The 288,358-nt window shown below is 42.0% G+C and overlaps 1 protein-coding gene, 3 long non-coding RNA genes and 2 pseudogenes across 6 annotated transcripts; 1 reads left to right on the top strand and 5 right to left on the bottom strand.

The window, feature by feature from the left end:
* Nucleotides 1-109,007: 109,007 nt before the first annotated feature.
* On the bottom strand, nucleotides 109,008-115,492 carry LOC137220678 (uncharacterized). The gene is made up of 3 exons (XR_010941740.1): nucleotides 113,974-115,492; nucleotides 113,312-113,437; nucleotides 109,008-112,789 (listed from the first exon to the last, which is right to left on the bottom strand). It is a non-coding gene; the product is annotated as an uncharacterized lncRNA (long non-coding RNA).
* Nucleotides 115,493-129,512: 14,020 nt separating this feature from the next.
* Nucleotides 129,513-138,724, bottom strand: LOC137220677 (uncharacterized). Its single transcript, XR_010941739.1, has 4 exons — nucleotides 138,479-138,724; nucleotides 137,177-137,326; nucleotides 132,224-132,436; nucleotides 129,513-129,812 (listed from the first exon to the last, which is right to left on the bottom strand). It is a non-coding gene; the product is annotated as an uncharacterized lncRNA (long non-coding RNA).
* A 19,637-nt stretch (nucleotides 138,725-158,361) lies between these two features.
* SNX18 (sorting nexin 18) lies at nucleotides 158,362-249,296 on the bottom strand. 3 transcript variants are annotated; one of them, XM_067730674.1, is made up of 2 exons: nucleotides 247,478-249,251; nucleotides 158,362-158,621 (listed from the first exon to the last, which is right to left on the bottom strand). In XM_067730674.1, the coding sequence occupies exons 1-2, from the start codon at nucleotides 249,099-249,101 to the stop codon at nucleotides 158,608-158,610; spliced, it is 1,638 nt and encodes a 545-aa protein (XP_067586775.1). In that variant the 5' UTR covers nucleotides 249,102-249,251; the 3' UTR covers nucleotides 158,362-158,607. The 3 variants fall into 3 exon arrangements, with proteins under 3 accessions (XP_067586775.1, XP_067586774.1, XP_067586776.1); XM_067730673.1 differs by lacking the exon at nucleotides 158,362-158,621 and adding an exon at nucleotides 197,033-199,819; XM_067730675.1 differs by lacking the exon at nucleotides 158,362-158,621 and adding an exon at nucleotides 221,821-224,563 and having other exon boundaries at nucleotides 247,478-249,296.
* Nucleotides 175,580-177,278, bottom strand: LOC137221286 (elongation factor 1-alpha 1 pseudogene; annotated as a pseudogene).
* A 167-nt stretch (nucleotides 249,297-249,463) lies between the features above and the next one.
* LOC137220676 (uncharacterized) lies at nucleotides 249,464-277,768 on the top strand. Its single transcript, XR_010941738.1, has 5 exons — nucleotides 249,464-249,575; nucleotides 249,667-249,805; nucleotides 266,206-266,330; nucleotides 275,378-275,483; nucleotides 277,722-277,768. It is a non-coding gene; the product is annotated as an uncharacterized lncRNA (long non-coding RNA).
* Nucleotides 277,769-287,332: 9,564 nt separating this feature from the next.
* LOC137221285 (AP-2 complex subunit mu pseudogene) overlaps nucleotides 287,333-288,358 on the bottom strand; it is a 2,397-nt pseudogene continuing 1,371 nt past the window's right edge.

Genomic DNA, 288,358 nt, shown 5'->3' with positions numbered 1-288,358 from the left:
TCCATACTTAATTCAAATCCAGAGTGTTTTAATTGCTGTGGCTTTAAGGTATGTTTTGATTTCTAGGAGGGCAGATTTCCACTCATTAATCTTCTTGTGCATTTATACCTCTAAATGAAAGTTAGACTCAATGTAGATTCCCTACACCAAAAAAAAAAAAAAAATTGCTATTAGACTTTATTAGAATTGTGTTAAATTTATAAATTAATTTGGAAAGAATTGAAATTTATATGAATAGTCCTAAGCAGAAATGTAATACAGAAATTCATTTATTTAAATCCTTCATGTAATTCAATAAAGTTTTTTGTTTCATGGAAGTCTTAAGAAAATATAACTCTAGGGACTTCCCTAGTGGCACAGTGGTTAAGAATCCACCTGCCAATGCAAGTGACATGGGTTCGATCCCTGGTCCCGAAGATCCCACAGGCTGAGGAGCAACTAAGCCCGTGCACCACAACTACTGAGCCTGCATTCTAGAGCCTATGAGCCACAACTACTGAACCTGCCTGTCACGACCACTGAAGCCCAGGTACCTAAAACCCGTGCTCTGCCACAAGAGAAGCCACCACAATGAGAAGCCCAGACACCACAAAGAAGACCCAATGTGGCCAAAAACCAAATAAATACATAGATAAATAAATAAACAAAAAAGAAGCACAGTTGCAAATTATTTCTGAAAAAAAAATATAACTCTAAAAAAGATCCCATGTACAATAGCATAAAACTATTGTTGGAACTTTGTAAAATATTTATACTAATATGTAAACTATTTCTGATATATTAATAATTGTTTGATATTTAAATATTTTCTGTTATCTGAACATCTTCCTAAACTCTCTCTTATTAGTTCTAATTGTTTTTGAGGCATAATCATATTGCAAATAATGACCAAGAGACCTTCAAGATGGCGGAGGAGTAAGACATGGAGATCACCTTCCTCCCCACAAATACATTAGAAATATATCTACATGTGGAACAACTCCTACAGAACACCTACTGAACACTGGCAGAAGACCTCAGACTTCCCAAAAGGCAAGAAATTTCCCACGTACCTGGGTAGGGTAAAAGGAAAAATAAAAAAGAATAGGGACAGGACCTGCACCTCTGGGAGGGAGCTGTGAAGGAGGAAAGGTTTCCACGCACTAGGAAGCCCCTTCGCGGGCAGAGATGGGGGTGGCGGAGCGAGAGAGCTTCGGAGCCACGGAGGAGAGCACAGCCACAGGGGTGCGGAGGGCAAAGCGGAGAGATTCTCGCACAGAATATTGGTGTCGATCAGCACTCACCAGCCCAAGAGGTTCGTCTGCTCACCCGCCAGGATGGGTGGGGGCTGGGAGCTGAGGCTCGGGCTTCGGAGGTCGGACGGATCCCAGGGAGAGGACTGAGGTTGGCTGCGTGAACACAGCCTGAAGGGAGCTAGTGTGCCACGGCTAGCCGGGAGGGAGTCCGGGAAAAGGTCTGGAACTGCCTAAGAGGCAAGGGACCATTGTTTTGGGGTGCACGAGGAGAGAGGATTCAGAGCACCGCTTAAAGGAGCTCCAGAGATGGGCGCAAGCTGCGGCTATCAGCGCGGACCCCAGAGACGGGCATGAGATGCCATGGCTGCTGCTGCAGCCACCAAGAAGCCTGTGTGCAAACACAGGTCACTATCCACACCTCCCATCCCGGGAGCCTGTGCAGCCCGCCACTGCCAGGGGCCCGTGATCCAAGGACAACTTCCCCGGGAGAACGCACGGCGTGCCTCAGGCTGGTGCAACATCATGTTGGCCTCTGCCGCCGCAGGCTCGCCCCACATCTGTACCCCTCCCTCCCTCCCCAACGGCCTGAGTGAGCCAGAGCCCCCAAATCAGCGGATCCTTTAACCCCGTCCTGTCTGAAGGAAGAACAGACGCCCTCAGGCGACCTACACTCAGAGACGGGTCCAAATCCAAAGCTGAACCCCAGGAGCTGTGCGAACAAAGAAGAGAAAGGGAAATCTCTCCCAGCAGCCTCGGGAGCAGTGGATTAAATCTCCACAATCAACTTGATGTACCCTGAATCTGTGGAATACCTGAATAGACAACGAATCATCCAAAATTGAGGCAGTGGGCTTTGGGAGCAGCTGTAGACTTGGGGTTTGCTGTATGCAACTGACTGGTTTCTGGTTTTATGTTTACCTTAGTTTAGTATTTACAGTTTATTATCATTGGTAGATTTGTTTATTGATTTGGTTGCTGTCTTCCATTTTTTTATATATAGATATATATTTTTCCTTTTTCTCTTTTGGTGAGTATGTATGTGTATGCTTCTTTGTGTGATTTTGTCTGTATGGTTTGCTTTTACCATTTGTCCTAGGGTTCTGTATGTTTCCTTTTTTTTTTTTAATATAGTTTTTAGCGCTTGTCATCATTGTGGATTTATTCTTTGGTTTGGTTGCTCTCTTCTTTCTTTCTTTTTTAAATTACTATTTAATTATTTTATTTTTAATAATTTTTTATTTTAATAACTTTATTTCTTTTTATTTTATTTTTTTCTTCTTTCTTTTTTTTTTTCTCCGTTTTCTTTTGAGCTGTGTGGCTGACAGGGTCTTGTTGCTCTGGCCAGGCATCAGGGCTATGGCTCTGAGGTGGGAGAGCCAAGTTCAGGACACTGGTCCACAAGAGACCTCCCAGCTCCACGTAATATCAAATGGCAAAAGCTCTCCCAGAGATCTCCATTTCAATGCTGAGACCCAGCTCCACTCAACAACCAGCAAGCTACAGTGCTGGACACCCTATGCCAAACAACTAGCAACACAGGAACACAACCCCACCCATTAGCAGAGAGGCTGCCTAAAATCATAATAAGGTCACAGACACCCCAAAACACACCACCAGACGTGGTCCTGCCCACCAGAAAGACAAGATCCAGCCTCATCCACCAGAACACGGGGACCAGTCTCCTCCACCAGGAAGCCTACACAACCCACTGAACCAATCTTAGCCACTGGGGACAAACACCAAAAACAACGGTAACTACAAACCTGCATCCTGCAAAAAGGAGACCCCAAACACAGTAAGTTAAGCAAAATGAGAAGACAGAGAAACACACAACAGATGAAGGAGCAAGGTAAACAATGCCCACCAGACCAAATAAATGAAGAGGAAATAGGCAGTCTACCTGAAAAACAATTCAGAGTAATGATAGTAAAGATGATCCAAAATCTTGGAAATAGAATGGAGAAAATTCAAGAAACATTTAACAAGGACCTAGAAGAACTAAAGATCAAAAAGACAATGATGAACAACACAATAAATGAAATTAAAAATTCTCTAGAAGGAATCAATAGGAGAATAACTGAGGCAGAAGAACGGATAAATGACCTGGAAGATAAAATAGTGGAAATAATTACTGCAGAGCAGAATAAAGAAAAAAGAATGAAAAGAATTGAGGACAGTCTTAGAGACTTCTGGGACAATATTAAACACCCCAACATTCGAATTATATGGGTCCCAGAAGAAGAAGAGAAAACAAAAGGGACTGAGAAAATATTTGAAGAGATTATAGTTGAAAACTTCCCTAATATGGGAAAGGAAATAATCAATCAAGTCCAAGAATCGCAGAGTTCCATAAAGGATAAATCCAAGGAGAAACATGCCAAGACACATATTAATCAAACTATCAAAAATTAAATACAAAGAAAAAATATTAAAAGCAGCAAGGGAAAAACAACAAATAACATACAAGGGGATCCCCATAAGGTTAACAGCTGATCTTTCAGCAGAAACTCTGCAAGCCAGAAGGGAGTGGCAAGACATATTTAAAGTAATGAAAGGGAAAAATCTACCACCAAGATTACTCTACCCAGCAAGGATCTCACTCAGATTTGATGGAGAAATTAAAACCTTTATAGACAAGCAAAAGCTAAGAGAATTCAGCACCATCAAACCAGGTTTACAACAAATGCTAAAGGAACTTCTCTATGCAGGAAACACAGGAGAAGGAAAAGGCATACAATAACAAACCCAAAACAAACAATTAAGAAAATGGTAATAGGAACATACATATCAATAATTACCTTAAATGTAAAGGGATAAATGCTCCCACCAAAAGACATAGACTGACTGAATGGATACAAAAACAAGACCTGTATATATGCTGTCTACAAGAGACCCATTTCAGACCTAGGGACACATACAGACTGAAAGTGAGGGGATGGAAAAAGATATTCCATGCAAATGGAAATCAAAAGAAAGCTGAAGTAGCAATTCTCATATGAGACAAAATAGATATTTAAATAGTCTTTAAAATAAAGACTATTACAAGAGACAAAGAAGGACACTACATAATGATCAAGGGATCAATCCAAGAAGAAGATATAACAATTGTAAATATTTATGTACCCAACAATTGTAACTATTTATGCACCCAACATAGGAGCTCCTCAATACACAAGGCAAATGCTAACAGCCATAAAAGGGGAAATCGACAGTAACACAATCATAGTAGGGGACTTTAACACCCCACTTTCACCAATGGACAGATCATGCAAACTGAAAATAAATAAGGAAGCACAAGCTTTAAATGATACATTAAACAAAATGGACTTAATTGATATTTATAGGACATTCCATCCCAAAACAACAGAATACACTTTCTTCTCAAGTGCTCATGGAACATTCTCCAGAATAGATCATAGCTTGGGTCACAAGTCAAGCCATGGTAAAGTTAAGAAAATTGAAATCATATCAAGTGTCTTTTCTGACCACAATACTACGAGACTAGATATAAATTACAGGAAAAATATCTGTAAAAAATACAAACACATGGAGGTTAAACAGTACACTACTTAATAACCAAGAGGTCACTGAAGAAATCAAAGAGGAAATCAAAAAATACCTAGAAACAAATGACAAAGAAAACACGATGACCCAAAACCTATGGGATGCAGCAAAAGCAGTTCTAAGGGGAAGGTTATAGCAATGCAATCCTACCTCAAGAAACAAGAAACATCTCAAATAAACAACTTAACCTTACACCTAAAGCAATTAGATAAAGAAGACAAAAAAAATCAGCCCAGAGTTAGCAGAAGGAGAGAAATCATAAAGATCAGATCAGAAATAAATGAAAAAGAAATGGAGGAAACAATAGCAAAGATCAATAAAGCTAAAATCTGGTTCTTTGAGAAGATAAACAAAATTGATAAACCATTAGCCAGACTCATCAAGAAAAAAAGGGAGAAGACTCAAATCAATAAAGTTAGAGGGCTTCCCTGGTGGCGCAGTGGTTGAGAGTCTGCCTGCTGATGCCGGGGACACGCGTTCGTGCCCCGGTCCAGGAGGATCCCACATGCTGCGGAGCAGCTGGGCCAGTGAGCCATGGCCACTGAGCCTGCATGTCCAGAGCCTGTGCTCCACAGCGGGAGAGGCCACAACAGTGAGAGTCCTGTGTACCGCAAAAAATAAATAAATAAAATAAACTTAAAAAAATAAGTTAGAAATGAAAAAGGAGAGGTAACAACTGACACTGCACAAATACAAAGGATCATGAGAGATTACTACAAGCAACTATATGCCAAAAAAATCGACAACCTGGAAGAAGTGGACAAATTCTTAAAAAAGCACAACCTTCCAAGACTGAACCAGGAAGAAATAGAAAATATAAACAGACCAATCACAAGCACTGAAATTGAGAATGTGATTAAAAATCTTCCAACAAACAAAAGCCCAGGACCAGACGGTTCCACAGGTGAATTCTGTCAAACATTCAGAGAAGAGCTAACATCTATCCATCTGAAACTCTTCCAGAATATAGCAGAGGGAGGAACACTCCTAAACTCATTCTATGAGGCCACCATCACCCTGATGCCAAAACCAGACAATGATGTTACAAAAAATGAAAACTACAGGCCAATATCACTGATGAAAATAGATGCAAAAATCCTCATCAAAATATTAGAAAACAGAATCCAACAGCACATTAAAAGGATCATACACCATGATCAAGTGGTTTATCCCAGAAATGCAAGGATTCTTCAATATATGCAAATCAATCAATATGATACAACATATTGAGAAACTGAAGGATAAAAACCATATGATAATCTCAATTGATGCAGAAAAATCTTCTGACAAAATTCAACACTGATTTATGAGAAAAACCCTCCAGAAAGTAGGCACAGAGGGATTTACCTCAACATAATAAAGGCCATATATGACAAACCCACAGCCAACATCATTCTCAATGGTGAAAAACTGAAACTATTTCCTCTGAGATCAGGAACAAGACAAGGTTGTCCATTCTCACCACTGTTATTCAACATAGTTTTGGAAGTGTTAGCCACAGCAGTCAGAGAAGAAAAAGAAATAAAAGGAATCCAAATCAGAAGAGAAGAAGTAAAGTTGTCACTGTTTGCAGATGAGATGATACTATACATAGAGAATCCTAAAGATGCCACCAGAAAACGACTAGAGCTAATCAATGAATTTGGTAAAGTAGCAGGATACAAAATTAATGCACAGAAATCTCTTGCATGCCTATACACTAATGATGAAAAATCTGAAAGGGAAATTAAGAAAACCCTCCCATTTACCATTGCAACAAGAAGAATAAAATACCTAGGAATAAACCTACCTAAGGAGACAAAATACCTGTATGCACAAAACTAAAAGACACTGATGAAAGAGATTAAAGATGATACAAACAGATGGAGAGATATACCATGTTCTTGGATTGGCAGAATCAACATTGTGAAAATGACTCTACTACCCAAAGCAATCTACAGATTCAATGCAATCGCTGTCAAACTACCAAAGGCATTTTTCACAGAACTAGAACAAAAAATTTCACAATTTGTATGCAAACACAAAAGACCCCAAATAGCAAAAGCAATCTTGAGAAAGAAAAGCAGAGCTGGAGGAATCAGGTTCCCTTACTTCAGACTATACTACAAAGCTACAGTAATCACGACAGTATGGAACTGGAACAAAAACAGAAATACAGATCAATGGAACAGTATAGAAAGCACAGAGGTAAGCCCATGCACATATGGTTACCTTATTTTTGATAAAGGAGACAAGAGTATACAATGGAGAAAAGACAGCCTCTTCAATAAGTGGTGCTGGGAAAACTGGACAGCTACATGTAAAAGAATGAAATTAGAACACTCCCTAACACCATACACAAAAATAAACTCAAAATGGATTAAAGACCTAAATGTAGGGCCAGAAACTATCAAACTCTTAGAGGAAAACATAGGCAGAACACTCTATGACATAAATCACAGCAAGATCCTTTTTGACCCACCTCCTAGTGAAATGGAAATAAAAACAAATATAAACAAATGGGACCTAATGAAACTTAAAATCAGCAAAGGAAACCATAAACAAGATGAAAATACAACCCTCAGAATGGGAGAAAGTATCTGCACATGAAGCAACTGACAAAGGATTAATCTCCAAATTTTACAAGCAGCTCATGCAGCCCATTATTAAAAAAAACCAAGCAACCCAATTCAAAAATGGGCAAAAGACCTAAATAGACATTTCTCCAAAGATGATATACAGATTGCCAACAAACACATGAAAGGATGCTCAACATCACTAATCATTAGAGAAATGCAAATCAAAACTACAATGAGGTATCACCTCACACTGATCAGAATGGCCATCATAAATCTACAAACAATAAATGCTGGAGAGGGTGTGGAGAAAAGGGAATCCTCTTGCACTGTTGGTGGGAATGTAAATTGGTACAGCCACTATGGAGAACAGTATGAAGGTTCCTTAAAAAACTAAAAATAGAACTACCATATGACCCGGCAATCCCACTACTGGGCATATACCCTGAGAAAACCATAATTCAAAAAGAGACATGTACCACAGTGTTCATTGCAGTTCTATTTACAATAGCCAGGACATGGAAGCAACCTAAGTGTCCATCGACAGGTGAATGGTTAAAGAAGATGTGGCACATATATACAATGGAATATTACTCGGCCATAAAAAGAAGCAAAATTGAGTTATTTGTAGTGAGGTGGATGGACCTAGAGTCTGTCATACAGAGTGAAGTAAGTCAGGAAGAGAAAAACAAATACTGTATGCTAACACATATATATGCAATATAAAAAAAAATAGGTTCTGAAGAACCTAGGCGCAGGACAGGAATAAAGATGCAGACACAGAGAATGGACTTGAGGACACGGTGAGGGGGAAGGGTAAGCTGGGACAAAGCGAGAGAGTGGCATGGACTTATATATACTACCAAATGTAAAATAGATAGCTAGTGGGAAGCAGCCGCATAGCACAGGGAGATCAGCTCTGTGCTTTGTGACCACCTAGAAGGGTGGGATAGGGAGGGTGGCAAGGAGATGCAAGAGGGAGGAGATATGGGGATATATGTATATGTATAGCTGATTCACTTTGTTATAAAGCAGAAATTAACACACCATTGTAAAGCAATTATGCCATAATAAAGATGTTAAAAAAAAATCTTGTCAGAATAAGGAAACTGCTGTCCATATCTTTTATTAAAAATGTGTATATTTATGTATATGTGTGTGTATTTTATCAGAAATAGATGTTGAATTTCGTTGAGTGTCCTTTGACATCTACCCAGATAATTATATAGTTTTTTCATTCAATATACTAATATAATAAATTCTATTAATTGATTTTCCAAAATATATTAAATGAATAGATGAATGAATGAAATCATCCTTGAATTCTTGGAACAAACTAGCTGATTATGATGTTTGTTTGTTTGCTTTTTTGCGGTACGCGGGCCTCTCACTGTTGTGGCCTCTCCCATTGCGGAGCACAGGCTCTGGACGTGCAGGCTCAGTGGCCATGGCTCACGGGCCCAGCCGCTCCGCGGCATGCGGGATCTTCGCAGACTGGGGCACGAACCCGTGTCCCAGCAGGCAGAATCTCAACAACTGCGCCACCAGGGAAGCCAATTATGATGTATTTTAAAGATATATTATTATAGTCTGTTTTCTTATGTAATATTTAGGATATTTGCCTGTATATTCTTTTTTTTTTTTTTTTTTTTTTTGGCAGTACGCGGGCCTCTCACTGCTGTGGCCTCTCCCGTTGCGGAGCACAGGCTCCGGACACGCAGGCTCAGTGGCCATGGCTCACGGGCCCAGCCGCTCCGCGGCATGTGGGATCTTCCCGGACCGGGGCATGAACCCGTGTCCTCTGCATCGGCAGGCGGACTCTTAACCCCTGTGCCACCAGGGAAGCCCTGCCTGTATATTCTTAAGTGAGACATCTATACTTTTCTTTATTATGTGTCATTTTTGTCAGGTTTTATATAAGTGTTACGCTGGCTTCATAGAGAGCTTCCCCAATCATTTTTTTCTTTTTGAAATGTTAAATTTAAAACTTTACTTACGGGCTTTATTTATTGATATATAACAAATTTATTGTATTTATTGCTATATAACAAATTATCCCCAAACTTAGTGGCTTAAAACAACAAACATTTATTACTTCACAATTGTTATGAGTCACGAATTCAGTAGTGGCTTAGCTAGATGGTTCTGACTCGTGATCCCTCATGACATTACAATTAAGATGCTGACTTGCTGATTCGTGACTTGAGTCATGAATTCAGTAGTGGCTTAGCTAGATGGTTCTGACTCGTGATCCCTCATGACATTGCAATTAAGATGCTGACTTGACTGGAGCTGAAGAGTATGGCTGGAGGCTCAGTTCCTTACCACATAAGTTTCTGCCCAGAAGCTGCTTGAGTGTCCTCATGACATGGCAGTTGGCTTCTCCCAGGGTAAGCGACACAAGAAACAGTGAAACAATAATGTCTTTTATGACCTAGCTTCAGAAATTACATACTATCATTTCTGACGTATCCTATTGGTCACACAGACAAATCCTGATAAAGTGTGGGAGGTGACTACACAAGGATGTAAATACAAAAAGGCAGGGACCATTGGGCACTATTTTGGAGGCTAGCCACCATACCCCATCTCTCTTCTCTATATTTTGGACTCCTTTCTCTGAGACACTGCTCTTGACAACCAGTAGAACATTATCGGTGGCTACTAATTGTAACTAAAACTTGGTAAGTAAAATAATGCTCAGGCTTCATTTTAAGTAACTGGGGTACTTTTGTGTATATACATGCATGTGTTCAATCCTGGTGACTAGAGACAACTTTCTACTTGATGAATATGGATTGCTGTTTGTGAATATTACAATTCCAGTACTTTTTAATGATGCTTGTCTTCTGTCTAGAAGTTATTTGGAAATATTGCTTAGAAAGGGTGATGTGTCTGGTGAGTAAGAATTTTCCCCCAGATATTCCTTCTTTAAAAGGAACATAGAATTAAATATGAAAATGGGAACTTCTTGAGATGGTATTAGCTAAGGTTTGGTATGTATGATGCTTCCCCATTTTGGAAAAACTGCCTTGTGCACATCCTCATTCAGAATACAGATAGCAAGAAGAGAAGCATTAAAAGACAGTGTTGTTTCACTCTCTCTTGGATCACTGGAGAAGTCAACCGCTATACCATGAATTTTGTGTGTGTCAGGGTGAAGGGAAAATGTCATGTTATTTTACTTGAACTTGGCATTTAGTCCCATCTTCTTTCCTCTATCCACTGAAAATATCATAGTATTAAAAAACATTTTTTTAATGAGACAGTAAAAGTTGAGTGAGTCCCTCCTTCTCCCTATTTTCCTTATATCTATTCTACTTGCAAACAACCTCTCTTAAGTCTGTGTCTACATAGATCCCTATATTAGCTTATTTGCCTGAACTGACTTAAAAGGTAGTTTTAAAGCTAAGTTTTTATTCATTTATTTTTAATGGTGCAGAGAAACTTTACCTTCTCCAAATTCTTTGATCAGATACTTTATTCCTCCATCCATCCTGTTATACCAATAACTCAGGACCTTTCCCACTTCATCTACATTCTGAAAAGTGTCTCTGGATTATTGTTCCAGTTGTGGAAAGTAGCCTGTTTTATCTTTTTTTAATTTCATCTGGAAACTTCTTTTTCTTCTTTCATTTCCCTACCTTATCAACTTTGTTTTCACATATACCTTTTCAATCTTTTTTTAACACTATATTTGAACACTAATCAGGAATGGAAGAAAGGAGAAAATTTGTGAAAGGGAGGCTTCAAAGAAGAGTTATTGGGTGAGAAGAATTGAGATACAGGTGAAATTTTCCTATTTTACTAAAATGTCTCCAGTCATTACAAAGGTCCTTTCCAGCTCAATTACTTTGATTCTATCATCTTTGTGTGTTTGCCTTTGGTGCAAAACAATTTCTTCATGTGAAATCTTGTAAGTAGAGCAGATTAAGAAAAATATGTCACTTTAATTGACAAACAATATGAAGTTCAGATTCTCACATACTGGGGCTGTTCTGACCTGAACTCCCCACTCCTTTTCACTGTGACCCCTGGGGTTGGAAGAGGGTACTACCCGCTACTACTCCCAACAATCTGCAGAATATAGTTTAAAAATCACTGGACTCGACAGGCTCTGAGCTCTCTCCTTGCTCTGAAATGCTGTGTGTCCTTACCTGTGCTATCTTTCCTCGCCTCCAATCTAAATCATACTCACCTTTTCAAGCTCCCTTCTCTAGTTCACATCCCTGACCTCACCTGAATATATTTGTATCATCTTCCTTTGTGCTCTTGCCCATTCTGACTCCTCTATGTCAACTTCCCTTCCCACCTTTTTTGGTCCTGAAGAAGTGTAGAATTTTTAGTTAGTAGACTGTATTCTAGTTTGACTAGAGCATTGGACTATTGAAGGAAAATAGTAAGAAAACTGGGTCCAGATCATAGATATAGTAACTGTCTGAGGTAGCCACTTAGGTTTGGAGTAAGAGAATTAGCAACAAACACAAATATCAACCCACTTATACATAAAATGATTTCACAATTCCTTTCCCATCTAGCATTCCTGACTTCTATGATCAGAGTTGTTTCTGGTCAGACAGGAGGGGATGGAGTGAACTGGAGCAGACAGGACCAGAGGCATGGACAGAATGTGCTATTCCTTGGTCTGTTAGCTCCATAAAGTAAAAGCCATAAAAAAGCAAGATCCACCCAAGCATCTTTCCTTTGCGTCCCTGGGACATGTCTAAGTGGCTCTTCCATTTCTCCACAGGGTTGGGGAATCTGAAATCACCTTGAGTAAGCACCTGACAGATGGTGCTTTTGAGCTCTTGGCTTCCCTTGGAATTTTCCTCACAGTCTCCATTTCTCTATTCCTGAATGTGTTTAAACATTCATGGAGCATTTTGAACTTTTAAAAAGCACCTCCACATCCACAATTTCATTTTATATCAACTTAGTAATGGGAGAATTTATCTTCATTTTACAAACGAGGAAACTGAATGCCTGGCAGTTTAAATGACTTGCTAAGATTACATACAGTAACTAATATTAGTGGCAGAGTCATAACAGAAAAGCAATGAACTGGGAGCTAAGAGACCAGTATGACAAGTGTATGCTCATATTGTTAATATGGTTCTGTGGAAACAGCCCCTCCCTGCCACCGTGCCCCATGCCAAGTTAGACCTACATTGTCCCTGTGATGTTGTGAATATCATCGACAATCTAGTCGATGTGAAAATCTCCACACAAAAGAAAATGTTTTGGACCGATCATCTTTGCTTCTCAACATGTGGATTTGTGGGACACTGGACATTTTGGATGGCCTAGGAGTTGGCACAATTAGGACAAAGTAGGTTTTCAAAGTTGGTTGGAGGTAAATAAGCCAATGGAATATGGCAACCAGATTCTGCACATCTAAAATACATTCCTATTTAGGAAAGAGAAACTTTCTAAATCAGCTCAAAGCAGTACAAGATGGAAAGAAAGGTCTTATGCCAAAACTCCAGCCACCACAAAATCTGTTCAGTTCCCTCAGAGTCAGCTCGGCAATGTGACAGAGCGTGCCTCTGATCCCTGCCCAAACGCTGGAACCCACTGTTTCATAGGCATAATTCTGGCACCTTTCGGAAGCTCCATATTTGAAAGGGAGAAGTCAAGGTGGGATGGAGGGCTCTGTGAGTATTGGCAGAGGGTGTGGGACCTGGTTGCTGTACTCAGAGCCACGGCTGACGTCAAACCCTCACCTCCCTCCCACTCAGACTGGAGCAAGCACACAGAAAACTCCCTTTTGCAGCTGTGCAAACTGTTCTTGCCGAGCTGCAACACGCCCACTGCTCCCTACATCTATTCCAAATCCACAGTTTCATTGGCCATATTCAGAGGGAAATAAAAAAACCTGTCTGTTTCCCAGTTGGCCCTTTTTCAATCAAGATTAAATTAAAATGAAGCCTGAAGTTTAAACGAAATGCTCTTCCAGTTTATGCTCTGGAGTTTCCATGCTCCTTCCTCCTCAGCCTGATTAGGGCAGGCTGGCCAGCTGAGGACTTTTCTTCCAGTGTCTCCTAAGGAACATTCTGGAAAGTTGGCTAGAGGGCTGCATTTCTGTCTAATATGCATCTGCTTCAGGCTTCAGATGTGCCTGCTTACTCTCCCTGGAGGAAAGTGGGACATTAGGAATCGATTCTAAAAGCTGGCCCTGTAGAGGGAAGGGGAGGGGACAAAGTTAATCAGATTTGTCCCAGGTCTTACGAGAGCCCATTGTCCCCATTGGTCCTGCAATACACAGACTGCCCAGCTCCATCTCTAGGGGACTCCAACCCAGTCTGTGGGGGAGAAGAAGACCATTTTTCTTGGTGGGAATAAATGGTGGAATCTGCCCCTTTCAATGGAAGCTCAGGTGGGAAGGGGTGAAACAACTCTTCCAAGTCCCTCTAAACTGTGCTCCTAAGAGTTTGACATCAAGAGTGGTGTTAGAATTAAGAGGTACAAACTACTATGTATAAAATAAATAAGCTACGAGGATATATTGTACAGCACAGGGAATATAGCTACTATTTTATAATAACTATAAATGGTATACAACCTTTAAAAAATATGAATCACTATGTTATACACCCAAAACTTATATAATATTGTACATCAATTATACTTCAATAAACAAACAAATAAACTCATAGAAAAAGAGATCAGATTTGTATTATCAGAGGAGGTGGGGTTGGATAATTGGATGAAGGTGGTCAAAAAGTACAAACTTCCAGATATAAGATAAATAAGTACTAAGGATGCAATGCACAACATGATAAATACAGTTAACACTGCTACATGTTATATATTGAAAGTTATTATGACAGTAAATCCTAAGAATTCTCATCAAGAGAAAAAAATTTTTTTTTTCTGTTTATTTAATTTTGTATCTATATGAGATGATGGATGTTCATTAATCTTATTGTGGTCATCATTTCATGATGCATGTAAGTCAGATCATTACTCTGTACACCTTAGACTTATACAGTGCTGTAAGTCAGTTATATCTTAATAAAACCAGAAGAAAAAAGTGAAAAGAAAATACTACTAAATGAAGGTAAATAAATAAATAGATGTTCGATTTTTTTTTTTTTTTGACGGTACGTGGGCCTCTCACTGTTGTGGCCTCTCCAGTTACGGAGCACAGGCTCCGGACGCGCAGGCTCAGTGGCCATGGCTCACGGGCCCAGCTGCTCCGCGGCACGTGGGATCTTCCCGGACCGGGGCACGAATCCGCGTCCCCTGCATCGGCAGGCGGACTCCCAACCACTGCGCCACCAGGGAAGCCTGAATTTATTTATTTATTTTTTAAGTGATGTTAGAGGTTTGGGGGCAGAGGGAACATGGAGTTCTTGTGTTACTTCTAGTCCCAAGTGCCCTGCAAATCCCAGTAGTTCTTGGGTATGTATTGGAGTCATCTACGGAGCTTTCTAGAAATATAATTGCCATGCTCTGAGCCCAGATATTCTAATTCAGTAGAAAGAGCACTGCAGGACCTTAGCATTTGTGTAGTTTGTAAAGTTCTACAGTGATTCTCCTGCGGGTGGTTTTGTGTATTTGCCAGTTTTCTCATCTGGGATGTGTATCAAAACCACCCCCAGGGTGGAATTCTAAAATAATTGGAAAAACGTTCTTTTAAGCGGAAATCTGCAGTACAAAGGTAAGGAGATAGCCCGTCTGAAAAGACTGGAGGATATAAAACCAGGAAGAGTTACAGTAGACAGGAACAAATGTCTCAAGTAAAGACAAATGGAGTAGGGCTGTTTATTCTAGGAAAACTACCTTAGCCCACAGAGATAGTCACTGAATAAAATTAATTGTGCTCTAGCTGCAGAGATAGTGCTCAGCTCGGGGTAGAAAGAATAAAAAGTCTCATCCCTGGGGGTTGGGTAAGTGGGTAATATTAGACCAACCCATCCTCAAGGAGAAGGGATATATTTAGACAAACACAACATGCCTCAGGGAAGGAACATGGGTCAGTTAGCTCCAATATTTTGAGCTCTCATTTTTAGTAGTATTAGACACTTTCAGTATGTTCTGATTGTTAAGACTTTCATTTTTTTAACAAGTGATGTTAAGTTTTTAATTTTATTTTATTAAAGTATAGCTGATTTACAATGTTATATTAGTTTCAGGTGTTCAGCAAAGTGATTCAGTTATACATATACATATATTCATTCTTGTTCAGATTCTTTTCCCATATAGGTTATTACAGAATATTGACCAGAGTTCCCTGTGCTGTACAGTGGGTCCTTGTTGGTTATCTATTTTCTATATAGTAGAGTGTGTATGTTAATCCCAAGAGCCTAATTTATCCCTCCCCCCACATTTCCCCTTTGGTAACCATAAGTTTGTTTTCAAAAATCTGTGAGTCTGTTTCTATTTTGTAAATAAGTTCATTTATATCATTTTTAGATTTGATTCCACATATGAGTGATATCATATGATATTTGTCTTTCTCTGACTTACTTCACTTAGTATGTTAATCTCTAGGTCCATCCATGTTGCTGCAAATGGCATTATTTCATTCTTTTTTATGGTTGAGTAATATTCCATTGTTAAGACTTTCATTTATTCCTTCACTAAATATTATTGACCGCCTGCTATATGCCAGTCACTCAATGCCAGATTCTGGAAGGACAGTGACAATGCCACCAGAACTCTTCTTCTCTGATCATTTCTCTTCTTGCCTTATTTTTACTTGGCCTTAGTTTTTCATTTAGACTCTTTCCACGTGGTAGAGAAGTTGCCTTCTGCTGCCCCTGATTTACACCCTTCAGCTTAGAAACTCCAAGAAAAAAGGAAGCTCCTTTCTTTCAGCATCTATCACCCATTCTGAGGGAAATATTTGGAATGGCCCTGCTTGAGTCATATGCCCTACCATGGCAGATGATGATATTTTCATTGGTGTGATGATGGTCACACCAAAATATTCACTCTTCATTCCGCATGTTCATCTTACAACGTGACTGACATTCCTTCCACCAAGCAGGGGATGGGGGTGGGGGTTGGGAGGTCCTATGTTCCCTCCCCTTCTATCCAGGTGGGGGCTGTGATGGCTCCAACCAACAAAGTACTGTAGAAATGGCGACATGGAACTCTTGAAGCTAGGACATCAAAAGGAAATAGTTTATGCCTGGCATACACTCTCTCTCTCAGGATACTCATCTTTAGATCCCAGCCTCCACCTGTGAGGGAGCCCAGGCCACAAGGAGAGGCAACACATGGGTGCTCTAGCCAGCTGTCAGCAGCAACACGCAGACACGTGAGTGAGTGAGTCTTCACCTGACTTCAGCCCTAGCCTTCAGGTCTTCCAGCTCTGACCCCAGACACTGTGTTACAGAGACAAGCCATCCTGCTCTGCCCTGTCTGCATTCCTGACCCACAGCACCCATGAGCCATTATATAACATTATTTATGTTTTAAGTCACAGAGTTTTGAGTTATTTGTTGTGCAGCAATAGATAAATAATTGTCCATTGGGCCAGTTGCCTAGCAATTGGAGTACTGTGATTAGGGGAGCAAAGGTGTTACTGAAGAAGAAGAGATGTGAAAGGTTGCTGGGTAGACAAGATGAATAGATACCACAGCCCACTACAATCGTCCTAGGATAAGTTAATTTCCCATGAGTGTATAAATATACATGTATATGAACAATTGAAGCCAGAGTCATTATTATAAATAGCAAATGGAAAAGGATCTTAATTTTACTAATTCCATTTGCTACATCATGAGCAGTCTAGTATTATCCGAGAAACGTATGTCTTTTTTCTCTGATTAATTGCTTGGGCAATGATTCTCAATTCAGCAAAACCTAAAAACCAAAATTTCAGAAGTGTTACAAAGAGGTTTTGGGCACAGGTGGAAGTTTAGCTATGTAACTTAGAGGGCTGAGCTTGAAAGCTGGTTTAAGAAACAGGTTCTGGGGCTTCCCTGGTGGCGCAATGGTTGAGAGTCCGTCTGCCGATGCAGGGAACGCGGATTCGTGCCCCGGTCTGGGAGGATCCTACATGCCGTGGAGCGGCTGGGCCCGTGAGCCATGGCCGCTGAGCCTGCGCGTCTGGAGCCTGTGCTCCGCAACGAGAGAGGCCACAACAGTGAGAGGCCCGCGTATCACGAAAAAAAAGAAACAGGTTCTGCAGTGGTGTTTAATAGGAGACCACACACAGGGGTGGGAGGATGACTTTCAAGAAAGAACACGTCTTTCACAGCGCAGCTTCCCTCTACTTGCTCTGCTCTGAGCAATTCAGGAGCATGTTCATTTGTCTCCTGCAGGTCACGATTAATTTGCATAACTGAAAACGGAACCCTAATTCCACATTAGCAAAAGAAATTATACTCTCTGGAAGTTAGAAGAGTGTTTTTTCAGTTTTACTTTTTTTCTTTTTAAAGAGAGTCAACCAAAGTATATTCTCAAAGTTTATCGTGTGTAATTATTTTTATACACTTCTGATAAAAATATTTCCTTATACAAACCCATTCTGAAAGCTTGAAACACAGGAGGGGAAACCATGAATTAAGCAGTATCTGAAATGTGCTCTTTCTCACAGGAGGGAAAAAAGTTTACTCTGCAGTCGATTTAAATGACAGCCTCCAGAGAGGTCAGAGACTGGGCTTCAGGATTAGGGACTGAGATATGAAATTAAAATACCTGCCTAAAGGCTCATCTATAAAGAAAAAAACAAAAACAGTAGACATTTCTCTGCTGTGTCTCTGAGAAAGGCAGGCTTTGAGGAAGAGGAAAAAGGTGAAGTTCGCTGACCCTCAGCTCTCCAGTTGGACAAGGGTCACAGAACTGAATGCGTCCTCAGGCTCTGCTTCCTTTCAGAAAGTGACTGCCAGTGAAAGAGAACACATTTTGCCCTGTCCCTCCCTGAAGTTAAATTTCTCATCTAAATCCACATGGAAACAGAAGAGACTCAGTCCATTTCATAATCCAACAGGCTTGGATCATGCTTTCTGAACTTATAACGAGAGTGTCGAATTATGCGAATCTTGGAGAGGTTTATCGTGTAAGTTCTAGATTTAAAAAAAATTGTGGTAACATTTACATAACATAAAATCTACCATTTTAACCATTTTAAGTCTACATTTCAGTGGCATTAATGCTGAACATTCACACTATTGCGTAACCATCACTACCATCCATCTCTATAAATTTCTTTTCAAACTGAAATTCTGTACTCATTAAATAAAAACTGCTCATCCCCCTTCCCCCCCAGTCCCTGGCAAGCACCCGTCTACTTTCTGTCTCTATGAATTTGACTACTCCAGGCATATCGTATAAGTGGAATCATACAATATTTGTCCTTTTGTTACTGGCTTATTTCACTTAGCATATCCAAGTTAAAGCATATGTCAGAATTGCCTTCTTTTTAAAGGCTGGATAATATCCAGAGGATGTATATACCACATTTGGTGAGTTTTTTTAAAGGGGAGGATTATCTTCTCCACTGATAATCTTCGGGATAGCCTTCCTAGTCTGTATCACCTTTTCAACATGAAACAATTGTTTAAAGATGATTTTTTTCTTCTATATTTTATCATCATATCTGGTGTAGGGGAAAAAATTTTGCCGCCCCAAAATATGTCTCATTTTCATGAGAATTAATTTAGGCCGATTATTTTTCTGGCTCAAAAGCCACAGGAAAAATCCTTGACTTTCCCCATTCTTGCCTAAAAGAATGTAGATGGAGGCCCTGTTCCAGGAAGGGAACTATCACCATAGGTAACTATAGTATGAACTAGGTGTGTAGACAGAGAGGGACCTAGCAAATTCTGTTTGTTAAAAACTCCTTTCGGGGCTTCCCTAGTGGCGCAGTGGTTGAGAGTCCGCCTGCCGATGCAGAGGACACGGGTTTGTGCCCCGGTCCGGGAAGATCCCACATGCCGCGGAGCGGCTGGGCCCGTGAGCCATGGCCACTGAGCCTGCGCGTCCGGAGCCTGTGCTCCGCAACGGGAGAGGCCACAACAGTGAGAGGCCCGCGTACTGCAAAAAAACGAAAAACAAACACTAAAAAAAAAAAAACTCCTTTCAGTGACCCATTGTCTCTGCCTGGCTCAGCAAACATTTGTTTCCTAAACATTTGCTTTTCCATCTCCATGTAAATTGCTTTCCTCCCCCTTGAAGTACTGAACACCTACCCCCAACATTCTCTTTTGCCTTTAGCTGAAGATGGTGTTTAAGGCGAGGGCTTCAGCCATTTTGGTAAATGACTCAGTTTTCCTGGGTTTCTGCCATGTCTGTATGTTATTAAATTTTTGTTTGATTTTCTCCTTTTGATTTGTCTCATGTCAATTTAATTCTTTGGCTAGTCAGAAAAACCTAGAAGGATAGAGGAAAATTTCTTCCTCCCCAATACTGGTTTTCTTTTCCTCCCTACCTCCCTTTTTTCCTTTGTCCCTTCCTGTGTTCCTCCCTCCCTCCCTTCCTTTCTTCCTTCCTTCCTTCCTCCCTCCCTCCCTTCCTTCCTTCCCTCTCTCTCTCTCTCTCTCTCTCCTTTGCAATAGCAGGTGATACATATTGCTTGTATCATAACACTTACATAAGGCGTTATGTAAATACTTACCTCTCCTAACAAATTGTCAGTTTCTTGGAGCAGGAACCAAATCCTGCCTTATAGGAGGCCTGGAATAAACGCTCAGTAGAGGAAAGTTGAGTTTAACTGAGTGAAATGATACTCAAAGTAGACAGCTACATAATGATCTCATCTACAGATTTCTTAAAATCAGCTAAGCAAAACACTGACCCATGTGTCTATCCATGTTTTCATTTTCTATGGCTTCCATAACAAATTTCCACTGACTTAGTGCCTTAAAACAACAGGAATATTTTATCACATAGTTCTGTACTTCAGAACTTCAGTATGGGTATCACTGGACTAAAATCAAGGTGTCAGCAGGCTGCGTTCCTTTCTGGAGGGTCTAGGAGAGTATGTTTTCTTGCTCATTCAGGTTTTGGGAGAATTCACTTCCATGTGGTTGTAGGACTGTGGGCTCAATGTCTCTGCTGGCTCAGCTGGGGGCTGACCTTAGCTCCAAGAGGCTTCTCTCTGGCCTTCGCACATGTATCTCACAGCCCTGTATCTCAGAACCAGCAAAGGAGCATGAAATCCTTCTCAGGTTGTCATCTCTCCTAGCCTTCTTCTATTGTTGTGTCTTTCTCACTGCAGTCTGGAAAGATTCTACACTTTTAAGGACTTGTGCCATTAGATTGGGCCCACCTGGATAACGCTCATCACACCTGCAAAGTCACTTTTGCCATGTAAGGTAACATACTCACATGTTCCAGGGATCATGGCATGGACGTCTTTGGGAGCCATTATTCTGCCTATCACAATCTGTAACTATTTACTCCAGATCTCCTTGTTCCTGATCTTCTAATCTTTCTCTTTCTAAGATCTTTCCTAGCCAACCAAGTCATTCTTCACTTTCCAGGGATTCATGTATATTCTAACCCCAAATTACTTTTTCTTCCACGCAATATGCATAACCAGTTGAACTGCCCAAAGCTCTGTGCATTGGGATGATTTTTCCTTCCCACTATCTTTCAAGGCTTCCCTCAGATGGGGCTGTAGTGTAGCCATGATTCATTTTCAGTGTGCACACACATACTGGGCTGAACCACTGTCATCCAGGCTCAGTCTTTTGCTTCCTCCACCAGCTGGTCATAAAGGATCCCACATGTGGCCACAGGTGTGAGATGAAGAAGCAGTGCTGGTATGAGGAGTAATGGATGACATGGGAATCTGGCTGCCTGCCTACATAGCTTGCTTGTATTCTATGGTCCTACCTGTGGTCAAAACTAGATGTAGCACTTCTATTTTATAACATATTGCTGCTGGCCCTGCCTTACTTTGTGACTTTGTGGGCTGTATCATAGGATCCAAGAACTGCAGCCTTTCCTACTCTGGAGCCTACTCAGAGCTGGCAGCCTTTCATGTCACACACTGTGCTGGTTGGAACAGTATCCCTGGGCGGGGAATATTCTGCTTCCAGATTCTGAAGTTGCCTATAAAGTATTATATTTCCCTCTTCATGGTTGGAAGTGCAGGAAGCAATAGTTTTTCCTTTACTTTGGAGAGTATGTCCCAGCTTGCTTCAGACTACTGGGAACCTAAAAATTTTACTGATGTGGCCCTCCCTAGAATCTTCAAAGAATTTATCTTGCAATCTCCGGAGTGTGTGTGTCTCACCAAGGCCTCCAGTGAACTAACTAGTCACTGTGCTCCTCTGGTCTGATTAATATAATGCCATCAACAGAGTAGAACAACATGAGGTTCTATGGGACATCCAGGTCTTTTTAGACTATACTTCATGAGAGAGTGAGAGAGTTCACATAGACCTGGGGAAAGACAGTGAACACATACTATTGTATATTCCAAATAAATGTGAAGCATCTAACCTTCTTTCCTATCATAAAGAATGTCTGACCCCATACAATGAACCTGAGACCATGCTAATCTGCTCTAGCTGTCACAGCAGCTGCAGTTGGGACTACCTCTTAGTTGAGTTTGCACTAGTCCACTGTCACCCTTCAATATCTGTCTGATTTCTGTAGGGGGAAGACTGGTAAATTAAATGGAGATATGATGACCATCACGTCTGCAAGGGGTAAAATATAAAGGTGGATGAGAAAGAGTTTATTGATTGGGGAGCCCTCTTCCAGAATACACCCTAAATAACCTAGAGAAGGCCCTAGGAAATTGTTCAAGGATGCTGATAGGATGACTCCTAGAAGGATGGTAAAAGAGATGGCCCAACCAAATGAAGTAAAAAGGTCAGAGATTGCTGTGGCATGCAGAGGAAGGGGAAGTAAAAGGTTCATAGAAGGAACCTTGTGGATATACTATGTAAAGCTGGAAAGCCCAATTATGTAATGACTTATCTATTGGTCTGGTGGCAGGAAGGGAGTAGAGGCAGATTTGAGGGTAAGGGAGTTGCATGTTGTCTTATGAGAGAAAGACATCTGAGTCTTCTTCAAGTAAGCAAAGCATATTATCCCCCAGTATGCAGGAATGAAGGCACTCTCACAGGCTCAGAAGGTTAAGAGAAATCTGGAGAGTCAATATTTTGGGTGGCATCAACCAAGATGTCCGTATTCTGCATTTCTAAATCTCATTCTTTTCCAGCGAGGGCCACGACCTTGGCACCATATAATATCTTAGTTGGGAGTTTAAATTTCCTTGGAGTCAACTACAATGTCAAAGAATTCCTGAGGCTGCTTCTCAGCTTTCTCAGCTCTCCCACTATAAGAGATGATACCTCTTTATATGCTACCAAGGAGGATCTCTCTGGCATTCACTCTTAGCTTAAAACTGTCAGTTCATCACTCTCGGCTTTTGAAAATCTTTCCTAGATCATAAATTGAGTTTACCAATAGCCATCCAGTTCCATTGTTCTTATTATTTCCCTCCATATTTCTCAAATACCTGATATACAACACCATCTAATGAATTCCTATCCACCAGTAAGTATATCATCCCAGTTCATCACTGGTTGAAAGTTTTAACAATTGCTTTGCTACCTAGTACCAGGGGCCAGCTGTTGCTCACTATCACCAGCAATGGGGTCCTCTTTGCCAAGTAGGTATGGGTGACCAATTCCAAAATCTCAACTCGGTGTTTGATACCAAAAGCTTCTGCCTTTAGCACTCCCAGTGGCTGGGAACAGCACTTCATTCCTAAAGACTAGGTGGTGTATCACAGTGTCTGTCAACTAATTTAAAATGCTTAATTCAAAACAGAACACCTTGATCTAACTTCAGAAAGAGATTATTTCAGGAAAAAACCTTCCCCTGGAAGGCTCATGTGAAATAAATGTAGATCATTGACCTTCATCTCGTTGGAGAAGCAGAACACTTTGGTAGGCAAGTCATCAGTGAATGATGTTTGTTAGGTGCTTACCATGTTCTCAGTCATTCCATTCAGCATAAAGAGAGGGGGAAGAAATCTTACAGGTTTCTAAATATGTCTTCAAAGAAACACAAGTGATTTTTGGTCACAGTTGCCAATATTTAGATTGAAGTTTTTTTTTTTTTTACATCTTTATTGGAGTATAATTGCTCTACAACGTTGTGTTAGTTGCTGCTGTATAACAAAGTGAATCAGCTATACGTATACATATTTCCCCATATCCCCTCCCTCTTGCGTATCCCTCTCACCCTCCTTATCCCATCCCTCCAGGTGGTCACAAAGCACGAGCTGATCTCCCTGTGCTACGTGGCTGCTTTGCACTAGCTATCGATTTTACATTTGGTAGTGTATATATGTCAATGCCACTTTCTCACTTCGTCTCAGCTTACCCTTCCCTCTCCCCATGTCCTCAAGTCCATTCTCTATGTCTTCTTCTTTATTCCTGTCCTACCCCTAAGTTCTTCAGAACCATTTTTTTTAAGATTCCATATATATGTGTTAGCATACGGTATTTGTTTTTCTCTTTCTGACATACTTCACTCTGTATGACAGACTCTAGGTCCATCCACCTCACTACAAATAACTCAATTTCGTTTCTTTTTATGGTTAAGTAATATTCCGTGTGTATATGTGCCACATCTGCTTTAGCCATTCATCTGTCGATGGACACTTAGGTTGCTTCCATGCCCTGGCTATTGTAAATAGAGCTGCAATGAATGTTGTGGTACATGACTCTTTTTGAATTATGGTTTTCTCAGGGTATATGCCCAGTAGTGAGATTGCTGGATCATATGGTAGTTCTATTTTTAGTTTTTTAAGGAACCTCCATACTGTTTTCCATAGTGGCTGTATCAATTTACATTCCCACCAACAGTGCAGGAGGGTTCCCTTTCCTCCACACTCTCTCCAGCATTTATTGTTTGTAGATTTTTTGATGATGGCCATTCTGATCGGTGTGACTTGCATTTGTAGTTTTGACTTGCATTTCTCTAATGATTAGTGATGTTGAGCATCCTTTCATGTGTTTGTTGGCAATCTGTATATCTTCTATGGAGAAATGTCTATTTAGGTGTTCTGCCCATTTTTGGATTGGGTTGTTTCTTTTTTTGATATTGTGCTGCATGAACTGCTTGTATATTTTGGAGATAAATCTTGTGTCAGTTGCTTCATTTGCAAATATTTTCTCCCATTCTGAGGGTTGTCTTTTTTCTTGTTTATGGTTTCCTTTGCTGTGCAAAAGCTTTTAAGTTTCATTAGATCCCATTTTTTTATTTCCATTTCACTAGGAGATGGGGCAAAAAGGATCTTGCTGTGATTTATGTCAAAGAGTGTTCTGTCTATGTTTTCCTCTAAGAGTTCAATAGTGTCTGGCCTTACATTTAGGTCTTTAATCCATTTTGAGTTTATTTTTGTGTATGGTGTTAAGGAGTGTTCTAATTTCATTCTTTTACATGTAGCTGTCCAATTTTACCAGCACCACTTATTGAAGAGGCTGTGTTTTCTCCATTGCATATTCTTGCCTCCTTTATCAAAAATAAGGTGACCATATGTTTGTGGGCTTACCTCTGGGCTTTCTATCCTGTTCCATTGATCTATATTTCTGTTTTTGTGCCAGTTCCATACTGTCTTGATTACTGTAGCATTGTAGTATCTTCTGAAGTCCAGGAGCCTGATTCCTCCAGCTCCATTTTTCTTTCTCAAGATTGCTTTGGCTATTTGGGGTCTTTTGTGTTTCCATACAAATTGTGAATTTTTTTGTTCTAGTTCTGTGAAAAATGCCAGTGGTAGTTTGATAGGGATTGCACTGAATCTGTAGATTGCTTTGGGTAGTAGAGTCATTTTCACAATGTTGATTCTTCCAATCCAAGAACGTGGTATATCTCTCCATCTGTTTGTATCATCTTTAATTTCTTTCATCAGTGTCTTTTAGTTTTGTGCATACAGGTCTTCTGTCTCCTTAGGTAGGTTTATTCCTAGGTATTTTATTCTTTTTGTTGCAATGGTAAATGGGAGGGTTTCCTTAATTTCTCTTTCAGATTTTTCATCATTAGTGTATAGGCATGCAAGAGATTTCTGTGCATTAATTTTGTATCCTGCTACTTTACCAAATTCATTGATTAGCTCTAGTCATTTTCTGGTAGCATCTTTAGGATTCTCTGTGTATATTATCATGTCATCTGCAAACAGTGACAGGTTTACTTCTTCTTTTCCAATTTGGATTCCTTTTATTTCTTTTGCTTCTCTGATTACTGTGGCTAAAACTTCCAAAACTATCTTGAATAATAGTGGTGAGAATGGGCAACCTGGTCTTTTTCCTGATCTTAGTGGAAATGGTTTCAGTTTTTCACCATTGAGAATGATGTTGGCTGTGGGTTTGTCATATATGGCCTTTATTATGTTGAGGTAAGTTCCTTCTATGCCTACTTTCTGCAGGGTTTTTATCATAAATGGTGTTGAATTTTGTCAAAAGCTTTTTCTGCATCTATTGAGATGATCATATGGTTTTTATTCTTCAATTTGTTAATATGGTGTATCACATTGATTGATTTGCATATATTGAAGAATCTGTGCATTCCTGGGATAAACCCCACCTGATCTCGATGTATGATCCTATTAATGTGCTGCTGGATTGCGTTTGCTAGAATTTTTTTGAGGATTTTTGTATCTATGTTCATCAGTGATATTGGCCTGTAGTTTTCATTTTTTGTAACATCATTGTCTGGTTTTGGCATCAGGGTGATGGTGGTCTCTTAGAATGAGTTTTGGAGTGTTCCTCCCTCTCCTATATTTTGGAAGAGTTTGAGAAGGATAGGTGTTAGCTCTTCGCTAAGTATCTGACAGAATTTGCCTGTGGAACCATCTGGTTCTGGGCTTTTGTTTGTTGGAAGATTTTTAACCACAGTCTCAATTTCAGTGCTTGTGATTTGTCTGTTTATATTTTCTATTTCTTCCTGGTTCAATCTCAGAAGGTTGTACTTTTCTAAGAATTTGTCCATTTCTTCCAGGTTGTCCATTTTACTGGCATATAGTTGCTTATAGTAATCTCTCATGATCCTTTGTATTTCTGCAGTGTCAGTTGTTAATTCTGCTTTTTCATTTCTAATTCTGTTGATTTGAGTCTTCTCTCATTTTTCACTGATGAGTCTGGCTAATGGTTTATCAATTTTGTTCATCTTCTCAAAGAACCAGCTTTTCGTTTTATTGATCTTTGCTATCATTTCCTTCATTCATTTTTCATTTATTTCTGATCTGATCTTTATGATTTCTTTCCTTCTGCTAACTTTGGGATTTTTTTGTTCTTCTTTCTCTAATTGCTTTAGGTGTAAGTTTAGGTTGTTTATTTGAAATTTTCCTTGTTTCTTGAGGTAGGATTGTATTGCTATAAACTTCCCTCTTTGCACTCCTTTTGCTGCATCCCATAGGTTTTGGGTTGTCGTGTTTTCATTGTCATTTGTTTCTCGGTAGTTTTTGATTTCCTCTTTGATTTCTTCAGTGATCTCTTGGTTATTTAGTAGTGTATTGTTTAGCCTCCATGTGTTTGTATTTTTTACAGATTTTTTCCTGTAATTGATACTAGTCTCATAGAGCTGTGGTCGGAAAATATACTTGGTATGATTTCAATTTTCTTAAATTTACCAAGGCTTGAGTTGTGACCCAAGATATGATCTATCCAGGAGAATGTTCCATGAACACTTGTGAAGAACGTGTATTCTACTGTTTTTGGATTGAATGTCCTATAATTATCAATTAAGACTATTTGTTTAACGTATCATTTAAAGCTTATGTTTCCTTATTTATTTTCATTTTGGTTGATCTGTCCATTGGTGAAAGCATGGTATTAAAGTCCCCTACTCTTGTGTTACTGTCAATTTCCCCTTTTATGGCTGTTAGCATTTGCCTTGTGTATTGAGGTGCTCCTATGTTAGGTGCATAAATAGTTACAGTTGTTATATCTTCTTCTTGGATTGATCCCTTGATCATTATGTAGTGTTCTTCTTTGTCTCTTGTAATTGTCTTTATTTCAAAGTCTATTTTGTCTGATATGAGAATTGCTACTACAGCTTTCTTTTGATTTCCATTTCCATGGAATATCTTTTTCCACCTGCTCACTTTCAGTCTGTATGTGTCCCTAAGTCTGAAGTGGCTCTCTTGTAGACAGCATATATACTTGTCTTGTTTTTGTACCCATTCGGCCAGTTTATGTCCTTTGGCTGGCGCAGTTAATCTTAGATTGAGTTTTGAAGTAGTAATCCCACTGCTATTATTAAGGTTAAAGAATTTGTTTGGTTCATAAAGGGCACTGCTTAGCCTTGGCAAAATTTTCAAATAACTTGAGGCTTATACTAGTAGGTACTCTTGGGCAAGCCAAAGATGTCAATCAAACGTGTACTGGCCAGCAGTGGGCCTTGGGAGAACACCAGGAACACCAGTCTCAATTCCTCCAGCTTCTTAGAAAACTAGGGATTGGGTGTATGATTGAACTGCTTCCTAGGGACTTTCAAGGAGCCAGCTGTCAAGTCTAGGAACTCCTTCCTCTCTTTCCACTTATTTTATTGTTCTCTGTTGCATCCTGTTGTCATACCACCCCTCACCCTGAGGCACAGTGGCTTGCCTGACAACCTGGGATGGGAAAGGAGACAACATCCTCCAGGAATACCTGCTGGCACCATGGCCACCCCAGGAGAGAGTGGCCATCCAAGGAGGCTTGGGATTGCCTCTCTGTCCTAAGCATATTACAGTTTTCTACCAGGTGGATCTGCTCCAACTGGGAAAGGAGTTCTGGAGTCAGGAATATTCATTATCTACAAAATTGTCATTTGACATTATTGTGTTAACCTGCTTGCTTTTGACCAAATGAATTTTGACCTATTGCTTTTAACTGAATAAGTTTCTCCTAAATAAGTTGAACCCATTTCTCCTTGGCTTTCCTATTGTCTAATTATAAGAAAACATAGAAATATAACTATTCAAGTCATCAAAAAATAACTAAGTCATCAAAAAATATTGAATAAGACAAAGATCTCTCTTTCCCACTCCCACCCTCACCCACTTCGTTTCCAGTACTATCACTCAGAACATTCTTGATGCCTAGTAGATTAAGAAAATACAAAAATATCCAAATTCTAGCCTTAAAGTTATCACAAGTGGATGAATTGATAAGAGAATGAAGAAAAAAATGACATCTGCTCTTTGATTACTTGTAATAACCTTTGAATAAAATGAGTTAATACATGTAAATGCACTTAAATAGCATTTATTGAATGCCTACTACATACTAGAAACTGTTCTACTTATTATTATTTTACATACTGCAGCTATGGTAACTGGCATGTTATCATTTCCACTATAAGCATATTAAAATATACCAAGTAAAGGGCAGTGCTTGTTATTCAGTTAATTATAACATAATTGATTTAACTTACTTGGATGAAAATTTTATACTTCAGGTTGTTGCCGCCTAAATAGAATGACACTAGATTGTGTAAAAAATATGCCTAGAAAATTGCTGATGAATTACATGTGCTTAGAAAGTATGTCAATGCCTAGCTACAACACCCATTTCTTAGGAATTTATAATTTTGTGAAAGGAATGCATTACTTACTGCCCCAGAAGTATTTGGGGTTTGAGGCTAACACCCATCTTCCAGAGGCTCTAAATTACAAAAAAATGCCACTTTTGTCAGAATAGCTGTGTGGGAGGGTCTGAAGGTGGAACCAAGAAACTGCATAGACCCGTCCGAGATCTATCACCTATAAACCATGGGATAATGGTCATCTTACTTGAACTCTGAGTGAGCCTTAGTTTATTCATTTATGAAAGGGAGATAGAAGTACTTACCTCAGCGTTATTATGAAGATAGAGTATGAAGACTGCATGTAAAGCACAAAGTAAATGGCAGATATCTTTACTATTATTGATGTTATTATTAGCTGGGATTCCCTGATGTGCCTGCAGGAATAAATTCTCTTCTAGTAAACTAGTCCCTCTCTGCATCTCTATTCCTCATCCATAAACTGTGAATAATAATGGTATCTACTATGGCTCTTGTGAGAATTAAGTGAATTAATACATGTAAACCCTTTAGAACAGTGCTTGGCACATGGTAAGCCCATTATTCAAGTTCATGTGCTTTCAATTTATACTAAATTTCTTTGACCAGATCTAAAGATATAAACTACTTTTCCTCCAAAGGGAATATTTGATTTAGTCAAAAGTATTATATCGTTTTTTTCCTCCTTGTTGACCACAGACTTCACCCTTTAAAAGGCCCTTCTTATTAACTGGAGGAGACAAAGTAAGCTGGTTTTGTGAAAAAGTGCCAGGCTTGGCTAGTAAGTAGTTGAGGGTGGATCAAATGTGGCCTTGGAGAAGTCACGCTCTGAGCTTCAGTTTTTTTCTTCTGACATATGGGAATAACATCCCTGTTCAAACCACCTGAACATCTCCCTGGGTGATTTAAAGATCATATGGGATGAGGGAGACTCTTGTCTCCTATGATATTATTAGTGTTCACGAATAACACTTGTCTTCTCCCAGTCCACATAATTGACTCTCAGGCTTCTTCCTTGACTACTGATTAGATGTAAATGAGGTGGTTATTTGGGGGTGCTCCTGGGGTCCACTAAGGTGATAACTCTGAAGGACAGTGTTCAAGCCATTGAAACTTAACATACAAAATACTTCAGAAAATACCATTGAAGGATGACTTAATATAGAAACACTGGACATTGAAGCTTAATGATGTGAAAAATTTTAGAAATAGTGTATGTTATGGGCAGAATTATGTCTCTCTAAATTCATATGTTGATATGTTAACCACTAATACTTCAGAATGAGGTCATTAGGGTGGGCTCTAATCCACTATGTCCTTGTAAGAAGAGGAAATTTGAGCACAGACATGTGCAGAGGGAAGGCAACGTGAAGACTCAGGGAGAAGATGGCCATTTACAAGCCGAAGAGTGCCAAGGATTGTTGGTAACACCAGAAGCTAGGAAGAGGCAAGGAAGGAGCTTCCCTTTAGGGTCTTCAGAGAGAGCATGACCCTGTTGACACTTTGATTTTGGACTTGTAGCATCCAGAACAGTGAGAGATTACATTTATGTTGTTTAAGCCACCCAGCTGTGGTGCTTTGCTATGGTAGCCCTAGGTAGACTATCATAGTGTCCCAGTAGCCTTCTAAGAAGCTCTAAGTCTGTGAAGCCTGAAGGTGGGAGTGGGGATTAAGAAAGAGACAGGGCCACTCTCCTCTTCTTCAGCCATTGCAACTCTGTTTATCAATATTAGATATTGAACTTCCAAGAAGAGTTTTGTTTCTACTAAAGAATTTTAGTAAAAAAGAAGTTTGGAAAGTACTGCTCTAGTGTAACAGACCCTGTCAATACTCCAGCCCAGGGATTCTTCGCTGTTTTCCTCTCCCAGGTTCTCTGGGCAGTTTCACTCCCAACAACCTGAACCTGGATCTTTGGTTGAGGGCAGCCTTCAAACTGATTCCAGAGCTTTCTTTACCTGCACATAGAGAATTGGAACAGGGGAAGTATGCAGTCAGCAACTGACCTATGGGGGGGGGGTATAAATACTCCAGCTCCCTCACCCCTGATCAGGACAGCTCTGAGGTGGGACCTGCACTGTCTTCACAGCTTCCCTGTGGGACTTGGCTTGACACCTCACCCTTCTTGGCCTTCTATCTTTTCTCTGCTTCTTTTCCTTCTTCCCTACAGATTTTCCTTGGGAAAACTTCCTAATAAATATAGGGTCTCTCAACCTTGGCACTATTAACATTTTGAACTAGATAATTCTTTGATGTGCAGCTGTCCTGTGCACTGTAGGATGTTTAGCAGCATCCTGGGCTTTATCCACTAGATGCCAGAAGCATATCTCCCCTTCTTCCCTCCTCCCTTCACAGTCATGACAATTTCAAAAATGTCTTAAAGCCAATGCCAAATATTTCCTGGGAGATGAAATCACCCATTCAAGAGCCACTGTTTAAATATTATAAATGTGGATCCCCAAGTTCTGAGAGTTTGCTAAAGTAGAAGAGCTGGGATTAGAAGCTAAACTCCCTGATTCCCAAGCCACTGGCTATTTATTTCTACTACACTTATGTTTCTCAAACTTGTCTGATCATAAAAATCACTGGTGTGTGTGTTTGAGGAGGGGGGCAAGACAATTGGTTTAAAATTCAGATTCCCAGGTTCCTCTCCTGAAGAATCTGATTCAGAAGACCTAGAGAGGGGCACCTGGGTTTGTAGGCATCAGTGATTCTTTTGATCAAGAATGACTGGGAAGACAAAGATGTCACAAAGAAAGAAAACTACAGGCCAATATCACTGATGAACATAGATGCAAAAATCCTCAACAAAATATTAGCAAACAGAATCCAACAGCACATTAAAAGGATCATATACCATGATCAACTGGGGTTTATTCCAGGAATGCAAGGATTCTTCAATATATGCAAATCAATCAATGCGATACACCGTATTAGCAAATTGAAGGAGAAAAACCATATGATCATCTCAATAGATGCAGAGAAAGCGTTCGACAAAATTCAAAACCCATTTATGATAAAAACCCTGCAGAAAGTAGGCACAGAGGGAACTTTCCTCAACATAATAAAGGCCATATATGACAAACCCACAGCCAACATCGTCCTCAATGGTGAAAAACTGAAAGCATTTCCTCTAAGATCAGGAACAAGACAAGGTTGCCCACTCTCTCCACTCTTTTTTTTTAATTCTTCTTCTTCTTCTTCTCTCTCCCCACTCTTATTCAACATAGTTTTGGAAGTTTTAGCCAAGCAAACAGAGAAGAAAAAGAAATAAAAGGAATCCAAATCGGAAAAGAAGAGTAAAGCTGTCACTGTTTGCAGATGACATGATACTATACATAGAGAATCCCAAAGACGCTACCAGAAAACTACTAGAGTTAATCAATGAATTTGTTAAAGTAGCAGGATACAATATTAATGCACAGAAATCTCTGGCATTCCTAAACACTAATGAAAAATCTGAAAATGAAATTAAGAAAACACTCCCATTTACCATTGCAACAAAAAGAATAAAATATCAGGGCTTCACTGGTGGCGCAGTGGTTGAGAGTCTGCCTGCCAGTGCAGGGGCCACGGGTTCGTGCCCCAGTCTGGGAGGATCCCACATGCCGCGGAGTGGCTGGGCCCGTGAGTAATGACTGCTGAGCCTGCGCGTCTGGAGCCTGTGCTCCGCAATGGGAGAGGCCACAATGGTGAGAGGCCTGCATACCGAGAAAAAAAAAAAAAAGAATAAAATATCTAGGAGTAAACCTACCTAAGGAGACAAAAGACCTATATGTAGAAAACTAAAAGACACTGATGAAAGAGATTAAAGATGATACAAACAGATGGAGAGATATAACATGTTCTTGGATTGGAAGAATCAACATTGTGAAAATGACTCTACTACCCAAAGCAATCTACAGATTTAATGCAATCCCTATCAAACTACCACTGGCATTTTTCACAGAACTAGAACAAAATATTTCACAATTTGTACGGAAAAACAAAAGACCCCGAATAGCCAAAGCAAACTTGAGAATGAAAAATGGAGCTGGAGGAATCAGGTTCCCTGACCTCAGACTATACTACAAAGCTACAGTAATCAAGACAGTATGGTACTGGCACAAAAACAAAAATATAGATCAATGGAACAGGATAGAAAGCCCAGAGATAAACCCATGCACATATGTTCACCTTATCTTTGATAAAGGAGGCAAGAACATACAGTGGAGAAAAGACAGTCTGTTCAATAAGTGGTGCTGGGAAAACTGGACAGGTACATGTAAAAGTATGAGATTAGAACACTCCCTAACACCATACACAAATAAATAAGCTCAAATGTATTAAAGATCTAAATGTAAGGCCAGAAAATATCAAACTCTTAGAGTAAAACATAGGCAGAACACTCTTTGACATAAATCACAGCAAGATCCTTTTTGACCCACCTCCTAGAGAAATGGAAATAAAAGCAAAAATAAACAAATGGGACCTAATGAAACTTAAAAGCTTTTGCACAGCAAAGGAAACCATAAACAAAACGAAAAGACAACCCTCAGAATGGGAGAAAATATTTGCAAATGAAGCAACTGGCAAAGGATTAATCTCCAAAATTTATAGGCAGCTCATGCAGCTCAATAACAACAACAACAAAAAAACCCAATCCAAAAATGGGCAGAAGACCTAAATAGACATTTCTCCAAAGAAGATATACAGATTGCCAACAAACACATGAAAGGATGCTCAACATCACTAATCATAGAGAAATGCAAATCAAAACTACAGTGAGATATCATCTCACACCGGTCAGAATGGTCATCATCAAAAAATCTAGAAACAATAAATGCTGGAGAGGGTGTGGAGAAAAGGGAACACTCTTGCACTGCTGGTAGGAATGTAAATTGATACAGCCACTGTGGAAAACAGTATGGAGGTTCCTTAAAAAACTACAAATAGAACTACCATACAACCCAGGAATCCCACCACTGGGCATATACCCTGAGAAAACCATAATTCAAAAAGTCATGTACCAAAATGTTCACTGCAGCTCTATTTACAATAGCCAGGAGATGGAAGCAACCTAAGTGCCCATCATCGGATGAATGGATAAAGAAGATGTGGCACACATATACAATGGAATATTACTCAGCCATAAAAAGAAATGAAATTGAGTTATTTGTAGTGAGGTGGATGGACCTAGAGTCTGTCATACAGAGTGAAGTAAGTCAGAAAGAGAAAAACAAATACCATATGCTAACACATATATATGGAATCTAAGGGAAAAAAAAGGTCATGAAGAACCTAGGGGTAAGACCGGAATAAAGACACAGACCTACTAGAGAATGGACTTGAGGGTATGGAGAGGGGGAAGGGTAAGCTGTGACAAAGTGAGAGAGTGGCATGGACATATATACACTACCAAATGTACAATAGATAGCTAGTGGGAAGCAGCCGCATGGCACAGGGAGATCAGCTCGGTGTTTTGTGACCACCTACAGGGGTGGGATAGGGAGGGTGGGAGGGAGGGAGACGCAAGAGGGAAGAGATATGGGAACATATGTATATGTATAACTGATTCACTTTGTTATAAAGCAGAAACTAACACACCATTGTAAAGCAATTATGCTCCAATAAAGATGTTAGAAAAGAAAAAAGAATAAGGCTTATGTTAGGCTTATTTTCACATGTCATTTAAGCTGTGCTATTATAAAATAATTTATATGTAACAATGTAGGTGACTATATATGATATAAATAAACACTCTTGTATTTATTACTTAGTGCAAAAAAAAAAAAGAATGACTGGGAAACTGAAATACTGATTCTCAGATTGTAATGTGGAAAGGAATCTCTGTGTATGTGGTATATGTGGGGGGGTGCATGTACAAAATATAAATATATATACAAAATATAAATTCCTAGGCTTCATATGCTGAGATTTTGATGGTTTTAATAAACTTCCTAAGTTTTTCTGATATAGGTGGTCTGAAGCAATTGTTACAATACTTTCTATTAAATCGTTCAATTGTTAACACATACACAGAGTGTCTTTAGATCTATCTCGAATGACATCCCTCAGTTGACATCAAGATTCCCAGCAAATGCACTTATAATATACTGCTTCCCTTTAGTACTTATTAATAATTTGTGTAATATAGCCATCCTCTCTAAAGTGCAAACTCCATGAACCCAGGGCCCTCCTTTACTTTCTATTTAGTTATATTCCTCAAGTAGGCAACATACCTCACCCTAAGTGGGTGCCCAGTAAATATCTGTTGAGTGAACGACATTAGATGGTGGGGTAAGCAGAATATTTTTGGAGTCATTATTGTCCAAAAATATCCATATTCTAATCCCCAAGAATTTGAATATGTTCAATATGAATATGAAAGTGTTATGTTACCTGGCAAGGGAGAACTAAGTTTGCAGATGGAATTAAGATTGCTAATAAGCTGACCTTAAAATAAGGGAATTATACTGGATTATCTAGGTGGACTTAATGTAATCCCAAAGGTCCTTTAACATGCAAGAGGGAGGCAGATCCTATGATAAACCATAATGGAAAAGAATACATATATGTATAAAAAAGAATGTATATATATATATATATATGTATAACTGAATCACTTTGCTGTACAGAATTAATTAAAACTACATTGTAAATCAACTATATTTCAATTAAAAAAAAAGAGGGAGGCAGAAGAGGTCAGGGTCAGAGAGAAATTTGAAGATGCTACATTGCTTGATTTGAAGATGGAGGAAGGGACCACAAGCTGAAGAAAGCAAGCAGCCTCTAGAAGGAAGAAAAGCCAAGAAATGGATTCTCCTCTAGAGCCTCCAGGAAGGATACAGCCCTACAGATACCTGGATTTTAGCCCAGTGAAACCTATTTTGGACTTCTGACCTCTACAACTCTAAGAGAATACATTTGTGTTAAGCCACTAAATTTGTGGTAACTTCTTATAGTAGCAACAGGAAACTAACATAGATGGTAATGGGAATGCTAAGTGCTGGTAGCATTTATTGAGCCTTTACCTTGCAAGTACTTTATTTCTATCCTTCCTTATCAGTATGAAAAGGTATTATCCCATTTTGCAGATGAGACATCAGAGGATCAGAATGGTCAAGTAATGCCAAAGGGTTTCTATTAGCACACAGTGGGGTGGGGCTGCAGACCTCTCAAATCCACACTCTGATGTGCCAGTGCTGTTCAAAGTGGGGCCCAGACATTGTTACTGATCCATATTGAAAGAGTACAGATATTGAGACTGCATGTATAGAACATTTTATAGTAACTCTTTTCTGTATAATATTGAAATGTAATTTTGTGTTTGTTAAATCTAGTAATAAAAATGGGGACTTATTTTAATTGTCTTTTTAATTTCATTTTTCAGCAATTTATTCTTACTGTATATATATTTTTTAATTGACTCACTCTGGATTGGAGGGGAAAAAAAAAAAAACTGGTTCCAAATCCCAGATGCTTTGATAAGCACTTCACTGACCACAATGCTAAGATTTGTAGTTGTTATGGGTCCTTGACTCTAGTTTTACTAGTCTCCCCCAAAGTGGTGAGGGTGGGGAGTCTGGCCCACAGCTGCTCAGGGCCTTCCTGGGGAGGGGTTGGGGTGTAGGGACAGCCTGGTCCTCAGAAGTGTCATCTTCCCTGAGGGCAAATCTTTCCCAGTTCTTCTTCCAGCCGTGCCGCAAAGCCTTACCATTTCCACCTTTTCTCTTTCCTGTCAGTAAAGGATTTTCAAAGTTTATTTTAACTTTTTCTTCTCTTTCTTTGGTCAATTTTTTATGAGAGTGCATGCCCCCCACATATTTCACATGGCCTGCATTTTTATGAATCCAAGAATAAATGCATTTTTGGCTAACAACTAAGAAGTATTTTTAGACTCATGGGGCTGTATTTCATCTTTTGCAGAGCAAAATCTGAAGCAGATGCAGTTGCGTGCAGAACTCTTTAATTCTGCACCCCGTTTCAGAGGTCCTGCTGACAGTCCACATCCCTTGAGAAATATGTTAACACTTTAATGAAAACTGATCTGATATGAAGTATCGCAGTTTAGAGGGATGAGTCATCCAAAGAACAAGGAGCTGGGGTTTTGCTTGTTCCTTCAAACTGCTTTGGGTCAGTTGCCTTTTGACCTTTGCTTTGCTAAGGAGAGGGGTTTCTGCTGTGGAGATGTTTAGCAGGCAAGCAGAGGAGAGGATGGAGGGTGGTCAGAGTAGGGCCAAGGTTCAAAGCCCAATGAGACCACTGGGGGCAGATGAGAACTTGCCCAAACTAATCACTGCTGTTTCCCATCCCCCATCCCTCCACCCCACCACCACCCCAAGTTCCATGATGGAACAAGACCAAGTCGAGGGGAGTTTGTGTGATAGAAAGAGAAAAAACCAGACTTCCCTGGTGGCAAAGTGGTTAAGAATCTGCCTGCCAATGCAGGGGACACAGGTTCGATCCCTGGTCCGGGAAGATCCCACATGCCACGGAGCAACTAAGCCCGTGCGCCACAACTACTGAAGCCCACGCGCCTAGAGCCCGTGCTCCGCAACAAGAGAAGCCACTGCAACGTGAAGCCCACGCACCGCAATGAAGAGTAGTCCTTGCTAGCCGCAACTAGAGAAAGCCCGTGTGGAGCAACAAAGACCCAATGCAGCCAAAAATCAATAAATAAATTTAAAAAAAAAGAAAGAGAAAAAACCTACCAACCTATTCCACTCATGGAATCTTCCACTTTCAACAAATCTGGAAGCAACCACTGTCATCGTCTAGTTCAATTTTCTTATTCTACAGCTGCGCTCAAAGGCTACACTTGGCTCTAACTTTGCTTTGTACAGTTATCACCTAAGTAGATGTCAAAAAGTTCCTTGAACGAGTGAATGCATGAGTGGAATTGAGACCAGCAAAGGTAAACATCTTGTCCATGATGACAGATTTCAGAATATATCAGACTTATTTCCATACAGTCCAGCAGGCTTGCCGTCAATACCAGTACAGAACTAGAATGCTCCTGGTGTGAATTCAGAGTTGGCACTGGTTTTCTCCCAGCTAGCTGAGGGTTAAAAAAATATCGCAGCTGGGTTTAACTGGCTCTAGAAGCAGGAATTCTATACATTTTAAGTCAAGAGGTCCTGGATCCCAACAGATGAAAAGTTTCTTATGGTTGGAAGGGCTAAGCCTGGGTGAACATTGTGCATTACCTTATTTCACCTTAGAAAGTAGAAGCTAGGTTGTGGAGGGTTGGCCATGGTTAGAATGCTCCAAGGCAGAGGGTTCTTTCAACTCTGCTCTGATTGGAGCTAAGCAGGCATATTTACCATTTTCCCAATAAAATATAGAGTAAAGTTCAGCCCCACCCCCAAATCTTCCAAATGTTGCAGATTTAAGTCACTATTAGGATCAAAATTAAGGAAATGTCAACAGCTTTCAGTAGCCAAAAACTCATCTTCCTTTTTCTGAAAAATCATTCAGAGTTTAGGAATAACTCCAGGGAGAATAAATGAAATGTAACTGGGATGTTGGCTTGTCAATATCTGACTGGGAAAAAGACTAGCCTGGAAAAGTGACCATGAGCTTTGCCTCACAGATGGGCAGCATGAACAATGAACAATGCTGTGATGCAGCACAACAAGCCCGGCTGCTGTCAGAAGACTTGATGAGGCAGGTGATGTGCCTTCTCAGAGCTTTGTTTTCTTCATATGAAAATGATCATGACGATACTTCCCTCACAGAACTGTTGTGACAAGGTTTATTAGGAGAATAGATGTATATTAATAATAATGGCTAAAATTTTTCTAGCACTTACTATGTGCTAAGGCACTTTCTTGTTTGTTTTTTGTGTTTTTTTTTTTAGTCTAGCTTATCTCAGAATCACCTTTAGGAAAATTATTTATCCTTTATCCTCTTAGCTTTTATTCTTTATTGAGAATGACCTCTAGAAATTAGTAATTTTACCTACCCCACAGAGTTGTTGCAAAGATTAAATAAGTCAATCTGTGAACATGCTTACTAAAGTATATGACCCATGGTAAGTCCTCAATGAGTGTTAGGTATTCGGATCCTTTATATTATTCTGCCTAGTGGTAATTAACAATATAATATTGAGTTCCTATGAATATTACCTGAGTGAGGAAGGAGAAGAAGAGGACGATGGGACTTGTGGTGACTGAGCAAAGAGGGAGGGAGGAAGGAAGGGAAGAAGAGTGAGGTCAAGACATTCATTCCCATCTTCTTCCCTGTGGGGTTCCTGTGGGCCACCTGGCTGCAATCCTTGCTATGACCCTCTTCAGACAGCTTTCTCTCTGGGGCTCTGGTTAGGGTTTCCTCCCCTGGCCCATTCAGGCTTAAGGATGGTGAAAACTTCCCTCTGTAGCTAGCTGTGGGCACTGCACTATCACATATAGTTTCCCTGTATTCTATCCACACTTTGGAAAATAGTCCCTTTATTACATTCTCCTTGAATTGTCCAAACAAGGCCTATAGAGTCTTCCTGGGTACTGCCTCTCGTGTTCATTCCATTCCTGTGCCAACGCTCAATAGAGGTAGCAAATACTACTTCAGAGGAATAAATTCTATAATTCCCAAATTGGTCAACCTGATATGTTTCTTTTACACTTCTATATTCCTTCTACTCCCTTCCCATCTCATCTCACATGGGGGGGTTGTGACTTTGTTCAGATTTTTCTACACAGGGGCAGTGGAAGAACAAGGGTTAGAGGGCTTTGGAGCATGGGTAAGAGGGTCTTGGATGAATTTAGGTTAGATAGTTTAAGAATGAGGCCAGGACGGTGCTAACAGAGTGGAAGAAAGTCAAATAGAAAAAAGGACTAGTGATCTATATGAGGCTGAAGATGAAGCACTGGGGAATGAAGAGAAGAGACAGCTGAAAATATACGAAGTTCAGTTTAAGGAAGAGATAGTAGGTTCAGATTTCAGAGCTACAGCAGTTCCAAGAGATGACAAGAGCCACAGTGTGGTGGGATCAGGTGGGTTAAGTGGAGCACAGGTGACAGCCACTGTATTTGAGGACGTCCAGGAAATGGAAGGCAACGTGAAGGATGAGTTGCCCATGTGGTCACTGATATCACTGTGGATGAAGACACAAGTTGGTGCTGAAAGGACAGTGTGCTGGGTGTTGAAGATGTCAGTGATCCCAGGGAGTGAACCAGGATGTTAGTAGATGACAGCAGTAGGAGGGACAGCTCTGTGGCACACATCTCAAAGGAGGAGTAACTCAAGGGCAGTTTCTCCCATTTGTGAATTCCAATACCTCTAGGCCCTAGGGAAAACTTATGGGAGAATAAACAACCTCCTGTACATTTGACTCACAGCAGAAAACAGATGGCATACGCATTTTAGGCAAAACGTTTCAGGACAGAGGGAACCTAGGGTAAGAGAGTCGCACTTGGGAAGGAAAGTGACCATGACAAACATGTGTTTATTTGAATGTTGACCCAAATCTCTAAAAGTCTCAAAAGTTTTCTACCATAATTTTACCTTCCCAATAGAAATGTTTTCATACCCATTTTTTCAGCATTTGTGTAATATGTTCTTCCTTTAAATACTGTAGTTTCGCAAGAATTTTCTGGTTTAAAAATGATTCAGTTCTTTAACTAATAAATAAGTCCTGCAAAATTACACAATCCATTTCTCATAGTTTGAGTGAAAAATGAGAAGATAAAAAGCAAGAGTAAGATCCAGGATATGAGATTAGTTTCCATGTCATTTACTGTAAAATATGATCTTCCATTTCATTTAGTGTTTTAACTCTAGAATCAATTTTAAACTTTTTGCAAAGGAAAGACTGAAAATAAGATGAATATTTAAACAATACAAATAAATTTCTTGAGGCCAAAAAAGCTCTTCTTGGTTACTCTCTCAAGAATCATCCCCTTGTTGGTCTCCACCTGCTGCACTTTTGCCTCTGACAGAGAAGCCGAAACTTACTCTGTTAGACCACAGGACAGAAGCATCAGCCTTGCACTTAGGGAGGGCAAGATCCTGGTTCAGGTTGTGTGGCGAGTTGGCTATTTCCCCCATTATCCATTTTCTCTTCTTTTCCATTTCCCCTGGATTTGTTGCTGGACCCTGACCACCCAGAATAAAGACAGTGTTTCCCAGCCTCGCTTGAAGCTATGTTTGGCCACATACCTAAATTTCAGCCCATTTGATGCTGTTGATGAATAAAGTTTACTGTTCAGGTTGCTATCAGTTCCACAGAATTCCCCTTGATGGATAGGAGCACAGAGATTAGCATCTTTCTCTGCACACATCAGCTGTATCACATGGGAGCATTGCCTAACCTCTTGCTACCATCTGTAAAATGAGAATAATATATCCACCTCATGGGGTGATTCTGAGGACTGAAAAAAAAAATGATAATAAAAGACAGTATTTAATAGAGCACTTTCCATGTGCCAGGATCTGGGTACACATATTCAGTACCAGACATTTAATAAATGCCAGCACAAGTCTCCCAGCATCCTACCCACACTGTGAAAACTGTGATGCCCTGGACTGCCCAGTGCCACCCACATGAGTCAACAGGCATCTTAGCCCTAGGGCTCTTCTCCAGAGGACACAGTTCTGAGTTCACAGGACTTTAGTCTCATGAGACAACCTGAGTGAAAACAATTCTTCTGTGTTCAAAATAGTTCCTTTCCTACCCTTGACCCTGATATATTGTAGTAAACCAAATAATATGAGTCACCCCCAAGTGTCCTTGTCTCTCATGCAAAGGAAAGAGGGAAGAAAATATACCAGATATTCTCTGCAGTTTTGTCCAAGTCCTCTGAATGTGTCCGGGCATGTCTGAATCCCAGGATGAACAGTGTCCAGTTGAAACGTACTCACCTTCTCCCCCACCACCACCCTAGCAGCAACAACTGTGCACATCACTTTCCAAAAATGGAGGGTTGGGCTCCTAATATCTCTTCACATTTTACTGTGGTACAGTTGTCACCTTCTGGGGACAAAAGGGTCTCTGAACCCAGGAGCTCCTTTCTCCCCATGTGGGCAGGAATCAAAGAAAAATATTAGAGAACCACATCAAAAGACTAAGAGCTGCTGCCTTCTGCAGTGTGGGCCCAGGTAATTTAACTCTGTGGGTCAGACCCGATTTCATTATTGAGGAGCTGATAAAACGAGGTGGATGTGTCAGTAATCATTACATAAGGGTTCATACTGCCAAAGAGCAGGTGACTTACATTCTGATCTCTTGGCATTGACCGGAGGCAATTCAGATCTTGGGGATAAGTTTGTCTCCACAAGACACCCCAAGCCTGGGGACCCTAATACCAAGCCCTGGCCCAGTGACCCACAAAACCCAAAGCAGGGGGAGAGGTACAGCTCCACTGCTGGCCTTTTCCTGCATCGCTGCCGCGGAGGGTGGCCGGTGGGACTGTGTGAATTGGTGCCGGCCCTGGCCTCTGAGTCTGTCTGGAACACCAGCCAATGCGAGGTTTACTAAAGGAAGCCTGGGGTGCATGGCAGCCCGCGCGGTCACTTGCGGTGGTCAGGAGAAAGGGCTAAAGAGAGACTTGATAATTTTGTGAGGAAGGAAATGAAGCTGCTATTAGAGGACATTCGCTGGTCAATCTTTTTTTTTTTTTTTTTGCGGTACGCGGGCCTCTCACTGTTGTGGCCTCTCCCGCTGCGGAGCACAGGCTCCGGACGCGCAGGCTCAGCGGCCATGGCTCACGGGCCCAGCCGCTCCGCGGCATGTGGGATCTTCCCGGACCGGGACACGAACCCATGTCCCCTGCATCAGCAGGCAGACTCTCAACCACTGCACCACCAGGCAAGCCCCCTTGGTCGATCTTTTTAGCTCTTTGCCAGTTTAAAAAACGTGTGGGTATGGTGTGAGTGTATATATGTGCACGTGAATGTGTGTGTACCGTAGGGCGTGTGTGTATGTATGTGTGTGAATATATGTGTGTGTGAGCATGTATACAGAACAGTACATATCCACCCCCCACCCCTGGGGCAGTGGAGTGACAACTTCTATAAAAATAACATTGCAGGGACCTCTTGCCATGGATTTCCTGAGACAATCTCTATTTCAAATATTTTGGGTCAAAACATGTTTTCTGAATTGGTTAACAGGATATGTGGTCTCAGTGTTTAATGTCATGTGTCATTAAGATGTTTCATCATCTACCCAGTTTTTTTGTTTTCTGTTTTTTTAATTTATTTATTTATTTGGCTGTGCCGGGTCTTAGTTGCGGCATGTGGGATCTAGTTCCCTGACCAGGGATCTAACCCGGGCCCCCTGCATTGGGACCGGGAGTCTTAGCCACTGGACCACCAGGGAAGTCCCCATCTACCGAGTTTTCTCTAAAATATTCATCAGTGCTCCACCCCCATCCTCCATAATCACTCATTTAAAGTTAATCAAAAAACGTATTTGTACCCTCCTCAAAACCTTTTTATTAAAGTTTTCTCATGCATTCAGCTTTGGTGCTGAAAACACTGTCATTTTTTTCTTTTTGCCACAGATATCATGACATGATTTTTTTTTTTTTTTTTGGCGGTACGCGGGCCTCTCATTGTTGTGGCCTCTCCCATTGCGGAGCACAGGCTCTGGACGCGCAGGCTCAGCGGCCATGGCTCACGGGCCCAGCTGCTCCGCAGCACGTGGGATCTTCCCGGACCGGGGCACGAACCCGCGTCCCCTGCATCGGCAGGCGGACTCTCAACCACTGCACCACCAGGGAAGCCTGATTTTTTTTTTTTTAAAGGTGAAATTAGGGTTGGGGAGGATGAGACACCAAGGAAGAATGGAGAGGAGGACTAGTCTTCAAATATATATAAACACAATCTTGAGAAGAAAAAAAGGAACTGGAGGAATCAGGCTCCCTGACTTCAGACTATACTACAAAGCTACAGTTATCAAGACGGTATGGTACTGGCACAAAAACAGAAAGATAGATCAATGGAACAGGATAGAAAGCCCAGAGATAAACCCATGCACATATGGAAACCTTATCTTTGATAAAGGTGGCAGGAATGTACAGTGGAGAAAGGACAGCCTCTTCAATAAGTGGTGCTGGGAAAACTGGACAGGTACATGTAAAAGTATGAGATTAGATCACTCCCTAACACCATACACAAAAATAAGATCAAAATGGATTAAAGACCTAAATATAAGGCCAGAAACTATCAAACTCTTAGAGGAAAACATAGGCAGAACACTCTATGACATAAATCACAGCAAGATCCTTTCTGACCCACCTCCTAGAGTGATGGAAATAAAAACAAAAATAAACAAATGGGACCTAATGAAACTTAAAAGCTTTTGCACAGCAAAGGAAACCATAAACAAAACGAAAAGACAACCCTCAGAATGGGAGAAAATATTTGCAAATGAAGCAACAGACAAAGGATTAATCTCCAAAATTTACAAGCAGCTCATGCAGCTCAATAACAAAAAAACAAATAACCCAATCCAAAAATGGGCAGAAGACCTAAATAGACATTTCTCCAAAGAAGATATACAGACTGCCAACAAACACATGAAAGAATGCTCAACATCATTAATCATTAGAGAAATGCAAATCAAAACTACAATGAGATATCATCTCACACCAGTCAGAATGGCCATCATCAAAAAATCTAGAAACAATAAATGCTGGAGAGGGTGTGGAGAAAAGGGAACCCTCTTGCACTGCTGGTGGGAATGTGAATTGGTTCAGCCACTATGGAGAACAGTATGGAGGTTCCTTAAAAAACTAAAAATAGAACTACCATATGACCCAGCAATCCCACTACTGGGCATAAACCCTGAGAAAACCAAAATTCAAAAAGAGTCATGTACCAAAATGTTCATTGCAGCTCTATTTACAATAGCCCGGAGATGGAAACAACCTAAGTGCCCATCATCGGATGAATGGATAAAGAAGATGTGGCACATATATACAATGGAATATTACTCAGCCATAAAAAGAAACGAAATTGAGCTATTTGTAATGAGGTGGATAGACCTAGAGTCTGTCATACACAGTGAAGTAAGTCAGAAAGAAAAAGACAAATACCGTATGCTAACACATATATATGGAATTTAAGAAAAAAAAATGTCATGAAGAACCTAGGGGTAAGGCAGGAATAAAGACGCAGACCTCCTAGAGAACGGACTTGAGGTTATGGGGAGGGGGAAGGGTGAGCTGTGATGGGGCGAGAGAGAGTCATAGACATATACACACTAACAAACGTAGTAAGGTAGATAGCTAGTGGGAAGCAGCCGCATGGCACAAGGATATTGGCTCGGTGCTTTGTGACAGCCTGGAGGGGTGGGATAGGGAGGGTGGGAGGGAGGGAGACGCAAGAGGGAAGAGATATGGGAACATATGTATATGTATAACTGATTCACTTTGTTATAAAGCAGAAACTAACACACTTTGTTATAAAGCAATTATACCCCAATAAAGATGTTAAAAAATACATATATATATATAAACATTTCTACTTTGAGACTCTTAGATATGGAGTTTAACTAAAAAGCCATCTCTAGTTTTGCAGGGCTGGTCAGCATAAAGCAATTAGGTGGTTGTTCTCACCAGATAATTTGTAACCATAAAATAACAGCCTTAGAATTGTCCCCATTCCTTTGCTACTCAAAGTGTAGTTCATGGCCTGGCAGCCTTAGCAACAATTGGGAGCTTGTTAGGAATGCAGAATCCCAGACTCTGACCCTTCCCCACTAAAAAAGGATCTTCATTTCAACAGGATTCCCAGGTGGTCTAATGCACAACAACATTTGAGAACCACTGGTCCAGAGATCACCCCACCTCATAGGCGTGGAAACTTGGGGCCCAGAAACAGTGAGGAATGTGACATAGATGTCTTCCTTTGTGGTAAATCTGCAAAGATGACTTTTTCCCTGTAACTGAACCTGGATTTTGAGCCCAGCCTTCTGTTCTATAGAAGAAATCTTATTCTCGCCCAGTCACGGTAGTTCTGGATTTTTTCAGTCTTGTTTGGGTAAACAGTTAACTAAGGATTGTCCTTCACTCTTTTCTCCTGACCTTCTGTGCAGGGGTGATCTTCAGTTCTGGAATTAGAGGGGCAGGGCTGCCAGGGAAAATTGTGCCGTTTGCCCATCCCAAGCTACCTGGAACCAGAGACAGGTTGAAATGAGGCTGAAATTCCTTCCTCTGGTCGCTCTCCATGTTAGAGCCCTTTGTGGGGCAGTTTCTGCATGGAAGAAGAGGCATCTTTTACTAATTCACACGAAGCCTCCTGGACAGGACAGCTCAGCAGAGGCCCTGGGTCAGGGCTGCTTGGTCCAGGGTGGTCCCCAGTAGAGATCAGCATGTACAGAGAGAAACCTCATCTCACTGTGTCACCTGAACAGCCCTGCAAGGACTGACTGACTAATTGGAGACGCCGTGAGGGCTGTGCATTTTTATAATCTCAGGGCCTGGAGAACTTATAGATATGAAAGAATACAAGTTCCTCTTTGGATCTGACATTTCTTTACTTCTTAAGAGACATAAATGTCTTCTTCAAGTGACCTTAATCAGTGTGAGTCTCGATCTCTTTGAGCAGACTGAGGAATTAGGAAATTTATAACTTGACCTTAGAGGGTAGAGATCATCTTCTTAAAGTTATGATGTCTACTACGTAGCAACTACCAGTAGGATAAGATACATCCCACCAGGGTCTCATGCCCCTGGACGGGTCATCTGAACCCTGGTTTGGTCTAATTCAATCACAAGTAAGCTGAGAAAGTTAGCCCTAAATATTGTATGTGGTGGTATAGTAGTTTCCTTAGTGAAACTGGGAAGATTTGGAATTACATATAAAAATGTTTAAGGAACTCAAGCAATAATATTGCTATTTTATATTAAGGTATACGAAAATATTTTATATTCCATGTGCTTATAATGTTTAGGAGAACTGGGCCTATTAGAATAAAAGGTCAGCCTTATAACTCCAATTTGAAATTTATAATTGAGTAATTGATTTTAACTATTTTTAAGTTGAAATCTTACTGTTCTGTTTTCTCTTGGGAAGTTAGAAAATTGAATTGGAAATAAAGTGGAAAGCCCCCTAAGTAGAAATAAACATATTAAAATATAAACGTCATTTGAAATATTCGAATGTGTTTACCTTCGTAAATAGAACCAAATATTAAGCAAAGATCTCCCAGAAAGCAATTGCCTGAATAATATTTGCAAGACAAGCAAACTTTATTCACAAACTGCACTTAAAAGCTAAAGGTAGAACCAAGTTTTTAAATTTGAAACCTTAATAAATCAGTTGTTAATTTAAAAACAACAAAGTAAACCTCAGAATACTGTTGCCTCTGCAAAACCACAGTTAGGGGCATGAAAAACAGAATTATCAATGAGGTGTCTTTCATTGCTAAGGTGTTTGGTTCTACTGGAGGTTGGGTCATGCACCCTGACCCCAGGAGACAATTCCCAAGAGAGTTCTCAGTGCTCTCCATGGTCAGGGCAGGGCGAGGAGGTGGAGTGAGATTTCCTACAGCTGCCCATTGCCCACGTCCCCAGACACTTCATTCAGCCTTTCTTATTCTACCGCTCAGGCGTCATGGTGGTCAGGAGCTTCTCTATGGAGCCGCATCTTCTCTGTGGACCAGCATCTCCTAAATTACATCTGGACAGCAAGGCCCAGGTCCCCTCTGCCCTGGTACCCTCCTTTCCTGGGTTTCTTTCCCTCACCTTCACTGCCAGGGTTTTAACTCAGGAGAGGAGAAGGTTCTCACCACTTTTCTCATGGAGCCACACACACAGCTCACTCATTACTTCTCCTCCCCTCATTGGGAAACTTCTCCCCCCAAAAGGCAGAAATCTAGCTCTTCATTTAGTCTCTTTCAGTCTATTGTTTTATGCTTTATACCCTCTTCTTCAGGTTCTGGGTAGTGACAGATCCAGAATGGCCACAACAATATGTTCATTTCACATGCTCGTCCCCATGTGATCTTCCCAGTCTCTCATCAAAAGGTGGAATCTAGGTGAGTTAGTGATGTGCTCTGATAATAGAGTCCAATGACAGTGACACTGGATAACTTTCAAGCTAAGTCATAAAAGGTGATGCAAATTCTGCCTTGTTCATTGGAATATACATGTGCTTGGAATCCCAAGCTACTCAGGCCAGAAGCCAAGCCACGTGAGAAGTCCATATGTAGGTGCTCTGATCTTCAGTTCTTCCCAACTGTATTAGTTTTCTAGGGCTACTGTAGCGAAGTACCACAGACTGGGTGGCTTAAGCAACAAACATTTATTTTCTCACAGTTCTTTAGGCTAGAATTCCAAGATCAAGGTGTCAGCAGGGTTGGTTTCTTCTGAGGGCTATAAGGAAATGATGTATCCTAGGCCTCTCTCCTTGGCTTGTAGATGGCTGTCTTCTCCCTGAGTCTTCACTCTGTACATGTCTGTGTTAAAATTTCCTATTCTCTCAAGGATAACAGCCCTACTGGATTAGGGCCCACCCTAGTGATCTTATTTTAACTTAATTACTTCTGTAAAGACTCTATCTCTAAATATAGCCATATTCTGAGGTACTAAGGATTAGAACTTCAACATATGAATTTGTGTGTGTGTGTGTGTGTGTGTGTGTGTGTGTGTGTGTGTGTCTCTATTTCTGGGCAGGCAGATTCTTAACCACTGTGCCACCAGGGAAGCCCACTGCTTCTTTTTCTTTTTTTTTTTTTCCAGGTTTTATTTTATTTTATTTTGATTACCAAAGCAAAGACATTGATAAAGCAAATACAACCTGTAATAATAAATACATCTGCAATAGATGCTAAATATCATTAAATTATTATATAATGTAGATAGTAAACATGGTCCATTTTTGCTTCTTTCCAACAGAATACATTTGATCACATTTTTTTTTATACAGCAGGTTCTTATTAGTCATCCATTTCATACACATCAGTGTATACATGTCAATCCCAATCTCCCAATTCATCACACCCCCACCCCCACCCCCGCTGTTTTCCCCCCTTGGTGTCCATACATTTATTCTCTACATCTGTGTCTCAATTTCTGCCCTGCAAACAGGTTCATCTGTACCATTTTTCTAGGTTCCACATATATGCGTTAATATACGATATTTGTTTTTCTCTTTCTGACTTACTTTACTCTGTATGACAGTGTCTAGATCCATCCACGTCTCAACAAGTGACCCAATTTTGTTCCTTTTTATGGCTGAGTAATACAACATATGAATTTTGAGGACATAATTCAGTTCCTATTATAATTCATAGCAGGATCCATGAGCATAATAAAATAGTTATTTTATGCCATTAAGTTTAGGATGACTTATTATGCAGCAATAACAACCAGAACATGGGCCTTGGCATTCAAGGTAATTTTTGAGGTTTTAAATTTTAAAAAGTTTCTCTTTTCAAGTACCCTTTCAACACTTGTTGTTTGTTATAAGTTTAAAACATTAACTGAGAAATCCTGCTAACTCTTTTGTTCTAAGCTGTATCCATTCTCATTAAGTCAATGGAGCAATAGAGAAAAAAATATTAAAGAAAAATTTAGTTATTATCCCAAGAGAATATCTGGCAACACATTCACACATCAATTTCATGGAGCTTCTACTGTCAGCCAGATACTGCTAAGTGGTCATCAAAACATAAGTGACATAAGTGGTCCCTGCTCCAGGAAGCTTACTGTCCAGTGGAAAAGACAGACATTATTTAATTGCTAAATAAGTATCAAAGTACTGAGGAGTGGCATATGGCGTTATGATAGTAAGTAATAGGGATCTGACCTAGTCCAGTGGTCAGGAAAGACTGACACTGTGGTGGGAGAGAGCATGGCCCAAATGCAGGAGGAAAACAAGGAACTTGATAACCATCCAAAGCGGTCATCCACTGAAGGATATTTAGAGTGCAGGAGAGAAGCGAGAGGGTGAGGGTGACATGATAAAAGTGCATTCCATGTATTTGAAGTTACTTTCGTAGAATATGGAGAATAGTTTGGACAAGGGGAAAGTGGAATGGGCAAATCAGTTAAGTGGCTTTACTCAAGATGAGAGATAAAGTCGTCAAGATGAGAGAATGATGTATTTTCCTCTGGGGTGGTGGTAGTGACGGGGAAAAAATGGACAGATGAAAAAATATATTTCTAGGGGGCAAAATCAATAGGACTTGGTGATGGATCGGATATTGCTGGTACAGCAAAGAGAGCTAGTCAAAAATGACTCCTGCCTTTCTGCTTTCTTATCTGGGTGAATTGTGGTATCATTCCTTAAGATAGAGGCCTCTGGACCAGGTTTGAGGAGGAGAATCATCAGTTCAGTCTAGGACTACACTGCCCCACATGGTAGCCACTAGCCACAAATTTAATTTAATTGAAACAGAATTAAAATTTTAGCTCCTCCATTGTACTTGCCACATCTCAAGGGATCAACAGTCACGTGTGGCTAGTGGCTATCATATTGTACAATGCAAATACAGAATATTTCCATCATCATAGAAAGTTCTAGTGGACAGTACTGGTTTAGAGACATTGAGTTTGAGATGCCTTTGAGACATCTAGAAGGAGCTGTGAGGTCAGCAGTTGATTATGTTGTTCTGGAGCTCAGAGGAGGGTTCTAGCTGTAAACCTAAATTCCAACCACACATTTTACCAAATATTCATTGAGACCTTACTATGTTTTGTTCACTGCTGTGCCTCTGATACCTAGACTAGTATCTGCCAAAAAGTCTCACAGAGCTTACCCTCTCATAGGGATGAATAGATAATAAACAAATATAGACTTTTTTTCAGATGGTAACGTGCTAAGAAAAAAATCAAAGTAAGCAGGATAGGAGGTGAGAAGGGTATGGGGCTATTTTAGTTCTGGTGGTCAGGGGAGTTCTCTCTTATAAGGAGACATTTTAACTAGACCTGGAAGAAGTGAGATATACTCAAGGTGGAAGGAGGGAGTGTGCCCACTGTGGGTATCTGAAGCCTTGGGCATGAGTGAGGTGTCCTAGGAGAGAGCATGGAGGGAGAGGTGAGCCCCTGCGCTTACCTGTTGGGGTAAGAAAGGCCAACCCTGCAGAGGAGACAGAGAAGAAGCAGGAGGAAAAACAGGAGAAGGTTGGGTCATGGAAGCTGAGGAAGGAGAATGTGCTGAGAGGGGAGGTGTGGCAGCACCTCTGATGCTCTGAGGCGTTTGGTATTGCTGCTTTGTTGGAGGTGTGAGTGTGTGTGTGTGTGTGTGTGTGTGTGTGTGTGTATGAGCAAATTGGAGTAGGTTGAGGAGCCTGTAGTGGGTGAGGAAAGCAAGGCCCAAGTCCAGACAATTCTGGAAGAAACAGAGATATCAAAGTAGTGAAGGGATCTGCTGGGAATCTGGACAGAGTCCCAATCAGATATCAGCTCTGCCCTTCACCTTCTGTCACTCCAACACAGCATCTATTCAAGTTGGAACACCAGCCAATAGGACTCAGGGGAGAGAAGGTTCTGGGTTCCTCTAGGTCACTCCTCTGAGTTAGAAAACAAAAGCAGTAAAGGCAAATGTGGAAATGTTGCCCAGAGGGGAGAGGAAGCAAGGACTAGGGGTCAGCTGAGATGCTGGATGTTTATCAATTCATTCAGTTATTTATTCAACAAACTACGGTAGAGAGTATTGAACTGCATCCTTGGAACAAACAATAGTAATATTAGTACTTACTGGGCACTGCCACGTGCTAGGCTCTGTTCTGAACACTGTACACATACTCTCATGAAAACTTCATAACAACCCTGTGAAGTGGATGTCGTCATTAACCCATTTTACAGATGAAAAGACTTAGGTGCAGAGCAATTAAGAAAGGTCCCACACCAAGTGATGAAGCTGGGATTCAAACCCCACCAAGAAGAGGGTCCCGTAAGGAGGCATCAAAGGACAGGTACTATCCACTCCCTTGCTCAGCAAGCACTTACGGAGCACCTACTGTTGATAAGCGCTGGGGGGGACAAGGATGAACTGAACCCAGTCCCTGCCCTCCTGAGGCTTACAGTATGGTGGGGGAAACTGATGCTTAAACAGGCACTAAAATATAGTGCGATAAATTGTGGGAATTCCAAACCCAGCTCTTGGAGATCAGGCAAGGCTTTTCCAGAGAAGAGGTGGAGAATAAATGGAATTCTGAAGGAGGCATGCAGTTGGCTTACCAGGCAGGCATAAAGGGAGAGGAGTAAAAGCCACATCCACAGGCTGACAGAGCAGCACAGCTGCGGCTGGAGAGGGAAGGAAGGTGGGAAAAGTCCAGAACCCAGATGTTCTTTCAGGAGATTAGACACTTGAAGTTCCAAGCCTGCCAGTAGCTAGAAGACCACTGAGGGTGACAGGAGGTCTGATTTATAGGTGGGGAAGTAGTGGCACCAGAGGAAGTAGTGACGCACTAAAGACAGGCCTTGGCGGGCTTCACAGTGACCAAGATTCTCTTCTTGACCAGCTCCAGGCAGGCTCCTCCAAGACCTCTTCTCAACTAGGCCTCTGCCTTGGCCTAAAAGACTTGAACACACACTAACATAACTTCTAACAGCTCAAGGCCACACCCCCAGGATGACTCTCGCTGCCCTTAACGTGCCTGCCTGAGAAAACTCAAGACTTTACTCTTTGCTCCAGCCAGCACCAGTGATTGGCCCCTGACCACCCTTTCTTAGAGTATTTACTGGAAAGGGATTACAATTGTGAACCCTTCCTCTGTCCCTCTGAGGTATACACTTATCTTCTACAACTCAGGAGTGTCTTTCTCAAGGACCTGAAAGCCATTTCTTGCAATGTTATCATCAGGAAGGACAGGGCCTCTGTCTCCCAGTCTTTGTGGGAGGACAGAATTCTAACTTTGATAACTGTCCGCTAACAGACACTGCTGGTCTAATCACATTTACACCAAGCAAGCATCTGTGATCTTTCACTTCCCTGATTCTACTGAGCCCCCGCTCACCTCCCCTCCCCACCCCCTCATTCTCCCTTTTAAATGCCCAGTCACTTCTGTACAAATTGAAGTTAAGTTCAGTTCACTCTGGACTCTTTTCCCTGTTATGATAGTATATTACTGATTAAAATCTGTCCTTTTCACTTTAATTAGTGTCTGGCTTTGGTAATCTCTGACAACAGTTCAGCTCAAAACCAGATGAGAAAACACCAAACTCACTGGGCAGAATTATTTCAGCTTGTGTTCGGCCACGTACAGTGTAAGTACCTGTTCACACATTCCCTGAAGCCTGATGCACAGAGGGTCGAGCACACTGGGCCATTCAATCTCGTCTGACCTCCTGGGCCTGACATGGCCAGTTATACTCTCATGCAGAGCAAGACACCGCTGACTCACTGAAAACAGAGTGCGTTTATAAACAGGAAGCTGAGTGTGTGACCACAGACATTCAGCATCTGATAGCAATTGCTGAATGTGGCAAAAAAAAGAAAGAAAAGTTTGAATTAAAAAAAAAATCTATGCCACTAAATTAGAACTCTCTAGTTTGTGGAAATACAATCCTACTATTGATCATTTATTAAATACTTAAATACAGGGAGTTCTTATTTGCTCAGACCAAGCCAGTAAGTCAGGCAGCCTGCAAATATTGATTGAATCCCTTGGAGCGTGTGGTTTTCCCTTTTCTCATTCTCCTCTGTCCCCAAGCACAGCAAAAAGGCTCCTTGATGAGGCTCTCGTGGTCCATACAGAAGGGATTTGTTTTCCCTTTGACTCTGACAGCCTGCACTCCAGGCTGGGGCTCTGTGATATTGTAAGCACAGTCTCCACCAGGAGGGCCCCCAGAAGGGATGCACAAATACTGGCACTTAAAACCTGCCGTGCAGTGACACCTACAAAGCATTGAGTGGCAGGTGCTGAAGTTGAAATGGAGACGTGCTGGAAGCCACCATAGGAGAGTGTGTCAGAGGACTTGTGCTTTCCCTACTTTCAGCAGCAGGGGTTCCCTCTCGTTCATGGTGTGGGTTGGTTTCGAGCAAACTGACCCAAGAAGGTTGAATTCAGTGGCCAAGGAAAGAACCAGGTGATTATCCCAAAAAGGTCTTCCGGGAATTGGCACCATTGCCACATTTTTCCTCAGGGCAAAGGTACCTGAGTGATGTTTGGAATCTCCCCACTTCCTGTCTATGATATCATGCTCTGGATAATAATAGCACAGTACCTGGTACATGTGAAGTTATAGGGAGTAGCTAAGTGCTTTGTGTGCACAGTTTTATTTAATCCTACAATAACCTTGTGCCTGGTTTCAGAGTACAGCTATTTGTCTAACTTTACTGCTAAAGTTATTGTAAAATTAATATGTCCTTGGAAACGAAAATATGAGGGCTCTTTGGAGAAATGACTGAAACCAAATCTAGGACAGAAAATCTATAAGATGAGTCTGCAACATCTTTTCATACCAAAAAGCAAGCAAAGACCTCTGGGGCCACAACAAAGAAATCCAGGAGCACCTTGAAGGTTTCCCACTAACAAGAGAGGGAATAATTTGAGCATCGATAAGAATACCTGAAACAGATTAAAACACATCAAATATGTCTAAATTTATGGGTTCGTAATGAAAAACCCACATTTGTCACCTTTGTAGGTGCTAATAATAATAAGGGAAGCAACTCATTATTCTGAAAAGTGTAAAGTAAAAAATATCAAGCATTTACTTTGTCTTTCCTTTATTAATTGTTCCTCAGGTGACCAAATAATTGATAAAGGAAAGTTTCTCTTTATAGAATTATTTCAGCCATCAAACAAAACAAGAGTGACAGAATATCACCATCTTGCAAACCTTTAATTAAATGATGAATCTAGGTTGTGCTCCTCAATAGCCGCTAACACCATAAAGAGACAGGGAACCACATGTTATGTGTCTCCTGGTGGAAGCACACCACGTTTGAACCTAAATCTGGTTAAGACTCTGGACTTAGCCGCCAGCCTCAGGGAGAGATAATGTCATGACAAAATAAGAGACTTTAGATGGAACCCTGAGGAACTTTTCCATCAAACGCATGGGTAAAAGAAGGGAAAATCCAAGTGGCACTAACAAACACCCCCACCCCCGCAAAAAAAACCCCACAGAAACAGAGAAGTAGGAGAAAAAATCAGGAGAGCAATGCCATGAAAACCAGAAGATAGCATTTTAGGAAGAAAGAAGAGATAAACAATGTAAAAGATTGCAGAGAGATTGGGAAAGAGCTGAAGAATGTCTAGTTGAAATTAGCAACAAGAAGGTCATTGGTGGTTTTGATGAGAAAGCTGTAGCAGAAAAGAGGGCATAGAAGTCAGTTAAATCACCAGTGAGCTGTTGAGTGCAATGGAGGTGAGGCAATGGAGAGAGACAGGTGAATATATATATTTTTTTCTTTTTTGTTTTGTTTTGTTTTGTCTGCCTTGGGTCTTCTTTGCTGCACGCATGCTTTCTCTAGTTGCGGTGAGCGGGGGCTACTCTTCATTGTGGTGCACGGGCTTCTCATTGCGGTGGCTTCTTTTGTTGCGGAGCATGGGCTCTAGGTGTGCGGGCTTCAGTATTTGCAGTGCATGATCTCAGTAGTTGAGGTGCACGGGCTCTAGGGCGCGCAGGCTTCAGTAGTTGTGGTACGCGGGCTCAGTAGTTGTGGCTTGCAGGCTCTAGAGCGCAGGCTCAGTAGTTGTGGCGCATGGGCTTAGTTGCTCTGTGGCATGTGGGATCTTCCCGGACCAGGGATCAAACCCATGTCACCTGCACTGGCAGGCAGATTCTTAACCACTGCACCACCAGGGAAGTCCCAGACTTCCTCTTTTTATGAAGGTAATAGTCATACTGGATTAGGGCCTACCCTATCAAATTCATTTTAACTTGATTACTTCTGTAAAGACCCTATCTCCCAATAATATCATGTTCAGAGGTACTAGGGGTTAGGATTCAAACATATCTTTTTTGGGGGGGTGGGGAGGGGGGTGGGCACAATTCAACCCATAACAGAGACTATAATTATTTGGTTATAAATGTAATATACATTCACTGTTAAATTTTAAATAATACTAATATGTCTAGAATAACAATAATAAGATTTTAATACTAGGTTACAAGAAAGAAGTGGGCTGTGAAGGATGAGAAAGAGAGTAGTAGCTATAGAGGGGGTGGGTCTTTGAAGGTCTTGTTTTAGTTCAGGATGGAAGAGCTTTGAGCATGTGGGAATACAGAGGGAAGGAGCAAGTAGAAAGGAAGAAGTTGAAGACTGGAGATATAGTGTGGTGTGGTGTGGGGTGGGGTGGGGTGTGTGTGTGTGTGGGGGGGGGGGGGTGTGTGTGGGGTGTGTGTGTGTGTGTGTGTGTTTTGTACAGAGGGCAGGGATCTTTGCTGAACCTAAAGAGAAATCTAGATCTGTCAGGTTGTGTGGGGTTGGCTGTCCCAGAAGCGCATTTGCATGAGTTTATTTGCATGCAGAAGGGGGCTGCCAGCAGGAAGTCACATGCAGGTATGCTGGGAGTGGCCTGGGACTGGAAGACAGAAGAGTGGACAATGAATAGGACAGTGTGAGAGCTGCTGGCTGCTCCCTAGCCTGGCCCTACTGAGAGAGGGGCTAGAAAGATAAGGTAAGCAGGCCAGTTTTAAGAGGCTTTGTCTTTTTTTTTTTTTTTTTTTTGCGGTACGCGGGCCTCTCACTGTTGTGGCTTCTCCCGTTGTGGAGCACAGGCTCCGGACGCGCAGGCTCAGTGGCCATGGCTCACGGGCCCAGCTGCCCCGTGGCATGTGGGATCTTCCCGGACCGGGGCACGAACCCGTGTCCCCTGCATCAGCAGGCGGACTCTCAACCACTGCGCCACCAGGGAAGCCCGAGGCTTTGTCTTTTTAAGGAACCGCCATACGGTCCTCCATAGTGGCTGTATCAATTTACATTCCCACCAACAGTGCAAGAGTGTTCCCTTTTCTCCACACCCTCTCCAGCATTTCTTGTTTGTAGATTTTCTGATGATGCCCATTCTAACCAGTGTAAGGTGATACCTTATTGTAGTTTTGATTTGCATTTCTCTAATAATTAGTGATGTTGAGCATCTTTTCATGTGCTTCTTGGCCATCTGTATGTCTTCTTTGGAGAAATGTCTATTTAGGTCTTCCGCCCATTTTTTAATTGGGTTGTTTGTTTTTTTGATATTGAGCTGCATGAGCTGTTTGTATATTTTGGAGATAATCCTTTGTCCATTGATTCATTTGCAAATATTTCTCCCATTCTGAGGGTTGCCTTTCCATCTTGTTTATGGTTTCCTTTGCTGTGCAAAAGATTTTAAGTTTCATTAGGTCCCATTTGTTTATTTTTGTTTTTATTTCCATTACTGTAGTAGGTAATGGAAAATAGAACTACCTATTTAGAACTAATAGTTCTAAAAATAGAACTACCATATGACCCAGCAATCCCACTACAGGCACATACCCAGAGAAAACCATAATTCAAAAAGACACATGCACCCCAATGTTCATTGCAGCACTATTTACAATAGCCAGGTCATGGAAGCAACCTGAATGTCCATTGACAGACGAATGGATAAAGAAGATGTGGTACATATATAGAATGGAATATTACTCAGCCATAAAAAGGAATGAAACTGGGTCATTTGTAGAGATGTGGATGGACCTAGAGACTGTCATACAGAGTGAAGTAAAGAAAAACAAATGTCATAGGTTAACGCATATTTGTGGAATCTAGAAAAATGGTACAGACGAACTGGTTTGCAAAGCAGAAATAGAGACACAGATGTAGAGAACAAATGTATGGACACCAAGGGGAAAGGGGGCGGTGGGATGAATTGGGAGATTGGGATGAACATATATACACTAATATGTATAAAATAGATAACTAATGAGAACCTGCTGTATAGCACAAGAAACTGTACTTCACTTTGCTGTACAGTAGAATCTAACACAACACTGTGAAACAACTATACTCCAATTTAAAAACAGGGGCTTCCCTGGTGGCGCAGTGGTTGAGAGTCCGCCTGCCGATGCAGGGGACACGGGTTCGTGCCCCGGTCCAGGAGGATCCCACATGTGGAGTGGCTGGGCCGCTAAGCCTGCACGTCCGGAGCCTGTGCTCCGCAATGGAAGAGGCCACAACTGTGAGAGGCCCGCATAATGCAAAATAAATAAATAAATAAATAAAAACAAAGAGGCTTTGTCATACTTTCTGAGGTTTAGGCATGACTAGTGCAGTACCCAAGCCCAGGTGATGCAGAGTTGAGAAGGGGAACATTTCCCCATTTCTCCGTGGAACCCAGCACAGCTTGGTCACAGTGAGGACTGAGGGGTTGGTCCCTTTCCATTGTCAAAGTTTAGAGAACAGTAGATCTAAGAAACAAGACTCTAGACAGAAACATTACTTCCATGGGGGTCAGGGTCCCCTGAGACAAGGGTGAGACAATAGCGCATGTGCTTTGAGGGGAGCAGAGAGGAGGAGCAGGACAGGAGATACACCCCAGGAATTCATGGTGGAAATAACTGTACAAGACTCAGTGGGGGAGTGCAGACCCCGGCCCCTCCACACATACACATATACAAACCAGTCACAAGTCCAGGTTGTCACCTGTGCTCATGACCAACCAGCTATAGACTGGAGGTTCCCATAACCCCTTCCTGGGGTTTGATTAATTTGCTAGAGTGGCCCACAGAACCCAGAGAAAAATTTTACTTACTAGGTAACTAGTTTATTATCACAGGATATAACTCAGGAACAGCCAGATGGAAGAGATGCCTAGGGCAAGTATGGGGAAAGGGCTCTGAGCTTCCATGCTCTCTGGACATACCACTCTCCCCACATCTACATGTGCACCAACCCAGAAGCTCTCTGAACCCCTTCCTTTTAGGTTTTTATGAAGGCTTCATTACATACTCATGGTTGATTGAATCACTGGCCACTGGGGGATTGATTCAACCTCCAGCCCCTCTCCCCACCCCAGAGGTCAGAGGGTGGGACTGAAAGTTCCAACCCTCCAATCACAAGGTGGGTTCTCCTCGTCACCTGCACCCAGCCTGAGGTGCTTTCCAAAAGTCACCTCACTAACGTAACAAAAGACACATTTATGCTCTCAAGGTTTAAGAAATTCCAAGTGTTTTAGGAGCTCTATGCCAGAAACACTGACAAAGAGCAAATATATATTTCTTATTATAAATCACAATATCACAGTAGGCCAGTGAGCAAATAAACTGGTTTACTCATACAGTGAAATCCTATAGAAAGCTAAAATGAGCAAATCAGATCTACAAATATCAACATGTATACATCTCAAAACATGTTGGTAAGGAAAGCAAGTTACAGGAGGAAATGTACCATATGATATCTAATATTTATATAAATATTTAAAGCGTACATTAAAATGGTGTATATCATTTAATGGGTATATCTATATAAGATAATAAAAGTTTAAATACACATACATGAAAAGGAACATACTAATTTCAGGGTAGCGTTTACCCCTGGGGAGAGAGGTAGCGGATGAGACGGGGTTGCTCTATCTGCACTTAATATTTTCCTTTTTAAAAAGAGAGAAAATTGATTCTGAGACAAATAAAGCAAAATGCTAACATCTTGTTAATATGGGAGGTCGGTACATGAGTATCTGTTAATATTTTCAGCACTTGGCTGTATATTTGAAATGTCATCATTTAACATTTAAAACTTAAAAGAAATAAGACAATATCCCTGTCTTATGCACAGAAAAAAGACTTTCAATTAATTACATTGTTTTAAATTCAGAGTGTGTAAATACCAGATATTACAATACTAATTTTACTATCATTTAGCTTATCATGTATCTCTTTCTAGGTAGAGCTCTAATTATAACTATTCTCAGTACAGTCTTTTCCATAAATAGCTGCAAATGCCTTTATTTAACTGTAGACTTTGTATTTTCCTTAAGCAGGATCACTGGGCTTCTATTTTTCTAAGTTACAGCTATAGCAACTGACAAGGCCCATTGACTCTGTTTCCTTTTTTCAGTAAATGGAGCAGGGCCAGGCCCTGGTTTGCTTGCGGGTTATCACAGTCACATGTCTGAACAGTCACAAGCAACCATCCTGGAGACAGTGCAACCACAGGCTGCAGGCCATCAAGGAGGCCCTGAACTTTCTACAGTTTTCTAAACAAGGGAGCAAGGCTGGGAACAGCCCCAACAATGCTGCCTGCATTCCTCATTTTATCTCCAGTTTTGAAAGAACTTTATTGTTTGACTTAAGAGCAGGGGTAAGAGATGATGGATTATGAGACTGGCCTGCAAGTTACAGGAGATGAACCTCTTTGTCCACATTGCTACGTGTGCTTATATAATCTCAATTGTGGTATAAGGCCTACAATTAATATTATGTGCCGCCTTGCCACCTAAAACTGAGAGGGCCTTGACTGGCCTAACTGCATCCCTCCACCCACTCTGCTCCCTCAGATAGGGTCTCCTAGCCAAACAACCCTCCTTCTCCCAGGGACGAGGCACAGTGCCTGCTTACCCCTGAGTAGCAGGCTTCCTTCCGTTCCCTGCCAGTCTGCAGAATTATTCAAACAATGCCCTCACATACTCATGTAGAAACCAGGAGTTGCTTCACTCTCTTGTTACTTCAAAGCCTCCCCCCTCCCCCAAGCCAGCCTCTGCTGGTTCACTCTGTTCCCAGGTACAACTCCTGTCCAGCTCTGGTGGTGCAGCGTCTTCCTTCCCTGGACAATAAACGGTCATCAGTCTCATCTGACCAGTGCTGGGTGTCATGCGTTCTGCCATCCTCATAACCCTAGGGTAGAATCCCTCCCTCACCAACAGGTGAAGAGGAAGCGACTGAAATATTGATGGCTTTCACTTTTTTCCTCTTTAGACCAAACATTAGACTTTTTGCATTTATCTCCAACCAAGTTACTCTGGTCAGGAGGACAGGAGAGGAAAAGGGTGTATGCAAAACATGTTTCATGATCTATTTGTAGTTGAAAATTAAGACGTTACTGCTTTGAACTCTCTAGTCACAGGGAAAGTGAGGGCAAAGGGTGGCCTGACAAAGGGTAAAAAATCTCAGACAGAAGACAGGATTACCTGAAGATCCTAGAATGTTCAGAAGCTGCATAATGATTACACAAAAAAGGTTTTATCACATGATACAGAGTTAGACAGTAGCAACTCAATACTATATAGTCAGCCCAACATATAAATGATGAAGAATTATTATGTCATGAACAATATCACATCATAACATCACTGCCATGGTGTCACTGATTGTCTGCCCTTTGGTACATATTTGGCCACAGGGACATCCCTGAACATCATATGTTCATTGTGCCACACAATATGGCACATCATCCCTCAAGTTATTATCCTTGTATGATTTTTTTACAATCATAAAACAACTGAGTTAGAATGTTAATGTTGTTTGGATGTTTTGGAGTTAGAATCCTTGATATATATTTCTTTTGAGTTCTTTTAGTGATTTCTTTTGTGGCCTTGGGCAATTGTACTTTATGCTTCAAAAGTGCTTTCATGTTTATTTAATTTATTCTCATATCATAGATGAGTCTGGAGATTTATTCACACACAAAAAAAACAGAAGTAGTAATGAAAGCTAGGGAGGTTAAGTGATTTTTTTCCCTTGAGGTTACACAGATGTATAGATTTTTGACTTAAAAAGATTTTCTGATTCTTAAATCCAGTGTTCTTTCTACTACTGAGATTCTCTTAAGCTTTACCTCTTTACATTTCAGTTCCTCATAAGTTGATTAGACTAACAAATGTCTGAGAAAAATAGAATGTTGGAGCTTAAAGAGGCTTTAGAGATTACTTCAAGAATCAACATACACAAAAGAAGAAAGATATCAGTTTCCTTGGATAGGGACTGTGATTTTATTGAGGAATATTTGTAAAAGCACATTGTCGATTTCTTAATGTTCTACCTAGTCCACTCCAGTATGATTAATAACATTCTGAAATTACACTTTGTTCCCCCTAATTTGCTTAAAATAGTTTATACACTGAAGCTCTAATTTGCAAAGTGTTCATTAAATAAGAACTAGAGAATGAAAAGCCTTTGTGGTTAAGAAAAGTAGGTAGACATTGTCCCTGCATTTAAGATAGGAAAACTAAAATAGGATGGACTTTTAGAAGCTGCTTAGTCTGATTCAACTGGCCAATGGGGCTTCATCCCTGTCCATGAAGTGCTGGAGACAGTATCTCTGGAACATATTCCCATCTAAGACTTTTCCCCATATGTACTTCTTGGGGCACAAAGGGATACAAGATGTCCCTGGGTATCCTTCCAAGATTAGAATGATAATACTTAACAACACTATACAACGCTAATTCAGAGCTTTTAGGAAATTATAATATCAGCCTTTCATTCAGACTTGTTGATGGCCTTCAGCTGCTCAGTAGGACAAGGTTAGAGGATGAGAAGGAGGATTAACTTCCTTTGCCTCTGTTCTATCTTCTAATTCTGTCACAAGGTTTGGCACCATGACTATTTGTATTAAAGTGATTATAATCTGTTCTACAAGGACTTATATTTCTGATCAATACAGAATAATAGCAACTGGATTTACCCTCCCACTGAGAGAGTTGAAAAAATCTGAACAAAATATATAAAGCAATAGTGCTCAAGACATTGGACATCAGGCAGCGAAGGACAATGATCACTGGGAGATCACTGGGAAATAAACAATATGAACATGATCACTGGGAAATAAACAATATGAACTTAATGATTGCCCATAAACTTTTTCTACTGCATAGAAAATTTCCAGGCTGCAGCACAGGGAGGGAAAACATAGGCAGAACCCAACTGTTTTGCTGAATTGAGGAGACAAAGCTCAGGATCCAGGGAAACCAAGAAAAAAAGGGAGTTGCATAGAGACTTAACTCCAAATTGCTGAAAAGGGCCTCCTTTGAGTATTCAGTTGAGTATCAATCAGTGCATGTATGTGAAGAAACTACCCAGGACCAGGAAAAGAGCCACCTGAAAGGATTAGAAGGAATAGTCCTCAGACTTCACACAGGCCTGAGAAAAGTAGCTTCTTCCAACAGCCCTAGTGGAAAATCTCATAATTCAGGTAGAACTTAGAGAATTATGAAGAATTTTGCCTAGTAGCAGGGAAAAATTGATCCTAGTCTAAAGGCAGCTCTAGTTGAGCCCAGCAAAACATAAAAGTAAGACCTGAAGGATCAAATTATTTCCAAGTAACTTAATTGCATCCAGAACAAAGTTCAATAACATTTACAGGAATAAAAAATATCCAGGAGTCAATGTGGTAAAATTCACAACATCTGATATTCAATCAAAAATTATTAGACATGCAAAGAAACAGGAAAATACAACCCATAATAAGGAGAAAAATCAATCATTCAAAACTGACCCAGAAATGACACATGATAAATCCAATCAACGAGGACATTAAAACAATTATGATTATGATTCGTATGTTCAAGAAGCTGGAAAAAATACTAAACATGTTAAGTAGAGACATTGAAGATATTTAAAAAGACCTAAATTATAGAAAATCTAGTGATGAAAATTATAACGCCTTATACAAAAAATATACTAGATGGGATTACTAGCAGAATTGACATCACAGAAGATTAATAGACTTGAAGACATAGGAAAAAAAAAAGAAACAAACAAGCAAACAGATAGGAAATATGACTGAGCAAAATAAACAGAGAATTGTTGAACTGTGGGACAAATTCAAGCAACCGTACATGTGTCATTAAAGTCCCCACATGAGTGCTGGTGAGACTGAAAAACTATTTGAAGAAATAATGGTCAATACTTTTCCAAATGTGATGAAAACTATAAACCATATATTTAGAAATCTCAAGCAGATGAAACATGAAGAAATCTATACCTAGGCACAACATAATCAAATTGTTTAAATCCACTGATAGAGAGAAAACCATAAAGGCAGCTAGAGAAAAAGACAAGTTACACAGAAACAAAGATAAGGATAACATCAGTTTTCTCTTTGGAAATGATGTGAACTAGAAGACAATGAAAAAACATCTTTTTTTCATTTTTAAAAATTGAGATAAAGTTGATTTACAATATTATATAAGTTTCAGGTGTATCATATAATAATTCATGATTTTTAAAGATCATAGTCCATTTATAGTTATTATAAAATATTGGCTATATTCCCTGTGCTATACCATATATCCTTGTAGTTTATTTATTTTATACACAGTAGTTTGTACCTCTTAATCCCCTACCCCTATCTTGCTCATCCCCCTTTCCCTCTCCCCACTGGTAACCACTAGTGAGTTTTTGATATCTATGATTCTGTTTCTTTTTTGTTATATTTACTAGTTTGTTTTATTTTTTAGATTCCACATGTGACAACATACAGTATTTATCTTTCTCTGTCTGACTTATTTCACTAAGCATAATACCCTCCAAGTCCATCCATGCTGTTTCAAATGGAAAAATTTCATTCTTTTTTATGGCTGAGTAGTATTACATTGTATAGATATACCACATCTTCTTTATCCATTCATCTTTTGATGGGCACTTAGGTTGCTTCCATATCTTGGCTATTATAAATAATGCTACTGTGAACATTGTGGTGCATGTATCTTTTTGAGTTAGTGTTTTTATTTTCGTTGGATATATACCCAGGAGTGGAATTGCTGGGTCATATGGTAGTTCTATTTTTAGTTTTTTAGGAGCCTCCATACTGTTTGGAACAACATCTTTAAAGCACTGGGTTGGGGGTGGGTGGGAAATGCTATCAGCCTATGATTTATTTTTAGCCAGTGAAGATATCTCTCACAAATGAAGGCAAAAAAAAGACTTTACAGATATACAAAAGCTGAAAGAATTCATCACCAGCAGACCAATACTACAAGAAATTTGAAACAGTCTTCATGATACCAGATAGAAACCAAGATCTACATAAAGGACTGAAGAGCATCGGGAGTGACTGCTACATGTATAAATATAAAAACTATTTTATTATTTAGATTTCATTATAAGATAACCTGCTTTTTAAAGCAAAGATAATACTGTGCTCTGGAGACTTATTTTTGCTTTAAATAATAACAATGTATTGTGAGGTTTATAACATGTATGGAAATAAAATGCATAACAATCGTAGCACAAGGGCTAGAAGGAGAGAAACAAAAGTATAATTTAGTTAGGTTCTTATTAAATGTGAATGAGTAAGATATCACTTGAAGTGATCATTTTTAGCTATAATCAGTAAAATAAAAGCCCTAGAGTAACTATAGCAAAGAATTATATCTAATAAGCCAACAAATGAGATAGGATTAAATTATTAAAAATATTCAATTCAAAAAAGGTAGAAAAAGAGAAAAAAGGAACAAGGAATAGATGGGACAAAGAGAAAACAAATAGCATGATGGTAGATTTAAACTCAACTATATCGATAATTACATTAATTGTAAATGGTCTAAACACTCCATTTAGAAAGTAGAGATTTGCCAGGTTGGATTAACAAGCAAGATCCATTGTATGCTGCCCACAAAAATCCAACTTAAAATATAAAGATATAAATGGTTAAAAGTGAAAGTATTGAAAACGATATACCATGCTAACACAGATCCACAGAAAGTTGTAAAGACTGACTATATCAAAGTAGTAAAGAACATTACCAGGGATAAAGAGAGCCAGTGATAAAGGGGTCAATTTATCCAGAGGACATAACAACCCTAAACATTAATTGCCTCAAATAGTAGAGCTTCAAAATTCATGCAGCCAATCTAGTCTACTCAAGGAGAATCTAGGCAAGAAATTTGGGAGCCAGCTGAAAGTCCTGAGCAAATGGTTGGCTAGATGTTCATGCCAAATAACTACTTTCTGAATCCCGTATTAAGCTTCCAGTGTGAAATTTCCATAGTATCTAATACTTTACTATAACATTTATTATATTGTACCCTAATTAGTTGTTTAGCATTGTTTATAGATTTGTCTTTGCCACCAGATGGTGATCTTCTTATTGGTAGGGTCCCTTGTCTTACTTAACTTTGCATTTCTTGAATATAGCAGGATGCAAGACATACGGAACCAAATAAATGTTTGCAACATTAGTACGACAATATCATCCATTTATTCAGGCAAACTTTTCCAGTAACACCTCATTTAAGGCTCATACCAGTTCTCCACAATAGAAAAGGTATGTGTTCTCCCCATTTTACAGATGAGGAAGCTGAGACAGAATAAATAGCTGCCCAAATTTTATTTAAATTTTGGGCTGCTGAGTTATTCATTCCTTTTTCTCCACTCTATTTTAATTATAATTTGGAGATGACTCAGTTTCCAAACATTAAGTTACTTGATGCAGCAGATGGTGCTTTTTTGTTTTGTTCTGTTTTGTTTTTTGCGGTACGCGGGTCTCTCACTGCTGTGGCCTCTCCCGCTGCGAAGCACAGGCTCCAGACGCGCAGGCTCAGCGGCCATGGCTCACGGTCCCAGCCCCTCCGTAGCATGTGGGATCTTCCCGGACCGGGGCACGAACCCGTGTCCCCTGCATCAGCAGGCGGGCTCTCAACCACTGTGCCACCAGGGAAGCCCAGATGGTGCTTCTTATGTATAACTCCTTTCTTCCATATTTAGGTGTGTGAAGTCTGAATATGTCTCTAGGTAATGGAATTGTTGATTTTAGAATCACAAAATAAGGAGGCACACCATTAGTATAAACTCTTGGTTCTAAAGACTATAGGTATTTAAATTTTTTTCTCACTATTCCATGTGACCAAGCTTGAATCTCATGCTGCTCTATGTTATAGGCTTAATGCTTGTATCCCCCTAAAATTCATATGTTGGAACCCTAATCCCTAATGGGATGGTATTTGGGGATGGGACCTCTGGGAAGTAGTTAGGGTTAAATGAGGTCATGAGGGTAGGGTTCTGGTCTGGTGGAACTAGTGCTCTTCAGGGAACTTGCTCTCTCTTCCGTGTGAGGACACAGTGAGAAGGTGACCATCTGCAAGACAAGAAGAGAGCTCTCACCAGTACTTGACCATGCTGGCACCTTGATCTCAGAATTTCAGCCTCCATAACTGTGAGAAAATACATTTCATTTTTTTAAGCACCCAGTTTATGCTATTTTGTTATAGAGCCCAAGCTGACCAATACCCTTTAAATAATAGATTTTTTTGAATCCCTAAACTAGGAATGATTCTATGCCCCTACTATCAAATATAATGATTAGAGAATTATAATAGCATCTATAAAAGTTTAATCTACCTTACTGGGTCTAAACACTGTAAACAAAATATAAATTCTTTCCTCCCAAATGACCATGTATATTGTCCTTCTCAAAGATTCCATTCTGAGAGAAAATAACCTGATTCTTAATGTGGAGTTTAATCACTGAGGTTCTCTTATGGCCAGGAGTTAGGAAAACCACGTTCTTAATCTTTGATCCTATAATCTGCTTTGAAAGCAAGAATAATATCAGTGTGACTTCTGAATTCCAACTTGTGACTCTTTTCTCGATTTACTTAGATTCTCAAATTGCTGTGATGGTGATGAAAGACATGCCCCAGGAAGTACTGCTCTGGCATCAGTGGCAGTGGGGATATCTGTTGTGCTCTGAGTTTTAACTCCTGAAGGCTCCTCAAGTAAAAAGGTGCTGAGTTGCTGCAAAGGAAAGATTTTTCATCTTCACCCAGTAAGAGGCAGGTCTTGTGGCTTTTCTATCAAACACTTTTCAGAAGAAAAGTAGAGTTTCTTCATCATAATGGTAATATTCTCATAAGTCATACAGATGTGTCAAGTACAGGGGTTGTGGATATTTTGCTTTTTGGTTCTCAATAGAGAAAACTAATAATGAGAACAAAGACTGGAGACAGGAACTAGGCTAAAAGTAGAAAGAACTGCAAAGCAGCTCCCCCTCGCTCTGTAGTACCCCTTCCTGTTCCCCAAGCAAGCCCTCCTGCTGAACCACCAGTACCCCCAGACCCAGATGGTAACTGACAACTAACGATCCATGGTCCTGACCACCCTGCCTCTACAATACCAATTAGTTTTGGGTCCCACCCCTGTAGGAAGCTGATCTCTATCTTCATAATTTTCTGATTGTCCTCATAGTAAACACATAAACCAGGGATTGCAAAAGGGAAGACAGAGAGATGTTTGAGACCAACTGACATGTTTGGTTTGACAATTGTATTATGACTAAACCTATTTATATTTTCTTTTAAAACATCTTTGCCCCTATTGTCCTATGCTCAGCCTGCTTTGGGCATTAAACTGCCAGGCTTCGGTAGCAAATGGGAATTGTGATTGCTGAAGCTAATCGCTGCTAACGTGTAAAGTGATACGTAAGCTTCCCTGAAATGTTTAAACCTTTTGGTAAAGCCTTCTAAAAAGCCATGCTAATTGGAAATCGTCTGTGGAGTAATGCTAAGACATATCAGTGAGAGAGACACTCTCAGACCTGATGCAGGAGCGTGGAAGAAATAGCTCAGGTCAGATAATATTCAAGTTTATTAATGCACTTTCACATATGGCCAGTTGAATTTAGGTGGCTTTATTTGATCAATTCGAGAGTTAAATTGTTTCACATAATGAAGACATGAGCTAGTAGTTATGTTTTAATTTAATAAAGAAGTGAATTATTGCTTAGATTACGCACACCAGAGGGACTAACGGAGAAAGTACAATAAGAGGAAAATGAGAGGGTGGGAGTAGGGCACAGTCTGCCCTGGCTCAGCAAAAAAGTGAGTAGGAGAGGCCAGGCTCAGAGTGTGAAGAGTCTTTCATTCTACAAAGGTTTTCAGAGTACTTAAAGACAGAAATACATCTCTTCCTCTTCCTTCCTCTTTCTCTTCTTCTTTTTTAAAATTGGTCTGTGGTTTTGGAAAGTTTACATTGTAAACACTGTTACAAACTATTATGTAGAAAAAGAAACAGAACCCAGACAGATTGGTTCATGTAAAAATGAGTTTTCTGCTATATTTTGTTGCTTCTGTATTGTTCCTGGCTTGGCAGAGCCCTGGACCTCCAAGGGAAGAAAGCTCTTCACGTTCCCATTCTGTTGTGCTCTTGCAAAAATCTTGGAAAGACAAGACTTGTCTGCTCTGCACACAAATGAGGCAGGTGACCCATTTGAAGTTTGTGGCGAACGCCTCCCAACTATGCCCCTGGTATTAAGTTATTATTAAAAATGGAACAAAACAAGAAGACTCTAATTCAACTTTCTCTTTCATTAGGCTGAAACTCCGATCATCACAAAGCAGATGGCTTAAAGTAATAGAGTAGGAGTAGGATTATTTTATAGCCTCATTTAAATTACTAATAAGCCAATTCCTACATCATGGAAGTCTCCACAGCATCACCATACATTTTTGAGGGCTCTGGACAATTAAACTGCCACAATGGTTTTAAAGAGAAAAAAAGAGACGCCAGATGTTGGAAATCAGAAGGAATAATGTTCAGACATGAGGACTGATGGTGTGTATAGTGAGTGAAATTAAATAGACCCAAGAGGCAGAGGACTTGGGCTCAAGTCCTGGCTTCACTTGCTACTTGCTTCCTCTGTGTGGACCTTGACTAATCCATTTAACTTCTCCAAGCCTCAGTTTCTTCACCTGCAAAAGCTAAATAATAAGTGTGACTACTTCATTAGGTTATTGTGAAGATTCCACATTATATACTTCAGTTTTTTAAAAAAATTAAGTTATTTTGTTGTTGTGATGTCAGGATGAATAATACACGCTAGTATCTTTATTAGACTCTAGTCTCCCTATCGTTCTTTAAGATGTCTACTTTAGATTGTCAGACATGAATAATTATGTTTAACATAATCTTCTTTTTGAAAAGAGAAAAGTAGACAAGTCACGTGATTATTCAAGTTGTCTTTAGTTTAATGAGCTCCTAGATGATTTGGGAGAAATAACTATCTGCTTCTTGTCTGTGCTCTGCATTCATTATTTCCAAGGCATCCCTTGTCCAAACTTGGGAAGAAGTCAGAGCCAATGGGGATTCTTTGTAAAGATAATTGCATTCTCTATAGTTTAAGAAAGACAGCGTGTTATTAAGCAAGACACCTATGTCAACACCACAGCTGATAAAGATGCTGGTGGTAGATGAAATCTCGGTTCTCTCACCCTCTATGTATTTGATTTTTACAAGTCAACATGTCAGGTTGTTCTAAGCCCCAAATGGAGTCGGAATAAGATATAATTTTAACAGAAGTTTATTTTTTGTATTTCTAGTGTGTGATTCTCTGGTCAGCCCAAGTTATCTGTGTCCTAGAGAATGATTTGATTATTTCTGGGGGGGGACTTATTATAAAAATAATGTGGGAAGCATGAACATGACATCTTTCAAGAGACTTACTTGAGTTTCATCAACATTTGCAAATGTGTTAGCATCTGACACTGAAAATAAGAATTTTCTAAAAAGACTTGAGGGTCAGATTTATGACAGAGAAAAGATTTCTCAAATCCTTTATCTCCCATTTCACATAGCAAGAATCATACCTGGAGCACACATCTCTACACTAAGGAATAAATAAGCTCTGGGACCAGACAAGTTTTCTGATGTGATGGCCAGCTCATGACGCTTGTTCACTGGATAGAAGGAGGATTTGTTGTGCAGGAAGCAGAAAAAGTCTAGCCCAGGTGACTGTAGAAAGAAGGGAGGAAAGGAAAGGCAGGAGAGGAAAACTGGCAGACATGCTCATCCTGAATTCCTTTTTCTGGGCTTTTGTATCATTTTCCAATATGAACCTGCAAGAGGCTTCTGTGCAACGGACCCCATGCAACAAGGGACAGTGCAGCTGGGTTAAAAGGTCAGCATTTGGATGGAGGATCTAGATTGCACTCCTGGATCTCCCCTGATTCCTGTATGGCATGGACACCGAAAAGAAGGCCAGGGGGTGGAGATCTCATAGTATAGGAAGGAGAAGGACAGTCTGGGCCAGGTTTCCAGGACATGAAGAGACTCAGAGAAATATATCCTGCAAAAAATGAAGGGAGTCGAGTCAAGAAGAAGTGGACACAGGACTCTGACTAAACTGGGAAAGAATTCAGCAGCAGCATACCACATATCAGATCCTCCACAGCTGAGGCCACCTAGGATAGGGAGGACATCAGGTAGGTCTGAGACCCTTTTACTCAAGTGTTTTTCCTCTTATACAATAGATGCCATCTTGGAGAAGGTCAAGTGAGAATAAATAAGAGCAATTATCTCCAAAGTCTAAACATTACCCAATGAGGCTATTTAAGCATGGCAGTAGGCAAAGGTTTCATGGGTTTGGACATTCAGTTATCTTTTTCCGTATACCCTAACCACCAAGAAGGGCAACCATCATGAGAAAGAGCACATCTAGAAATACATCTCTCTGTACATCTAAGTTGCCATGTGAGCAAATCTGCAAGCCCACTGCATAATGATTCCTAAGGAATACCACTTATTTGAAATATATCTATTGAAAGCTTCCTATATGTCAAGCACTGTGTGAGGGACAATAGATTCAGTGAAGAATCGGGTGTAGTGTAGCCCTTGCCTTTAAGAAGCTCATGGTTTAGTGGATAAGTTGCCTCAGGGTATTATAATGTTCTGTTTACTTGTTACACTTCAAAAGTTTAGTAGCTTAAAGAAAAGAATCTTATTTCTTTCTCATATAATAGTCATGGTATATGTTCTGATCACGAGAGCCATTATCCTCCATAATCATTCAGGGCCCAGGCTGCTGGCTTCTCTGCCATCTTCAACACATGGATTCCAAAGTCACCTTGAGTGTCAAATGGGCTCAGAAGTGGAGCAAATCATGGTGATTCATGTTTGTTGGAGAGAACTTAGTCCTAGGGCCACACATGACCACAAAGGGGGCTGGGAATTTAGTCTAGTCATACATCTAGGTAGAGGGGGAGACTGGATTTTGGAGGATAACTAGATAACCTTCTTAACAGTGCAAGCTTCATTGACAATGTAACAGATGCAGCAGAATGCCTGGATGAAGATTAAACTTACAGTTTTTGTTTTGAACTATACAAAGTGAGGTTCAGAGGATCTTCAAGCAGCATTGAGAGAATGACTCAAGGTATTTCTTCTTGCATCTCTAGCCACGAAGATCAGGTTGTAAACAGATCTACTGTATTTGCAGGCGAGAACCCCCTTGAAGGTAGTCACATTCTATTGTCCGAAAGGAATGAAAAAATGACCTTTTAGAGTTCAGAAATAGAAATGTCCAGGTTTGTATTGGGGTCATCGCACTCCCAGCAACAACCTGATTTTTTGTATTTTGCCCCAGCAGTGAGGCAATCGAATCAAGCTCTTGTCCTTCAAAGCATTTAGGATGAGGGATTTGTGTTTTAGATAACAGAGGAGGGATCAGGGCTCTGAGGAAGGAGAAGGAACAGGAAGCTTGCTGAGTGTTCACTGTGAGACCTGGTCTTGCGATCCTTCAGTGGCTCTAGTGGGCCCAGATCCTGTGGACTGAGGAAAGGGTGCAGTGAGCAGGCATCACATGGTATCTGTGAAGTGACTGGACAAGACTGTGTTTCAGGAGGTCTCGCCCAACAGGCTGCTGATCTATGGTTGAATGGAAGCTTTCTCATTTCTGAAGTTCAGAGATCCTGTCCATTAGTGTCTTTGGAGATGGCATCCATGGATTTCTCAGCCATTGTGAAACAGAGCTCCTCAGCAAGACCCCTATACACCCATGATCCTAGGCTGTGTGTTGAGGTGTGGGGAAGAGATGCTTTTTCAGAATGGCTGCACTTCCTACTCCATGGGTGAAGAGCTGAGTGAACGATTCCATGTACGTCTAGTTGCCCAAGTGGAAAAGCTAATAGCAAATCTTGACTACACATTCTTCTTCATCCCCTACATCCATTCTCTCACCAAATTCTGACAATTTTACATCCTAAGTATTTCTCGACTCCCCTCACTTCTTTCCAACTTTGCTGCCACCACCTAAGCTTAAATCACCATCATCCCTCTCACCTACACTACCTCCCCTGGGCTCCCTGAATTGACTATTCCCTGCTCTTCCCTACAACACAACCTGCTCTCCACTGTATGCAGAGAGTAAGGTTTTGAATGGAATTTTTTTCTGCTTAAATGCTTTACTGTCATCCCATAACTCTCTGAATTGAGCTAAAAACCCTTAGTGTTCCTTATGAAACTTGGCCCAACCATTTTTTCCTTCAGCCTCATCACAGACCACATCCCTCCTTGTTCCCAGCCTCCTCCCCTTCTCCCACCAATCACACTGACCTTCTTCTAGTTCTTGGAACAACTAACCCTACTGCTTCCACCTCGAGGAGTGTTGTACCTGGGGTACTCCTCACCATCTGCTTTGGCACAGTTAACTCCCACTTATCCTCCAGTTCTCAGATGTATCAGGTGACTCCAACTCCTCCCAAGGCTGGATCAGGTGCTGCCCCCCTACTATGTGGCATGATAAACCTTTTCTTCACAGCACCGAGCCCAGTGGTAATTTTATATCTAGTCACATAACTATTCAAATGACACCCATATTCTGCTCTAGACTATAAGACCTATGAGGCTAGGAACTATGTAATTTTCCTTTTTTTTTTTTTTTGGTTCTCACCATTTGCATTCTGGAACATTATATTTTGTTCACATTTAATCTCCCATGCCTGACACATGGTAGGTGCTCAATAAATTCTTGTTCAATGAAAGCACGAGCAAACACACTGTAATAACAGCAATGACAGCCACCACAGCACATGCTTCAAAGTTTTCAAAGCCTTTTCACACACATTATCTCGCTTGACAAGCAAGCGAGACAGGAAGAGAGGGAGTTAGGTTCCATTCTCAGGACGCTGCTCCAATGACCTTAAATAGAATCTGCTATCAGAAGGACAATACTTAAACAAGAATTTGGGGCTAGGTTACAGTGTGGAATTTGATGAATGGGGCCTGTGAGATGTTTCCTGTGACACTTGCCCTTGGGAATGGGTTTTATAAATATATAATACATATACATTCTTATGAACTCTGCACAAAATAGGAGTTAAGATGGAAAATGGCTGGAAAAGTGCCAAAGGGGACATACATGGGAAGTTTGTAAGGAGGCAATAGTCAGAAAAGAATAAAATAAAGCTGAAGTAAGCTAATGGGTGGATAGGGAGGAAATAGTATTCACCAGTAAAAGAGATAACATAATGGCTAGAGAGAAAACAGGAAAGATACTATTGAAGAAAAATTGCCAAGAAAAAGTGTAAACTGCAGAAGGTCAAAGAGTCATTTTAAAGAAGGGGGCTAAGAGATCAAGGACAATGACTATACCTTCTACATCACCATTCTTCTGAGTAGAGGTTGATTCCTGGATGTACTTAGGTATCTAGTTGAAAAGCGAAAACACACTATTCAGATACATTCCCTTGTCTTATTTCATCTTGGTATCTATCATTATCATTAAGGAAGCATGAACATGGAAAATCACTTAGGGAAAGTAAAGGGAGAGATTCTAAGGTGGAAAGGAATTAGGTTATAGGATCCCTCAACCTTCCTTTCTCAGTAAAAGCTGGTCACTGGCAATGTTAACCTTCTCTTCACTCTCTACTCAACTTGGTGCCCTGGATTCTACAACCTCTGTATCTCTAGAGCCCATTGAGAGAGGTAGAGATAGAGGAGAGATAAAGACAGAAACAGAGATTGACTGAATTTGAATGGTAGACCTGAGTTCCATACTCCCCATTTGGAGAAAACTAATTCTTTCCTTGTCCCTACTATTCATTTCATTATTGTCCTCACTTTCTTAACTCTATATTCCTACATTCACTATCTGCTGCATCTCACTTCTCATTCACTCGTGAACCTTCTCATTCCACCAAAATTGTTCGTCACTCCAAATACTTTGCTTGGAGTCTTCTAATGCATCTTGCGCTTTTGGCATGCATTATCATTATTTGTGCATAGACTTTATCTATTGTGTATATAACAGATTATAGGTATCCCAAGGCACAGAGTCTTATCTATGGGGATTTATTATGTTCATTTCTAACTCTCCAAGGCACTGCTCAATACTATGTATATAGTAGGATGTCAAATATTTATTGACCTGAATTGCTAAAATCACATTACCTTTAACTATTTAGAGGCATTTGCCTCCTGTTTTTTCTTCCTCCTCAAATATGTCACAAGAAGGAAAAACTTCCTTTATTTGATATAATCTCCTAAGGATTTTATAAAAATTCAAAACACATTCAGTGTCCAATCCATGAACTCATCAACTTAGCATGAATCCAAGTACTTGGAGAAGACTAGAAAAAGGAAACAAGCCAAAATAGAATATACTTGTTTTTCTGTTTGATTTTTTTAAATTTGATTTTCATGGAATATTTCTAAGTAATATATATATACATACACACACATATTTAAAATTTTTAATTAATTTAGTTAATGAGGTATACTTCATTGAAAAACCTTAGGCAAGGACAGCTTTTGAAAGTGACAATGTGACTCTCTAACACCAAGACCTAATCCCTACTGTCTGTAATGGAGATGGAGAAGATAAACTTCAGTTTTGAAATCATGATGCCATAGCTTTGGGTCTCGCTGTCAGCCCTTGACAGATTCCACCAGATGCTGTTAGCTGACTAGAGAGGTACACATTGGCAAGGTGTATACATATGTACAATCCAGGACCCGACTTGGGCTCCTATCTCCTCATTACTGGAACCCAGAAAGGCACGTGTGAGATCTAGCCTTGTCTCGGATCAGTTAGGCCCTTAGCTCTTGGCAGTTCATCTCATCTGCAAGGAGAAAATAGAGGAGGCTGTGGAGGCCACCAGGGCTCAGCTTGTAGGTGCTATCACTCACCAGTTAGTCAATCAGCAAGCCAACAAACCTCTATTAAGCACCTACTGTGTGTGCTGCATGTATGGTGCTACTGTAGGCAGTGGAGATACAGGGGTGAGCCCAACAGCCCAGGTCTCCTCAGACACCCCTGGCTTCTGAGCAGGGGTCTCCCTCCTCCCTTCCTCCCACCTCATCCCAGGTCACAGAGACTGCCTGGCGCTTTCCCTCCCTCTTTCCTCCCACTCACCCCAGGCCAGGTGTGTTATATCAGCCTGAAGTACAAATTCGTTTTAAAGCTGAAGTAATGATGACCCTAGGATTATCAAATGTACAAAAAAATGCACTGTTGGGACGTAGGAGCTTGCCAAAATGTAGGTGTTTTTTAGATTCTGGAATGAAGAAAGGAGGAAGAGAGATGGGAGGATGATTTTCCATTTGTTCTGACAAAGAAAATTAAAATGAAGAAGTTCACCCAGGTCCACTGTTTTTTTCCATTTCTTGGGTGAAAGTGTATAAAAGTTTGATGGATAGAAAGAACCCAGATTGGTTTGTGCTCACTCATTCCTTCAGCACATTTTTATGTGTCCAGCCCCCTGCCAGGCCTTAGAGATACAACTGTCAACAAGACAGTCTGTTAAGACACCAAAATTCTGACCTACTTCTTGGCAAATGAATCTCGTGGTCCTGAGAAGACATTTCACCTTTCTTGGTCTCTTGTCCACAACTCTAAAATGAGACTGAGACCAGAGGGTGGCCACCATTCTCTAGCTTTCTTCAAGTTCTGTCATCCAGGCCTTCTAAGAGCAGGGACAAACTCTCATCATGGGAATTGAGGTCCTGGTGCCCACTACCGCTCAAGGAAGTGCTGGGAGGCTGCCCCTGGGGCCATTTTCCTCCAGACGAGACTCCTGAGGATCAAGGGGAGAGGCAATGGTCTTCGAACAGGAGCTCCACATTCAGCTCACTCCTCTGGCTGCCTCTGCTGAGTCCAGCCTCCTGCCCCTCAGCACATGGGTGTTTTGTGCTGACTCTCACATGGCTGTCAACACAGCGATCGCATTCTGCTGCGCTGTGCATGCTTCAGGCTTGGCAGCCGGTTAAAACCCAGTTCTGAAACTAGAGGGAAAGGGAAGGACAGTGTTTGATGCAAACCATGGGCAGGAGCTCCTGGTGCTAGAGGAGTCCAGGCTTGCTGCAGAAGCTTCTCCTCCCTCAGCCGATTATGGCTCCAGCAGACCAGCCTGGCCGACCATGTACATCCCGTGTCCTTCAGGTAGACAGCCGGCCGGGCACCTGGAACATCCTGCCATTTGGCCGTGCCAAACTTACTTATGCCTGTAAGAAGTGTTTTTAGTACCCCTGCGCATCAGTAGGGAGAAACCAAACTCCCAAATCCAGTATCATTTTTGTGCTCTTGACTGTCTGGTGAAGCCTACTGACCCCTTCGCAGAAGAATATTTTTAAATGCAAAAAATTAAAATACACACATAAAAGACACCAATTATACTGAAATTCAATTATCAAAATATTGACTTGTGATAATAAATGTGCTTCTTTATTAATATATAAAAAATGTTCTGGTATAATTTTGAAGTAATGATGATATATTGACTCTCTCTGCAATAACTATGATATGATATAAAAGTAACTGTGATCTCTATTGATGACAAAATTCCAGGTACTGCTAACACTACTGCTTGCTGACTACTGTTTTAGTTATCTGCTGCTGCATAATACAACTCAGCAATTTACGAATACCAAATATTACTGCACTCTATTTCTGAGGGTCAGGAATCCAAGAGGAGATTCTGGATGTTTCTACTCAGAGTCTCCCATGAGTTTGCAGTCAAGCTGTGGGCTTGGGCTGTATCATCTGAAGGCTGGAAAATCCACCTCCAAGCTCACTGGTATGGCCAATGGCCAGTGTCAGTTCCTTCATGGCTCTTGGCTGGGTGCCTTATTTCCTTGTCACCTGTTCTCAAGTCATGGCAGCCTGTTTCCCTCACAGAGAGTGATGGAGAAAGAGCAAAGCCCGAGATAAAGTTGCTCTTATAACCTAATCTCAGAAGTAGCATGCTATCACTTCTGCATCCTACTGGTCACACAGACCAACCCTGACACATGTGGGAGGGAACTGCACAAGCGTGTGAACACTGGGAGTGAGGTCCTGGGGGCCATCTGAAAGGCTGGTTACCACAGTGATGCTCATAACGGAAGGACAAGCTAGATTTAAGTTAAAGCTTAGTAAAAATAGAGATGTAAATTTTTCTCATCCAAGTTCCTACACCCTGAATTCCATGCACAGGTTAACAACTTCAGGTTGTTCAGGTTAACAACTGACTTCAGGTTAACAGCTCCTGAGAGATTGAGAGCATCTTTGTGTCCGGACAATTTCTGAGTTTAAAGGAAAGTGCTGTGGGATAATCAAAATCGCAGACCACCCTCTTAAGAACAAAGCTCTAGGGTCTATGCACAGGCCTGATAAGGTTTCCTTTGAGTTGTGATTTGTTGAGCTCAGGGTTGCTGGCACTCATGGCCTTGCACAGAGCCCAACATATGGGAGATGGTATATGTTCACTGGATAGAGAGATCTTATTGATTAGTGCATTTGGGATCAAAATATGTTAAATTCAGGAAGAACCTTGGAGACCATCCAGTTGATGATTTTTACATAAAGAAATATACCAGCCTTGCTCCTGCCTGAAGAACTTTGCATGTTTTGTTCTCTCTGCCTGGAATGCTCTTCCTCCAGGTATGTTATTCCTCTTCTTCCTCTCTCACTTGCTATGTGTCTATATTCAAATGTCACCACCCTATCTGTGGTAGGCAGCTTCTCAGATAGCCCCCAGTGACGCTCATCCCCTAATCTTCATGCTCTTGTATAATGCCCTGCCCTTGAGTGTGGGCTTGGCCTAGTGACTCACTTCTGAGAAACAGAATACAGGATGGACAGTGCCACTACCGAGATTAGGTCACAAACTGGGCTTCCTTGCTCGGCCTCTCTTGCTGTCTCACTTTTCACTCTGCTGCAAGCCAGCTGCCATGTTGTGAGCTGCTCTATGGAGAGGATGAAGTGGCAAGGATCTGAGGGAGGACTCTAGCCATGAGGCAATAAGGAGCTAAGGCCTTTAGTCCAACAGCCTGCAAGAAACCAAAACTTTGCCAACAACCACATGAGTGATCTTGGAACTAGTTCCTCCCTGACTCAAGCCTTGAATGACTGTAGCCCCCAGCAACACCTCCATGACAGCCTTGAGAGCCTGAGCCAGAGGACACAGCTAAGCTATGCCTGGCTTCCTGAGCTTTGGAAACTGAGATAATAAGTGTTTTAAGCCACTAATGTTTGGAGTAATTTGTTATTCAGCAACAGATAACTAACACACTATCAGAAATTGTAACATGTCACTCCCACCTTGACACTTCCTATCTTTCACACCCACCACACATTTTTTTCTCTTTACCACTTTTCACTATAAAATGTGTGTATGTGCGTTATACATATATATGTGTGTTTGTGTATATATATATTTACTTATCTATATTGTTGTCTGTCTCCCCCCTTAGAATGTGGGTTTTGTGAGGGCAGGTATTTTTGGCTAGAATGGTGCCTAGAACAGTGCTTAGTACAAACTTGGTGCTTAACAGATACTTGTTGAATGAATGAAGGGGAGAGAGAGAGGGGCACTGGGATGGGGTACACCTGTTAGGGTGGTATCTGAGAAAACAATCCCTGTATATACTAACTATACCCGTACTACTTATGCTTCTCCACTATATAGTGATATTTCTCTCAATATCCCATCCAGACCTCCAGTACAGCCCTTGACTTGGGCAAGCAAGGCCCCTGTCCCAGCCCTCACACTTCAGGGGGCATCTTGTCTTACAGTATCTTTCTTCTCAAATCTGTTAAGTCCCCTTCTGATACCTGGGACTGGCCTAGGCCAATAGTGCTTCTGGCAGGTTGTCCCAAGCCCAGCCTGTGTCCTAGGTAGCCCCAGTCTCAGTCCTCCCCTACTCCTGAAGAGAGCACCCTGCATAATCTAAGGGTGGCCCTATCCTTCCCCATTTAGAATCATTATTAGAGTGAAGCACTGTCAGTGATGAGAATGTGTACGTCAGGCAACTAATAATACTTATAAAGCATGGTATAGACTAAAGGAGACCTGGACTTCCCTGATGATCCAGTGGGTAAGACTCCGAGCTCTCAATGCAGGGGGCCTGGGTTTAATCCCTGGTCGGGGAACTAGATCTCACATGCATGCCATAACTAAGAGTCCGCATGCTGCAACAAAGATCCTGCATGCCACAACTAAGACCGGGTGCAGCCAAAATAAATAAAATTTTAAAAATAAAATAAAATAAAAAAATAAAGGAGACCTACTAACATGAACTTTGGTTGAATACTGGTTTAAAAAAAATAGCTATAAGGACATTTCAGGGACAATGGGGAAAATCTGAATATGGATTGGATATTAGATAATCTTAAGGGAATTATTAATTTGCATAGATATGATGATGATACTATGGTTATGTTGGGTTATGTCCTTGTCTTAGGAGATGAATGCTAAAGTATTTAGGGGTAAAATGTCATTGTATTTGTAACTCACTTTTTAAAAAAAAAACAATTTTTTTTTTGGCTGCACCAAATGGCACGTGGGATCTTAGTTTCCCTATGACCAGGGATCGAACCCGTGTCCCCTGCAGTGGAAGTTCGGAGTTCTAAGCACTAGACAACCAGGGAATCCCCAGCAAAAAAACAATTTTTAAAATTAAATATATGTATATACACATGCACGCAAACACACACATGTGTATATACATATATAAACAAGTACAGAAAAAATGTTAACAACTATTAAATATAGTTTGTGAGTGTATGAATGCTTATCGTACTATCCTTTCTATTGCTACGTCTTTAAAAACTTTCATAATAAAAATTTTAAAAATGTTTAAACATATATTCATTTCAAATAGAAAACTGGGCTTCAGAGAAGTGAAAGGGAGCTGCTTGCTCATAACCCAGCTAGTCAGTGGCAGGTTGAGAACCCAGAGGACCAGACTCCCGGGCCAGTTTTCTTTCCATCACACCCAGAACATCCTTCCTTAGTTTTTTCCCAGCTCTGAAACAAAGGCTTCATCAAATTGATGAGTCAGGAAAGCTACAAAGGACATATCCCTCTGTCCACAATTCAGTGGGGTCAGGAATTTTTATCAATATCAAACAGACCCACAGTTGATCAGTTTTCCTGGAGCCCATATGCTTATCATCATGAAAGGGCTCTATGTGATTTAAGCAACTTACTAACAACGAAAGGATGTTTTTTCTGTTCTTGTTATCTAAGTCTTTAAAAATAATAGAGATAAACCTTCAACAGGAATGCAGTTCACATACTTAAGGCCTCTGCCAAAAGGTGACTTTTGCCTCTGCTGCTTGTTAACCTCTTTTTTTTTTCCCTCTGATTTGTTCTTAAATTCCGGTCATCCAGTCTTGATGTAGCATAGGCTCTGGTTCTAAACCACCTGGGTTCAAAACTCAGCTCTAACACATATTAGTTGTGCAGACTTAACATAGAGTTTAATGGCTCTGTGCCTCAGTTTTCATCATTTGTAAAATGGACACAGTGATAGTGTGGCCGACAGAATAATGGCCCCCAAAGTCATCCACATCCTAATCCCCAGAACTGTGAATATGCTACCTTACCTGGAAAATGGACTTTGTGTGATTAAGGTTATAGACCTCTTGGTGAATGAGTACCCTAGATTATCTGTGCAGCCCCTATCAAATTACCTGAGTCTCTAAAATCAGAGAACATTTCCTAGGGGTGGTCAAAGAGAAAGATGCTACTATAGATGAAGAACTAGCTGGGTAATTGTGGAAAAGGACCTAAATATCCCTGAAAACTGGCTTCCCCTGATTAGAAGAGATATGTGTCACCAAAAGTGCTAGATACCACCAAACAGTGCTGAAGAAGAATGTCATGACCCTAAGAATTTTCTGGTAGCCACTTTCTTTTAAAGTAAAACGAAGAATATAAACATAATTTTAATAATGTATTTTATTTAATCCAATATATTCAAAATATTATTTTAGCATATGATCAGTATAAAAATTCTTAATGAGATATTTTACATTGTTTTGCACTAAGTCTTTGAAATTGATAAGTATTTTACACTTACAGGTCACCTCAATTTGGACTACCCACATTTCAGGGTCTCAATAGCCACATGTGATTAGAGGCTACTGTATGGAACAGTGCAACTTACAGAGCATAAAACAAAGGGCCTCTGGGCTGAGGGACACCAGGCATAGTTGAAAGCAAAGAAACTATACTGAAAAATGGGAGTTAAGTAGAAGCTTAAATCCTAAATGTTAAAACATTCTTTCCTATTGCACTATCCCCCACACCCTTCTTTCTTCCACTTGGCTTTCAAAACTCCAGGAGCTAATCTTACACTATTAAGGCAGTTCTTAAATATAAGCATGTAGCCAGGGATCATCAGACATTTGAAGCAAGTGTTTAATATGAAAGATAGAGAACAAACAATGTTGGGAGATAATTCTCTATGAGTCTCTCAGATTTTTACATGTTTCTCAAGCGGAGGCACTGTGCTTTTGCTCCAGGCTATCTTTTTTTTTTTTTTTTTTTTTTTTTTTTTTGCGGTACTCAGGCCTCTCACTGTTGTGGCCTCTCCCGTTGCGGAGCACAGGCTCCGGACGCGCAGGCTCAGTGGCCATGGCTCACGGGCCTAGCCACTCCGTAGCATGTGGGATCTTCCCGGACTGGGGCAGGAACCCGTGTTCCCTGCATCGGCAGGTGGACTCTCAACCACTGCTCCACCAGGGAAGCCCCAGGCTATCTTTTAAGAAACGTTTATACATCAAGTAGCCTTGCAAGATAAAGATGTTGTCTCCCTGTGAGGCAAAGGGCAGATTTCTTTGCTGCCCAGTACATTATCTTTTGCTGGAGCAAAAGTCAGAAAGACTTACTGTGCATTATAAAAGATTAGGGCTCCCCAAGCTTGAGATTCCTCTCCTATAACACAACCTACTGTGTGCAAGTTTCACCCAGGCTTCTTTATGTTGCCCTGTGGGAAATTATGCTCAGGAAACTGGTGCAAATGCTCACATTGTTGCTTCAGTATTTCTATGAGTAATAAAGTCCATTGTCTCTGACCCAGGAGTCTCATGAATTCTGCTAGCAACCATGCAACTGTGCCACGCTGATGTGTTGGCCTGCAAGTGGGGTATAAAGTCTTAGACTCTTCACAGTTCTTGACAAAAAACAAATAGGAAAAGACAAAGACAACTTGGAAAAAATGGAAACTATGAAAAGATATGAAGATTTTTTAAAAAGTAATATCTTCTGAGAGATTAAAAAAATGTTACATCCATAAAACAAGAATGGGATACCATAGAAATGGGATAACTATAGAATAAGAAAGAGTTTTTGGAAGTTAAAACTGTGATGGTAGAAATGTAAAATTCATTAGAAGAGTTGAAAATAAAGTTGAGGAAAATGGGAAAGAAAGATAAGAAAATTAGAGAATCCATCCAGGAGCTCTAATGTCACAATAATACAGAGTTATGAAAGAGAATGGAAAAAAAATTGAGGTAAAGAAATAAAGAGAGTAAGTAAATTTGGACATGAGTTTATAAATTGAAAGCCCTCCCCCTCACCCCCGAATACAAAGTTCAATGTATAAAAGTAGATCCACATACCAAGGCACATCATCATTAAATTTCAGAACACTGGGGAAAAAGCAAAAAAAAACGATCACCAATTTCCAGGGGAATAAAACAGTTCTCATGTAAAGCATCAACTATTATAATTGCTTTCATTCTCTAAAGATCCTCAGTGGAAATGAAAAGAAAATAGAAAATTCCCTTGAAAATGGTGAGAGATCTCTTATTCAACCAAGCTATCAATTTAGTGTGAGGGTACAATAAAAATATTTTCAAACATGTAAGGTCTCAAAAGAGAGAAGCAAAACAAAAGAGAGAAACAAAAGGAATTCATGGGATTATGGTGAAGAGATATTCTCAAGGTGACAATTAGGTATTTGGGATAGAGAGCAACCAGGCCAGCATAGAACATGTTAGAATGTTCTATCTGGAGAAGGAACACTCCCAAACTCATTCTACAAGGCCACAATTACCCTGATACCAAAACCAGACAAAGATACTACAAAAAAATAAATTACAGACCAATATCACTAATGAATGTAGATGCAAAAATCCTCAACAAAATACTAGCAAACAGAATCCAACAACACATTGAAAGGATTATACACCAAGATCAGGTGGGATTTACCCCAGAGATACAAGGACTCTTCAATATATGCAAATCAATCAATGTGATACACCATATTAACAAATTAAAGAATAAAAATCATATGATCATCTCAATAGATACAGGAAAAGCTTTTGACAAAATTCAACACCCATTTATGAAAAAAACTCTCCAGAAAGTGGGCATAGAGGGAACTTACCTCAACATAATAAAGGCCATATATGACAAACTCACGGTGAAAAACTGAAAGCATTTCCTCTAAAATCAGGAACAAGACAAGGATGTCCACTCTCGCCACTATTAATCAACATAGTTCTGGAAGTCCTAGACATGGCAATCAGAGAAGAAAAAGAAATAAAAGGAATCCAAATTGGAAAAGAAGAAGTAAAACTGTCACTGTTTACAGATGACATGATACTATACATAGATAATCCTAAAGATGTCCCAGAAAACTGCTAGAGCTAATCAATAAATCTGGTAAAGTTGCAGGATACAAAATTAATGCACAGAAATCTCTTGCATTCTTATACACCAACAATAAAAGATCAGAAAAAGCAATTAAGGAAACAATCTCATTCACCATTGCAACAAAAAGAATAAAACACCTAGGAATAAACCTACCTAAGGAGGTAAAAGACCTGTGCTCAGAAAACTATAAGACACCGATGAAAGAAATCAAAGATGACACAAACAGATGGAGAGATATATCATGTTCTTGGATTGGAAGAATCAACATTGTGAAAATGACTATACTACCCAAAGCAATCTACAGATTCAATGCAATCCCTATCAAATTACCAATGGCATTTTATACAGAACTAGAACAAAAAAATCTTAAAATTTGTATGGAGACACAAAAGACTCTGTATAGCCAAAGCAGTCTTGAGGGGAAAAAAATGGAGCTGGAGGAATCAGACTCCCTGACTTCAGACTATACTACAAAGCTACAGTAATCAAGACAATATGGTACTGGCACAAAAACAGAAATATAGATCAATGGACCAGGATAGAAACCCCAGAGATAAACCCATGCACCTATGGTCAACTAATCTATGACAAAGAAGGCAAGGATATACAATGGAGAAAAGACAGCTTCTTCAATAAGTGGTGCTGGGAAACTGGACAGCTACATGTAAAAGAATGAAATTAGAATACTCCCAAATACCATACACAAAAATAAACTCAAAATGGATTAAAGACCTAAATGTAAGACCAGACACTATAAAACTCTTAGAGGAAAACACAGGAAGAACACTCTTTGACATAAATCACAGCAAGATCTTTTTTGACCTACCTCCTAGAGTAATGGAAATAAAAACAAAAATAAACAAATGGGACCTAATGAAACTTAAAAGCATTTGCATGGCAAAGAAAACCATAAACAAGATGAAAAGACAACTCTCAGAATGGGAGAAAATATTTGCAAATGAATCAACGGACAAAGAATTAATCTCCAAAATATATAAGCAGCTCAATATTATAAAAACAAACAACCCAATCAAAAAATGGGCAGAAGACCTAAATAGACATTTCTCCAAAGAAGATATACAGATGGCCAAGAGGCACTTGAAAAGCTGCTCAACATCACTAATTATTAGAGAAATACAAATCAAAACTACAATGAGGTATCAGCTGACACCAGTTAGAATGGGCATCATCAGAAAATCTACAAACAAGAAATGCTGGAGAGGGTGTGGAGAAAAGGGAACCCTCTTGCACTGTTGGTGGGAATGTAAATTGGTACAGCCACTATGGAGAACAGTATGGAGGTTCCTTAAAAAACTAAAAATAAAATTATCATATGATCCAGCAATCCCACTATTGGGCATATACCCAGAAAAAAACATAATTCAAAAAGACACATGCACCCCAATGTTCATTGTAGCACTATTTACCATAGCCAGGTCATGGAGGCAACCTAAATGCCCACTGACAGACAAATAGATAAAGAAGATGTGGTACATATATACAATGGAATATTACTCAGCCATGAAAAGGAACAAAATTGGGTCATTTGTAGAGGTGTGGATGGACCTAGAGACTGTCATACAGGACCTAGAGACTGTCATATGACTTTCTCATAAGTCAGAAAGAGAAAAACAAATGTTGTTTATTAATGCATATTTGTGGAACCTAGAAAAATGGTACAGATGAACTGGTTTTCAAGGCAGAAATAGAGACACAGATGTAGAGAACAAATGTATGGACACCAAGGGGGGAAAGCAGGGTGGTGGTGGTGGTGGAATGAACTGGGAGATTGGGATTGATATATATACACTAATATGTATAAAATAGATAACTAATTAAGAACCTGCTGTTTAAAAACAAAATGAAATAAAATTTTAAAAAAGAATGTTCTATCTGGGAAATACGTCTTCAAGAAGTTGAAATTGATCGAATATCTGACATATTTGAAAATATTGAGAACATTTAAAGTATCGGTGGAATATTTGGAGCTGAATTAATGATAACTACATAGAAAACTAAGCAAATGATAAAACAAGACAATCACTAGCTTCCAGGAAAACAGAAAATAAATGTGCAAGACAGGAAAATTAAGTGTCTACAACCTGGTTCAGTGATGAACAACTGTGTTTACATAGCTGTAATCATGTAAACACTGATTCTTGATATGCTCAACATTAGACATAACTATTTTAAGAGAATATTAGATAGGAAGTGGGCTTGTGAAGGGGGTTGATACTGTGAAAAAAAAGTTAAATCTTGATTAAAACATTTTTTTTTAGTTTAGTCATTATGGAGAATGGAGAAGTAACAATATAAGCATGTTACTCATTGATATGAAGGCAAATACCAAAAGGAAGAGTTAAAATTGTTGCATGTGGTTGCTACGGGGGAGCTATAATGGGCTGGGCATGGAGAATGTCTCTTGGTTTTGGTAAGTGGTCTTGTGGACTATTTAACTAATATTATATGCATGTACAACTTCCATAAAATAAATACTAACAACAACAAAAACAAAAAGAAGATGAAATGTGACCTTGCATTGTGTTTTGGCCTCTCTCTGCTGCCATGGCTGGTAGGCTGGTGGCATCAAAGGGGTGGTCACCTACAGGGGGGCTAAGGGATCCTACTGAAGCTTCCCCAGCAACCTCAGGGCAGCAGCAGCCTGCCGCCCTCCTTGTTCCTCTGAGAAGCCTCCTCAAAGAGGATCGTGGCCATGAATAAAGCATTCAGGACGTTCACCTTCCGGGGGGGTCCCACAAGGAAGGGGGTTGGAGGAAGAACACAAAGAAGAACTTTGTCTGAGTAGAGGGAACAGGTCACTGGCAGAAATTGCCCTGAGATTGACTCCCTATTACCCTACATCCCAAGATCCTGGGAAATTAAAGGTCAATCTATTTTTTTTTTCCTTAACTGTTAAAAGCCAGGGTGCTACACTCTGAATGTTTGTGTCCCCCTAAATTCACATGTTGAAACTTAAACCCCAAGGTGATGGTATTAGGAGGTGGAGCCATTGGGGGGGATTAGGTCCTGAGGGCAGAACCCTCATAAATGGGATTAGTGCCCTATGAAAGAAGCCCAATAGCTCCTTTGCCTCTTCTGCCATGTAGGAGGTTACAGAAAAAAACCCAAAAAACCCAGCTATCTAGGAAGCCAGCTCTCACCAGACACGAGATCCGCCAGCACACTGATCTTGGATTTCTCAGCTTCTAGAATTGTGAGTAATAAATGTTTGTTTAAAAGCCACCTAGTTTATGGTACTTTTGGCTATAGCCGTCTGAAAGGACTAAGACACAGGGTGTTTATAATCAGGAATGAAAGCAAAGTTATATGGTTTCATAATCTGTGTCATGGGATCTTGGCTTTCTCCCGGAACGTAAGCTGCTCACCATGGTTCCACCAACCAGAGCGCTAGGGGAAGTTCTACTAGATGCTCAGCAAACAGAATGCCTTGTCCTAGAGCCAGATGTGGCTCCTGCCCACTGTCAGTTTACAATGAGTAGGGCAGGTAGGATGGGGGCAAAGAATTATAAAGCAGGTTAGCTAAATGCTCCTAGTAACATGTACTAAAGGAAATGGGGAGCGAAAGATCTCATTCTCTCCTACATATTCAGAGAAGACCTCATGGCTGATGTGGACTCAGAGGCAAATGCAAGATTTCCATAGGCAAAAATGGTGAGAAAAGAACATTCCATCCAGAAAGAATAGCTTGAATAAAGATAGTGGAATTTAGAAAGACAAAATTCAACTTGAGTGCCAACTATGTGCCATTGTCAATATCCTCCTCTTTATGTCCAGTTTCCCGCTTCTATAAATATACCCAGGGTCACAGGTCAGTCTATGGCAGGGCCAAAATTCAAACCCAGGTCTGTCTGATGCCAAAATCTCTGCTTTCCCCACCATTCTGTGCTACGTCTTATGCAGACATAAGAAAGTGCAAGGCTATTCAGGAAATAACTTCGGGTTCGCTCCAAGCCAGACTAGATAAAACTCAAGTGCAGGTAGTTTATTTTGAAGTTAATTCCAGGAAATTTTGGTAAGGAGTTGGGGAAATAAGACAGGGTAGAAAAGAGAACTAATAAAGGGTTTATTATTAAACAAGTTGCCCCTGTAGGTAACTAGAATTGAATCCTGCCAGGGAATTCTGGGATTCAATATAAAACCTGCACCTCAGAGTTATCTCCCCACAAGGGGTAAGGGAGAAGAGTAATTAGGTTTTCCATCCATAGATTGAAAAATGCTTTAAGATGGGGGGCTTTAATTCCTCAACACTTCCAACCTGCCATATAGATGACAAAGTAAGCTCTGTCGGCCACAGAAAACTCCCAGGGAAAGAAATGCCGGTGCTGGAAATTGGACAGATGCATGCTTAAGTGGTCATGGGGAGGGAACATGGGGAGGGAACCAATGGTGGCGGCTACAGAAGCACAGATTACAAGAAAGCTCCATGGAGGCAGTGATGATGTCTCTTCTATTTACTACTGTTTGTACACTGCCTGGCACATAAGAGATACTCAGTACATGTCTGTGAAAGAAAGGAAGAGAGGGAGAAAGGAAGAACAGAGGAGAAACAGAAGCAGGATATGACATTGCACCTCTTCAGGAGCCTAGAGAAGAGGCCAAAAGGAAGAGCATAAACGTCTTGAAAGACTTTATTCAGTATGCAGTGGAAAGCTTTTGAAAGTTTTAGAGCAGGAAAATGACATGATCAAAGCAGAACTTAAGGAAGATGAATCTGGCACTTTTCAGTTCAGAAAATGCTTATTAATCTCTCCGAGTCAAGAAGTGCTTCATTTCTAGTAAGGATGGGGCAAAGGGGCTTCCCTGGTGGGGCAGTGGTTAGAATCCACCTGCCAATGCAGGGGACACGGGTTCGAGCCCTGGCCCGGGAAGATCCCACATGTCGCAGAGCAACTAAGTCCATGCACCACAACTACTGAGCCTGCACTCTAGAGCCCGCGAGCCACAACTACTGAGCCCACGTGCCAAAACTACTGAAGCCCGCGTGCCTAGAGCTCGTGCTCCGCAACAAGAGAAGCCACCACAATGAGAAGCCCGCGCACCACAACGAAGAGTAGCCACCACTCGCCGCAACCAGAGAACGCCCGCACACAGCAATGAAGACCCAACATAGCCAAATATAAATAAAATAAATTTATTAAAAAAAAAATGGGCAAAAAGTAAAAGATTTACATCTCGGCAGAGCATTTTTAAGTTACCTCATCGCTCATGAAGAGAAACAGTCGCTGAATATCACCAGCTTTCTAGGAGTATTTCTTATTCCTGGTCTCAGGGTGCAAAAAGGAGCATTTATCAAGAGACAGCGATTGGTGGGGGCCCTCTGGTGAAAGCCAGCCTCCCCTAACTGCCAAGACCACGGAGGAAGCTACAAAGAGCAGGCCCTACATCACATAAGGGTTTTCTCTGCTACATCTCACAATGACACGTTTCCCCTGAGTTGCAAAACTGGAAGGGGAGAACCCTGGAGATGACACTTTTGCAAATATTGGGGACAGAATAATGAGTGGACTCCAAGGGGGACGTGGGAGTACTGACCTCATTATATCATCTCCTAACAGACAATAAACTCAGGGCCCCTGATGAACTATATTCCCAAATCCGTTTTCCACAATTCAGAAATCCCAAAACTCTAAAAACTGATTTACTCTGATAAATCTGTGACAAAAACATTTGGCATCAAAACGTGACCTTGCTGTAAATTCATTCACAGCCTTTTTTTTAAATCCCACTTTGGGTGAATATTTATTCATTTTCCTCTAGAAAAATTTGCTACTCTGAATTCCAAAATACATTTGACAACCAAGGATATCAAATAAGGGATTGTGGACCTGTAATTAAAAAGTGATTCCTTGTCTCTTAAGTTGAACTCTCACCCGTACCTGCCTCAAAGAGAGCAGTTCTGCCTGTGGGCATGCGTGTAGGGGTCAGAGATGATCCGACACAGAATACTCAATAGGAGCTGGAAAGGGGTACACTTTCTGAGTCCCATGATTAAGGATGTTTATGCCTGTAGTGGCTCAGGTTATCTCCGAAAGGGAGAGTATGCTGCTGTCAGCCAGGTAACCCTCACCACCTGGTCTGGGCACAAACTCCCAATTTTCTGAACATTAGAGACTGACTGATGGACTTACCATTAGAAAGCACTTCTGTTTGTTAGAAATGCACTTTCCTTCCCAGAATAGCCCAAGATGGATCCAGAAACTCCTCTATTAAATTAATTCTTAACCAATATTTTTTCCATCCCAAACCAACCCAAACAAATTAAAAGGTAATAAACCGGGGGTAATGTTTGCAACGTGATTAATCTCGTGAACTAATGATACTCGGGAATTGGATGACCTGAGATTAGATCCCAGATCTGCCACTTTCTAGCTGTGTGACCATAGACAAGTAATTTTACCTCTCTAAGCCTTTGTTTTCACATTCACAAAACACATAATAATATTTACCTCATAGGTTTGCTGTGAGGATTAAAAGCAAAAACATTGTAAAGCTCCTAAAAGAATATATTAGCACATAAATGCTTACATAACATTAGCCTTTATTATTATTAAAAGAATTATTATGAATCATAAGAAAAATATGAATACTCTAATAGAAGAAAACAAGCAAAGGATAGTGTACGCAATTTAGGAAAGAAGAATAGACAATGGCCAAAATATCTGTGAAAAAAAGCTCAGTCTCATTAGTATTCAAAGATATGCAAAATGAAACAACTTGCCCATTTTTCCCTTATCAGATTGGCCCAGATTAAAAGTAAAACCCCATTGTAATACCATAAGTGGGCCCCCCAAAACTAATTGTGTAAAAGGCAAAGGTCACATGGTTATGAGGGTAATGAAATGACTCCCAGGAGCCTGCTGTAGAGAACCACCCCCACATTGTCATGATTTCAGGATCCCAATGACCCTGCTATTGGGGAAGAGGCAGCTTCATGCCTGCTGATGACATGAACAGACATATGTTTCCTGAGGGTAAGTTGGCATTGTGTGTCAACGGCCTTAAAAAGTTTCTTAACTCAGGACCAGTGATTCTACATTTAGCAGTTTATTATAAAGGAGATCAAAGATCACAACAAGATTCATGGTTAAGGATTTTAACCCCAGCATTATTTAATAGCTGAAAATTCAAGTTAACCTAAATGTCTGAAAGTAGGACCTCACTTAAATGAATAACAACATATTTATTAAATTGAATTCTATGAGATTGTTTAAAATGTATGTTGTTTTTTGTTTGTTTGTTTTTTTTGCGGTACTCAGGCCTCTCACTGCTGTGGCCTCTTCCGCCATGGAGCACAGGCTCTGGACGCGCAGGCTCAGCGGCCACGGCCCACGGGCCCAGCCGCTCCGCGGCACGCGAGACCCTCCCGGACCAGGGCACGAACCCGCGCCCCCTGCATCGGCAGGCGGACTCCCAACCACTGCGCCACTAAGGAAGCCCAAAATGTATGTTTTTAATGAGTATTTAGTGGCACAAGTAAATGTCATTAACAAAATTAGGATACCATATATACATATATATGTGTATATTAATATAAAAATATAGTCCCAATTTGTGTTTATGTGTGTGTTTGTGGGTGGAAGTGGTTAGCTTTAAGAGTGGGATTATTGAGATTTTTGTATTCTCTCTTTTCTTATTTTCCAAGTTTTCTCTAATAAATTATATTACTAATAATAAATTTATATTATATTATTACTATATTACTTATATTATATAATTATAATATATTATAATATTACTAATATATTACTAATATTACTAATATTACTAATTACTAATTACTAATATATTACTAATATTACTAATTACTAATTACTAATATATTACTAATATTACTAATTACTAATTACTAATATTACTAATATATTATAATATTACTATATTACTATATTACTATATATTACTCTAATAAATTTATATTATATTATAATATATTATATTATAATATAATTTATATTACAAAATAAATTATATTACTTTGATAATCTGAAATAATTTAAATTGCTATGGAAAAATCTTGAGAATAACAATGAAACAAATATTTGTTCAGTGGCAGATGCAGCTCAATGAAGACGCTATCCCTTCACTAGTAAGAAACCAGAAGCCCCGTCAAGAGGACCTCATTTCTTTCTTCCAATAAATAACAGTAGTGTTCTAGCAAGTTTCTCTTTTCCACTCCAGAGGGGCAGACTACTATATAGGGGAGACTTCTATATCCCCTATGCCGAGCGGCATCACTTCCTACCTAGGGGACTTTGGGGGAGTTACTGAACTTCTGAGCCACATTTCCTATCTGTGAACTGGTAGTTATGAGGCTCACCCAGGAAAATAGAGAACACGCTTGGCAGACTGTCTGGCCCACAGTAGATGCTTAATAAGTACCCGTTTCTTCTCTAATTGTACTCTTCATAGTAGTCTCTTGGGAGATTAAACACGTATAATAACGATCTGTGGTTGCACAGGACATTTTGAAACTTCTTTCTTGAACTTCCTGCAGTTTGTTTACTGGCGGTGGTGACTTGGAGGATTAGCACCTGACAGACGTTTCACCTCCTCCTGGAGAAGAATTTTTCAAACCTTGTTCACCACACGGCATGACAAGAAATATGTTTGGTCTTGTGATCCAGTTTATATCTATATCTACCCAACTAAAACAAAAGTTTTATGAAATAACACTTTACCTTTACTAATGCGATACATTCAGATACCGTCTATTTTATTATACTCTATTTCTTTTCTAAAAAATGCTAATCAGGGCTTCCCTGGTGGCGCAGTGGTTGAGAGTCTGCCTGCCAATGCAGGGGACACGGCTTCGTGCCCCGGTCCGGGAAGATCCCACATGCCGCGGAGTGGCTGGGCCCATGAGCCATGGCCGCTGAGCCTGCGCGTCCGGAGCCTGTGCTCTGCAACGGGAGAGGCCACAGCAGTGAGAGGCCCGCGTACTGCAAAAAAAAAATGCTAATCACAGCCCACTAAACTGATTTCGCCATCCATTAGCAGGTGATAAACTACACTTTGAAACTCTTGGTGATAAATGTAAAAACAACCTGAGAAGTGTGCCTAGAATGCAGAGGGCCTTAACCTCAGAGGGCTGGCATGGGGACAGGGAATCGGCATTTTAATAAATTCTCCAAGAGATTCTGATGCAGGATGTTGGAGGATCACACCCTGAGGAGCTCTGTTCTAGAAGCTTGGTGTACTGCAGGCTCTATAATCTAGAAAGGACTTTTCTGTTCTCCCATTCCAGATATGGTTTGGGCTCAGCCTTAGGTGCACACACACAAGATGTGACGGCAGGAGTCTGGTGGAGGCCTCACTCCTTCCCTTCCTGTCGGCAAGCCGGGTCATGAAGGCATTTGGCTTTTCTACCTCTGCAAAAGGCGAAGATGGTATTTTGGTGTCAAAGGCATAGTCATGTTGCTGGTATTGATGACAGCAGGTGTGGCAGAATACCGGCACCTGCAGCTGTAGGGGAAGCTTCCTGATCAGGGAACACAAGGGCATTAAGGGCAGCAGCGATGGTGTGCTTTTGGAGCCAGCATCTTCCCAATCTTAACAAAGGTAGATAGACACTCCCTTGGAAGCTTTGTTCTAGGGCATGACCTAGAGAGTCACTCTTGAAAAAACAACCTGAAGTTTGTTTTCCAACTTCCATTTTATACCCTGTACTGAATTACTTCTTGCTTGAATTAGCAAGAGTGGATTCTGTCCTCTACAGCTGAGCCTGAAATGATATCCCAGCCACATAGCAAAACCAATACAATTATGTTATAAATCAGCTTTTTAAATTATTATTTCAACACTGTAGTGCTATCTTATTTTTTAAAATATTTATTTATTTATTTGGTTGCGCCGAGTCTTAGTTGCAGCAGGCTGGCTCCTTAGTTGTGGCTCCAGGGCTCCTTAGTTGCAGCTCGCCGGCTCCTTAGTTGCAGCACACAGGTTCCTTAGTTGTGGCATGAGAACACTTAGTTGCAGCATGTGGGATCTAGTTTCCTGACCAGGGATCAAACCCAGGCCCCCTGCATTGGCAGCATGGAGTCTTATCCACTGCCCCAATAGGGAAGCCCCTGCAACTCTTTTTTGACTCAAAATGGTCTCAGCTGCATGACTTCTTCCAAGGCTTGGTAGCCATCAAGGAAAATAATAAAACTAAAAACCTATCCTCAAAAGACAAATATTTCCTACTATCAAGACTGCCCGATAAAGGTTGCCACAGACAAAGATCTTTCAGCAATGACAGTATTGTTGGAACCGTTACATTGCCTCCAAAGGTAATCCTGTTTAAAAGAAAACACTCATTGGGATATAGGATTTGGGGCCAGTTTGTTAGGAAGTCAGCATATGTTCATTTGGTAACTGTAGGAGACAACAGAAGTAAAACAGAGATAATACAGAGTATCTATTTTCGAGTAGCTCCCAGTCCGACACGCCAACCAAGCGACACGCCAACTGTGATAAGTGCTCTAGTGGGTTATACACAAAGAGTAGTTACTTAGCCTTGCTCTCCACAGAGCATCCAGGTGTTTCACTGCTCGAAGGCCTGAAACCACAGCCTCACTCCTACAAACTGACATTTAATGGGAACACTATTTCCATGGGGTGTCCTCAACCGAATAATGTCATGATAATCCCAAGGGCAAAGGGCTTTTAGGGAGCTGGCAAGTCAAGATCAGTAGGTTTATACCAGGGACGTGTGTTTAATGGGGAGCCTGAGTATATGCAAACAATATTAAATCAAATTTATCTCTAAAAATAAGAGAGAAATCAAATAAGTGAGGCCTTTCAGTTAAAATAGTGCTGATTAACATAATTTTTAGTGTGTGGATTTATGAGGTTGATGGTGGCAAACGTGCCCATTCTTTTTTTTTTTTTTTTTTTTTTGGTACGCGGGCCTCTCACCGCTGTGGCCCCTCCCGCCGCGGAGCACAGGCTCCGGACGCGCAGGCCCAGCGGCCATGGCTCACGGGCCCAGCCGCTCCGCGGCACGCGGGATCCTCCCGGACCGGGGCACGAACCCGTGTCCCCTGCATCGGCAGGCGGACTCTCAACCACTGCGCCACCAGGGAAGCCCATCCCCATTCTCTTTTCATCTTGAGAATTAAATTCTGGAAAAAGTGGGACTCTCAGTCCAAAGGCAAGTTGGTACTCTGGTACTATGACAGCACTGAAAAGAAGAAAAATGACTGGCAAAAGTTTTGATAAGAGAGGCCAACAAAAACCAAGAGCCTTGGCTATTATATATTATAACTATTTGTTTTCTGAGCTCGGTAGTAAGTGACACTGTTCTGGATCGCCTTCATTTTCCCCTCCAGAGTCACTTCCCAGCCTTCTCCATGCCTCAAAAAGTAGTACAGGACCACTGCTGGTATGCAAGCCGATGAGGAGCTTGCACCAAAATAAATCAGCTGTGCTCAGCTGACTGACTTTCTTTTTCCAGTAGGAAGACTTTCCTGATGAAGGAAGCATGTGTTGATTTATGTTCTCTCATAAACTCTTTTTCTCATCACAGACAGGGAACAAACATTTCTCGGTACTTGGAGTAGCACTGACTTAGTGTGAGATTGGTCTGGGCAATGAACTAGCTCAGTGCTCCCCAAGTTGTACTCCGTGGAATCCTAATCCTGTAAGATACCCTGTCCATTTACACTGGGAAATGCTCAGAGATTCACAAAGCACATGACCATGTTAACAGCTCTGCTAAGTCCTACAATAAAAGAATTTGCTTACTTTTGTTTAGCATAGAATTTCCCATTCTTGTTTGAAATGATTTTGTCATGTCATGGCTATTACCGTTTGTGGAAAAAAAAATCATGTTCTCTGAAACACCCTTCAGGAAATGCTCAGCCCGCTGGTCTCGAGTCTCTTGGGAAGATATTTATCTTCTTTAACTATCATTAATGTCTAATACCTGAATAGTTTAATACTTAATGGATTTTCATATGTATTTCCCCAATGAGTCTCATGGTTATGCTATGAGAAACAGGGCAGGAATTATAAACCCCAGTCTACACAGGAATAACTGGGCAGGGGTCGGGGTGTCAGCAGATTACATGATTTGCTCAAAGTCAACTTTGTGAAAAGTGAAGCTAGAATTTGACACTCAGATCATCAAACTCCAAACTCTACACTCCCTACAAAAACACTGATCTTTGAGCTAAAAGGAATCTTAGAGAATAATACATCTAATAAAGAAAATAATACTCTAGCAAAGGAACAATTCAGTGCTAACCCAGTGGTGATACACTTAACTTTTAGATGAGAGGAGTGATATTTAAAGCTATTCCTTTATAACATTTTGACACTTGTCTCTTGTTATGGTCAAATAGGGTTTTCCAATGTCCTGTTTTCTCCAAATTCCAGGGAATGGGTCACATTCTCCTTCTATTTTTAATTTTTATTTTTTTTTGGCCACGCCCTGTGACATGCAGGATCTTAGTTCCCTGACTAGGGATCGAACTCATGCCCCCTGCGTTGGGAGCACAGAGTCTTTACCACTGGACCACCAGGGAAGTCCCACATTCTCCTTCTAAAGTAGAGCAGAAGATCAGGGACGGAATGTCACAGACACTGGACTTCTCAGTTTGTTCACAAAACAAAATATATGGCATTGGCGGGAGAGTCAGGACACTTCACATTTATACCCTATATGCCTGAGGCAAGTAAAAGGGGTGTGGGATTTAATGGTACTTGATTAAACTGATCATGTCATAGTTTGTCTATCCTTTCATGGTAAACTAAAAGAAGCAAAAAAGAAAGAAAGAAAAAAAAAAGAAAGCCTGAAAAATAATCTGATCATGATGATCTCCATTCTCTGTGTGTATGTTTCTAACCAGATTTTTATCTAACAACTCATCCCTTCATTTATTTGTTCATTCATTCAGTAAACTTTTCTTGAGTTTCTATTCTGGGCCAGGGAATGTGCTAGGAGCTGAGGCAACATAATGAATAAGTTACATTTCTCGCCCAAGTCAAAATATGAATTATCATTACCATCAACAAACATGTATTGAGCATCTTGTGTAGAAGGTGCTGGGACTGGGCACTTCAGGGACCTATAACAAGGCCTGGTGTGGCAGGGCCCTTGCCCTTCAAGGGTTCGGTCTCCTTGAGGAGATAGCCATGCACATAAAAGGCTAAGTAACATTTAGCAAAGCTAAGTGTCAGCTGAGTGGTATGAAGAGGAAGTGCAACCAGCATTCCAGAGACAGGGACATCACTCTTGGTCCGAGCAGGTGGGGAGGCTGTCCCAGTGATGTAACTGTGGTCAAAGCTAATAATAACTCTATTATAAGCCACAGCATTGCAGGGGAGATGAAACAATTCCTTTGAGAGAATGAATCTTTTTGGTTTACATCAACCTCATGGAAATAAATCTAGCACTTGAAGAGTTTCTGGTTTCACTTATGTCATAAGGGTTCATTTGTGGGTAACTAGTTCCTGAAATGAGGAACTTGTGTCTCTAGGTTGGAGTCATCTTGAATGGGGGAAATGAAATTTCATTATTCTTTTGAAAGTTATTCAACATTAATTGTGTTTGGCACTTTTTAAATAAGGAAAATTACCCTAAACTGGATGGCTTAGATTGCATCGTTATCTATGAGAGGTTTTTCTCATGTAATTACTATGTGCTAGCTCTATAATTATAAGGAAGACCTGAATTTTCTTCCTATCACTGAAAATAACTGCCTCTCTGCACTGAAAAAAATACTTGACTTCTCCTTTTTAATTTTCTCATCCTCAAATAACCTATCAAAAGTTAATCCCACCTCCAGTAAATTCTAAATAACTTAAAAATGAAAACGTCATTGATGATGCATGTATTTCTATAGCTTTATTTTTTAAAGTTTGGGTATCACATTCTGTTAGTTTTAGAGAAATTATGATAATTTAATATAACATCTTATATTTATGTGGTTACATTTGAGATGGAAAATCAGATCCATGCTTAATGAGAATTTTCAATTTTTATTTATTTTAAGTCCTTACAACAATGCAGTGCTAATATATGATTCTATCTGACTCAACTTCAACCAACAAAATAAGCTTGAAAGTTTGAGATACTAAATAAGATGCCTCCTGATCTCCCTTGAATTCTCATAGAGAATGCCACAGGTTTTGGCCATAGACAAGAAGCACCAGAGGCTTCCTCCCTTCCAATAAGAACAACTAAAAAAAACCCCAAACAAAACAAATAAATGAAAAACTGGGTGAAATTAATTTTTTACTTTTTTTAACTAATAAAACCTAAAAGCTAACAAGATAGTGAGGACTTAATATGCAAAAATCTAGAAGGCAAATCCAGGGAGGTAAACTGAGCACATGAAGCTACTTTGACCCAACAGCAACCATCAAACATGAAGACACACGCAAAGCTGAGGTGCTGTTTTGGTGGCCTCAAAAAGCAAAAGGAAGAAGTCAAAGCCTGGGGCCCACCAGAACTGGGGAGTCTCACTTCTTCCCCAAATATATTAAACTGGGATCCAAAGGCCTGTACCCTCAGGCAAATGAAAAGCCAAAAGTACACCAGCTGTTGTGTGAATTTGCAACCCAGGTTTGGGTCATCCAGATAGTCCAAGGAACCACAGCCTTGAACAATCATTCCTAAATAATATTTCAAGTACAATGACCAGCACATGGTCAAATATGATCAGTCACATAAACCAGACAACAGGAGTGAGAATAAGCAGAAATAAGACAATAGAACCAGACCACAGAGACTTCAAAATTAGAATTTTAAAATACACAATATAAAATATCTGTTGTTTCTTATGTTTAGAAAAAATAAACATAGATCTCCAAGGAATAAAAAGCTACAAAAAGGCCAAGAGCACTACCAAATTTTTGTAAAAACAAATGGACAGGGGCTTCCCTGGTGGCACAGTGGTTAAGAATCTGCCTACCAATGCAAGGGACATGGGTTCAAGCCCTGGTCCGGGAACATCCCACATGCCGTGGAGCAACTAAGCCCATGCACTACAACTACTGAACCTGCGCTCTAGAGCCCGTGTGTCACAACTACTGAAGCCCGCGCACCTAGAGACTGTGCTCCGAACCAAGAGAAGCCACCGCAGTGAGAAGCCCGCGCACCGCAACAAAGACCCAATACAGCCAAAAGTAAAATAAATTAATAAATAAATTTAAAGAAAAAACAAATGGACAAACAAAAAAATGCATTCAAACACCTCCAACATATTCATGTACATACACACAGACTGAGAAATTTGCACGAATTGCTCCACTTATGAGCCTGGATTAGCTCAAGTAAAAGTGGCCAGACACTATCTGAAAGATGAGTGTCTCCCTGCCTCGCTTTGGGTCCTAAAGCTGTCCTCTAGGAATAGGTTATCTATCCCCCACCCCCTGCCCTTTTTTTTTTAGGTATCTAGCTTTGGATAAGAATATTTATACCCTTTTGATCACAGTTCAGGTAAGCCAAGAATATCCACTAGCAGTGCTAAATAAGCAACAGAGTGTTCTTTGTGAAGGAATACCTTACCTGACTCTGAGTGCATTCTTCCTTTTGTATTTCCCTCAAAGGCAAGAAACAATCCTACCAGCTTTCACGGCACAATCCTTTTACCATAACTCCTTCACTTCCACATCATTCAGCGTGGTAGACACTGTGGTGCTCCACTTAACACTCCCTTCAAGACGGAAAGAATTATTCCTACCAGGAGTGTGGCAGACAAACTGCTTTTGGCTGGCCATCCCCACAGGGATGGCCTCAGCCAAAGAGAGACCTACACGTGTGTGCACACACGCACACACACACACACACACACAGAGTCTTACCTTTTTCCTGGGCAGCCCATATCCAGTGACTAATCAACAAGAGTTATAAGGTATTTTCCCTCCTTTCCCCAACGTGGGATCCCTCTGAATATGATTCCATCTTCAGAACTCCCTGCAGGGTTGACTGTGTCTTCCATTGAGATATCCAGCATTGAAGTTCAACTTCTCCTGGTGCTCAATCCTGATTTCTTCTCTTTCCTTCTGCAGGTGTCAAGCACACTTTCAGAAGCATCTCACACACTGCTCTCTCTGTTCAAGTTTGCTACCCAGGGGACCCAGCCTGTGACACTCACGTCTTCATTGATTTGAACCTCTGGGCCTTACTGGGGTACAAACATTTCTTCTTCAGAGGTGCCCTAATTGTAATAGCTTGATCTAAGTAACAAGAAATCTCCTTTGTTCTTTCTGCTTATCTGGACAACCTTTCAAGAAATTTCTTGGAAATCACTCTGCAAGGCGCATCAAGATTTAGTACTTGTCCTACCAAACTTATCTTCCAGTTCTTCTCATATCTGACAACAACTTCAGGTAAAGAGCAAAGTCCTGATTCTTAGAGGTGGAAATAAGTGCCCATCCCTAATCACAGCTGAGAACACTCAACAGATCCAAAGTATTTGCATTTTTAGTTTTCTTAAGAATCCAGGTTTTCCCTCTTCATGAGAGTGGGCCACTCAGATGCCGGTAGTGTCTATAACTGGACGGGAATTGTAGAAATAGTTCTAAAATAAGGACACGGGAGACAAGCTATCATTCATCTTGTAGAGAGACTTGGCTCTGGTGCCCCCAAGAGAAAACCACTGTCTGACCAGGTTGCTTTAATTAAAATCACAATTGAGTGACTTTTTTGTCTGACTTTTCAAAATTAACGGTCTCATTTATAATAAAGGATACATATTACCATTTTTATCAGTCCAGTTTGAATAACACACTCTGAAAAGATCAACAAGTTTGACAATAAACTTTGTCGAGAGGGTATGAGGAAACAGAAGTGGGTGGTAGAGGTAAAGTGTCACTGGCAAAGCCCACTAGGGACCCCAGGGAAAGTAAGATGGAATATAGATAATAAGATAAGGTCTAAACTCTTCTTTTGTGCTTAGTCTAGTTTCACTTGCCTATAGGGGGCCGTGTGCAGAGGCCTTGCACCTAACATGTCAGATTAGAGTTTCCAGCACCTAACAGCCAGTCTGACACCTCAGCTCCGTGGCTGCCTGGAGAAGAGCTGCCCACGACACCTCAATTCAAGATGGCAGAGGGGCTTCCGGGAAGATGGCGGGAGAGTAAGACGTGGAGATCACCTTCCTCCCCACAGATACACCAGAAATACATCTACACGTGGAACAACTCCTACAGAACACCTACTGAACGCTGGCAGAAGACCTCAGACCTCCCAAAAGGCAAGAAACCCCCCACGTACCTGGGTAGGGCAAAAGAAAAAAGAAAAAACACAGACAAAAGAACAGGGACGGGACCTGCACCACTGGGAGGGAGCTGGGAAGAAGGAAACGTTTCCACACACTAGGAAGCCCCTTCGCGGGCGGAGACTACGGGTGGCGGAGGGGGAAAGCTTCGGGGCCGTGGAAGAGAGCACAGCTACAGGGGTGCGGAGGGCAAAGCGGAGAGATTCCCACACAGAGGATCAGGGCCGACCGGCACTCACCAGCCCGAGAGGCTTGTCTGGTCCCCCGCCGGGGCGGGCGGGGCTGGGAGCTGAGGCTTGGGCTTCGGTCGGAGCGCCGGGAAAGGACTGGGGTTGGCGGCGGGAACATAGCCTGCAGGGGGTTAGTGCGCCACGGCTAGCCGGGAGGGACCTGCCGCAGAGGCAAGAGACCTTTTTCTTCCCTCTTTGTTTCCTGGTGCGCTTAGGAGCTCCAGAGACGGGCGCGAGCCGCGGCTAAAAGCGCAGACCCCAGAGACGGGCATGAGATGCTAAGGCTGCTGCTGCCGCCACCAAGAAGCCTGTGTGCGAGCACAGGTCACTCTCCACACCCCCCTTCCGGGGAGCCTGTCCAGCCCGCCACTGCCAGGGTCCCAGGATCCAGGAACAACTTCCGCAGAACGCACGGCGCACCTCAGGCTGCTGCGTCACGCTGACCTCTGCCGCCGCAGGCTCGCCCCGCACTCCTTGCCCCTCCCTCTCCCCGGCCTGACTGAGCCAGCGCCCCCGAATCAGCGGCTCCTTTAACGCCGTCCTGTCTGAGCAAAGAACAAACGCCCTCCGGGGACCTACACGCAGAGGCGGGGCCAAATCCAAAGCTGAGCCCCTGGGAGCTGTGAGAACAAAGAAGAGAAAGGGAAATCTCTCCCAGCAGCCTCAGAAGCAGCGGATTAAAGCTCCACAATCAACTTGATGTACCTGCATCTGTGGAATGCATGAATAGACAATGAATCATCCCAAATTAAGAAGGTGGACTTTGACAGCAAGATTTATGATTTTTTCCCCTTTTCCTCTTTTTGTGAATGTGTATGTATATGCTTCTGTGTGAGATTTCGTCTGTATAGCTTTGCTTCCACCATTTGTCCTAGGGTTCTATCCGTCCGTTTTTTTTTAAATTTTTTTTTCTCTTAATAATTATTTATTTTAATAACTTTATTATATTTTATCTTACTTTATTTTATTTTACTTTATCTTCTTTCTTTCTTTTTTCCCTTCCCTCCCTCCCTCCCTCCCTCCCTCCTTTCTTTCTTTCTTTCTTTCTTTCTTTCTTTCTTTCTTTCTTTCTTTCTTTCTTTCTTTCTTTCTTTCTTCTACTATTTCTTTCTTTCTACTTTTTCTCCCTTTTATTCTGAGCCGTGTGGATGAAAGGCTCTTGGTGTTGCAGCCAGAAGTCAGTGCTGTGCCTCTGAGGTGGGAGAACCAACTTCAGGACAGTGGTCCACAAGAGACCTCCCAGCTCCACATAATATCAAATGGCGAAAATCTCCCAGAGATCTCCATCTCAACACCAACACCCAGCTTCACTCAACGACCAGCAAGCTACAGTGCTGGACATCCTATGCCAAACAACTAGCAAGACAGGAACACAAACCCACCCATTAGCAGAGAGGCTGCCTAAAATCATAATAAGTCCACAGACACCCCAAAACACACCTCCAGACGTGGACCTGCCCACCAAAAAGACAAGATCCAGCCTCATCCACCAGAACACAGGCACTAGTCCCCTCCACCAGGAAGCCTACACAACTCACTGAACCAACCCTAGCCACTGCGGACAGACACCAAAATCAACGGGAACTACGAACCTGCTGCCAGCAAAAAGGAGACCCCAAACACAGTAAGATAAGCAAAATGAGAAGACAGAAAAACACACAGCAGATGAAGGAGCAAGATAAAAACCCACCAGACCTAACAAATGAAGAGGAAATAGGCAGTCTACCTGAAAATGAATTCAGAATAATGATAGTAAAGATGATCCAAAATCTTGGAAATAGAATAGACAAAATGCAAGAAACATTTAACAAGGACCTAGAAGAACTAAAGATGAAACAAACAATGATGAACAACACAATAAATGAAATTAAAAATACTCTAGATGGGATCAATAGCAGAATAACTGAGGCAGAAAAACGGATAAGTGACCTGGAAGATAAAATAGTGAAAGTAACTACTGCAGAGCAGAATAAAGTAAAAAGAATGAAAAGAACTGAGGACAGTCTCAGAGACCTCTGGGACAATATTAAACGCACCAACATTCGAATTATAGGGGTTCCAGAAGAAGAAGAGAAAAAGAAAGGGACTGAGAAAATATTTGAAGAGATTATAGTTGAAAACTTCCCTAGTATGGGAAAGGAAATAGTTAATCAAGTCCAGGAAGCACAGAGAGTCCCATACAGGATAAATCCAAGGAGAAATATGCCAAGACACATATTAATCAAACTGTCAAAAATTAAATACAAAGAAAACATATTAAAAGCAGCAAGGGAAAAACAACAAATAACACACAAGGGAATCCCCATAAGGTTAACAGCTGATCTTTCAGCAGAAACTCTGCAAGCCAGAAGGGAGTGGCAGGGCATATTTAAAGTGATGAAGGAGAAAAACCTGCAACCAAGATTACTCTACCCAGCAAGGATCTCATTCAGATTAGATGGAGAAATTAAAAGCTTTACAGACAAGCAAAAGCTGAGAGAGTTCAGCACCACCAAACCAGCTCTACAACAAATGCTAAAGGAACTCCTCTGGACAAGAAACACAAGAGAAGGAAAAGACCTACAATAAAAAACCCAAAACAATTAAGAAAATGGGAATAGGAACATACATATCGATAATTACCTTAAATGTAAATGGACTAAATGCTCCCACCAAAAGACACAGATTGGCTGAATGGATACAAAAACAAGACCCATATATTTTCTGTCTACAAGAGACCCACTTCAGACCTAGGGACACATACAGACTGAAAGTAAGGGGATGGAAAAAGATATTTCATGCAAATAGAAATCAAAAGAAAGCTGGGGTAGCAATTCTCATATCAGACAAAATAGACTTTAAAATAAAGACTATTAGAAGAGACAAAGAAAGACACTACATAATGATCAAGGGATCGATCCAAGAAGAAGATATATCAATTGTAAATATTTATGCACCCAACATAGGAGCACCTCAATACATAAGGCAAATACTAACAGCCATAAAAGGGGAAATCGACAGTAACACATTCATAGTAGGGGACTTTAACAGCCCACTTTCACCAATGACAGATCATCCAAAATGAAAATAAAAAAGGAAACACAAGCTTTAAATGATACATTAGCAAGATGGACTTAATTGATATTTATAGGACATTCCTTCCAAAAAGAACAGAATACACATTTTTCTCAAGTGCTCATGGAACATTCTCCAGGATAGATCATATCTTGGGTCACAAATCAAGCCTTGGTAAATTTAAGAAAATTGAAATTGTTTCAAGTATCTTTTCTGACGACAATGCTATGAGACTAGATATCAATTACAGGAAAAGATCTGTAAAAAATACAAACACATGGAGGCTAAACAATACACTACTTAATAACGAAGTGATCACTGAAGAAATCAAAGAGGAAATAAAAAAATACCTAGAAACAAATGACAATGGAGACACGACGACCCAAAATCTATGGGATGCAGCAAAAGCAGTTCTAAGAGGGAAGTTTATAGCAATACAATGCTACCTTAAGAAACAGGAAACATCTCGAATAAACAACCTAACCTTGCACCTAAATCAATTAGAGAAAGAACAAAAAAACCCCAAAGTTAGCAGAAGGAAAGAAATCATAAAAATCAGATCAGAAATAAATGAAAAAGAAATGAAGGAAACGATAGCAAAGATAAATAAAACTAAAAGCTGGTTCTTTGAGATGATAAACTAAATTGATAAACCATTAGCCAGACTCATCAAGAAAAAAAGGAAGACTCAAATCAATAGAATTAGAAATGCAAAAGGAGAAGTAACAACTGAAGCTGCAGAAATACAGAAGATCATGAGAGATTACTACAAGCAACTATATGCCAATAAAATGGACAACCTGGAAGAAATGGACAAATTCTTAGAAATGCACAACTTGCCAAGACTGAATCAGGAAGAAATAGAAAATATGAACAGATCAATCACAAGCACTGAAATTGAAATGGTGATTAAAAATCTTCCAACAAACAAAAGCCCAGGACCAGATGGCTTCACAGGCGAATTCTATCAAACATTTAGAGAAGAGCTAACACCTATCCTTCTCAAACTCTTCCAAAATATTGCAGAGGGAGGAACACTCCCAAACTCATTCTACGAGGCCACCATCACCCTGATACCAAAACCAGACAAGGATGTCACAAAGAAAGAAAACTACAGGCTAATATCACTGATGAACATAGATGCAAAAATCCTCAACAAAATACTAGCAAACAGAATCCAACAGCACATTAAACAGATCATACACCATGATCAACTGGGGTTTATTCCAGGAACGCAAGGATTCTTCAGTATATGCAAATCAATCAATGTGATACACCATATTAACAAATTGAAGGAGAAAAACCATATGATCCTCTAAATAGATGCAGAGAAAGCTTTCGACAAAATTCAACACCCATTTATGATAAAAACCCTGCAGAAAGTAGGCATAGAGGGAACTTTCCTCAACATAATAAAGACCATATATGACAAACCCACAGCCAACATTGTCCTCAATGGTGAAAAACTGAAAGCATTTCCACTAAGATCAGGAACACGACAAGGTTGCCCACTCTCACCACTCTTATTCAACATAGTTTTGGAAGTTTTAGCCACAGCAATCAGAGAAGAAAAGGAAATAAAAGGAATCCAAATTGGAAAAGAAGAAGTAAAGCTGTCACTGTTTGCAGATGACATGATACTATACATAGAGAATCCTAAAGATGCTACCAGAAAACTACTAGAGCTAATCAATGAATTTGGTAAAGTAGCAGGATACAAAATTAATGCACAGAAATCTCTTGCATTCCTATACACGAATGATGAAAAATCTGAAAGTGAAATCAAGAAAACACTCCCATTTACCATTGCAACAAAAAGAATAAAATACTTAGGAATAAACCTACCTAAAGAGACAAAAGACCTGTATGCAGAAAATTATAAGACACTGATGAAAGAAATTAAAGATGATACAAATAGATGGAGAGATATACCCTGTTCTTGGATTGGAAGAATCAACATTGTGAAAATGACTCTACTACCCAAAGCAATCTACAGATTCAATGCAATCCCTATCAAACTACCACTGGCATTTTTCACAGAACTAGAACAAAAAGTTTCACAATTTGTATGGAAACACAAAAGACCCCGAATAGCCAAAGCAATCTTGAGAACAAAAATCAGAGCTGGAGGAATCAGGCTCCCTGACTTCAGACTATACTACAAAGCTACAGTAATCAAGACAGTATGGTACTGGCACAAAAACAGAAAGATCAATGTAACAGGATAGAAAGCCCAGAGATAAACCCACGCACATGTGGTCACCTTATCTTTGATAAAGGAGGCAGGAATGTACAGTGGAGAAAGGACAGCCTCTTCAATAAGTGGTGCTGGGAAAACTAGACAGGTACATGTAAAAGTATAAGATTAGATCACTCCCTAACACCATACACAGAAATAAGCTCAAAATGGATTAAAGACCTAAGTGTAAGGCCAGAAACTATCAAACTCTTAGAGGAAAACGTAGGCAGAACACTCTATGACATAAATCACAGCAAGATCCTTTTTGACCCACCTCCTAGAGTAATGGAAATAAAAACAAAAATAAACAAATGGGACGTAATGAAACTTCAAAGCTTTTGCACAGCAAAGGAAACCATAAACAAGACCAAAAGACAACCCTCAGAATGGGAGAAAATATTTGCAAATGAAGCAACAGACAAAGGATTAATCTCCAAAATTTATAAGCAGCTCATGCAGCTGAATAACAAAAAAACAAATAATCCAATCCAAAAATGGGCAGAAGACCTAAATAGACATTTCTCCAAAGAAGATATACAGACTGCCAACAAACACATGAAAGAATGCTCAACATCATTAATCATTAGAGAAATGCAAATCAAAACTACAATGAGATATCATCTCACACCAGTCAGAATGGCCATCATCAAAAAATCTAGAAACAATAAATTCTGGAGAGGGTGTGGAAAAAGGGAACCCTCTTGCACTGTTGGTGGGAATGTAAATTGATACAGCCACTGTGGAGAACAGTATGGAGGTACCTTTAAAAACTCCAAATAGAACTACCATATGACCCAGCAATCCCACTACTGGGCATATACCCTGAGAAAACCATAATTCAAAAATAGTCATGCACCAAAATGTTCATTGCAGCTCTATTTACAATAGCCCGGAGATGTAAACAATCTAAGTGTCCATCATCGGATGAATGGATAAAGAAAATGTGGCACATATATACAATGGAATATTAGCCATAAAAAGAAACGAAATTGAGCTATTTGTAATGAGGTGGATAGACCTAGAGTCTGTCATACAGAGTGAAGTAAGTCAGAAAGAGAAAGACAAATACCATATGGTAACACATATATATGGAATTTAAGGAACAAAAAACGTCATGAAGAACCTAGGGGTAAGACAGGAATAAAGACACAGACCTTCTAGAGAATGGACTTGAGGATATGGAGAGGCGGAAGGGTAAGCTGTGACAAAGCGCGAGAGAGACATGGACATATATACACTACCAAACGTAAGGTAGATAGCTAGTGGGAAGCAGCCGCATAGCACAGGGAGATCAGCTCGGTGCTTTGTGACCGCCTGGAGGGGTGGGATACGGAGGGTGGGAGGGAGGGAGACGCAAGAGGGAAGAGATATGGGAACATATGTATATGTATAACTGATTCACTTTGTTATAAAGCAGAAACTAACACACCATTGTAAAGCAATCATACTCCAATAATGATGTAAAAAATAAAAAAAATATGGCGATGGCACGCAGTGCACAGAGACCCCGCTGTGGACAGCGCGCCTGTGCAGGAGTGCTCTGCCCCTCCCCCCCCCCCCCCCCCCCCCCCCACTGAGGAGAGCCCTATGAAGCAGCCCAACAATAGCTGGCCTGTGGGAAGAGTTGTACTCTAGAACTCGAGCTGGCACCTCTCCACTCTTTGATCAAAGAATAAAGCTTTCCTTTGCTTCTGAACTAAACTCAGTCTCGTTCTATTGGCTCAAAGGACACCCTGCAGAAGGACCCTTGTTGGGTACCAACTGGAAAAGGTCAGTAACAAGTTTCATTCCTTCCTCCACCCACTCTACACCCCAAATCATTGAGAAGAGAATCTGATTAAATTATTCTATATTTGAAGACAAGTACACATTCATACCCTTCTTTTCCAGCTTTATTGAGGTATAATTGACAAATATGATATTTAAGTGAACATTGTGATGATTTGACACACATTTACATTGGGAAAGGGTTCCCTCCCTTTAAGTTATAATGGACACCGTCACCTCACACACTTTTTTTTTTTTTTGTAAGAACATTTAAGTTCTACTCTCTTAGCAAATTTCAATTATGCAATACAGTTTTGTCAACTCTGGTCACCATGTTATACATTACCTCCTTAGGCTTTATTCATCTTGTACCCTTTTGTCACAACCATAGCATGTTGAGGTTAATATCATCAAGCTGTGGCAGCTCAATGCTGAATCTGTTTGCACTCGTCCCGTTCAGATCGATGGAAATGCAATGTCTTAAGTCCTTTGTTGGTTTTGCAAATGAGTTTTATTTTTGCAATACATACTAGATCCAGGAACATCTATTTTTAACAAGTAAAAGAGATACATTGAAGACAGAGCTGGGATATTTTTCGGTTTTGGGGGTGGCAGTCGAAGAGCGTTGGGAAAGTTTAACTGGCCTGTTTTACTGGCTTCAATAAAATGGAGGTGTTTAGGGTTATGAGCTCCCTTGATGGGTTTATTTACCTTCAGATGCTTGTATTGGTCTGGGGAGGGATGGGGTTAAAGGAGAACGGGGTACTAGGAAATTAAAGGTTTGTGGTGAAGACAACCAGCTGGCAAGTGCAGGCAGCCCCACATTAACATTCCATAGGATTCTGCAGGTTCCGCTGCTAATTGTTGACAGGGAACCCAGAGTTCTGGGGAGAGACTTGCCTCAGGCTGCCAATCAAAGAAAGAAGTAATCCCATCCCAGAAAGGGTATCACTTCCCTGCAATTGATGTGAAGGAAAAAGTCAATTAGGATTTTAAATTATCAAAGTGCTTAAGGCACTCGCTTGACATACCCCGAAATAGTGACACCATATCCTCAAATTCAGGCGCAGAGGCGGTGTGGCCAGTAGTCCTGCAGTGTGGGATCATGGCCATCTAATCCCCACGCTGCCCGCTCTCTGGGGCCCTGTCCTCACGGCCACCTCCTGCGCTGAGAGACTACCCTTTGCTCTCCGCCTGCTCACATCAGCGGGTCTGCTCCACTGCCAGCAAGGGCAGGAGATGGGGGATGAGTTGAGGGTGAGAGGCAGTCGCAGAGCTGGAGAGATGCACCCCTGACTCCGTGGCCTAGGTCACCTTGTGGTTGGGTTTGTCCTTCGGGAGAGGGAAGGAAAATGAGAGAAGAAGCGATGGGAGGTGAAAAGGAACTTCTCCTGCCCTGGGAGCACGTGTCTGAGGGAACATTCTGATCTGGAGGTTTGTAAGTTGAGGAGGGTTTTCCCCAATATTCACACTGTGTGTTAGAGAACCAGGCTGAGGAGCCGAAAACTCGTTTGTATTTTGACTTTGCCTCTGAGTATCAAAACATTCACTTTCTCTTGATGTAGGACAGGGTTGAGAAGACTTTCTATTAGGCAATATTTATAAATTGCTTGAAAGCCTTATTTTATTATCTTGATAGCTGTTGTTTGGAAATGTTTTGGGGACCCTGAGGGCCTGGGTGTTTTTTGGCCATAGAACTTCAAAGAATAAAGTAAAACTGGCCTGCACAGGACATGGAGAGAAATTTGCTTTTGCTTTGGAGATGAAGGGGGAAGACAAGGGAAGGAATGGAAGGAGAAAGCACAAAGTTCAGAGAGGTGAGAACCAGGTCAAACAGCCCAATCGTGAGGGCTCACAGGCTGTTGAAGAGATGCTGGGGGCTGCCCTGCATATGAAGTTCCTTGCCTTGCTGTGTCATGAGAGTCCATTTCTGCTCCAAAATCATCAGTAAAGTCTTCTCTGTTCATATTTCTTTTTGGTGGAACTCAGAAACGGACTGTCCTCTTATACTGGCTATATCACCTGCATCTCTACTTGCAGAAATCTCTGAGTGGTGTCATCTCAGGCCCTTGGGTGAAAAGATTTGCTGCAGAACCTGTGAGCTTCCTCCGGTGTTTGGCAAGTTTTATGTGATGAATGGTGTCATTGGTCTTTCTGGGCCTGGTGCTGGAGCCCCTGGTATTTATGAGACAAGAGATGACAGGCTGCCTGGCTCTCCCCCAGCTGGCAGGCAGCAGTAACCTCTTCTCACACCTAATTGGAGCCTGTAACTGCATAGAGTGGCTCTCCAAGACCAGGCACTGTCACCCGCTGCCAAGTGATGAAAAACCCTCTGACCTGCCTCCTAATTATTTTCAAATTAAAAGGTACTTTGGGGACAACGGAAATTCCCCCAGGTGCTTGTCTGAATGATTTTGGCAGCTCCTCCCAAAGTGTTCTGGCCCCGAGCACACCACCCGGCCTCAGACTTTCCATCCAGCGCAGGCCACGCCCTGCCCGTTTTCTGAGCACCTGCTCTAGGCACTGAGCCAGCTCCTTGCCTGCTAAGGGCTCTCTCCTTGCCTGCTGAGCAGGCACCTTTGCTCCACATCGACCTGTGGAAAGAGAAGCTGGTGAAGGGCCCTAGAATCTGCTCTGAGTTTTGAGGAGAGCACCTCCCAAAGACCCCTGTCAGGTAGCACATCTGTGAGCACTGAGAATGAAATGCTTCAGGGGTCTTTGCTAGACCTATTCACCAGGGAGCACCCTTGCTGATCAAGGGATGCTGCTTTCACAGAACCCTTAGGAGTTTCCCTCCCTGCCCTTCAGGATCAGAGCCACAGATAGTCAAAGATGAAAGCAGCACTAGGGAGCACCCAATCCAACCCCAAATGAGGCCTATGGACATGGGCAAGTGGCCCTGTGTTTAGCAATGTGGTCATGGCAGAACTGGGACTTCGATCTGGGCCTCCTGTGCCCCAGCTGTGCTCTGTCACCACCTTTGTCTTCCATGCCTCACTCTGCCGCTGGATGGCAGTTCCCCTCTCCTTCTTCCCCCTAGAAAGACAGTTTGATGGGCTATAATTCGAAGATGGAGAAAGTTATGGGAGGCTCCAGAATCTAATGGGTCCACGTAAAGATGTAACTGAAAGAGGATAATATAAGAATCCATTTCTGTTTTTAAATGACTGTAATTATCAGATATAATCCAGATCTTATTCCCCACAAAGCTTTTTGGGGTCGGGATGTACTGAGTTGACCTTTTCTGTTCTTTCCTGACTATCTGTGTTATTATCATTTCATCATCGTCCCACGGCTCTCTTCTTTCTTTCCTTTCAGTGCACCCTTTCAGGGAATTCAGTCATCTCCAAAGCTATAACTGTTTTCTCCTCCTCGTCTTCCCCTTTCCCACTTACACGCTTCCACTTGGTGTTATTAGTTCGGCATTTTACACTCTTGACCATTGTCTTCTTGAAACTCTCTGCTCCCTCGGCTTTAGTAAGACCACACTCTTGTGTTCCTCCTACCAATCTGGTTGCTTATTCTCAGTCACTTTGTAAGCATTTCTTCTTCTGAGAGTTCTTCCCTAAATGTCAGTACTTTAATTGGGTATATCTTTGGCTTTGTCCATCTCCTCTCCTCACTACATCCTCTTCTGAAGTAAGCACTCCTGTGGTTTTCCTACTACATCTGCATGCATGACTGTAGTAGACTATTCATTTGGACTTTGTAGTAGATTTTCAAGGCCTAGCAAGTTTCCTAATTTCCTGCCTCTGGTAACAAACCCTCTTCCCCCGGCCTGTGACCCATAGTCTAGGCTGAGCTAGTCATAGCACAGCATCGTCCTGCTGACAGGGATCAAGTTATGTTCTCACTCTTGGACCAAACATGGCTATCCCGGCTATTCTCCATTGGTATCCCCTCACATCCACCAAGGATCGATTCTCCACCCTTCTCTGTCTTGCTCTGAGCCCTCGAAGGCTGATTCTTACAGGCTGCATCATCACCCAAGTTCCCTTGCCCTCTGGCTTCTGGTGCGTTTGGCAGTGGGAGCTATCAGCAAGAAATCAGAGGTTGGAAAGAAAAAGAGCAGTCAGAGTATATGACATCAGAATGGAGAGTCAAACCAGTAATCCTCCAAAGAAGATGGAGTTGATATGACAATTAAACCATCAGAGAAGGAAGAGTGGCAGCTTGAAGAAATTCCTGAGTCATGTGTATGGGTAGATACATAAGTGCCTGGGCACATGTAAGGTACAGGGCTGAAACCTAATTGACACCCTTTCCAGGGCTAGGCCTACATTTCTACCGGATGGCTGTGCTTAAGTGACACATGGATCCCTCAAACCCAACCTGTCAATTCTGCCAACCCCAGCCTATCTTCCTCCTGTATTCCCAACTGTATCAGCCAACTCGCCTTTCAAGTTGTGAGTCTCTTAGCTCGTCTTTGATTCTTTCTTTTTTCTAATTTCCCACATATAATGAATCTCCAAGCTCAGTTGATTCTACCTTTGAAATGTCTTCCCCTCCATCCCCACTCCTTTGCCATAATCTGGGCCCTTCACAATTACTCACCTTATTGCCACTGCTTCTTAACCAGGTTAATTGGTCTTCTTATCCCCAGACTTACTCCTCCAAAATAATCTACACATTGTCATTGGAGATATTTCTTTCTCTTTTATTACTATGAAATACTTCACACTATAGAGGAATACAGAGAATAACATTACTCCTACGTATCCACCATATAGATTGCTTCAGAACTTTTTTTAAAGATTTAATAAAATATGGCAAAACATTAAGGAAAAAAATAAAAGCATTTTAGATATAGTTGAAGCTTCCTGTGTATCTCTTCCAATCCCATTTCCCTCCTTTGCTCCTCATAGAAGCCAACACTATCTTCAATTTTGTATTTATTTTTCCCAAGAAATGTCTTTACCACATGTATATGTATCCATTAACAGTATTTACTATGGTTTTGCATGTTTAAAATCTTTATAGAAATGATATCAAGAGTATGCTATCCATCTGCAACTTGCTTTTCTCATCAATAATGTCTTTGAGATTTATACCTGTAGATACATACATGTAGCTTTATTTCGTTAATTTTAGCTGCTATAGAAGCTTCCACTGTGTGAATATAGCACAATTTACTGATACACTCTTCTGTTGATGGATATTTATGTTATTTCCAGTTTTTCACAATGATGAACATGCCACAAATGAAACTTTCTCACCTGTGTATCCTGGTATATGTGTGAAAATCTCTGAGAAGTAGACACATAGAATAAAATTGATGAGTCTAATTGTAGACACATCTTTATATGTTATCAAGTTATTCTCCACATTGGTTGTACCAATTCACGTCGCTGCCAGCATTACATAAGAGTTACCATTTCATACTCATCAGACTGACAAAAAAGGAAAAGTCTGACACCCCCAAGTATTGGAGATATTATGGAGAATTGAGATCTCACAGTTGTTTAATTGAATTTTCTTGATTTCTAGGAAGACGGAGCATTGCTCATATTTATTTCTTATTCTGGTTCCTCTTATGTGTGTTGCTGGGTTATGTCCTTAGCCTATTTTTCTATTGGATATTTTAGCTTTTTATTTCCTGTTGATGTAGGAATTCCTCTTATGGGCTGGATATTTTTCCTTTGGTGATTATGAGGGTCAGTTATCTTCTCCCCGTCAGTAGCTGGTGTTTACTCTTTGATAAATTTGACTACATTAAAAATTTTAAATTTATATCCAAAAAATCCCACCATAAATAATATTTTCTTTTGCAGTTGATTCCTCCGTGTCTTAGTGAAGAAATCCTTTTCTACCTTGAGATTGTAAGAATTATTCTTATGCTTTTTCTTATGCAATTGTAGTCTGATCAAGCCTGGAAAACTGTAACAGTTCAAATAACAGGAGGTAGTCAACAGGTCACTAAAAAACAAACAAACAAATTAAGAAATGTGCATCAGGAAGCCCCACCATTTTCTTTTGAGCTGTGCGATCCTGAGAAGGTCACTGAACCTCTCCTGTGTTTGTCCCTGGCTGGTTGGAAAGCCCTGAACAAATGTTAAGGAGGGCTGCTGTTCACATAAGCCACCCTCGGTTACTCCCTTAGTCCTTTCCTCTGGCATTTTTTGGATTTGTGAAATCTCCAGCTGCAGTTAAAATGCCATCTTCCACATCCTGGACTAGGAAAACCTTGTGCTGACCTGGATGACTCAGCTGGAACATGGCGAAAAACACTCAGAACTTTGAATCTGAGCTGCCTTCATCTGTTCAAGTAAGTGGAGTTACAGAGCCTCTGCCAGGAAGACAGTACAGGAGCGAGGAGTTAAAAAGGGTCCAAATGAAGCCCTGGATTCCTTGGAGGGAGAGGTGGGGAGAATTGGGATATCGGTTCTCACTCCCTCCCTCATCCACGTTCCTGGTGTTTAGAGGTTCTGGATAATCAGTCAGGAGTTGGTCTAGGAAAATTGGAACTGCAAAAGAAATGAAGTTTGTTTTGAACTAAACTTCAGCTTTGGCTATTCTGCAACTCTTAACTCCTTCTTTGGTGCTCTGTCTTTTTCTCTCATGTCATGTCCTTAGCACCCCTCACTCTCACATCACACCATCTCTCCTTATTCTACCTACCAAAACCTGCACTCCGAACAACACCTGGCATCTGGTAGGCCTCAATATATGTGGCCAGTATTAGCAAGGAATAAAGGAATAGCATCTTTTGCTACATACTTTACATTTCAGTCCTATTATCATCATGCCCATTTTACAGTAGAGGAAACTGAAGCAAAAGAAGTTAAATAACCAGCCTCAGTTTGTGGAAGTATTGACTAAAGGATCCTAGACACACAAAAATAGAGCCCATTCTCTGAACAACTCTGGCTTCCCAGGCCATGTTCCAGACTGAAATGTAGCAGAGGGGAAGTTGAGTGCCCAAAGGGAAAGACAGACACATGGATGCCTACACCTCACTCAGTCATAGCTGAGTAATCCTTACCGTAGAGCTCCCTCAGTGTATATGTGTTTGCTGCACCATAGCAGTGGGGATGAAGGGAAATCAGTGGGCAGTTGAGACACAGAATTCTAGAATGTGGGCTCTGAAAAGCAAAGAGAAAAAAGACTGAAAAAAAAAAAAGAACAGGATATCCAAGAACCGTGGAACAACTATAAAAGGTGTAACATAGGCATAATGCGAATACCAGAAGGACAAGAAAGAAAAAAGATAAGAAATATATGAAGCAATAATAACTGATAAACTACCCCCAAATTAATATTAGACACCATCCCACATACCCAGGAAGTTCAGAGAACACAACTCAGGATAAATACTAAATACTAAATAAATACTAAAATATACTAAATACTAAAGAATAAATACAAAAACAACAACAACAAAAAAGAAAACCCTATGCCCAGGCACATCATCTTCAAACATCAAAAAATCAAAGACAGGGACTTCCCTGGTGGTTCAGTGGGTAAGACTCTGCACTCCCAATGCAGGGGGCCCAGGTTTGATTCTTGGTCAGGGAACAAGATCCCACATGCATGCCGCAACTAAGAGTCTGAATGCCGCAACTAAGACCCAGCACAGCCAAAATAAATAAATACAATTAAATTAAAAAAAATCAAAGACAAAGAAAAAAATATGGGAAGAAACCAGAGGAAAATAACAGCTTACCTATAGGAAAGCAAAAATAAGAATTACGTCTGACTTATCAGAAACCATATGTGCAAGAGAGTGGGGTGAAATATTTAAAGTGTTGCAAGAAAAACACCACCAACAGAGAATTCTGTTCCTTACAAAATTCTCCTTCAAAAGTGAAGGAGAAATAAAGACTTTCTCAAATAAAAATTGAAGGAATGTTTTGCCAGTAGAGCTGACTTGCAAGAAATGTTAGAAGAAGTTCTTTAAAGAAAGAAAAGGGATAATAAGTCAGAAACTCAGATATGCATAACGAAAGGAAGATCATACTCCTTCAGTGAAGGAGTAACTAAATGTACCACTGTGGTGCAGGATATGGATGGTGAGGATGTTGTGCATGTGTGGAGATGGGGTACATGGGAACTCTGTACTTTCTGCTCAATTTTGCTGTGCACCTAAAACTGCTCTAAAAAATACAGTGTATTAATTATTTAATGAGACTTTAATTTGCTTTATAAAACTCAAACTATGGGTGATTGGCGTGTGGGCTTTTATTTATACTCACTCTGACTGGGTAAAAAGGATGCTAACTTTTTAAATAATTTGTCCTTAGGAAGAGAGAAGGAGGAGCTCTATGAGAATAGGACTTGACTAGTGCCTTCTTTTCCTCTTTCTCCTCCAGAAATCACTAAGAGCCAGCAAGCCAGCAATTCCATAGCCCATTGGTGGATGGAACCCTCCATAAAGATTTGGCTTACACTCTGTCCTGAAGCCAACTCTTTCTCTTTGCCAAGTTGAGCTTTCATGCTGTCTGTCCTCAAAGCAAACTAGGGCTTAAATTGATTCCAAGCTCTGATGCTTCCTGATTATAGAACAGTTTAAAGGAATTCCTTGATTGTTCAAAATTTAGAAGAAGCTCTTCCATATGGAGATTGCCTTTTTAAAATTAAAACAAACAAACAAGCAAACAAACAAACAAACAGAAAACCCTTCAGTTGTACCCCACCTGGTTTCAGAAAAAATTTAAACAAATAAAAAATCAGAGTGACAGGGAAATCAGTGTGTGTTTGAGTTCAATGTGGGACAATGTGATCAATGCCAAATTCTTACATTCTTCAAAAATCCTAAGAATCAACATTGTGAGCCAGTTAGGGGGAAAAAAATTTAAAAACAGAGGGGTAAAAGTCAGTTGATCCAAAATAAAAAGTAATGAATTGGAAAAGAAGAAACGAGAATAGTTCAGTTAATGTCCTCCCAAACTATTCTCAACTAAATACAGATGATACCAAAAAATGAGGAGTTAAAAAGAAAATTAAAACCATTCGTCAGGAAGTAGTTCCCTAAGCAACAAATATATGCAGCATTTCCAAAGTAAAAATGCTAGAGCTGTTCAAGATTGAGCAACTTTGGGAGGAGAGAGATCAGAAGGTGGATCACTCTTCCAAAAGGAAGGTATCTCACTCTGACATGTTCAGTGGCCACAAACCCATTGCTCACTAGGGTTATGTTCCTACCATCTCTTCAACTTTCCATATCAGGCAGATTTCAGGCAGGCCAATCTGTGTCAAGATAACCAAATTCATGTTGATTCTAGCAATGTTTTTGTCCTTGAAATCCAGAACTGAATGCAAAATTCAGTCCTCTACAATTGCACTTGATCTGGCAACTCATTGTTGAAACTAAAACCAAAATTCTAACAAAGGTTGGTATGGTAAACACTGGTGCTTTTCACCAATATTTCCAACTCTCCCTCTCTGGGCATGAGTAGAATTAATCTTCCCTACTCTCCTGACATTAGATGTAGCCATATTGTTTTTTTGGCCAATATAAATGGCCATATAAATGGAAGTGATATGTATGTTTTTCAAGTGGAAGTCTTTAAGAAGTTTACCAGTGATTATTCCCCATGTCATTGTCATCAGCAATGTTCCAGTTAATGGAGGGCCCACCAACCTAGCTCCCTGAGTACACATGTGGAACAGAGGCCCCTGCCGAAGGGTGATGAACATAACACCGGAATGAGAAATGAACACTGTTTTAAACTACTGAGAGTTTAAGGTTATTTGCTGTTACAGCATAACCCAGCCTATGCTGTTTAGAATAGCTGATAATTAGGGCAGCAGTAACTGAGGCCCCAAAATATCTCATACTTCTTTATTGTCAGAGAAACTTCTTTTTAGAAGAAATGGACAGTTTCCAATCTACTGAGGACCCTGAAAAGTCAACCATCTTTGAAATGTGACTCACTTACTGAAAATGTTGTCAGAGTAGATGTTCATAACACCAGTTAGATTTGTGAGATATCACATGCATGATTAAATATCAAATGCCTACTTTATCCTGAATCTTACCTGCAATTTTAAGTTATTTTATTTTTGAAGTGTTTTTCTGATCTTTTGTCATTGGTATTAAAGCTGCCTTAATATAAGAGTAATTACTTCAATGCGTAAGTATGAAGATATAAAAATGGTTGTATATTTCTATTTAAAATGGTTCAAACTAAAATCAACCAAATCCCTTTAGAAAGATAATTATTGTAGATAGTTGACTGTAAAGATATAAAAAAGATGAATGGAATTGTGGGACTACACGTAGATTAAGGCCATCCACATTAAATTCCAGGTTTGTTTACTTAGGTTTAATTTAGAGTTATATTTCATATTTCTTAAAAGTTGTTTTCAACATTCAGTCAAGAATAAGCTCAAATATTGGGTTTGTTATGATATCAAAGTGACCTTAATTTTAGACAAATATTTGGCAAGCAAGAATCTGAGCCTGGTGAACTGTTATACTGATTTTTATGTTTTTAAGCAATGAATTCAGAGACAATCTGTGTTTTAAAACATGCTTTTGAGACTAACGCTAAATTTTACAAGGTCTGATTCAGTTCCTTCCTTCTGGGAGATACTCCAACAGGCACTTTTAAGTGCAATTTAAATTTCAGGTAGCAAATGTTGCCTTGAACTCATTTATAGCATATGTCTTCTGGAAAACAATGCAATGTAGCATGAAATAAATAATTCTTAAAGATATGGAAATCATATAAAATATCTTTTGCTACCCAGAGATTCTTTTAAGAGAAAGATGATTTAAATAGGCATCTATGATTTCACTTTGGGCCAGGCCTTACTATCTTGTCATTTGCGAGAGCTTTCCAGAAAGCAGCAGAGCCAGACGACAAAATCAGTTCCCATGGGGCTGGGCTGACTCAGGACATCTCCATATGGTTGTCCCACAGCAATTTATACTCAACATGTCCCCAAATGAACTCATCCTCTTCCTTTTAAAACTATAGTTTTAGAGTCCCCTTCAACTCTTTTCTGTTTCTCATATCCAACAATTCACTGATTCCAGTATTTAGCCCTTGCCTCTTGTCCTACCATTGCCCTGTCCTGGCCCTTGCCTCCCTAAGAGTCTTCCTGTCTCCAGTATCTCCCCACTCCAATCTTTGTTTCCACTGCCACCAAATTAATCTCTGTAAAGCACAAGTCAGATTGCGCTACTCTCACCTCAAAAATGGTTAGTGATTCTTGTGCTACTGTCTTCTGTTTGTCTCTGCATACCCACTCTTACCCTTCTCCCCCATTTTGTGTCCTGAAGACCAACCTGTGGGGAAAACACCAGTGAATTCCCCTGGCCTTTGGCTAATTGCTCTGTTTGGACAATGTGGATCACTGCAGGAGGACAGTGAGGCCAGGTGTCAGGATATACATTTCCCGGCTCCCTCCTTGTGTCATTGGCATAAGTCGGCCTCATCCCTCAACTGAAGGCACGGTTCCTGTCTAGAAGCCTTCCCCATACCCTAGTTTGAGTGTGCCATATACTCTGTATTTCTTTGCATCCCTGCTTTTTGTTGTTGTTTTCTTTCTTTTCTTCCCCTGTCAGTCTGAAATTCTCCTTGTTATTTCTACTGAATTTTTTTTTTCATCTAATCCTGCATTATCCTTTGTATCAGGCATATCAGTTAGGAAAATCATGGAATTACAAGAGAGAAGGAACCAAGAGCTTTGAATTACTGTTTGGAAATAGGACCACTCACTAATCAGGAATGCCCCTTACCGACTTCACATGAGTGGGAAATATATGCTACTGGGTTAAACCACTGAGATGTGGGGATTTTCTGCTTCAATTACCAGCATTACTTTAGTTAACTGAGTAGGATTCTTTTAGAATATAAAAATTTCTGTTTCTCAATGAGGTTCCCAAGCTGGTGATTAAGGTGAGTAATAAACACATAGGTGAAAGAGTTGTGATCACCAGGAACCTGCAGGAGTCCACAGAGAACACATTTTCTACTGTGATGTTTTCCTGGATAGATAGAGAAAGAAAACACAGCAGCCTTGGTGTTTCTGGACTTGTCCAAGTCATTTGACAAAATTTTCATGATATTATTTTGTTCAAGAGGGTAAATTATTCACAAGATAAAAATGAAATTAAGTGGATTATTTACAGGTTGGATGAATTTACTCAAAGGATGCTGGTTAATAATAGACTGGAATCAACCTAAAGGAAGTTTCCTAGTGGTAGGAAACTTCCGATATTCAATTGCCGATGGGGAGAGGAGTTAGAATAATTCTGTGCTGCCTCCCAGTCCCCCACCCCTGCTAGATTTCTTGGAGCAATAGAGAGAAGCTGTGGGCTGATTAATTTCAGCTCAATATCAAGAAGATTTTCTAGCAGAGTTGTCCGAAGACAGAGAGGCTGGACATGTCCAAACACACTCGCAGAACTTGGGAGAGATCTTCCTGGTCAGCTGACTTCGAGTCATTTTTAAAGGCCCAGTCCAGGTCTGAGAGCCTTTGATTCTCGCTCACTGTGCAGAACTCGGGTAACTCAGGAATCAAGCCAGCGGATAGACACTAGACATCATTTGTACAGTGACTTTATTAGTATTGCCAAGAGACAACTCAGGAGGCAAATAAATACTCCTCCTAGAGATCAGAGTTCATGTTTGTAGAATGAGTGGAGAAAACTATGAACCCAACATTCATTGAACAACTTCTTTGAGCCAAGCATCGTGCCTGAGCATCCTCTACCTCCCTCCTATCTGCCCCCTTCCTCCCACAAAGTGCAGGATTTCTGTTATTTCCTTTGACAAATGATCATTCTAGTCAAGGAAAAAATATTGTTTTTGTTTTCTGTTTCTCTTCAAGAGGTTTGGCTGAACTAAAAACTCATCAGTCACTTTTCATGCTTTATTATGATTGCTGTTGATAACAATAATAAATTTTTTCCACTCTCCAGAGGAGAGCTTAAAGAGAATTAAAATGGGGAGGGATGCTAAGAACAGGTTTTGTTTGGGTTTGGAATTAGGTAGTGGGTGAAGAACAGCAGAAAACAGAGCATCAGGAAAAGAGTGATCACATCTTTAGTGGGAGCTTGGTTGGGATATTGCTAAGAAACTTCCAAGAGAGAATGGTGGTCTAGACGCAAACATATATCAAAAATTAGTAAGTACCAAGAATGATGGCTTTGGATAGAACATGTACATTGTGGAAAAAGTAGACTAGTCGTTTTCTATTTGTCCAAAATAGATCAACGTAGAATCAACCTGGCTTAATGGCGTCTCTAAAGCACCTCTGGGGAAACCCTAGGGATCTTTGGACACAGTTTGAAAACCAGGAAGATAAATAAGTCCAGGTGAATAGACAGCAGATTCCACCCAATGGATGGCAATTGCTGGGCTCATTTATTACTTAGCAGAGTTCTCTTCCGGCTCTCCTGGTGCAGCATAGGCTCATCTGAGAGACAGTCTGGCTTCCAGTTCTTTACTCTCTGTTTTCATGGCCGGCACTCTGGTCTTTGTCTTCATTATTGCCAGTACCCCCTGCTTCCTGTCCCTGCCTCTGGTTTCTGTCACCTCTGATGCATGCTGAATATACGAAACAGACTAATTGTTTTCCTAAAGCATTTTTATCATGCCACACTCTTGCTCAAGAATCTACAGACGTGCCTCATTACTACCACCGGATTCAAGCTTCCCCGCAATCTACACCCCCATCCTCATGCAATCTCTGTTGTAATCCACTGTGTCTGGTCTCACCTTCAGGCCTTGATGCAGGCCGTTCCTTCCTGGAACACTCCCTGTAGACCCTCCCCCATCCCTTCTTCCTCTGCTAACTCCTACTGCTCATCCTTATATATCATTTTCTTTGGAAGTCTAGGGACATAGTTGCCCCTCATGTGCACTGACATAGCACTCCATGCCTTCTCTGTCAAAAGCAATTCCATTGTAATGTTTTTAGGGCTACTTATTAACATGTATCTCCCACTAAACTAAACAACAAGAAAGGAATGTCCACACCTTATTTACTCTTGAAGCCCCAAATCTTGGCAGTGTAATACATGTCGAGTGAGGGAATGAATTCAACATAAATATTTGTTGAACGAGTGAATGAATGAATGGTTGTTGATAGAATGGTGGATGGATAGTACTCCTTTTCAGGTGTATGGTTCTTTGTGACACCCCTTCAGGTGGTCTTTCAGTTGTGATTCTCACAATTTGGACATCTGCTTTAGTTCATTTGGGCAGCTATAATAAAATACCACTGACTGGGTAGTTTATAAACAACAGAAATAAATTTCTGACAGTCCTTGAGGATGGCAGTCTGGGATCAGGGCACCAGCATGAGGGCTCTCTTCTGGGTCGCAGATATATCTTCACATGGTGGAAGGGTTTAGGGCTTTCTCTGGAGCCTCTTTTATGAGGCACCAATCCCACTCATAAAAGCTCCACCCTCATGACCTAAGCACTTCCCAAAGGCCCCCACCTCCTAGTACCTTCATCTTTGGTGGTTAGGATTTCAACATATGAACTTGGGGGGAATACAAACATTCAGACCATAGCACATACCAAGTGAATATTCCTTTTATCTATTCCTAGATGAGACAGCATAGCAGGAAGCATGAGCCTTTTGGAAATGAGACTCTGAGTGAGGACAGGAGGCTGTTGGACATCTGTGGGGATGAGACAAGGGATTCAGGAGACAAGCTCCCTGGCAGCTACAGGTGTTGGTGGGACAAACCTTGGAGGAACTGGAAAAAATAGCTTTCATCTTTTTTCTTGTAGCCAGCAGGATGTATTGAGATGGTAGCAGCCATTTTGCCTTATTTTGTTATCCAGAAGCTCCCTGTGTTGCTATTGAAGAAATCAAGGTCCAGAGAAGCATAAGGACTTGCCAAGAGTTTCAAAAATGGTGGCAGAGCCCGGCCTAGAATCTGTCACCCATTATTTTCTCATCACTGCTGTCTGAAAGCCCTAATTCCGATTTGCTAACTCAAAGTTATGCATGCAATGTTTCCTCCCCAGTGCTTACTGCCCCTGACCTTTGATGCTGTGAAAGCAAAGGCCAAAACCAGGGCATTTCCTCCTGACCAACATTTCCCGAAGAGCAAAGCTGTTCCTCTGTGTGTGTTGCAGGGAAGGGAGTGTGAGAGGTGAAAGGGAGGTGTGAAGGGGAGGGGGCTTTGAGGTGTGAAAGGGGGAGGGGGCAAAAGTCAGGGCAAGCAAAACCAGGGGAAACAGCAAGAAATCTATCCCTGCACAGGTTCTTTTTCTCCTGGGGCTTCAGTGACAACCTCACTTTTTTATTTTGAGACTCTTGACCGACACTGCTGCCTTGAATGGGTGTATGGGGTGGGGTGCACATAAATGCACATAAAAGCATCAGCGGTTCATTAGAGCCACAAAGCAAAGGACAAAAGACCCACATCTACTTAAACTACCGTCACCACTTGCAACCCTGTGATTTTATTTGTGGAGCAGGAGGCTGTTGAGGCCTCCAGATACCAGTCCCTGTGAGTTTGGAGTCAATTGGCAACATTCCTGCAGAGAGGCTCCCACAGGTGTCCATGTCCCAAGTGCTTTATTGCCAAGACCCTGATACAAAAATAGGTGAGTCAAAGCTTCTTCTGTTTATTGTGTGATAAGAGATGCAAGTTTATCCTGAGGATTCTCTTTGAGTTATTCCTTGCTTTGAAAGATTTAATGATATCTGGTGGAGCTGGGCTCCTTACCACCAAGATAAACATGTTTCTAACCATGGATATCAGTACTGAAGATTCTTGAGGAATTGGTAAATGTCCGTGAATCAGGAAGAGAAACAAATAGCTAGTGAAACGGCAATGGCCTTAAGCCCTCAACACACAAGAGCAAATGGCCTCTCTTTCCTCACTTCTTTTGCCCATTCATCCATTCAACCAATTTTCTCTCAGGGGTCAAGAAGCCCACAGTCTAGTGAGAGAACATTAAAAACATGACTCATCATTGCACAATGTATATTTAAGATGCTTGTATTGCAAACAACAGAAAATCTGGCTCAATCAGGCCCAAACAAGGAAGGAAATTTATTGGTTCACATGATTGAAAACCCCAGGGGAGCACTTGCTTCAGACAAGCTCCTTCTCAGCAGCTCAGTCACTGTGTTTCTTTTCCATTTCTCCACCGTCTTCTGGGGTATTGACTGTATTCTAAGATTGGGTCCCCTCACAGTCCCAAGAGAGCCATAAGCAACTCCCATTGCTACACGATTCCTTGTTCAGATCTAGCCAAAAAAGAAGAGATAGCATCTTTGCCCCAGCAGTCTTGTAGAGAGTCCTGAGACTCAATCTAGTTCAAGGGTGGCACTCCTGGTCTAAGCTGAGTTAATCAGTCACATGATAAGAAGATGGTTATATACTCCACCCCAGAGGCAAGTGTGAGCTGCACAGGAATTCCTAAATGGAACTGGGAGTGGGAAAAGGGAAGAGAGAGATACCAAGAAATGTGGATTTCAGGGAAAGGACTTTGGCGGGGTGCTAACATGACACGTGGGAGAGGGGTCCTTCTCAGCCTGAATAGGCCCAAGGTTTTCTATAAGAATGAACCATGCAAAAGGAAGGAATTTGAACTGATCAATCCTAGAATATACTCCTAGTATACTAGATCTGGAAGCTGTCTTCAATTAGAAAATGGTGATGGCATGAAATTGATGTCCAAAGGCAAGAAGGCCAGGAACAGTCTTTATACCAAGACTCAAGAGGCTGTGTGTTTGGGAGTGCATATCTGTCTCTTAAATTCTCAGAGAAGGAGATGAAATTATTTGAATGTGTCTTAAGAGAGCCGTTCATAAGAAGATACTGTTTCCAAGGACTGTATGATACTGAACCGTTTTCATCAAGACAGGGCTAGGCTTGTTTCCCACGAATCTGGGTTTGAGTTATAGCTCTACCACTCACTCACCGTTGCCGTGGGCAAGTCACTTAACCTCACTACTTAACCTCTTCATCTTTATTTATTTATTTTGATGTGCAAAATCTTTTATTATTTATTTTTCTTCCAGTTTATTGAGATATCATTGACATACAGCACTGCATAAGTTTAAGGTGTACAGCATAATGATTTGACTTATATACATCATGAAATGATTACCATAGTAAGTCTGGTGAACATCCATCCTCTCATACAGATACAAAATTAAGGAAATAGAAAAAAATTTTCCTTATGATAAGAACTCAGGATTTACTCCCGTAACAACTTCCATATATAACACACAGCAGTATTAATTATTTTTATCATGTTGTATGTTACATCCCTGGTACTTATTTATCTTATAACTAGAAGTTTGTACTTTTTGAACACCTTCATCCAATTCCCCTTCACCCAAGCCCCCGCCACTTGTAACCAAAAATCTGATCTCTTTTTCTATGAGTTTGTTTGTTTGGTTGGTTGGCTGGTTGATTTTAAAGTGTAATTGATGTACAACATTATGGTAGTTCCTGTTACACAACACAGAGATTTGGTATTTCTATACATTTGAAAATGATCATCACCATAAGTCTAGTTACCATCTGTCACCATACAAAGATATTATATAATTATTGACTATATTCCCTACACTGTACATTTCATACCTATAACTCATTTATTTTATAACTTGAAGTTTGTACCTCTTAATCTCCCTCACCTATTTTTCTCCTCCCCCTACTCCCCTCCCCTCTGGAAACCACCTGTTTGTTCTCTATCTATGACTCTATTTCTGTTTTGTTTGTTCATTTGTTTCATTTTTCAGATTCCACATTATAAGTGAAATCATACAGTATTTATCTTTCTCTTTCTGACTTATTTCACTTAGGCTAATACCCTCTAGTTTCATCCATGTGGTCACAAATGGCAAGATTTCATTCTTTTTCATGGCTGAGTAATATTCCATTCTGCGCGCGCGCGCATGTGTGTGTGTGTGTGTATCACATCTTCTTTATCCATTCATTAATTTATGGGCACTTAGGTTCCTTCCATATCTTGACTATTGTAAATAACACTGCAATGAACATAGGGGTGCATGTATCTTTTCTATTTAGTGTTTTTGTTTTCTTCGGATAAATACCAAGGAGTGCAATTGCAAAGAACTCATACAACTCAACATCAAAGAAAAATCACTCAATTAAAAAATGGGCAGAGGATCTGAATAGATATTTTTCCTAAGAAGACACACAGATGACAAAGAAACACATTAAAAGATGGTTAACATCACTAGTCATCAGAAAAATGCAAATCAAAACGACGAGCTATCACCTCACATGTGTCAGAATGATTATTATTAAAAGACAACAAATAACAAGTGTTGGCCAGGATGTGGAAAAGAGGGAACCCTTGTGCACTGTTGGTGAGAATGTAAATTGGTGTAGCCACTGTGGAAAACAGTACGGAGATTCCTCAAAAATTTAAAAATAGAGCTACCATGTGATTCAGCAATAACCTCTTTATTGTTAAAATTTGGATAACAGCACTTCTCTTGCAGAGTGATTGTGAAAAGCAGAAATAGGGCCTCAAAGTGCCCAGTGTGAAGCAGGCATTAAGCAACTGTGACTACAGTTATTTAAATGGAGGTGCCGCTCTGGGATGATGCAAGATCAGAAGAAGAATGTGCACTTTCTGCAAGAGCTTGGCTTTAGACAAGATCTAAGCAGCAGACAAACATTTGGGAGGAATGGTATTAGGGACATGCTGTTACTGCTGGAGTCTCTGCTCAAGTTCAAACTATGTTCCCCCTGGATTCACATGTACCTGGCATTCCTGGCAGATAATCCCCCCTCCCGGGACAGGCTTTTTCTAGGGAAAGCATATCTGGTACACAACTTGGTTCAGAGAGGAAAATGATAAGCCCCACACTTTGCTCTGAATCAGAACATTTCTGGTCTTGCCCACAGGGATTAGATCCCAAAGGAGAGGAGACAGTAAAGATGTAAGAAGGTGACCATATTGGGAGCCCCAGTGGCAGCTGTTCAATGGCACAGAGGAGAGCACAGGAGGGAGTTATGGTGCCTCTGACTGGGTTGGAACCCAGGATGGATAGAGTTTGTGCTAAGACCACCTGAGCCCAATCTGGGAAGACAAATTGGGAGGGAAACAACACATTCAGTAGGCACGAGAGAGAGAGATCAGTAATCCATGATAAGTGCTTTGAAGCACGGCTATCACAGCTCAGTAACATCGGTATCTTCAGTGGAAATGAATGCGTCACGCCCAAACACAAACATCACCACAGGGAGCCATAGAGGAGGAAAGCTGGGTGCAGGAGTCACGTGGTAGGTGAGAGGGCCATACAGGAGAGCACACACAGCCATCCCCGGGGATGCCCATGAACACCAGGGAGGACTCTGCGGTGTCAGCTGGGAGCTGTCGGACAAACCATGCTGCAATGCTCTACTTTTGCCCCAGAGTGTTATGGCCAAGGCACCTGGGTTACACAGACCCATCGCTTGCCCTGGACACTACAGAATCACTTCAATGCCAAGTCAAATCATCAGGAACACATGTATTACACTGTGCCTTCAAGAAACCATGATTTAAAAAAAAAAGAAAAAAAGAAACCATGATTTAATATTGTTATGGCTTTGCCTTTTGCCAGAGATAATTTATACACTATAAAACTGGCTATAATGACAGTTTTTATTATAATGTTTAAAAACCTTATATAGGGCTTCCCTGGTGGCGCAGTGGTTGAGAATCTGCCTGCCAATGCAGGGGACACGGGTTCGAGCCCTGATCTGGGAGGATCCCACATGTCACGGAGCAACTAGGCCCGTGAGCCACAACTACTGAGCCTGCGCGTCTGGAGCCTGTGCTCTGCAACAAGAGAGGCTGCGATAGTGAGCGGCCCGCGCACCGCGATGAAGAGTGGCCCCCGCTTGCCACAACTAAGAGAAAGCCCTCGCACAGAAACGAAGACCCAACACAGCCATAAATAAATAAATAAATAAATAAATAAATAAATTTAAAAACCTTATATAAACAATCCTCCTGATTAATTTCTCTTAATATGCTGGATATGTTTGTCCCTCATGTTGGACTAGCACACTTCCTCCCTTCATTTTCTTTCTTTCTTTTTTCTTAAAGGAGAGCTAAATAATTTATTAAATTTCTCTTTCACCTTGACCACTAGGGTAGTAAGAGTGAAATGTGGTACACAGCTGGAGTAAATTCGGTGTAGATAGACTTTACGGTAAAACTGCCTCTCACTCATCTTTAACATGGCTCTTGTTTTGGGTGTTTTGGTTATGGTTGCTATTTTTATCATTAGTCTATGTTGATGTGTCTTTCTGGTAAGTCAACTAAGTTACTGGTTAGAAATAGTTGGAACTTAATAAATGAGCTTGCTGAGAGAGTAGGTAAAAATTTAATCTTTCTCAGGACAGAGAACTCTTTATTTTAAACCTCATATTCTTTTTCTCTGAGGCACTCAGAGTTGAGAATAATGCTGCCCTTTTTTTTGACATGTTTTCATTTAAGACAATTTTTTGTTCTGTCAAATAGTTTTATTTTCTTTAGCAGACAGAAATGTGGGCGAAAAAAAAAAAATCTCATTGCATATGATTCCTGACAGAGTACCGGGGCTCTAGACTGCAGTGAAAGTTGATTTCACAAATGACTTAGGAAACCTTTCTGGTTTTGAACACCTGTTCACAGAAAGCCTGTTTGAAATCATTCACTGCTTTTAATTCCTCAATGGCAATACAGACATGCTCTAATCCTGATCTTTATATTAGTGTTGAAAAGCAAAGGGCTGGTGTTTGGGTTCCTGCCCCAGCTTTTATTTTTAAAAAGGAAAAAGCTGTATTAAATGATAACACTTATTGATGTCAGTAAGTCTTTATTTACAGAAACAAACATAAACTAGTGTCCAGCTCAAAGAGCTTTCATATGTGAACACACCCACAGAACCATGACCAAGATCAAGAAACAAAAATTTACCAGCCTCTGGACTTCCCTGGTGGCACAGTGGTTGAGAGTCCGCCTGCCGATGCAAGGGACACGGGTTCATGCCCCAGTCCGGGAAGATCCCACATGCCGCGGAGTGGCTGCGCCCGCGAGCCATGGCCGCTGAGCCTGCGCGCCCGAAGCCTGTGCTCCGCAGCGGGAGAGGCCACGGCAGTGAGAGGCCTGCGTACCTAAAAAAAAAAAAAAAAAAAAAATTTACCAGCCTCAATTAGTTGCCCTCATGCCCCAGCCAGACCCTATATCCCTCCAAAAGGAAAGCATAACTCTGCTTTTTGACACCACTGATTACAGCTTTGCCTATTTTTAAAGTCTGTATAAATGTAGTAATTCTGTATATACTTTTCTGCGTATTTTTTATGAGATTCAAGCTTGTTGCTGCATGTAGCGATTATTCATTTTTATTGCTCTGTACTAGTATTTCATTATATAAATACACCCCAAGTCATATATCCATTCTACTATTGATTTCCACTTGGGCTGTTTTAAATTGTCGGCTCTTAAAGAGAATGCTGCTATGAATATTCTTGAGTATATATGTCTTTAAGCGAACATATGCATGCATATCTTTTGTGGATGTTCCTAGCTGTTCTGGGTCATGGGTTCTGTGTATGATCAACTTTATTAGATACTAGAAAGCAGTTTTCCAAAGTGATTGTACCAATCTCCACACTCCCTAGCCGTATGTAAGAGTTCCAGTTGCTCTACATCCTTACCAACCCTTGTAATTGTCAGTATGTAATGACAACTGTGAAATGATCATTGCATAACTTTGTCATGTTAGTCATTCTGATAATAACTGATGAGGCTGAACCCTTCTCTTACATTTATGGACCATATGGGAAGTGCTGTTCAAATCTTTTGTCCGTACTTTTGCTCTACACCAACATCATGAAGATACTCTCCTATGTTTTCTTTAGAAGTTTTATTTTTTGTTTTGTTTTACATGTAGCTCAACTGTCCATATGGAATTGTGTATAGGGTACAGGTTAGTATTTATTTTTTCCATAAAGTTATACAACTGATCCTGCATGATTTATTATAAAGACTATCCTTTTCCCATTGCTCTGCAGTGTCACTTTTGTCATAAAATGAATGGTTCATATGTGTGTGGATCTGTTTCTGGACTTTTAAATTTAACATATTCTTTACCAACTAATATGATTTTGAGTTGGGACATTGGTCTGTAATATCTGATACTCTGGAGTGCTTGACTGCTATTGCCCTGTAGCCCAGCATAAAGGACTGAGAAAGTGAAACCAGTTAATGCAGAAAATCCACTCCGAATATAACAACCAGAAAGAAAAGTAGAGATTGTTTTCATCTTATTTCCTTGTTTTTAAAATGAGAAAACAAGGACTTCCCTGGTGGTGCAGTGGTTAAGAATCCGCCTGCCAATGCAGGAGACACAGGTTCGAGCCCTGGTCTGGGAAGATCCCACATGCCGCAGAGCAATGAAGCCTGTGAGCCACAACTACTGGGCCTGCGTTCTAGGGCCCGCGAGCCACAACTACGGAGCCCTTGTGCCCAACTACTGAAGCCCACGCACCTAGAACCCGTGCTCCACAACAAGAGAAGCCACCGCAATGAGAAGCCCGTGCACCGTAACAAAGAGTAGCCCCCACTCGCTGCAACTAGAGAAAGCCTGTGCGCAGCAAAGAAGACCCAATGCAGCCAAAAATAAATAAATAAATTCCAAATATTATTTTATAAATAAATAAATAAATAAAATGAGAAAACAAGTCTACCCAAGTGTGCTGAATATCTTCTGTTTACCCAGACAAATCCTCTCTCCATCCTCTTCCTCCTGCTGTGCCCTTGGAGTCCCCACATCAATGGGCTCCCTTGCCTTAAAATTTCCACTTGGTTCAGTTTATGGGGAACATTGACTTGAGGATGGAGGAAAGTGAGGTCAGATATTTAATCCCTTAGCTATCTCCCTGCAGGCTGACTGATGCTCTCCCTGATATGGCTCTTGATGAATGGCCCTCTCCACACAACCCTCTTCTTCAAGATGCCAATGACCACTCATTTCTTTTGTCCCAGGCTGGGGGTGTCAATAGTGTCCTGCCATCACTAGCCCCAGGATACCGCATTGGGATTTTGACACTGCACGACTAGAGGCATCCATGTTCCAGATAGGACGATGGGAGACAGGACCCAAAGAAGAGTCAAAGGGCATATGTCATCCTTCTCTTGATGAAAGTTCCTAGAAGCTGCCACATGACACTTCTGCTCACATTTCATTGGCCAGAACTTGGTCATTTGGCCACAACTACGTGTAAAGTGGGGAAAAGTTTTAGACGGCTATGTGCCAAACTAAAAATCTTACAAGCTAAGAATAATAGCTTCCCATACCATTTACCTCAAGTCTAGTCATTAAACATGTATTCAGTGCACTCTGGGCCGCTCTGTATTTTTCTGAAATACAGAGATGAACGGTGAATGGCCCTGGTCCAGTCTAATACGGGCCAGAGATTCCTTCCTCCAGCAAATGACCGTGTCAGTCCCTGTGCTAGGCATTAGGGATTCCAGAGTGCACTAGACAGTGTTCCTGCACAGGACAGCAACAATGCCTACGTACCTCTGTTACAGCTGTTAGTCAATGCAGGTTACCCAGGATAGATGTGTCAGGGAACAGAAGAGGAGATCTGTCTCTGAAGGGAGACCATGAGTTTGCTGTGTGGACAAGGAGACAGACCTTCCAGGCTCAGACACAGCATGAGGAAGACATGTGGCATAAAAGGACAGCATTTCCAGGGAGCAGCAAGGATTCTAGGGAGCCTAAGAACATAACCTACATGGAGAAGAGAGGGTAAAGATGAGGCTGGACAAGTCCACAGTGGCCAAGGAAGGCAGGACCCTCTGGGCCAAGTGCAGGCATTTGTCAAATGCCTCACTCACCCCACCCGCCAACTTCTTCTGCCATACATGCCCACGGAGGGCTTCCAATAAGTCACAAATGAACGATGATATCATATCAGGAAGTACATCAAGCTCAGGCCCAAGTTATGTCCTTCAGGAAATTTACCAGAGATCTGACTCTTGAAATTTCAGCCTCTTCTTGGCTTGAACAATCTGATGGAACTCTGGAATAACTAGCTTGGCCTGACTCATTCCCAATCTCGGGAAGCAAGGCAAGCAGGAGAGAGGAGGGTATCAGGAGGACTCTCACTCCCACCCGGAATTTAGAAGTGGCTCAAAATGGTTTGTTTGGCAATAAACACAAACATTTAAAATGAAAAACTATTTTTTTCTCTTCCTGCAGGTATATTCTAGAAAAGGAGGAGGAAGAAAGACTCTACAGGGAGGAGCATTACGCATTTTCATAAGCACCTATAATGTGCTAGATGTTATTCGAGGTGCTGGGGCTACAGTGGTGAGCAAGTGCTGTCCCTAAGGAGTTCATACGCTAATAGAAGGAAAAAGTGTTTTTAACGCGCTTATTGTCTAAAATATTTTCAGGTACTGGTAAATACTATGGAGAGGCTAAACAAGGATAATGTGGTAGAGAGTGACTAGTTAGTTAGGGTATGAAGAGTTTCCCTCTAAGAGATGACATTTGAGTTAAGACCTTGTATTAGTTTCCTATTGTTGCTGTAATAAATTACCAGAAACTTAATGACTTAAAACAACAATGTAAATGTATTATCTCATGATTCTGGAGGTCAGAAGTCCAACACAGGTCTCGCTGGGCTAAAACCAAGTTGTCAGCAGGGCAGCATTCCTTCTGAAGGCTCTAGTTGCCTTTCTCAGCTTTTAGAAGGTGCCTGCATTCCTTAACTGTGGCTTCATCCTGCAGCTGCAAAGCAGAGTAGCAGAGTAGACAGACAGCAGAGTAGCATCTTCAAATCTCTGATTTTGACACTCACTCTCCTGTCTCCCTCTAACACTTATAAAGAACCCTTGTGATTACCTTGGATCCACCAAAATAATCCAGGATAATCTTCTTATCTCAAGATCCTTAATCACATCTGCAAAGTCCCTCATGCCATGTAAGGTTCTGAGGACTAGGATATGGGTATCACTAGGGATGATTATTCTACCTGTCACATACCTACATGGTGAAACAAAGGCAGCTACCTGCAGATCTTAGGAAAAAACATTCCAAGCAGAAGGAAGAGTAAGTGTAAAAGCCCTGGGGTAGGAATAAACATAGCATTCTTAAGGGATAGAAATATATAAACGAGGCCACATCTCCAGAGTCCGGTTTTCTCTATTGTAGTTTGGAAAGGAAGCTTGTCCTCTGGACCTGTCACATCTGAGAAATCAGAGCAGAGCAAAGCATCCCAACTAGGAGATACACAGTTAAGAGATATTTGCTTGAAGATATATCTACTTTGCAGCCTATCCCTGACTCTTTGCCAATTTTTTCAAAATCTTATACTTTATTTTTTAAAACATAAAATCAAGTGTTATTTTTAGTACGTTTGAAATCTTTCACTGGAAATACCCATCTTTTGATTTGATGTTGGAACCCATCAACACTGATTTTTTAAAATATACCACCATTTATTATTCTCAACCAGTATATAAAATCTACAGCTGGAGGGAGGTGGAATATCAAGGATGAAATGGCATTTATAAGAAAGTTTAGAATGTCTTGAAAACAGATGTTTCTTTTCCCACATGAATATGCAGTTTTTTTAAAAAAATAAAAGCATACAGTTTAAACAGTGAAGTAAAATAAACCAAACAGCATTCTACAAGTCTCCTAGAATACATGTGTTCAGTATTCCAGATCAGCAGGATGGTGGGTTCAGGAGAAGGTCAAAACTTAACTTTTCCAAAATCTGCTTTTTGTTTGTTGGTTATCACAACACTGCAATATTCTTTCTTTTGAATCAAAAATTGTTCTTACCTGTGATTTTTTTTCAGTTTTAGTGAACTTAAATATCTACTGAAATGCTATGATGCACATTCTAACAACAGCCACCAGCATCATCCTTAGTCTTTTATATGTGCTGTTATTACTATGTCAGAAACCTAGACAGATATGGAAGGGGTGCAGTGTGCTGTCATCTCCTGGAGGCTCAGTGGATGATACAAAGGGTCAATAGGGATCAACCAGCACATGATGACGTTCAGACAGAGAGCAGTCAACCTATTGCTGGTGCCTCAGCAAGTGATGTGCTCTGGGGTCCACTTCCAAGGGACAAACCCAGCACCCCTGCCCAGCCTGCTATTCTTTATGAAGTGGCTACTCTCTATTTTTGTTTTATTTTTATTTTACTTGTTAATTTTAATATTCCTTATCTTTACCACAAAATCTTTTTAACTATAATATGTAAAAGATACCATCATTCCCAATTTATTCTTTCCAAAGGCAACAAGTATTAAATGCTTCTTTGGGGTCTTTTCAGAATTGCCTTTCTATGTTTATAATGAAGTATTGTATCAAATCATAATATACCATATCATATCTGTTTTCCCCTTGTGAATGGTCTACACTGTACACATTGTTGGACAATTTACATTTTTCACTTTGCTCTGTACCCTGGGCAACCTTCCGTGGTAGCAAGTCAGCATTTTGAAAGTGCCCCCTGCAGAATCGCAGACCTCATGGTTTCTCTGTGGTTCACTGCTTGTGTCTAAAGAAGAAAGTTACTGAAATGTGTCCAGACCACGGTTTTCAAGAGAAAAGAATCCATTGTATATGTAACAACTGACTTCATCCCAATGTATGGTTTTGCTTTGGCATTTAGCATATTATTTTCCCTATCACTTCATCTGAGATAATTAAAGGACTTTGAAATATCGCCTTCGTTCCTCTTAAGGCTTGTGAACAAAACTCTCACAAGGCTTTCAAATTTGTCATTTCGACAAGTATCCATTTTGAAGGCCCACATCAAGTAATTTCTCTAAGAGAATATGTAATAAAATGAGATACAACTTGAATCCATTACCATAAATTATGAAACAAAGGGGTCACCATGCTTGTCAATTTACAAAAGACTTAGAAAAAAATCGGTATGAATATTTTTTCATAAATCTTATAAGGTGATAATTTATTTGCTTTTAGTGGCATATGAAAACAGAGTGAGTTCTCCTAGTATATTCTATGATTCCATCTTCAAAGAAGTACCGGCAACTTCAACTAAAAGGGATTAAATTAAGATTTCATCAAAATTGCATAAAGCATGGTTTCAAAAAGTGATGGATCTAAATAATGTCCAACAAGATAGTGAATTTTCCCATTTCCCCTTTAAGCAAAGCAGGCTTTGGTCTGGCCTTTGTGCTCTGAGGAGATAATATGACCCTCCATGGAAGACACATCACCCAGAATACAGGAAGGCAGAACTGACATCACTTTGTTTCAGACCCTGGCCTTGGAACTTTTTATAACTAAGTTGATAATATACGTACACTCTCCTAAACAAGAAAAATGTAAATGAGGACAATCCACTTTCTTGCTACCAGCAACAGCACCAGTTAAGCAAGATATTTCCTAGTATATATGGTATGTAGGCTTTACTATCAAGCAGACTTCTTTCATTTTATTTTATTTTGTAACAGCTTTATTGAGATAAAATTTGCATACCATACAATTCCCCCACACTTAGTTTTTAGTTCAAGTTTCTCAACTTCACTAGGCCTTAGTCTTTTTATCTGTAATATGGGAATAGTAAGACCCACTGATTTGTGGTGCAAATTAATGTGTTCAGGCTATTCCATGGCACATAGTAAGTGCTAAATAATGAAATCATAATAGAATAAGAAGATTCATTTTTGCACGCTCAACTTTGTCATTGAATTTATAATCAATCATGTCTCTGATTCTGATTTCCTACTTTGACAGGGAAACCTTAATCCTGTTCATTTACAGTAATTTCAGGTACTGAATTTAGCTCAATTCAGTACCTTAATTGCCTCTTCTGACTAGAAATGCAGTCAATGAAAGACTCTTCTCCTCCCCTGTTTTGGGATAGAGCTAGGTTCACCAGGGGCCCTTATGACATCGTGGCTGGTCTGCACCCACTAGTACTGCTGCCGTGGAGACACGCCTCCCTTCTCTTGGGATGGCAATGCAAGGAGATGGATGTCTGCAAGGGACCTTGATGGTCTCCTCTGCCATCCTGGGTCCAGAAGCCACTTGCTGCTACTTTGCTGCCCTCCAAGTGTTCGGTGGAGCTGGGGCATCTGCAGGGCTTCAGATCTCAGGAGACCAAGAGAGGAAGTGGGGCAGAGACTCACTGCCACCATTCAACTCCAAACTGCGAGCCCCTCACTGCACCCCGTGGAGGTAGGAGGGGAAATCAGGGTGCTGAGCCTGACTTCCTTCCTCTTTCCAAACTCTCTCTACTGTCCAATCCTGTTCATGTTCACTAGACAGAGAAGAAGCTAGGCTCTTCGTTCTACTTGTTTCCACTGGCATCCTATATCAATCCCCACTCCAGCCCTGGGCAACTGGAGATCTGAAGGGATGGTGAGCCTGAGAAAGAAGATAGGACCATCCATGCAGGTCGGTGCGTCCAATGAGTCACTATAGGCATGAGGTATTCCGTATTAATCTATATCCCTCCCAGTCTAACCTTACCTCATCACCACCAAAACATCCTCCACTTCCTTCTCTGGGTGCAGGTTTGTTACTTCTCTCTCTTGAAAGATGAAATCTGAAGCGCTTCCCAATTCTAGGTTTACTTCTCTATGTCCTTGCTTCTTGCTTCCATTCTTTGGTCTCTGATACCTTGTACATGAAATGCTGCCCTAAGTGAAATGTTATAGGTTAAATAATTTTCCCTCCTCCCCAAAAGTTACATGTGGAAGTCCTAGCCCCCAGTACCTCAGAATGTGACCTTACTTGAGAAAAGGGGCACTGCAGATGGAATTAGTTAAGATGAAGTCATTCCATTAGGGTGGTCCCTAATCCAGTATGACTGGTGTCCTTATTAAAAGGGGAAATTTGGACACAGAACACACAGGGAGATAAAGGCAAGATTAGGATGATACTGGTACAAGCCAGGAATGCCAAAGACTGTCAGCAAACTACCTGAAGTTGGAGAGAGGCCTGGAACAGATTCTCTCTCATAGCCCTTAGAAAAAACCAACTCTGGGGAATTCCCTGGCGGTCCAGTGGTTAGGACTCAGCGCTTTCACTGCTAGGGCCCAGGTTCAATCCCTGGCCAGAGAACTAAGATCCCACAAGCCCCTCGGCTTGGCCAAAAGTAAAAAAAAAAAAAACCAACTCTGTCGACACCATGATCTCGGACTTTTAGCCTCCAGAACTGCAAGACAATAAACTTCTCATGTTTAAGCCTCCTAGTTTGTGGTGCTTTGTTGCAGCAGCTCTAGGAAACTGATACATGGGACATATTGTATTGCGTTGTCTTTCCAGCCTGCCGTTGTTCTGGGAAATCTCCCTCCCTCCCCACCTCCCACAAGAGCAGCCATGTTGAACAATATGATCCCAATCCTGTCTGGAATTCACTGGGAACTTGCATTTGAGACCAGAGAACAAGTATCCAGTGACTGAAGCTGAAAAATATAAAACTTGGCAATGGCCAAAAACTGTGTTTTCCACAACAAAGAGAAAGCCAGTCTGCCACAGGACAAAGCTGGCACCCAGAGAAGCAGAGATGGGGCTGGAAGAACTGGAGGCTTTCCAATCCTGGCTCTGTCGGTGCCCCAGGCTCTGGCTCTCTCGGGACCTGGCTGTGACTTGAATTCCAGGAGAATGCAGTGACTATCTGGTAAACTCTTTTTGCTCACGCTGATTTATATAAGGTTTGTGGCACTTGTTACTCAGACTTCGAGTTAATATATCCTCCAAAACTCATGCACTCTTATTTTTAATAATAAGCGGAAGATTACTGCTCTAAGTAAGAAACTATGTTCTTACCAGACATAGGTGCACAATTCAGGAGGGAGCCTTAATTAAAAATAAACTCAGTGAAAAAAGTATAGAGTAAGCTTTGGGCTTCCCTGGTGGCGCAGTGGTTGAGAGTCTGCCTGCCGATGCAGGGGACACGGGTTCGTGCCCCAGTCCGCGAAGATCCCACATGCCGTGGAGCGGCTGGGCCCGTGAGCCATGGCCGCTGAGCCTGCGCGTCTGGAGCCTGTGCTCCACAACGGCAGAGGCCACAACAGTGAGAGGCCCACGTACCGCAAAAAAAAAAAAAAAAGTATGAGTAAGTTTTGTTGGAACATTCTTTGTTCAATGAAACTTTAAGCCATTATAAACAGCAAGAAATTAGATTAATTTCTTTACCTTTTAGTTTAAAACAAAAAATATTTCAGTAACAGGCAACTCTTATCTTTCTTTATCATATTGGAGTGTTTGTTAACTGATAGACACAGCATAGTTCCTTCATTAATTAAAAGCCATTTTGCAGAGCTGACTGGGATGGCTGTGAAAGAGTCATTTTAACTATTATGTTTTCATTAGCTTTATTTTCCAAAGAATATATTAGTCCTGTGATAAGTTTCAAGTGCCTGGCATTTTGCCTGAGAAAATATTTGCTACTTAGTGTATTAACAATAAGCTCTTTTCCTGTCTACCCATTACTACATTTTATAAAATTTCAGAAAAAAATTACTTAGTTTTAATCCTGATTTACACACCCAATGGCTTCTGTGTCCTAGGGATATAATCTCAAAGGCTACCAGCTTTATGTGAGAAAAGGAGAAGAAAATGAAATTTGATGTTGGAAATTAAGAAATAAATTCGGTGATTCTTATGCTATTTTGCATACTGATTGGGGAATATATTAGTTTTCTGTTGCTGCATAACAGTTAACTCCAGAACTTAGTGGCTTCAAATGGCATTAAATATTTATTATCTCACACAGTTTCTGTGGGTTAGGCATTTGAGAGTGGCTTAAATGGGTAGCTCTGGCTCAGAGTTTTGCATGAGGTTTCAGTCAACATGTCAGCCAGGGTTACAGTCATCTGAAGGCTCGACTGGGGCTGAGACATTCACTTTCCCAGGGGGACTACTCATATGGCTGGCAAATTGATGCTGGCTGTAGTCAGGAGGCTTCAGTCCTCAACACCTGATCTCCTCACAGTTCTGGTTATGTGTCCTCATGACATAACAGCTGGCTTCCCCTAGAGTGAGTCATCCAAGAGAGAGCAAGGTGGAAGATGCAACTTTTATGATCTAACCCTGGGTTACACACTGTTAATTCCACAATATCCTGTTACATGGGCCAACCCTACTCAATGTGGGAGGGTGAAAATACTGAGAGGTAAAAATCACTTGGACTCTCCAATCATCTTAGAGAACTTCCTGTTTTATTACAAGTATTCATGAGGAAAATAAAATCTTTGTAAAAAAGAAGTACAGAAAATTCTTTTCAAAATGAGCCCATTTAAGAAAATATTTTAAATATTTATAATGTATAATAATTTATAATAGAGCCACAGAATTTTAGAATCTGAAAGAAAATTGGATATCAACCACTCTAACTTGGTCATGGAGACTGAGACCCAGAAAGGCAATGATGCTTTTCTAACTTCACATAGCAAATAAGTGACTGAATCAGGGTTAGATCCAGGTCTCTTTACTGTTAGGGCTTATGATGAATAACCTGGCCTGGAAATCAATATCCATTGCAACCTCCTTCCAATATGCCTTCCTACTGCAAAAACGGGAAAACCTAAACACTAACCCCAACACCTTTGCAGCTAGAGTTCTGGATATGATTTGATTCAGGCAATCAGATTGCTGACTTGAGATCTGGAAATTGGAAGTGATAGAGAGAATGGGCTGTTTGCAACTTGTGCTGCTTCTGTTGGCAAAGGTGGCTGCAGAAGAGTTGCATTGTCCCATGGCCGAGGTAGCAGAGGTACCCATGCTCTGGTCACCAGCATGGTAAGAGCCAAGAGGCAGGGCTCAAATGAGTTAGAATGCACCGAGCAGATGTGACATGGTTTCAAAGCTGAGAAGTTGCAGCAATGGCTTCCTGATCTCTGAAGAGTACATAAGCTAACATATTCTTGGAGTGAACAACTTCAGTGGCGATTGCTACAACCAGGAAGGTGGGGAATTAAGTGGTTAGCAGCTCCCCTGGAGACCCAGTTCAGTGGGGTGATTCTTGAAGTTGTTCCTGGATTCTAAGCCCAGAACCATTACTTCAGTTCATCCAACAATTTTGTAAGCACCCAGTTCCCTGTATTAATTCTTATTCTCTTAAAATGGATCAGTGCCTGTTATCTGCACCTAAATTCTACTATAGAGCATGTTAATACATAAGAATGAAAAAAGCAGGGCTTCCCTGGTGGCGCAGTGGTTGAGAGTCCGCCTGCCGATGCAGGGGACACGGGTTCGTGCCCCGGTCCAGGAAGATCCCACATGCCGCGGAGCGGCTGGGCCCGTGAGCCATGGCCGCTGAGCCTGCGCGTCCGGAGCCTGTGCTCTGCAACGGGAGACGCCACAACAGTGAGAGGCCTGCGTACTGCAAAAAAAAAAAAAAAAAAGAATGAATAAAGCAGCCTGACATATGGAAACTGGGCTGACACTTACAGCTACATTTCACAGTTGTTAGGAACTGACCTGGCATTTACAGATAAGCCATGTGTTCTCCAATTGAATGTAAATAATTTCTCAGAACATCAGCTTCAGACAAGGTCCCTCTGTTGACTTTGATGGATCAACATAAAGACCACTCTGTGTCATGTCTGAACGTGGACAAATTATGAACATTGTCTGTATCACAAAAATGACGAAACACGCCCCTATTCTTGCTTATCTGAGTGACTGCTGCTCTTTTCCAGTGATAACCTTAGCACTTCCTCTTCCTGGATAGGATTTATTAAGATGCCCAATCATAGATTTGCTCCTCTTCCTGACAGCTTTCAATCCAAACACAAGCCCTGTTTCCTTTGCCTTCCCCATGTCAGCTAACACAAGCCCAAGTCCTCCAACTCCTTTGGAACCCCCTCTTACTGCTGCATGGTCTGTTTCCCTGCAACAAGTCATAAACCCAACAGATGTGTTCCTGCTGATCTTTAGCTGAAAGGCATTGACATGCATAATTTGGTTTGAACACCTCATGCTGTTCTAGTGGTATGGACTATTTATACTGGTTACTTGCTATGAATAAGTACTTTCTATGAATAAATGAATGACTTGATGTAGAATTAGTATTCCTTTTCTGCTTTTTCCTCCCTTGTGCCTCCTTATGAAAGCCAAAAAATGCCATGGTAACAGTTTTATGTCACCAAAAGCCCAGAAATTATATGTATCAAATGATAAAAAGAAAATCATGAAAGAAAGAAGACAGTAAGCGTACAAGGCAATTGAACATTAGAGATAAGCAATTATATAGTGAATTGGATGATAATACAATTTCTTGAATGCCCATAACATGCCAGACACTTGAGACAGTAATTTATTATCATTGACATCACAGCTATACTACAAAGTAGGAATTTTTTAAATTCCCGTTCCATAAAGGAGGAAAACTAAGGCCCTGGAGCCTAATGACCTGCTTGGTACAGTGCTCCCACCTACCAAGTAGTGCTGGTATCCAAACTTGGGCTGCTAAAGATCATGTGTTTCCAGGGCTTCCCGGGTGACGCAGTGGTTGAGAATCTGCCTGCCAATGCAGGGGACACGGGTTCGAGCTCTGGTCTGGGAAGATCCCACATGCCGGGGAGTGGCTGGGCCTGTGCGCCACAACTACTGAGCCTACGCGTCTGGAGCCTGTGCTCCCGCAACAAGAGAGGCCGCGACAGAGAGAGGCCCGCGCACCGCGATGAAGAGTAGCCCCCGCTCGCCACAACTTGTGAAAGCCCTCGCACAGAAACTAAGACCCAACACAGCCAAAAGTAAAAATAAATAAATTAATTAATAAAGATCATGTGTTTCCACAACAGAAATAGAGATAATGTGGACATTCCTGAATGAAAACAAAAGACCATTCATTTCTAAGTATTAGGTCTTTGGCTTTGGTGTTATTTGTCAGAATAGAAAACATCTATTAAATTATTTGAATGTGTTTTAAGAATCCCTGATTGAGTGCCCATTTCCTATCTATGGCTGAAAGCCTCACCATAGAGTTAATGATTTTTCACCTTCGTCTTGGGAAAAATATAAAATCTATAAACTGAGAACAGTTACACAAAAAATTGCATGCATCTTTCCTAAAAGATAAATTTCACATGAAGTGGAAGATAATGTACCCACTAAAGAAAAGAGAGTGATTTACTAGATGGAGGAAATTCCCTTAATACATATAATGTTGAGTCCATGATTGAATGTTGTTACTACCGATCATTTCTGACTTAGGAGAGGTTATAAAAGAGGTTAGGTACTTCTGACTCTTTGACATAGTCACCTGGTTGTGAGTAAAAGCCTCTGTAACAAACCCCTCAAATCTGAAAGAGGAGGAGAATATCCAGGTCAGCTCAGATATTTGGGAGAAAAAGATTTTTACAGGCAGAACAAGGAAACCAGCACAATTAATATTTGAACTTTGCATTTTTATGTTGAGAAAGAAGCATGATTATCTTTTGACTGACTCTTGTTATCCTGAGACAACAGGACTTGTTCAAGGAGCTACTGGCAATTCAGTGCGACTGGAGGGAAAGGAGAATGTGTGGAATTGTGATGTATTACTTTGGTTATAAGTGACAGAAATCCACTTGCTCTGGCTTAGGCAAAAAGCAGGGGGGGGGGGTTATTGGTGATAAAATCAATAAAAGGGTAGCAACAAAGTAAGGTGCCAAGAAAGCAGGGATGCTAATGAACTTCAGGAACAACTGAACTAGCACCTGGAACATAGTAACATTCAATAAATATTTACTGAATGAAAGAATAAGCTAGAAATTGGAATAATGCTAAGACTCTGCCTGACATCTTCTAGCCTGGGAGAAAATATGGCCATTGACAGATAACGAGGCTTCCATCTTACGGTTTCCGCTATCAGAGAGGACTAATATCAAGCTCTCTTGGTTTCACGTGGAAAAATTCCAGAAAAGCGTTCGGATTGGGCTGTCTGGGGTCAGATGCCTGCTTCCAGATTGATTAGCTGTGGTCAGCATGGCAAGGTCACATAAGAATATCAAAGTTCCCACAATTGTCATGTGAATTCGGGTGGAAAGTGGGAAAGGAGGAGGTGTGTACCTTAGGGTGATGTAATCTGCCTGCGAAGAGGAATCCCATTAGATATACCTCTTAAGAAACTCATAACTGTGTCTGTATTATTTTGGTAAGGCTGCCATGACAAAGTGCTGCAGACTGGGTGGCTTACACATGAGAAATTTATTTCCTCACATTTCCGGAGGCCAAAAGTCCAACACCAGGGTGTCGGCAGGGTTGGTTTCTTCTGACGCCTCTCTCCTTGGCTGCCTCTTGTCTTCACGTGTTTTTCCCTCTGAGCGTATGTCCCAATCTCCTCTTCCTCTAGGGACACCAGTTATACTGAATTAGGCTCCACCCTAATGGTCTCATTTTAACTTAGTTACTTTCTAAAAGACCCTGTCTCCAAATACAGTCACATTTTGAGACACTTGGAGGTTAGGAGTTCAACATATAAATTTAAAGGGCACAAAACTCAGCCCATAATAATTTCTAATAAGAATATTTTTGAGGCTGTTCATTACATAGTATTTTCTTTCTGATCTGGGTATCAGAAAAATTGTGTGGCTTATTTTTAGATTATTGTCATTTGGTTTACCAGATGGTCATGTTTTCTCTTTCTTCATAGCTTTTCTGATGCTTGTTGACTGATAAGTGACCCATTTGGAGGACTTCACAGTATCAATTTCTTTTTAGTCCTAATTTCCACAAAACATATGTTTTATGTTCTTAACTGTGTTTCCTTTTCTCTTTCTCATCTATTTATAATTTGTGTTATCTTGTTATATGATGTGAGTCTCTGTATACTCTGAATGTATCCATAATTGTATTCCATATGTTTGATAGATAAATAAGCTCTTACTTCATCAGCTGTATTTATATAAGTAGAACATCATCAAGGAAAAGCAGAGGAAGCTTACATGCTAATAATAAATGTCCTTTGTAATAAATCATCTCAAATCCTCAAATCTTTTTTTGGAAAGAAGCAGAGCCTATAAAAGAATATATAAATTGGGTAAAAGCAACATGTGTCACAAAACATTTTTTTTAATCTGACAGTAATTAGGCAAATCAATGCTTAAATTAGCACAAACTCATGAAAATAAGCATCCTTAAACTGATTTTTCCATTTATTTGCCCAGAGGCAGACACAGTATAGGAGGAGTTGGGTTGTTGCCAGACCTAAAGCATTTTTCTGAGCTCTGTCAACTTCTATTAATGGGCAGTGACGCCATTCTGGCCCTGAGCCAGCCGGCTCACGCACTTAGATTTGTTCAACAGGCTGGCTGGAGGCAAGCATTGCATCAGAAATGTGGACCACACACACCACTGATTCAAAACAAACACCTCCAAAGAGAACTGACTTCCTGTGACGCCAGCAGAGAGCAAATGGCCTGTGTCCAGGTACCCTAGTTCTGAGGAGGGGTGAACAGCCAGCAGCCCCTCCCCAGGTCTCCACAGGGCCTCTGAGTCACAGAACACCCTATGCTGTGAACAGCCAACATAGACATTGACCCAAACAACCTGGGTGACTTTAGTTCCATTTCATTTAATTAATGTGGTGAACTCACAAATGTATTTTTAAAGGTACATTGCCCCTTTCTGAATTGTCTGCTTCCCCACTCTCCTAAAGTCCATTCAGTGGTTTTTCCCAGCATTAATTCCGTAGTGGCATGTGCCCAAAGTGCTCCTAGGGTAGCAAAGGTATCAGTGCCCCTAAGCTGCCGTGGGCCTGTGTGCTAGACATCCACTTCCCGTTAGAGCATGAGAGAAAGGGAGAAAGGAGGGAGAAAGGGATGAATTGAACACGATGTGACACAGGCTTCTTAGACCTGAAAAACTTACATGTAAGGGATGAGATGGAGCGTTACATCCCTAAGTCCACGAAGATTTTTAAATGCAGAGTAAAATATACCTCCAATAGGCTCATGGAACAGAAAAGGGACATTAGGGAAAAACCGAGAAAATCTGAATAAAATATGGACTGTCTAGTTAATAATGTATCAATGTTGGTTCGTTAATTATCACAAATGTAATTACTAGTGTAAAATGTTAATGATAGGGGAAACTGGGTATTTAGATTTTAAAGAAATCTAAATTCTTTAGATTTAAAACTTTCAAAATAAAAAGTTTATGTAAAAAAATATATTTTAGGGAATTCCCTGACGGTCCAGTGGTCAGGACTCTGTGCTCTCAGTGCCAAGGGCCTGAGTTCAATCCCTGGTCGGGGAGGTAAGATCCCACAAGCCATGCAGTGCAGCCAAAAAATAAAATAAAATAAAAATTAAAAATATATTTTATATATATAATTATATAATATTTTATACACTACATATGTAGTATATTTAATCTTCAATAGATTTATTTCAAAATAATCTATAATCTGAGGGACGGGGGATATTGGCGGCAGTATAGAGGAAATAAGATTGGCTATAACTTAATAATTGCTGGAATTGGGTGATGGATACAAGGATGGGTATATTATATTATCCCTTCTACTCTACTTTCATATATGCTTAAAATCCTCCATAATAAAAAATTCAAAAATATATACACTCATGACCGGTTTGCAGGGCAGAAATAGAGACACAGATGTAGAGAACAAACGTATGGACACCAAGCGGGGGAAGTAGGGGGGGAGGGGGTGCTGGATGGGATGAACTGGGAGATTGGGATTGACATGTATACACTATTATGTATAAAATGGATAACTAATAAGAGCCTGCTGTATGAAAAATAAATAAAATTCTAAAACTCAAAAAAATATATACACTCATTAAATTGAGAACTTAGAAGAAGAATTATAAAGTATATAAACTGTAGTCCTGGCCTCTTTTTTACTCTGTGAGTGTACACATAACTTGCAGTTGAAGGGTAGCGTGTTTTATTAGTGCTAAAGAGTGTGGTCTTCCCATTATGTAGGGTAAGTCAATGGTATTGACGTGTGTCACAGCATGTGCTTCAGAGGTTTTCCTTTCAGGGGGATGCATTATGTCAGGCTGGCCCACCAACCCACTGCCCCCTATGAGCAATGGCAGACACTGCCTTCTCCAGACTGGGTCAGAGCCAACAGAGCCATAGTTTTGGAAGGATATTTTTCTCTGTGTGATGATAGAGTAGGCAGCTCAAGTTCTGGGTCTGATCTGGGTAAAAATTCTTCAGTCGTCTGTGACATGAAGTGGGGACTGATAAGCTCCTCTGCACTTTGCGTGCCACACCTCCCACTGCTGCCAAAACAGTACCATAAACAGACGGTAGCCATTGGTAAGACAGCGCCCAGCATTCTTCCTCTGAGAGTACCCCCATTAAGCACCTCTTCCCCCTGCATCCCTCTTAAGTGAAAAGTACTGGCAACCATCCAGGATCCCAAACAAGACGTCCTGGAGCCATTCATCCTTAACACCCAAATCTCTTCATCTTCTAGAATCCCACCAATCCCCAGATTCTACCACCTTCTGCAGATCCTACCACCTTTTCTTCTCTCAAATCTATTCTCACCTCTTTAGCCCTGTTGCCTGTTGAAAGTTCAAACACACTCTCCATCACCTGGACTATTTCATGGTCTCCTACTGCTGTTTTCAACACCTGCAACCCATTCTGATGCTGCCATGAAGATGAGTAATGTGATCGTCTCACTTGTTTTCTGGGAACCCCCTCAATGTTGCCCTACAACCTTCAGAATGAAGGATTTTCTTCTTAGTTTGGAACACAGGGTCGATTACAACCAGGCCTCTGCCTACCTCTCCTTCCTTTTATGCCCCATCCCACCAAGTTCAACTGCTTGTAGTACCAGGACTGTGCCAGGTGGTGTCATATCTATTTACCTTTGCTCCATGGTCCCCTCCTCCTGGCATGCTGTTTATACCTGTCCTCTCAGCAGACACCTCCATATCTTTCAAGACTGAGCTCAAGCACCACCCCTGAAGAAAACTGTCCTGATCAGGACTTGCTGCAGAGGTGAGTGTGGCGTCAACACAGCCCATACTCCACTCACCAAATCCCATGTTCTGGGGTAGAGAATACCTGAGCCCAGAGGATGTGGCTCTGATTTACAAAGAAGTACTGTATGTACTAGCTGCAACCCTCCTGCATAAGTGGAATCCACTACTCCCTTTTTTGCATTCCCACTATACTCCCTACATACCAGCGGTCACTTACTGAACTTGTAGTTTAGTGGAGAGAGGTGAGACGGAGATTTGAATCCTTGGCCCACTTAGGGCAATGCCATCTCCTTTCTGACTTGTAACTGCTGCACGTAGCACAGAGCCTGGCCCATATTAGGCCCTTAATAAACGATTATTGAGTAAATGAAGCCATAAATAATGCACTAGTTCAGAGCACTGTATTGTTTTATATTTTATCAGCATATTTATTTAAGGCACAATCTGCAAACAAGCAATGTGTTAGAACATTAGAATTTCACATCTGACAAAGCACGACCTGGTTCAGTGAGCCATGTTGGTAAATCTCCAGCTCGTGACTAATGATCTCAAGATCCTCGTTAGAGGCATCCTCGGGAAGAGGCAGAGGCCACGGCTTCGAACCACCAGTCCCCAGCTCACTTTCAGAAAGGCAGCACAGCCGGGAGGACTCATAACAGGAGGCCTGTTGAAAACGAGCTGTGGTTTCACCCTGTGTTTGGATTTCTGTGCAGGGAAGGGCACTTCCTCTTGCATTTGTTAGAGCCAAATAACACATTCTGGGTAGAAAGGACTGCGGGTGTAAACCTAGTGCTGGACATAGGAAAAGGTGGCACCGTCCTAGAACTGGCTGAATACGTAGCTTGGAACAAGAACTTGTGTGGCAGACAACCAAGGATTGGGGATTGCTTTTGCTACACCATTTTCTGCTGGGATTGCAATATGAGGGAGGCCTTGTTGACTTGTGTATAGTCTGTTATGCTTGGCAATACCCTCTAGTTAGCACTGGTTGAATACTTGCTAACTTGTGAATTCTTCAGAAGAGAGGAGAATATAAAAATATCCCAAGGCTCTCCTGTCTTCCCCTCGTTGCAGTTAACTTAGGGCAGTGAGAAGCAGTGAGCTGTGGACCCAGGCACTGTCTAGAGAAGTAGACAGACCATGAGTGTGAGGAAAGCTGAGTCCTTGTCTGTTTCACTTCCATGATGGTATTCCCCAACAAGGCTATTTTAGTCTATTTTAAGGAAGAAGAAAATCAGACCCTAGAAAACCATTTCAGGAAAGTAGCCGGAAAAAAGGAAAAAAAAAAAAAAAGGATTAAAGTCACATCTCTTGGAGAGAGAAATAAAAATTTGGGTTTTGTTAGAAACAATGTTCCCTTTCCCAATACTGTCAAATCCATAAAAATTGGGAGAAAAAAAAATCTTTCTGGGTTTTTGCATGCACAGGGCATTTATTCTCCCTCCCATTTCTTAATTTGGCATTTTGTTTCTTCAAGTACCAAATCCAGTAAATGTTCTTTAAATGGAAAGAAAAAAAGCATTAATGAATGCCAGAAAACAGTTTCCCAGCTAGCCAGCCAAACCACAAATATCCAAAAATGTGATTTCATTTTAAAAAATATAATGAACTGAAGAATATCAAATAGAAATATAAAGAAAAGGGGAAAATGTATTCTAAATATCTGTTAAAAGGATTTCCAACTTCAGATTATACAGAAATACAGATGAAGAGAGATAGCTAATCAACAATGGAAATCAAAACCCAGTGTTGACAAAATTGAGATGATATCAGTGGTCAATGAACGCTGAAACCTCATATGGGCTTAATCCGTCACCTACTCTGAGTTTCTTGAAATACACTCACTATTCAGTGTCTGCATTTTCCTCGACCGTAAAATGGAGTCAAGGAGTCCATATTATGAACCAACCGAGAAACTAAAGGTGGCATACATTGAAGACATTAGTGTTGGAATCTGTGTTTTCTAAGCATCAACTCTTCCTCTGGGGAGGCTGGTAGGCTGCCTTAAGTCCAAAGAGGATGGCCTCTGCATCCCTGAAGCTGGGAGAAGAAGCAAGATCACCCATAACTACTTGGGTGACTTCTCTTCCAAGAAGTTTTCTCTGATATGCTCCATGGCCCAGGAGGGAAGGCTTAGCCTCCTAGTCTGTTTTCCCCAAACACCTGGGCATATCTCTCTTGTTGCATGTAAACAGTTATTGTAATGCAATGCTTACATGTATCCGTTGTTAGATATCTCTGGTGCCAAAAGTAGTGGCTGGAACATGAATTAACTAATTTACACAAAAGCTTCATTTCTTTGTATGCAAAGAACTCAAGTCTCTTTAGTTGTTCTACCCTATGATTATGTAATTCTAACTATGTTTTAGTACTAGCAAGTAGGATGCATTATTTTTATATCTCTTATAAACAGAGAAACTGGGGTACATATACCAAATACATCTGGATTGGTGTTTCTCCAACTTCAGTGTGTGTGCAAAGCATGTGGGGATTTTGTTAAATGCAGATTCTGATTGAGTTGGACTGGGGAGGGGCCTGAGATCCTGCCTTTCTAACAAGCTCCCAGGTGATGCCAAAGCTCTTGGTCCACAAGGTAACAGTGAGTGAGTTGAGCCAGATGGAATTTACTGTTCTCTCCTGCAAGTTAAGTCCAGAGATGAGCAGCTTACGCTGCTTTGGAGGTTCTGCTATGTTATCAGGGACCCAAGTTCCTTCTATCTCCTTTACTATCCCCGGTGTGCTTTACAACCCCAAGGTCTCCTCTTGTCCTAAGATGGCAGCTGCCACTCTGGCCATCACATTAATACTATAACCAGGAGAGAAGAGGAAGCACCAAGGACAAACAGGTGTATGGCTGGGCCAGTCCCACTATTGGAGTTTTCAGGAAGAGCTCCAATCAATAACCTTCACTGTGTAGGAAAAACTCACTTCTCCCTTGTTTCTCCTTCACTCCTACACTACTACCACAATCACACTTCTGACACCAGGCGTGTGATGTTTTCTCCCCCACACAAAGCAATTCTGTGATACCGGCTGGGCGTCCTACAATTTAACTTGGTTCTGACGCTATCTACCTGGAGATAGCATCAGATTTCAGAGGCCAAGGGCTCAGTTCTACACTACAAGACTGCTCACCCCCTGACTCCCCCAATTCAGACCCCAATCACAAGTCCAGGTTGTCACCTGTGCTTCTGACCAACTGACTATAAATTGGATGTTCCCATGACCCCCTCCTCAGTTTCCGTTAATTTTCTAGAATGGCTCACACAATTTACTTACTAGACTATGAGTTTATTACAAAGGATATTACTCAGAAACGGCCAGATGGAAGATACATGGGCAAGGTGTAGGGAAAGGGACTCGGAGTTCACATGCCTTCCCTGATCGCACGTCTCTCCTAGTACCTCCTAGGGCTCACCACACCAGAAGCTTTCCAAACCCCTACCTTTGGGGTTTTCATGGAGGCTTCATTACATAGGCATGATTGATCAAATCATTGGTTATCGGTGATGGATTCAACCTCCCAGTCTCTGTCCCCACCCCTGAGGTTAGGGGTGGGACTGAAAGTTCCAACCCTCTAATCACAGGGTTTGTTCCCCTGCAACCAGCCCCCATCCTTAGGTGTGGTCCAAAAGTCACCTCATTCACATAAACTCAGGTGTGGTTGAAGGGGGTTTCTTATGAATATCAAGACACCTTTATCACTTAGGAAATTTCAAGGGTTTTAGGAGCTCTGTGCCAGAAATGGGGATGAAAATCAAATATATATTTCTTAATATAAATCACAACACCACATTCACCTACATGTCAATGGCCAAAACAGCGTAGCCACCTGTGCAGAGGAAGATCGAAAATGTGGTTTATCAGCTGCGTACACTGCTGATAACACTGAATTGAGGTTCTCTTAGTAAGGAAGGAGGGGAAGTGGATGCCAGGCAGGTAGCAGCAGCCTCTAGTAAAGTCATATGAGATCATCATGGATCCCCTGTTAGTCACCCATAGCTTTAACCTCTGTTGTTACCCTGTTCAGGTACACATGAAAAGTCAGCTATCTTTGTGGCAAGTTCTGCCTTATATGCTCCCTGACTTCACTTCTTGACTGAAGCCATCATCATGCTTGGCTCTAAAACTTGAAGAAAGTTGGGGGGAATCAGCTCTTCATACTTCTGCTGCTTCACCTTTGGAATAACATTAATATTCAATGTTTCATTTGGTTCGGGCTTTTTTTACATTGGTTCTCAGGTGCTAGGGAAGCACTGTTACTGTGACATCAGCCGAGATGCTGGCTCAAGGATACTGTCAGGCCCTCCAGCTATTGTCCCTGAGGTTATGGCTTATAAATCAAGGAGTGAATCCAAAGGGGATGTGCCGTCTTCCCTACTCAGTGCCAATTCAGTTCATTCCTTGAGTAGAGTCACCCAAGGAGAAGAAATGCCAGGCCATTGATTTTCGCCTGAGCAATCACATTCTTTTCCTGACTCTTTGCCCAGGACCTCCAGGGAGAAGGCAGGGGCCAAGAAGCAATATACATTCCTGGGCTTCCCTGGTGGCGCAGTGGTTGAGAGTCCGCCTGCCGATGCAGGGGACACGGGTTCATGCCCCAGTCCGGGAAGATCCCACATGCCGCGGAGCAGCTGGGCCCGTGAGCCATGGCCGCTGAGCCTGCGCGTCTGGAGCCTGTGCTCTGCAATGGGAGAGGCCACAACAGTGAGAGGCCCGCGTACCGCAAAAACAAAACAAAAACAAAAACAAAAAACAAAAAAATATATACATTCCTGAAAGGGAGGTTTCTTGTGTGAATAAAATGATGCCACCTGTTGATGGCTCAAGGCAACAATAGAGGACACAGGTGGGCGGCTCTCCGAGATGCCTATCTCAAGGAGTTAACTCCTCCAAAATTTCAGTCTTCGGATAGTGAATAGCTATAGTGTGTTCATCTATTACTACTAGTGTTACTAGGACTTCATTCCTTAAAAATAATTTATGCAAATTAACCAAAAGTAGCTTTTATTTATAAATGTAATATGATCTATCTATCTGTATTTGTTCCATCATCAGATTTGGGTGGGGGATGGGAGAGGGGAAGAGAGTAGTCCATGAATCTATGTATGTGTCAAGCATTGTTATAAATCAAATGTTTTTCATATATACTTATTACTATTTTTCAAGTGCTCTAGATGTAGTTTTGAGTAATAAAATGCAAATTTATTTTTAAATGTGACTGAATTTTTAATTGAGAAAATATATTATGGCTAAAAGCAATGACTGGATACTAAACATACAACAACCATTATGTGACAATATGCCAAACTTTGAATATTAAACAGACATCCTTATACTTGGACATGTTGGGACCCTCTATTCTGTACTATCAGGGAATTAACATCTCTACACATTTTAGGGATTTTTTTTTTTTTTTTGTATTGAGTTGGATCTAAAAGTTGGTCTTTCTGTCCCATTCATCTCAAAGAATGTGGAGTAGATTGGTGGACCCTAGTAAAGGTATCTACAGCTGAGAAAAAAAAATGTTTAAAGTTTGGAAAGTCAAAGAAATTGATATCTGATTCCTTTTGGCCCATGAACCTGAATTTCACAAAGGATTTGCAGAGAAGCGTACTTCATACATTCATAAACTAGTTATTGAGTGTGTACCACTTACAAGGTATTGTTCTAGATGCCTAGAATACAACAGGGAATAAAAGAGACAAAAATGCCTACATTCCTGGAGGATAAGTCCTTTTTATGACTTGGTAGGTAAGAAAAAATGCTAACCAAGCACTCTTCATATGATGTTTCCCAGCTAAATCACCTCTTCAACTTGGGCAGTAAGGTGAAGACTTTAGGACCAGAAAATGTTTACACATGACTGAAGGATTCTACAAACCCATTGCTAAATCTTGGCATGCGATAGCCAGCTGTCATCTTATTCATTTATCCCTCAAAAAATAATAAAACTAACTCTGAACACCTAGAATCACTGGAAATCTCATCATCCCCCTCCAGAATGACGTTAGACACCATCAGATGAAATATTCATTTCTGAAAACAACACTAATTTTTTTTAAAAGTTCACCTTTATTCTCAGAAACTTGCTACAGACATTTTACTTTGAAAAGTATCCCATAGGGTCTTGTGAGGAAGTCCATGAGAGCCTTTCAGAGTGAGCAGTGACTTGGGGCAACTACCCTACATTCTACCCCATGGGGACTCCTGGCAGGAGTTCCAAGAGGTATTTTGGGATGATAGAGGATCCAGAGAGCTGGTTCTTGAATGGAAGAAAGAAAAGAAGAAAGAAAGAAAGAAAGAAAGGAAAGAAAGAAAGAAAGAAAGAAAGAAAGAAAGAAAGAAAGAAAGAAAGAAAGAAAGAAAGAAAGAAAGAGAGAGAGAAAGAAAGAGAGAGAGAGAGAGAGAGAAAGAAAGAAAGAAAGAAAGAAAGAGAGAGAGAGAAAGAAAGAGAGAGAGAGAGAGAGAAAGAAAGAAAGAAAGAAAGAAAGAAAGAGAGAAAGAAAGAAAGAAAGAAAGAGAGAGAGAAAGAAAGAGAGAGAGAGAGAGAAAGAAAGAAAGAAAGAAAGAAAGAGAGAGAGAGAAAGAAAGAAAGAGAGAGAGAAAGAAAGAAAGGAAGGAAGGAAGAAAGGAAAGAAGGAAGGAAGAAAGAAAGAGAGAAACAAAGAGAGAAACAAAGAGAGAAACAAAGGGAGAGAGAAACAAAGGGAGAGAGAAAGAGAGAGAGAAAGAGAAAGAAAGAAAGGAAGGAAGGAAGGAAAGAAGAAAGAAAGAGAGAAAGAAAGAAAGAAAGAAAAAGAAGAAAGAAAGAAAGGAGGAAAGAAAGAAAGGAAGAAAGAAAGAAAGGAAGAAAGACTTGAGGTTCAGGGACAAATACATGACCAGCCCATTAATTAACATAGTATCAGTCATCAACCATAGAAGGAAGAATGACAAACAGTTCATAGAAAATAGGTTTGTTGCCCACTAGCTTCTCCCATACTTAAAGACATTCATTTTTTATTTTTATTTTTAAAAAAAATTTTTTAACATCTTTATTGGAGTATAATTGCTCTACAATGGTGTGTTAGTTTCTGCTTTATAACAAAGTGAATCAGCTATACATATACATATATCCCCATATCTCACCCCTCTTGCATCTCCCTCCCACCCTCCCTATCCCACCCCACTAGGTGGTCACAAAGCTCCGAGCTGATCTCCCTGTGCTATATGGCTGCTTCCCACTAGCTATTTTACATTTGGTAGTGTATATATGTTTTAAAGACATTCTTCATCCCCACCCTGAAGTCCCCGCCCTATTGCCAAAGAATGTAGATGTAACTACCCCAGTGCTGAACAGGCCAGGCCTTGGGCTAGGCCTGGGGATACAGGAGCCCAAAACAAAAGATGGGTCTTCCCTCAGAGAATTTTCATTCCCTGCTGTCTCTTCAGGGATGACCCTCCTGGGATGTCCCCAATTCCAGCCCTGCCTAACTCCCCTTCCCGCCACCTCCCCTGCCCCCCACCCCACCCTTGCATCTAGAGAGCTCCCCTTTACTTTCTGTGCTGACGTTTCAGACATGATTTCATTCAGGGAAAAAAAATGTTCTGGTTTTAAATAATATTATTGAGGGACTTCCCTGGTGGTGCAGTAGTTAAGAATCCATCTGCCAATGCAGGGAACACGGGTTCAAGCCCTGGTCCAGGAAGATCCCACATGCCATGGAGCAACTAAGCCCGTGTGCCACAACAATTGAGCCTGAGCTCTAGAGCCCGCGAGTCACAACTAGTGAGCCCGCATGCACAACTACTGAAGCCCGTGCGCCTAGAGCCCGCGCTCCGCAACAAGAGGAGCCACCGCAATGAGAAGCCTGCGCACCGCTACGAAGAGTAGCCCCTGCTTGCCACAACTAGAGAAAGCCCCCGCGCAGCAACAAAGACCCAACACAGCCAAAACTTAAAATAAATTAAAAAAATTTTTTTAAACTGTAAAAAAAAAAAAAAAAAGATCATCTGAAATGTCTTTTAAAAAAATATGCTATTGAAAGCCTCTGGTCTTTTTTATAACCCTTGGATTTGAAGGATATATATACACACATAGTGTTTTCATAGATAATATAATATATAAATATAAATAATATTGTACATAATATATAACAATAGTGTTATTTATAATAATACATCAGGACACAACAGTAATTCTGAGCCAAAGTGGACACTGCAGGCCACACCTGTGGAAGGGCCCACATGCACTGCCCTGGCCTGACACTGGTGAGGAGCAAGGTGGTGTTGAACCCCTGGATGAAGTCTCATGACAAGAAGCGGAGTGGTGGATGTACACTGGGCTCTGGGACTGCTTTGTATTTTTGCCTGATTTTTTTTTAATCAACCTGATTTGAATGGACAGATTTCCAGGTTTTAATTATACATCCCCACCCCACCCCTGGAGGGCTTTGGGAGAACCCTCTCTTGGGTTGCCACCACAAGTTCCTTTCTGTCATTATGACAGTCAAGGAGAAGCTGGGAGACTTTATGAATCTTTTTTAAAGTCCATCCAGATGGTTTCCTGCTGGGAGGTACTTTTGCCGTGTCTGGATTGTTCTGGGCAATCCAGGACCTCCTAGAGGGCCAGTACCTAAGATAGGACACCCTATTTCTACTGACAGTGGTGATCCTTCTTCTCCCAAGGCTGGGCCTTATAACTCAAGGAGGTGTTTGAGGTTGGGCTTCTCTTACCTTCTCATTCTGCCAGGGTACATATTGGACACCATATTGAATTTAGATACTGACAACAGAGGCCCATAATCACCATATTCCAAGTTTCATTCACTTTTTTTTCCCCTCCCCTCATCAACTTTTAAAAGCATATTTCCCTACAGAACAAAGGAGCACCTCTGACAAAGGAGCACCACCTCCATCAGCCACAGGAAGTGACAACTCCCTTAGTCCCCAGCCTGGCCACAGCCCATCCTCACTCATGGCCCAACGTCATTTTGCCCTTGCATAACCTCATTGGTCAGCCTCATCCCTAGACTCCAAGAGGCCCCTCCAGAATGCCTGCAGACCACTTTTTTTCTGGGAGTGACTAAACAGAGCTTAATCAGGCCCAGATGAGCTTTGTTTCTTGGAGGGGGCTTGTCCCGGTTGGTCCCAGGATAAGCCCCAGGCTATAAGGCCCAAGTTTAAATCGTGGGTATACAACTTACTTTGAGTAAGTGTGAAATATCTTTGGACCCTGTATTCTTATCTACAAAATAAAGATTAAAAGTAGTCCTTACTTCCAAGGGTTGCTTGAGGGTTTGAATGAGTGAGTGTGCTATATATTGAAGCTATACCTGACACATAACAAGTCATCAATAAATATTAGATATTGCTGTCTTGGCCAGTGCTGGTATTGACATTGGCTTTGCCAAACTCATTCATCCATCTGCTTATTTAAAATGTATTTAGGGAATTCCCTGGTCCCGGCACTTCCACTGCAGGGGGCCCCGGGTTCGATCCCTGGCTGGGCAACTAAAATCCCACAAGCCGCGTCGCACGGCCGAAAAACAAAACCAAAAAAATGTATTTATTGAGCACCTACAATAAGCCAGCTGTTATGATCAGCCGAAAATTAAGGACAGCCATTTTACATAAATTATAAATACATATACAGATTCTAAAGTGTTAGTTTTTCTGAAGGTTTTTTTTAGCATGATAAAGCCTGCAAAAAACCTGGAGTTTTAAAATGCTCACCTCTCAGTTTCCTGGTTTTAAAGTTTTATTTCCTGTTAGGAAAGCCTCTGGTAGCCAACCCACCATGACTTTTGAGAGCAAATTTTCACTGTCAGCCTCAAGAGGACCGAGTTAGGAAATTCACGGCAGGACTTTTAAAATTTTGTTTCCAAATTAGATTTTCCAAAATGTAGACATGATTTTTGTCCACATTTATATTCCCCTCTATTGAGATGAGTACTGTCTAAAATGAGACGTATAAAAATAAAAGGTAAAAAGATATTTAAAAAACAGACATTATATCTGGACAGATTTACTGCTCTGGCAGCTGGTCTGGGGGGAGGAGGGAGTCCCCACTCCTGGCCTTCAAGGGACTCTCACGATTATGAAGTCAGGCCCTAGAGGGATGTGACGGGGTTCAAATCCCAGCTTCTGCCATTCTTCCCAGATGACCTTAGGCAAGTTGCTGACTCTATGCTCCTGTTTTCCTGAGCTATACAGGTGGGAAATAAAAATACCTACCCTGCAAGATTGTTATGAGGCTGAAATGAAGTAATACATCTATCTAAAGCATCAGTAAATGTGTAATAAATGTTAGCTGTCAATGCCAGCCACTGATCAATAATTCTTCCCCATGAGCCAGTCTTGTAGATAGATTTCCTCCTAAAAAGAAATCTTTACTTTTTTAAAAAGATTACCAGGTAATGTCAACTGTCCTATCCTGACCCTCACTCTACCCCTGCTTATGTCCTCATTTGTCATTTTTGTTGAAACCTGGGGCCTAGTATGTGCTGTTTGTACGATAGTTTTCATCTCCCCTTCCTCCATTCCCTATCCCTGAACCTAGCCCACCTCCCCCTACCCCACTCATTCCTCATTGCTGGTGTCAACCAGAAAAATCTAAATGTATCAGGAAACTTCTTTCAGTAAATTATCTGAAAACCCACTCTTCTGAACCACAGGGGCATTTGATTAAAGTGGGTTTCTTACCAAACCAAACTTGGGTCTGCTTGCCCACTTGCAGTAAAATCAATCTACTGACCCCAGGTTGTGGTGAAGGAAAGGGCAGCGTTTATTGCAGGGCGCCAGGCAAGGAGTCCAGACAGCTAGTGTTTAAAAGACCCAAACTCCCTGAAGACTTTCAGGGAAAGATTTTTAAAGACAGGGTGAGGGAGGGAGGTTGTGGAATGTGTGGTCAGCTCGTGGACACTCTTCTGATTGGTTGGTGGTGAGGTAATCGGTAGTCAGCATCATCAATCTTCTGGTTCCAACCAGTCTGGGGTCTACATGCTTGTGGGCAGCATACAGTTAACTTCTTCGACCTGGTGGGGGCAGAGGGTGAGGTTCAGTATCTATCAGACAGCTCAAAGAACATGACTCAGAATATTCTCTATAGCCCTTGAGGAGGAATGAAAGGTCCTTGACTTTGTTTAATGGCTAAACTATTATTATTTTGTATTCTGACTGTTTTCCTTTCTTTCTGCATTTTCTCACTTCTCTGTTTAAATATATTCTTTGACTAAAGATTTTCTACAGACAAAAGGCAGGCGGAGGAGGGCCTGGGGGGAGGTCAGTTGTGGGAAGGCACCATAGGGTCCTGCTCAGTTACAAATTCTGATATCAAACATTTTATTCATGATGAATTCATAAGAAAATTATAATGAGATTCCTCTCTGATAGTTCTGCCTTTGTATTCCATTTCCAGGCTCAAAAGTCTCAGATTTCTTCTCTCAGTCCTCGTACATTTAAGCACTCTCTATGGTGTTTCTTCTCCACAGATGTTCTGCTCATATTCTTAGTGTTTTCCAGGTTGGACAAATAAAGTTCATTTATTAATTGTCCCATGTCAGCTGCTCCACAGTGAATTCCACTTGCATCTATCAGTGAGTAGATTTAATCAAGTTGTATATTTGGACATTGCCTTTCATTAATCCATCTTAAACTCTATATTGAAGGTAAAAAATAATGCATTTGGGGCTTCCCTGGTGGCGCAGTGGTTGAGAGTCCGCCTGCCGATGCAGGGGACACGAGTTTGTGCCCCGGTCCGGGAAGATCCCACATGCCGCGGAGCGGCTGGGCCCGTGAGCCATGGCCGCTGAGCCTGCGCGTCCAGAGCCTGTGCTCCGCAACGGGAGAGGAGACGCCACAACAGTGAGAGGCCCGCGTACAGCAAAATAAATAAATAAATAAATAATAATGCATTTGGTGACATCCTCACCATCTGATTTGAGGACACATATGCAGGTGACACAGTGGTTAGGAACACAGTCTGGCTGGGTCTGAAGCATAGCCCCAACCCACTTGCATTGCAAAGTAATATTAGGCAAACTGTTTAACCTCTTTGTGCCTCAGTATGTTGTGAGGATTAAGTGAGTTAATATACGCAAATATATTACACATTATATATAACAAATACAAATACATTACACATGTTTATCACGTGTCAGGTATTCTCTCGAGTGAGATACATATATATGCCATCATTTTTGTCAATTTAAAATTGTCTGTTTAGTGCACTGTTTAGATGGACACTTCACTTAAGTAATAATAAACTGTTGTTTTATCTTTTCTGTCTTTATTTTTTCCGTAACCCTAAGAACAGGGATTGTGGTTGGGAACAGAGGCAGGTTTGGGACGAGCAGCAGAGTAGAGATGGGGAAAGGTGCGGGGTTTGAGGTATGAATGAGGCACATGTTTATTCGGTAGTTTTGTCAAAGTGCTACTAGGAGAGAAAATGAGACATGAGTTGATCTTTCTGTCGTGCACATTACTCAGAATTTTTTCCCTGAAAGTTTGATTTTTTGATTTTTTCCCCAGGCCAAAATGTCCCAGAGTCAAAATAGCTGCACCAAGAAGACCTCATCAAAATGTCACGTGCCCCATTCTTTAACAGGCGTGGTACTGTTATAGTGTGAAAGTATGAAGTTGAAATGGGTAGATTCAGAAACCCACAGCCTAGTGCGGGCCCACGTGTGAGTGTACATGCTGGTGCAAAAGGCTGGGAGCAGAGCATGCCCCAGACTGGGCCATCAGCAAAAGCTCCAAGACCTAGAAAGTCTAAACACAGGCTTCCCTTAGACCAGCTTATTTTATGAATGCGTCAATAATTTTTTTAATATTCCTAAACGGAGTGTATTTATAAAATGGGTTAAAATGTATCGTATGTCTTTCAGAATTGCAGTGCCTTTTATTCCAGTCTGAAGTTTGATTCCCTTTTTTCATCCCAATGTTTGCAGGTTTTACGTGTGTAATTCTGAGTGAAGTTGCTGAGTGAAGTAGGTGCTCAGAAATGGTTTTACCCTCTGGGACTGTGGCCTAAATTGTTTACAGGCTCCAATCTACTAAAAACAAACAAACAAAGGGAAACAAGTACCTCCATGAGAAAGAGCCCCGAGGCTCTGCCTCTCCTTCTTGAGCCTCAATTCTATGCCAAGGCCATCCTCTCAGAAGTCCTAATTTGCAGGAAAAAGCCAGATCTTGGATTTCTTCCTCCACACCACCCTCTACACCCAGCAGAACCTGATTTAATGACAGCTTCCTGAGGAAGTTCAAATAGTTAGAATAGACATCTTCTGATTGGAGGAGGTGTGTTCATGTGTACTTGGAGGAGGGACAGGGAGACCCTTATGTTCATTTCACTTCCCAGCTTGGCTTCTAAGGGCCTCCAGAGAACCCCACAAGTCACTGAGTATTGAAAACCACTCTCCTAAATACTGCCTGCTTTTTGCACAGGACTGTTGTCAGGATCAAAATGAGATTCTGCCATGAAAGCAAAGGAAAAAGGATTCGAAGGATTAACAGATTCTTCCTTTGTTCAGAGTTCTTTGTACAATTACAGGCAAGGAAACCAACAATAAAATGCCTATCTCCCGACAAGACTAATAGCTGCGTGAAGGCAAAGTATATGCCTTTCCTCTGCACCTTTGTACCAGGTAAAGCCTTAGTAAATATTTGTTGACTCTAAAAGAACATAGCATACTATCCCAGCACATGTAGTAAAATGTACTTTCAAGCCCCAGGGAAGGTCTCAGTGATTAAGCTGGAAGGTCTTCCAAAGGATCATCTGTAAAACGCAAAATGCATACTAAAGCCAACATTTGTTGAGTGTTTCTACCAGGCAGGTGAGATTCTAAGTTCTTTACATGCTTGTAACACCTGGGAGGAATATCTAATTATTATATTCCCTTTTAGATGAGAAAATTGAGACATAGAGATGTTAAGTAACTTGCCCAAAGTCATACAGCTAATGGGTGTCAGAGTTTGGTTTCAAACAGGAAGGTCTTGCATCAAAGCCTAGTTTCTCAACCACTAAACCTCAGCAAAATAAAAGCAGATGCTGGTCACTGGCTCCTGGAGCCCATTTCCCTTGATGGGGGTCCTCTGTTCAACCCAGACAAAACCGGAAGAATTCTTGGTTCCAATTGCATTCAACCAGTCAACTCTACCCTTTTGAAAATGCAAAAACAGAAGCTCAGATGTATAAATTGTCTTGCAACAATTTGTCAGGCAACTAGCTGAGGTAGGCTGGTACCACTGCAGTCACTGAACTATTTAGTATCTAAATTATCACAGGGTCTCAGCTTCAGGATCTAAATATGTTTGGGGAAGTGAATGAATGTCTTGAATTTCATTTAGGTCTTCTGGAAGCCACCATCACTGCTTGGTATACAAAACCCAAGCTTCACAGTCCTTCTATTTGTAACTAGAGGCAGGATTTTTACTTATCTAGGGCAAAGGACTCACATGGGGCACGCGTTAAACTTTGCAAATTTCCCAAATTATCTCAGATTCAAGTTCACCAGGCCTGAAGTTTTTAGCTTTTTTAGCTAGCAAACCAAGTGATTCCAGTATCAGAAAGACACTGCCCTGAATTTGGAAGGGATACTTCTTATCTGCCTAAGGCTTGGCTAAATAGAAAGAACTTGTGTGTTTTCTTTTTAAAGAAACCAGGACAAGTCTCCTTATTCCTCCCTGGCCTGAAGCAGCACACAGCTCAGCTCCCCCTGTGACTCAGTCCCCTTCTCCATCGTTTGGCTGGGCTCCTGGGAAAGGCCACACCACTGAGAGGGAGCCCCACAGCATCCTGCATCCAGCCCTCATTCATCCTACACATGTGCCAGGTTTGAATGCATCCCAGACAAGCTGGGATTCAGTTTGCAAGGCCCGGTTTCCATCCCCCGCTGGTGCCAACAGCTCACTGTAGTCATAACCCTCTGGATTCCTTCAGAGGAAGCCACTTATCTACTACACTTCCTTTGTTCTTCAAGGCTCTATCTTGGCATCTCCGCCAAGGACATGTTTTGGCTGGATCCACTACCCTGGCCTCTGCATGTCTCTGGGAAGCTGAGCTAAGAGAAACATGACCCAGGAGGTAGAAGGAGAGGGGCGGGGGGGCTGTCTGCTTGAATGCAGGACCCTACAAGGGAAATGTGCTCCAGGGACCAGGTGCTCATTGGACCAGTGACCAGCATCTTCCCAAGATTACCGTGAGCCTCCCTCAACCTTTTCAGAGACCGGACTGCTGGCCAGAGCAAGGACATGCCAGCCTTCTCGAGATCTCTGGTTAACTTCTCCCTGTGCAACAGGAGAGAGGTAGGAGTGAGGGGTCTTCTTGTCTCTGTTAAAGAGGGTCAATGTACAGTGCATTCTGTGCTGACTCTGTTTGGGTTCTGCAGTGGGAGCTGAAACTTACAGGCCACAGCCTTCATTGACAATGAATAGCTACGGTGAATATGGCTGCTCCCCCAAGTGCTTGTACAGCATAATCAATCATGTGCGACTCTGCAGATGTCACATCTACTCAGGAAAGTCCTGCACATCATTTTAAGTCCGGTTCCAATCTCTCTCCTCTCAGATACCTCCTCTGACCCCTAGAGGTTCCTTCAGCTAGCGGTGATTATCGCATGGCTTGCTCAGGTATTTTATATGTGGTGGTACCTTCCCAATATCTTCTAGAGAAGAGAAGGAGTGTCTTTTTCACCTTTCCATTCACCATAGCATCCAAAATTGAGCCTTACATGCAGTAGGTACTCAATAAAAGTTACATTAATAACAGCCTTGTGTAGAGGAGAAGAGACTCAGTCATGTGCACTATAATATTCAGCATTTATTTACTGGCAGAGAGACAAGTGAAAAAGGAATTGGTCGGATTGTTTAATTTGGAGCCCTTCTAAACATATACTAAGTGAAACATCCACTGAAACAATAACCTGGTTTAATGATAATGAACTTTGACTCCGTGATAACCGATTACCCTTAAAACCATCCTGGATTTGTTTCCCTACAGAAGAGCTGGAGACTGAGCACAGTTCCGTGAAACATTCCTTAGAGAGATTTCTCAGCACTAAATAAAAGAGTGGCTTCTTAAAGTTGCAAAAGAAGTCCAGCTGTTAGTTTTGGCCGGGGACAAGCACTGAGCTGGCTCCAATCGGAGATGGCAGGAAAAGGTAAACATGGCTGTATGATGTCACTGAAATGGCCTTATTTTCATCAGAAGCTAAATTCAAATACCCTCAGGGAGATGGGTTGTTTTGTTTTGTTTTGAATTACTACAGCTTTCTAAAATTCATTTTTACCTCTGTAGGTGGGGGAATTGTCCAATGGATTCCAAGTTCCATGAAGAGAAGCTTGGAAACCTGTACTCCTCTGGGTGCCTGGAAAGAGTGCTCACCAATGACTGTGAAGCAATAGATTCGCAGTCTGAGCCCTGCTTCCTGTACCATATCTTGACTGGTATGTCTTTCAAAAGGCAATGAGGTTCTGGATTCAAGTGTGGTAAATCAGAGGTGGCACTTGGTTCTCAGCAGAGTCAAGGGATCCAGACCAGAGAACTCAGTATTTCTAGTGACTAAAGAAATTGTAGGTCAGCTTTCGAAATGAGAAGAAACTCTAAGAAGAGTAGTGAGGGTGCAGGGTCCCCCCAAAGTATCTCCTTTCTCACCCATCACCCCCCAACACATACACGTAGGTCTACTCCACCTCTCTCCAAAACCCAAATCCATCTTGTGTAAGCAGTCTGGGGATCCTAACTTTAGAAAGAGAGCTAATCCAGATTATCATGTCAATTCTCCCACCCATGTTCACAGAACAGGGACTGGGGGTCTCAAAGCAAAGCAGAGCTGGGGCAGATTTGGCAAAACATTCATCTGCCAAGGTAAGACCTGATGATGCTATCATCAGACACTGCCTGGTTTACAGAATGGGTTAACTGAGTGGAATAGGAAGTCAACTCTCTGAATTCAAATCCTGCTGCTGCCACTCCTCTGATTCTGCTTTTTTGTGCTTTAGTTTTTTCCTTCATAAAATGTGATTACAAATCCTAACCTCATGGGACTCTCTAAAGGATTAAATGAAGTATTCCTTGTAAAGTGCTTAACATGGAAAGAGTTTAATAAATGTTGAATTATGTTATTTCTTACTTGGTCTTAAAGGAAAGTTTAATTTTCCTCCATAATGCAAGGATGGATTGATCTCTCAACTGAGAGTGATCTTGCCTTTCTATGCTCCTAGTTTCTGGTCGTCTCTTTTAGTGATTCGGACTAGTATTTTAGTCCTACTGTAATAGGGGGGTTAGATGTTCACAAACTATTCCAGGGAGAGCCAAGCTTTATACAACTTGGATAACACAAACCACTGTGTTAGTTGCTGTGGAAAACACACAATAAGCATTTAATCAATGTTTTAATTAAATTATCTCCTAGTTTCAACAAGAAGGAGGTAAATGTAGCACCCTGGGCACAGTGGCTATAATAATCACATCATAGATGGCTTTATCTATGTGAAAGATTCTAACACTGTGACAAGAATCCAGTTGTCCTTTGGCTTTGTTAAACTGTATAAGTGTGATACATTCAAATTCGTTTCAAACAGTACAGTGATGTACATTCTACACACACAACACCTGAATCTGAGTGAATGGAAAAGTGGAAACTGAAATTTTAATTTGGTTAATGGTGATATAAAGTTTTCAGTTTTGTCACATAGCACTTGCACTTGTTACTTATGTAAATAGTCATTTTTCTCTCTCTCTGTTAGAGAAGCAGCTTGAAGACAGGAAGAAGAACATGGACTTTAATTCACAAATAAGCATGATTATACCCTGATATATCAGGACACTAGGTTCAAAGATATGGAGGGACTTTCTCCATATCTTTGAGCCAGGATGCAAGTCTCAGAAAAAAGTGTTTTAAGTGAGGCAATGTTTTTGAAAGTACTTTGCGAGCAGCAAAGTACAAAACAGCATCTTGTAAACCACAGGCATTTAATAAGCAGCTACTCTGCCCTAGTGGCCATTTGGGCACTGTAGGTTGAAGACATCCTGGCCTTGAAAAAGTTTCCAGTGCAGAGGACACAGGTGGACTGAAGAAGTGTGTTCAGGACACCGCAGGGTGCTGAGGTGGGAGTGGCCACTTCTAGAAGGTGAAAGTAGAGGGTTTTCTCAAGAAAAACCCTCACATGAGCTGACTCATAAAGATGAATAGCTAGATGTTCATCAGAAGGACAAGGTGGAGGAAAAGAGCATCAGAGCAAAGGAGTGGCATGGGTTGGGGAACAGCATAATCAGACTTATGGTTTCATATTCTTTGGGGCAGCTGCCTAGAGAAGGGATTGAAAGCAGGGCTACACTTCACTGTAATATACCAGCCAACAGATGGTGACCACTGGACTGAGGCAGTGAGGTCTTCAGGGTGAGGAGGCAAAGATGGTAAAAGAGGGTGTTAAAGAGGTAGAGTTGACAGAATTTGGTCACTCTTCAAGCTTGGAGGGGAGAGAGAAATGGGGGTCAAGGATGACATCCAGGTTTCCAGCTTGAAGATGGGTGACTAGTGGTGTCATTCACTAAGAAGGAAATCCCAGGAGGTGAAAATCATAATATAGTTGGCTCAATAATGTCCTCAGGTAGCTTTCCTAGAACTGAGACATTAAGGATGACTTCTCAGAACTCATCTTTTTGATTCAGGGTAGTTTCCTTTCACTCACCCTGCCAGGATCTTAAGTAATAATTAACTGCAAGAGGGGAAACACAACATCTCAGCTCTATTTTCCAAATGATTAACCTGCAGTAAAACCAAAGGCAACATGAACGTCAAGTGGAAGACACAGGTGCATGCTCTCAGCAAAGTGTCCACGTAATTTGTATTTCAGTACATGTCAAGGCCTAAGAAGCACCTGCTATATTTTTATGGTTGGGTAGTAGGATTTAACAGGACCCTGCTGAGATGAAAATTATATGGCCTGTGAACCCAGACTGTAGGTGTAGATAATGGAAACCTGCAATAAGGCCTGGGCTCCAGGAGCTCAGGGACATCTGCATGCAGATTGAAAAATTTCTATCAGACAGCCTTAAGGCAGCTTAGGTAGGAGACCTCATGATGTCTGCTAACTTCTTTTGAAGTCAGGGGCTTTCCTGCTATAAGAATGTAGCTCCACAGGGAGCATGGCTTGGCTAATTGTCAGTGTCTTTGGTGAACATAGCTCTGGGTCAAGCACACAGCTTGGGACAGAGTGCTTGGGCTGGATTCTAGCCCCATTGGTCCCGTCATGTGTACCCTGATGCTTGATACAACTGGTCACCACCGTGCAAGGCAGCCCTGGAACCTTGGATAACTGTCTTTAACCCTCCTACAGTCCCCAGCCTGCAAGAGGGAGTAGGAGAACATATTATTGGCCATTGCAGAATCTCTTATAACAAAGCACGGTGTAAGGGGTATTGAATACCCACTGTGTGCAAGGCACTTTGGGGAATATGCAAGCATTTACTGAATTAATGAATAACAAATGAAAGAACATGTCTCTATTTATGGCAGTCCTATATGGGGCTTAAAACACATCCCTGGGAAGGGATGGAAGCAGAGAAGCTAAATACCATCTGATCATACAAAAACTAAATTTCTTACTAGTACGAAGAGTAGGGTTATGTTTTTATTCCCAGTTTTTCCCTTCAAATCCTAATGTCATAGATTAAAATACTAATTGCCCCATTTTCCAGCTAGAAGAAAAAGCCCTTAATCTTTAAATTCAGGATCTCGACGTAGATTTGTGTCTGTAAGCATGATGTGGAACCAGATCCCACCAGAAATCCTAAATAATTTTCTGTCATTACTCAGCATCTCAGAACATCCTGAAATGGAAATCTTTCTGTTAGAACAGAACAGAGCATACAAATATATGCCTAAGGACTCCATTTTTAAACAGTTTTGAAAAAAACATTAGAACCCATTCTCTGTTGTATTACTTTCCAAGCTTTAGGGTCCACCATGGGAGGCAGGAGGAAGACAGACTCTCCTCCAAGTCAATACATTCTGACATCTTCAAGCTTGAACCCTCTTGTATTATTATTTAACCAGGAAAAAACTAACACCATCTTTCAGTGTAATATGCTAAGTCACCCACAGATGGTTTAGAGCAGGATTTCTCAACCTCAGCACTACAGAGATTTTAGGTTAGATATTTCTTTGTTGGGGTTGGGGGGAGGTAGCAGTCCTGTACATTGTAGAAAGTTTAGCAGCATCCCTGACCTCTACCCGTTAGATGACAGTAGCACATCTGCCCCTTTAGTTGTGACAACCAAAAATGTCTCTAGAATTGCCAAATCACCCCTGGTTGAGAAACACATTCAGAGTAGCACTACCTCTCAAACCCAAGTTCAGTCAGACGCAAGGAGCCAGATGAGCATCTGAAGAGCAACAGAGAACTACTCTACTTGCTGTTGTGATGACAAGGACTTAGGACAAGTGAGTTAAAACTCTCTTATTGGTCCAGGTCCCATAAATTTAAGGTACTGAGCAAATAGTTTACTACAAATATAAGAAGTGATTTGATCTATCAACACTGCCCAACTCTAAGATCTTGCTGGTTCTTTTTTACCAGGTAGAAATTTCTAAAAACAATTATAGTGTCTTTTCATAATATATCTGTCTATCAGTAGTCTTAGTAGCAAGTGACAGAAACCGAATTCAAAGCGGCTTAAGCAAAAAAGAGAAGCTTTTCATTGGGTTTCATGTAACACGAAGTCCAGGGATAGAATTGTATTTAAATACATCTGGATCGAGGTATTCAAACAATGACACCAAGAATATTTCACTTTCATCTTTTAGTATTATTTTTCTCTGTGTTGGCTTTATTTTCAAGATGCTTTCCCAAGATGGTGACAGAGACAGCCACTGAAGGTGGTTCTCTTAGAAACCGCCAGTGGAGAGAGAAGGTCTCTTTCCCAAGTGTTCTGGCCAAAATTCCAGGGTTAAAAGTCTCATTGGCCTGACTTAGATCAGGTATCCATCGATGAGCCAATCATTGTGGCCAGAGAAATAGAACACTCCACATGATTTCCCAGGCTTGTAAGCACACACTGTGGTACACATCCTCTAAGACGGCCTCCATTGGTTCCTGTCTCCTGGTTTTCCTGACGTCATGTATTCTCCCCTTCTTGAATGTATGCTGGACTCACTTCTAATGAATAGAATTCAGCAAAAATGATAAGATGTCACTTCCAAGATTGTTACAAAAAGACCGACTTCTGTCTCATTCACCCTGGCACATTGTGAACTGCACTATGAAGAGGCTGAAGTGGCAAGAAATTGATGGCTGTAAGAGTCATCTAGGACTCAACACCTGCCAGCAACCATGTGGGCGAGCTTAGAAGCAGATCACCCCCAGGTGAGCCTTAAGCTGTTTTTAACACTGACTAACATCTTACTGTCTTGAGAGAGATCTTGAGGCAAAGAAAGACAGAAAAAGCTACACTCGAATTCCTGACCCTTAGAAGCTATGAGATAGTGTTTTTTGTTCTAAGCCATTAAGTTGGGTTATTTGTTACATAGCAATAGATAACTAATACACACATACACACCCCTAGGAATACACGATAGGGGCCTTTTCACCAAACACCGTGGCCTGAGATTGGGTGAGACCATAGCTCCAAAGGAATTCTGGTGCTCAAAAATACATATTCATTATAACATCCAACGTAGACTGTGTTGATTGAACATATAAGCTTCAAAATAGAAAAAGAAAGCCCTCTTCTAACCCCCTAGCCTTAGAGGGAAAACTCGTAGGCTTTCAAATGACTATCAGGAATCAGTTTGTCCTGACCTGGCTCACAAGAGACTTTGCAAAGCCACATGTCCTGGGGGCAGCAGGGAGAGCCCAGTGTTGACAGCTACTTTTTCCTCCATTAACCCTGGAGATGGAAACTGCTGGAGAGAAAGTTTAAGTGGAATTTTTCTATTGTTTTAGACCTGTCTGTTCTGGATTTTTAGTTTCCATTATCACATAAGCCCTGAAGTCTCCCTGTTGACAAAGACAGTTTTTGTTCCCATTAAACAGGAAATTGAACAGCCTAAGAAGAAGCTGACATATCGATGAATCGTTTGCCACAGTATTATACATTTGTAGTTCAATTTTGAAATAGTGGCAGTGAGGTCTTGATTGAAAATTTTCTTCCAAAATGTCCTGGAAGCACTAAAAGAAGTTACTTGTAAGGCTCTGAATTGCTTCAGGTTCTCCAGCAAACATGATATGTAGAACAGAATTCTTCTTTTCTCACTTCTATGTCCTAGTTTACCATTCCTGGTTCATGGTAAATACCTTGGAAAAAATAACTCCCCTGTCCAGCATTTGATCACAGTAAGAGTGAAAGTTAAATAAAGTACTAAGGAGACAATGACTGGCTAATGATAACCCACTGGAGCCCAAGACTCTCTAAATTGCCCACGATGAAAAGTCACATAGTGGAGAGAGCTTAGGAAGTGACTTGAATACTGGGAGAACTCAATGTCAAGTACTATTAGAACCATTCGAAGTATATTATTTTATGTAGCTTCTACAGAGTGTGGTATTTGATTGATACTATATTGCATGATTAATTTATTTTTGGATAGTTTGATCTAGTAAAATGCTGAGCATAACATTGAGGGATTTAGTCAATGTGTGTTTTCAGATTAATAGCTGCTCAATGGGCTACTGGATGTCTGTAATCCTTCCATTAGCATTGAGATTTTTACTAACCACATTTCTTTATAATGACCTGAGCAGTTTTTTTTTTTTTTTTTTTTTTTTGGCTGTGTTGGGTCTTCATTACTGCAGGCGGGTTTTCTCTAGTTGCTGCAAGCGGGGGCTACTCTTCTTTGCAGTGCGTGGGCTTCTCATTGCGGTGGCTTCTCTTGTGGAGCATGGGCTCTAGGCATGAGAGCTCAGTAGTTGTGGCTCACAGGCTTTAGAGCGCAGGCTCAGTAGTTGTGGTGCACGGGCTTAGTTGCTCTGCCGCATGTGGGATCTTCCTGGACCAGGGATCAAACCCGTGTCTCCTGCGTTGGCAGGCGGATTCTTAACCACTGCACCACCAGGGAAGTCCCATGAACTGAGCATACTTTTAAAGATCTGCTTACTCATAGGTGAGGTTAAAAAAAAAATTTCTGTTCTGTTCCTATGACATAACTTTAGTGAAAGTTCCAGATGCTAAAAATCGGGGAGAAGAAAGGTGTATCAGATGAGATCTTTGAAGTGCCAAGCTTTCCATCCAAGGCCCAGGTAAGAAAGAGTCTTATTTGTCTTTCTCAAAAAAAAAAAAAAAAAAAAAACTGAAAAACTTTTTTTTTTAAGTGTATTTTCTTAATTTACACTGATCTGCATTTCCCAAGACCATCATAGTCTCAGTAATGTCAGCAGGACAGTATTTCTCTAGCTCCAACCTACTCACACATTTTTGGGGAGTCTAGCTCCCTCTGAATTCTCCCAAGTAGCTGAGGAAGTTCCTGGGTGTATTAAGTGAATGTAGGACTGGAGATGATTTGATTATGAATAGAAAGAACCATTCCCTCCTGCAAGTTCTTTTTTTTAAAAATTATTTATTTATTTATTTTTATTGACGTATAGTTGATTTAAAATATCATGTTAGTTTCAGGTGTACAGCACAGTGATTCAGGTGGATAAATAGAGAGATAATAGATAGATAGATAGGTAGGTAGATAGACAGATAGAGATAGCTATATTCCTTTTCAGAGTCGTTTCCCTTATAGATTATTACAAAATATTGAGTATAGTTCCCTGAGCTGTAGGTCCTTGTTGGTTATCCCTGCAAGTTTTTGTAGTTGCAGCATGTAACCTGCTGGTTCCTTCTCTCCTGCTTTGAAGACTGCTGCCTCAGTGTCAGATAGGACAGATCCCACCTGCCCCGTTCCAGAGACATGCTGGCCTCTGTGTCATATGCTCCAGCGGTTCCCTCACTGAAGTACAGCAGTGCCTTCTGCTTTCAAGCTCCTACAGAGACGAGCAAAAAGGCCCCTGGCTCTTTTAGTTTTACTACTTCATCTCCTTAGGACTCTGGCACATGTTCTGGGGGATCTGGAAAATGAGCAAATCCCAAAAGTTGTAATTGAGCTTTCTCCTGAAGCTGGCTTCTCATCCTTGAGCCAAGTTTGTGTAGAGGACTCTCTCTGCCCTAAAGGGTGAGTCCTGCCACCCCACTGGCCATCCAGACTTGTCTGCAAACCTAAGATACAAGCTTAGACACCCCAAGTTCTCACACCAGGTGGTAAGCACTGTAGATATGAGTTAAGTAAGACTGAGCCCACGTGTGAAATATAACACAGTGTGTTTGGGGATATCCAAAACCATTTTCTTATATTTCTGGTATTGATCTTAATGACAGAAAACTCAGGAAACAATTCGCCTTGACTATGGAGTATAAGCAAACTAATTAAAGAATTTAATACTTATTTTTCTCTGCTACAAACATGGCCTAACTTTAAAGTATTTTAGCTTGTCACGAAGAACCAGGCTATGAAATCAAACCACCACTGGGAAGCTATGTAAATTCACCTTGTCACGTAATCTCCCAGAGCCTCAGTTTCCCAAATTGCAGAATGGGGATAACACAGCCATTATCGCATTGTATTATTATCAGGATTATGTGAGCTAATGAACATAAACAGAGCACAGCACATGGCATAGAGTAAGCACCCAGCCAAGCTTTCAGCTGTTATGTGTATGGCTTGTGTGCGGACATCGAAATGTCTTTATATTATAATACAGACGTTTAAAAGCATTTTCATAGTCCCACAAGGTCAAAGTATTTATGAAAAGGCTTGTTGCTATTTTAGAAAACCGACCTCAATGCTTGATGAAGAGTGACATTTCTAATTTTTCCTGCTGGTCTGTAAATAGCACAAAATTCCCACAAATAAATAGCCTCATTTTGTATAAACATTCCTAGCTTTCTCTGCAGTGGAGGGCAGCTCCTCACAAATTCTGAGAATGCTCTGGCTTGTCCCAGAATCAATACCTGCTGAGTTTACTATTCAGACCAGATTATTACCAGGCAGTTAGAGTGGTCAAATTCCCACAGCCAATTTTCTATAAAAATCCCAAGTAATTGAAATGGGAGGAAGGTACCCAATAAAAGTCAGTGTGAATAATTTAGCACAGTAGCTGTCTGCAGCCTCTGAGGTAACACATTCAAGGCATTTTATTAGAGGAAGCCACTGTTGTCTCCAGAGCCTCCTGGCTGCAACCCACCCATCTCATGAAGAACAAAGAGAGTGGGGAAACAAGCAAGCCTGGGGGATGTAGGATTAATCCTTCTCTGATACCTGAGAGATCCTGTGAATGTCGAATGTGAACAGTGATGTTGTACATAATATTTTTCTAAAGGTCAGTGTTGAGAAGCAGCACGACTGGCTGCAGTGGTCACTAAACAAGGGCCCTGTGTCCCTCCCTGGCTCTGTCGATCCTTTCAAGGGGTGGACACATCTGCTGGGGATAGAGATAGGCTGGTTGCTGTTTCATAAAACTAGCCTCAAATCTTGATTAAGAGTGACATTTCTGGGAATTCCCTGACAGTCCAGTGGTTAGGACTCAGCGCTTTCACTGCTGGGGACCAGGTTCAATCCCTGGTCGGGGAACTAAGATCCTGCAAGCTGCATGGTGTGACCAAAAAAAGAAAAGAAAGGGAGATTTCTAATTTTCTCCTGCTCCTAAGTAACTAGAACAAAATTCTCACAAATAAATGCCCTATAACCCTAGTCAGGACCAGTCAGAAGTTGGGGACACAAATGGCAGGAACCCAACTTAAATTCAGTAAAAAGGGAACTTGACATGTACTACTTATAAGAATAGAAAGTTACTCACAGGACTGAATGAATCTCTAGGTTAGAATAAAGTTCACTGGTATGGAATGAGTTTACTTTAAAAAAAAAAAAAAAAAGAAGTTCACTGGATCTGATACCTGGAAATCAAGGACCCAGGTCAGAGTCTCCATGTCTCAAGGCCTGTGGTCAGAGGGGCAGAGATGGACATCCAATGCCAGAAAAAAGGTGTTTGGAAGAATAATGTGATGAGCAATGAAATCAAAATGAGAGGCTCTGGATATTCTGTGAGCTATTCCAATTACCTACATGTTCACAGAAGCCATTTAAAGTTGGTATAGGGTACTTCCCTGGTGGTCCAGTGGTTAAGACTCCAAGCTCCCAATGCAGGGGGCCCAGCTTCAATCCCTGGTCCGATCCCTTGTCAGGGAACTAGATCCCGCATGCCACAACTAAGATCCTGCATGCCCCAACTAAAAAGATCCCCCACATGGCAACGAAGACCCGGCTTGCCACGACTAAGACCCAGCACAGCCAAATAAATAAATATATTTTTTAAAAAGTTGGTATAAAGCATATTGCCAACTGTTATGGATTGAATTATGCCCCCCCCACAACGTTCATCTGTTGAAGCTTTAACTTTCTCTATCCTTCTGAGTTCTTGGCTGAGACCCTGTAATAAAAGATTAACAACAGAAGAAACAAACAGAAGTTTATTGACTTGTATACATCATGTATATGTGGGAGATACCCAGTGAAAAAGGAGTAACTCTCCAAGGTGGCTTAGAACTCCAGCTTAAATTCCATCTTCATCTAACAACAAAAGAAAGAAAGATGTGGGAGGAGGCCAGTTCTGGGAAGTTATCTGGAAAAGCAAGGTCAGCAGGAAATAGTTTGTTGTACAGATTTAAGCAGACACCTTCTCCATCCATAAGGTTCTCCTGTGATTCAGTCATCCTTCTCTTCCTAACACAGAGAGGGAGATGCCCTTACAATGGAGAGTTCCTTTATAAATGCAAATGTTTCTTACAAAAGGCTAACTTCTACTTCTGTGCTTGCTGTTTCTCAAAATAATCCTTATGCCAAAGAGGCATATTCTGCTACCCTTCAATATCTACTCCCCTAACTCTTTTCCTGCAAGGTCACCTTAGGCTGACTGTGCCCCTCAACCAAAGATTACATCTTCTCTCAAGGCAGTTTGTTCCTACATGACGCTCTCCTCCCCTCAAAGCCACAGGCTTACGATGGAAACAGCTCTGCTGGTAGAAGCCCTGGGACACTGTACCATCTCTTCTGCTTCTTCTGTGACCACACTTCTGCAAATAAACCCTTTCCAAATCATCCTAATTTGAGTGTGACATCTGCTTCTCAGACTGATAGAGCTCTCTATAAAACAGAGGTGGAGAAACTGAAGGACAAAACCTTCTTTTCCCCTCCACCCAGATAAGGATCACAGATAGTGTCTACAGTACACTGGTCCCTAACACATAAAGTTCATGTCAGATGAGAAAATTTTTTAAATGTGCCATCTGTCATCAGAAATCACTTACTTAAATAATAATGTAGGCATTTTAATTGCTTTGGGGGGTCTTTTTCACCTTTGTTTTCTAATTATACTTATATCTTAGAATCTGTGGCCGCAGTATTGAGGTCAGCTCATTAACTGGAACCCATCTTTGTCCGTAATTTTTTTTTTTTTTTTTTAGTTTCCAGCATCTTTTGTTTTTCCTAGAATCTGGATACAATAACTCTAGCAGGGCGGTGCTCAATACTATTTAGGCTTCACATTTTAGGTTAATTACTTGAATATTGTAAATGTGAATGCACTTCCCCATAACTGGGAAACTAAAATTTGACGTAACTCATTTACTCAATACTTATGTAACCATGCAAAATTTTATATGCAACATGAGCTTTCATATTATAGAATTTGACCTTCTTACAAACTAGCTTACATAACAGTTACTTTGCTTATCTGTCCTAACCTGTGAAGTGTTGTACCAACGCTTTTCTATGATGTACTTAAACAGGTGAATTCTCCTTACATAAGGGTAAGAAACCTGAAGCTCCAACCCAGAAATATAAAATTCTTTTGTTTCAGCAGACTTAATACCAGAAACAGATTATGGGCAACTCTTACCTAAGTAGTAAGTACTATAGGAAGTTACAGTGTTGACCAAAAGAAAACACAGGCTTCGCATTAAACTTTTTTAATGGGTCTCAAATTCTGTGACAGATTTTTGGTCAAGTTGTTTCCATGAAAAAGTACTGATTCTAAAAACTAATAACTTAGAACTGCCACACACAAAACAAATGGTCCACAACACATTCTCCTTTCCTTCTGAAGCTTTTACGATGCATTGTTATCATTAATCAGTCTTTTGCTATTAAACTTAAATGGCCAATTGAGACAAACAGTCCTGAGATTGTTCTTCCACCACTGATTAAGACTGGGGTGGCAGGTATTGGGGATAATATTCATTTAGCCTTCTGAGCTTTCTGGGCAGACTTGGTGACCTTGCCAGCTCCGGCTGCCTTCTTGTCCACTGCTTTGATGACACCCACAGCAACCGTCTGTCTCATGTCACGAACAGCAAAGTGGCCCAGAGGAGGATAGTCAGAGAAGCTCTCAACACACATGGGTTTGCCAGGAACCATATTAACGATGGCAGCATCAGCAGATTTTAAGAATTTGGGGTCATCTTCCAGCTTTTTCCCAGAACGACGATCAATCTTCTCCTTCAGCTCAGCAAACGTGCAGGCAATGTGAGCTGTGTGACAATCCAGCACAGGTGCACAGCCAGCACTGACTTGGCCTGGATGGTTCAAGATAATCACCTGAGCTGTGAAGCCAGCTGCTTCCATCGGTGGGTCATTTTTGCTGTCACCAGCCACATTGCCACGACGAACATCTTTGACAGACACGTTCTTGACATTGAAGCCCACACTGTCCCCAGGAAGGGCCTCACTCAAAGCTTCATGGTGCATTTCAACAGACTTCACTTCAGTTGTCACGTTGACTGGAGCAAAGGTGACCACCATGCGCAGGTTTGAGAACACCAGTCTCCACTCGACCCACAGGGACAGTGCCAATACCACCAATTTTGTAGACGTCCTGGAGTGGAAAACGCAAGGGTCTGTCAGTTGGGCGAGTTGGTGGCAGGATGCAATCCAGAGCTTCAAGCAGTGTGGTTCCACTGGCATTGCCATCCTTACGGGTGACTCTCCATCCCTTGAACCACGGCACGTTAGCACTTGGCTCCAGCATGTTTTCACCGTTCCAGCCAGAAATTGGCACAAATGCTACTGTGTCGGGGTCGTAGCCAACTTTCTTAATGTAGGTGCTGACTTCCTTTACAATTTCCTCGTATCTCTTCTGGCTGTAGGGTGGCTCAATGGAATCCATTTTGTTAACTCCAGCAATTAGTTGTTTCACACCCAGAGTGTAGGCCAGAAGGGCATGCTCACGGGTCTGCCCATTCTTGGAAATACCTGCTTCAAATTCACCAACACCAGCAGCAACAATCAGGACAGCACAGTCAGCCTGGGATGTGCCTGTAATCATGTTTTTGATGAAGTCTCTGTGTCCTGGGGCATCAATGATGGTCACATAGTACTTGCTGCTCTCGAACTTCCATAGGGAGATATCAATGGTGATACCACGCTCACGTTCAGCTTTCAGTTTGTCCAAGACCCAGGCATACTTGAAGGAGCCCTTCCCCATCTCGGCAGCCTCCTTCTCGAACTTTTCAATGGTTCTCTTGTCGATCCCACCACATTTGTAGATCAGATGGCCAGTAGGGGTGGACTTCCCCGAATCTACGTGTCCAATGACAACGATGTTGATGTGGGTCTTCTCCTTGCCCATTTTTGCTTAGGTTTAGCAGTGGTTTTCACGACACCTGTGTCCTGGCAGCAAACCCATTGCAAAAAAGCTGTCCATAATTTTGACTGCTCAGGATTTCCATCTGTGACATGGTCAGCAATGTGTCATGCTTTTATTTTTGTTTTTTTCAGAGTTTAATATCTGAAAAGTAAAAAAGTCTTCTCTACAGTGGTGAGGATTTAATCTCCTGGGGAAGCACTACAAAGTTTAAAAATTTGGGATTCCTGGGGTTCCCTTTCCTTTTGCCAGTGACCTCAACTCCTTCTCTCATTTCACCAGCTTCACATTTAATCATTCTGTACTTCAAAGGCAAATTGCCCATTTGTTTAATGCCTACTATCTATGAGGCATTGCACATGATTTTCCTTCTTAGAGCAACCAACCCTATGTGCCACATCTAATCATCCCATTTTTATAACCAAGGAGACAAGCTTAGGAAGGTGATCCCTTCAATATGACCCAACTTGTGAGTGGCAAAGGATGGGAAGGCACCAGGTCTAAGTGATCGCTGAGAGCATGATCCACGCCACCTGGGATTCTGCTGCTGCCTGCTGCCCTTTGACCCGCTCACTCCTCCCACCATGTACCTTCACCTGAATCTGTAATACTTCACCTGGAATGCTGTGCCCACCGTGATCCTCCCCTCCCCCTGATTTAGACCTCACCTCCAGCATTTCCTCCATGGCTGACTTTACCTAACGGTGGGGCATGGCTACTGGCAGATTAATACACAGAGATATGAACAAATGCCTTCCAGAATTCACTCAGAGATATAATCATCTTGTCTGTGGGGTATTTTTGTCTCCTAAGCTAGAACTTCTGTTTCTTGGGCACCACCACCTCACCCTCCCCACAATCTATTTCGGTCCTCTGCACACAGGACATCCTCAACAGATGCCACTGACTGACCGGAGAATTAAAACACTGGAAATTTCGAAAAGTCTTGCTTGTGAAGGGGAAGTACACCATTCCTCCCCTGCTTTTTAAAGAAATATTTTCTGAAGAATACTGTATTTTCCCTTGTGATATTTTCCCTTGTGATTTCCCTGAGGAACTAAACAGGAGCTGTCAGAACTGCTGGTGGAGAGATTTATTTGCACTCAGTGCTCTGTTCTGTCTGTCTGTTGTGCTTTATGAATTTTAAAGGAAAGGAAAGGAAACCTTTAGGCCGGGAATTCACCTGTTGAAAGGCTTTGTGCTACAGCCTACGGGAAGGAGAGGCCTTGTGGCTTCATCAGGAGTCAGAACGCTGCTCCTGTGTTTTGCCTGATGACTGACTTTCTTAGAAGGGGGCTTTGGCAGGGTCGTTTACTCTCATTCTATGCCTCAATATTTAAATCTCGAAATGAAGAGAGCTCCTTCTTGTCTAAGGACATGGGGTGCAGGGCAAAGGGAGTCTGCTACTCAAAGATGCAGCCAGCTTAATGTGATTGGAAGGGCCCTGGAGAGATTTCCCAGCCCCCAAATATCTCCCGTTGGCTCGCTCCAGGACAGATAAAGGAGCCTCACGTTTACCTCATCTCCATTTAGGCAGCGAGGGCCTGGTTAAAATACAAATGTGTCATCTAGGAAAACGTGATGCTGTTTTGTTTTTATTCCATGATGCACATTTCACCCACATTTTAATGTTTCTGCATCGAGATGCGTTTTTACAATCGCTGTGACTCTGTAATGTAGTAGCTCTTCTTTAGTCCCCCTGAATTGTTAAGTTCATTGCTATTAAATATATAAGAACCTCTAGAAAACTTGCTAAGACTTGAGACACCTGGGACCCACAGGAACAGGTGCCAATTCAGGAGGTCTGGAAAGTGATGAGGAATTTGCATTTGCGACAAGCGCCCCAGGTGATTCTGAGCAGGGAGCCCTGCTTCAAGAGTCCCCAGTCATTTCCTTAGTTCAAAAAATATGATCTTTATGGATCTTAGTATTTCGTAAGGTGTGTCCTATGGAGGCTGCCTGGGTCCTCAGTCATTGGGTGTGCAATTCAGAACCAGGCCCTGGGGAGAGAGCCGCCCTTTAAGCATGGCAATCATGGGTCCTGCATTTTCTCAGTTCCGCTATGCTCTGCCATTTTTCCCTGAAATGCTCATATTTTGACATCTAAACTCCATCTCCCAGATGCCTTTCACTTTCAGACATTTCACAGATACTTCCATAAATTAGGTAAGTTTCTGCCCTTGAGAAACTCACACTCTAGTGAGTGGGTCTTGCAAACTGACCTGAGCAGGATTACTGGTGCTAAAATGGGAGCCATCCAGGAATTGTTCAATCAAGGGTCAGCTACTCTCCTCTACAACTGTGTTACCTGATCGTGATCAAAGCAAGCCACCGGCAAAATTCCGCTGCACTACAGACACTTACTAATAAGATTATGCAACCTCGCATGCAAGGTTCTCTCAAAACAATTACCAGAATTCCAGAGGCAGGATCCTGTCACCAGTATAGCCACCATGGGGCAACTAGAATCCTCCAAAGTTCATGGCTGGACCCAAAACCAAGTAAAGTCTTACCTCAGGCAGCATTCTAAGGGTACAGGCTATAATTCTTGCTGAATGTGTATATCCTGTTCATGCACGAGTGGAAGGTTTCTAAACTATTTTAACTTAGGCACTTATCTTGAATATCTTTATATTCATCAAGGAGATCCCGTTTCTAACTTTCATCATGTTAATCAAATACCACCAATTTCACCAAAAAAAAAAAAAAATTCTGACACAAACTATGCTAATTGGCAAAGTACCCATATTGATGGAGATGTGAATAACAGAAGTTCTATGCCTCTGTATTATACATTCTTGATTAGAGTCCAGAAACATTTGGTTAGAACCTAAACTAGGTGGCACACACATAAGACAGCACTGTATATTCAGAAGTCTTTAATAACAGATCTCTTAAGACTGCATCAGACTCACACACACATCGTGGTACAAAGCAACAATGCCTCTTGGGAGAAGTATGTAACGGAGCTCTGAGGACACACACAAGAGAGTGACTAATTCTATCTGGCAGATGGGAAGTGAGGGGGTAAGGACAGAATATCCTCACAGAAGAGATGGCTGAAGCTGAGTTTGTTTAAATGGGTAGGAATGTATCAATCAGGCAGATTCGGGGTACACCCAGCAAAGGGAAACAGCGCAGGCCTAGCACAGAGGCTTGAGAAGTTACACACCTCACATGGGGCACCTGATGGGGAAGATGGGCTAGAACTGTAGCCGGGAACTAGACAACAAAGAACCTTCTAGATCCTGCTCCGGGTTTGCTCTTTGCCTAGTGGGCATCCAGATGTGAGACAGCAATCTCTTATCTACTCCAACTTTGTTTTGTTTTTTTGTTGTTTTTTAAAATTTTTGGCTGCACCGCACGGCATGTGGGATCTTAGTTCCCCGACCAGGGATAGAACCCACACCCCCTGCATTGGAAGGCAGAGTCTTAACCCTGGACTGCAGGGGGAGTCCCCTTACCTACTCCACCTTTGGTTCAGAACATAGAATCAACCTGGTTGGTTGAGACCAGCATAGATCCAACATGGGTCAGGCTTCTTCCCAAGCCTTTCTAACTGAAGTCCCAGAGGCCTGAATATCTACTCCATCCATACTGTTTTTTTCCATAAAAATCCAAGTAGAAAGACCAGGTCCCTAGAGTCATTTACTGGTTGGTTGAAAGGGTGACTTGAACAAGTTTCTTTATCTCTCTGACCCTCAGTGTCCTCATCTGTAAAATGGGAGTAATTATACCTACTTCTAAGGATTGTTATGAAGATCAAGACAGAGCCTGATAGAGAGGAGATGCTCAAGTAATTTTAGTTTTAGTGTCTATGTCTTTTAAATCTTTATCATTATTTTTCCTTGTTTATGAATTCTTAGAAGGAATAAGATCTATGTTATACAAGTAGTATTTTATCTCAGTATAACCCATTTTATCTCAGTATTCACTGACCTTGTGCCATAAATCTTACTCTAAACCCTTTAAAATCTAGACAATTAGTCCTAAGGCTCCCAACCCTACTAAATTCCATAAACCTCTCTTATCTCTCTATTGGTCTTATCAGGGTGAGGCTCTCTTGTTGTTTCCAGAGAAAACAACAAGAACTATTTTCTATTTCTAGTCCCAGATGCAAAAGAAGATCACAGATACCAGCTCTCAAGCTCTTTTTCCTTCCTGTTTTTGTGTCTATTCATATATATAACAGCTCTAAGCTTTGAGAATCATGATGGCCAGTGGGCTGGCAGGGCTGCCTTCCACTATCTTAACAAAGTTTAACCTCAATGCCCTTGGCAATTTTTCCTGCAGGAGGAGCATTTCTTTTTCTAAGGACACCTCATTAGCCCTAACAGGACTTTCAAAAGAAGGCCAGAAATTTCCCCACTCACAGTCTCATCATCGCTTACAGCCCCTCCCCTCAACAAAACAAACTTGGATGATTGAAACAGGGCTATGTCCTTTTCTCTTACTGATCTGATTCTGAGCAGGATTTTAAAGATCCACTTTTCTGCTTTCCTTAAAGAGATTAACGCTTTAATCCAGGGCAGCAAGCTGCAAACACAAGCATTTTGAATCAAATTTAAATTCTGGGGGCTTTTGCTGCTCCTCAATTTGCCATTGGCTCTCCTCAGCCCTCCCAATTCTGGTACAGTCCTGCATCACACAGTTACCCACCTGCCCTTGAAGGCATCTGACCAACCCCCATCCCAAGCTCTAGTCATTATAACCCTTGCCACATTACAGGCCCCTTACCCCATTAACTAGTTAGTTGTCAAGGCCAGGAATGTTCATCCCATAATGGAAGTTTCTTTGTGGGGGGAGACGATAAGGGGAAGAGCAAAATTCTCTGACTGTAGGCCTGGATTAGGAGCTCTCGGGTAGGGAAACCAGTGGCTGGGGCCCGAGAAACGCTGGTGTGTGGAATGTCACTGACTGAGCAAAATGATGACAGATGGCTTCCATCACCTTCCCCAGAGGCAGTGCTTGCCCTGGTGAAAACTCTAACAAAGACAGCCTTTGTCATAGCCAGTGTTCAGGGACAGGAGAAGGAAGAGGGACCATGGCACAGGGCTCTGGGAAAAACAGAAACGTGATTCACCACTCCTTGCACCCTTGAAATTAAGAGGACATTGTTTTGTTTTCTGGTATTTATGACACACATAAACCCCAGGGCATTTGCCAATAAGGCCCAAGTTTAAAATCCCAGCTTCCAAGAGGAGAAATTAGAAAAGAATCCTCTCATCAATTGCTCTTCCACCAAGACAGTAACCTGGACTGTCCTTATTAGAAATGTCTCATTACTGCCAATAATAGTAATAATCACAATATTAAGTAATGACTAAAGAATAAGTACAAGCAGACTCCTTGTTCATAGTGGCTCCTGGTGAGAACTGTCTCTGATAATCAAAGCTGAGGATCCACATTTCATGATGGGCTGCTCCAGAGACGCTGCCTCACCCCCAGCGTTGTAACAATCCAGTCAAGCGGCTTGAGTTTGATTCTTTTGCAGGTTGGGGCAGACAGAACAGATTTGTGGCTCTTTCTGTCTTTTTTGAAAATTAATACCATCGTAGAGGTTGTGTGATATCACCACACACCTATCAGAATGACTAAAATGAAAAATAGTGACAATGGACTTCCCTGGTGGCGGAGTGGTTAAGAATCCACCTGCCGATGCAGGGCACACGGGTTTGAGCCATGGTCTGGGAAGATCCCATGTGCCACAGAGCAGCTAAGCTCGTGCACCACAACTGCTGAGCCTGCGCTCTAGAGCCCGCGAGCCACAACTACTGAAGCCCGCGCGTCTAGAGCCTGTGCTCTGCAACAAGAGAAGCCACTGCAATGAGAAGACTGCGCACCACACGAAAGGCAGCCCCAGCTCGCAGCAACTAAAGAAAGCCCACGCGCAGCAACAAAGACCCAATGCAGCCAAAAATAAATAAATAAATTTATTAAAAAAAAGAAAATAGTGACAACACCAAGGTGTCTAGTGGTTACGGCTCAGCGCTCTCACTGCTGAGGGCCTGGGAACTAAGATCTCGCAAGCCATGTGACAAGCCAAACACACACACACACACACACACACACACACACACACAAAATCGACTTCTTGGATGATGACTGCTATATGACTCATACACACATACATCATTGGTTCGCTGTGAAACGTACAGCCACATTTTTCTAAGACCTTCAAATGAAATCTTTTTTTAAAAATGTCTAGGGCTTCCCTGGTGGCGCAGTGGTTGAGAGTCTGCCTGCCGATGCAGGGGACATGGGTTCGTGCCCCGGTCCGGGAAGATCCCACATGCCGCGGAGCAGCTGGGCCCGTGAACCATGGTCGCTGAGCCTGCGCGTCTGGAGCCTGTGCTCCGCAATGGGAGAGGCCACAGCAGTGAAAGGCCCGCGTACTGCAAAAAAAAAAAAAAAAAAAAATGTCTAAACTCCAACTTTGAGTCTTTGCTCATACTTCTCCTTCCATCCAGAACACTTTCCTCAGCCTTTCTCCCCATGAATCTCTATCTATGGCTTAAGTCCCAAGTAAAACGCTACCTCCATAAATCCATCTCAAAATTTCTGAGTCAGAATGTATTTCCTCCTTCTCTATATTCTTAAACCTACCTCTATTTTAGTTGTTATCCTCCCACTTAGGTACACAAGTAACTCTCAGAAGGAACGTGTGTACATGCCTAATAGTTTAGAAATACGATGGTTGTTTCCATCTTCCAGGTATGCTTTTCCTTCTGATTGCCTGTTGTTTGCTTCTTATTCTTGATGTTCAAATCTTAGCTTAGATAGCACCTCCTCAGAAAGGCCATCTTTTTTTTGTTTCTTTGTTTGTTAGTTTATTTATTGTGGTAAAATATACATAATATAAAATTTACCATTTCAACCATTAAAAAAAATTTATTATTTTATTTTTGGCTGCATAGGGACTTCATTGCTGTGCGCAGGCTTTCTCTAGTTGTGGCGAGAGGGGGCTACTCTTTGTTGCGGTGCGTGGGCTTCTCATGGCGGTGGCTTCTCTTGCTGCAGAGCACAGGCTCTAGGCATGCGGGCTTCAGTAGTTGTGGCACATGGGCTCAGTAGTTGTGGCTCATGGGCTCTAGTGCAGGCTCAGTAGTTGTGGCGCATGGGCTTAGTTGCTCCACAGCATGTGGTATCTTCCCAGACCAGGGCTCTAACCCATGTCCCCTGCATTAGCAGGCAGATTCTTAACCACTGCGCTCCCAGAGAAGCCCTCAACTTTTTTTAAGTATACAATTCAGTGGCATTAGGCACATTCACAGTGTTGCACAAGGATCACCACTATCCATTTCCAAGATTTTTTCAACTTCCCAAACAGAATTGCTGCACTCATTAAACAGTAACTCCCCATTACCCCTCTCCCCCACCCCTGTAACCTCTATTACGTACTCTGTCTCTACAAATTTGCCTACTCTAGGTCACCTCATATAAAGTGGGATCATATAATATTTGTTCTTTTGTGTTTGGCTTATTTCATCCACGTTGTAGCATGTGTCAGAACTTCATTCCTTTTTAAGACTGAATAATATTCCATTGTATGTATATACCACATTTATCCATTCATGCATCAAAAGACACTGTGCTGTTTCCACCTTTTGCCTACTGTGAATAATGCTGCTATGAAGATGGGTGCATATATATCTGTTTAAGTCTCTGCTTTTAATTCTTTGGGGGTTTATACCTAGAAGTGAAATCGCTGGATCACATGGTAATTTTATGTTTAACTTTTTGAGAAACCACCATACTGTCAGCCTGGCATATTTAAAATGCATTTGTGTGTCTGCTCCACTGAAATGAAACCTTCGTGAGAGCAGGGATCACATCTGTCTTTTCCCTTCCTGCATTCCCAGCACCTAAAACAATTCTGGCACACAACGGACACTCAGAAGTTTTTGCTGAGTGAATGAATGAAGCAGGTCCTCAGCAATTGTTAGTGTTCTGTCTCCTTTATACTCTTAAATCAATCGCAAACTACCTGAGGGCAGGGCTAGGTCTCATCATCTGTGTAACCTCAGCACTTAACACATTGAAGACACCCAATATATACTTATAGAGCTGAAGTATCAATAAATCCCCATTATTTGCTTACAGTTTGGTTTTCTCAGTTGAGTTCTCTAGATTCAGGCTGATGATTATGGATTAGGAGGAATGGAAGGCTTTTCCCTGGCTTTTTAGGGAGCAAAAGAAAAGGCCCACTGAGGCCCACATGCCAGTGCCTCCTAGGCATCTCTGCCTCACTTTTTCTCTCATCCTTTTCCCTTTGATTTCTGGATTCTAGCACTTGCCAGAGCCAGGACTAAAGGAAGCAGGATCAACTGAGAAATCCATTAAATTACATCATCTGCCTCTGAGAATTGAGGCATGCTGGCTGAGTCTTTGGTTCAGATAAAATACAAGTTCTGATATCCCAAGACTTCCTGAAATTTCAAGTAACGTTCTTTGGAATAAAAATTGTAATGACTTTCAAGTAGTTCTGAGCCTGGTAATTCTGATTATGTATGCCTTATACAGATAGCTAATACATTTTGCCACTCTGTATAATATATAATAAATTACACACACACTGCACATTGCACTTTATGTATAATAATGGGTCACTACACGGGGATGGCAAAACCCAAGTAAAAACGCCCCTGGTACCGGGAACCATTTCCATGGATTTTCTCCCCAAATCCTGTCAGCCTCCTTTACTATTAGGAACACTCTTTGTTTCAGCCAGCAGTTTTCGAAACAAAGGAGGATAAGAGAAACCTCCTAGAATCTCAACAACAGTAGGCTCCAAAAGGCTGCCAGACTACAACTATTTTCCCAGTGGCTCCACCAACCCTCCCAGCTCTCTCCTGCCCTCTGCATCGGGGCCACTGGCCTTCACCCAGTCCTGCCTCCATAGTCTGCTGCCTGCGTGATTCCCAGACAGGCGGCCTCAGGGCAACCTTCGATTATAGATCCTCAATCGCCCCTCCATTTCTGCATCTCCCCACATTAAAAAACTTCTTAAGGCTTTATCACTGCCTGGGCTCTGCCTCAGGTGAAGGCCATTCTAGTGGGGCCATGATTCTTGGGGGGCTTTGCTCACTTGAGGAGCACTAAGTCTTGGGTGTGAGGAGGGTTAGTAAGATTACTGTCTAACCAAAGGAAATGCTGGATTCAGAAACTTGGCTCACAGTTAGACAGAGAATAGGGAGTTTTATAAAACTCCAGCCATGCATTGAAACCACACCCAAAATCTGTCTCCAAATCCCTAGTTTCCAACGTGCTCTTTTTTCTTTAAAAAAATAGTTTGAGGATAAAGAAGATGTGGCACATATATGCAATGGAGTATTACTCAGCCATAAAAAGAAACGAAATTGAGTTATTTGTAGTGAGGAGGATGGACCTAGAGTCTGTCATACAGAGTGAAGTAAGTCAGAAAGAGAAAAACAAATACCATATGCTAACACATATATACGGAATCTAAAAAAAAAAAAAAAAACGTTCTGAAGAACCTAGGGACAGGACAGCAATAAAGACGCAGATGTAGAGAATGGACTTGAGAACACGGGGAGGGAGAAGGGTAAACTGGGACAAAGTGAGAGAGTGATATGGACATATATACACTACCAAATGTCAAATAGGGAGCTAGTGGGAAGCAGCCGCATAGCACAGGGAGATCAGCTCTGTGCTATGTGACCACCTGGTGGGGGATGGGGAGGGTGGGAGGGAGATGCCAGAGGGAGGGGATATGGGGATATATGTATATGTATAGCTGATTCACTCTGTTATACGGCAGAAACTAACACACCATTGTAAAGCAATTATACTCCAATAGAGATGTTTTAAAAAAAAATTGTTTGCAGGGAATTCCCTGGTGGCCCAGTGGTTAGGGCTTGGGGGCTTTCACTGCCAGGGCCCAGGTTCGATCCCTGGTTGGGGAACTGAGATCCTGCAAGCCAGTGGCGCAGCCAAAAAAATAAAAAATGGTGTGCAACTTTTTCCCAATCATGTGTCACCTTTATTACCTCCTGCTGGAGCAGGCAGATGAGGGAAGAGGGACGTGGACCACGTCTCAGCTGACAGATGAGTGAGAAGGAAGTGAGCAGAGTGAGAAGGTCAAGGTCAAGAGGAGCAGAAGGCCGAGGTGGAAACCAAGTGGGAGGATGACCCCAGGTGAACTTCATCTGCCGTCTCTCCTCCCCTGTCAGTCCTTTCTGCTGCTGCCAGTTACTGGTTACTAAGTGTCCTGGAGCAAAGGCTCTCTAATAGGAACAGGACAGAAGGGTGCTCAGAATTCTCCTGTCAGGCCAGGCTGCTCCCTGCCCCCAGGCCACATGTAGGTTCTGGTCAAATTATAAGGACAGAAATGCCTGCCAGGATGTCCCAAAGGAAGGGCTAAAACAAAGTCTGTCCTCAGGCTCTCTCACTGCTAGAGCCTAGCAAGTGCTCAGGCTCAGAGGAGAGATACATAGGGCCTCAAGAGTGCCTGGGTACCCAGTTCATATGTGTCAGATGAATGCATTGAGAGAGACAATCCATATTGGGTTGGCCAAAAAGTTCGTTCTGGCTTTTCCATAGCATTGTAAGAGCAGAAAAACCCGAACGGACTTTTTGGCCAACCCAATACATACATACATACATACATGTGTACATACATACATACACACACAGATAGATTCAGAGATGACGGATGGATAATAGGAAGTTTCCATAGTTCATCCCCTTTTGACCTACTCACCTGAGTCTGATCTAGGGCTGTTTCCAGTCACCGGTTCCAGCTATTCATTCATACCCAAGTACACACTACTCAGGTCGCCACTGCAGGAATGGGAGGGGAAGGGGCACAGCCATTCCTATCAGAAGCTCCTCACTGTGATGGCGGCAGTCCCATAAAAATCTGTACAGAGGATAGAGTAGGTGTTATCTGCCCCAACTGCAGATAAAAGTGAGACACAGAAAGTAGGCTGTGACCATAGAACAGGCAGTTGGTGGCTGCAGAAGGTCTTAGAACCCAGGACATCTGGCCCCTAAGCTGGAACACTCTCCCACAGCCGGCCTCCACTGCCATGGGACAGAGTGAATGTGAACTTGACTTCACTTATGAATCATCCAGCCTCCACTATCTCTCACTGTTGGGGGAAGAGCTCTTTCCTGCTTGTTGTCCTAAGGAGGGCAAACAACAACCAAATTAGCCAAACAGGCCAGCCCTGAACAAAGTTCCAAAGCGAAGGCCTTTGTTTGCTTGCTTGCTTGCTTTCAGCCTGTCCCAGGACCCTTCATCTCCATCAGGAATGCTCTCCTAATTCCTGAAGAGTCTTTTTGGTAGAGATAGTGGAGGAAAGAGAGAGCACTGGCCCTCAGGCAGAGATGCCTCTAATAAACTCATTCATGTTGCTACACAGTTTCCTTTTAAATTAGGCAACATCCTAAGAGAAGTCTTAAACTGGGTAAATGATTGTATCCTCTTTTTCACAGGCATTTGCATTTCAAAAGCGGAAGACCAAGATTCTGGAATGGCCTTCTCCAATAGCAGTGCTATAGGCATGACCCAGGGAAGAGAAGGGACAGAGGTCAGAGGTGGAGGTCAGAGACCTTTCCAGCTACTGGTTGCCACCTACTCCAACCACAAGGCCAGTCTAGCAGCCCAAAGCTTTGGGAAGGAGGAGGGGAAGAGGGCGCCCACTGACAGAAGCATCGCACTGGGGAGTGTCACCTTCTCAACTTAAGCGCTCTGACATGCATCCTGGTTGGGGTGGGAGGTAGGTGGAGAGGAGCAAAAACACTTTGAGAGAAGGCCGAGGATCTATCTTGCTTTCTGAAATCAAAACTGAAGCTGACAACATTCAGTTAAGAGGAAAAAAAAAAGGAACATGGCCGTTAACTGATTTCTTCTGAATCGCTGACGAGTCACAGGTTCTTTCTCACCCCTCCTCGCCTTCAGTTTTCTGGAGGCTGTCTGCTTGTGTCTTATCTCTTCTCCCTGCATCCAGAGACAGTGCTTGCTTTGCGCAATTCTTGACTCCTGACCAAAGCTGGGTGGAATGCATACTGCTGAGAAAAGCCCCTCTTTGGACCTAGGACAAAGCCCTGCACCGGGGATAGGCTCCTCCCCCGGCCCCTGCTACCTGCCCCCGCAAGCCTGAGATGACAGTGTCAGCCCCTCACGCAAGTGAGGCCAGCCTGACGGTCCCTTGCTGCCTGCTCCATGGGCCAGTTCTCTTTGCTCTTTCTTCAAACTGCCTCACGAGGTTTGCTATTAAACTCTCCATGATTTTAGTATCACCTGTTGCCAACAAATGTCAGACAGGAATAAAGTTGACCAACAGTTCCAGCCTTTGTCACTGAATTTCAACCAGGAGTTGGTCCCAAGTCCAGTGAGAGGTGTCCTTCTAAAAGACACAGAGGAGAGACGGGCACAGAGACGAGGAGGAGGAAACGTGACCATGGAGGCAGTGATCGGAGTGATACAACTGCAGATCCAGGAGACCACCAGACACTGAAAGAGAGAAGGAATGGAATCTCCCCTAGAAGCCTCTGGAGGAAGCATAATCCTACTTTTTCCTTATTTCCAACTTCTGGCCTCCAGGACTATAAGGGAATCAATCTCCGTTGTTTTAAGCCACCCAGATTGTGGTAATCGGTTGTTCTGATAAAATACAAGTAAAAGATGGTACCGTTGCCCAATCTGAATCCAAGGTTTGAGAAGCTGTGTGGTGCCCCACAGATGCACACATCTCACTAGTAAGTGATGGTAGTTATTTAAGAATGAAATAAAGAGTAGCTTTATTTGTACTGGTTTTTCAGGTGGTGTCTATGTTGTTAGGACCTAAGTACATATTAAATTATTTGGATACAACTACTTAATAAATAGAATTTTTAAGCCTTTCTTTCTGGCCTAGGGATACTGTGAAGAAATCCCTGAGACAGTGTGCTGTGAAACAAGGGGAAGTGTAGGACACTGGGTGCTGGTGTCAGGAGCCCAGGTTCCCTGGATTTTGCTGCTTTGCATCCCTAGCAGATTGCCTTCTTACAAATAGTCCAAGGGGCCCTCTACCATGAAAGGGAAAGGGGCAAAGGAGGGCATACTCCTTCCCTTTAAGGGCACATCCTGGCTGATGGACTCATCACATTTGTTCCCAATGCATTGGCCAGAAATGAAGTCACATGGCCATGCCTAGCTGCAAGGGAAGCAGGGACAGGCAAACTGTCCCCTAGGGGCCATGTGCCAGATAACAATGAGGGGTTTATTAATGTGCACAAGAAGCAGAGAATGAGTATAGGGGATAAACTTGCAGCCTCTGGCTCTGACATGAATGGAAAGTACGGAGCTGTATTCCTTCTCTCTCAATAAGTGGTGATGTTACCCACGGTAATATTCATCGCTCACTGGTCTGAAAGAGAGCGGGAGACTCTGGGAGCAAGGAAGGGCACAATAAAACAGGTTGGAACCCTGGCAACACCAATAAAGAAGGCACACGGCGTGCAGGTGCATGTAGTAGGCACCGTGTAGAGACAGCGCAGTAAGAGTTTTATTGCTTTAGTTTTGTTTTTTGTCTCTTGGAAGTTATAAACAGTCTTCCATCTACAGAGGTAAGAACATTTTGGAGAACAGCCCTTTGTTCTCATAAGAGCTACTCTCTTTTTTAGGGCAAGACAGTAATAGATTGTATGTTTGGTTTGACCAGGCTTGTTATTACTATTAACTGCTTCCCTAACCACTTGTTTACATGCCAATTTTAACATAAGAACAAACAATTCCCTTCTTTTTTTTTGAGACTTAGAATTATTAAAAATATTGGATGGACTACGATAGCCTAGACCAAAACTTGATGACAGGGTAAAGCAGTGGGTTATCAGATTTTTAAAATTCACTATGAGAGTAGAGGTTGACTGGATGAGTAGGTTGGCTGTTCCACTAGCATTTGGATACCCAAGGGGACCATCTGTCTGGATGGGGGAGGCTTCAACCCTACCACCTGGAACAGGCTTCTCCACTAGAAGAGGCGCTGCAGTCAAAATAGTTGGCCATCACCTTACACAGTCCCCTCCTTTTTCCCCAGCAAGGGTCCCTTCCTCCGCTCTATTTGCGCCACATGCATATATGTCTGTTCACATGCCACACAACTACGCTTCTATATCATAGGCTCCTTCCAGCCTTGGCTTCCCCTGGATTTGCTGCTGGCCTCACAGACGGGTGACATGGGCAAGCTACGTCCCGTGACCAGCTCTGTCCCTTATTTCCCCACAGCCAGACTGTAGATGTAGATAGTTACTAGTGAAGGGTTTGGGAGTGGCCGAAGGACATTACAGTGTAAAAGAACTTACAGCCTGACACAAAACTTGCCATTTCCAGAGTCCCAGGTCATGAGACCTTTGTTTATGCTCCTGCTACACTCACATCCTTACTAAATAATTTGTCCCTCACTCTAGGGATATTCTCCTACCAATCCCTCACAAGCTGGGCTCAGCAAATCACTCACAGTGGTCATCTAACTCAGGGGAAGTCCCATGTCCCTTTTAAAAAAATATTTCTTTATTTATTTTTGGTTGTGTTGGGTCTTCGTTACCGCGCATGGGCTTTCTCTAGTTGCGGCAAGCAGGGGCTACTCTTCGTTGCAGTGCGCAGGCTTCTCATTGCGATGGCTTCTCTTGTTGCAGAGCACGGGCTCTAGGCGTGCAGGCTTAGTTGCTCCACGGCATGTGGGATCTCCCCAGACCAGGGCTTGAACCCATGTCCCCCGCATTGGCAGGCAGATTCTTAACCACTGCGCCACCAGGGAAGCCTCCATGTCCCTTTTACTTAAGATCACAGAGGCTAGTGTGACAGAAGACCAAGAGCGTGGAACGAGGCCTCTGGCTCCCACCCCACCTCACCCACCCAGCACAAAAGGATGCACAACCTTTGAGCCTTTCTGCTGCCTGGTCCTGTGTGGCCAATTCCCCAGGCAGTCTCCCAAGTAGAAAGCAGGAAGCTCGTCAGGAAATGTAGATCATCATATGACTGCTTTACCTTCTTACAAAGGCTTCAGGTACATAATCGAAGAAATGTGCCAGCCTCCCAGCCTGGCCTGTCTGGCCCAGGAAATACGGTCTCGGGTAACTGAGGCATTTCCACAGCACAGCCTGGGATGGGTCTTTGTACTTGGGGTTTGGTCACCTTCCAAAACAACCCACTCGTGTGAGGAAAAGCTGGGCACCCTTGTTCTTCTGGTGGTTAGCTACTGGAGCACACACACAAAGCTCCCAGTTCTAAAGAAGAGAAACATTTTTCCTAAGTGTCATATAATCTGTAACGATTCCCCTACCTGTGGAAAAGCTAGGGACAGCTTTTTATTGTTGTTCTTACTGTTTTTGTTGATATTTCTGTATCCCAAACCAGCCCCCATAGGCCCTCAGTGCTCAAAAAGCTGGCCCATTATTATTTTTTTAATTTTATTTTATTAACTTTTTATACAGCAGGTTCTTATTAGTTATCTGTTTTAGACACATTAGTGTATATATGTTAATCCCAATCTCCCAATTCATCCCACCACCACCCCGGCCCTGGCCACCTTCCCCCCTTGGTGTCCATACATTTGTTCTCTACATCTGTGTCTCTATTTCTGCCCTGCAAAATGGTTCATCTGTACCATTTTTCTAGGTTCCACATATATGCGTTAATATACGATATTTGTTTTTCTCTTTCTGACTTACTTCACTCTGTATGACAGTCTCTAGATCCATCCACGTCTCTACAAATGACCCAATTTCCTTTTTATGGCTGAGTAATATTCCATTATATATATGTATCACATCTTCTTTATCCATTCATCTGTCAGTGGGCATTTAGGTTGCTTCCATGACCTAGCTATTGTAAATGGTGCTGCAATGAACATTGAGGTGCATGTGTCTTTTTGAATTATGGTTTTCTCTGGGTATATGCCCAGTAGTGGGATTGCTGGATCATATGGTAATTCTTTTTTTAGTTTTTTAAGGAACATCCATACTGTTCTCCATAGTGGCTGTATCAATTTACATTCCCACCAACAGTGCAAGAGGGTTCCCTCTTCTCCACACCCTCTCCAGCATTTGTTGTCTGCAGATTTTCTGATGATGCCCATTCTAACTGGCGTGAGGTGATACCTTATTGTAGTTTTGATTTGCATTTCTTTAATAATTAGTGATGTTGAGCAGCTTTTCATGTGCTTCTTGGCCATCTGTATGTCTTCTTTGGAGAAATGTCTATTTAGGTCTTCTGCCCACTTTTGGATTGGGTTGTTTGTTTTTTTTAATATTGAGCTGCATGAGCTGTTTATATATTTTGGAGATTGATCCTTTGTCCATTGATTCATTTACAAATATTTTCTCCCATTCTGAGGGTTGCCTTTTTGTCTTGTTTGTAGTTTCCTTTGCTTTGCAAAAGATTTGAAGTTTCATTAGGTCCCATTTGTTTATTTTTGTTTTTATTTCCATTACTCTAGGAGGTGGATCAAAAAAAATCTTGCTGTGATTTATGTCAAAGAGTGTTCTGTCTATGTTTTCCTCTAAGAGTTTTATAGTGTTCGGTCTTACATTTAGGTCTCTAATCCGTTTTGAGTTTACTTTTGTATATGGGGTTAGGGAGTGTTCTAATTTCATTCTTTTACATGTAGCTGTCCATTTTCCTAGCACCACTTATTGAAGAGACTGTCTTTTCTCCATTGTATACCCTTGCCTCCTTTGTCAATGATTAGTTGACCATAGGTACGTGGATTTATCTCTGCTTTCTATCCTGTTCCATTGATCTATATTTCTGTTTTTGTGCCAGTACCATATTGTCTTGACTATTGTAGCTTTGTAGTATAGTCTGAAGTCAGGGAGTCTGATTCCTACAGCTCTGTTTTCTTTTCCCTCAAGACTGCTTTGGCTATTCGAGGTCTTTTGTGTCAACATACAAATTTTAAGATTTTTTGTTCTAGTTCTGTAAAAAAAATGCCACTGGTAATTTGATAGGGATTGCATTGAATCTGTAGATTGCTTTGGGTAATATAGTCATTTTCACAATATTGATTTTTCCAAACCAAGAACATGGTGGCTGGCCCATTATTAATCCTTTCAAATAACAAGGCCACAAACCCCTATGGCCAGGCTCCAGCTACACAAAGACTTGATTGAAACTGAAATCATGGCTTTTTTTACCTTAGACCAGATGAAACTTTTAGGTGAGGTATCCTCCTCTCTTAGCTCCATAAGCCATTGGGGGTTATATATGGATTGATTATTCCCCTTGATCCAGAGTAAACTCCAGCAATTAGGGGAAGTTCTATTAAAAAATTGTAACATCAGGAAACCAGAAACAGCCTCCCTCCTAGTTGAGAAGGGAGGACAGCTGCTCTGGATCGCCCAGGTTGCAATGGGTTGCCATCATCACGCTTTGGCAGCAGCATGGCTACAGATGAGGTCATCTGAAGCCTGGAACCCCAGCAAGGTGAGTAGATCCAGGGCTAGCCCTTGAGACAAAGTAGGCACTTCTGTATCTCCAGGCTGGTCATTGGAAGTAGGTCCACAGGGAAGGAATAGGAGTATGAACCTTCCTAATCTGGACATGTGGGCCCTCAAGTGGCATATTCAGAGGCAGTGGGTGGAATTGCATTACCTACATACCAACTGGTAAAGTGGGACATATGGTTCTACATAATTTATTTTATTCCTGAAAAAATGTTATGAGGTGGTACTATTTTTATTCCCATTTTATACACAAGGAAAGTACAATTTAAAGTAGCTTGTCCAATGCCACACACCTAATACGTGAGCAAAATTAGATCTGAGCCTAGGTTGCTGACTGTTCTTAACCAGTATGCCCCCCTGCCGGTCGTGGCTGTCAACAAGGAATGATTGACATCATCATGACCTACCTCCACATGTCTAGCTGGACCACACTGAGCCCGAGCTTCCCCCTGCAGTAAAGGGAAGACCCAGAGCCAGACCTGGCTCCTGAAATGAGCCCCACTTAGTTGCTCAATAGTATTTTCTTTCAAAAAGTGCTGATCAAATACACTGAGTGCTGATGCACTCAGGAACTGCCCAGTTTTTAGGAAATAACAGGATCCCTGCTTTCTAAAATACCTTGCCATCTGGTTGGGGGAAACAGGAGCAGCACATATAATGGTAAATGATACAGTTTACAAGGAAGGACTAAATTGTATGGTACTGACCATAATTTTTATAGCTGTTCAGAAAAGAAAGAGGTGAATTTGGCTGTTTTAGAAAAGGCTTTATAAAGAAGAGACTTGAACCAAACTCTCAAGGACAGATGAGATTTGGAAGGATTGGAAACATAAGCACCGTTACTAACCCTCTCCCCTACAACCAGATATCATGGCTGGTTTTTTTCTTTTAAAGCCAGTGATAATAAGTTATGTATTTTGCTTTTCTTTTTTCAACTTCTAAATAGATTCTACATTTAGAACAAAATGATATAAACACAAAATTTTTAAAAAAACACGTTACCATTGAAACCATATAACTTTGTGTCCTGAACTTTTCTAGTTAATGCTCACGGGATGTCTTGTGATTTCTGACCCAGTCACAAATAATTTCAATTTAAGACACAGGCAACTGCTGCCTTCTAAGAGATTTTTTAAAACATAATAAATGATACAGGATTAAGGTGTCTAGTTCCAGGGGCCTGTTCACTTTCCTAATTTTTAACAAGAAGACCAGAAGCTTTGAAAGCTTTGAAAGCAGTTTTAGCCATGACCTGAGTTTTACTCCACAAAGCTCTCTACTTCCCATTTCTATGGAGGCCCTGTGCCCAGGCCTCAGCAAACTCTCACAGGCAACCTGAACAATGTGTTGGCTTTCTTGGCTCTCAGATCCCTGAATGATGCCCTACAAAGAGCCGGAAATGGCACTGCCTTGGCAATGGCCCTGAGCTCAGTCTGGTGAGTAAGTGCTGGCTGGAGGTGATTGTGGTGGTGTCTCTGGGTTTGTCTCTTAACACAGCATGCTCTGCATCTTTAGATCCAAACAGGCATTGACAGTTGGATGTTTTGCTATGTTGGCGATAGTAACTGAACAGAGATTGGATTAAATAAAACTACCACCACCCGGGCCTTCCCTGGTGGTGCAGTGGGTAACACTCCATGCTCCCAATGCAGGGGCCCCGGGTTCAATCCCTGGTCAGGGAACTAGATCCCACATGCATGCTGCAGCTAAGAGTCTGCACGCCACAACTAAGAAGCCCACATGCCACAACTAAGACCTGGCGGAGCATAAATAAATAAATGAATATTTTAAAAATAAATAAATAAAACCACCACCACCCGCATGGAGGACTTTGATAGGGAAGATGGACAAGAGATCTGTCTGGACAAGAGATCCCCAAATGGCCAGCTGCCCACAAGTCTTGCTAGCCTTTACCAGACTGGGGATCTTTTTTTGTTGATTGTTGATTGGTGTAAGCAGGAAGCTGCCCATGCACCCCAGTCCCCTGTACAAGGGAGGGAGAAGGGAGCCCTGGGAGCAGGGGGTAAGCCCACAGCGCAGAGGAGAGCCTGGGAAGAAGCAGACGAGACATTCATCCTCATTTACACCCAAGGGGACCCAGGCCAGACCATATTCTTTAAATCTCCCCTTTCAGCATGACGTTGTTTTGGAATCTATAACCCCAGAGTGAGAAAGCAATCCCAGCCAATTTCCTAAAACACTCACTCCTTTCCTAGACAATTGCTCCTAAATGGTCCCCACCGCCCACCTCTAGTGTCTTTCTCATTCTGATCTTCCCTACACAGCGAAAGTTATATTTCGTCTTCCCAAATATAACTCTATTTATTCAGGGTTTATTCACATTACACCTTGGCACAGAGAGGATATAGAAGAGAACTGAAGTGGACTCTAGGCCATGGAATACAAAGAGATACCACAACCTTCATTGGCCGAACAGGCCGCTCTAATCTGGTCTCCCACAATACTCTTTAAACAACCCTCTGCTTCCTTGGGACTAAGGGGTCAGCTTTTTTGATAGGCCTTTACCCTTTCTCTCTGCTTTCCTAGCTCCAATGCTTCCTCAGCATCCTTTCTGAGTTCCACCTCCTCCATTAAGCCCCCTGCATGGCCCTTTCCTGGGGAACCACTGGCCCCAGCTTCACACCGCTTAGGACAGTCAGTACTCACTTTTGAGTAAAGTTTCCCCCAAAGCAAAAGTCAAAAGTTCTAAGCTATCTTCTACTGTGTCATGGGAAATTGGTTTTTGAATGTCCCCAAGAAACACATCATACTTCTACCTTGTCAGAATGCCCTGCTCATGAGTTCCCTGCAGTCAGAAGTGCTTGGCTCTAGGAGCTTTAAAATCATGAACATGGGGCTTCCCTGGTGGAGCAGTGGTTGAGAGTCCGCCTGCCGATGCAGGGGACATGGATTCGTGCCCCGGTCCAGGAGGATCCCACGTGCCACGGAGTGGCTGGGCCCGTGAGCCATGGCCGCTGGGCCTGCGTGTCTGGAGCCTGTGTTCTGCAGTGGGAGAGGCTGCAGTGGTGAGAGGCCTGCGTACCACAAAAACAAAACAAAACACACAAAAAAATCATGAACATAAATCATAAATTGTAAAAGTAGGCTCCTAAGAAAAATGAGAGAGCAAGAGAGCAAGTGCAGTCCTGCTGAAAAGCCAATTAGCCCATCACTTTCTTAATCTATAAATTCAGACTTTTTTTATAAGTACCATCAAAAAAAACCCTTTTGAGACCTTCTGCTAAATGTGGCAATCCTTCAAAAATGAATATAAAATTCAAATGTAAGTCCAAGCTTAAGAAGGGGAAATGACAGAGGCTAGCATTTGTTAAAGCTGTACTTTGCAGAGCTGTTCTGTAAATGCTTTTTATTTTATTGACTAGTTTTATAATCCCCATCAGGCAAATGCCTACCTTGGAACTCTGTGTGTGTGTGGTATGTGTGTGTGTGTTTTGTGTGTATGTGTGTTCTAGCCAGTGTAACCTGAGCCAGACTGTATGAACTCGTTAAATAATTAAATGTGTCTACATGTGGACAAACAAATGCATTATTGACAGATGACTATTGAGTCCATCTGGCAAATGCAAAATCCTATCTTGTTCAGAAGGACAACATATTTCTTTTGTTCAACTCCTATAGTTAGAAACTACTGTTTCTTTGTTTTTCAAGAAAAATAATTTCTTGAAAGGGAGGAAAATGCACTTTGCAATACTCCTAAGGCCAGCCACACATACACCCTAGCTACACCCAGGACCTTACCAGTGAGTCCTCTTGGGAACAATCTAAGATTGTTCCCCATCTTTGATTAATTTCCCTTTCCAATCCAGAGTCCTTCTAGTTTCTCAGTATCGTTGATTTCACTCCTAAAATCCTCACATGGGTCCCTTCCTCTGCATCCTACTAACTAGACCCTTATATCACCTTCCATTTGGGGAGTTGCAGGAAGCTTGAATTGGTTTAGCTTCTCCCAAGCTCTCCAACTCCAAGCCACTCAAACCAGATGGATTAAGTGAACCAGTGACTGATAAATGGATGAATGAAGGAGGGAATAAGTGAAATTTGCATTTATTAAATAACTGGATTGGCTCTGGATTCCGTAATCACTTTCTTTGCTATTTAAGCAAAAAAAAAAAGTTATTATAATTATTGGCTAAAATATGTCTGATACTGTCCCAGTCACCATTAGGGGGTGGGTGCAAAAATTATATATGACATGGTTTTTGACATCAGGCCATTTTCAGTCCAGTTAGAGAGTAAAGATGAACAAACTTTGAATAATTAGTAAATAATAAACTGGTTAAATGATATTGTAAGTGAAACAGGACGGTAGATAAGTGTGGGTGTACTTATGAAGGAACAAAAGACATGGAGGTTATTTCAAAGGGATAAATTAGCTACCTTATGTTGATCATTCTTTTTTTTTTTTTTTTTTTTTTGCGGTACGCGGGCCTCTCACTGTTGTGGGCTCTCCCGTTGTAGAGCACAGGCTCCGGATGCGCAGGCTCAGCAGCCATGACTCATGGGCCCAGCCACTCCGCAGCATGTGGGATCTTCCCGGACCGGGGCACGAACCCATGTCCCCTGCATCGGCAGGCGGACTCTCTTCCCTGCGCCACCAGGGAAGCCCGATGTTGATCATTCTTGACTCTCTCCAGAGAGCCTGGAATTGCACACAGTAGGCATCTTAGTAAAGAAAAACATTTGGTTGCAGGAGATAGAAACCTCTCAAGCTCATAGAAATGAGGAGGAAATTATTCTAAGCGTTCAGGGACATCTTGCAGGACCAGAGCAGGAAGTACAGCAAGCCTCACGCAGACAGCAGGGAAGCATCTGCAACCAGGTAACTTCTCTCCATCACCGTCTCTCTCCCTGGGGCAGTAGCACCTCTCGCTGCTGCTGTACAACTGATTCATTCTGGTCTCTCCGGACATCAGTCAAAAATGCAGCTTCAGCTCCTTGGTCTACATGGCTTTCAGCTCACTGCTTATCGCTTCCTATTCCCAAGTACACACACAGCTGGAGAATCGGCTGGGCTCCCCAAGGGCTGACCAGCTGCTGCTTCGGAGGCAGGGTGGTCGGGGCCTTGGGGCCTCTGCTGCGGCTCCTAGGAGCAAAGAAGAAATGATTGGCATCTCCAGCACAGAAGCCAGTCAACACTCTCAGATCCTATCTTCTGTCTCCGGTTTTACAAGGGAGAATGTTTCTGTTTAGAGAAAGGCTTAATTCTCCTTTCTTCTCTGGGCTAACTCCCCTGGCACTTGGGAAGTGGAAATGTTTGTGATGTATCACTTTGCAACGGATGTGTTTGTTCCTAAAGTAAATTAAGTCATCAGACTTGATTAATGGGCTTAGGTTGAAGAGTTGAGAGGCATGGAGCTCACCTGACATCCAGAAATACCGCATTGATTTTCCACCAGCCATAGACCCAGCCCCTCCTGAAGAGCTTTAATTACAGATGGGAAGGAGGTGGGACCCAGCAAGCCTGGGAGCAAAACAGGGCATTTTGTGTAACAACTTGCAGATCTGTGGCATTCTTTCTGCTTTGTGTCAGGCTTGGATCTGACCTAGTTTACTTCACACCATGGGCTCTCAAAATTCATGGGAGTTTCAACAAGCACACGTGGTGTTGTAGCCGCTTGCTCAGTTCCTGCACACAAAACCCAGAAGGAGACGGAAGGAAACAACTATGTGTAACTCCTTCCCCTTCCTCCTGGCCTTTCCAGAACTTCAGCCACCCTGTCTCAGTTTTGCACTTGCCTTCAGGAAGGCCAAGCCCTCAGCTCTTACAGGATCCCACTTCATCCCTACATCTGCTTTAACCTCTTGCATCCCTTCTCCTGAGTTACTTTGTGCAGCTTAATGTGGCTGAAAGAACAACAAGGACTTAAATACAAATCCTAGCCCTCCCATAAATTAGCTGTGTGACTATGGGCAAGTTGCTTAATCTCTCTGGGCTCCAATTTTCTTCTCCATAAAAATGAGGCCCTACCAAAAGCAAAGTCCTAGCCCTAGGATTCTGCTCTGTCTCCCCTGAGCTAGCTTCGATTTGCCCTTTCCAGAATACATTGCCTCTTAAGTTTTCTCCTGCCATTGCTAGAGCAGTAGGAGGTGGGAGAGGGGCAGAGTCTATTTTAATATGGATTCACGAAACATCTAAATGTTCCTCATCCTCATACTAATTCTGTGCACGGGTTTTCTCATCTCCCTTCTTACAGATGGGAAACACTTTCTGAGAAGATGAATGACTTGCCAAGGTGTCCTGGCTTAGCCTTGATGGAGTTAGAGGACTGAGGTTTAAAATCAAGCTCAGAATCGAATCCTCATTTAGAACAACACAGCTATTTGCTCCACACCAAATAAACACCAGGCTCCAGGGCTGCTGTGGCCCCATTAGGAGGAAGGGGAATGATCCTTGCGTCGTTCGGCCATGGTTTGAAGTTCATGCTGCTACTCTGATGAATTAGATGCTACTCTGAGGATCAGAAAGGGAGGATGGTGCTGAAGCAGCCAAAAGTCGTCAACAAACTGTTCTGTCCTTGGTCCTCACCAGTACCATCAGGGCAAAGGCTAATGATCCCAGCGGGCTGAGGTCTGTTCTGATTGAACCCAGCCACCTAGTCCAGATGGGGAATCAGAGGCTGTGAAACTCTCCAGGGATTTCATTCCCACTGGCCACTCTGCTGAGAGGAGTCCAAACCACTACATCCCGAGGACTCCAAGCCTCAGGGATACCTGCAACCCACAGCTGCCTTGTGTTCCAGTCACTATGGTTCCATAACCCATCCCCACAAAACTTAGTTGCACGGACCAACCACTCATGAGGCCCATGGAGTCCATGGGTCAGGACTATACATGTGGGGAGGTGGCTTGTCTCTGACGTACCTTGTCTACAGCCTCGACTGGCAGACTCGAAGCAGGGGGGTGGGTGGCTGGAATCATCCTAGGACTCGTCCACTCAGACATTCAGCACCAGGACTAGGGAGACTCAGACAGCTGGGTTCACTGGACACCCCGCTCTTTCCCCCCAGCACAGCGGCTGCAGGGTGGTTGGACCACTCACAGGACACCTCGGGACTCCAAAGGCATGTGTCCCAGGAGAACCAGAGCCAGGTGGCAGCCAGAGCACCTCTCATGACCCTGCTCCAGGAGTCACACAGGATCACGTCCACCACATTCAGTTCATCGAGCAGTGACAAAGTTGGAGGGGCGGGGGCGGTGCGGGGCTTGAGGAGCAGATAGGGCTGAAAGTCTTGCTGAGACCAGTCTTATAAACTACAACCTGCTATCCTTAAGATCAAGATTCTTCTGAACAGTTACATGGCCACCTCTACAGGAGGCTGGCAACATGAATAAATCAATCACCTAGCGCTGAACAGGTTGTCATCTCCATCCGCCCACACACACACAAATTAGGGCTCTATTAGCAAAGAAAGGAGACTAGATCTTGGGGAGGCACTTAGTGACTTCCCGCTAGCCGGCTTGGTTATCCGTTTGATCCTAGGGCGTGATACAGAGTAGGGGCCCAACAAACACTCAGCTATCATTTGCAGGAGAGTAGAAAGGGCAAGTGTGCAGCACCCAGTCTCCCTCCTCACCCTCCCACCCCACCCAAACACAGCCTCACAAGGAGGGACTTCCGGCCTGCTGGGAGCCAGCACAGTGGTGAGCCACAGGGGAGGCCCTGCCCATCCAGACACAGAACTCAGCCTCCGGGAGTAGCAAAAAAGAACTCTCCATCCAGGTAGCAGATACATTTCCATTTGCCCCGAGGGAAATGGGGAGGTCTCTCTGGGGGCATTTCCTGAGGACACCACCTCCCAGATATTCAGAAAATGTGAACATTTCAACCCATTCCAATCAGGTAGCCCTCAATGAGCACCTACGTGTGCAGCACGATTTTCTTTGGATTTCCATACTGAGCTAAGGATTCGGGGCAGTTTTTGTTGCGCACCAAACAGTTGTCCAGACCGTTGTGTTCAGAGAAGCTAAAGACTTTTGGAAAATAGCAAAAGCACTGCCAAGCATCTTAGAGTTAAAACAGGCTTTATTTTTTTTCCCTACAGGCACTTTTGGAGAAGACTCGTGGTCTATGGAAGAAAAGAAAAGAGGAGCTTGGAAGGGCATGCAGCCTCGTAATTTACAGAAATAAGCACTCCACCTGCTGCTCTGACTTGACACCGTGAGGGACAAGGAGGGTCACCGTGGTTCCCTTCCAGGTTTGCCCCGTGCCCGCCCTTCTGCGTAGAGGAAGTCACAAATGGAGCTAAGAAACAAACAGAGAACTGAACTCGAGAAGGAAAACACAGGAGGCCTCATCCAACCCAGAAGTCATAAAGAAGCAGCAGAAAAGGTCTAGAACGCACAGGGTACCTTTCTTTAGTCGCCTGCCAGGATTACATTTGAGTCATTTCTTAACACTTGGCAAAGAGGCTTAGATGTTTAAAACTCCTTTTGTGGCTGGGGAACTGGAAGGATCACATCAGTAAAGAGCAATGGGATTTAACCTTTTCGTACTACAATCACTTTCACTTCAAAATATTTGATGTTTTATGGGAGTGCTCTGTTAGGTTGAAGCTTTAACCTGTTCCTCCAGTCACCTAACCGAGCAGTTTTCCAGAAGGGACAGGACTTTCCTGAAATCCTTAATATCCTTAATATTTGGAATCCTTTAATATAATACTTGTAGGTGATCAAACTTTGTATTTTCTGGTACTCTCTTGCTGGTGATTACAAATTAATTGATATGTATTGAATGCTAGGTCCCTGTGGAGGAAACAAAGTAAGTCTGTGAGAGAGATTATGTCACCCACTTATTTGCATAGACTATAATCTCATGCTAATTATTATTATTATTTTTTAACTTCATCTTTTTTTTTTTTCTATTTTTATTTATTTTTGGCTGCGTTGGGTCTTTGTTGCTGCAGGCGGGCTTTCTCTAGTTGCGGCAAGCAGGGGCTACTCTTCATTGCGGTGGCTTCTCTTGTTGCAGAGCACAGGCTCCAGAGCACAGGCTCAGTAGTTGTGGTGCACGGGCTTAGTTGCTCCGCAGCATGTGGGACCTTCCCAGACCAGGGCTCAAACCTGTGTCCCCTGTACTGGCAGGCAGATCCTTAACCGCTGCGCCACCAGGGAAGCCCCATGCTAATTATTGAACGAAATTTCTTAGACCTATCAAAGATTGATTAAGTAAATGATGATTAAGCGCTCTATGGTTACTGTGCAACTATGAAATTATGATGCAGATTTATGTCGATATGGGTAACTGCGTTTTCTTCCTAGGGTTGTTGTAACAAAGTACTTGTCATAAACTTTGGTGGCTTAAAACAACAGACATTTATCCTCTTACAGCTCTAGAGGACAGAAATCCAAAATCAAGGGGTCAGCAGGAGCTTGTTCTCTCTGAAGGTTCTAGGGGACGGTCCTTCCTGGGCTCTTTCCAGCTTTGGGTGGTTGCTGGCAATCCCTGATATTCCTTGGCTAATAGATATATCACCCCCATCTTTGCCTCCATCTTAACATGGCATACTCCCCCTGTGGCTGTGTGCCTGGGTCCAAATTTCTCTCTTCTCATAAGGACATCAATCATTAGATTAGTCATTCGCTTCAACTACCCTGCATCTATCATGTTGTGAGGAAGCGCAAACCATACGGAAAAGTCACATGCATGTACTTTTGTCAACAATTGCAGCTGAGTTCAAAATCTCACTGAGCCCAAACCAGGTGCTAGCTCTGTGAGCGAAGAAAGAAGCCTCTAGGTATTTCCAGACCCCAGATGTTCCAGTTACGCCCAGCCATTTGAGTTTTCCCAGCTGATGCCCTGGACTTCATGGAGCAGAGGCAAGATATCCCAGCTATGTCCACTCCAAACTCCTCACCTAGAGAATTCATGAGCTGTAATAAAATGGTTGCTCTTTTATACCTCTAATTTTTAGGTTGGTTTTGTGTGGCAATAGATCAGATGGTTTACAAAACATCATGAATGGTACAGTCACATTTTTTTTTTAAGTATGAATGTATGTGCATGCATAGGAAAAGCCTAGAAAGTTTGACCCCCAAACTGTTAACCAAGATTATTTGAGGGCAGGGGTGGGGATGGATACCCTCTTCTTTACACCCTTCTGTATTTTCTCAATTCTTTCTACGATGAGTTCATATTACTTAGACAATCAGGAAAAAAGAAGACACTTTTTGTTTAGAAAAAATGTACCACTTAAATATGGGGGTTGTGTTTCCAGCCACAAGTAATGAAGGTGGAGGCCTCTCTGTACCATAACCATAATCAACACCCAAATTATTTTGCAACCAAAGCTCGTTTTAGCTAAGTCACTTGGCACTCCCACGGCTAAGTCTAGTCTCTTCAGGGCTGGGTTATACGGAAGTAGCAGGAACTAAAAAAGAGGTTTGGGCACTTTCGTGGGCACTGTCCTCCTTCAGACCCACAGCTCCCCCTCCTTTGGGAATGGGGAGGGCAGTGGTTGTGCAGAAGTTTGGGGTGGAGAGAAGGTGGAAAGGACAACAAGAGAAGTGGGAGTGTCCACTGAGGGCCTGCCGATGGAGACCAGGTGATGTGGCAAGGGCACAGCTCATGCATCTCCATGGCTCGGCATGGGGTTGCCCACACATGCCACGGAACCGGGCCTGTGTACTGCTGTTATTTCTACCACCGCCAACAAAGTCTCTAACATAAAGTGTGTCACTAGAGCACATCCATTTCCTTCAGAGATGTAGTATTGAAAGGTTAACAACAAGTCCTGCCAAGAGCACAGACACAAATCTTGGCTTGACAAATGAGGCCTTGGCCCTCTTGAATGGTCACACTTTGGAGACCGAGGGAATGCGGGGAGAAGCAAAAGGCCACAATTAAAAAGAAGAGTTCTTGTGACTTCCACAAAAAATGTGTCAGGATGGGGCCAAGGGTGAGTTCAGTATTATATGCATGGTTTCTAAGGAAACTTTAAAAGCAAATAGTACATTAGGGAGGAAGGCACTCATTACACACAGGAGAAGTTCCCAAACCCAGGGACGAACATTCCCGTCCAGCAGCAACTCCCCACTTCCACAGAATATTCCACGCAGAGATCCCAGGCATAACTGGCACCCAGCGGCCTCCACAGACGTGGAGGGAGCCCCAAGACACCAGGCAAGAAGTGGGTGCCAAGGTGCTCTGAGAGGCTGGGCCAGCATGGGATACTTCCCGAGTATCCTCCAGGGTGCCACCACTCTGTTTACAGCCAATAGCCGCTTCTGCTAAATCTGTGATCTTGTCTGTACTCACTTGCCTATTAGCAGATACTCTGGTGGTTTAGAGTGAACTACTTAAGTGGCTCTGGTTTCTATAAAGAGAGTAGGACATGCAGTGCAAAGCAAAACACATCCTCCCAGCACCTTCCTTTTGTTCTTCCCTGCCTTTCCTTTTGTTCATCACATTGCCCTGACGTTTTCATAAGAACAAAGGGAAACATCCTCATCTCCCAGCCAAGGCAGTTTAGGGCTGGGGAAAGCCCTAAATCTGCCTACTTCAAAATTTATATGATACTCTCTGCCTGCTTCAGGTCTCCCTCTGTTTGGCCTTCACTGTACATACAGCTCCGACAGGATCCTTCACACTCTACTCTTCCCCAACCTTTCCTGGGCCAGAAAAACCTCACTCTAGTTCATTTCCCAGTGACCTTTGTCCTCACACACAATTCCTGAGGACCAAAGCACACCATACACACACACACACACACACACACACACACACAATAAAATCCATGCTTCTGCTTAAAAAAGGCTAAGTCACCTTTGTTCCCAAGTCAGCAAAATTTGATTGTACTTGCCCAAGTTTGACAAATCTAAAGAAAGAGTGTGGGGTGGAATGGAATGTTTTGTCAAATCCTAGAGAAGAAAACTAGAGAAGCAAAATTATTTCTTTTCCCAAGAGTATAACAACATTCCAATAAATGTTCATCTTAAATGTTGATGGTTTATGTTTTGTAAATAAATCTGATCGTAAGGATTTATAATTTTTTAAGGATTATAATTTGTTTTTTTTCAAACAGGAAGCAAATTGGTCCCAATTTATTTATGAATAATGATATCTTTTCTGCAATGATTTGAGGACCTTCTTTTGCATCTACATGTTTCCTTTAAAATTAAAATCTATTTCTAGACTTCATATTCTGTTCCATTGATCTGTTTAGTTCTGTCTCCATATCATACTATTGTAATTAGTGTAATTTTATAATAAGGCTCGATATCTAGAAGTCGAAGAAATTTCTTTTGTACTCCTCTAGGATAGCACACTTTAATTACTAGATAAAGTTTAGCATCACTTTAATAATTTTCTTCAAAAATTTACTGGAGTTTTGATTGTGTTTATATTGAATGTAGAGACCAGAGGAAAGTTGCATTATTTTTAAGAGTCTATACTTTAAAAAAAATTATATCTCTCCATTTATTCACCCTCTGTAATAGCCTCATAAAACTTCATAGCTTATTTTTATGTGTTTAATGTTTTTTCCTATGTGTTCAATTTTTGCTACTATTGTGAATGCTGTATTTTTTCTCTCTGTTTTATAACTGATTATTATTTGAATATAAGGAAGCTGTGTTGAATTTCTTTGATAATAGGTTTTTTTCCATCACAACTGTTATCTTCCAAACCACAGTTGGGGAATGCTACAGAGAGTTTCAGAAAGAGATTATTAGATGTGGTGACAGTATAATTCTTTATAAAAATATGAATTCATAGTAGAAAAATCTGCTTTATTACACATTTTGATACATTACACTATAAGTTTCTCTGAGCTTGAAACAGCTACTGTTTTCTTATTACAGAACACACCATCCATTTTCATAGTGTAAACACAACATTAAGATCTAATAATGGAGTTGCATATCTCTTTAGAGACTGAACTTCTTTCAGTATGCCTTTGCACCTACAAAAAACGGAATCCTAATGCACTCATGCTTATAAGTAAAAAAAGAGAGGGTCTCTATACGGTCCATCATTCACTAAAATAAAATAAATCTTAATTGTGGCTATTTTAGAACATATAGAACTTCTAGATCAGAGATAGTATATTTATTTACCCACACCAATCCTATTTCAAAAACCTATGAGGAGATCAGAAGAACGTGCATAGTATACTACCATTTATGTAAAAAGGAGGGACACATCTACACATGTGCTTATAAATGTATGGAATATCTCTACAATGATATATAAAAACCTGGCATCAGTGGTTGCCTCTGGAGGATACAGGTAAGCAGGAGACTTACTCTGCACTGTGTACTCTTTTGTAGCGTTTGAATTTTCTATCACATGCGGGTGTTGTATTTATTAATCTCCGATGTTGGAAAGACGTTGAGGAACAGTAATACTCCATGCTAGCAATACTGTGGTGAGAATGAGATAGGAATTTTTTAAATTTGTAAATGGGATGTAAGTTGGTACAATTATATTCGACATGTCAGAAGCTTTAACATTTTCCTTTATCTGCATCTCTGCTTCTTTCTGCTGGATGGACTCCTCAAGGCAGAATTACTGCACGTGGTAGGCGGAATCATGTTTCTCCCAAATGGTCCCCGCACATCCTAATTCCTAGAACCTGTGAATATGTTATGTTACATGGCAGGGAGTCAGGCTGCAGGTGGAACTGAGGTTGCTGATCAGATGACTTTGAGACAGAGAGATTATCAAAGATTACCTAGGTAGACCCAGTGTGATCACTAGGGTCTTGTAAGTGAAAGAAGGGGACAGGAGAGTCAGTGTCAGAGTTATGCAGTGTAAGAAGGATTCAACCAGCCATTGCTGTCTTTGAAGATGGAAGGGTCCAGGAGCCAATGAATGTGGGCAGCCTCAAGAAGCTGGAAAAGGCAAAGAAGTAGATCCTCCCCTAGAACCTCCAGCATGAATGCAGTCCTGCCAACACCTAGAATTCAGCCCAGTGAGGGTCATTTTGGACTTCTGGCTTCCCAGACTTCAAGGTAAGTTTGTGTTGTGTTAAGCCATCAGGTCTATAGCCATCTGTTACACCAGCAATAGAAAACTAATGCACTATGTCAAAAAAAGTACTCATTTATAAGTGTAAAAATATGAAAAGAATCTAAATGTCCATTAATAAAGGAATAGAAGATAAATGATGCTACATTTATATGAAGGAATATCATACAACTAGTAAACACTTAATTGTAAAATTTGTTAAGAGTTATGAAAAAACAGTAAGTTGAAAAAAGCAATTTGTAAACCTGTATCTGCTTTCAAGTATAAAAATTATATATGCATATGATATGTCACATAAGTCCAGGCTTCAGCTCCAGAAAAGAGAAATTATTCAAGCTATTTCAAACAGAAAGGGAAATATAAAGAATCAGACCCATAAAAATCATGGGGGAAACTGTAGGAGTGGACTTGCAAGGGGTCTCCTAAAAGGTCAAACCAGCCCTGCCAGGGTTAGAGCTACCTCGACATGGATCACAAAGGGGGAGCGTCAGGTGGAGTCCTAGCCTGAGATCATGCAGCCAAAAGGCAGGGGAGGGACTTCCCTGATGGTCCAGGGGTTAAGAATCTGCCTTCCAATGCAGGAGACATGAGTTCAATCCCTGGTCAGGGAACTAAGATCCCACATGCCGCGGGGCAACTAGGCTCACGTGCCACAACTAGAGAGAAGCCCACACGCCACAACTAGAGAGGAGCCCATGCACCACAACGAAAGATCCCACGTGCCACAACTAAGACCTCCTGACACAGCCAAAAATAAATAAATAAATAAATATTTTTTAAAAAGGCAGGGGAGAGGAGATGGTCCCTTTTCTTATCACTCCCTTTCTCATGACCATTCTACTCAAATGGTATAAAGAATATTTAAATCTAATGCAAAATTTTTCTGCCTTTATAATATTTTTAGAAGACAAGCCAGAAAGAAACACCAGAGACTCTATTATCATTAAGCACACAGGTTCTGGAGTTAGATGACCTGGATTTAAATCCCTCTGGCCAGTTACCTCACTCATGGTGCCTGAGCACCTTTGCCAGTAAATGGAGTAACATTAGTGCCTACCCCGCAGGGCCGTCAGGATGGAATGAGCTCATTGTTGCCAAGCACTTAGCAGGGAGCTTCATCCGTAAAGGAAAACTGCTCAATAAATGGGAGCGATTGTCTTTATAATACTTATACTTATCAGGTATTACTTATCATGTATTAATTTTATCATCAGAAAAACAAAAACCTCATTTCAGAAAAATCCAAGCTGGATGTTAAGCTTCCCCAAATAATCATGGTCTGATGAAAAAAATATATAAATTTTAAAACTTGTTGCCTTGTATCAGGTTCTTTCCTTTGTATATCTGCTTCCTGTTGATAAGGGGAATAATAAAGACACACAAGGTCTATTTAAAAGTCAAGATTCAAAAGACCCTGAGTATTTTCATTCTCAAGGCCATTAATTCTATCCAACAAATGTCACTCTCTGTTTGTTGCATTAAAAGCAGCCTATTTCAGCATTTGACAATGAATGAATAAGTTTTGGGGGACAAAGGGAAAAGTTCTGATAATCAAAGGGGGTAAAGGAGATGATCGGTTTTCAGTGAAGGTTGATTTACTAGTTTGACTCTTGATCATAGAGCCATCTAACTATGGACATTTATAACTGATTGAATGTAAACTTCTTAGAGGCCACCCTCTTGGTAGTGGCTACTGAATAAGCAGCCTGGTCTCCTAATGAAGAGCACAAATTCGGGCACCACTACCCCTCCTTATGGGACAGGGACCCTGAAGGAAGATGCTTGATGGTTTATACTTTCACACAGAGATTTGTCACTCGGTGCCACGGCCTCCCTTTGGGAGAGGCAGCTCCAGATTCATGAGTAAGGAATCCATGATTCTCACTGAATTTCAGCATGTCATGTTTAATGGCTTGTTCTTTTTCTACATCACACAATCTCATGGTCCCCAGGGACAAAAAAAGCATCCAAGTACATGAACTTTAAGGGACCTAAGTGTAAACTCCAATAGGAAGTGATTTTACTTTTATTCCTAAATTCCATTACACACAAGTAAAGGAAGTAAGGCTAATAATTTAGTCAGAATTAGAGATAAGGACCAAGCAGGAAATGACTTTTTATGTGATGTCATCCAGGGCCCACATTAGGGGAGGAATGGGCAGGGCAAGCCCTTTGTCCCTTACAGATCTTTCCAGCCCTCTCTGAATGAAAGAATGGTACGGGCAGGGGCAACTTTAATGATAAGTTACCTCAACATAGGTTGTACTGCTCTGTGTGACCGTGATGTAGACATTACTCTAATACTGAAACAAAAAAAGAATGAAAAGAAGGAAGGAGGGAAGAAAGGAAGGGAATTAAAATCCTAATTGTTTAGTAAGATAAACCTCAGCTGGGGAAGCCAGTGAATGTTTCTAGGAATTTTATATTCCAGTTAAGTAATTGTGTCCTTGTGTCACTTTTAATATGGGCATGTCTACCTTAGAGAATATTTGGGATGGTGTTCAGAGTGCAAAACACTTTCATCTCACTCACGCATCTTTAATTATTGGGCATGAGGGTGCAGGAGAAAGATAAATCTGGCTCAAATCCCAGCTTGTGTGACTTTGGGCAAGTTACTTAGTATTTTCACCTATGAAATAGATCAATTAATACCTACCACAGAGGGTTGTTGGGAGGATTAAACAAGGTGATGCATGGAAGTGCCCAACAGAGTTGGCACTCAATAAATGTTTGCAGTAAATTTCTCCTATGACTGCTTAGTAGATAACTATTTTTTAGATTTCTTAAAGTTGTGGTAAAATACACATAACATAAAATTTACTGTCTCGGTAATTTTTGAGCGTACAGTTTAGTAGTATTTAGTACCTTCCCCTTGTTCTACAGCTGTTCTCCAGAACTCTATTCATCTAGCAAAACTGAAACTCTATAACCATTAAACAAGTCCTATTTCCCGCTCTCCCCAGCCCAGCAACCACCATTCTACTTTCTGTCTCTATGAATCTGACTACTCTAGGTACCTCCTATAATTTGGAATTTGTCTTTTTGTGACCGGCTTATATTAGAAAATCAAGTTTTTAGATTATTTTTTGAGACAACAAATTTTTAAGAAACAAAAGTTTTGGCAACTGCATGTAATATTGATATATTGCCTGAATATCTAACTATTTAGGTAAAATTATAAAGTTTTCCAAAATAAAGGTGATCTATTATAATGTTAAATCATATAAATTGCAATGGATGAATTTTACACAAGTACAGTCAATTCTCAAATCTCCTACCATGTACTGGCACTTGTGTCTTATCCTTTTTACTGTTTTGGAAATTCTTGGAAGTCAGGTAGTACCTGGCATGCATTAAGAGTATATTAAATACTAATGGACTAATTAATAAACCAATGGCTTCAGATCCTATTTTATGAATTGCTAGCAAGAAAATGTCCATCATAGGGTATTTCCCTTCCCATTGATTCTGTGCCACATCTTTACTCACTGACTGATGGTACTTAGAGAATGCAAAATTATTTAAATATTAACCTAAGCAAAACAGTTTCAAAGATGAAGTAGATGAAAAACACCTGCATTAGTCCTTTGAAATGCAAACTCAATCAACTTTTGGATCAAAAACACTTTTGTGTCCCATCAGCTTCTTTTCATTAAAAAATTTTTTTTTATTTGTTGGCTGTGTTGGGTCTTCGTTGCTGCATACAGGCTTTCTCTAGTTGCGGCGAGCAGGGGCTACTGTTCACGCAGTGCACAGGCTTCTCACTGCAGTGGCTTCTCTTGTTGCAGAGCACACGCTCTAGGTGTGCGGGCTTCAGTAGTTGTGGCATACAGGCTCAGTAGTTGTGGCTCACAGGCTCTAGAGCGCAGGCTCAGTAGTTGTGGCGCACAGGCTTAGCTGCTCAGTGGCATGTGGGATCTTCCCAGACCAGGGCTCGAACCTGTGTCCCCTGCATTGGCAGGTGGATTCTTAACCACTGCACCACCAGGGAACTCCCCATCAGCTTCTTAATGTCAATGCACATGCCAGATTTGCTCAGTTTTCAAATTCTGGAGTACTAATTGATTTTTAACAATAGGATTGGCAAATATTTAAAACAAAATATTCAGGCCTTGGGAATTCCCTGGCGGTCCAGTGGTTAGGACTCCAGGCTTTCACTACCAAGAGCCCAGGTTCAACCCCTGGTCAGGGAACTAAGATCCCACAAGCCACATGGCACACAGCCAAAAAAAAAAAAAACCCAGTACTGGTTAGGGTGAGGGAAATAAGGGCATGCTAGGGGAAATCTAAACCTTTAAGAAGGCAATTAAAAATTTTTGTGCATTCTCCCCCCACCCTGCTCCCCCCAGCCCTGCAAGTTCTTTTCTAGTTAATTTATTCCACAAAGACAGTCATACAAATGTTCAAAGATATGTAGCTGTAGTAAGGTAAACAATGGTCACCCAAAGATGCCTACAATTTAATCCCCAGAACCTGAGTACCTGTGAATAGCTCATGTTCACGGCAGGAGGTGATAAAGGCTGCACATGGAATGAAGGTTGCTAATCAGCTGACCTTAATATGATGCTCCTGGATGATACCAGACAGGCCCAATGAAATCCCAGAGGTCATTTAAATGTGGACGAGCGGCAGCAGCACAGTCAGTGTAGGAGTGATTCGATGCTGGTGTGGGAAAGACTCAATCAACATTTGCTGGTTTTGAAGAATGGAAGGGAGTCGGGAGCCAAGGAAGGAAGCAAATTTTAGAAGCTGGAAAAGGCAAGAGAAAGGATTCTCCCCTAGAGTCTCCACAGAAAAATGCAGCCCAGCTGATACCTTAATTTTAGCTCAATGAAATCTGTTTTGGGTTTCTGATCCCCAGAACTGTAAGGTAATATATTTATGTTTCAAGCCACCAAGTTTGCGATAAATTTGTTACAGCAAAATAGGAAACTAATGCAATGACTAAAGAAGCTCACTGCAGCATCATTTGTGACTACCCCCCCCCCCAAATTGTAAACCACCTAAACACCCATTAATAAAAGCCTGACAAAATATTGCATCATTACCACGGATGTTGAAGACTTTAGGCTTTCCTCAAAGAGAGAGCTGCGGGAGATAACCTCTCTTTCTGCTTTCGTGAGGGCTTGCCAATCAATTTAAAGTAAAAGGGAGGGAAAATATAGCAAAGAGATTCCAGTCAATAAATTATAAATGCATAGCAAATAGAACACAACACTGAGATTATAGGACTTTGGGGTCACCCAGTCTTATTTCCTTCTCACCATCAACCTATAAATATGCCAAGCACTGTGCTAAACATTGGAAAATATAGAGAAAAGCAGCTCACTGACTAGAGAAGCAGCAGCAAGAGAAGTATACCAAGTGCAAGACATGGCAAAGCAGAGGAAAGCATGGGTACCTCGCACAGGGAGCTTCTCATGCGGGAAGTCAGGGTGGGAAGGCGGGACAGGACAGCTGCCAGGAGGAAATGCCTGAACCCGGTCTCAGGGGAGAAGCGGGATATTCAGCCAGACAAAGAAGACTTGGAAGGCCGTCCGGGGGGAGGAAACAGCGTACACAAGGCTAGTTGGTATGATGTCCAATGTGGGTGGGGTAGCACCTGAAAAAACCAGAAAACTTTAAAACCCTACACAAGGACTTTTACGTAATTAGCTTTTTTACATTCTCTGAACCTCAGTTTCCCCACCTTCATCATAGAATCATAACATCTTCTTTTCAGGAGAGAATGAAGGGATCAGCGTCTCAGGGCCAGAAAAGGAAGACCTGGCTCCTGGAAGTCCCTGCCCTGTCCTCTTCCCTCCAGGCCGAAGCCCCTCAGCCCCAGGTAGGCTGGGGCCACTTCTGGTTCTTTAAAGCCCTGATGCATTAAAGAAGGAAAACCATTTTGTGGTATATTTTAATCATTTATATTTAACAGATCGTTCCTTTTAACACATACAAAATACAATGAAATAAAATTATGTATTCATTCAAAGTTCAGGACAGAGCATGTGTTCTGGAACTGAAACAGAGATTTGAATTTATATAATGAAGGTTTTCTTCCTTCAATCCCTTCCCTGGTTATGACTCTGTAAGACCTCATGTAGAGGGAAACTTTGAGTGCCTTGGTGAATGAGAAGCTGCAACAGCCTGCCGGTGCCAGGCCCTGTTTATGTTGACGGGAAGAAAGAAAGTCAAGTTGTGCATCAAAATCATCTGGGGAGCTTTTAAAACAGGCTGAAGCCTGTGCCCCACTCTCTAGATTCTGATTCATTTGGTCTAGAGTGGGGTCCAGGCTTCTTAACACTTTTTAAAGTTCCTCAAGTGATGATAATGTAAAACCAGGGTCAAAAAATACCATAAATGAAAGTAGGAGAGACTGAGACAGGAATCCCTTCAAGTTTTATCAACTCATGTATAGATATTTATTAAAAGACAAACAATGGTAAAAAACGAAAACAAAAGACAAAGGAACAAATGGGAGCCAAAGGAAGCTTCAGTAAAAAGGCTCACCAAGGACAGACAGTGGTACTGCAGGGGCACCCTGGGCACCCGGTGGGCAGAGCACAGAGCACGGTGCAGGCCCAACCATGAAGAGCAATGCACTCAGTGTTTGCACATAGTTGCGTAGTGGGAAGGAATCCAAAAGAATTGTGAACAGTCTGTTAAAGTTTGTCAATTCAGTTTGCAAATATCACGTGACAGCATCCTGACCAGGCAGTTAGGAGGTCCCCAGGGTGGATGGAGAGGCAAGCGCTGGGTCCTCAACCCCTATGTTGGAGACACCAGCACTGGTCAGAGGTAGCCACCATGGTGACCAGGCAGACATCACGGTACCAAGAGAGAGACAAGATTCTCAGGCCGTGACCAGGATAGCCAACCTACTGCTGTAATACAGATGCATGCACCCAGAATCATGGAAGTCAATTTTCTGTGTCAGACCTCTAGTCAGGCTCTTATACCTGGGGACAGTGATGGAGGGGCCCCTAGGGACTTAAATAAGAGTGTTCTCTGAGAGCTGAGTTACAAAATCAATGCTTAATAGAAGAGCCATGCTAAGGAGGATGAACGGTTCTGAAATCAGAGCAAGGCAGATGGTGAAATTATAGAGTAAGCAGTTATCTAATTAGAAGGGGTGGTCATCCGCCATATGGGGGCATAGGAAACAAGGAAGACACTGTTCCTGGGCTTGCTAAGCTCTGTACTGGGGATGTGGCGCCCTGGTCAGGAGACTCAACCCAACTGTCCTCAGCCTCCGCTGCCTCCATTTTACTGTGGCCCCCAGTGTGTCTGGATTATCACAAAGCCTCCTAACTGGTCTCTCTGCTTCTGCCTTTGCTGGCCCCAGCGAGCAGCTAAGTTACCCTGTCAAAACATGAGGCGGATCATGCTCTTTTCCCCTCAAACCCTTCATTGGCTCCCATCTCACTCAGAGTAAAAGCCAAAGTCCTCCCAACAGGGCTTCCCTGGTGGCGCAGTGGTTGGGAGTCCGCCTGCTGATGCGGGGGACGCGGGTTCGTGCCCCGGTCCGGGAAGATCCCACATGCCACGGAGCGGCTGGGCCCGTGAGCCATGGCCGCTGAGCCTGCGCGTCCAGAGCCTGTGCTCCGCAACGGGAGAGGCCACAACAGTGAGAGGCCCTGTTGATGCTCTGGAATGTTCTTCCCCTGCGTATCCACAGGGCTCACTCTCAAGTCCTTCAGGTCTTTGCTTCAGGTTGGGAGGTCTGTCCTGACCACCCATAATTTAAAATAACAAATTCTCCCACCTCTCACGACTCATTCCCAACCCCACTTTTTCTTTCTCCATGCCACTTATAATCATCTAAATATCCTATATTTCACTAATACATTTGATTATTATGTCTCCCCCACTAGAATGTAAATTCATGAGGGCAGGGATTTTGGATGGTTTTTGTTAACTGCTGTATTCCCAGTGCCTAGAACAGTGCCTGGAAAATAGGCATTCAGTAAATATTTGTTCAAACAAATGAATAAGCATCCAGGATATCTCTATTGTACCAATGGCTTCATCAAGTTTTCGAAGGTAAGTGACTCAAAGGTGTGTTGATGTTGGGGTAACTACCTTTTTCACAGCAACCTTTTGATGATGATTTGGTTTCCCACAGAGTAAAGGAGTGAGGATGTGCTGGTCAGAAGGCATGTGGTCTGGTTCCATTCAAAGTTTTCGTATTGAAGGAGTGGAAGAACCAGCATGGCAACTGGTGACTTGTTCATCTTATTTAGGGCTTCAGACTCCCAACAGCTTCCATGATGGTGAGTTCCTGGTCTTGACCTGTGAGACCCCCTTGGCCATCCACTCGGAGGCCAGCTTTCCTCTTGATTCCTGGAGCTCAGCTTGTGCCTTTCAAACTCTGCCAGTTGTGTTGAAGGAGAACACACAGCAGCAACCTGGCATATGTGGATCTGACAGTCAAAACGATGGCTGATCACAAAGGGCTGGGTAGGGAGTGACGTGCGACCGTGGGTCCTGCTGCCCAGGTGCTGATTCGAATTGGACGGGCTGCGTGGAAGCAGGCCCGCGGCTGAGCAGAGTCGGTCCTCCTGCGGCCGACACCTCTGTTCTCCTGGAACCAGAACACAGGTCTGTCTTTGTGGAAAACAGCCCTCACAAGAAGGCCCACTGCTTGTGCTGGTGGTGCGAACGCAGAGTTTTGGCCTTTCCTTTCTTTCATAAGATGCAATTTAGTGTGATTCGCAAACCTGGCGAGTCCCAGAGGTCCTGTTCTCCAAGCACAGTCCTCCTGCACTTAACTTCCCAGGCCTCGATCACGGCCGGGTCCCGACGCAGTGAGGACAGGGGACAGGGCTGGTCCTCAGAAGGAATATCACCGCCACCTCCTCCTCGGCTCAAGCACTTGTGCCTCTGTTCTCAAATAGGAGTAACCCAAGCTGTGGGGTTAGTTGACCTGGGTTCAAATCCCAACTCTGCCTCTTTCTGGCTGTTGCGACCGTCACGGAATGTCTGGAAGCCTCAGTTTCCTTGTTTGTAAAATGGTTTTGTAATTGAGTTCTGTAGATAAAATAATGTACGTAACGGCCAGTTATAGTACCATACCTAGAGCAGAATACACACTTGAAATCTAAGTGGTAGGAAAAAGAAATCCATCTCAGCCCAGGATCCATGCGTGCTTAGCTGCTAAATGTCATCACAGAAGTGACAGGGGTGCAGAGAAGGGACCAGACACAGGGATCAGAGCATTGTGGAAGGTTTCACAGGGCAGGGAGGAAGACAAAAAGAGTAACCTGTACCACAGAAAACAAGATTATGGTTTGGTCATACATTTCTCGACAGTCAACTTTACCCATTCTGGTAACAGTACACTGCCCAATAATGCTGTTGGATTTCAACAAGGAATAACACAATGAAGATTGATTTGCTCACTACTGTGAGTCCACTGTTTACATGAGATCGTTCGTTCTACGTTTGGATAACCTGCTTCCAGGTCTCAGAGGCGCTGGCACAGAGCTATGGCTCTATCCTCCTTTGTATATCTTTTTTTTTTTTTTTTTGGCTAGTCCGTCAATTTTAAAATTTATCCTTATTTTTAAAACAAAAAATACATTCAATCATTCAAATTCAAACATATACAAAGGCATGTAAATAAAAATCTCCCTCCCACCCCTAACCCCTTGCTGCCCAGTTCCCAGAACCCAAAGCAAACAATGTTACCTTGTTACTAATTGTTTGTCTCTACTTTTAGAAATAATCCAGGCATATATAAGCAAACATAATTGTTTTCTCTTTTATTCAAAGGGTAGCATATAAAATATGATTCTGCCCTTTTCTTTTTGTCATGTAATTTTTCTTGGGAAAATTCTATATTGGTATCTGAAGATCTTTGGGGTTTTTTTAGATGATTGACACCTACAGTTTTTAATCCTTCAGATAACTGTGCAATTTATCATGGGATCACCTGTCAGCATGGGTACCTAAAAAGTCAAATTTTCTTCCCATGGATTCTAGAATAGGAGCTATTACAAAGCACCACATGTTAAGAAAACTGCCTATTTCCCCAGGATTACAGGTTTCGCTTTCCTCATGGGTATTTTTGTTCAAATACAGGACAGCAGACGTCAATAAAATCATTATTAATTTGGTAAGCAAAAACAGAATTCCAAGCTGTCTTCAGATATTCTGGTAGAAAACAACTTCCTGAACATACTGGTATTTAAACTCTTTAAGAGCAGGTTGGGAGCCTTATGGAAAAGGGCTGATCTCTGGAGAGCTGAGCCCCTGCCCACCCCAGCAGGAGAAACTTGGTTGGTCTGAGCAGCAGTGAATTAGGCTTCGAGTCAGAATATGCAAGGATGCTGTGCCAGGGTTCTGGAACCAGGATGGGGGTTTGGACCTGAGGCCGGGCTGGATGGGGAGAGCTGGCCAAGACAGGTGCCAAGGTGAGAGCGCCGTGGCTGACAGTGGGACCTCCCGCCTGACGGGGACTGGAGCGTGGATTCCTTACAGCTGATGTGAAGTTCTTATTATTTAAACCCTTCATCTCATCCCTTCTCACGTAATCACAGGGGATCTTTATTGTTCTTACTCTTGCCATGCATTGGGCTCAGGGCGTTTCATATGTCATTCAATTCTTGCAGTATTTCTGAGAAGCAGATACTCTATCCCACTATGGATAGAAAACTGGCTCAGAGAGATTAAGTGACTAGCTCAAGATCACACAACGCTTGGGAACATTGCTATCATTTATTAAGTACCTACTTCTGGAATTTTTATCACTTCCTATGGTTATTCAGAGAGGGAGTACTGCCAAATAGTTAAGGACTGTACATACTAGTTAATCTAATACTCTCTAATAAAACCTAAGTAGGCCTATCATACAAATGAGGAAACTGAGGCTCAGAGATGGGTTGGTGAGTTGCCTGAGGTCATTCAGAGAGTAGACAAGCTAGAATATGACCCCTGGCTCCAATGTGTTGCCTTTCTCACTGATATGCTGGGTCAGCTTCCCCACTATGCTCACAGAGAAGTCCAGCAACTCAGCAGTTAGTTAAGTCCTGAAAGCCATTTCCTCGAGTGACTGAAAATTTAAACCACTAGAAAAATAAGATCTGATGCGTCTGACCATTACAAACTTAGAAATCATTTCCAGATAGGCTGATGGGACCCACAGCAAAGGAATACCATACACACACCTTGTGTGTTTCTAAGCCTCTTAGAAGTTGAACTGCCTTTAATAAAAGAGGCCACTTTTGGAAGCTCCATCTCTGCCACTGGAATGATGGGATTGGGACATCCTAGGGTCAGGACCAAGTAGGAGGAACTGATGATCCCTAGAAAGGCTTTAGCTATGATCCAATCCTAGATTAACTGCCCACCAACTCAGAGGCCTGGGATAGACGTGAATCCTCAGCTGGGTTTTTCCATGTTCCTGCCCCCAGACCCCTAGCATAGCACCCTTCTGTACTCTGCCTAGAAATCTACTCCACCCGCCTCAGACTCACCAGAGCCTATCGTGTGGAGCATTGTTAGAATTCTAACAATGCTCCACGCGGTAGGTAGAAGCAACCTGTGACCAAGGGGTACTTGTCACGGCTGATTCTGACCCTGACCAAGTGGAATTAAACCTTTGACTTGACATTAGCTCCTGTCCTGTTTCCTTTCTTCCCTCAAACACCCTCTAAGAGAACCTCTCCTTCTCATGCCCCACCCCCTAATCCCAGGCCACAGCTGATTTGTCCAGCTTGGGTCAGGTGTCCGCCACTGGCCCAAGGAAACTTATGAACTGCAAGATGGCTTGGCCGTTTTAGATGTATTAGAAGGTGCTGAGAAAGCCTAGCTACAGGAAAAGAATAAAATAGACCCATAAAGAAAAGAAATTGACAAATTAAAAAGCCCCACATAGAGGGCAAGCTTAGTTCTTGTTCTTAGTACTTAGTCCCAAAAGATGGGACTTTTGGCCCCGTGTGGGGTTCGCCAGGTTCCGGTACCCACCCGTGACCCTTTACATTCTGGATCAGGCTGGTTTGAGCTGGCAGCCAACAGCATCAGTTTCCAACGGAGACAGCGTGTGAAGTGCTTTCCTTAAGTACCTACTATGCGTCAGGTGCTGGGCTCACGACAACTATTATTTCAAAACATCTCACTCACAATTTATTGCTATAAGCTCAATAGTTACTGAAGTTACTAACATAAGCAGATACTCAGTGGGACCACCCAAATGGCTTATAGATTTAAATTAATCAAATTTACTACAGAATTTCATGAACAATTTATATGGCAACTGCAGATGGAAGCTTAAGACAGTGAACTCACTCTTCTATCTTTCTGTTTAAGTCTTTCACATTAAATAAATGCCTCCTTGACTACTGGAGAAAAAATAATTATAATATTCCATTGAAGCTGAGAAATAAAGCAACCTTTGTTTATTTTTAAAAGATAAACATGGCTGATCTGCACTAATCGTAACATTTTGAAGGAAAAAAACAATATTCAAGATTTTTAGCCTGTAAATAAATAGTATCCTGTTTTACTTGTTCTGTTAGCCAAAGATAAGGTTGGAAATGAGAAAACTGGATAATGCTTATGGTTTTAAAAGTATCAGACATGGTATTCGATTCTGAGGAAATAAAGGCATAAATGGAAAAAATGGCTTAGTAAATGAATAGAAAAAATGAACTTAGGAAAGAATGACATTTAAAAGTTTATACAATAAACTTTACATGCTTGACTTGAGAGACTAAAACATTTTTTCAAGTCCTTAATGATGAGAACAGCAGCAAAATTCAAGACAATTAAAAATCGGCATTTAAGAATCTGCTGTATTGTCATGAATAAATCTAAGACAACTGTATCAGTGAAGCCTAAGAAAATCCCAATTATGACTCTATTCAAGCCAAGGAGCACTGACTTTCCGTTTCATTTTCAAATGTGTTCCCTTATTCCAGCTTTACACTGTACCTTCAGATACAAAAGCCTAGAAGAGAAACAGGGTTCCAATGCACGGCTGTAGAACCAGTCTCGCTGCATTAGACTTGCAGCATATAAACGACTCTGTCTCTAATTAAAATAGCAAAGCCAAGCTCAAGTGCATGCCCTCCTGTTCTAAATACATCATATATCTGAAGTTTAAATTATAGAAATAAAGACAAATAATGGCATGAAGGGCATGATAGTTTATTTTAAAAAACTGTACCACACTGATCATAATGACCAGCATACACATTATGATGGCTTTTCTCTTGGGTATTAACATTGCAGTATTTTTGTATACTGAAATGTTTCAATAGGACCAAGAACGTTAGAGATATAAAGATCTTAGATGAAAATGAACACTAATAATTCCGGTGTCCTACCCCACAGAATTAATTTAAACCCCTTATGAATCAGTGGCATTATAATGTTATATAGTTATGAAGGATGAAAGTTCTCTTCTAAATAGGCAGCATGAACTTATACTTCCTTTTTCTTTAATCTTTAGTTTTTATAATTTAAGCTATGTCCACCCTGGCCAAAGCACAATCATACAAGACACCTCAGATAATTTCAATGCTACCATTGCAAAGTTTAGTGATTTTTACTTAAACAAACAAACAAAATCAAACCACTGCCAAAAAAGGAGGCAAGTAAAACTGATTTTCCAATCATTTGAAAAGCATAGTGCTTATTTGTCCAATACAGACTCAAACTTAAATTAAATGCTATCATTATAATCTCCAAACTTCTGCAATAAAATTAACATTTATATATATATATATATATACACACACATATATATATATATATACACACACATATATATATACACACACATATATATATATGGGTTTTGTTTATAGAACTGTATTTTGCAATCAACAAGAGAAAGTTATTTTTTAAAGAACAATATATTTGGTTACAGTTCCACATGTTGGTAGTAGAGACGAAGCCACATGATGTTAAATCTGGCTCTAAGTTACCTAAGGTATAAAATTTTGATCAAAATTATGATACTCTGATCTTAAAAATTCAACCCATGTGAGATTACTTTTTAGAGTAAATGTGCTGTTGAGTAATCATTTCAATAACCTTCTCTTTGTATGACTATCTGCAAATTAACCCTTTTCTTTAATCAATGTGACTCACCAGCATTTCAGACTGACCTCTTTACTTCTATGTTACCATTTTTATACCCAGGGATTTCTGAGGCAGCATAAGTTTGACTTCATTAAAAACAGTAAATACTTTAACCTTTCAGTGACAGTTTTTAAATCTGTAAACTCAAGAATCACATTATTGAGCTCAGCAACTAGAAAAACATTGAGATTTTGGCATTTCTAACCAGAATCTCTTTGTGCTTTTTAAATTAAGCTGCTTTTGAATCGTTTTGGTATTTATCAGCCATCGTATTTCCCTTATAATAATAAAAGAATATACTTAAGGTAATTTTTAAGGTTAAATGTTCTGGGGGCTTATCAATACTTAAAAACAGAAACAAAAACAAATACTTTTTTCCGTCAGCATTTGGAATAGTAGAAATTATTTCTGGTCCCTCCTTAGATCAACCAACACTACTTTTCATCACGTATAACACTGAATTTTACAGACATCCCTGAAAAGTTTTTGATAAGTAAACGAGTGAATCACAGTGGAGTCTCCATCAGTTAACAGTGTAGATCCAGTAACAAAACAAAACAAAACAAAAATTACACTGAATGTTAAAAGAAAATCTTCAAGCTAAAAAAAAGAAAAGAAAAGAAAAGAAAACCCTCCTTAGAATTAAAACCGAGTGTGTGTTGTCACTGATTCTGTGCTCGTGTCTCCAATTGATTAGACTCCTTCTCTGGGTTATAAGACATGTTCGATGAAATCTCCACACCAAGTTTCCAGGACACTTGAGTGAAGAGGCTATGCTACTGTAGCATCTAAGGGAACAGAGTGGCACCGTTTTCTTCCCTAACAGACACCACATCCAAAGATGAGCATGCGTGTCCCTCCACTGTGCTCACCAGCATGTATCAGGAGACAAAACCTGCTGGGCAAACTGATGACAGCTGATCCTCCCACCCCACCCCCAGCATCAACAGGAGGTTCCCAGCAGTTTGTCATTATGTGCACTGGCCTTTCACTCTTTCAGTCAGAAAAGTTGTGGTTACTTTAAAAAGGGGGTGGGGGGGTGGAGAAATGAAAAAACCAAGAGTCTAAAGGCACAAAGTCGCATAGCTGCTCTAGTTGGAGTTTGTAAACAGAGAATAAGTTGAATTTAGGTAATCCCAATCTGTGAGAGTAAAAAGGCATCCGCAGCAGGCTTTTATCCAGCCAGCTTCTTTGAGACCCTTCATGGGTTTTGAGGTCTACAAAGTATGCACTAAAATACCCATACTTCAAAAAGCAATAAGGCAAATAGTATAATCATTATTCCAAAAGTTACAATGGTAGTGTAGACATACATAGTATAATTTAGTTACAATGTGTGGTACTGTTTCTATTATATAACCATATTAACTGCTTCTTTCCTACATAATTATATATTCAGCCGAGTTTCAGTTGAACACAAAACCATCCTTGTACCACTGCTGACAGTTGGCAATAGCTCTTTGATAGCAGTTTTTATTCTGCTGTAGAAATTATCCTTGAACTGAAAAAAAGTCCATAATCCAACCTCCAGTCATTAAACACTATCATATTTGTGAAGAGCCTCTTCCAACTTCTGCGTCACTTTTTGGAAAAATATTATTTGTTGTTGTAAGAAATGCTGCATCTGTGATTTAAAGTCTCTTACTCGAATTTGATGGAAGTGGTGAATTTCTGCCAAAGTGGCAAAAGAAATAGTGTTACAGCGATCCTGAATGCCATCAGCCTTTTGGATCTCCATCTTCCCTTCTTCCACGTGTCGCCTACTCTCCTTTACTTTGGTAAGAGCTCCTGTAGTTAAGACAAAAATTAATTAAAAAATATGTATGTATCCCAGTGGTTCAGCTACATAGTAAACAGAATGCTGGGCATTATAAATACTTGCCTGAACTATTTTAAAGTCCTTTGGCGTTTAAAGGGTTGGCCATAATCACTTATTAAAAAAGAAGAAATCTGGTAAAGTTCCTGAAAACACCTCCATTGCTGCAACTTCAGTTATCAAAACCAGCTTTTGCCATTGACCAAGTAGCTATAGCATGTTTCATCTCTTGCAGGCAGAGAAACTATAAATGACAGATATCAAACTCCAAGGAATTGTCCCTAAAAAGACAAACTAAGCAACTTTGCAGTTTTAACATTCTTAAGAGAAAAGGTGTGACACCATTATATATGCATATATTAAGAGAGACATTTATAAAGGGGAGAATACTGCATGCATGCCTGGTTTTGACTCCACATTCTATCAGGAGACCCGTACCTGCAGCATAATGGCCCTGTGAAGTAAAAATTTGCCTCCTTTTCTTTCTTTTCTTTTTTTTTTTTTTGGCCACGTGGCATGTGGGATCTTAGTTCTCCAACCAGGGATCAAACCTGTGCTCTGAGCTTCATTAGAAGCTCAGAGTCCTAACCACTGGACCGCCAGGGAAGTCCCTCGCCTCCTTTTCTTTAGGAGCTGTAAAGATCAGTGAGTTTTGAGTCTGCCCTAGTGATGATCTGGGAATGAAGCCAGAAGGTGTCATAGCCTCCAGTCAAGAAATGTCTCACCAGAGGGTGTGTGCAAGGAGGAGGGAAAAGCACGGTCTCTGTGGCAGGTGCCACATGAGGGCAGACCCTCCCCTAGAAGCATAGTCATATGAAAACACAAAAGGCTGAGGATGCTTAGGGGGTAGGAAAAATAAAGACTATTCATGGATTCGTAAAAATGATAAAGCTCAGATCACTTGGGCACAGCCAGCTCAAGAATCCAGAATACCTGACTCCACGTGGCACCCATTCTACTAAACCATGATGAAAGAGAGAAACGTCTAGGACACCTGGCTTGGAGGTCTGCGGACATGGTGATGCTACAGGGGGGGAAAGGTAGCCTGTTTAGAAGGCAGTGGGAAAGCTGAGCAACTTTATTGTGGAAATGTTCAGTTTTAGCTGATGGTGCAATACACAGGGGAAAAGCCCTATATCTAAATTTCTTCAAATCTACAAAATAATATAGAGTAAACCTAGTATTAAATACAGCGCTTAGAGCCTAAACAGCGTCTTTTTTTTTTGGCACAGCTCAAAGACCCGAGAAATTAAAACCCACCGACAACAAATGTTATAGCTACGTATGTATGTATGTATATTTTCATTTATTTATTCTAAAGAAGATCTTTACCTGAAAAGCAGGTGAGCCCTGGAGTAGAGAAAATGCCCTGCTTCCCCTGTGACCACACAGCGGAGATGCCGTTCGTGTTAGCAGAGCTACAGGAAGACCCCTGACCCATTCCCCTAAGAAGCCATCGCCCTGAAAATACAGCGCTGTTAACATTTTCCCCATGGCGGACGGGACTCGGGAAGCAGTGAAACCTGCCTGCTTGTGGTCTCAATACTAAACAGAGAAAGGGCGCTCCCCCTCAGAGAGAGAAAATAATTTTTTGTAGCAAACTTATGTTCATTATATTTGTACAAGTGTCCTGTCCCGGTTTATGTGTAAAAATTGAAGTTGAAGAGACCAGGAAAGCATGAGACAGAAAACTAAAAAAGAAAAGAAAAATATTTCAAAAAGATGGCTGAGAATATGAAATTTATGTTTCAAATGGTTGAGAGTGAGAACAAGAAGTCAAGAGAGCCAAGTCTCAGGAGATCTGACTGTTCATGTGATTCGGGGCCGAGGTGCGGGGCCCACCGTGCGAACACAGAGGACAGGCGCCGGCGCCCTGCTCCCGCAGACCCCCGGGCAGCTGTGCAGCAGCTGTGGCCTGTCCTGCGAATATGCTGCAGGTATTACTTGTTCTAGTCACTAGAGTCCAGCACAGAGGAGCTCAGAAACCTGGCCCTGAGCTGTGCCAATGTCAATGAACCTGCAGCTTGTCAGACTCCAGATGAGATCGCCATATTCTCAGAAATGACATTCTATTACACAGAACTGCAGACTGCAGACATGCATCCATGAAACCAACTTACAAATGAACAAGACTGAAGTTTTCACAACTTGAATCACATCGGCATACATTTTCAAAACTCCTGGACACGGTACAAGTATTAAATCTCTGCAAGGTCTGAAGGCCTTTTGGCATTTGACACCTTTAAGCTTTCTGAGTGTACATACTAAAGGAGCCGAGAATTTAAGACTCACTTTTCTCCCAACTATAAGTTTATTTACTAAATAACACAGAGCCCCAAACAGTTGGGCTCTGGGGCTAGAATCTCAGCTTTACCAACATTTATGGAGGGTCTAGTGTAGAGCACAGAGCTGGCACACGGAGAAACTCACAAGAAATGTTCAAGTCCCCACCCTCCGGAAGCTCTCGAGGAAATCACCTCGCAAAGCACACTGAGGACAAGCACACAACCATGACATGAAGTGAAACAGGACCACAAAGCACAGAATTCTGCATAGGAGCTGAATATGGCTTTCTCCAAGATAACGTGATCGTGTCACAAGGGAAAATGCTCGGAGGGCCTGCTACGTGCCAGGCAGTGCTGTGGACAAAGGGGGGAGGAAGGGCGAGAGGCAGGGAACAGGCGTAGATAACAGTAAATGGTAGCAGCCAAAAATAGTCACAATATAGGCGAGGCACTTTCCGTGTACCAACTCTCACCCTGCTGCTACTTTGCAACAGACATTGCTACTATTTTATGACAAGGGAACTGAGAAAGCCACCCAACCTCTTCGAGCCTCAAAGTCAGCGGTAACCCAGTAAGAGGCAGAGGAGATGGGATCTGAGTGTACAATGACTTCAAAGCAAACACTACAAATATTCAGAAAAGAAACTGGAGCCTGAATAGGCAAAAAAGCAAGGTGGGCGCTGGTGAACAGGGTGCAGGGGATAAGGGCTGGGCCACTGAGGATCAGCTATCTCCTCTCCTCCCCTTGACCCCAGGCCTCCCCACCCCCTGCCCCAGAGCTGGGGCTCCCGCACTGCCCTTCTCCCTTCCCACCTTCCTTGCAAGTCCCGGACTTTTATTCTGACATGCAAGTCAGAAGACCTTGTGAGTATGTAAAATAAACCATATAGGTTTTGAAAATTTCCCTCTGGAATCTTACGAACCTCATTCAATTCACTAATTGTACCTGCAAAGCCTTTTAATATTTATAAGATGTCTGATTTTAATATTTATAAGATGTCTGATTTTCTTATCTTTGTAACATATGATTAGGATGCCACAAAACATCGAAAAAGCAGTACATATTTCATTATTTTGAAAATGTAAGCTCAGACCTACATGGGGGAGGGGGGCCTCTCTTCCCCTGCCTCTCTCCCCCCCGACTTAGATCTTACTGGAAAGTTATATAAATTAAGAACTACCACCAAAAATAGTAACATACAACCCCTGGATGGGCTTTGCCTTTGTTTGCTCTAGTGCAGTTGGACATCCCAGCAAAAAATTATTTTGCAAACTAGGAAGGACAGAAAAAAATACTGAGGAGAGTAAGCACCCAAAGGCCAATTTTACTTGGAATTTTGGGTTAACGCACTTAATGCAATTCAAATCCATTAGCATAATGCATCAGGATTGCAAGTAGCAAGGAAATAGGAGGAGATATAAGATAGGTTTTTTAAGAAGAGACATACTTCCTATCTTAGGGACTATTTTTTGATGTGACAAGATTTACATGCCTGAAACCATTAAAAAGCTATACAAGGCAGCATATGTATCAAACAGCATTCTATGAATGTACAAACTCTGGTAGAAGAGTGAGTGCTAGGTGTAATCAAAGAAGATCACGTCTCCACAAAACGGGACCCACGAATTTAGAGCAAGTTTTAAAATAACAACAGCAACAACCTCTTTTAACTAAAATGTAGCTAAACTGATATTCCCCCAGATCCACCTTCAGAACAAAAATGATTAACAATAAAACAGGCTGATAGCAGTATACTTTTTTGGGGGGGGGGGGCTGCACTGGGTCTTTGTTGCTGCGCGCAGGCTTTCTCTAGTTGTGGCGAGCAGGGGCTACTCTTCATTGCGGTGCGCGGTCTTCTCATTGCGGTGGCTTCTCTTGTTGCGGGGCACGGGCTCTAGGCGCGCGGGCTCAGTAGTTGTGGTGCGTGGGCTCTAGAGCGCAGGCTCAGTAGTTGTGGCACACGGGCTTAGTTGCTCCGTGGCATGTAAGATCTTCCTAGACCAGGGCTCGAACCCGTGTCCCCTGCATTGGCAGGCAGATTCCTAACCACTGCACCACCAGGGAAGTCCCAGCAATATACTTTTTGAAAAATCATAAGAGTTCCTGAGTTGAGACAGCAGTCCAGTTCTTCTCTAAGCAGCTGGCTATTAAAGTTCAGGATGACAACCCCAAAGACCTTCAACGCCAAACCCCCCAAAAAGGAAGTTATCTTTTGTAAAATATTATTCAAAGTTTAAAAAATTATTTCCTTTAAGAAGAAAACCATTTTGCTTTTAAATATTCACCTTACAATCCTCTGGTTAGTTCTTCCTATACATTTTAACACTATACATTAACACTTCCTATACATTAAACACTAAGGGTTTAGTGTGTTTGCTTTCTTATGAGAAAGATAAAGTCAAGTCCTTCAGTAAAGCTAATTATGGAACTTAATTAACTGGTTTACTGTCTGAGAGTGAACAGGAAAAAAAAAAAAGTGACATCCTTTAAACAGCTCAAGCTATCCATCTGAACAAACAGCATGGGTGTTTAAACACTTGGGGATTGACAAACAGAACTATTGGGTTGGGCAAAAAGTTCACTCGGGTTTTCAGTAACATCTTAAGAAAAAACCCAAACGAACTTTTTGGCCAATCCAGTACTTTCTGGAGTTTCTCTGAAGCTTCCCTCTTACCCCCCTTCTACCCACTGCATTTCTAAATTCTGGGTTCTCTCAAGATCAAAGTGGGTACATACTTTTCCAATAGAAATTATATTACAAACATTGGTTTAGATGTAAGAAAAATAGTTTAAGTAATAGAACTAGCACTTGGGTTTTGTCACAAATGGCGTATTCTCGCAGTTTGCCGATTCTCAAACTGGGAATTATCTGTACACACTTCTACGCTTCACATATTTTCATACTTAAAATATTAAGTATCACAAGGAAGGCAGAGATAGCCACATTTTCAATCAGGTTTAGCTTCTAAGGAGTGAGAGTTGGAGAAAGAAAACTACTGGAGCAGAGTTAGATCACTACAGACTTGCTACTTCTAAGATAGCTTAAAAAATTAATTTGTAGCTTAAGAAACAACTGCAGAGGTACAATATAACCAGCTGTAGAGTTGTAACAAAGCATTACAGCATATTTTTAAGTACTCTCTCAGCCGTACTGCATTTTTTACCAAACCCAAGAGGAGTGTAAATAAAAGCTAAAACCATGGTCCAGAATCTAAAGAGCAGAGGGAACACACATTTTTATCATGCAATTGATAAAAAAACAGGCAAGGGTTTTCAAAACCTGTACTTTTTATGTGGCTAATTTAGAAGGTATCTATCCCCTGCCAGGTCTCTCCTCTCATAAACATCACATTGCTATCTTGCTTTCATAACAGAAAAGGAAAAACAAAGAATTAAGGGAGAGAAATGATAAAATAAAGCCTAAGATGAAAAGTAGTTGCTGTTGTATTAAACAGAAGTTCCCATAACACTCATGGGTAGGGCAGTGATTTTAAAATGAAAGAAAATTAGTGTCAAACACATAGCTAGTGGGAAGCAGCCACACAGCACAGGGAGATCAGCTCGGTGCTCTGTGACCACCTAGAGGGGTGGGATAGGGAGGGTGGGAGGGACATGCAAGAGGGAGGGGATATGGGGATATATGTATATGTATGGTTGATTCACTTTGTTATACAGCAGAAACTAACACACCATTGTAAAGCAGTTATACTCCAATAAAGATGTTAAAAAAAATGAAAGAAAATTAAAAATAGGAGAGATCAGAGGGAAACACATTTTAGAATGGGAACCTAAGTACATAACTGTAAAACTGTCTCTCGGGCTAAAAGACAGACATTATATGGAATAATATATGGGCAAAATAAGATTTTACTATGAAAAGAAAATGGTGGAGGCAAGTATTAAATTCTGACATTAAATAAGAAGGGGCTGACAACACAGAGCAGTATTATATTCTTCATTTAAAAAAAAATAACAAGACAAAATAACAAGAAGGTAACAAATGAAAAATGGTTCAGCCTCCCCAAGTTACACAACTGAAAATAAACTCTTAAAGTGTATTTGAAGTACAGGAAAAAGTATTAATGAAAGTGGGGCAATATATTTCCACCACACCCATGACTTTGCTTCCAAACAGGCAAAAGCAACCCAGCTCCCGTTCAGGACACCGGGCTGAGCTGGACACATTTCAGGTGTTTCTTCCTCAGAGGGTGGCTGAAAGGAACACAGAGACAGCCCCTCCTAAAAAGGCTTACAGGCTGAGAGGGAACCTTCAGCTGAGCACTCAATCTAATTATTAAATCAGTTGGACAAATTATTTAAATTTCTCCACAGGATAGAGTGTTCACCCAGGAACTGATCACCCTAAGCCTTTATTCCAAAGGGTGGAGCAGGAACCCTGAGGACTTCATTCTCATCCATCACTCCATCCTGGCAAGGCACCCACTGGGGAAGCCGGGAGAGCTGATTCCTCAGTGAGAAGGGCAGAGTTGGGTCCCAGATTTTCTTTTTAATGCACAATAAGGGCTTTAGATGAGTTTTTGGTACAGTTTTCTCAGTCTCTCTAACAACAGGCTAAGTGACTTGTCCAAAGTCCCACAGCTAATTCCTGGCAAAGAACCCACCCTTCCTACCTGCCTGCCAACCCTGCCACTTCCCACTTAACATACCAGGCAGGGCCTCTGCTCCACTCTGCTGAAAAGGGTCCTTCCTTTTCCATGTTTGGAGAGGTAAAAGGAAAACTAAACCAGTATTTCAACTTTGCTTTAGGACCTGCTATTAACAAAATCTCCCAGACTCCTTTGGCATTCTTAGCTGACTCTGTACATGCAAAATTCCTAACACGTTCATCTGTATACTTATCGCAATTGCCCAGTCTCAGAGAAAGGCACTTTGCCTGCTTCACCATCACCAAACCCAGCAGAACTCATGTCCTAAATTCACTCCCAGCCCTCTCCTACCATCTGCTTGGTATCTTACAGTGTGAGCACAGTTTTAAAGCACGCTCAGGCTGGAATGAGCATCCTGCCTCATAATCCGCATGCACTCAGTTTCAGAGGAATATTACACATTTGTGGTGAACATAAAAACATAAAGAAATCAATCATATGACAAAGTTCATTAATATTATAACCTTAAAAGGCTCCAACTCAAACAAACTCATTTTATAGATTAATTACAATCCAGGAAGTCAGCACCATTTTTTCTTTCTTTTTTTTTTAAATTTATTGATTGATCGATTGATTGATTGATTGGCTGCGTTGGGTCTTCATTGCTGCGCACAGGCTTTCACTACTTGCAGCGAGCGGGCGCTACTCTTCATTGTGGCGTGCGGGCTTCTCATTGCAGTGGCCTCTCTTGTGGAGCACGGACTTCAGGCGCGCAGGCTTCAGTAGTTGTGGTGCACGGACTTAGTTGCTCTGCGGCATGTGGGATCTTCCCAGACCAGGGCTCGAACCCACGTCCCCTGCATTGGCAGGCGGATTCTTAACCACTGCGCCACCAGGGAAGTCCCAGCACCATTTTCAAAAGCATCATGTTATTTACACAGCATGCCATTAAATTACGTACATCAGTAAAACTGTTTAGGAAGCATTTTATTGCCATTTTGGTTTTTCTACAATGAGAGCAGTGAAGCTCTGGTGTCATGTAGTCAATTAGCACATTTTAAGAACCCACTACCAGCTGAACTAAAGCACATTAGCAAATACAGTCACACTACATTAAACTCTGCTGTATCGTTTGCTTCTGATTTGCAGAGAGAAAGCACTTTCCTGGCAACTTCTGACCCAGCAAAACTAGACAGGGGCAAAAAACCACTGCAGTGCCTCAGGCATTTTAACCAGGGAGGCCCTAAATTCAGCTGAAGAAGTTGTCCAGCTTCCTTCCAGTTTCCCTGGTTAAGGCCTCTCCTCCACCTCCCTCAGGCCCCCCAGGGCTTGCTGGCTGCTCCAAACGCTCCCAACCCACCAGTTTCTGCACCTGAACTTTGCCTTCCTTTCTTCAACCAAATCTCTTATTCTCAGTATGCTTTGTCCCTCCTCAGACCAATTATACAAAAGGCCCAGTCACTAAGCAACAGGGATCCAAAAGCTACATTTTCTCCCTTTAAAAAAAAAAAAAAAAGCAAGCATTTTATTTAATTTTGAAATCATGACTGTGCCAGAAACATTAACTAGATTTTCTGTCTTCCCAGGGCCCTGCCCCAGAAAACCCAGACTTTGGTGTGAGGGACAGAACAGGAGACGGGCTGAAGGGCACAGGGACAGCTGCGCAGAAGTTGCCTGAGACTGGACTAGACCTGTTTTTCTTCATTCCCTCGTATGCGTAAAATGTTGAAAGAGAATGCTAATTTGGTCAATGTGGCCTACTTTGCTCTTATCCTCTCATCACTGGTACCCACCCCTCTGGGTCCCTGCTAACTCCCCATTAACTCTTTCCCCTCCCCTTTCCTTCCTCCTTTTGGTCTCCACCCACCCACTTGTTGATTCCTCCTTCCCCTCTCTGCTCCAATATTTACTTTTTGATTTTTTTTTTTTTTTGAGTAAAATGGCTCAAAAAACAAAGGCTGGCATTACGTAACAGAGACAGGACGGCCGTCCATCCAGGCAAAACAGTCCCACGTGAGCACCTGCTCTATGCAAAAGCTGTGGTCTGCACCTCGCGGGGTCTCGTTTTCTTCTCTCAGAGGTGGCCAGGAAACTTAGACAAGGTAAGCAACTTTATGAGGTGTCAGCTGCACATGAACCTGGGCTGCCCAACTTCCCAGCCCAAGCAGTTCCCTGTACCTGCCCGATGGGGGCTGCCTCCTCCCTGAGATCTCAAAGCCCCATGGACCAGCCCCAGTACACAGCACGCCACGCCAAGTCCTCCAGAAGCCTCATCTCAGGGATAAGCAACCCCTGACCTGCCTCCAGGCCCTCAAAATTCTATTCCTGAATCACATCCTACTAAGTGGGCTCCAGATTTGGACCACATTAGTAAACTCTGGAGGGCACGAATAGTACTACTGAACTCAAGACAGTGACAGCAATTTTTTGAAGGGATTAAGTGTCCTTAGAGCCAAGAACTATCAAAATGCAAAGATATAATTAATTTAAGATTCACTTTCAATTCACAAAGAGAACTTCTGAGTCATTTTAAAAGGAGGGAAGAGGCTCTCGGGACAAGGATCATAAATTGCAAAAAGCAATAACAACAAAAACCTGGTTGCTTGATAATGAAAAAATTAATCATTTAAAGAACTCAAGCCTCTAGGCTTGGTTTGGTCCTGAAGGTACAAGAAGAAGTCGTTTGTTCTAGGTAAAAGCCTTATTATATCCTAATTAAGCAGCCCTTACAGCTTCATTCAGCAATCACCACAAGTGTAAGGGCAGAAGGACATTTCGTATGAATGAAAGCATTCACTTGAGTGCACCACATCTTAAAACATTTGATTACTTTTACTCACTATGTACATACATTCACACAGCTCACCTTGTTCCAAAAATGAAGAGGGAAATCACATGATTGTATCTCTTGTGGCTCATTTGGTAAAATAGGCTGTTCATCGCTAGGAAATTTTACATATAATAAACGTTCTTATGTTTCAGCTGATACTGAATATTAAATCTGTGATAAAGATACTAGGGTGATAGATTCAAGAGAATTCTGCAAAACAGTGTCTTTATTTCAGCAGCGTCTGGATACAATGGTGAAAATGTTGATTTGCCCATGGCCAAGCAAACATAGATAAAGACTTTAAAATCTGAGAATAAGAAAAGCGTGTATCATTTTTTTTCTTAAAGGTTTTATACCCAGAAAATCATAATAGTATAAAGTAGAAAGAATATCCTTGATAATCATGAACATACAATAAAACTTGAAAAAACAACTGATGTTGTAAAACAGAATCCATATAATGGTTTAAATTCAGAGAATACAGTTGATGACTGAGGTCCATTGTTCACAGTTCCTAATTTCCTAATTCTTTTGTTTCCTGATATACATGCATGAATATTGGTCTGTACAAATAAAGCGGCATTAGATATGTTCGCAAGCTGCCAGCACTTTGAATTGAAATGGCCTTTGACATACAACAAAACATACATGTACCTAAGAGAAAAGTGAACATTGGAAACTACCTTTAACCAAAGGTAAACCTTAGTTTCTTTCTTTCCAGAAGATAAAGGGAGGCCTAAGCTAAAATAAATCTAATAGAAGCTGCTAAACAGATAGGCCCCTCTATATGGGGCAGGAAGAGAGTGAGGTGGCACCGGCCCTTTAGAATGGAAACCAGGGAGATGTGAGCTACCCACCCAAAGCCAGGATCCTTGATTGCCACGACTGCTTCTGAGAGGGCTGCAGTTCGTACTACAGTTAGAGTAATATTTTCAAAGAATCTTTCTTTCAAGTATTCTTCTCAAATAATGTCTAGTTTTTAACTTTAGAACTGTAATTGTAAACCCTGGTGTTAACCAACTGCTATTTAAGCTATGGTGGTACCAGTGGTGAGCAGCTAGGCCAGCATTAATCGCTTTCCTTAGTGCCGTCTGCTGTGGCCCTTATGACTGGAACTTCACATGGCTTTATAATCACTAAGCTTTGGAGACAATTTCTACATCAGCTGCTGTAAACTTAGGAACACTCTTGACCCTGGGGTTTTCCTGCTTCCTGACACTGGCAGGGACCAGGTTTCCACTGGCTCTGAGTCTTTACTCTGGCCACATCTGGACTTCCTGAACTAGTTGTAAATAACCAGCTGAAGCCAAAACAAAGCAGCTAGAAATATATCATTTTAAGATAGACATGAAATACAACTCAAAAAGCATGGAAACTTATAGATTACCCATGTTGACATTTACTATTTTTTAAAGAGGTCTCACTGCAGGCAATAGGTGGGCTTTTGTGAAAATCACAGATGTCAATATAACTAAGTATAATTTTAAAAAAACAGAAAATAGGATTTCTAAGACTCCCTTCAGCCCCATTCCTTCTCTTTCCCTCTAATCCTTCTCCTTTTCTTAACCTGCCTCTTTCTATTCCTGGTATCACTACTTTCTGTCACCCAGACGGAAAACTTCAAAGCCCGCCTCGAGCCTGGTCTACTAATAAGCCTCTGCCCGCCTGTACTCAGCCCCCAGGAGCAGCTTCTTGGGGACCAGGCTGCACTCACTGAGGGATGCCTGCAAGAGCTCACAGTTAGGTTTCTGTGGCTCACTTCCTGTCTGCCAAGTGGGGATAAAGAGAGAATATACCTCAAAATCTCCCATGAGGTTTAAATGGATATAATGCATAGAAAATGTGAAGCATCGTGCCTGGCACACAGGAAGCCCCCAAAGTATGTTCCCTACTTCTATCACAATTCCGATGTCACTCTTCAGTTTCAAACCTTTAGTGGCTGTTGACTGCCTACAGGATAAAACTCAATTTTCTAGCAGATGTACTACTTACTGTAGCATAAAGAGTACTGACCAAGGTCAAGGCAAAAAGTGAACTCAAATGCTGGCTCCTTATTAGCTGTGTGATCCTGGAACTCACTTTACGTCCCTGAGCCTCAGCTCCCACAGGTACCCAGCGGGGGAGTTAACAGCTGTGCTGGGTTCAATAGTATCTACCCCCCCACCCCGCTCCAACAAAATTCACATCCACTTGGAAACTGTGACTGTGATCTTATTTGGATCTATTAGTTTAGGTAAGGTTGTACTCCGTTAGGATGGGCCCTAAATCCAACGTGATTAGTTAGCATCCTTAAAAGAAAAGGAGACAAAGGGACACACAGGGAGAACGCCAGGTGAAGACGGAGGGAGACCGGAGCCAAGAACAGCAAGGAGTGCCGGCAACCACCAGAAGCTGGAGGGAGCCTCCCCTAGAGCCTTTGGAGGCAGTGTGGCCCTGCCGACACCTTCATTTTGGACTTCTAGACTCCAGAACTGTGTGTGAGAGAATAAATTTCTACTTTTTTTAAGCCACCCGGTTTGTGGTAACTTGTTTCAGCAGTCCTGGCAAACAAATACAACAGCTAATAGTTAATGCTTAAAGACATTTGCCATAGAAATGGCAAATGGTCCACCCAAAGAAACGGAGGCTGAGAGGAGCTGCTGGTGGGAACTCAGCCCCACGCAGCTGTGCGTCCAGGCGCACTACCACCCTGCTGCTATACCCACTCCTGAACAGAATGAGACACAATGGATGTGACTGCCCGCAATACCGCTGCTCACAAAGCAAACAGGCCAAACTGGCGGCCACAGCTACACATACACCAGCTACCTAACCTGCTGGACCTCCAAGTCAAGGGTCAGCAAACATTTTCTTTAAGGGTCAGATAGTAAATATTTGATGCTTTGCAAGACGAGGCAAAATCGAGGCCTATATAACCATTAAAAATGGAACCTTTAAAAAATGTAAAAAGCATCCTTCGCTCAAGTGCTATAAACAGACAGGCACCTGGGTGGGCTGGACCCGCAGGCTGTAGTCTGCAGACCCCTGCTCCATCTCCAAGCATCTCCACTGATGGCTCCACAGGCCCTAGTGTGCAGGTCATTTTACACTCCTTCCTGTCCCTTGCCCTACTCCTGTTGGCACATAGCCCCTTGTGTCTCCTCCTCCCCACTCCCACAGACACTGCCTCAGTTTAGGACTGCAACGTGTCTTGCCTGAATCACTGCAAGAACTCCCCATCTTGCCCCACCCTGAGCCACCCTTCACACCTGTCTCCAGGACCTGCGCATCTAAAGTGCCGGCCCGACCACATCAATACCCTTGTCTGATCTTCCATGATGCTCCCCCCATCAACTCCAGCAGCACATCAAAATCACGTGAGGACCTTTCTTAAGAACATCAATGTCTAGGCCACACATTCCTGACATTCAGATTCAACAGATCCAGGGTGGGACCCATGTACAGCTAGCTGCAACCACCCAAGGCTGACTGTGCGAGGCACCCAGAATTTAATCCCTGATTTTTGTACATATGGTTCCCTCTGCCCAGAATGCCCTTCCCTGCTCTGCCTACCAGGCAAACTTCCAACTGCTTTTCAAAACTCTTCTTAGACTGAGACTGGGAGAAGCCACCCCTGAACTCTCCCGTTCACTCTGCATAGTTAACCATGCCTGCCTCCTCTGTCCTACTTCACACCATGGCACGTGCCCACAACTGCATGAGTCACGCTGTACAGTGACAGCTAACTCACCCTGTCAGCCTCCCTCACTGACCTGAGCCCTGCGCTTGCAGCGTATCAGCTTTCATATGCTTATCAAAGCTAGCCTAAAGCATTCTCAAGATCAACCATGCACCTTCCATCAATGTTCCTCCAAAAGTCAAAATACAATTATCTTTCAAAGAGAAAACCAGTGCTACCACCCAAACCTCTAACACAAATAACAGCAACTCTCCATCCTCCTGACTCCCACGCACTCTTATTATACAGGCACTAAGTTAGATCTACCTCCTATTTCAATTTTCTGCACACACATCCTCCCTCCCTCATGGAACTGCATCTTCCCTGAGGGCAAGGACCTCCTGCTTAAGACGCTCAGTGCTGTGTGTATCCAAGACACTCAACAAGGTGAATGCACTCACTCTGGATCATATGCTTCGAATGAAGCAAAAGGGACCTTCAGTATTATCAGGAAGGCTTACCGAAGAGGAAAGAAGTGTATGATATACAAGTTTAAACACGAGGAATCAATATAAAGTGAAACCCAAGGTACATAATATTAATTTTTCTGGCACATAAAGCATTTTCAAACTTCCTCCCCACCGTCTCAATGAATTATGGAAAGTCATTTCGTAGATACTTAAGTCTAAGACGTTTAAATCGCTCACATGTTAATGACTTCATCCATAAACCATAACCAGATCCTATCTTTATTTCCTGTACACTTTTAAACCCTGTTATCCATCATCATATAAATTGAAAAACAAAAACATTCTATGAATCACAGAAGAAATCTATTTTAAAATCAACCAGAAAATACTTACGGGAGTGACTACTTCATTAATTCAACAAGCATTCATTAAGTACTTACTACGCATGCACAAAACGGTGGAACTTCATACTAGAGGAACGTAAAAACTCCGATCCCCACACACTAACCAAGCAATGTATAGTCTCTGGCACACCAGTCAGCGTTCCATCAGCGATGGTGACTTGGAAAAGGGCTGGGATACTCCAAGGAAGAGAACTCGACCTGAGGCTTGACTGTGCACGTGTTGGGTGGGGGAGATGTGGAACAGAACACAGGAGCCTGTCAGTCTCCAAGCATTACACTCACGTCCTGACAGCCCATCCCCACCTCTGTGCCACTCACAGCCTTCCTCATCTCAGCTGACGGAAACTCCATTCTCAGTGTTGGTGAAGCCAAAAACCAGTCACCCTTGATGACTCCTCTTCCTCTCAGGTGCCACATCTGATCCCTTAGGAAAACCTGCAGATTCTACCTCCAAAACATACCTGCAGTGGGACCCCTCCTCACTGTCCATCATCTCTCACCTGGATTATTAGATTATTGGCTCCCTGCTCCTGCCTTTGGCCCCCTCCCCCCTCCCCATCCTATTCTCAACACACCAACTGGACTAGGTCTCTTCCAAGGCCTATTGGTACCTCATTCCTTCGCTCAAGACCTGCAATGGCTCCCTTCTCACTTGAGCTTTTACTCCAGATCCTGACAATGACCTCTAAAGCCCTGTAAGCCGAACCTTCCGGGACCTCATCTCCTACTCAGACCCTCTTAGCTCCAAGCACCTGGCCTCCTCCTGCCTGGCCAGCACACACCCATGCCAACGCCTTTGCTCTAGCTGTTATCTTCTGCCTGAGAAGCTCTGCCCCATACCTGCTTGGCTAATGCCCTCACCTCCTGCAGGCCTCGGCTGAAATCTCTCCTTCTCAGGGAGGCCTCAACGATCACCCTTTTCATTCTGCCCCATACCCACTTGAACCGTTCCACTTTAATTTTTCCCCCTAACACATATCATCCTTTGACGTACATTATAATTACATTGTAATTACGTACTGTGTGTTTCCCCTTGTGGCTCCACCCTGCTAGAATGTAAACGCCACAAGGGCAGTGACCTTTGTTTTGACTACTGATGCAACCCTAGCATCTTTATAGTGCCTGACCTATGATGGGCACTTCAATATCTGTTAAGTAAAATCAGGTTTATCTTTCAGAGGATCCCATGAATAAATCGAATGATGTTAAGCTCCCCTCCGTAACCACTGTCTCCGACCCGCTAAATAACACATAAAATTTCTTTATCAGAAGAGAAAAGTCACATCACAGTAAGAGATGTAAAGTTCTAAGAAAAGGAGCAGAAATGACGTGGACTAAAACTCGTCCACACTGAAGTTTAACCAAGCTACAAATCCAAGACCAACAATGCAAGACTGGTTCTACTTCCGGAGAGGAGACAGCACTTAGAACTCAAAGCGAAGTACAGTCTGTAGGAGGGAAAAAGCCCGTCACACCTTCTCTCTCTCGTGGCCCTATTAATTACAATCTCACTGGGGTCGGAGGGAAGCTGCTCCGGCACCCAGCTCGCCTCGGCTTCGGAACACCTGGGAGCTCTCGCCCGCAGGCAAGAGGCCAGGTAGTCATCACTTTCAGGTCCGCAGCACCTGGCAGGGCAAGCCCTGCATGCACGTTTGCTGATCCAAACTAAACACGCATGACTCTTCTTTCACGTCAACTGATAAAGGATTTTCACACTCCTAGATTGCACAGTCTCGTAAGCAAATAGAACGCTACTGAAACTAGCCTGAAACAATGTCGAAATGTTCATCATATACTTAGGAGTATTTTATTTTCAATGCAGGAACGATGCTATTAAAGTCAACCAACAGAACGATACCTAGGAAATCGTGAACCTCACATATACAGATGAGGGAACTGAAGCTCAGAAATGCCAGTGCTTGGTGCAGGCCACAAGTAATTTGGAGGAGGAGAGGGACTGGCGACAGCAAACTGGTGACCCCACTAACACTGACGTTTATTCCTCTGTTACCATTTCTTCTGGTGTGCAATACAGAACAGCTGAGTTAAAATACAACGCTCAACTGCTATACCGATGCTCCCTTGGCGTTTCATCCTTTTGCCTGCAATTCTGGTGGTAAAAGGCCACCAGGAGGGATGATAAGATCCCTGGAACTGCCTTTTAAGGGACAGTACCTCCCATTTTAAAGGTACCATTTTACTTTGCAAAAATAAAGCATTTAAGTGAGCAGTTACTAAGAACCATAACATTTGATCCTCATGATAACCTTATGAGGAAGTGTTCCCACTTTGTCAATTCAAAACAAGGCTTACAGAGGTTAGAACAGCTTGCCCAAAGCTCCGCTCACATCACACACTGGTCGCCCAGATGCCAGGCTGGCCCACAGTGGTGAGACTGTGCCTGTGGGGCTCTAGAGCTGACTCAGCTCCCTGTCAGAACTGGGCCAGCCCCATCTCCTCTGTGTAGCCCTGAGGGCTCTCAGCAACCTGGCACACAGCTTCTCCACCACTAGTCAAAAAACTCCATGAGGGGACTTCCTGGTGGTCCAGTGTTTAAGACTCCATGCTTCCACTGAAGGGGACACGGGTTTGATCCCTGGTCGGGGAACTAAGCTCCCACATGCTGCTTGGCGCGGCCAAGAAATAAAATTTAAAACAAACAAACAAACAAACAAAATTCATGAGGATCAGAGTCCTGTCTGTCCCTCCTGCAGACACGAATCGAGTCTCTGTAAACGCGGGATGACAGACAGTACAGGTCTTCCGGGCACTGTCTCTCTAAACAGATCTAAGCATTATTGTGCTGTGTGTGTGTGTGTGTGTGTGTGTGTGTGTGTGTGTGTGTGTGTGTGTGTGTGTGTGTGTGTGATCATCATAAATTGATGGCAAATCAAATCTAACTTGATATTACACTTTGGTTTTAAAACACTTTGAGAGACAATATAGCAGATTTTTATTCAGCCTGAAAAGAGGGAATGTAGTTTAAGAAAAATGTCATGTTTGTATCGGTTGTTTGGGTTCCACACAGTCTTTGGAAATCCAAAGATGACCAGACAGGAGCCTGTGAGGAGGATACTTCTGAATAAAGAGGAAAGTCCAGCTGAGTCCAAGAGTCCTCAGAAGACCATGGGTGGGAGTGTGGGTCCCCGCCTCCTTTGGGCTCTGTGGTGACCAGCCTAACAGACTGGGCTTCCCGGTGTGATTCTCACGAGGGCTTCGTGGCTCAAAAAAGAAGTCAGAGAAACCAATGACAGGGTGATGTGAGCAGTATCCCCATCGAGATCGTGACCAAGACTGTTGGTGGCCAGTCATGCTGACATTTTTTATTTTTTTTTTTGCGGTGCGCGGGCCTCTCACTGTTGTGGCCTCTCCCGTTGCGGAGCACAGGCTCCAGACGCGCAGGCTCAGCGGCCATGGCTCACGGGCCCAGCTGCTCCGCGGCATGTGGGATCTTCCCAGACCGGGGCATGAACCCGTGTCCCCTGCATCGGCAGGCAGACTCTCAACCACTGTGCCACCAGGGAAGCCCCATGCTGACATTTTAACCAAGGAATTCAGTCATCTATAACAAAAGCCCCAAAGGTAACCTCATCTTCACTAAGAAAATATAGTTGGACCAAAGATTAAGGCCTGGAACTGAAGTGTCCTTAAAAAGTAGCTGGGAGGGCTTCCCTCGTGGCGCAGTGGTTGAGAGTCCACCTGCCGATGCAGGGGACACAGGTTCATGCCCCGGTCCGGGAAGATCCCACATGCCATGGAGTGGCTGGGCCCGTGAGCCATGGCCGCTGAGCCTGCACGTCTGGAGCCTGTGCTCCGCAACGGGAGAGGCCACAACAGTGAGAGGCCCGCGTACCGCAAAAAAAAAAAAAAAAAAAAAAAAGGAGCTGGGGATGGAAGGACAGGAGAGGAGAAATGGGTGCAGTTAAGACAGGGCTAAAGCAAAAAAGATGAATGACCTCGGTTTCTAGCCGAGGTTTCAAAATAAGGATGAGCTTGTAAACAGCCCGCCTATTAGACCTTTTCTCTGTATTCCTGGCACCACCCTCTCAGGGCTATTTTTAGCTACAGGAGAAAGGGGAGCAGAGAGGGAAGGGCTCACGGTGGCCCAGCCTCACCTCGTGTGCCCTGCCGGGACTCCGGCTATCTTTAATTAATGTCTGAGGGACATAAGACCGACCCTCCCTGTGCTGAAAGGAAGCACAATGGTGAAATTCTACCCCACAAGACTGATAGGCCCACTACTGGTGTACCATTCCTGAGGTCCCGGGGCTGTTTTCTGTTCAAAAGAAGGCTCCATCTGGAACGTTTACAGAGGGCAGTGAAGTAGACCCTGCCTGCATGTTTAATTTACAAGTACAGAAAACAGCACTGCCTTGTTTATATATCTAGTTCTGCATCCTCACTTCACACACTAAGACTACATTTTACCAACCAATCACTTTTACATGATTTTATACCTTTTCTCTGGAATACAATTTCATAAATGCCTCCCTCTGGCTATCTAGTCCAGATTCATAAACAAAGATGAAACCAACATTTCTCATCATCTAACATTACAGCCTTTCCCTTTCGCAATATTCCCCAAGAGATAAGCCTAAAGCTTTTAAACCACCACAACTCACTGCCATTCAGATTAAGCTTCATTAAATATTAGAGGTTAATTGTATCTTTGGAAACAGAACTGAATATGCTAGGAAACTGATAGTGAAATATATTCTATGTACCACCCCAAACTCAGCAAGGCCGGCATTATAAAGACATACTGCAGGCAGGGGCGATAAAGAGGGAAAGGATAAAAGGCTGCCATTTCAAGAAAAGACAATCAAGACCACAGGGTTACAAAGCTCAGTGATAAGACCTGTGTAGACTGCTTAGTCAGCGAACAATGAACTGCCCATGAACAAAGAATTTAAGGGACTCCTGTGAAGACAAAGCAAAATATGAAGAAAATTCAAACAGGTTCTGAATTCCACCTACTGTACTTCAAACTACAGCAAACTGCCTTCTTCCCACACTCAACTCCATTAACAGAAATAGGTCTGTTTATTTAAGACTTCATCAGTTGATGAAAAAAATCAGAATTCTAACCATTCCCTTTTCGCTGAAGGAAACACAAGGCTCTTTTCACTTTTGCAGAAAGTACTTATACTAAAACCATTATTAAGTTTAAGCGATGGTTTCGGTACTAAGTAGAGTCAGAAAATCCCAGTCCACCACATTTGAGAGTATCTGAGTTTTCCACCCTCTTTCTGGAGCTGGTTCCTCACCAGCCTCAGATGTCCATCCTGAGACCAGTTGCATTTTCTTAATGGGACATGAAGGCAGGCTGCAAAGCAGGTGGACATCCTCACACTGCAGAAATATTACTCACTGGTTGAGTGCCTGGGAAGTTCTGTAGAGAGGGATCTAGCAGGACCTGTTTCCCCTCCCATTTTTTATCACCTAAGTCTATATGGAGAGGAGATGCCAGGCGATGACCAAGAAAAAAGCAAACTATCTGGAAAGTATGTGAAAAGATCATCAATTTGCCGGGCAAACTTATGACAGGACTGACAGTTAAACTATGGCCAACGGTCCAGCTCGACACTCTCCAATTAGAACCTGCAGTGGGGATGGAAATATTCCTCACCTCTGTTGTCCAATATGGTAGCCGCTAGCTATAAAACACTTGAAATATAGCTAGTGTGACTAAGGAACTGAACTTTATTTTAACTAACTTAAACAGTCCCACGTGGCTTGCAGACCCAGCATGGAACAGCACAGGTTCAGGACGCTAGGAAAGCTGGCTGATGGCAGCAGTCTCCTGGATAAGAAAAGGGCTCAGAGGAGCCTACTGTTCCTGTCCTTTCCCCCAGAATTAAGGGGGGAAAAAACTAATTAACTCTCCTTCTTAACTGCTTTAGTAATTAAAAAGCACTTTCTAATCATTTTCTGACTCAACTGAATGTGGGTCTCTTAATATATGATTAGAACATGTAAAATGTAAAAGTGGTGAAACTGTTTTTCTCTTACTGTAAACAATGAAGACTTCAGACTTGAAATAACTATTTTGAATTTTTAAATTTCTCCCAAGTTGAAATATAAACTTTGGACCAAATACTTACAACAAAAGATTGTATACGCTGCTTAAAGATTTTCACTTTTTTTTTTTTTTTTTTTGGCTCTCCTCTCAAAAGTCACAGTAAGGCCTCTGATATGATTACACTTTGAGGCCTTGGAGGAAAAAACAACTTGCAAACAAAATCCCCAAGTGCTCAGACTAAGAACGATTCATTCCAACAGCAACTGTGTACGGGGCTGTGGGGGGAGGTGTCTGAGCTGCTCTTTACAACCACGTGAACATCCAGAACATGTTCAAAAAGCTTTAGCCTGGCTAAAGCTCATCTGCATTCCTAAAAATGCCAGCACTAGCATCCTTGATAAACGCTGGCTGTAAACAAATGCTTTTAGCCTTATGTACTGCACACTATAGCTTTAAATGGCAGTACATTCTAAAGACACGTCATCTAGGGACACAGGTTCCCTGTACGTTACACACCAAGGATACCCCAGAAACAAACTGCGTTGAACATCAACTGGTGTTCTTTTCCGAAGTTCCTAAAGGTTATGTTTAGTGCCCTTGAATTGTTTAAACAACGTAAAAATGGTACTGGTTTTAATGAAGGAAGTTTCTCAAATCCCAGCAGCAAACAATTTTAGTTCTAGAGTTAAAAAAATAAACTATGTATATGGTTTAACAGGCTACATATAAACTCAAAATAGACCTTAGAGCAAACATCACACCTTTTCTAATAAATAATTTCAACGGCAGAGCACCTGACAAGACTGAGTGTGTGGTCTGATGACAGTAAAACCAGTGAATGGATGGATGAAACCCTGTAGTAGCCAGTCACCCATGTGTGGCTGCAGGAGTCTGTCCTGGCTCCACCCTTTCAACTACTTACCAACAATTTGCATAAACTTACAGAAACAGTTAAAAAGGCGGCCAGCACTGATGTAACACAATGGAATTTAAATGTAAGGTCCTGCATTAAAGGCTCAAAGAGCCAGTTGCACCAGCACCATCCAAAATGTCAAGGGTTCACAGCAATTTATGCAAAAAAGCATAAGGAATGTAGATGCAGCTTCAATGCAGGTCCAAAGCGATATGGCTGCTCAAATAGCTAATTCAGCCTTACACTGCACTTACAAAATGTAAATTGCCAAGAAAGTTACTGTTCTCTACTAAAACTAGTACTGCAGATGTTTGGGGTGCATTTTATCAGAGGCAAAGCCAAGATCAACGTGTCTGAAGGACACCCCCTTTGGTAAGTTAGAAGACTGTCACATACTTGGAAGGGGAAGGACTGCTGCAGAGGGGAAGGAAGCTGCTGTCCCCAAAGGTCTGAAGGGCTGACATGTTGGTAAGGAACAGACTTATTTTGTGTGGTTCCAGGGAACAGAAAGAGAATCAAGAGAGGCAAGTTTTAGTTCAATACCAGGAAGAATAGGTCAAAGATCAGGGCTGTTGGTAAAGGGACTGGCCCACATGGCAGGGCAGTGAGCATCTCATTACTGAAGGCGAGACCTGGTGGCCCAAGGTTTCCACCACCTCAGGAAGGTAGTTAGGTGACTCCCTCTTCCCTCTCCACACTGAACAGAAGACATTCACAGGCAAGGCTGCCTCCCTAACTCCACCCCCTCCCCATTCTCCCTCACTGGAGGCATGCTATCAGAAGTTAGTGACTAATGTTAAGACAGGAATTACTAATTTATTTATTGCAGATTGTAAAAAAAACAATCTGCAAACTTCAGTGCTTTAACAATAGTTGGGGACTCTAACAGCTACTAACAAAACAAGCTCTGACAGGCAGCTAGGCAGCTAACTCACTGGGATACCAGAAACACTGCTCTCAGACACAATACTCAGAGATTCTATACGTTCTACATAGCTTCCCTGCATCATTCTCCTAAATAATGTTCTTAATTTCAGTCTGTTAATAGACTCCAAACTCAAAATGACCGAACCTAAAGAGATTAATTTTCTTAAAACTTCCTGAAATTAGAGTGGGTCTTTTACCTCATCTCACAAAGGTTGCAAGCAAGAAGCCTGTGCAGACAATTCCTAAGCTGCCCCAGCCAGTACCTCAGAGAACTGACCCTAACGTCTACCAACGCAGTGACTGAGTGGTGTGCAGGGCGAAAGCAGAACTTACCTTTATTTGCAGATATCCATTCCCCCCCCTTATTTCCACACTTCCGGAAACCCACGACTAAGTGACACTACCAGTGTCCAAATGGATGCCTAACATGGTTTGGGTCCCCTTCTAATTCTACCCTAGACACAAGATTACAGATTCCAGAAGCTCATTGCCCGACTATTCAAACTCTAAAATGACAGCACTGTCATCAAAAGTACTCTCAGAAACTCCTCTGAAGAGTACCCGCGCCCTGTCCGCAAATATTTTAAGGAGGAAGCTACCGGCCCCCAATCCGCCCTATGCTCAGGGCACCGCTTGGCTGTCCACATCCCTGCTGTATTCCCGACCTGTGGGATATTAATCTGAAACAGACGATGGTAGTTCTGTCAAAGTCACCCTTTCAGCCTGAACAACACATTCCACACCACCTGCTCTAAAGGCCAGGCTTTACCTTTCTGAACGTGGATGATGTCGGGGAAGTTGGCCAGGTGCCCCTGATACAGCGCTAACAGGTCCATGACGGGGTCCAGGTCCTGCCTGGGCTGGTCGGCGAAGAGCTCGCCGATGGCGTCGTAGGCATCTCCGGTGAAGGCGATGGCCTGGTTCAGGCCGGCCGAGAAGGCCTGCTGGTCCAGCTCAAAGGCCTGGCTGAGGCCGCGGAAGGACTGGCCCACCTTCTGATACTCCTTCTTGAAGCCCGTCACCTGCTTGCGCGCGAATTCATTGGCCGTGTGGTTGAGCTGCAGCGCGCTGTCGTCCATCTTCTTGGTGAAGCACTTGAAGCCGTCGATCTTGCTCTCCACCTCCTGCAGGTCGAGGGCGGCGGCGGGGGGTGTGCTCAGGGTCAGGAAGAAGTTGGCGCCCACCATCTCATCCTTCTCGGCCTTCCTCTTGCCCTGTTTCCAGGCCTTCTCGTCGGTGCTGCTGGGGCAGGTCAGGAAGTGCTGGAAGACGTCGCACTGCGCCAGCACCGGGTGGCTGGCCATGTGGTTCATCCACCAGATCAGGCCCTTCCTGCGCTTGGAGATGAAGTCCTCCTCGAAGCGGCCGGTGGCCTGCTTCTCGGGCAGGTGGGGCACCGAGATGACGGGGAACTTCTCGGCTAGGCGCGCATACAGCCAGTCAAAGTGCTTGTAGCGCCGGTGCACTGGCACCTGCGTGTGCGTGGGCACCAGCTTGTAGGAGATGTAGCTCTTCATGCCCTTGAACTTGGTCTGCTTGGTGGGGTCGTCGATGGTGCACTGGAAGGGGTAGGGGTTCTCCTGCCACTCGGGGCCGTAGGGCCCCAGCACCACGCACAGCTTGTCCCCGTCCTTCACGAAGCCCGACGCCTCGCCCAGCACGAAGGCCTCCCCGCCCGACTTGACGAAGGTGGAGAAGCGATTGAGGTTGCGGCTCACGGTGGCCGAGCTCTTGGCCCCCGACGGGTGGTGCTGCGGGGGCGCCGAGCCGCCGCGGGAGCCCAGCGACAAGTCGGTGCGTGTGGACAGACGGTAGCGGCCCGCAGCGCCGACGCCCCCCGACGACGAGCCGTCGAGGTCCGGGTACGCGCCGCTGCCCAGCACGCCCGGCTCGTCAGCCACCGTGGAGCTGTCGTCCCACTCGTCGTCCCAGTCATCGTCGCTGCCCTGGCTGGCCTGGTAGCCGCCGCCGTAGAGCTGCTGCGGCGACGGCTGCAGGGCACCCCCGCCATACGAGAAGCCAGCGCCCGGCGGCTGGAAGGTGCTCGGCGGCGGCGCCTGCTGCGGTTGCAGCAGCGGCTGGAAGGCGTCGGGCGGCGGCTTGAAGGAGGCGGGCGGCGCGGCGGGCAGGGGCTCGAAACCGCCGGGTGGCACGTTGGCGTAGCGAGCCGGGGCGCCCGGGCCGCCGTCGCCCGCCGGGCCGGGCTCGGGGGCTCGGATCACCTGCACGTACGAGGCCGGGAAGAGGCCGCGGTCCCCGCGGCTGTTGATCCCCTCGAGCCAGCCCTCGATGTCCTGCTCGCTGCACAGGCTCAGCACCTCGTGCTCCCGCAGCGAGATCTCGCCCGGGTTCTCCGACCTGAAGTCGTACAGCGCCCGGGCGCGCAGCGCCATGGTCCCGGCGCCCCGGAGGGCTGCCCCCGACTCCTGGCGCCCCGAGCCTGCTGCCGGCCCGAGGGGGCCGCGGTGGTGCCCGCGCCCTGGCGCGCGGAGAGAAGCTCCGAAGGCGGCGCACACTCCTGTGCCCCTGCCCGCCGGTCGCACCCTCCGCGCCCTCCGCGCCGCTCGGCTTGTAGCGCTGACTGCCGCGCTGGGCGGCCGCCGCGGCCGGTTGGGGGCGGGGCCCGCGGCCTCCCACGTCCCCAGCTACGCTAATCCACGGCCGAGAGCCGCGCGCCAGGCGAGAGCAAGCGATGGCCGAGCCGCCGCGCCCGCCCCCGGGTCTGACTCCGTAGCTGCCACTGCCGCCTTGTGGCCTGTGACGCGCAGTGAGGCTCAGGGGTGAGAGCTGCGGGTGAAGGTTTCTATTCAGAAGTAAATTGTCTGAGACTTTTTTAGGCTTTTAAGTTAAAAAACGTATCCTAGAAAGTAAGTAAATGTTTGCATTGCTGATAAGCGTTCCCACTCTGAGCGCTCATTGAATACTCCTACAATGACTTAACCCATGCCTCTGTTAAAGGATTTTCAATGAATATTAGCGTTGCGCTAAGAAGAGAGAAGGATGCCTGTGTCGGGGCTGTAGACGGACGGAGAAGCTCCCTTTCATCTTCTCCCCACTGGAGGCTTTTGGTCAAAAAAGGGAGAATGACAAGAGCAAAGTAAGGAAAGGCGCTGTGTTTGACCAATTAAGAGGCTAAGGGTGGTGTGGGGAAGGAGGCACTGGAGAGTTTACACTAAAAGAAGTGTGCAGAGAGAGCTAGCATTTTGCATGTGTCCCTTCCCCTCCCTAAGACACATGAATGAGACCTTAAGCTTCCGCGCCAGGCTGCTGGGTTCAGTCAGCCTCCTGTTAATAGCTATCTGTAAGACCTTGAGCAAGTTACTTACTGGACTCCTAGGTTTGCTGTGGGGATTTGATAATCACGTAATCCCTATTTATAGATGAGGAAAATGAAACAGAGCTTAATATATGACTAGCTTTATTCGTGGTAAGCACAGTTTAAGTGTTTGCTGCTGCTGTTGCAGTTGTTATTGTTATTTTGGAAAGCAAAACCTCTGTCCTCCTTCATAAAGATAATGGGCGTCCTAAATTACAATCTTGGGGTATATGTCCCAGGAAGGGTACCAGTGTTCACACCCCTGCTCCTAGTCTGAGATCAGTGACCATCCCTCTCCATTCATCTCTGTCTCACTATATTTATATTATTTTTACGTAGATAAAAAAATCACTTCCTGAAATATTAATCAACTCCAGTCTCCTAGAGTTGCCTTGTTTCACATCTTCTTTTCCTTCAGTGTATAATTTGCCTAAAGCTTTTTCTTCTCAGAACCCCCTCTTATTGTCTAACCTAATTATTCTTTTGAAGACACCTCTGATTGGGTGTTAGCATTCATATGTCATTAATTTCATCCTGTCCTCTGACCTTTTTCAAGCAAATCTGGGAAACAAGCCAGAAGAGTATACAATTATTGTAAGAGCTGTGGTATTCTAAGCATTCTGTACAAAACCACCAACCCAGTATACCAGAATCACTCCCATAGTGTTTATCCCTAATGCAAAACCTTAATTCAATGCAGTAAGCAAATTCTGAATTACACCATTTGTAGCTGAAAATTCTGGGTTAGGACAATTCTCACAGTAAGTAACAGAGTTCATTGAATTTCGGCATCAACAATTTATGTGGTCAGAAACATGAAGGCAACATTTGTGAAACATCTAGAATACAATTTATTTTACTTAGTAACTTCTGAGAAGCTAATCTAGAATATTTAAGATAAATACATTTAGTTTCATCCTTACTATTCATCTGGTAGTTACTCCTTAGGTTAAAGAGTTAAAGTAGCAGGAAACTTGCAACGTTTCAGGCTTTCAAATAGAGAGGGAGACTGAAAATCTATTTTGGGTGTGAAACTTCCAGGAGTTTGAGAGTATGGCATTTACAGACAGGTTGGACTGCTCTGTAGAGCAGTGGTTGAGGAACCGTTGGGATTCGGAGGTTGTTTGCAGCGCCAGTGCCCGAGCAAATGCTCGGGGTTCACGAAGAACAGGGACGTGGTACCTGGCCCTGCGGCACCCTAATGGCAGGAAAGACCCTACCACTTAAAGGTCTTAGATATCTAGAAAATATACTCCAGTATTAGAAACTTAAAACTGTTCACTCACAGAAGTAGATACAGTAATAACATTTTAAAAAGATTTCTCTAGAAAATGGAGCATATTATTCATAATTCAATTTACAGAATCATCATTATAGCCATCAACTATTTCTATTTCATTACGCTTTTATAAAGACAAGTCATTAAGGGACACTAAATGGCTCCAAACAACTGCATTTTCACACTTCTTCCCTTGGCCTGAGAGGTGGCCAGGCCCCTGCCTCTCTTTCCATCCCTCTCTTCCACTAGAGAGAAACCACAGTGGTTTCTTTACTATTTCTGGAACAAGCCAAGCGTGCCTTTCATTTTTTTTTCTTTTTTTTAGTAGACTTTTTTTTTAGAGCAGTATTAGGTTCATAGCAAACTGAGGAGAAAGTACAGAGATTTTCCATATGCTCCCTCCCCGCCACACACACAGCCTCCCCATGGACACATCATTATCACCCGAAGTCCATAGCTTATGTCAGGATTCACTCAGTGTTGTACGTTCTATGGGTTTGGACAAATGTATAATGACATGTATCTACCATTATATTATCATACAGAATAGTTTCACTGCCCTGAAACTCCTCTGTCTATTAATCCCTCCCTCCTTCCCTCCTAACCCCTGGCAAACACTGATATCTTTTCTATCTCCAAAGTTTTGCCTTTTCCAGAATGTCATGTAGTTGGAAGCATACTGTGTAGCCTTTTCATATTGGCTTCTTTCATTCGGTAATATGCATTTAAGGTTCCTCCATATCTTTTCAATGGCCTGATAGCTCACTTCTTTCTAGCGCTGAATAATATTTCATTGCCTGGGTATGTCACAGTTTATCCACTTACCTACTGAAGGACATTTTGGTTGTTTCCAAGTTTTGCCGATTATGAATAAAGCTGCTGTAAACATCCCTGTGTGGGTTTTTGTGTGGCTATAAGTTAGCCGCTCCTTTGGGTGAATATCAAGTAGCACAATTACCGGATTGTATAGTAAGAGTATGTTTAGTTTTGTAAGAAAATGCCCGTGGTCTTCTGCGGTGACTGCACGACTTTGCACTCCCACCAGCAATGAATGTGAGTCCCTCTCGTTCCACGTTCTCACCATCATTTGGTGTTGTCAGTGTTCCGGATTATGGCCATTCTAATAAGTGTGTAGTGGTATGTCACTGTTGTTTTAATTTGCATTTCCCTGATGACATACGATGTAGAGCATCTTTTCATGCTCTTATTTGCCATCTGTATATCTTCTTCAGTGAGGCGTCTATTAAGGTCTTTGGCCCATTTTTAAATTGGGTTGTTTGTTTTCTTATTTTTGATTTTTAAGAATGTTTTTGTATATTTTGGATAAGAGTCCTTTATCAAATGTGTCTTTTGCAAATATTGCTGCCAGTCTGTGGCTTGTCTTCTCATTCTCTTGACATCATCTTTCACAGAGCAGAAGTTTTTTGTTTTTCAGGGTTTTTTTGTGTGTGTGGTATGCGGGCCTCTCACTGTTGTGGCCTCTCCCGTTGCGGAGCACAGGCTCCGGATGCGCAGGCTCAGCGGCCATGGTTCACAGGCCCAGCTGCTCTGTGGCATGTGGGATCTTCCCGGACCGGGACACGAACCCATGTCCCCTGCATTGGCAGGTGGACTCTCAACCACTGCGCCACCAGGGAAGCCCAGAGCAGAAGTTTTTGATTTTAATGAAGTCCAGCTTACCAATTATTTCTTTCATGGATAGTGCCTTTGAAGTTATATCTAAAAAGTCATTGCATACCCAAGGTCATCTAGGTTTTCTCCTATGTTATCTTCTAGGAGTTTTATAGTTTTGCATTTTTACATTTAGGTCTCTGATCCATTTTGAGTTAATTTTTGTGAAAGGTGTGGGGTCTGTGTCTAGATTCATTTTTTTGCATGTGGATGTCTAGTTGTTCCAGCACCATTTGTTGAAAAACCTATCTTTGCTCTTTTGTCAAAGATCAGGTGACTCTGTGAGTCTGTTACTGGGCTCTCTATTCTGTTCCATTGATTTATCTGTCTCTTCTTTCACCAACACCACACTGTCTTGATTACTGCAGCTTTAGAGTAAGGCTTGAAGTTGAGTACTGTCAGTCCTCTAACTTTGTTCTTGTTCGTCAATATTGTGTTGACTATTCTTGTTTTTTACCTCTCTGTATAAACTTGAGAATCAGTTTGTCGATATCTATAAAACAACTTGCTGGGATTTTGATTGGAAGTGCATTGAATCTATAGATCAAGTTGGGAAGAATTGACATCTTAGCAATATTGAGTATTCCTATTCATGAACATTGAATATCTATTTGTGTAGTTGTTCTTTAATTTCTTTCCTCAGTTTTGTTGTTTCCTCATGTAGATCTTACACATATTTTGTTAGATTTATGCCTAAGTATTTCATTTTGGGGGGTGCTAATGTAAGTGGTGTTGTGTTTTTAATTTCAGTTCCACTTGTTCATTGCTGCTGGAAAACAGTTGGCTTTTGTATATTAACCTTGCATCCTGCAACCCTGCTATAATGTATTATGAATTTCAGGAGGGAGTTGTTGTTGACTCTTCCAGATTTTCTGCATAAACAATTATATCATCTGCAAACAAAGACAGTTTTATTTCTTCCTTCCCAATCTGTATAACTTTTATACCCTATTCTTCATTGCCTTAGCTAGGACTTCCAGTATGATGCTGAAAAGCAGTCATAAGAGGGGGAAGGACAGGGACAAGCTGTGTGGTACTGGGGGTCTACAGCCACAAGTGGAAGGAGAACCCCTTTTTCCAGTGTACCATAGATGACCCCACCAAGCAGACCAAGTTCAAGGGCATGAAGAACTACATCTCCTATAAGCTGGTGCCCACACACCCTTTCCTCAGTCATGTGCAATCTACTATAAATTCATCAAAGGCATTCTTCATTTCTCTTACAGTGTTTTTGATCTCCAGCATTTCGTTTGGTTCTTTCTTAGAATTTCCTCCTCTCTGCTTACACTGCCCATCAGTACTTGCATGTTGTCTCCTTCATCCATTACAGCCCTTAGCCTATTAACCATAGTTGTTTTAAATTCCTGATCTGATCATTCCAGCATCCTGGCCATCCATGAATCTGGTTCTGTGGCTTGCTCTTTCTCTCTTCCAACTATGTTTTTTTGCCTTTCAGTATGCCTTGTAATACTTTCTTGATAGCCAGGCATGATGCACTGGGTAAAAGGAGCTGCTGTAATTAGGCCTTTAGCAATAGACGGTAAGGTGTAGGAGGCTGGGAAGCTTTAATATAGGCTACGTTTAGGTTTCATGAGCTTGTACGTCTGCATTGTAAACGTCACATGTTCTTCTCTTAGGTGGGACTGGATGGCTAGAGGGGACTGGAGTTGAGCCAGTTCCCTTCCCCTAGGTCAGCTGGGCTCTGTTAAAGCCCAAACAGGTTAGGTTTTGGTTAAATAGTTTCTCCTGAGGGCGGGCCTTGTTAAGAAGAACAGAATACTCTGGCATATTTCAAAGTGGTTCCTTTTTCCCTGCCAGAATATTTCTCCAGCATGCGCTGTGAGAACCTGGTAGAGATCCAAGAGGCAAAACGCACACGGGTGTGGGACCCCGGGATGACTGGGTCTCCCTGGAGTTCGTAACTCTCGGAGTTGTCCACGCTAAGCCTCCAGCAATTCCTGAATTACAGTTCAGGTTTTCCTACCCCGGCACCGGTTCCTGTGGAGGTTTCTCCTCTTGTAAGTTGTGATCCTCTATATTCTCCTGTGGGTCTCTCCAGTTTTGGAGGGTTTGTCCTGTGACCTCACTTCTTTTATGGATTTAAGAAGAGTTGTTGATTTTCCACGTTGCCCAGCTTTGCTGTCTTTGCTGTTTTCTCTTTCTGGATTCCTCTTCCCCCAGAGATCCACCGTGCTGCACCTTCCCTTCAGAGTCTCTGTGGCTCCTCCATCTCTCCCTTCTTCTCCTGCCTGGGAGAGCCCGGAAGTAAGATGGAGGGAGCCTGGGCCCCTGAGTCACCAACCCCACTTGGATTTTGTGAGAGAAAAAGCCTTTGTTTGGTAAGCCATGGTTTGTTTACTGAGACAGCGGGCTTTAATTACTCTGATAAATACCATCTCCCTTTTCCTCATCTCCTTCCATCATCCAGTGCCACTTTCCTTCATAGCACTTACTACCTAATATAAACACATCGATATATTCACAGTCTCTCCCTATTATAATGTAAACCTTTTTCAGGGCAGCAAGTCTGGGGGAGTGAGAATACAGCAATGAACAGAACAGACATGGTAGGAAACCCACAAATATTTGTTCCGTGCATGAATGAGGGAATGCCCACTTATTATCTCCCTGGAGGTCAGCTCTTCTTAGTAGCTCTTGCTGTGTCTGGCTCTATTTGCCTCAGCCTCTCGGCTGCCAGTTATAACTAACTATTTCTAAGGACAGATAAATGACACTTCTCTAAACCAACAACCTTGGGCTTCCCTGGTGGCGCAGTGGTTGAAAGTCCGCCTGCCGATGCAGGGGACACGGGTTCGTTCACCGGTCCGCGAAGATCTCACATGCCACGGAGCGGCTGGACCCGTGAGCCATGGCCGCTGAGCCTGCGTGTCCGGAGCCTGTGCTTCGCAACGGGAGAGGCCACAACAGTGAGAGGCCCGCGTACCGCAAAAAAAAAAAAAAAAAATCAACGACCTTAAAGCTAACTCAACCACCCGGAACACCACTCGATATTTTCTGAGATTACTGGAAATTTCACAGTTGGCTAATTTATATTTGGCTCTTTGTATACTAACTATTATAAATAGCACTATATTTACAATTTACTTGAAAGCTCTTTGTTTACTGTATCAAGAATTACACAAATATATACATAGGATTTTACAAGCACTTCCATCTTTTAAAATCTTATTTGCTGCTGTATTTTCACAGCAGCTCTTCCACGGGCAGAGCAGTGTCACAGAGAGCGGAGAGGGTTCTCTGCTGAGGTCGCGAGGCTGGGGAGAGGGCCAGCGGCTACTCAGTTGTCCTGAGAACTTCCACTGTCTGGGGCGCAGGTCTTCCCCCTGCTGGCGCCTCAAAACTGCTGTTATGAAACAATAGTGACCACTTGCTAGAAGTTTTGTAGCTGAGATTTAATAGGAGGAATGGGTGCAAGGGCAGCTTTGTGTCTGAAAGGAAGGCTATTTACTGTGTCTCTGTGTCTACCTGGTTTCACCAGGACTAGTAGCTCCATGAGGGCAGGGATTTTTGTCTGCTTTGTTCACCACTGTATGCCCAGCATATTAAATCAAATAAATATTTGTCAAATGAATGAATGAATCAATGAATGAATGAAGCTTTCTGAACACTAGTTTCTTAGTCTGCAAAATGGGAATAAAAATAACTCACTTCATGGGTTTACAATAGTATTTAATGAAATACTGAGTTTGTGTAGTATTTTATAATGCTCAAAGTGTAAAAGTAATTTTAATATAATTTAAAACATAGTCCAATTTTAAAAAAAAATTTTATTTATTTTTTTATACAGCAGGTTCTTATTAGTCATCCATTTTATACATATCAGTGTATACATGTCAATCCCAATCTCCCAATTCATCACACCACCACCACCCCTCGCCGCTTTCCCCCCTTGGTGTCTGAACATTTGTTCTCTACATCTGCGTCTCTATTTCTGCCCTGCAAACTGGTTCATCTGTACCACTTTTCTAAATACCACATATATGCGTTAATATACAATATTTGTTTTTCTCTTTCTGTCTTACTTCACTCTGTATGACAGTCTTTAGACCCATCCACGTCTCTACAAATGACCCAATTTTGTTCCTTTTTATGGCTGAGTAATATTCCATTGTATATACGTACCACAACTTCTTTATCCATTCGTCTGTCAATGGGCATTTAGGTTGCTTCCATGACCTGGCTATTATAAATAGTGCTGCAATGAGCATTGGGGTGCATGTGTCTTTTTGAATTATGGTTTTCTCTGGGTATATGCCCAGTAGTGGGATTACTGGGTCATATGGGAATTCTATTTTTAGTTTTTTAAGGAACCTCCATACTATTCTCCATAATGGCTGTATCAGTTTACATTCCCAGCAACGGCGCAAGACGGTTCCCTTTTCTCCAAACCCTCTCCAGCATTTGTTGTTTGTAGATTTCCTGATGATGCCCATTCTAACTGGTGTGAGGTGATACCTCATTGTAGTTTTGATTTGCATTTCTCTAATAATTAGTGATGTTGAGCAGCTTTTCATGTGCTTCTTGGCCATCTGTATGTCTTCTTTGGAGAAATGTCTATTTAGATCTTCTGCCCATTTTTTGATTGGGTTGTTTGTTTTTTTAATATTGAGCTGCATGAGCTGTTTATATATTTTGGAGATTAATCCTTGTTCCGTTGATTCATTTGCAAATATTTTCTCCCATTCTGAGGGTTGTCTTTGTGTCTTGTTTATGGTTTTCTTTGCTGTGCAAATGCTTTGAAGTTTCATTAGGTCCCATTTCTTTATTTTTGGTTTTATTTCCATTACTCTAGGAGGTGGATCAAAAAAGATCTTGCTGTGATTTATGTCAAAGAGTGTCCTTCCTAAGTTTTCCTCTGAGAGTTTTATAGTGTCCAGTCTTACATTTAGGTCTCTAATCCATTTTGAGTTTATTTCTGTGTATGATGTTAGGGAGTGTTCTAATTTCATTCTTTGACATGTAGCTATCCAGTTTTCCCAGCACCACTTATTGAAGAGACAGTCTTTTCTCCATTGTATATCTTTGCCTCCTTTGTCATAGATTAGTTGACCATAGGTGCATGGATTTATCTCTGGGCTTTCTATCTTGTTCCATTGATCTATGTTTCTGTTTTTGTGCCAGTACCATATTGTCTTGATGACTGTATCTTTGTAGTATAGTCTGAAGTCAGGGAGTCTGATTCCTCCAGCTCCAGTTTTTTCCCCTCAGGACTGCTTTGGCTATATGAGGTCTTTTGTATCTCCATACAAATTTTAAGATTTTTTGTTATGGTTCCATAAAAAATGCCATTGGTAATTTGATAGGGATTGCATTGAAGCCGTAGATTGCTTTGGGTAGTATAGTCATTTTCACAATATTGATTCTTCCAATCCAAGAACATGGTATATCTCTCCATCTGTTGGTATCATCTTTAATTTCTTTCATCAGTGTCTTATAGTTTTCTGCCTACAGGTCTTTTGTCTCCCACGGTAGGTTTATTCCTAGGTATTTTATTCTTTTTGTTGCAGTGGTAAATTGGAGTGTTTCCTTAATTTCTCTTTCAGATTTTTCATCATTAGTGTATAGGAATGCAAGAAATTTCTGTGCATTAATTTTGTATCCTGCAACCCTACCAAATTCATTCATTAGCTCTAGTAGTTTTCTGGTGGCATCTTTAGGATTCTCTATGTATAGTATCATATCATCTGCAAACAGTGACAGTTTTACTTCCTCTTTTCCAATTTTTATTCCATTTTTTTTTTCCTTTTCTTCTCTGATTGCCGTGGCTAAGACTTCCAAAGCTATGTTGAATAATAGTGGTGAGAGTGGACATCCTTGTCTTGTTCCTGATCTTAGAGGAAATGCTTTCAGTTTTTCACCACTGAGAATGATGTTTGCTGTGTTTGTCATATATGGCCTTTATTATGTTGAGGTAGGTTCCCTCTATGCCCACTTTCTGGAGGGTTTTTATCATAAATGGGTGTTGAATTTTGTCAAAAGCTTTTTCTGCATCTACTGAGATGATCATATGGTTTTTATTCTTCAATTTGTTAATATGGTGTATCACATTGATTGATTTGTGTATATTGAAGAATCCTTGCATCCCTGGGATAAATCCCACCTGATCATGGTGTATGATCCTTTTAATGTGTTGTTGGATTCTGTTTGCTAGTATTTTGTTGAGGATTTTTGCATCTATATTTATTAGTGATATTGGGCTGTAATTTTCATTTTTTGTAGTATCTTTTTCTGGTTTTGGTATCAGGGTGATGTTGGCCTCATAGAATGAGTTTGGGAGTGTTCCTTCCTCTGCAATCTTTTGGAAGAGTTTGAGAAGGATGGGTGTTAGCTCTTCTCTAAATGTTTGCTAGAATTCACCTGTGAAGCCATCTGGTCCTGGACTTTTGTTTGTTGAAGATTTTTAATCACAGTTTCAATTTCAATGCTTGTGATTGGTCTGTTCATATTTTCTCTTTCTTCCTGGTTCAGTCTTGGAAGGTTATACCTTTCTAAGAATTTGTCCATTTTTTCCAGGTTGTCCATTTTATTGGCATAGAGTTGCTTGTAGTAGTCACTTAGGATGCTTTGTATTTCTGTGGTGTCTGTTGTAACTTCTCCTTTTTCATTTCTAATTTTATTGATTTGAGTGCTCTCCCTCTTTTTCTTGATGAATCTGGCTAATGGTTTATCAATCTTGTTTATCTTCTCAAAGAACCAGCTTTTAGTTTTATTGATCTTTGCTATTGTTTTCTTTGTTTCTATTTCATTTATTTCTGCTCTGATCTTTATGATTTCTTTCCTTCTGCTAACTTTGGGTTTTGTTTGTTCTTCTTTCTCTAGTTCCTTTAGGTCTAAGATTAGATTGTTTATTTGAGATTTTTCTTGTTTCTTGAGGTAGGCTTGGATAGCTATAAACCTCCCTCTTAGAACTGCTTTTGCTGCATCCCATAGGTTTTGGATTGTCGTGTTTTCATTGTCACGTGTCTCTAGGTATTTTTTTATTTCCTCTTTGATTTCTTAAGTGATCTCTTGGTTATTTAGTAACGTATTGTTTAGCCTCCATGTGTTTGTGCTTTTTAAGTTGTTTTCCCTGTAGTTGATTTCTAATCTCATAGCGTTATTGTCAGAAAAGATGCTTGGTATGATTTCAATTTTCTTAAATTTACTGAGGCTTGATTTGTGAACCAAGATGTGATCTATCCTGGAGAATGTTCCATGTGCACTTGAGAAGGAAGTGTAATCTGCTGTTTTTGGATGGAATATCCTATAAATATCAATTAATCTATCTGGTCTATTGTATCATTTAAAGCTTGTGTTTCCTTATTAATTTTCTGTTTGGATGATCTGTCTATTGGTGTAAGTGAGGTGTTAAAATCCCCCACTATTATTGTGTTACTGTCAATTTCCTCTTTTATAGCTGTTAGCATTTGCCTTATGTATTGAGGTGCTCCTATGTTGGGTGCACATATATTTACAATTGTTATATCTTCTTCTTGGATTGATCCCTTGATCATTATATAGTGTCCTTCCTTGTCTCTTGTAACATTCTTTATTTTAAAGTCTATTTTATCTGATATGAGTATTGCTACTCCAGCTTTCTTTTGATTTCCATTTGCATGGAATATCTTCTTCCATCCCCTCACTTTCAGTCTGTATGTGTCCCTAGGTCTGAAGTGGGTCTCTTGTAGACAGCATATATATGGGTCTTGTTTTTGTATCCATTCAGCAAGCCTGTGTCTTTTGGCTGGAGCATTTAATCCATTCATGTTTAAGGTAATTATCAATATGTATGTTCCTATTATCATTTTCTTAATTATTTTAGGTTTGTTTTTGTAGGTCCTTTTCTTCTCTTGTGTTTCCCACTTAGAGAAGTTCCTTTAGCATTTGTTGTAAAGCTGGTTTGGTGGTGCTGAATTCTCTCAGCTTCTGCTTCTCTGTAAAGCTTTTGATTTCTCCATCGAATCTGAATGAGATCCTCTCAGGGTAGAGTAATCTTGGTTGTAGGTTCTTCCCTTTCATCACTTTAAATATGTCATGCCACTCCCTTCTGGCTTGTAGAGTTTCTGCTGAGAAATCAGCTGTTAACCTTATGGGAGTTCCCTTGTATGTTATTTGTTGTTTTTCCCTTGCTGCTTTCAATAATTTTTCTTTGTCTTTAATTTTTGCTGATTTGATTACTATGTGTTTCAGCATGTTTCTCCTTGGGTTTATCCTATATGGGACTCTCTGCACTTCCTGGACTTGGGTGGCTATTTCCTTTCCCATGTTAGGGAAGTTTTCGACTATAATCTCTTCAAATATTTTCTCAGGTCCTTTCTCTCTTCTCCCTCTGAGAGCCCTATAATGTGAATGTTGTTGCATTTAATGTTGTCCCAGAGGTCTCTTAGGCTGTCTTCATTTCTTTTCATTCTTTTTTCTTTACTCTGTTCTGCAGCAATGAAGTCCACCATTCTGTCTTCCAGGTCACTTATCCGTTCTTCTGCCTCAGTTATTCTGCTACTGATTCCTTCTGATGTATTTTTCATTTCAGTTATCGTATTGTTCATCCTGTTTGTTTGTTCTTTAATTCTTCTAGATCTTTGTTGAACATTTCTTGCGTCTTCTCAATCTTTGCCTCCATTCTTTTTCTAAGGTCCTGGATCATCTTCACTATCATTATTCTGAATTCTTTTTTCTGGGAGGTTGCCTATCTCCACTTCGTTTAGTTGTTTTTCTGGGGTTTTATCTTGTTCCTTCATCTGGTACATAGCCCTCTACCTTTTCATCTTGTCTATCTTTCTGTGAATGTGGTTTTTCTTCCACAGGCTGCAGGATTATAGTTCTTTTTGCTTCTGCTGTCTGTCCTCTGGTGGATGAGGCTATCTAAGAGGCTTGTGGAAGTTTCCTGATGGGAGGGACTGGTGGGGGGTAGAGCTGGATGTTGCTCTGGTGGGCAGAGCTCAGTAAAACTTTAATCTGCTTGTCTGCTAATGGGTGGGACTGGGTCCCCTCCCTGTTAGTTGTTTGGCCTGAGGTGACCCAACACTGGAGCCTACCCAGGCTCTTTGGTGGGGCTAATGGCGGACTCTGGGAGGGCTCACGCCAAGGAGTACTTCCCAGAACTTCTGCTGCCAGTGTCTTTGTCCTCACAGTGAGACAGAGCCACTCCCCATCTCTGCAGGATACCCTCCAACACTAGCAGGTAAGTCTGGTTCAGTCTCTCCAAGAGTGGAGTCTCTGTTTCCCCCAGTCCTCTCAAAGTCCTGCAATCAAATCCCGCTAACCTTCAAAGTCTGATTCTCTAGGAATTCCTCCTCCCGTTGCCAGACCCCCAGGTTTGGAAGCCTGACATGGGGCTCAGAACCTTCACTCCAGTGGGTGGACTTCTATGGTATAAGTGTTCTCCAGTCTGTGAGTCACCCACCCAGCAGTTATGGGATTTGATTTTACTGTGATTGCGCCTCTCCTACTGTCTCATTGTGGCTTCTCCTTTGTCTTTGGATGTAGGGTATCTTTTTTGGTGAGTTCCAGTGTCTTCCTGTCAATGATTGTTCAGCAGTTAGTTGTGATTCCGGTGTTCTCGCAAGAGGGAGTGAGAGCACCTCCTTCTACTCCTCCATCTTGAACAAAATCCAGTCCAATTCTTAATTAAAATCAATTTCCCAAATTGTGCATTTCATCCCTGAAATGAGCAGAGAGCTCATCGACTTAGACACATTTTCATATTTGGCTTCTATGATGTTTGCTTCTTCTGCATGGTATTTATAGCTGAGAATATACCACAAGGACCCAAAATACTGTCTGCCACTATTGGACAAATCCCTTGTTTTTTAGTACTGGACCCCTTTCACACACAGGTGATTCCTACTCCAAAATCAAATCAAGAACCTGATTCAATATTCTTTACCTGATGGCTCCCTTTATAAAATTTCTACTTTCTTCAAACATGTGTTTCCTAAGTTAACTCAGCTATTGATTGATGAGGGCGTTCTTATAGATACATTTCCTCATTTGATTTTTTACTGTCCTCTTTCGAATTGTGACCTCTGTTTCATTGTCAATATATACACAATTTGATAGTTTAGAAGTCAACATTCCTCAGTGTTTTGTACCAAAGGTCACAGTTTGTCAAGCCAAGGCCTGAATCTGGCCTAATGTTTAGTTTGACCAACATTTAAAATGTAGGAGATTTTTCATTCATCCAAAAATATAGATTTCTGACTTCTTTTGGAAAAATATCAGAAGATCTGACTACACGGGGCCAGCACTTCCACATAGCAATTATTGGCTTTTCCCCTTTAGATAAGGACATTCATGTGAGTCCTTGTTACTCTTTGGTACCTTATACCAGAGACCAACTTCCATCTCAGCTCCTATAGACATAGGAGAGTTCGTCCCTCACACATCTTCCAGGGCAAAAGCAATCACCCCAGTGGCATCACCATAGATAATTCACATCCCTGTCTGTCACAGATTTCTTCCAAGCCCCACACTCATTTTAAAATATGTTTTGGATGTCTCTCACAGAATTCCTATCAGTTTGTCTTTCCTTCTTTGCTTCCTTCCATCAAGCAAGTAGGCACTATGGTATTACGAAGATACCTGCTTCATCCTTTAGCGAGCTGGTGGATGAACTTGGCATGGAAGCCATATGCTATGAACTATGGTTAGGATGTATGCAGGAAATTATGGAACTTAGCAGATCTTGGAGGGATGTGGGGTGGTAGTTAGGGAAGTCTTTCTGAAGCAAATGGTGCTTGCTTTGATTAATTCAGACCAAAGTGGGTTGGGAGGAGGGTAGAGAATGACTTTTATTCCAGGAGGATTGACAAAACTCAGAAACCTAAGGAGCCAATCTGCCTCCTTCATTTGTTATACCAATACATGTCTGCTATGTGTGGGCCACTCACTATGTTAGTGGTAACCAAGATGGACATGGTCCAGTGGAACTTAGAATTGAGAGGAGCCTGGGTAACCAAGTGGATAGAGGGGTCATTTGCTGAGATGAGACATACATGAGAGCAGGTTTGGCTTGGGAAGATGAGAGTGTAGTTTCAGACACTGAGTTTGAGGTGCCTACAGGACACCCAGGTGGAAATGTTCAGTAGGCAGTTGCACAAAAAGGTCTGGAACCCAGAGAGAGATGAAGGATGCAGACTCGGAGTTAGAAGTCACCAGTTCATAGGTAGTAATTGAGGAGCTGTGAAATGGGAAATTACCATAGTGAGAGAGTGTGGACAAGAGATAGGAACAGTAGCCAACCACAGATAACCTCCTTCAAACACCCCTTTTCTTCTGCATGCCTGAGAAGGAGGGATCAGATAGGTAAGAGGAAATTCAGGAGAGTGATGTCTTAGGAAATAGAAAAAAATTCACAGAAGAGAGGGAAAAAGTCACATTGGCAAACGAAAATGAAGAACATCCATTTGGATTTAGCCACAGAGGTCATTCAACGGGGTCACGGTATCCAAACCCTGCTGGCTGACCCCAGACCTGCCCACTCCTGGGTTTTCCTCCTCTGGTGATGGTGTTAGAGTACAGAGATACTCCCAAGATGGAAACTTCAGTTGCCCTTAACTCCTGTTGCCCCTTCCTCTCTTACCTGTATCCTGAGGTTAGCCCCTCTCCTCCATCCATTCCACCACCACCTGAGTTTAGGCTCATTTCTTACTATAATGGACTGTTGCAAATGCCCTGGTATTAATTTACTTTCCACTTTAGCCATACTAGCTTTCCCACTGTTTCCTCAACAGGCTATGTGCCTGTCAAGACTTGGGACTTTTACATGGGCTCTTTCCTCTGCCTGGAGTACCCACCTCTCTTAATCTGTTTGGCGAAGCTGTTGGTCATACTTTGAAATCCTGTTAACCTTCCCCCAAGAAGCTTCTCTTGGCAAACCTGGCAGAATAATTTATTCCTTCCCTTGTGTTCTCACAGTATTCTGTTCATATCTGTTTCATGGCATCTGTCCCATTGTGTTGTGGATTTGTTACCAATCTGCCCCCTTTACATGGATTTCAGAGTGAAAATTCCAAGAGTTTGAGGTGATGGTTCTTACAGATGGACATTATCCTTGGTTCACACATATATTCTCTGTTGCTATCCTAATGGCAGGAATACAGGAGGTACTGAAGTAGTTCATGTTGGAAGTCAACAAATATGTAGCAGCTATAGGAAATATAAGCATGTTACAAAGTGGTCATTAGCCCACGTTGGGAGAAGAATAAAAGGAGATGTTTGGGATAAATACGGTGCGTTTCAGTTCTTGGATATGGAAGTAGGAAGAGTCTTCCATTTTCATCCTTTAGCTCAGAAAAGAAAAAAGTCATCTCTAAAGTTAGACTATATGAGATCAAGAAGAGAAGAGGAACAGAGAAAAGTAAAAAAGCATCCTGTTGAGAGAAGCCCTTGATTTCCTCAGACGAGGGTGGCTCTCCCTGGAGCAGCTGTGTCCTTCTCTCTCGCCTATTAATTCTGATGAAGCCTTTATCTCAGTACCATTTCAGAACTGCATTCATCCACCTTTGCCTGGAGGTCAGAAATTGCAGGAAAATCTAAAATTCAGAGAAGTAAACCAACAAGCAAACCTAAAAGAAGAAACTGCCAAACAAAACCTAAGTGAAAATTTATACAGGATCGGTTTTCACAATATCTTAATAACTCCCCCAAGACACCTATCAAAACACACTAACAAATGTCTCTAAGACAAGGAAATGAGTTGGAAGGGAAATGAATATGCATGCAACAGGCAGAACATTCATCACCCTGAGAACTTAATATAGCATTCTAGGAGAGCACTGCCATTTGTAATACAATCTAAGGGTAAAACGATGTGCTAATCCAGTAATCTGACTTACGTGAAGTGGGTTCAGAGCAGACCTATTATTTAAATGTGAAAGATAGATGCTTAAATATGAGAGAAAAATAACATTTTAAGTAAGAAGTCATCAATTCAAATGCCCATGTGGGAAAGAAGTAACATAAATGGGACTGGTGGGGACGGGGCGGTGGTGAGTGGTAGGAAGTTGGGGGCCTGTGGTGAAATGAGAGTTCGCCCTGTCTACAGGGGACATTGACACACAGCACTGTCCCCTGGGGACAAGCTGGAATATGGGCCCTGTATTGCCATATGCCTTAATTTTTCTAAGAAGCCAGAAACCCTGATCTGTATGTAAAATGTCCTGATTCTGAAAACATTATGTGAGTCTGATAACATGTTTCCACGGGCAACATTTCCTCTGTTGGCTTCCAGTTTGCAGCACCTGTTTTGAAAGTCCAAGTTACTTCTTACCTGTCTGAATCCTGAAGAGAGAAAGAGCATCTGAGCCCTGTGAAGTAAAGCTGGAGCATGAACTATACTTCTCCTGGAACATATAGGTATGTATTTATATCTGTATCTGTGTGTGTGTGTGTGTGTGTGTGTGTGTGTGTGTGTGTATACAGTTGACTCTTAAACAGCACAGGTTTTAACCGCAAGGGTCCATTTATACATGGAGTTTTTTCCAATAAATATAATACCTGTATTTTTATTTTAAAGACCTTTATTTTTAAAATTTTATATTGAAGTATAGTTAATTTACAATGTTGTGTTAGTTTCTAATGTACAGCAAAGTGTTTTAGTTATATATATATGTGTGTTTTTCCATATTCTTTTCCATTACAGTTTATTATAGGGCATTGAATATAGTTCCCTGTATTATACAATAGGACCTTGTTGTTTATCTATTTTAGACATAGTAGTTTTTATCCACTAATCCCAAACTCCTAATTTACCCCTCCACCACCCCCTTCCCCCTTTGGTCACCATTAAGTTTGTTTTTTATGGCCATTTTAAAGATCTCTAAATGAAGTATGGGGACAAGTTTGTTTTCAGTTAGAGATCACAGCATCTGGAATCAACGGAACTAGGGTTTGAGTCCTGGTTCTATCCAAACTGTTTCAACTTTCTGCCCCTGGGTGAGACATTTATCAATTCCTTTGTTTTTGAGGCAGAGATAGCAGTACTTGGATTTATGACTGCATGGGGTTTCAGCGCCCCTAACCCCCATGTTATTCAAGGGTCAACTGTGTGTGTGTGTGTGTGTGTGTATACATGTATATACACAAACACGCATATGTAGGTATATGTAAATATGTATGTATAAAATGTCAAGTGCTGATTTTATATAAAGCATTGTGTTAATTACATTACAAACATTATCACACCTAATATTCATCTAAAAGGGTTGTTTTGAGGGTTGTTATTCCCAAATTATAAAGGAGGAAATTGAGACTCAGAGAATACATGACTTTCCTAAGGTCAAAAAGCTGGTAAGTGGAGCCATGGGATTAAATCCAGGTTTGCGGGATGCCATGCCTCTGCTCCCAGCCACCACACTGGACTTCCTCTCATATGAAGGAGACATAAAGGAACAGAGGTGCTGCTTGAGGTTTTGGTTTTTATTTTGTTTTTGTTTTAAGTCTTTTGAATAACTCATCTAATTCAACACTCAACAACATAAAATATACAGTGGAAAGTCTTGGCCATATACTGTCCTCTCTACTTCCAACCCTCTCCACTATCGCTGTCCAAAAGCAAAAACTTTTATAATTTCTTGTTATCATTCAAGAGTTTCCTTACACAAATATATTTATCCCTCCCCAGAAACAAACAAAAGTCTTTTTTTGAGGATGATTAACACAAGTCTAGGCTTCAACATATTTCCATAACTTATTTTTCATATACAACCCCACCTCTCAATGATTGCTAGAAACATGAGGAGACAAGGCCCTGAATAAGAACCAACAGAAACAACAGACAACAGATCCACAGGGAATCTAGCTATTGGAATCATCAGACACAGACTGTACAACACAGTGTTCCCTGCAGAAATGTTCAAGCTTGGCTGATGTCATGTTAATGTAGCAGAGACTTTCTCACAGAACCAGTCACTTGTCCTTCCCATCTCCTTCTAAGAGCTCCCTCCCTCATTTTATCTTTTCCAGAGTCTTCTCTCTTTCCCGAAAGACATCTTCTCTTCTTTTTTTCAAGGTTCTTAGATTTGCCCATAGTGGTTAAACAGGCAGGCTCTGGAAATAGCCTGCCTGGAATTTACTCCTGGCTCCACAATTTACCCAGGGCAAGTTACTTAACCTTTAAGCCTCAATTTCCACATCTATAACCTGCACCTACCTCATAGGGTTGTTATGTGGGTTAAATTAATTGACACAGGCAGTGTATATAAGAGGACATGGAGTTAGACAGTGTTCAATAACTATTAGCTATTAAAACTCCAGATCACTAAGCTTACTGTTAGGGTTATATAGTCAGGGCACACAAGCAACTGCTTCCCTACCTGAAGCTTCTATTATGGGTTTCATTTCCCCCTGGGCTTCAGTCATGTCAATCCCCCCATGACCACCGGCCCCAGGGATCCACTTCCTCTCTAAAGCTGTGACATAAGCTTGGACAGAAATCCACTTACCCCACCCAACACCATAACACCAGTGTCACATGTAGGGGTTTCAAATGTCTTTCTTAATTTATCAAAATACTGAAAGAAAATGAAAGAGAAAGTATGAAACATGTAAACCCTCTGGCTTAAATGGTAGAGGTCTCTATTCCTACCATAACTCAGCCTCCAGCCTACCTGGCCTTGTTCCACTCTGCTCCCCGTCTCAGTATTTTTCTCGCAGCTTCTAAAGGGTGTTGGGAGGGTGTTGGGCTCCTCCTCAATCAGGGCAGTGTCAGCTAGTAGTTAAAAGGGTGTTGGGCTCCTCTCCTTGACCCTTCACTCTCTACTTCTCAGCCCATCTCCCTCCATCTAGGAGAAACCGTGTGGCCTACCACACGAGAGCCACCATTAGGCGTCTCGATTCTTCTGGAACTGAGGCTGAAGAATGAGTCTAATTGGTTTCTGGTAGAAATGACTTCACCCTCAGGTGGGCCCTGGCTCTTCTGTACAAGGAAGAGACCGTCCCCATGATGGGTCAAATGTTATAAGAGTACCGATCAGGTCTGATACATGTTTGCCCTCAGGTGCCCCCCTGGCCAGTCCCCTGCTTTGCCCTGTGTCCTGGGGCCTGACGGCTCCTGGGTGCATTTCCCAGGCTCCCCTGTCAGTGAATGTCCAGCTGGACTTGGCCATGGGAGGTGCTGGAGGGAGACTGGAGTGGGCGGAAGGGAAAAGCTAGAGTCTATCTGCCCCGCTATTCCCAGGATGCTAGGGCAGCAGCTGCACCTCTTCTTCAGCCAGTTTTCCCGACAGGCCCACCATTCCCAGTTTCTACAGGTGAAATTGGCCTCTGAGTTCCAGTGATCTGGCCTCTTCTCTTTGACCCTATAGACTTGGCAAGGAAGTGGCTTCCTGCTGTTGCTAATTTCTAGGTTGCCTCACGGTCCTCAGTCTGGCTTTTTGACTTTTTCTGTCACCTACATAACAAATTACATGCATTAAATCTCCCTGTTTCAAGTAGTCATAGTGGCTTCTGCTTTGCTGGTGGGAACCGTACTGATACAAAGATCTTAATAACGTAATCACGGCATTTTACAGGAAGGATCAAACACCTATGATACCGTGGGCTGTGTGTTCTGTTAAGTTCTATCTTAAAAGACCTTTGAAAAATCTGCTTCCCTTTCCTGATTTCTTTTTATTGCCCAGCCTCTCAAAAGTGTACCCCCTCAGGGCTTCCCTGGCGGCACAGTGGTTGAGAGTCCGCCTGCCGATGCAGGGGACACGGGTTCGTGCTCTGGTCCGGGAAGATCCCACATGCCGCAGAGTGGCTGGGCCCGTGAGCCATGGCCGCTCAGCCTGCGCGCCCGGAGCCTGTGCTCCGTAACGGGAGAGGCCACAACAGTGAGAGGCCCGTGTACTGCAAAAAAAACCAAAAAAACAAAAAACTGTACCCCTTCACCACCACCACATCATCTTAGCCAACTTAAAAGATGCCCTGTGCCCTGGGAGGGTGGAGAAGTCAGAAGCATGACAGGAACCAGGTGTTCCTTTCCTTACCCAACGTACTAGTGATGGAAGGGAAGAAACCAAGCTTCATTTCCTCTCTTCAGTACTTTTCAGCTCACTGTTTAATCTCCTGGCTTCATACTTGTACTCATCTTCTACCACCCCTTCAGAGTAGCTGACCGGGATCTTCTTACATTGTGCAGATCGGCTGACTTCCACAGCGCTGAGTTGCCCAAATTCCCTCTTCCATCGGTATTTCTCTCCATCCTCCTTTGGCAACTTTTTTTCAGGGAGCTTCACATGTCATGGTTTCAGCTCTTAAATATATATGAAATCTCAAACTCATACTTCCAGCCTTGCTTGTCTTCTAAGCTGACAGCTGGAAGGCAAGAATGAATGAGGATGTGTTTCACGGGCCCTGCCCATCGGTGGCCCAGCCCATGCACAGAGGGATCAGGTGCTGGTTTTGTTCTGCCATATCCTCATATTTACGTAATGTCCATTCAACCAAACTGAAACCCTTGAAGCCTTCTTTGGAACTGCTATGATGAGCAATATAGAATTGTTCTTGAGTGGGCGGAGCATGTTAGGGTTAATCCTGCCTTTTCTTTTTATCTCTGCATCCAAACCTCTGGCTTTCCAACCCCTCTATCAACCAGCCCCACCTACCTCTCAGCCTCCCGTTGCAGCCTCCGAAGTCCAAACCTTCGCTCCGGTCAGGCTGGTCTCTTTACTGACCACCTTCACAAGGAAGGCTCACCCCAAACCCCTCCCTTGGACTGGGAAATCACACAGCAGACTGAGGTGAGAGAATGGAGTCTGGGGTCAGACTGCCTGGGTTCAAACCCCTGTTCTATCTCTTACTGATATTGAACAAATGACCACTCTCTGTGCTCTGGTCTCCTCAGCTGTAAAATGGGGGACATAATAATATCTAGATCATAGGGTTGTTGTAAGGAATAAGTGACTAATATGTGTAAAGTACTTAGAACTTTCCCGGCACTTGGGTCACACGTGATTGGAAAATCAGGCAGCGAGGAACTACATCACCTATTTCTCTGCCACAGCTTGGCTATGGTACCATGTAGTCATCAAACAGAAAATGACTTTCTAATTTTAACCAATATTTTATATTTTATTCCAATTGCATAGAAGTGCAAACTGCTGCAAGGTTTAGGAAAAAATTGCTCTGCTTGCAGAAGGATTCTTTTTTCCTCCCTCCTCCCACCCAAATTCTATCCCATTCTTTAAGAGCCAGCATAAGTCCCGTTTCCATGAAACTCTTTTCTGTTGCTTCAACCTACACCAGATTCTCAGTTCTGGACAGGTTTATATGGTAGGTCCACACCATACAGGTTAGTATTGAATTGCTTTTATGGATCAGTGTGTTCTGTTGGGGTCTCCAAGGGGGTCCCCTCAATAAATAGCTGTCCAGTTCTCAGACTGAGTTCTGAACAAATGGAGAACTAGACCAAATGGTTGGCTGGCAGAATCCAGTCATCACCTGTATTGTTGACCAAGCTAAGATGGAGGATGTGCTATAGAGTGAGGGTCAAATGAGCCTGTACCTGCATTAAAAAGATGCACCTCTTCCTCATGGGGTTGTCCCCAAGGTCACCCCACTCCAACTGAGTCACTCCACTTCTCGCGGGGAGGACAAGAATATGAGTGGCCCTGGATATGTTTCAGGAAAAGTCCTCCCCTTGCAAACCAAGAAGTGGGGAAAGACCCACCCCTCTAACAAGGTCTTCCCATGTAAATCATAAACTCTTGTGGGCAGGGCCTGGATCTTAAGCTTCTGCTGCATTCTCTGTAACACTGAGAAGGAAGGGCACATAAGAGCTGTGCAATAATAGTAATTCCAGGATCTGTTCTAATCACTTCCCACATATGAACTTAATCAATCCTTAGAACAATCCTACGAAGCAGCTGATATTAACACTGCTGTTTTCTTGATGAGAAAGCTGAGTCATAGAGCTGAACCCAGTCTGGCCTCAGAGTTCTTGCTTTTAACTACTAGCTGACACTGCCCTGATTGAACTTCAAGGGCAATAGTGCTGGTAGAAGTGGAGATTCTGAGAGTTCAGGAGCTAGATGGGAGCAGCTTCATTAATGTCCAGTTAAGGGAAGTTCTGTATCAACTAATGCTTAGAGAGAATCATTGGAGAAGATTATATAGCCCAATTCCTGTTTTCTAAACTGTCAGAGACTACCAGAAATCCTGTGAAACGATCAGTGAACTGGGAAGGAAGTCTGTTAATTCATCCTACTGAACTAATTTCTTTATGTAATACTTAGTCATGAGTGCAAAAATGAATCAAAGTGGTCACCTTTGATTGAAAAAGAAAATAGTTTCTGGCTCTGATTCTTTTGTCGCTCATATGATTAAACTGCGATTTGTCTTATAATAGGTAAGGTTTTCCTTCATTTCATTGTTTTATAGGATGGTGTGAAAGTTAAAACCCTATCCAAATATTAATTATATTTGACCCCATGATTTTACGTTCTAGGTATTTCTGTGACTTCAGTCTGAATCCAAGTAAAAAAATAGATGTCCTTCAGACGTTTTACCCGTTTACCACTAGAGGGCACTATCTAGTCTTTTATCTCTGAAACAAGCCCTAAGTGTTCTGCTTTGTTTCCCACACGTTTCTCACATATAGGAGGAGCCGTAAAAGGCTGTTATCAATCTGTCTCCGATTTATTATCGGCAAATCGTTTAAAGTAGGAATACATTTCAAGTCAAGCCCGCTGATCTGCTTTATTTTGTGGAGACACCTATTGATTCGGGCCTATTATGGCCTAGCACAGAAGTGCTAGGTGCTTTAAATACATTACTTCTGAATCTCACATTACCCTCCTTTTACAGATGAGGAAATCGAAGCTCAGGAAAGTCGTATAACTTCCCCAAGGTCACACAATTGCACAGCAGTGACTTAATTTAGGCTCTGAACCTAAATCAGGATTGAATACAAAAGGAAACTTTCCACGATGCCACTGACTGATTTCCTGAACTGAGAAGAGGCCCAGAGAGTTTCGTCCACCTGGTGGTTCACTCTGATGATGGGAAGTTATAAGGAGTTGAAGACAAATGATAGTAACAACTCTAAATGTAATTTATAGCTAACAGATTCTAACGAAACAGCCATGGAGATGCACTAGACCCTTTGTTTTAAATTCCACATAATCTAATCTGTTCCCACCCTGCTTGCTTGAATGTAATTAGTGGGGTCGTTTAAGGGGCCAGATAAAACAAGGCAGTTTATTTCATAAAGGAATCGTGTATTCTGCCTTAGACCTGACCTTCTGCTGACCTTCCTCAGCTACTCTTTCTTGGGTGATCAAGATACAAGTGGGGGCTTCCCTGGTGGCGCAGTGGTTGAGAGTCCGCCTGCCGATGCAGGGGACACGGGTTCGTGCCCCGGTCTGGGAAGATCCCACATGCCGTGGAGCGGCTGGGCCCGTGAGCCATGGCCGCTGAGCCTGTGCGTCCAGAGCCTGTGCTCCGCAACGGGAGAGGCCACAACGGTGAGAGGCCCGCGTACTGCAAAAAAAAAAAAAAAAAAATACAAGTATAAATGCCTAGGAAAGGGACCATTTTTAGTGGTGACATCTATGGGTCTTGATAGTACAATCTCTGTTATGAAGCGATACTGTAATGACTTCCTATATTTCCACAAGCATGGCTGCATTTGACAGTGATGTGCATAAATTTACTCATAAACTCACACTAAGTAATGACTCCATTGAAATTGATCAGGCATGTACTTTATAATCATTTCCGGTATTGTCCTGAATCTAAACCTGTTCACTAAGATCATAATGAGCTTAGAAGTATTATAACGCCCTTGCATTTCTTGGTCTAGGTGCTGTTTAATAAGGTGCTTATATTATTTTCTATGAGGAGAGAGAAAATAAAATTTCAGTCCTGACTGTACCAATTATATATAGAAAAAGGAATCCAGAGTCATCCTGTATGAAGTACATCCTACCGAGAGATAAAACTACTTAATCTTCAAGGAAAAGAATAAAGAGCACACACTATCAGTGAGAGTTGTTTTGTATACAGGGCCGAGAATTATCATTTTTGTTCTGTAATCTTAGGCTACCAAGCCATTCCATATTTAGCCTGTGAAATGTAACATCATAGAGCTAAAAAATCTGAAGAAAAAATGTTCAAGGAAACTTTATACATTCCACACATATTCCAAACACATTTCAATTGAGTTAGACATCAGGCACTTTCAGTCTAGAAATGTCTTCAGCTGGGATCAGGTTTTTAATTCCCGCTTCTCCTCTGGAATCTTGGAGCAGCTGTTGTTTCCCAAATGAGCTTGTTAGTGTAGATTTGTTTTCTAAATTACTACTTTATTCTAATGATAAATAAGCTAGTTAATTCCATTAACTAAGAGCCTCTGAAAGGAAGCAATAACATCTAAGGATTTTTTATTATTGAAATATAGTTGATGTACAATACTGTTAGTTTCAGATGTACTACATAGCGATCTGATATTTGCGTATATTACAAAACGATCACCTTGATAAGCCTAGTAACCCTCTGTCCCCATACAAAATTATTACAATATTATTGATCATATTCCTTATGCTGTATATGATATCCCTGTGGCTTATTTATTTTATAACTGCAGGTGTGTTTCTTCTTAATCCCCTTCACCCTCTGGCAATCTAAAAAACAAACAAAAACAGACTCATAAATACAGCATCTAAGGATTTTAAGATCTGTCTGTAGAAGCATGGCCTGCCGTGCAGAGCTGTTCTATCACAATATCAGTGCAAGAAGTAGACCCAAGCGTGCATGTGAAACAGACCCAATGATGGTCTATTTTGGTCACTGGCATTCCGAGGCCTCAGGCCCCTCTCCTGGGCCTGAGATTCATTCTTCCTTATTCAAGGCAGCAACAGCTGCGTTCTCGACAGAAGCACGATCCAAATCATAGCAGATCAGGTGACTCAAAGTTTTCATTCTGATGAGATGAGAATGCAAACTAGCTCAGTGATTCCTGGGGAACTCTGCATCACTTTTAAAGCTTCAGGTTCAATTATCGTAAGTGGAATGAGTGGAATATGAATAAGGGAATGCGATTTTAATTGCATGTTTTATTTTGAAATGATTGAAGATTCACATGCAGTTGTAAAAAGTAGTTTTCCTGTACCCTTTTCCTGTTTACCTCTGGACATCTTGCCGGACTCTAGTACAATGCCACAGTCAAGATACAGAACTGAATATAATTTCCTAGGAAAGTAATACTCCGGAGATCAGACCCGTGGCCTCTTTATCTACGATCTGTCAGTGGCATCAGGGACACTATGGGAGAAGAGAGGAGTAGTTTCTCTCAGATACTATCCTTAAAACTTAAGTATACCCCAACCTTTGCAGTTATCTTAAATCGCTTCTAAGAGGGAGCTGGTCATGAGCACATCTAATTCTTGTCTGCTGAACACCTTTCACTTTTGCCCTTGCAGAGCCACTTTCCAACCTCCTCCGCCCTGCCTTGTGCCGCCGGGGCAGCCAGCAGGGAGCTGACTTGTGTGGGCTGCACCAACGACTCCTGGACCGTCTGGCTCCCAGGTGGGTTTGGCGGAAACCCAGAGGGCAGGAGGAGAGTGAAGCCAGCAGGTATGCCCTTGGCCCTGCCAAGCATCCTTGGATCGCTGGGTCCCCCTCGGAAGGCCACGGCTCCCAATGGACAGCCTTTTCCACAAAGAACCTCCCCTGCGTGCCCTCCCTGCCCTCACCCCTGCAGGCCTGGTGGCAGGTGGTGCCTCAAGGTCCCTCTGGTGCTCCCCCCATCCCTGGCCACAATTCTGTCAAGAGTCCCTTCATCAAGCGTTTTCTGTCTCTCCCCTTGAGTCTGTCATCTGTTTTCTCCCGAGACCCCAACCGTTACATTCAGCGACCACCACCTTCTTCCTATTTCTCTCCTCCTCCTTGCTTTATGGACACCAATCTCCCTGGTTTTTCTACTCAGACATGGAGAGGAAGTCAAGAATGACACCCCAGGAAACCCCAACATTTAAAAGGAGAGCAGTGGTAACGAAGAGAATAGGATGCGTGGCAGATACTCCCAGACTGTCAAACTCTTGAGTCCTAGCTTACCAGCACCTTTTTTGTGCTCCAGAAGCTTCTTTCTGGAGGCCCACAGAAGCCCCAAACTAAACACTTCATGGTGAACGCTGTGATGAGCTGCCCAGATCCCTCCTGAGGAATAAAGGACTGAATCACCCAGCTGGGGAGAATATTGTTGGTAAATAGCCTACAGCGGACTGCCCTCTTCGGGGGCTGCCTTAGCTGAAGGAAGCGGCCTCATCCAAATCCTCCTCCTCCGAGGAGCGGCCTGCACCCCATGACTAGTCAGCGAGTCAGATATAAAGGCCTGGCCTCCTTGGCCCAACTCAGGACAAATCTTATTCCTTATCTATGGCCACATGACCTCCAAACTAGCAACTTAAAACAACATTTATTATCTCACATTTCTGGAGGCTGGGAATGCAGGAGTGCCTTAGGTTCTGTCTCAGGATTTCCCATGAGGTCGCAGTCATCTGAGAAGGGCCCACTTCACTGTTGGCAGAAGGCTTCGGTTTCTCACTACCTGGGTCCCTCCTCGGGGTTGCTCACGTGGCAGTGACTGCTGCGTCAAAATCCCCTTTCCCATGGAAAGTGGGCTTCCTTAGTGATTTCAGCCCATTGCTCTAACTTTCTGGCCCTCTCAGTTCTTAGAACTGTTACTTCCAGCTGTTAAAACAATGACTTCCTACCCCCAAGATTCAGTGTCTCAAAGCTCTAGTTTCATCCCCAATCACTGTCTCTCTTCTCTCCCATCTCCTCTCCTGACCCCGCAGCAGAATAGGGCTGTGGATGCGGTCTGGCCCACACAGACCTGCCCATGTCTTTCCATCACATACCCCTCTGATAGAGCTCAGGAAGGAGGGTTAAGGAAGGGAGAGGGGACTTGCGGGACCCAGCTTACTGTCCTTGTGCTCAGTGTGGGCAGATGGAGGCTGACAAATTCATCTGACAAGGAATTTGCTCCCAAGCAGCAGCTCTGGGTGTTAGGGGCCCCTCACGAGAGAGCTTCATTCTCAGCGTCAGGCCCAGCCCCTGAGCTGGCAGCCATCTATCCCATTCCTCTTTGCTGTGGCTTTCCCAGGTAAGAACAACGCTCCAAATATGATCTACTCACCACAGCCAACTCCTGCATCGTCAGGCACATGTGGGATCCATCTTCCAAACCTGAAGGTTCAACCTGCTTCACCCAGCAGTCCCACACCACAGCATCTCTCCCCCATGTGCATTTCCTCTACCCTGGTAGCACGGGGGCTGCACAGTGAGCCTGTGCCCTCTAACTGTCCAGACAGGGACCGGCACAGGCGGAGACCCACACACCTGGGAGCAGTTCTCTTGTCAGCTCCTCCCCTTGGCTCTGAGGATGAGAGGTAGCCCAGGGCCACCCTGCCCTGTTCTGGAAAATAAGTAGTTCTACGTGAGTAACGTACTTCTACAAAAGGCAACAGCCTTCTCCCTTTCAGCCTCATCTTATATTAGGGTGGGATGTGGCGGCGCTTGTTCTGCTTCCTGGTTTCTCTTAGCAAGCCCTGCTGGGGATGTATGGCCCTAACAGCTGTGATTCTAGGAATTTAGAATGTGGGGTATTTAGCTCATTTGATCCTCAGCTGTGAGCTTTAGGGCAGCCTTAGTCACCAATACTTAGCAGCTGTCACCCATGTTTAAAATTAATCATCTTTCTCCCAACCACACTCTGATGCCTATTAGTTATTTTGGTAAAAGTTATCACGTTCCTTCCTGTAGGGTGATCAACTGCCCTGGGATGACGGAGCATCTGTACTGAAAGCATGATACTCCAGAGAACTTAGAAAGGTCAGTCACCTTACTTCCCATGTCAATGACTCCAGCCAGAACCTGTGAGTAATTCAATTCCTTCCTGTCTTCATGGCCCCTGCTCTGTTACTTAGTGGTGGTGTTCCTCTACCTTTAATAGCCCTAGTATCTATGCCCCCTTTTTCCATTCTGCAACCATCTTATGCTACTCAACTTCATGTCTCACCGGAATCACCTGGGACAATTTATAACTACTGATATCTGGATTCCATCTCCAGAGATTCTGGTTCAAATGGTCTGGGGTGGGCCCTGGACAGTTACCGGGCAATTCTTGTGTGCATTCTCCCAACTGAATGACTGCTAATCTGAATGATCTTCCCTACTCCAGAGTTTCCCCCTCTAATCCATCCTTCACACTGCAGCCAGAATTATCTTTCTAAAACACAAAGCTGACCATGTCAGAGCCCGACATAAAACTACGCTCTGGGCCCCCCCTCCCCATTGCATTCAGGATAAAGCCTTAACTGCTCAGCCTGACGGAAGGGGAGCAGAGCATGGGAGATGGCAGCTGGAGAGGGAGGCAGAGCCCGATCATGCAGTACCTGGACCCTTTGGCTGAGCTACTTGCATCGTTTCTGTGCACATCCACCATGCTCTATGGCAACACCATCTTTTGCTCATTGAGAAACTATTTACTGAGCACCTACTAAGTGTGAGGCAGTAGAGATCAATGATGAATAAATCAATCACGGTCACAGACCTTCTCCTCCAGAGCTGGTAGGCTAGATCTCTACAGGGACCACAGCCCAGGGAGAACGGACTACACCCTTACCTTGTAACGTGAATACGCTTTGACTCTAGCACCTGTCACCTTTATTATTCACATGTACGTAACTTTCTAAAAACCATAGCGTCTGTGCCTTGAGGTCAAGAATTACACTATTTTCCTTGTTTGATCTACAACACCAAGCAGAGTGCTCAGTATGTACTAAATGCTCAATAAACGGTTTGCTGAATGAAAACAAGGAACAATGGTTGAGTCAGACTTCCCCCAGAAGTACTTGAGAGTCTTGGATTTCACTCCCTTCGTCTGTTAAGAATCTCAGAGTTCTGTGCTTTCCGCTAGAATGAATTAATTACGGAAGAATAAGTCATGTATTCAAAATTGTCTAATTTGTCAAATAGGCATCGTGTGCGCCTGGAAGCAGGAATCCTCTCTCACAGGGGAAGTGAAGAGGTGACAGAGCTGCTCTTCCTATGGCTCCTAAAAATAAAACAAACCCTGGGTCATCAGTTAGCATCGCAGTGGGGATGAGTTATATTTTAGTATGGCCTTTGACTAAGGATATTGGCACGTACAAAGACAATCTGAAGGTAAAAGAGGAATGGTCCTTTTCATGGTAGAACGACAGGGGTGGTGAAGCTTGTTTTCGGTCAGACATTTTAGCCCCTAACTACTCTAATTCGCTCTGAGCCAGAACACTGGAGAAAGCCACAGAAGGCTGTTCGGGGCTCCACTGAGCCCCTGAGAGGACGCCCACTCAGCTCACGGGTGAGAAGTCTCTGATCCTGCAACTCAGACTGATAAGACTCAGCCTCCACAATGCTTCCCAGAAGCAGGAAGAGCCATTTCTGCCTCTTCAATGCGTCCTCCTGATTTGTCGGTTACTCTGGAATAGACTACGTCATCAGTGGTTTTTACTCGGCTCAGACATCTCAGTGCCAAAACTATCCTCTTTTCTCCACAGGCAGGGCTACACATCAGCTTCACAGCCTTCAGCTCTAATGACCAACTCAGTCTCTCACACTGATCTTCCAAGTCTCTTTTAGTCACATACTTGGTTTCTCTGGTCCTTCACAGAAAGGACCAGAGAAACTCTTGCTAATAATTGGTTCTGACCTCTATTTGGTTTATTTGCATTTGCATCCTCTTCCAACAATCACTAATTAAAACACTACAGCCACCCAGCAGGGTACTACCAATAACAGTTACTCCTCCCTCCACCTGGTGTCAGTGTATTATTTCCCCAGGTTACTGGTTAAGTGGAGTGATCAGCCATCCTGGTTGGCCTGGGACAGAGGGGTCTTAGTACAGGGCAAACTGGGACAGCTGGTCATCCCACATCAGGCAGCTGGCCTGTAACATCCAAGGAATGATACAGGCACTAAAGGTTCTAGATCATAAGGCAGGAGGGACTAAATGCTAGAGAGAAAATGAAGGAAAGAGAAGTAGATGGACAGAAAGTAAGCACGGGAAATAAAGGCACTTGGGGGAGAAGAAAATACAAGAAGAAAACTTAAAATAGGAGAAGACAGAACCCTAGGAAAATTAAACCTTCCAGGTATAGAGAACTATACTTGAGAACCACTGCAGAAAGAATAAAAAGGTAACTAGGAGGACAAGCATTATGCATGCCATGTTGATGAGCAGTAAGTAGGAAGGAAATGACGAACAAGACTTGTTAAAGAATATCTTTTTACACATGGTTATTTCTTTTCTTTCAGAATGTCCCTTCTGAAAGGAATAGTACTCTCTCTCCTGGTGTTACATATAAAACATAGCATTATATAATCTTTGAAGAAAATAAGAACAGGAATAAATCTGTTTAAAAATAATTGCTTGTATGAAAGTAATTTTACCTTAACCCTCAAGAGGGAGATGTTATCATCTGCAGGTCAGCCTATATCTAGTCTAGCTCCTTGGGATACTGATAATTTTGTTAAATTAACAAACGTTAATGGAGTGTCTGAATGAAGTGTAGAGTTCCATTTAAAATTCTATGCAGTGGTTGTCCTGTTTCCAGGGTTTGTTTTGTGTCTTGTGTTGGCTCAAGCACTGTGGGATGTTTAGCATCCTTAGTTCCATGGCATTAAGTGCTTGGAGACCCCCAGGCATAATGAGAATCCCTGGTTGAGAACCATTTCCAAACTTGCCCCATCATAAGCGTCTCAGGGGACACCAATCAATTACAGGTTCAAGGGCTCTCCACCCCCTCTCTGAATCAGTATCTCTATTGGAGGAACCCAGAAATCTGTATGTTTAATAAGAGCCCCAGGTGACTCTTAAAACCAGACAAACTTAGAAAACAATGGCTCTGCATCCCTTTCCCCTGATTTGTCAATGTGATCCCAAGAGCTTTTGGTCAGCCACGAGTTTGCCAGGATCTGAGGTCACCTGATAAGCTCCCTCCTAGTCTCTGCAATGACTGAGAATAAGGACAAAAGAGAAATTTATGTTGTTAAATAGGACTGACAGGTAGGAGAGGACTGATAAAGAAATATGCTCAGTAGGCCGTCTTAACTGGAAATGTTTCACATGGAAATATTGTATCCAAAAGCTTGATGTCCCCTAAATGACTTTTTATTCGTTGTACGAAAAAGATTATTCTACAAGTCATTTCTTATTGTGACGAAGCTTCTTATCTTGCCACAGTGCACTTTTTTTTTTTTAACATCTTTATTGGGGTATAATTGCTTTACAATGGTGTGTTAGTTTCTGCTTTATAACAAAGTGAATCAGTTATACATATACATATGTTCCCATATGTCTTCCCTCTTGCGTCTCCCTCCCTCCCACCCTCCCTGTCACAGTGCACTTTTGAAGAAATGTGTACTTACATACTACTTCACAGAGCAGTGTGAGGTTTTTCAAGACTTGAAGTCAGTAAGCAAAAAAATAGACTTGTAGAATTTTAGAAATAACCAAGTAGACCTTAAAAATGGACAGTGATGCTGATCTACTAATGAAGCATTTTTTCTTGTTATATGTTTTAGTCTTTTTATAAAGCATAAAGTCGAGATGTGTCTAATTAACCTATGTAGAAAACATGTCCATGGGAATACGCTTAAAGATATCTGTAATACATAAAATAATGGCTATCATTTGTGGATACCAGGCATTATGTAAGTACCTGACCTCTTATAGGGTGACCAGCCATCCTAGTCTGCGAATATCTCAGCTTTAGCACTGAAAGTCTTGTGTCCCAAGAAACCCCTCAGGCCTGGGCAAAAACCAGGCCTGTTGGTCACCCTATATCTTCATCTCATTTAATCTTCAAAACACATGTGATCAGTACTATAATTATCCCCATTTTACAGGTGAGGAAACTGAAGCATAGAGGGGTTAAGCAAACTGACCAAAATGACCAGATTAGAAAGTTACAAAGTTAGTACTCAAACCCCCGTCTGTCTATATTTGTTTGCTTTCAAAGTCTACTTTCCTAATTACTCTGTTTTTTTGCCATGAAGTTACAATCCTTAGAGGTTTTTTTATTTTTTAAGAGATATTTCTTCCTTGCCCCAAGAATAAAGTTTATTCATAGACTTAGCACCGAAAGAGCCTATTTAGAAATTCCTGGCAAATTAAAAAAAATCAGTTCCACAAGAAATTAATTGTATCCCATTTGATAGCAACTGAAAATTAAAGCCACACTGAGTTCTCCAAGACTTTGAGCGTTGCTTGGAGAATTTGAGAATACTGGGCTTGGGGAGATGAAACAAGAGCACAAGGAAATTCCACCCTTTCGAAGAGTAGTGTTTCAGGAGAATGGCATGTATGTGCTTGGTAACCTCAGTGTAACGTTTCACAGAGGGACATGATGGTGGCTGTCCCATCCAGTCAAATCCACCAGGGGGAGTGAGGAAAGGAGACATGCTTTCCTGGCCTGCCATTCAGCCAAGACAGCTCATTTGATCTCCCCCACTAATAAACTCTGAGCTTAAATGAAGTTCTGGGCTGCATCTACAGTTCAAATTGGAAAATAATTTGCAATGCACTGAAAACTAGGCTTTTAGAAATAAAAGTGATCTGGGCTTATTGCATTTTATAGCTCATAACCTCTTAGGATTTTTGGTCCTAAAAATGCTGATTTCTTCAGAATAATCCAATAGAATAGAGATGGGACATGTTCATTGAATGAGTAAAACACTTTTGCCTATGCTGAACCATCCTTGTGACTCTGGAATAAATTCACCTTGATCATGGTGTATGATCCTTTTTATGTATTGTTGGATTTGGTTTGCTAATATTTTGTTGAGGATTTTTGCATCTATATTCATTAAAGATATTGGCCTGTAATTTTCTTTTTTTGTGGTGTCCTTGTCTGGTTTTAGTTTCAGGGTAATGGCCTTGTGAAATGAATTTGGGAGTGTTCCTTCCTCTTCAATTTTTTTGAACAGTTTAAGAAGGATAGTATAAGCTCTTCTTTATATGTTTGGTAGAATTCTCCTGTGAGGCCGTCTGGTCCTGAACTTTTGTTTGCCGGGAGTTTTTCTTATTACAGTTTCGATTTAGCTTCTAATGATCAGTCTGTTCAAATTGTCTGTTTCTTCTTGACTCCTTCTTGGTAGGCTGTATTTTTTCTAGAAATTTGTCCATTTCTTCCTGGTTGTTCATTTTATTGGCAAATGCTTGTTCATAGTAATCTCTTGTGATCCTTTGTATTCCTGTGATGTTGGTTCTAGCTTCTCCTTTTTCATTTCTGATTTTACTGATTTGGGCTCTCTTTTTTTCTTGATGAATCTGACTAAAAGTTTATCAATTTTGTTTATCTTTTCAAAAAGAAGCTCTTGGTTTCATTGATATTTTCTATTTTTTTATCTCTATTTTATTTATTTCCTCACCTTATTATTTCTTTCCTTCTGCTGATTTTGGGCTTTGTTTGTTCTTCTTTTTCTAATTCTTTTAGGTGACAGGTTAGGTTGTTTATTTGAGATTTTTCTTTTTTCTTGAGGAAGGCCTGTATCACTATGAATTTCCCTCTTAGAACTGCTTTTGCTGCATCCCATAGATTTTATAAGGTTGTGTTTTCATTGTTGTTTGTCTTGAGGTATTGTCTGATTTCCTCTTTGATTTCATCGTTGACCCACTGGTTTTTTAGCAGCATGTTATTTAGTCTCCTTGTGATCATTTGTTTTCCCCTGTTTTTCTTTCTGTGGCTGATTTCTAGTTTCACACCATTGTGGTCAGAAAAGATGCTTGAAATAATTTCTATCCTCTTAAATTTGTTGAGGCTTGTTTGGTATACTAGTATGTGGTCAATCCTAGAAAATGTTCCATGCATGCTTGAAAAGAGTGTGTATTCTGCTTTTTTTGTTTTTCAGATGTACTATCCTATAGATATCAACTCAGTCCAACTATTCTATTGTGTCATTTAGGATCTCTGTTGCCTTATTGATTTTCTGTCTGGGAAAGCTGTCCATTGATATCAGAGGAGTACTAAAGTCTCCTATTATAATTGTATTCCTGTCAATTTCTCCCTTTATGTCTGTTAGTATTTGTTTTGCTCCTATACTGGGTGCATGTATGTCAATGAGTGTAATACCCTCTTCTTGTATTGATCACTTTTATTATGTAATGCCCTTCTTTGTCTTTTGTTATAGCTTTCCTTTTAAAGTCGATTTTGTCTGATACAAGTATTGCTACTCCTGCTTTCTTTTTGTTTCCATTTGCATGAAATATCTTTTTCCATCCCCTCACTTTCAGTCTGTGTATGTCTTTTACCCTGAAGTGAGTCTCTCATAGGCAGCATATTGGAGTATCTTGTTTTTTTATCCAGTCAGCCATCCTATGTCTATAGATTGGAACATTTAGTCCATTGACATTTAAAGTAATTATCGATAGGTATGCATTTATTTACTCAGCTGGAACTGGGGATCCCAGTATATGTGGGGGAATCTTTCTTGCAGCCTTGGTTGTGTAGGTGTTCTGCCAGTTTCCAGTTAGTTTTCTGTGAGAATTGTTCCTCATGCAGATATATCTTTGATATGTTTATGGTGGGAGGTGAGCTCCATGTCTTCTTACTCCACCATCTTGATCCCTCTCCTCTTTTGACATTTTTAAACTTAACCTTTGATTCTTCTCGGCATACAATAAGTTTTGGCATATCCATATTATGAAGTACAATACTGCCATTAGAATCACATCCTAAACAAAAACTTATTGACATGGAGATATGCCCACTGAAAATAAAGGTGGGAATTTTATATACCTTTTGTAACTTGCTTTCCCTCCTTAAATTTAGTGAGCATTTTTCCACTTCACTCAGTATTTTTCTGGAAGATGATTTTTATTGACAAGTATAGTGTTTTATTATATGGATAGACTTTAGTTCGTTTAACAAATTTCTTACATTTTCAATACTTCAAAGTAAAGAATGCCTCACAAATTTTTGTGCAAGTTTTTATTGTATCATTAGAGTAAATTCTTTAATTCTTACTCTTCTACTTTTAAAATTATACTGAGCCTTAACATACTATCTGGCAGAAAGATTGTGCTAATTTATGGTACAGATCAGCAACAAAGGGGTATTGTTTACCATACTCAGCAACACTGAATATCATCATACTTTTTAGTCTCAAACATAGACTAGAAAAAATCCAAAAAATTGCAAATATTCCTTAATTTTTAAAAATTTCCTTTTATGTTCTCCTATTTTTTTGTTGTCTTTCTGTTTATTTGTTTAAAGATGCCTTTTTTGTGCCAAATGAAGAATATATAGGTGGATACATCATTCAGAGTTCCGAGGGGAAACAAAAAGCATACTTAGCTTGGATTTTTAAAAAATATATAATAAAGTGATTATTTACAGAGATGTGGGCAGGGCTGAGGGACCAACAAAAATGTTGAGGCACTGTGATATTGGGATTTCTAGTAAGAAATATATAGTTGGTCTTAGTCTCCATTTCTGTTACAGAGCTCCTAAAATCCTTGGAGTTTCCTAAGTGGGGAGAGTCACAGAGTTGTCTTTTGTTAGGTTAATGGTGACTTTTGGAAAGCCCCTTGGTAACCTAGGATGGAGGCTGATGCCAGGGGAGCCAATCATGTGGTTAGAGGTTTGGAAAATTTTCAGTCCTCATCCCTGGAAGAGGAAAGGGGCTAGAAATTGAATTCAATCACCAATGGCCAAGGATTTAATTAATCATACCTATGTAATGAAACCTCCATAAAAACCCAAAAGGAAGGGGTTCAGAGAGTTTCCACGTTGGTGAACGTGTGAAGATTCAAGGAGAGAGGCACTCAGAGAAAGTATGGAGGCTCCTCACCCTTTCCCCATACCTTGTCCTATGCATCTCTTCCATCTGCCTCTTCCTGAGTTATATATCCTTTTATAATAAACTAGTAATCTAATAAGTAAAATGTTTCTCTGAGTTCTCTGAGCTGCTCCAACAAATTAATCCAACCCAAGGAAGGGGTCATTGGAATCGCCAGTCTATAGCCAGTTGATCAGAAACACAGGTAATAACCTGGGATTGCAACTGATGTCTGAAGTTGGGGTTAGGGGAGCAATCTTGTTGGACTGACCCCTTAACTTGTAGGATCTATGGGTAGATAGTGTCAGAACTGAGTTGAATTTTAGTATACCCAGCTGGCATGGCAGAATTGCTTGGTGATATGGGAAAAACTCCCACACATCAGAATTGATGCAGACTTATAGGCACCCAGAGACCAGTAACAATGGGAAGTCATTACCCCCTTGAGCCTGAGGAACAGAGAAAAGGAAACAGAACTATTGGTCCATTGTGGGCTGGAGCCAGAGGAGAGAGGGAAGCCTCATCAGAGCTGCTGACAGACGGAGGCAACCTCTGCCAGAACATGGAATAGAAACAGCAAGAGTCAAAGATCAAAAATACTCCAATCTGTCTGTCATTCCATAGGCTGCTGTCTTGCTGGTGCTGTCAGTTGGGTAAATCCAACTTGAAACCAGAGAGCTGTCCCCTGGGGGCACAGAACAGGGCAGTGAAAGGTGAGAGAATAAAGAATAACCAGCACAGTGGATATTTATGGCATTTTTTTGTGTGTTTTACATTTAGTACTTTTAAAATTCATTTGTAATTTTTCTTTTTGATTGTAGTGTGTAATAGGGATAAGCTTTTTTTTTTTTTGCGGTACGCGGGCCTCTCACCGTTGTGGCCTCTCCCCTTGCGGAGCACAGGCTCTGGGCGTGCAGGCTTAGCGGCCATGGCTCACGGGCCCAGCCGCTCCACAGCATGTGGGATCCCCCCGGACCGGGGCACGAACCCGTGTCCCCTGCATTGGCAGGCGAACTCTCAACCACTGCACCACCAGGGAAGCCCAGGGATAAGCTTTTAATTTAATTTTTCTAGATAACTACACAGTTATCTTAGGTGCATATATTGAATTATACTCCTATTTATTTTATCAGCTACCATTATCAAACTAAATTTTTATAATGGAATTCTGTTCAGAGTTTCCAACTCTGTTCCATTGATTAATTTATTCTTGTGCAATAACACAGTGTTTTAATTATCATAGCATGACAATATGTTTTAACATTTGGTAGAGCATCTCCCAAGTGTTCTTAAGTTCTGATGAAAATTATTGGGAAAGAATAGCTTTGAAAACTGAGGGGAAATGTCAAATATAAAAAGCTTTGTTATTCAGATATGTTTTGAAATGGATACTGCTAAGTGGTATGTGCAAATTCTAATTCTCTAATATGGGATCTTAATATATATTACTAGATAATACAAGGAGGGTTTTTTTTTTTCTGTTTCGTTATATTCATTAGTTTGTTTTATTTTTTAGATTCCACATATAAGTAATAACATACAGTATTTGTCTTTCTCTATCTGACTTATTTCACTAAGAATAGTACCCTCCAGGTCTATCCATGTTATAAATTGCAAAATTTCATTCTTTTTTATGGATGAGTAGTATTCCACTGTGTATATATACCACATCTTCTCTATCCTCTCATCTGTTGATTGACATTTAGATTGCTACCATATCTTGGATACTGTAAATAATGCTGCTATGAACATTAGGGTGCATGTATCTTTTCAAACTAGTGTTTTTGCTTTTGTTGAATATATACCCAGAAGCAGAATCGCTGTAGCATATAATTCTATTTTTAGTTTTTTGAGGAACATCTGTACTGTTTTCCACAGTAGCTGAACCAATTTGCATTCCCACCAACAGTGTACACATCCTCGCCAACATTTGTTATTTGTGATCTTTTTGATGATAGACATTCTGACAGGTGTGAGGTGATATCCCATTGTGGTTTTGATTTGCATTTCCCTGATGATTAGTGATGTTAAGCATCTTTTCATGTGCCTGTTGGCCATCTGTATGTCTTCTTTGGAAAAGTGTCTGTTCAGGTGTTGTTGTTTTTTTCCCATTCTGCAGAGTTTATTAGGTTTATAACTGGATGAAGTCACACATGTACAGAATGAAACTCACCCTATCCCAAAGCAGAGTAGGAACTGAGGGCTGGGGATCCATTTCTTGCCTTTGGGGGAGCTCTAAGGTGAGGGGCAGCCAATCCTCCCACTCCAGAGAGATGTGGCCACAGGGGAGGGGAGCAGATGGGGCCCACCTGGCTTTGGTCGCAGAACTCAGAGCCTGGCATTGGGCTGGGGCAGGCAGATGCATGGAGGAACAGTAGCCTCAGAGACTACCCTGCCCAGGGAGCCCTGCTTGCAGTGTGGTTGGTCCAGACCTAGACTCGGGCTGGTGCAAATGGAAGGCAGCAAAGCAGGAGGGAGGAGACACTGATGTGTGGTGGTAGAGGGCACCCAGACCTGTGGAACAGGGGGGTGGAGAGGCGGGCTAGCTGCCACTAGGCAGCTGGCAGCGGGTCTCA

This window comes from Pseudorca crassidens, chromosome 3 (assembly GCF_039906515.1).
Source record: "Pseudorca crassidens isolate mPseCra1 chromosome 3, mPseCra1.hap1, whole genome shotgun sequence".
Classification (NCBI taxonomy): Eukaryota; Metazoa; Chordata; class Mammalia; order Artiodactyla; family Delphinidae; genus Pseudorca; species Pseudorca crassidens.
This window is presented reverse-complemented; position numbering and strand designations above follow the sequence as displayed.

Bases quoted from the DNA above. Each gene is read 5' to 3' on its own strand.
- SNX18 (XM_067730675.1), bottom strand. From the start codon at position 249,101: ATGGCGCTGCGCGCCCGGGCGCTGTACGACTTCAGGTCGGAGAACCCG. The intron at 224,564-247,477 runs GTAAAGCCTGGC...TCTTAACTACAG, and splicing joins CATCATCCACGTTCAGAAAG to GAGCTCTTACCAAAGTAAAG.